Source organism: Drosophila navojoa, chromosome X (genome assembly GCF_054131105.1).
Source record: "Drosophila navojoa isolate 15081-1374.11 chromosome X, UAZ_NAV_1.0, whole genome shotgun sequence".
In the NCBI taxonomy this organism is placed as follows: Eukaryota; Metazoa; Arthropoda; class Insecta; order Diptera; family Drosophilidae; genus Drosophila; species Drosophila navojoa.
The window spans coordinates 18,738,412-18,975,683 of NC_142895.1; the positions used below are offsets into that span (position 1 = coordinate 18,738,412).

Sequence of the window (237,272 nt, forward strand, 5' to 3'; positions counted from 1 at the left end):
TAAATATGCTAAGTATAGCTATAGGTATAAGTCAGTCAGTATAAGTCAGCTAAGCATATGAATGTTTATGTGAGTGTATGTTAAATATACATAAGTATAAGTGTATCATATGTTAAATATAAATATGTTAAATACAGGGACGTTTGTATAAGTATGTTACGTATGTTCACTTAACATTACCTCACTTTTAATTAACAGTAGCACTAGATTACTTTTACTTAACAGTAAGGAAGTTAGTATGTGTATGTGAGTGTTTGGCTTAAGTATGTTCGCTTAACATTACCTCATTTTTAATTAACAGTAGTAGCTAGCATTAGTTTACTTTTACTTAACAGTAAGGAAGTTAGTATGTGTATGTGTGTGCTTGGCTTAAGTATGTTCACTTAACATTGCCTTACTTTTACTTAACATTAGCATTAGTTTACTTTTACAGAGCAGTAAGATAATGCAGACTTTTACATAACAGTAAGCTAATAAAGGGTCATGTTAACTATGACTTTAAGTTGAGTTTCTTTAAGTATACATACATATGTATGCATGCATGCTATTCTAAAGTATGTTAAGTACAGATAATCCAAGTAATGTTAACTGAAAATATAACTTATTGAAGCATGTTAGCTTTGTTTTGATATTTATAGGCAATATGTGCACAAATTGAATCAAATCAAATTTTCCAATGCCCGCCAAAGCTGGTTAAGAGTTAATTGTAAGCTTTCTATTATTCAGCAGAGATGAGTTATTTCCATACAAATTAAGCAGAGGGTAATTCGAATGGGGCTTGTCTGTAGCAGCAGGCATCAGGCAGCAGGCAGCTGTTAGCTGTTAGCTGGCAGTTGGCTACACGCATAACCGATTGCCCGCCATCAATTTGATTGTAAATAGTCGTTCATGGAGTGCTATTGGCCACAATTGCATGCCAAATGCCATGGAGTGCACAAATCGCCAGCAAAGCGGCAGCAAAACCGATTTGCGAATTGCGATCTGGCTAAATGCATACGAATGCCACAAAGTGACCACAAAATGCCAAATGCATTCACTTCACGAGAGACAGATTCACAAATACCCCGAAAATACAGCCCACATAGCCACGGCCATGCCCATTCCATGTTTATATTGGCCAATACCTATTTATGGCACAGCCAGCAAAAGCCATTAGAGGCATCAATTATTTTCAAATGCTGAATAAGCCATTGCCATCCGGATGTGTGATAATTATTGAAACCAGCAGCAACAGCCATACATACATATATGTGCCATGCGGAGCACTCAGCTTGACGGATTGTTGCTGAACAGCTTTAAAAAATTCATAAAGCCTTACCGGCTAGCACCGTCTCATCGCATATGCGCCTCGAGGTAAGTCTTGGTAGTGCTGCTAATGAAATTGACTTGACTTAAGAGTCATCGAGGGTTGTTAAGAGGTCTTATGTTAGCACATCGTATCTGGATCAAGTGATATATCATAGTGGTAGCTGTAACTTATCGATAAGTCAATTAACTTTCATTTAATTAGATGGTAATGTTAGCATAATACTGTCGTGTCTCAATAATTTGTACCTCGCTACATCGAAATCCCGATTAAACGATTAAACTTTCGATAATTATCGATAAATTGAAATTCTGTGTAAGCTGATCCCAGCCATTTAAAGCTAACGCGACTCGACTGTATTAATATCACTTATACGTCCTTATGAACACATCAATCTCGAAACCCACAAGAGCTAACCACTTGCAAATTTCAAGTTTATTTCTTATAATCGATAATTGCAAACCAATGATATAGTGCTCAGATCCACCCACATAAGCTCTAGGTATTCATGGCGCATTTTCAGCTGGGCAACTTAAGTAATTTTCAGGCAGCTCTCATATATTTATCAGCAGCTTAACTCTTAAATTCTTTCAAATTTATGGACATTCAATACACAGAGCTTGTTTGCCGCTTTCTTTCCCCATCTCCATCTCTATCTCTCTCTCTGTCTCTGTGTGTGTTTGTCGCCTTGTCGGGGTGCGTCTGTGTGCCCTCTGCATTGTGTTGAAGACCCCGTGCTGCACAATTGTAATTTTTGCTCACTTACAACAGTAATTCGTGTTAACTTTTCGTGTAATGTGCAAATTTATGGCACAAATTTCACACATTCACTTGCAACGCACACGCGTCTGTGTGTCTGTGTGTGTGTGAGGGTGTGTGTGAGCGTGAGTGAGGGCGTGCTCGACGGTGGGATGTGTGAGTGCCAGGAGCAGATATTGCTAGGGGCGTCAGGTCTGGCTGAGTACAGTGGGCGTGCTCTGCAGTTGGGTTTATCGATCATTTGATTGATAATCGATACATTTCTGTGCGTTAATATGAATGCACTCTTAGAGTCACTGCTAGAAATATGCTTTTTGACTTGGACTTCAATGTTAAATGCTTATCGATTTAGTTTGAGAGATTTGAAAGTTTATCGATAATCTATCGATTTTTAACTATATTTTGGGTAGTATAGGTAGAGTTATGACTCAGTAAAGCACTGAACTGCGACCGTCCATCAACGGAATTCTGCATTGAGGGAACTACAAGTATCTTCTGTCAACAATTTAACTGCATGTTAAATATCTTACTGTCAAAATCGAATAGTATTATTTAATATTATGTTAGACCAAAGGACAATGAATTCAATTGATGAATATGAAAAAATTGTGAGTTGTCAATTAATAGATCTATTCACATTATACAGGCTCTTGTCAACAATTTAACTGCTTGTTAAATACTTTAGCCAAATATACAATAATCGTATATAGTCACTATATAATAATATCCAAATAAGATTGATAGTCCGAGAGCTGTATGCGTTTCGATAGCTCTACGCACACCTATCGATCCACTGTTATCCGATTGAATGCCTTTTTATATGCGATAAGGGCAGCTTGCCATCGCTAAGCAATCCATTTGGCCAGGGATTCGAATCGGAATCCAAAGTTCAAATTCGTTGCAGCAAAATGCGCAGATGGCAAATATCTTAAAGCCACAAGTGATTGTCCCCCAATGGCTGGCCAAAAATGTCGCTCGCCTGGCAACCTGGCACAGCTCCTCCTCCTGCTCCTCCTCCTCCTGCTCCATCCATATACTGAAAAAAGTCAAAGTCATCGTCGCAGTCGTTGTCGCTGGCGACTGTGGCCATAATTTACAAGTGGCTGGCGCGTACCAATTGGCTGCAGTGCAGCTACCTCAGCTCCTCCAGCTCCAGTGGCTCCTCCGGCCACTCCTGCCGCCTCTCTCAGCGCGCACTCATATGTGCTGTGCGGCAAATGTGCTTTGTCTTTGCAATGCGGGACAATTTATGGGGCTCTGGCAATGCAGACAGCGTAAGAGGTTAATAAAGTTTAATAATTTTGTCAAGTGTTAACTGTGGATGACTTTAATCTCGGGGAGCGCCTAAGCGTATGCAACGCTCGCCGCGATTGCCAGCTGGTGGCCGTAAAGCTGTACACCTTTCGGCGGGCTCCCGAAAACGAAAATATATATCGTAAATAAGCTCACTCCAAACTTTCCCAACTCGGAGGGGATGCCAAGGCAATGGCAACGGCAAAGGCACCTGGCTCACCTGGCGCACCGTGTCGTAAAATGGAGAAAACGTACCAGCTGGCCGAGCGCAAACGCATCTATCAAAAATTTATTTTTACTACACACAAAAATTAAATTATATAGTCAGTCGCTCAACTTGATGAATAAGTAGTCGTAAAAAAGTGAAGTCCGTCGGGGCAGCGAGGACAGAGAACGGCGGATGGAAGACGGAGGACGATGGACGAGAGCAAGCCACGTATAGCCTCACAGTTGAAGCTGGCAATAGCCGGACGTTAGCATAAAAATCAATCTAATTTCATTAAAGTCACTCAACGTAAAGGAACAACAGCAACAGGAAAAACAGTAGCCATAACTTGGCCAAGACAATGGCCAACATCCACTGAAAATTTCATCTTTTGAATACGTTCAAAATAACGAAAAATGAAAATGTCTTGATTTTGTTTTTGATGTGAGCTGCTTATTAAAAAGCGTAAATGCTCTAACGGTACAGCGCAAGCGAAGGGGCATAAAAATGGGCAACAGAGAGTGAGAGAGAGAGAGATAGAGAGTGAGAGAGCGAGAGACGGAAAGACAGTTGCTATAAAGCGGAAGCTGTCAGATTTTATCGTCTGTTTCACGTCTTAATTGTGAGTTACGCAAATGCCTTTTGAGCTTAACAGAACGAAAATATTTTTAATTGAATTATAAATTAAGCTAAATTAGCTTAAATATATAATTGAGTTTTAATTTAGGTAAGTAAACACAGGGACAAGTTACAACAACAAGTTACAGCTGTATTACTACTTAAAATTACGTATTTTTCAACATAATGAAATAATTTAACAGAGGTGTTAATTGAGCTATCAGCAATGCTTGATGAGCCTAACTCGGAAACTGTGAAAGAATTTGTTCGCCACGCTAACATTGGTCACACATATAACAGCTACAGATATGTATGTGTGAATACGTACATATATGATTTTATGTCACTCACATGCCTATAACAGTCGACCTTTTGATTATATACGTTCTGTTCGCGAAATCAACAGAAAGTAAAATCACTCATTTGATCCCAGTCTTCGGCTCTGTTAATTTGCATTTTCTGTTAAGCGCCTTGAGTTGATGCATTCGTATAAAGAGAGAGATGCGAGAGACGCAGCAAATGAGCAACTAACAGAAATGCTCAATCCAAACGGTGTTGACATTCGCACACACACGCACACAATCGAATTAAAGCAAACACTGCGCTCTCATATTTACCAACACATACACAAATGACTGTTTGCTTATTTAACTCAACCAAACTGTCGGCAACAAACAAGAGCAAAGCAAAACAACTACAAATACAGATGCTAGCCGATCGCGAAGGAGCTTGTTAAAGAAACGAAGCAATCGGTTGCTCTCTGAGTTTTTTTGCCGAGTGAGAGCAAAATGCACTCATTTGCAGGCATACTCAAATGGTGAAGGGAGTTATTCATACATACATACATATTCATACATACATTATTGGTGCACTGTATTTCCATATACACTTATGCATGTGTGTGTTTCAATACTCAAATTTCAATTAATTCAAATGAAGATTAACATCTTAAATAGAGAAATAATAATTGTTTTCGTTCTCTTAACTGTTTTGTTCAGATTTTACAATTTTCATTTGGAACAACTTGAAAATGAAGTAAATGTCATTTATAACGCAAGCCTAACAGTATTTCGTTGTAAAATCTCTTTTCATATGCGTCAACGACATGCTGCAGAGCTTAATTTGAGCAGGAGATGAAGGATGCACAAGAGTGGTAGGGGGAAAGGAGACTGGGCCTGGGCATGGGTTGACTGAAGGGATTGTTGCTAATTTCTCAAGCCAGACGTACGCCGTAATGTAAATCCCGTGTTGAAGCGCACGCATAACTCACGGCTGAACAAAAAGAAAACACACGCAATAAAACATTTTACGTCGCTGCTTAATAGCAGCTCGCTAATGACACGCCCACGCGTCACACACCTATTTATACGCACATATGTACGCTCTCTCTCTCTCTCTCTCACACACACCCACACACACTCTCTCAGGCATACGCTCTGTTTGTCAGGGGGTATCGGGGCAGCCATAAATTCAATTCAATTCGACCAGCAGCTGCCGGAGTGGAGTTTCGAGTGATTTTCTTAATGTAGTTCTATAAAGCCAAGCGAATGCGAATTGGAAAGGGTTTCCCTTAGCTTTACTTTTCTCTTTTCTTTTCTTCGCTTCCCTTTCCGCCTTCAATTTTCTTGCATTTTCTCTCCACATGCTTCACATTTCTTAAGTGCTTCGGAGTTGGGGGAGGGGTTGGAGTAATGCAGCGGCTGCCCCCCTCTAATGCCTGGTCTAATAAATTTTCACAATGCGAACGCTTTCCCGGCTTCAAGACGGGGGCGTAACTGATTTTTGAATAATATTTTACTTGCAGGTGAAATGTATCATGTGTGTGTGTGAGCGAGTGTGTAGGTGTGTGTGTGTGCAGGGGGTGATACATATACTAGGCGCAGCCTCCCTGTCTACCTGCCCGGTGTAATTGCCTGAAAAATTACCGTGTCTACATGACACGCACACACGCACGCTTTGGCATTAAATCAAATTTTCAGTCCGTGTAATTGGATGGCACTGCGAGACAGACAGACAGAGAGAGAGAGACAGAGAGAGAGAGAGAGAGAGAGAGTCGCTCAAAGGTCGAGCAGTCTGAAGACTGGAAAAAGATCAGCCTGGACTAGATTTAAGGATCAGCCATACAGACATTCTAAGCTCGCATCAAGCATAAAGGTAAGCTGAGTTTCATTCTATACAATTTAAATCATGTTCTGGCTGACACTGTTTCACTTGCCACTGTTTCATATGATTTCTGTGCTATGGTTGGTGGCAATTTTTACTGCAAATGCTTCCATTGCCTGCGTTCGATTGGCTCATTTGCTATAATTTGCCTGTTTCATATGCCAATGTTCCATTGCCACTGTTCCATATGATGCTATGTGATGTTAGCTCCGTTCATTTGCGGCTATTTTCTATTGGCTCTGTATCTATTCCATTAATCCATTTGAAGAAGACTGCTTGTTTCACATTCCATTGTTCCGCTTAGTTATATAAGCCACTGTTCCATATGCTGTTGTGCTCTTGACAGACACTTAACTACTTTCACTGCTTCATATGCCACAGTTTCAATTGCCTCTGAGCATATTCGTTTGTTCGTTCATTGTTCGTTTCATATGTCACTGTTCCATATGATGCTGCCATATAGCTGTAAGTCACTGCTATTCCACTTCCTATTCCTTAGCCCAGTTGTTCTAGCTTGTGTGCCGCTCATGTCACTGTCTCACTACTGTTCCATATATCACTGTTCCGATTGCTCTTGTTGCGCATTCTACTAGTTAATTTATCACTGTTTATTTATGACTGTACCATCTGAAAGGCATTCCCACTTGATTTAACTAAGCTGATGTTTCAAGTGTCACTGTTCTCTATCTCCTTCTTTCCTGTTTCACAGCCCATTGTTCCTCTTGGTGTTATTTCACCTCTCACTCCGGCTAGTGACTTTTCACACAATACCATAGCATAGTTTTCAGCGCAGTTGCCTATAGCAGTGTTTCATTTGCCAATATTCGGTGCATTTCAAATGCCACCGTTCCATTTGATACTGCTCTGATTTCATAAAGCACAGTTGGGCGGCGACTGCAACTGATATGAAATACAATAAATTGATATTGATGCAATGGATAAAGGCTGTCGGGCTTTGTCTGCCACCCAGAGTGTTCCAGTTCCGGCAGCGTTCCGCATGCATGTACCGACACCCCATATGACAGCTGTCAACCGTTTGTCATGTGGCACTTAACACATTTTTGTTGCCGTGCCCAAAGCACTGGCCTGTCGTATCAAATCTCAGCGTTTATTTTATGTTTGATTGAAACTCTGATTAATTTTGGCAGGGCCCGGCTGCTGGCAGAGTCCGTACGGGTTCCGCTTACCCTGTCTGTTATCTCACGTTCCATTGCCCAATTCGCGCTGTTGTTTATGTGCGGAGCCAAGCACAGTGGAACCAAGCGAACAATTGAACTCGTTTAAGTCACAATTTATTTAATATTTATAGGATTTATTTTAAACAATCTATAAAAAATCTTTAGTATTTTATAGCAATTTTCGAACAGCTTGACCTGTTCTTTTGACTTCTTTTCTAGTTCATTGCCCCACTGTGCGTTGCCTGACTGCAAAAGTTACTCTAATGGCCCAACAATACATCGTTTGCCAGTTCCATCTTGAATGCCTGATGTTCTACTTGTAGCAGTTGTTGCTATTGTTGTTGCTGTTGTTGCTGTTGCTGTTGCTGTCAGTGCCTTGGCACAGGTGTTTCATTCGCCTGGTTTTCATTTGTAATGAGTAGCGGGGCAGTACGTAGTTATAGTACACGTAGCGCGCATTGCGAACACGAGTGTATGTGGACAACATTCGCACCCAAGTCCCGCACACGCACAGACACGGCTCAAAGGACATGAAGGATATAGCGGACGGAGAAGAGGGAAGAGGGAAGGCGGAAGGGCGAGAGAAAACAGGAAACGGGACACCGTTGCCACGTCCTACATATGCTAGAAATAATCTGTCATACGCTCGCTACATGCGCTGCGAGCATTTCGACAGTGTACATGAGTTGTTCCATGGCATGTGAACCGTTGGACGCGCGGAACTAGTTCTTTTCTTTGTGTGTGCTTTGTGACGTTATAGACTAAAGGGCATTTGCTTTTTCTTGTCTTGTATAAGCATATGCGTATGTGTATGTGTATGTGTATGTGTGGAACTAGTTTATCAAAATGAACTAGTTCATTGATATAGAATAGTATTAGTCATAAATCATTTATCACACTATATACATAGTTATATATGTATGTGTGTATATGTTAGGAACTAGACAGCCAAAATGAACTAGTTCATGGAAGTAGAAAATAACTAGTAATTAAATTTTACTCTTGATTCATGAACCATTATTTATCGTCATCAACATTAATTAGCATTTAAGTAACTCGTTTTTGGTTCATGATGAACTAGTTCGTTTATATAAAACAAGAAATCAAGTTGCGTTGGGGTATTTTTCTTTTTGGAAATCTCTTCAGACATAGAAAAATGCTAAAACTGTCGGTAGCGCAGTTCAAGCCAGTCGAATCCTTGACATTACTTCATTATATTTGATAGTTCGCGATGAACTAGTTCCAATATATGAAAGTTTGGTCATGACTTTCCTAACTTAATCTGTCCATCAACAAAAAAGGGCTTCTGAAATTAAGTCGAACAATTTCTGTTCGCTCGCATTGAACTAGTTCATTTTAAATGCCATTAGACCAGTTCAAGTTATTGTCATACAATTCACACCAGGTTTTAATTGCCTTCTGTGCCACACTTCATCCATTTATAAGTTCATTCGGAACTAGTTCATCTAGCTCATCGCCATTTAGCAGCGCTACCAATTGTTTTAGTTGGCCGAATCTTTTGCCTATTTCATGTTTATCACTTCGCACGTCTTTTTCTTATGGTTTATAGTTCAGTTGCGCCATTGCGGCAATGGGTACTTCGCTGTGCCACGCCCACTTGAACTGTACGCCCATCTAAATGACGCATTTTGCCATTTGTTGTTGCTGTTGTTGCTGTTGTCTTTATAACTTCCACGCGGCTGTCGTTGTTTATGCGCACTGCGTGATCACATTTGGTATCAAGGTGCTGCTTGCCATTGCCTCCTGTTGTCCTGCCCGTGCTGGCAATGTTTGAAGGTTAAGCCACCTCAATCATCTGGGGCTAAGGCATTTGATTGTTTTTAGCGCAGCAGAGTAGTGCGGTCGAAAATTTAAAGAAATTTTTTCTATCTTTTCTGGGAATTTTTTTTGCTGGACAAACTTTGTTTGATATTAGATTTTTTATATTTTCTTGAGAATATTTGTGCTGGTAATTCACTTTGAATTAGTCAAGAGAAGCTCTAGTTAATTGTAGCTAAGGAACTAATTTAAGTTCTTGTTAAAGAAATTTTTATATTCTGAGTTTTTTGCAGTTTTAATGGAAATTACTTAAAACAAATTAAGTTAATCTTAGTTAAAGAATTCATTTCAGTTGCTGTTAGTGGAATTTTGATATTTTAGGTATATATTTATAAAAATTTCTTGTGGAAATTAGTGCAGGCAAATTTTAGCTAAGGAAATGATTTAAGCTGTTGTAAGAGAATTTTTTAAAGACTGCTTTTTAAATATGTTGAAAATTCGAATAGGAACTAGTTAATATAAAAAAGTTCAATTTAGGTAAAGAACTGATTTAAGTTCTTGTTAAAGAAGTCTATATATTAAAAAAAATATATATATCTGTTAAAAATTAAAGAAAAAACATATCTAAAGAGAACTTTAGTTTATTTTAATTAACGAACTGATTTAAATATGACTCAATAAAAAAAAAATAAAAAATAAAAAAATATTAATAAATAAATAGAAATAAAAAATAAATTTAAAAAACAAAAAAAAACAATTGAAAATAATTAAAACTAATTCTTAAGTTTCTCTCTTGTTAGAGGCCCTTTAGTTTATTTTAACTAACGAACTGATTTAGATATGACTCCAAAAAAAAAAAAAAAAAATAAAATAATAATAATAATAAATAAATAAATAAAAATAAAAAAATAAATTAAAGAAACAAAATAAAAACTATTGAAAATAATTAAAGCTAATTCTAGAGGCCCTTTAACTATGATAATGAAGCTCTTCTTCTAATGCTGTCTACTTAGTATTTGTAATTTAACTTGCTGTCAAATTTAACAAAAGCTTTAAAAACGAATCGTGTTTGGCAACTACAATTGAATTCGACATGGCGAATAGAGATGCCATCAAGCGTTGCCTTTCGAGTGAATTCCAAGCAAACACACACACACATAGACTCACTGATTCACAAACACACACACACACACAGACAACAGGCATACTTGACTATGAAGCACCTGCATATCTGTCGCTCGCATAGCTTTCATGATTTAACACTGAAGCACTTGATGCATCAGCATCCATCAGAGCGCACACGGATCATCAACAAGGACACTTCAGCAGCAGCAACAACAACAACTACGTTAAAATCAAGCGCAGTGTATTGCAATTACAATAATGCATGAAGCCCAACAGAGTCATCCAAGTTGAAGTGGCCAAGTGTCGGTGACACGGCCAGACGGCAGCTCAGCAGGACAGCCGGACAGCCGGGCAGCTGGACAGCCGTAGAGGAGGGCAGCTGAAGCGAGTGTCCTGCTGTTCGCTGACCAGCCAGCGGCAGGAGGCCATCGGCAGTCAGGTGAGGCTGAACGTCACTGATTACATGTGCCCATAAACAACAGCATAAATGCCAGCCAAGTTGTAAGTGCCAGCAGCACAGCTAAGCTACATGCAACAGCAGCAGCAGGAGTAGCAGCAGCAGGAGTAGCAACAAAGCTGATGCTCATCATGCGGCTGGGCCTGAAGATTTATGTGGCCGGATTTTAGTTTTAATTTAGCAAGATGCCAAATTATTAAGACAGGCTCGTAAGCAGCTGCCTGCCACAAGCAGGAAACGCACACAGAGTGAGCGAGAGAGAGAGAGAGAGAGAGAGAGGGAGAGAGGGGGAGGCGAGCTGTGTTGCAGCGACAACGCGTAGGACATCCAAGGACGTTGAGCACGACAAAGTCAATAAATTTTGTGGCACTGGATTGGCCAACGAGCTGAACTGAACTGAACTGAGCTGCACTTATTTAGCCGGGGCTATCCACTCTCTGGAGCCACTCGACAGACGCTGGCTTGCAGCTGCAGCCGTTCGCCTGCCCTCACACAGCCACCCAACCACCCAGCCACCCAGCCACCCACTCCGCTGGTTCCGCTCGTTTTCCCAGGTGTCCCAGGTGTCTATTTTAGTTGCTTTTAACTTTGTTATGGCCACAGCGTCTTACAAGCTTTTAAGGATAATGTGCCTTGTGCTGCCAAGGATAGTTGCTCAAGTTGTGGTCAGTCGGCCAGACGTTGCTCCGTAGCTGCTGAGATTTCTTCAACAGACTCGGGCTAGCAAAAACACGCGAATATTTTAAATTGAGCATGGCAATTTGGTAGAGATAGAGAGGGGGAGAGAGAAAGAGAGAGAGAGAGGGGGAGATATAAAGCAGAAGATAGAGACAATAGACGATAGAGGCATGTGGAGAAGAAACAGAAGCAGACGGGAAGAGAAATACAGAAAGAGACAGAAAGATAGAGCCATAAAAACTTGAAGAAAAGGAGGACGAGTAAAAGAGAGAGCAAGAGGGAGAGAGAAGAAGAAGAAGAAGAAGAGGAAGAAAGAAAAGAGAGATAAAACAAGAGAAAAAGACATATGAGAGAGACATACTGAAAAAAACATGGATGCTGAGAGAAAGAGAGAGAGAAACAGCGAAAAAGAAAGAAAGTTAAAGAGAGAGAGATAGAGAGAGAAAGAGAGAGAAAGAGAGAGAAAGAGAGAGAAAGAGAGAGAGAGGGACAGAGAGATAGAAAGAGACAAAGACAATCAGACGATTGGAGAAAGTAAGAGAGAAACAGAGAGAGGGAATGAAAGAGGCAGATGCCTCTCATGAGAAACAAAATAGAAACAGAAGAAGAGTGAAAGAAAGAATCCATCCGATCTACACTTAAGGCATAAGCAACTGGATTGATAGTGATTGAAAGGTTATTCAATATTTGGTTATTTGCACTAGGATTTCTGATATGCCTCATCAATAGATTACTGCATATGGTACATAAATCTAATATTACTAGAAGCTCTAAGCAGGACACCCTAATAATTTAAGCCTATTTCCATACTAACTGTAAATATCACATCAATATTTGAGATATGTGAAGCCAGGTCTGCTTGAAGTTCTAAACTTCCAACTAATTCGGCCTATGCACTCTGGGGCTTGACCGGAGTGTGTATGTGTGTGTGTGTGTGTGTTAAGTTGAAGATTTGAAAACGTATTTGACAATGCTTACAGCAATTTATTACGGCACATATGAAGCAATTAAGCTGATTGCAAAGGACCAAAGGATATTTAATTGATGTAATCAAAAACTTGAAAGCTTGACAAGGCTCCATTGCAACTCCAGAGAGGATGGCAGCCTAACCCTAGCTTCGAGACCGGTCGAGCAGACGGCTATTTGGATGGTACACACACACACACATACACGCACACACACACACGTACAGGCACACCTGCCCAGACGGAAGCAAGGCTGGGCGGGGCCTTGTAGGCGCTTGACAAAAGGACACACGAGTATACGTATCTAGTACATGTGCATGGGCGCATTCCTGTGAATTTTTGTGAATTGAAATTTTTGAAATTTCCCGTCAGTCTGCTAGCGGCCAGACACATTGGAATGCCGTTAATTGTTGTCAGGCAGACGACATGGCCAGGACACAGCGTTGAGACTGTGCAGTTCTTCAAGGCAAAAGGGCCAAGGGGCGCCACCCAGAGCTGACCATTTCATTTGACTTTCCTATCACTTCACTCTCTCTCTCTCTCTGTAGTGGAAGAGTTTTACATATGAGTCTTTAAGCTGAACAAATTAAATCTCGTTTTTCTTTACATAATTCTTGATTTGGTCTTGCAATATGCAAATATTCTTTTCTATCCCTCTCTCACTCTCTCTCCCTCTCAGCAGCCATATGCTGCTAGGATTAGCCGTTTATCTTTAGGATTTAGCCCACGGCTCGACTCTGTCTCTCTCTTTCTTTCCCACCTTCTCTTTATCTATCTTATGCAACATAGAAATATTGAATTTCGTGTGTGGCCTCTATTTACATACATATTTGTTTCTCAATTTTTTTTTATCACTACCAATCGTTCTTATCTCTATCTCTATCGTTATTTTCTCACTTACTCACTTACTTCTGCCCCTAATTAAATCAAATAATTATGTTTTTATTTAATTTGATTTTTCTTTTATAATTTTTTTAATCAAATAAATAATCCTTAGTACATAATAATTGTCTAAATCGTTGGCTTAATAATTCATTCCAAATAAATTGCACTCAATAACATTAAAACGTTTAACAGTTTGCATCAATTTGTCTGCACGTTATTCTAGTGGCCTCCCCAGGCAGAGCTCTCTGTTGCTTAACAGCGCACTGTTAGTACAAACAACTGTTGAGCGGGCTTGAGAGCGACGGCGCTCTCTTGCTCTCGCACGCACGCAAAGAAGTAAAAAAGGAGAAAAAATATAACGACAACAAAAGCATAGAACGCAACTAACAACAACAACAACAGGGAGCAGCGCGCGTGACAGCTGCGACGTCGGCGTTGCTGCCGCTGCTGACTCGACGTGTTGTACTCTCTTTCTTATTGGGAAAGAGCAGTTTTTCACCAGCCGTCAAGTTGGGTCCGTGTCGCGGTCGCGTCGTTCAACGTTTGTTGTTGTCGTCGTCGTTTTGACTAGTTGTTAAATTATTGTTAATATTATAAATACCATATGTAACGGTATATTTTGTGAAACACGTTTAGTGCGTGTCTGTGTGGTTTTGTTTTTGTTCTTGTGATGCCTGGTGAAATTAAACACACGAAACTAACAGCGCGCATCTTCAGCAGCACCGCCAACAACAAGTGCAGTGCAGCTGCTGCAGCAGCAACAACAACAACAACAACATGAAGCACCAGCTGTTTGCCAGTTGACAAGTGTCGCAAATTGGCAAATCTTAAACAAACTGAAAACAAGTTAACACCGATTTTCAATAAAACGCTTATTGATCAACGAGAGAAAAAGAAACAAAAATAGAATTAGCAACAAAACTAACGCAAAACAAAAATGTACCGTTTGGTTTTTTGCACAGCGACGAGGGAGAGACTACCGCAATAATAACAACAACAACAGCAAAAGCAACAATAACAGCAGCAGCAGCAAGCAAGCAAAAAGTGTTTTTTTTTTCGTGTTTTTTTTGCTATTTTTTTTTTTTTTTTTGCATGCGCAGTTTGGCGCTCTCACGTGTTTGCGCCGACTGCGACGCCGACCGCGGAGCTTCGCATTGCCGTTTGATAAATGCAAAGATATTCCCATGCGGCCGTTTAGTACATTTTCTACTGCTTATTTTGTGTGCCGCCGCCCACTACTGTTACATTTCCTACAGCTACTCTGCTGTTGCTGCTGCTATTTATTACTCCTGCTAGTGCATAAGCGGAGGCCATGTAGCCGTTACAGTGGGCCAAACATTTATTTGGGCTCTGCCGCTGCCGTCGTCGACATCTCCATTGTGGCGTCGTTTGCTGTGATAAGCTCAGCTGCAGACTTCGGACGCTGCCATCATCTTACACAGAGAACGAGAGAGAGAGAGAGAGAGAAATAGAGTGTGAGAGGTGAGTAAATTTTGTCGTTCGGCTTTCATGCTGTAACAACGGTTCCTGATCGCTATGAAAGAGAAGATTTGCAAATATACCTTGGTATGTGTGTAGGTTGTGTGTGTGAATATTTACGTTATTTTGTTTTGTTTTTCGTTTTACATATTGCGCCTTTAATTAATTACCGTTAATCGTTTAATAAGCCCAATTAGTAAAATGCGTCATTGCGGCTAGGATTTATTTATTTTAATGAGACAAATGAAATTCAATGAAAGCAAACAAAAAATGCAATTTTCAAAAGAGAAAAATTATTTGTATTGACATTATTTTAATTAGACAAAATTTAGTTTTAGATATGTACGTATATTGCAAAAGAAAAACAGAAAAAAAAATGCAATAAATAGACTAAAAAATGCTTGCAATACTTTAGTTAAATTGAATTTGCGGTTCGACCAAGAATTGCTGCAGCTTTAAGTCGAGGCGCGGTTCGGGAGCATTTGGTATTGGGAATTTGTTGCATTTGATGGTCACATCGTATTATTTACAGTGCCTGCAGTTGAACAGCTGCCATTTGTCCTCGTTGCATTTTTGCAATATCCTCTCATCGCTCCCAGCGCTGTTGATGCCGCGCCACACCCCCGCCTGGCACACGCCCACGTGGTGTGGTGGCTGTGGTGCATGCACAGTGCTATCAATAAGTATGTCAACCGAGTCAACAGCATTAGCAGAGCGCAGATGGTCGCGGCGGGGGCGGGGCGTGGGGCGGGAGTCACGTTTACGGGGGCTGGGGAGCAACTGCGGACTTGGAGCATTTGTCGCCGATGTCGTCGCTCATTTGGCAAAAAAAAAAAGAAGTGATAAAAAAGGAAAATGAGCAAAGCAAAAGGAAAACAAAAACGAAAGCAAGTGCCAAAAGGAGCTACAAAAATATCCACTAAAGCGAAAAGACAAATCAAGAGAAAAGGCATTCTGGCAGACACCGCCCACACACACACACACACAGGCACACGTACAGTTAGTCACCCTCCCATCCATTTCCTGCTAGCCCAAACAATATACCAAACAATTCCATTGATTTTTCTTGTGGGAATAGCAAAAATATAAGTACGACTAGTTGCGACCAACGGCGGCGCGACACACGGCCAAAAGGCGCAGGCCATAGACATAGACACGGACATGGACATAGACTTGGACGTGGACGTGGACATGGATATAGACACAGTGCCAAGTGCCACCAGCCCAAGCCCCAACCCTAACTCCTTTCGCAGCGCCTGCCAAAGAGTGCCTACTGCTTGGTCCTTGGTGCCTGGCGCAGAGCTCTGCGGCTCCTTGCGCGCACCCTTTACGGCGACGGCGACGGCGACGGCGACGGCAGCGGCTGCTTCTTCGTTCGCGTCGTTGAACTGTTTGCAACATGCTTCTTGCTGTAATACCCTGGCTAGCCTGCAAGTGGGTATATCAAAATTCTAGCGCACAAATATAACTCTAATTGAAAAGAGGAATTTATGATTAAATATATATAATATCAAAATAGTATTTGCAATATATCTAGATTGGAACGAAGTGGAATTTATGATTCAAAATATACTATAAAAGTATTTCTATATATCTAAGAGTCGAGTGACTACAAAGTTTTGCATTACTTTGACAAGTTTTCTGAGAAATATATAAAATAATTGTCGAGTCTTATTTACTACTCAATCTGTCCACTAGAGGGTAGCGTCTAGTCGACCAACTCTACTCAACTCTGCTTCACTTTGTTTACTGTAGTTTTTTTTTTCTCTCTTGTTTTTCTTCTTACCTTTAACTTGCTTTGCGCCTTAGCTACGTACACCTCCCTCCGCTTGATCCTGGCTTGGAAAACGGAATTTATGTTAATTTGGTGCTACATTCCAGGAACCGTGTCCTTTGTCTTATTTGCTTAGCTATAACTTTGTTTTGGTATTTGGTTTTGCCTCTCGGTCTGGCTACGTCTGGTTTCCATTGGAGTTTTTCCTGCTTCTTATTTGGGGTAGGTTCTGTTCAACGATTAACCCGTACGCATTGCACCGACCCGCCGAACCGTCAGCCGGTTTCGTTTGTGTTTTTTGTTTTGATTGTTTCAAGTTTTTACCATTGAGATATTTACGTTACGAAATTCCTTGCATAACTTGATAAATTCGAAGGAATTTCATTGAGGCGACTTGGAAATATTTCTATGCAGTATCAGATGGAAATTGTTTAGAGATCATCATGCCACGGCGACTCATTTGGCTGGGCGCACCCACCCAGACGAGCTCCGTTTCTCCACTTTCCGTTTCGTTTGCCTTTCCTCTGTATATTCCATATGAGCTAGCTAAATCGATTTCTTTGCTAATTGGCCAATTAGCAGCGGTCCGAGCTCAGCTCAGGTGCATTGATTTCCAGTTGCACAATTTATGTAGATATATAACAAATGCTTCATTTAATTTTATTCGACTTTTATGTTGGTTATGTTATGCTTATGTTATGCTTATGCTGTGTTTATATTACGGTTCTGTTATGCTTATGCTGTCATTATGCTATGATTATGTTATATTTATGTTATGTTTATATTATGTTTATGTTATGTTTATGTTATGTTTATGTTATGTTTATGTTATATTTATGTTATGTTTATGTTATGTTTATGTTATGAATTTGTTATGTTTATGTTATGTTTATGTTATGATTGTGTTATGTTTATGTTATGTTTATATTATGTTTATGTTATATTTATGTTATGTTTATGTTATGTTTATGCTGTGCTTATGTTATGCTTATGCCCTTGCTTTATTGTCTTTATTAATACGACAAATTGTCAGACATCAGGAATCAGGCTTTATATGAATTGCCATATAGAGTATTATCCAGTCAAGCTAACATTTACTGTTATTTGCTCTTACTTCACCTGCTCTAGCCCAACTATAACTTAGTGAACTCTTGACAGTTTTATCCATTTCATGGAAACATTTGCTAACACTCTTTTTTTTTTTTTTTTAGTTTTCTATAAATGTTTTCGATGCTTTTCTCTTGTTAGCCATTTCCACATTTCTCAGCGCTTTTGCCATGGGAAATTTGTGTTGTTTAATTGATTTTCACTTGTCCGCTAGCTCTTTCATTAGTTTTCCCTTTGCCATTTGCCCAGTTTGATGTGGGTCAAGTAAAGTTCACTTAGCTTGTCCGCAACAAAAGTTGTCTCTGCTTTGTGCTATTTATAAGTGTCAACTGTACGGCTGCATTTAGCTGAACTTGAACTTCAATTGAGCGCAACGACGTAATTATGTTAGATTAATAAGCTTTTTGAAGGCGCTATTAGCTCATTTCGAGATTGGATAGAGCAGGTACAAGGGGAACAATTAGCAAGTAAGGGAAACTTGACTGACAAATACAGTTACCTGATGCTTAATAGATAAAAATATTAACAAGTATTATTAAAATTATCTGAATAAACAGAAGGAAGATAGACTTGTAGGTCTTCCCTTGAACTTTTTTATATCAGACTTATTATCGGAATTGTATTGTCAAGACATTACTATTTCGTGGTTTTAATTTTTGATAAACAAAAAATATATATATTATTTAGATTCCCCAATTGTAGATTGGGCTGCTTTAAAAAGTTTAACTCATTCGAATTCGAAGCAAATACGCTATGAGCTACAAGCTTAGCTGAATGCTTGGCATTTTCAAAATTATAAATAATTCCATCTCTTTAATCGGACAACTGAGCTGGAGTGCAGATTGGATCAGTTAGTTAGTTTGGTCTGCTGCAGCTTGTTTTTGCGGCATCAGCTGGCGTTGCAAAATGCAAGCCTCAAATGGCAATTCCATGAACTGTGCACGCACACAACATAAACATAACTTGGCCACCAAATACCTTCTACATTGCTACACACACAGACACACTCACACAGATACATACACACACACACACACACAGCGAGACAATTTTATTTTCGTTTCTGGTGCATTTTTGGCTCAAACAGTCGACATATGGCCAAACAAGGCGGCCAAGAAAAACAGCAGGCAATGAGAGCATTTGACTGGATGATACCCTGTAAATTGGTGTATGGGGAGCGTGCCTATGCTGACTTGTTCAGTGAATATCGACATTTAAACTGAGCAGATTTAGCTATACATTTTAAAAGATATATATGTATATATATATATATATAGATATATGTATATATAAATTTAGCTATAAATAGTAGTAGTCGCTAGAGATAAAGGCTAGTTATAGCTATATTTCCTTATTTGTTTGTATTAACTTATTTATTATTATTTAGTTTATATGTATTTTATTTATTTAATAATATTTATTATTATTATTATTTTATTTATTTATTGTTGTTATGTTATTTATTTTTTAATTTTTTATTTTTATTTTATTTGTATTTTATTTATTTATTGTTGTTATGTTATTCATATGTATTTTATTTATTTTTTAACATTTATTATTATAATTTTTTATTTTTATTTTATTTGTATTTTATTTAATTTTTAATATTTATTATTATTGTTTTTATTTTTATTTTATTTGTAACTTATTTATTTACTAATATCTATTAATATTTGTATATTATATATATTTATTGTTATTATTTTTTTTATTTGTATTTTATTTATTTTTATTTTTATTTTATTTGTAATTTATTTATTTACTAATATTTATTAATATTTTTATTATTTGTATTTATTGTTATTTATTGTTACTATTTTATTTATTTGTACTTTATTTAGTTTTTAATATTTATTATTAATTTTTTTTATTTTAATTTTATTTGTAATTCATTTGTATATTAATATTTATTATTTCCTATTTTTTTTTTTATTTTAATTTTATTGCTTACAATTTTACTTGACATAAATATAGAGTCACACGAATATACCCCATAGTTTTATTCTGCATAATAATTTTATGTGTACAGGGCATTAAAAATGAGGAGGAAACTTTAATAAAAACATGTCAAGAGCACTTTTCGTTGAAGTAACTGCAGCAGAGGAAAAACTGGAGACGCCCACGCAGCAGCCAGGTTGCCGTTGCCGTCGCCCCCTCGTTCCTCCATTTGGTTTGGGCTGTGGCAGCAGCAGCAGCAGCAGCAAACGGCATCCGCCCGCCGTGTTGTTGTTTTGGACTTGACCAAGTTTATTGCCTGCCATATGCAATTGCCATAGATTATTTTTGGCTTGGCGACGCTTTGACATGGCAAAGGCGTCAACGCAGCCCCTTGTCCCCAGTCCCCTGCCCCCGGTCCCCCGTCCTCACCCTGGTCCCAGGCAGAAATGAATCTTTTGCACAGATTTGACACCCACAGCAACGAGCTAGAAAATGCCAAGCAAATGACTCCGGCCAGCCCACAGCATCCACAGCATCCACAGCTCCAATTGGGCCGCTGGCTCTCTATGGCTACGTGCCGTTGTCCAACTTGCCCAATTTTGGGCACGAGGCAGCGCTTTAAGAGCGCCACTTGAAGACTTTGGGCGCTTCATGCAGTTGCGTTGCAAGTGCTTCTTGGCAAGTGGGGCAAGTGGAGCAAGTGGTTGCCACGCACACTCGCACACACACACGCACACTATGGAATGGCCCATGTATGCAAATCGTAGTTGCGTTTTAGTGTCAAGAGCGGCACTAGTCAAAGCCAGCCGGGCTGAAGGTAATGGGGGGAAGGTAATGGGGCTAACTAAATGCAAAACGGTTTTCATTTCGAGCACTCTAAACTTGTCTCTTTACTAAAAAACAACAACAACAACAACAAACAAACAAAAAAGCACGCACAAAAACAAAGTAAATCTGTTTTGGGAACTAGTTCATGTGCGGAACCTCTTAGAAATGTGTAATATTTTTTTTATGATATTAAATGGTTCGAAATTGTTTTTATCCATAATACGATTTAACTTATTCGATGGAAATAAAAGTTCGCGGAACTAGTTCACATGCAATTGGCTGACAAGATTGAAATGACTGCTAAAAGAGATAGTACAATTAATTCGTGAACTAGTTCAGATGATGAAACACTATTTTTAGGTAGTTACCGTATGATTTATCTGTAACTTCACAAAGTATATATAGTAGTTCGCGGAACAAGTTCCATTTTTATGCAACGATGATGACTACATAGGAAACTATGTAGATAGGAGAGCTGAAAATAGTTCCGTTTTGAGCTGGTTAGCCGGCATAATTAAAAAAATAGTTCATTAGTGAACTGTGACTAGGTACAATATAATGTAGTCTAGCTGAATGTAAACCGAGCCCTGAATTTGTGATTTTATATCAAATTTCTTGGACTGCCTATGAGAACTTTTACATATGTGAATTATTATGAACTAGTTCATAAATAAACTAATATTTGACTAGGCATTTAATCATGATTGGCGTTTGCATAACATGTTTAACAGATCAACTCTAATGCAACCACAAATAATATTCAATTTAAAGGAATCCAAGTTCTCGGTTCAATACTGGTTCACCGCTGGTTCATTGCTGCCTCCCCATAGGTAAAGTCAACTGTGTTCCTTCTCTGCTTGTTCTTTGGCAAATCAATTTTGCATTTTATTTGCCACATGCGGCACCTACGATTCAGTGTGCGATTGAGTGAATGAATGAGTGTGATTCGATATTCACAGCCATTCAAATTCATTCTGGCATTTAGGCATTCATGCAGCGCCATTCAGCTAAACGAAGTGCTTTCCTAACTGCCCAATGAGCTGCCGAGAGCGTGTAACTCCGATTGCCAAGTCCAAGTCCAGGTCCAAGTCCAAGTCCAACTTTTGCCAGCCCCTTCAGCCGCACCTTGGCTGCCGTTGGTTGGCTGGGGGTGTGGGGGCCAAAACTGTTGTACATTCAATTAATTATTTATACACGGTATAAGGTAAACGTGCCGTCATCCTATGCCCCGAAAAAGCACGCAAGAAGCCAACGGTTAGACCGAGTGGGGCGAGTGGTGGGCTGGGATTTTTGGGGTTTTCTGCTGAAGGAAATATCCGGCAACTACTATTGCCGTGTAGTGCGCCGTGTAGCCGTGGCAAACATTTTACGGTTACGTCCTTAAATCGTCGTCGTCGTCGTCGTTTTTTGCATAATTGATTAAATGACTGGCCATATAACGAGCAAACAGCGTTCAAATTGTTTGCCTTTGCACACATGCCACGCCCCACGCTCGCCCACAGCAGCCTATATACATATGTATATGAAAAGGGAAACAAGCAAAAAAAAAAAAAAAAATCAACGTGAATTTACGACATGAAGAAATTGTGGCTGCCACTCGCCGAAATATGGCTGGAACGGAGTTAGTTGGCAGCTCAATTGTTTCTACCTTTATCCGGTTGTGTGTGTATGTGTGTGTGTGTGTCATGTTAGTTATGGCATGGGTTAAATGTTGTGATTATGAACCAAATCTCAAATGCAAAATGCCATAAAAGAGAGATTTTCTTTTTATAGTTTGCCAAATCTTTGCAAATAGAACTAGTTTATGGTTCTTGTGAACTATAAAATATACATATGTATGTGTAAATAGAACTAGTTTATTGTTCTTCTTGTGAAATGTAAGATATATACGCTCGATCCGCTCTATTAACAGAGTTTAAATTTTGATGAGCTGAGAAGATGAAGATGAATATATATAATATTAGATTATATTGTATATAAGATTATCATATATAATATATAATTACTTTATTATATATGTGCAATATAATTATAATCTATTTTACAAATACATATATCATTATTATAATAATAATAACAGCAGGCCTTTCCCCCTATTGTGGCACGTCGAGAATCTATAGCCAACAAAGCTGGCTGTATAAATTATTTGGAGCTGACAGCGTTCAGGCATTGAATTCAGTTATACACGAGACCTCTCCATGAAATCAGTTAGTTCACTTTCAAGTTAATAAAATTGTGAAAAATACACAAAACAAAAGAGAACAAAAGTTTTCCATAGATACTATTTAATTTATTCATAGGGGTGAGTATATAAGAGGAACTTATGTATATCACGAATATCTATATGTACATATGGGTATATATTACCCTTATATGTATGTATTATATGTTTACTCAGCTTGTATATGTATATTAATTAGATACGTGCATATAGTATATTTACGTGTGTTATACATTCGCTTTACGTAATTGCTAGTAGTCTATTGAATAATTCGAGTAAAATCGCTTTTTTTTTGCTTTGTATAATAAAAGAAAACTAAGGTATTATATAGAAATTCCCTCTCAGTGCACTTGTGCCTGCGTTTGTAACATCGTAATTGCTTAAGAAATAGTTCACTATTATATATTAACCGCAAATAGTTTATATTCTGTCGGTCAGTCACTCAATCAGTTAATGAAAACAGTTCGTAAATCATTTATAATATTTAAATATTTTCCCAGAATATTCAAACCATTTAAATTTATTCATTTATTCATTTATTTACTTAATTATTTTTTTTTATTTATTTATTTATTTATTTTTTGTAGTAGTTCAAAATATTTTTATTTTTATGATTTTTATTTTGTATTATATTTTTTAGGAACATTTTTTTTTATTTTTGCAATATTTTAAAATATTTTTCCTCTATTTTCTGTTTGTTTGTTTGTTTTTTCCCCAACTTGTTTGTGTGTGTGTGAGCTGGCCTTGTTTGTTGTTTGAACTTTGAACTTTTTGCCATGCATTGGGCCAAGTCGCTGTGGCTCCACTTTGCCTATGCGGCCATCAGCCTCTCCCTCCCCCAATCCACACTCCACACTCCACGCTTCAAACGCGAATACCTATTCACACATTCACCCTATTTGTGTTTGTTTTTGTTGTTGCAGGGCAAAAGCCAAGCACTCGGAGGGTATACACACACACTCACACGCATGTCATATGCTAATGTGTGGTATCTATGTATGTGCGTGTGTGTGTGTGTCAAGTGTATATCCTTTTGGCGAAACGAGTGCATTTTCTTGTCAACGCTGACATTTCCTGCACTTCGGCCTTGTTTTTTCCTTTAATGCTTCTTCTTCTTCTTCTCTTGTCTTGCCTTGCCTTGTCTTGTCTTTTGCTTTTCTGCTTTGTCTCCTTGTCATTTTGCCCGTTTAATGAGCATATCCCTTTTCGCTCCCTGTGCTCTTTGATAAAAGCCAGGAATTATGATTGTGTTACATTTTACGTTAGCCGCGCTGAATAACGGAGTTTTAAGAGCATCTTGGAGTAAACGACTTTTGCTGATATTTTGGAATAATCTTAAAGAATCGGATGCATATGTAGGAATCATTGTTGAATTGAAGAACTTTGGGTATTGCTGATAGAAGAATTAGAGTAGAAATAGAAGAATTCGATTGTCAATCGGTAATTGACTTGATCAAGGATTGCTAGACAGCTTAAGCTATTTAATGATAGATTAAGAAACTGTTTGATGAATCTACTTAAAGAGTGATTGTGATTATAGTGGTGACTGATTGCCCAATTTCATTATTACGTTTGATTGATTGATTGACTAAAGGATTGACTATAGTATTTACAGACTAATTGACAGAATCAGACACTCAAGGATGTACACTGATTGACTGATGGAGTTTAGGTATTACTGATAGACTTATAATCAGGAGATGGACTAAATGACTGGCTGACTGATTGACTGATGGACTGTAAAATTCTGTTACAGTTCAGTTTATAGAACGACTAAATAATTTAATTAATGATTGATTGACCTTAACATACTTACATATGTATTGATTGATGATAGTCATTAGTCTGTGGTCATTTGACAAGCAAACTATTTAGTAGCTGATTGACTCTATTGAATCTATTGATTGAATGACTGATTGACCTCCTCAGTCGCTGACTGTCTAGCTAGTCCTCAGAAAATTCTATGACTGCTGATGGCTTGAAGGACTGATTTCACTCGTTAAATGAACAATTGACAGAGTTGAGTTGAAAGATTAATATCTCTTTTATTTCATCTCAAAATGATTGATTGACACATACTTAAAACTTGTATATGATAGCTGCAAGAGTCTATCAGTCAACTGCTTACATTTATTGCACAAGTTTATTCATATACATATTTGGTACATGTATTAACTTGATATATTGCTTATATTCGAAGAACCTTTCGATTTAGCAAAATGAATTTGCCACGCGCTTGGCTCGGCTGTCCATATCAGGGTCAGGGTCATCCTCGTCGTCATCTCTATGTTTGTTTGTTTATAAGCATATGGCTGCGGCTCCCCTTTTGGCGCCTGAACTTTTTTTTGGCTGGCAATTAAGAGTTCGTTCTAAAAGAATTTTTTTTGGTGGCGCCATCGCAAAGTGTTTCCCCATTTTTGTTTAATCGATGGCGTCAATTGCACTCCACTTGGGGCTTAAGGTTTTTTCTGTTCTCATTTCTTTTGGAATGTGCTATGACGTATTCCCTTAGACGATGTATCTGTTTATGCTCTTGTCTTAAATGTTTGTTGAATGGATATTTTTGAATACGAAACTGGCATAGATAGTTAGCTATAAATATATTTATTCCGAAGCGTAAGAGAAGAATGTTAAAGATGGAAAAATGTATTAAGGATGAATTGATAGTGTTGTAACAATATCTAGAGAGAGACACAGAGTGATAGATACAGAGAAACTGAGAGAGAGAGCGAGAGATTAACTTGTTGCCTGAGAATCCCATAGAGAATCCTATATGAATTTTCAGTAAACTGCATTATTGCTGCACCCAAACATTAAGAGACCTACATATACACTCTTCTTCTTCGTCTTCGTCTTCTTCGACGTTTATAATAGTAATGTGAAGAAATAACAGCGCATTCCACTTAATGTAAACAAAACAAACCTGGCCTTTTACTCTGTAGTGCAGCTACTAAAAGAACAGCCTTCTGTTTCTGCTAAGGGAGCGTGCGCCTTTTGCTGCCGCTGCCCTCACTCACTGCTAGCACACGCCCATGCCGTTTGCATCATGTAAAAATACGTAAGCAACAACAGCAACAAGAAAGACAATAACAAGCAGCAGAAGAAACAACAATAGTTCGCAATGCCGCGCTTGCATTGTTTGCTGTAAGACAACAGCAGGCTGTTAAGTGCTAACAGCGGCGCAACAGCTCGTTTCAATGTGACTAGACTACTCTGTGTACGTGCTTGTAACACAACAGCAGCAGAAGCACCAGCAGCAGCAGCGCCAGCGCCAGCAACATCAGTAGCAGTAGCAGCGCAGAGAGCAGCTTTGGGAGAGACCGAGAGAGTGAGAGAGCGCCTATTGAGCAAGTTGGGGGCGCAGCGCAGTCGTCGCTTGTAACATGCGGCTGTTGTTATTGTTGCTTTTGTTTTCTTTTGTGCCTTTTTGTAAATGAGCATTTGACGTTGACGTTGACGTTTTGACTGCTGCTGCTGCTGCTGCTGCTGCCGCTGCCGCTGCGGCTGCGACTGCAACTGCAGCCAGTTGGTATGATTGCTGTTATTGTTGTTGTTATTGCAGTCCATTGACTTTTTCAGTTTGCTCAGTTACTGTTGTTGGCGCTATGCGCAGTTGTCACAGTTGTTGACGCTGTTGTCTCTGCTGACGCCGCTGCTGCTGTTGCTGTTGCCGTCGCTGTTGCCGCCGCAGCTGCTGTTGCTGCTGTGTTTTTTTTTGTTGTTACTATTGTTATTGCTATTATTGTATAGATTTTTTCTCACTTTTTGCATGCATGTTTGCATGTAGTTTATTCATACGCATGCATAAGCCCGTTTTGTTTATTAACGATAAAACTGCAATCTGTGAGCTGAGCAAGGCTCAGACACACGCACATACACATACACATATATATATGTATATATTTATAGCTATGTAGAGCCTGTGTGTCTGCTGTGGGAGTTTTATTTGAATACCCTTTGTTATAAATGAAATAAGAGTATCTTCTTTTCTATAGACAGCTAAAATTTGATTTTTCCTACTACAGGGTATTTCAAAGTCAATGCCAATCGAAGCTTACAATATGAAGTATACGTTTATAATAGTTACAGTTATATGTACCATCCATAAGACTTAATACCTTTACAGGGTATTTGTTGGCACATATCTGCTGCATAGACAACTTCACATATTTATATTGTTGTTGCATTTTAATTAAGATAACTTCAGTTTATGACAGCATACACACACACACACACACACACACACACAGAGAGATATGTTTATGTATATGTAGATGGATATGCATATTTATGTATGCATATCAGTCGTTGTCCAAAGTTCGTTGCGGGCTGTTTATAAATAAATTGAAGTTAAGCAATGGGCGTGAATCGTGTGCAAAGTCAGTGATCAGCTAATGGGCGATTACTTTAAAGCTATTACATCCATTAGACTCAAATATTATTATGCAAGTGGGAATTGTTGCAAAAATAGTTGAGCCGAAAAATGTGAACGGAAACTGCTGTTGCATTTTTGAAATGTATGTAGAAACAGTCATGGTCATATGAATGTAGCCAAGCAATGCAATAAGAATTATTCTTAATTTTTATTACTAATAATAAATGAATCAAAATTTAAATTGAAAATAAATTTTTTAAAATATTTATATATTAATACAAATATTCAGAAATATGAAAATGAAATATATTTAAAATATAATTATAACTTTAATTTAGTTAAATACTTTTAGAGTTGGACTGCGGTCGATAAATGGAATATTTAATTCATAGATCTAAGTCTAAAGAAGCGCTTTGAAGTTGATTCCCGATTTTTCACGCCTAAAGTCTCTTTATTACATTTCTGCTGAACAAATATACTCTCTTATTTTTGTAGAAAGAGTATCAAAATTCTTGAATATTGAATCATGCTGAAGCACCAAACTATTAGAGGGAGAGCTGTAACAACTTGGCTTTGGGGCTTGCAAAAACTGCATTGCCTAATCATGCAAAGCGGGCCTTGAAGCCAAATGCCTCTCTCTATCTCTAACTATATCTCTTACTCCCTCTCTCTCTCCCTCTCTCTCTCTCTCTCTCTCTCTCTCTCTCTCTCTCTGTGTGCTCTGTCTTTGTCTTGTTACAACTTTAATTGACTTTAATTAAATGCAAGTCGTAAAGTCAAATGTGTGGCACGGCCGCACAGTCGCATACTTGGAGAGCGTGCAAGTGAGACAGAGATAGACAGCTAGAGAGTGAAAGAGAGAGAGAGAGAGGGAGCGCGGGAGCTGGCTTAACAATTTAATTAAAGCGAATGCGAATCATAAATATTATAATACCCGAGCGCAGTTAACTCTTGGATGCAATTGTCAACTAACGGGAACGACTAACGCTGACTTCATAGACCGTATCACGGTAATAGCCAGCAGAAAGTGGGCCAACTAGGACATCGGTTGCAGCTCAGCTACATACAGATTCTATATACATAGAAATATATTTTTCATAGAACTAAAAGTAGTCTTGGCTAAATTCCAAATGCATTTTGCTCAATTTAAAAGTCTTTTATTGCTTATCAAAATATCATTCCTATTCATAGTTAATTTTAGGGTATTTAATGCTCGGCCTTTTTGCTTTTATAATTCTCTATTTTGAAGTTTTGCCAACTTGTCTCGACTTTAAGCCGCAAAACTGTAAACTGGTCCGCAGCGAAGGTCGTCGCTGGGTTTGTTTGGGTTGGGTTGGGTTTGCTTTTGCCTTCTTTTTTTTTGGACAGAGAGACATGCTTAATTAGCTGCTTATATTACGGACATTAACTCATTGCTGTTGTGTTGCTGTTGCTGTTGTTTTTGTTGTCTCATTAGAGGCGACGTTTTCGTTGTTTTTGAGCGGGTGGCCAAAGTTTTGCCCATAGCAAAAGCAACAACAACAGCAACAACAACAACTAACTGGTTTTTGTTTAAAGCGATATTTAGATACCTATGAGCACAGTCGAGCTTTGCCTGAGTTTTGATTCTTAAGGGTTTTTTTTTTTGAATTGCACTTTTAAGCTGAATTTTATGGGAAGAGAAATTTGATTTGAATATCAGAAATATCGTTTCTATCTTTGACAGAAGCTCAAGCCGAGATTTTTTACTTGCACTTGCAAATAAGCTATATGAATGATTTCATAGTCTAAATTTTATGTGCTATTCATATCATATTCCTTAGATATATGCATATATGTTTCATTATCAATAAGTAGGTCCTTAGCTCTAAGGCTCTATAGCTTCATAGCTCTATAGCTGTGGACCTAGTTCTGTAACTCTATCAAAGATTTTATATGTCTCATTACCATTCAGTAGGCTTATAGCTCTAAGGCTCTATAGCTTCACAGTTCTATATATAACGATGGACCTAGCTCTATAACTCTATAATAGATTGTATTGTATTCTAAAGTTTTGAGCGTATTCCTTAGCTCTTTTAAGCTATGCTATTTTGGGACTATATGAAAGCCAAGCAATATCTGCATTACATATAATTGAATAAGGGGTCTAAGCTGTGCTCACGTATGCTGACTACCACATTAATCTATGTCTATCTATACCTATCAGTTAATCTCTTTATATAATCTTTAACACGGCCAATTAGCATATATTTCCTCAATATAGATTTATCTAGATGTATATCTACATATATTTACCTGCATCCATCCATTCCATATTCCATATTCCATATTCACAAATATACCATCTCATATCTTTCAATATCTTTGTATACATACGCATATGTATGTATATATACTCACATGTTTACTTCGAACTATAGTTCATATTCATAGATGTATATAATTTCTATATATTTCTGTAATTTATATCCAAAAAACTACCGTCTTCATATATGACATATTTACATCTATCTCTAATTCATTACCACAAACATTGTATTTACATCTTCTTCATATATCTGTCGACATCTATCTGCAGTAGTCCATGTCCACAAATCCCATATAGCTACATTCATTTTGTATTCCATATACTTGCTGAGCAAAGTTTCAATATCTCCATTTACATCTTGGCTAGCCGATGTTTACATATTTGCTTCGCCAGTCCATTTGCCAGTCCATTGCGATTCGCTTTGATCTTCGATTGCGGCTTTTACAACACTGGCTATGTGGTTGGCTTGCATTTTGGATGAGCTCAACCATTACGATTTGCCATGCATTATGCATTAAGCACCCACAATGCAGATATATACAGATATATGTATATATATTTGACTTGATCTAGCGACCAAGTTGCAGTCTTTCGAGTTGGCAACTTCGCTTTGGCTTGTCACGTAGGTCATAGAGCCGCAATTTCCCCCAGTGCTTGGTCTTCTGGCCCGCAAGTGCTTACCAACTAGCATAAAAAACAATAACAACAACAACAACAACAATGACAATAATTTTTACAGCTAAACCGCAGCGCATACAATAAGTTGCCCCCGACGCTTGCCCCTTGCCCGCCCTCACCTCGCCTCGCCTCTCCTGCCCCCATTGCTTGTTCTCTGTTGCGTGCGTCGCTTTGTGGGGGGCGAGGGGGGGACGGGGCGGTTGGAGCTATACCAATTAAAATGCGCGCCATCACATGTGCAGCAGCATTTATTATAAATTTTTCGTTGGAAGCGACTGAAAAATAGTTGGTAAAGAAAAAGAAGAAAAAAAAAAACAAAACAAATTTAACAAAAATGTAGAAAAATAAAAGCGCATATAGAATATATATACATATGTATATGTATATATATGTATATAGCTGAATGCGTGACTAAAACGGGAAAACGGGGGAGTGCGTACTGCACTGAGGTCTTAACTGGCTGGTACAGTTGCCAACGTTGTCTGCATGCGAGCGGGCGGCCACGCCTCTTGCTCCACGCTGCTCTCGCCATGCATCTCGCTCGACTTTTTGTGTGTGTGTGTTTTTTTTTGCTGTGCATGTTACAATGTTGTTAATATGACGCTTAGTAGTTGTCACACACACACACACAGAGAGACACACTCATGCACACACACACACACACACACACACACATGTCAACCAAATATGCATTGACAATGTTTTTCAAATTGACGACAAGACTGAAAGAGTGAAGCCGACAGCGGCAGAGGGAGAGAGAGAGAGAGAGAGAGAGAGAGAGAGAATTAGTGAATGAGTGTGTGAGTGAGAGAGGTAGTGTGATTCCGACAGGGCTTAGCTGTGGGTGGGGGCGGCTCGGTGCGGCTCGGTGCGGCTCGGTGGGTAAGTTGGCAGCGTGTCGTTGTAAAATTATTGGCATGCGAACGATGCTGCAACGTTTATTAAATTTTTGAAGTGCCGCAAAGAGGGTGAGCCATTGTCAAAGGGAAACGGGCTGCGACAATATACGTGTCGTATGTGTGTGCATGCCTGTGCATGTGTGTGTGTGTGCATGGGTGTGCCATTTTATGTTGTATTAATTTTACAACTTGCATTTTGTAACTTGCAGCATGAGCATCATATATCATTATTTGCACCCAAATACGCTTCACTTAAAGTGTTTTTCCAGTGCGTGGGTGTGTGTGAGAGAGAGAGAGAGAGAAAGAATGTGGAAAAGTGAGAGTGAGAGGGAGAAAAGTGGGTTTTAAGTGTGGGAGTGAATGGGAGTGTATGAATTAGTATGAGTATGGGTGTATGAGAAAGAGAGAGAGAGAGAGAGAGAGAGAGAGAGAGAGAGAGAGAGAAAGAGAGGGAGAGAGAGAGAGAGAGGGAGAGAGAGGGAGACATGTGTGTGTAGATGTGAGAAAAATGAGAGTGTGTAGGAGTGAAATGGTATATGAGTGTGTGTGTGAATATATGAGTGTGTAGGTGTGGAAGGAAGATAGCGAAAGAGAGAGACAGAGAAAGAGATAGAGAGAGAAGAAGAGACAGATAGTAGGTGTGTGTTGGTGTGAGAGAAAGACTGAGTATGTAGAACTGTATGGGTATACGAGTGTGTAGGTGTGGAAGGAAGGTAGAGCGAGAGGGAGAGAGAAAGGCGAGAAATCCATTCGATTAGGTGTATGTGTTAGCACAAGTATGAATATGCATGCATGTATAAGGGCGTATGCGTGTAAGAGAGAGGGAAAGAGAGGTGTGGATATATGCATGTGTGTGTGTGCCACTGTGTGCGTGTCTCTGAGTGCATCACGTTACATGTGTCCACTGCTTTATGGCTGCCGCTGCCGCTGTGTTAATTTGCCATCAACTTGATTTTATTTTGCGTAATTAAACGAGACGATAGTTAAATTATCGTTTCATTAAATATGTATATGCATACTTGTATAGTTTTATTAATTTGTATTTATTGCATTCATTTAAAGTTAATCAGCCAATTGGCATTTAAATGAGTTTGCTCAACTTAATCGACAGCGATTTAACCCAACGATAAATAAGTTAACATGCACTTTGACCACCCCCTCAATTAGTCATCGAAGCTGCATTAATTTATTAGTTAAACAACAAGCATATGAAAAGCAAAACCAAAGTGGTTTAGATTTAACTTTTATTTGCAAATTATGCACCTCAAATGCGCATTGAATATTTATTTAATTAATTATTTAAAGTCAGCTAAAATGAACTCTGATTCATATGTTATTCATAGAGTGAAAATTCTTTAAATATTTATGCAGCTTGCATTTTGTATATACTACATTTTTTATATAATTTTTTAAATATAATTTATTAAAAAGATTTAGTGGAAAAGTGTTAGAGCCCCGTCTCCTGCTGCTGCTGCTCTGATATATTAATCGAAAAGTTTACAAATCGTTGCTTTTAACACAATCCTCAGGGTCTCGACATGAACTACTTTATGTATGTATGTGTGCGTGTGTGCGTGTGTGTGTGTAGCTAGCAAGTAGTAAGAGCTCAGACACACACACACACACACACTCATTCACTCACTCCTCACATGTATTTGATAATACATAAATACATTGTCTAATATTTGTGGATGCTTAGGGCAGAGCTCCGGAACAGCTTAACTGTCGTCTGGGGGCGGCGATGGGTAGGCGTCCGGGTGTTTCTCGAAATTTGCTTTCTGTTGCCAGCTGCACTTGCAACATGCCGCACTTCATTGCAACTAAACAAGTTTGCTAACTATTTGAGTGAGTTTTCATGCGTCGTTGCTGTTGCCGCTTCTATTCTTATACTTATTTGGTCTGCTGTCTATGAACATGTATTTGTGTGTATGTGTGTGTGTGTGTGTGTGTGTGTGCATTAGCGAATTGTTGCCAAGACGTAAGGCTAAGCAAAGCAAAGAGTAAACACAAGACAATGAAGTCTGAAATAGGAACTGCACATATCCATTGGCATGCATCTGTATGTGTATGCGTGTGTGTGTCTGTGTGTGTTGCTCCACATTAAGCCGAGTCACAAACATAGATAGTTACGGCAAAATACTGAGTATCTTTATCTGTGGCTGTAACTTACATACATACATATCGCTAAGAGGCTTATGATTTGAAAGCTTCAAAGTGCCGTGCAGCCGAGGCTAATGAGTTCCTTCAACTTGTTAAGGAATTATAAACAAGCATCCATTTACCATAAGCAACAATACATGCTAAGTGCGCGCTGTTGTCGAATTTGCATTCTTGAATTTATTTATATGTATCAAAAATTCGGATAACTTATTCTGGAATATTATTGATCTTATATTATTTGATCTTATTAAGTATTATTATTATATTTCGCAAATATATTGTATTTTTGGCATATATTTAATAGTACCGTTGCTAGATATCATTCTAGGCTTTGCTAAAGTGCACTACGACTTCATTTCTGAACTCCATATACAGTCCACTCTCGATAATTGGTGGCCCGATAAATCGCAAAGTGCTATAAAGCGAAAAACTTTGATTCCCTTGAAATAAATCGTTATCGATAATTTTCGATAACTTGAAATTCTGTGTGCATCGAAGAAAAAACTGATCCCCTTGCCATTTCGAACTATAGGGGCTCGACTGTATTCATATATGAGCACATATTGCTAAAGCTTTGATAGCTCACTGAAATGCGCTGTTGCTGTTTTTCAGTTTGGTGTTTTTCTCAGCATTTCAGTGAAAATTTCAATGTGGTTTTACTAAAGAGATTTAACAACAAATTTTTACAAATCTCCCCAGCTGTTGTTCATTTGGTATTCTTTGCGTTGTTTTAAGTTCTTTCAGATCAATGCAAAATTGTATAGAGCACGTCTTAAGCTTGCGCTGTTGCCACACTTCAAAGCCATCTCTAATCCAGCCTTGTCCTCGACTATTTTGTGTGTGATTCTCAACTGGCACTTTTATAAAAATTCCTTGCTTGAGGCAAAAACATTGTTAAACATGCACTCGAAGCATATTGTGTTAGCGCAAGCATTTTGTTTATGATTTCTGAACACTTTGGCTGCACACTTCATTGGCTTTCTGAGCTTTTGGGTGTGTTTGCCGAAAGTTTAAATTGAAAAGCAGTGTTGGAAAAGGCCCTAATGAAATACGCTATTGGAGCACCTAAGTGCCTGGTTGTCGCATTTCAATTGCAATTTTACACTGTTGCCGCATTGCACTGATTGTAGGAGCTGCTGTTGCTGTTGTTGTTGCGGCTCCTGTAGCTACTGTTGTTATTGCTGCTGGCTCGCCAGTTAACCGTGTCCGGCCCACCTAATTGCTGACCAGATGCAGCACTCAAAGTGCCATTTGCGACGTTGCCGAACTTCAATTAGCAACAATTTGGCTGTAAAGTGCAGTTGGCCGTGGCAAAAGTGAAAGGCAGGACTAAGCAGAACTACGCCGGACTACGCAGGACTATGCCGGACTGTGCCCTCAAGTGCACATTTTGTCAAATCAAAAACGGAATTTGAATTTCAATCAACTTAAATTAAATCAAAATTTGTAAAATGAAGTGCACACACACACACTCACACAAACACACACACATACATACGTACACGCATAACCATTTGCGAGTCACTTGAATGACTTGAACTGCAAACTCTCAACTTCAATTCCAATTTCATGGGCAACAGCCAGTTGTTGTCCTTGTCCTCATCGTTGTCCTCGTCGTTTTCGTAATCAGTACAAAATTTGAATATAATTCTCATGAATGCCCGGAGAGTTAGTTGTGTGCTCTGGTCTCTGGTCTTGGGTCTGCTCTGGTCTGACTTGGCTTGGTTTGGTCTTGGGCACCAAGGGTCTTGGCCTTGGTGCACCCATCGACCGCAGCAAGCAAATGTTGAACATTTTAAGAGCTGCCGGCTGCGGGACGCTTTTTAGCCACAAAAATTCACAGTAAAGAAAAGTCGACAAATGCACTCGATGCTGCTTTTTAGACCTGCATGTGCTTCAAAAGCCATCAGCCAATGGCCAAGCCAGGCAGACTTGCCTCTCTCTCTCTCTCACTCCCTTTCCCTCTCTCTCTCTATTTCTCTGTCTGTGCCTTTGGTTACGGGTTTTTGGTTTTTTGGCTCAGACAATTTTTGGCCTTTTCGATTCGGGCCGAAACCGCACTAAAGATGAAAGGCAAAACTCTTACACTTTGATGATTGTCATGATGTTTCCCATGTCAAGCAGTGAAACTCCATATTTAGTGCTCTGCTTCTGCAATTCTCTCTCTTCCTCTCTCTGTCTCTCTATATACCTCTTCTGTTTTTCCGCTTGGCTTTGGGCCCGAGCTTGATTAGGCATTGCACACACGTAATCGCAATTGACGCCCCAGATTCGCGCACCTGTTGTTGCCTGTAATACGCTACGGCCCCACCTCAGCAAAGAGTTGGCTTAGCTCAACTGACAGCTAGTTGTAGCTATTCAGTTCTCCCGTCGCCCATTGTCCATTGCCCATTCGCCAGTTCTCGTTACCCCGAATTCTCATTCAGAATTCTCTGCTGTCCAAGTGGTTCGCTTTGATTTCTTTTGCTCTTTTGGCCCCTTGCAGCACGTTTCCATTTGATGGCCATAAATTCGCTTTGGGCTTGAATACTATTTAGCCATGTGTATAGTGTATCAAAAACATGAATATGCAAATTGATTTTGAATTTTGGTCATTTACAGTGCCCCACAAAACTATATACCTCATTCAAGAGTTGTTGGCTTTTTTTTAATGCTAAATAAAAACTAAATTTACTACACTTCTTCCTCTCATAGTTCCTCTCAAGTTTTATGCATATTACAGGGTATTTGTAGTTGTTATGTTATAAAGTTTAAATCTTCTGCCTTTCTCTTGCAGCTGCAGTAACTCGCCTCAATGTCTGACGAAGTGCCTTTGGGACGTTTATCGCAAATTTTCGATACTCTAACCAACTTACAACAACAACAACAGCAGCAGCAGCAGCAACAACAACAACAGCAGCAACATCAGCTGCAGCAGCAGCAGCAGCAGACAGTGGCAGCGGAGCAGCTGCGTCGACGTTCTGCCTCCTCGTCGCCCTCACCGTCGGCCAGTGCCTCGGCGTCCTCGTCGGGCCGTGCCACGCCCGCCGCCGCGCTGGGCGTGGCCGCAACCCAGACACTCTACTACACGCACACGCACAACTACTTTCTGCGGCCGCAAGATGGCGCCAGCTACCTGCACACATTCCCCGCCACCGCCGCAGCGCAGCATTCCTCGCACTTCTATCAGCAGCATCAGCAGATGCAGCATCAACAGCAGCTGCAGCTGCAGCATCAGTTGCAGCAGCCGCCCTCGCTGCCCGGCCGGCTGTCGGGCTCTGGCTCCGGTTCGGCATCCGGCTCCGGGTCTGGCTCCGGCACGCAGTCGCTGCACGCCTCGCCGCTGTTGGCCAAGCGCGCCACCTCGTTTAGCGGGCAGATGCCGCTGACGCGTGCCGCCCAGTTGCATGAGGCACGCCTGGCGGCTGCCTCGACGCCCAACAGTCCGCGGCTGATGCCGCGGCGCGCGCCACGCCCGCCGCCCATACCGGCCAAGCCGGCCAAGGAGCTGAGCGCTGCGAGTGGCGCTACGAATGCGCCGGCACATTCGCTGAATCCCGTGCTCGCCGCCCTGGACGCTCCCGATGCGCCCTGGCCGCACTTCTCGTCCCTCACCGAGCACCTGGACGTGCATCAGCTGAACAACTATGGACAGGCGTTGCCCGAGGTGGGTTGCTCTTTTCCCTGGGCTTTAAGGTGTCCGCTCTACAGCTCTCCTTCTTCTTTGGCTCTTGCAGGTCAACTGGCAGGAGCGCTGCTTGGAGCTGCAACTGGAGCTGCATCGATCCAAGAATCAGGCGGGCCGCATTCGGGACATGCTGCGAGAGAAGGTAAGTCACAAAAGCTTAGCATTAAGTTTATGAACTGGTACTTTTAGTAAATTGGAACTAGTTCTGGTTCCGGTTCAGAATTCCTCAACTTCAAATTTGTTATTATTTTTGAGCTATGGTAATGTTAGGCAACGTGTAAATTGGAACTGGTTCCGGTTCCGGTTCATCGATTCCCAATTGTTATTATGAGACATGCTTCATAAATATATTGCGAAACTCGAACTGACTGGTACTTTTAATGAATTAGAACTAGTTCCGGTTCCGGTTCCGATTCAGAGTTTCTAACATCGATTCCCAATTATTGTTATAATGAATATATTGCAAAACTCGAACCGATCTGGTACTTCTATAAAGGTGGAACTAGTTCTAGTTCCGTTTTAAACTTCAAATATTTCGTTTTATTATGTGTCATCCAGCTAACTGGGCTCTCATTCCTTGTATAAAATTGATCTTTGATATGATAATTGTCAAATCTCGAAATTTTTACATATTACAATGAACTCTTCAAGTGATTCCAAACTAGTTCACTTAGCAGCTAGCATGATAAGCTCGTGCAAGTATGGGTTGTTGGAGATGTGCTTTGGGGACTGGTTGATTAGTGCAAATGAGTTATTAAGTGAGAAACAAGACGAAGAAGGGAAAAAAATAGAGAGCAAAGTGACGCACAGACACATTAATTACGCACACACACACACGACACGCACACGACACACACACACATAGTCAGACAGTGTCTAATGTATATCTTGTGCTTAATGATGATTTATGGGGCCCATGGTTAAAACATTTTTATGACGGCCCCTTACAATTATCAGGCCAAAAAGTAATCTACTTGCCAGGAATAATACCGCGCCCTCCCGCCCACCTCAACCCTCAAGCTAGGCTAGCCCCACTTTACCTCACTTTGTCTCTGTGCCGGCTGTGCCCTTGGCTAATTTGTGGCGGAAATAGTGCAGCTGTGTGTTGACAGTGTCTCTTCTCGCATGTGTGTGTGTGTGTGCGAGTCCTTTTATGATTAGCCTAATTAAGTCATTAGGCATTTGGCCAAAATAACAGCAGCCGCAGCCGCAGCCGCAGCGCCAGTTCTCTGCGGCCCTCGCAGCGATATGCCACGGCATTGTCATTAGGTTTATTGGCAGCGCCATCTAGCGGCGCATTAATGCAAAAACTATATGAATTATTAAAATGTAACACTAAAGTGAGTGCCTGCTGCTGCTGCCGATGGGTGAATGTGTGTGTGTGTGTGAGTGGGTATTACTTTCATCTCGTCACACATGGCGCTTGCTATGTATATACACGATATATGGTCATGAGTCATGACATAAATTAATTACACTTCAATGATTTTTGCTGCATGAATAATGCATGAGGCGAGCGGCAGTCAGCTCTCGCATACCCATTCCCATTCCCATTCCCATGCCCGGGCCCATAGACGTTCTATAGCGATCTTCGTAACGGAGTTAATCACACAGATATAAGAGCAATATGTATGTATGTATATAAATATATAATTTGTTTTCTGTTAAATGTCTGCCGTGCAGTGAATGTATGCGAATATATGAATAAATATAGTCAAAAAAAAATCTGTTTTTTTTTTTTTTTGGATATTTATTAATTTTATGCTGCTGCATCTTATGTCTGTAAACATATGTATGTGTATATGTATTTATATATATGTATCTGTGTACACATAATGAGAGCTTGTTTGATGTATCCTTGGATGCGATTTGTGACCAGCTAAAAATTTAATGTTTTTTTTTAATTTATTTTTTTTACTTTTCACATATTTTTGGATGCATTTCGTTTATTATTAATTTTGTATTTTTATTCAATTTTGTTTTTTTTTCTATGCTTTGGAATGTAATGTTTTATTTTTTATTTTTTAGTTTTTGATATACTCTTTAATAAATTTTATTATTATTTTTTTTTTAATTATTTTTATTTGATCTCATACTTTCAGCTTAATTTTTTTGTACTCTTTGGAATTATATATATGTATATACATTTTTTATGCAGTATATTTATTTTTATTAATTTTTGGAATCTTATTTTTTTTTAATTTTTTGTTTATTTTTGTTTATTTTTATTGGTTTGGAATTATATATATATAAATTTTTTATGCAGTATATTTGTTATTATTAATTTTTGGAATCTTATTTTTTTTTTTGTTTTATTTATTTTCATTGGTTTATTTGAGCTTTCAGCTTAATTATTCTGCTACGTTTTGGAATTGTATGTTTTTTTTTTTTTTAATATTAAAATTTTGTTTGATGCAGTATGTTTATTATTAATTTTTAGAATGTTAAGTTAATTTTGTTTGATACAGTATGTTTATTATTGATTTTTCAAATTTTGAGCTAACTTTTTTGTGGATTCAGTATGTTTCTTATTAATTTATTATTCATTTACATTGTTTTTATTTGATCTCACACTTTTACTGCTACGCTTTGTGCCTTGATTTCCTGCACAACGCGAAATCGGGCTTCAGGTTTTATTTGGTCAGTTGTACCTGAAGTTATGAGCTGTCTCGCAGTTCCAGCGCGTGTTAGGCAGATTGTTGTTGGGTTGTACATTATCAATGCTTAGTCAGGCTCTTGAATATCTTGCTTTGTGGCCCTGGCTCTATTATTCCAAGATGTTTCTCGGTTAAAGAGAATGCATAAATTCGCTGCGCCTTTAAATGCACTATAAGAAAAGCTAAGTAAGCTCTTGACACATTTGCTGCCTACTGGCTTCAGCTTTGCTAGCAGTTCCTCCTGCTGCTCCTTTGCAGTACAGGACACTGTGCTACTCCTGCTTGAGAAGTTAACGAATAACCCGAAATGACCCGACTCCAAAGTTGCTCACTTGCTGCAGCATTGTTGTTTTTCATTATGTTAGGCGTTGCTTTGGCAGGTGTGTGCATATGTGTGCAGGTGTGTGTGTGTGTGTGTGTGTGTGTGTGGCGCCTATTACTATGCAATGCAAAGTTTGCCAGCCATTGTTGATTTTCGAAAAGGCAGCGCGGGTGGCACTGACTCTGACGTGAAGCGAGTATGGCGAATGCATTCGTTTGCTTTGTGCAATGCTGCATGTCGCTTTTAATGAAAGAAGAGCAAAAACAAAGCAATGGGGGAAAAAAATAGCAACACTGTGGGCTATCCACGGCTGCAACATGCTCGTTCGCATATAAGTTCCAATTATGAGCTAAACCAAACCAATATACTCCTCTTCGTATTCGCATAACGAATTGAATGCGAATGCTTGAGTGGGAATGGAATCTCGTTTGGGGCCAGAAAGCAAAGCAAAGAGCACCTTGAGAGCTGTTGCCACTGACCAGAGCATCTGAAATGCTGTTGCAACACTTTTCAATATTTAATTGGCAGTGAAAAAAAAAAAAAAAAAAAAAATTGCAAAGAAAAAAAATAGAATATAAAAAAGGGAAAAAAGTATATCAAACCATATCAAAGCTGAGTTGGCTAGCGCAGCACAAACAACTTCAACGATGCTCGAATTGGAGTAGCCTAAAGAGCAGCTGCCCTGTGTCAATGGAGTTTTGAGAGTCATCAAATGGGCAGACATCTAAGCCATAAAGATTGCATGTCTCATTTTACTTATAATTATCTAATTTATGGGCTTACGAGAATATGCTAATATATATTTAAAAATTAAAAAAAATATATATATAATAATCTTAGTTATGAAGATTAAAAATATCATTTTGCTTATAATTATCTAAGTTCGTGGGCTTACAGAAGTATTAAAAAAAACATTGATCGAAGCTATGAAGATCATAAGATCATAAGTCATTGTGGGTATACAAATACATACAATATAATAATGTAAAGTTAAAAAATAAAATAAATAAACATAATAAAATGTATATATTTTAAACTATAAAAATAAAGAAAAATAACAATAATAATAATAAAATAAAATAAAAAATAACAATAAAACCAAAAAATTCTAGTTTTACCTCATAAATAAAAAGAAAAATATAAAAAAAAATAAAATATAAATAAAATAAGAAATAAATAAGTTAAAAAATATATACATATAATAGAAAATGAATACAATAATAAATAATAAATAAAATGAATAATAATAAAATAAAATAATAATAATAAATAAAATAAGAAATAAATAAGTTAAAAAATATATACATATGATAGAAAATAAATAGAATAAAAAATAATAAAATAAAAAATAAATGAAACAAAAAAATATCACAAAATAATTTATTTATTTATTTTTTATTTAGAGTATATTTCTAGAAAGTTTATAAATAATAACATATACACTTTCTTAATCAAATATGCATAGACTAATCAAATATGCATAACACAAACTTTTAGAGACTGTGAGAGATAAACAGAATACAGTTTATGGTGAGTTCAGTTAGATATTTGACAGCTTGGAAGTTCAGATCCGATAGCCAATAGCTCATGGGGGTGATGACGCCTAAGTCTTCTCTCAGCTCAAGTGTGGAAGCTAATAGAATTTAGTCAAGTTCCCCAATCCGATTTTTTAGAGCTGCATTGCCCAATGAGTTTAGCCAGCCGGATCTGATTGGATTGTGTTTTCTGTCTATGCCAATTGGAATGTGGAAATGTGCTCGTTCAGTTCAGCATATGCCGTGCGGTAGTTTCTTTACAGGATATCATCAGAAATATGAAAAGTGAGCCAAATTGGAAAATATAACAACTCGAACGACTAAAAGTATGCAATGAATATTTTATTTGTGTTTTATGCATTTGCCATTTGCCGTTTGCGTTTGCCGTTTGCTGTTTGCTGTTTGCAGCTCGCCTTTTGCCTTTTGTCGCCCATTTTTATGAGCTTCTCAATTTTTGTTGGCTGCTGCTGCTGCTGCTGCTGCCTCACTACAACTTGCAACTTTTTGCCGCAGCTGCAGCTGCAGCAAGCGCTCAAGTGCAGCAAATTTTTGTCATCATAAATTTTAAATTAGTTGCAGCAAAAGTTGCAGTTGCCCCTTGCAAACATTATTATGATATTTATTTATAATTTATTTTATTTATTTATTTATTTCCTTCTCAAGCTTTTATTTCATTTTAGTTTCTGCTTTTGATATATTTTATTTGTACTTTGCTTTTTATGATTTTTGCAAAATCCCATTTAAATATTAAGAAATTCTAGAGAGAAACAGAGGGGTCGAGAGAATGTTTTTATTTGAGTGCTCGCAAATATGCAAATTGGGCTGTCGCTCACTTTTGCTAATGTCAAAGTCAAGAGCGAGTGGGAGAGAGAGAGAGTGGGAGTGAAGCTATTGGGTCTGTTGGCCAGTTGAAGGATAGGAGCACATCGAAAGAGCAATCAAAAGAGGCGTTAAGCCAACAACCACAACATCGACTGGGCAACTACCAAATGTTCTTGGCAACAATGTGCATGCCGTGAAATTATGGCCAAGCATATTGCAACATTCTTGTACGACAATAAAATTCAAGTTTATTGCCCAAGCCCAAACGCAAACGCAAACACAAACCCATACCCAAACTCAAACTCGAACCCAAACTCCAAGTGGAAGTCGAAGTTCACAGACCCAGCCAAACAACTGGCCAACCAGGCAAAGAAATTTGCCCAAAAAGAATACCGAATGAATAAAGTTTTACGGAGCTGGCCACACAATATCGTATTTACAGCGCGGCGACGTTGCCAAATTTCACTCTTTTTAACACTGGACGAACGAACGGTGAAAAGCTTACTTTTTATGTCGGTTCTTTATAGCGGAATTCTAAAACTAAACAGTTTTGTATTCTTTATAGGAATTAAAAAGTAGAATATTTCTTGCATTACTTACTTTACAGGGCAAATAAACCATTTCCAATTCCATTTGTACTGCTATATATATTTTCTATATATTTTATTGATCTCTAAGCCCTTAGCTGAGAATCTAGAATTTTCAGTGGCTGCTCTGTTGCCCCACTTCACAGCGCATACAATATTGAGAAGCTCGCCATTAGCGAAGCTCTCAGTCAAGGAATTCGTTCAGTATTTTCACTTCGGTAGCTTTAATATTACGAAACTTGATTTAAGTACATTAGGTCTTAGTCAAGGGAAGTGAAGTTGTCTTATTGTTGCAGAAAGTTGAGGAGAATTCTTCAGTCAGGTCACTTGATATACCCTGTATGCATTGAAACTATTTTAGATGAGGTATAAGGGGGAGGTATGAGGCTTGGGCATACCATAAGAGCTAGAGACTTTAAATTTTACACGTAAGCTCAGCTGTAGCATATACAAATCAGGCTTGTTTTGAATTAACAATAAATCTGACATTTCCATCGATCAATTTATCGAATATTTTCATTGCTTGATCAGATCTAAGTTCTGTTCCTTCATTCATAGAAATTCATTGTGTTGAATATTATGAACTAAATGATGAATGATATTTTGACAAATTAATTCGATAAGTATCGATATCGATAGTTCTAATTGTATCATTATGCTGAGTTTTTGGGAACAATCTTTTAATTGAATATATTTCTACAAGCGCATCCTCTAGTCGTGCACGACTCGTTCAAGCTATTCATATTAGAATTCCAGTTGAAGTGTACTTGGCGGCTTTCTAGTGTTAAGGCGAGCTTTTAAGACATTGCTGGCATGGCCACAGCGCCATCTTGGCTCTGCCACTCGAGTGGCATGGGTCGTCCTTCAAGTGGAGTGAAGTCCGCGCACATTGTTATGAAATTTTGTTTGACAATTGCCAATGGCTTGCTATACCTAATATCTCTATTTCGCTCGTCTCTCTCTCTCTCTCTCTCTCTCTCTCTCTCTCTCTCTCTCTCTCTCTCTCTCACTCTTTTGTTCTCGGCTTGTTTTTTATGTGACCGTCATGGCCGTAAATGGGGCTCAATAAATCTGCAATGCCAGCGGCCCAGTGGCGAGTGCCTGCACATCGGACACACTCGCACGGACAGACAGACAGCGGCAAACGGGCTGGCGCGAAAAGTGGCTACATTAGTGCCATAAGCCATAAGCAATAAGCCATGCCATATGTGCGTGTGTGATTGTGCGTGCGTGTTAACGCGTGGAAAGCCGCGCTTAGAGGCATCGCCCGCCATTTCAATTTCCACGCTGGACCGCAAAGGCCCAAATACGAATGAAACGGTGCCAAAAGTTTGTGTCCTGACGTCGATTAAAACCGGATGCAGCGGAATATCCATGCCATAAACAAGACAAGAGCGAACGATGATAGGCTGGAAGATACCCTATAAGGAGAACAGAACAGAATATGGTTTGGCAGGAATTGTGATAAGCAGGGGGAAAACGTAAAAGAGAGAAGAAATGAAAGATTCAAATAATGGCAAAAGAAAATATTTTGTAAGAGATAAGCAAAGAAATAGGCACAGAGAAAGAGAGATATAAGAGATAAGAGTGGAAGAGATAGAAAAGTGGAGAAGTGGAAAGAGAAAAAGAAGCGGAAAGAGATGAGAAGGGAAAGGAAGAGGGGAAAAAGAAAGATAAACGGAAAGAGTAAGGGAAAGAGGAACGGAAAGAGAAAGAGAAACGCAAAGAGAAATAGAAACGGGAACAGAATGAGAAACGGGAAGAGAAACGCAAAGAGAAATAGAAACGGAAACAGAATGAGAAACGGGAAGAGAAAGGGAAACGCAAAGAGAAATAGAAACGGAAAGAAAAACGGAAAGAGAAAGGGAAAGGGGAAAAGAAAGGCAGAGGAAAATATTAGTAAAATATAAAGAAAGGCAGCCGGATAGAAAAGGGACAGAAATAATTAGCTGAAAAAATTATAAATAAAAGCTAGAGACTAAATCAGCCAGAATGGTAAACGAATGAGCTAACTAAGGGATCTTCGAAAGAAAGAGAAAGGCAACATAAGATGAAAGGGATTTCAGTGGCGATATGCCAAGAGTCTGTGAATAAATCTCTGAAAACTCTGCTAAAACTAATAGAGGATTCATCCATATTAACTGCAGTGAAAAATAGATTTGCAATTCTCAAACACAATCAAAAGCTTGCCAACTGTCAATGAGCTCTCAACAGCCGACGAAAGCAAAGTTCGTTAACTCGTTCGTCTGTTTGGTTGTCTGGCATTCAACTGCTCAACTCCTTTGACTTTGCTTTGTAATTTTCCAGGGTATGCGTGCTATCATGGCTGCGAACAACAATGGGCACACGTAGCCCGGTGCAACAGTCGCATCTGTCAGGACTGTCATTTGGTTGCGTTTTGGTCGTTGACTGTGCTGCTCTGGGCCACGCCTTTTTGCAACAATGCAGCATCCGACAGCAGCCAGATAGGCGCCTATAAGCATGCAATGCGCTGATTTCACACACGCACACAGACACTTGCACACGCACACAGACACTTGCACACTCCGTTTGCATAGCAGCAGGAGGCGTTGCCTTTGTTTATGCGCATTATACAGTGGGGAAATTGAAAATGTTGCGAAGGAAGGATGTCTCATGTGGCATGTCCTGTTGCGCGAGTTGTTGGACTTGGCTCAAATTGCCTTTTTACATGTTTATCGTTAAGTAAATACGAATATATCGATACCAGGCAGGGCTGGGAAAGGGGTTTGATATTACATTAGATGCCTTACTTTATCCAATTGTCATTCGCATCATATTCAGGAAGTGTAACTTGATCGCTCGATTCCTGCTTGGCTTTGCATTTTACGTATACCTATTAGACTCTTCATATTCCACACTTTTCACAGAGTAAATAAATATTCTTGGAATTTAACAAAGTGTTGCGGTGCTTAATAACCTTTTATTGACTCTGTGCACAGCGGCTAAGCCCTTGAAAAGGTTTTAGATATCAAGTGAAATAGGGGTTGTCCGGGGGACACTTGTCGGGGCGGCATATTTAATTAAAAATTTTCGACAGCTGCGTGTCTGGGCATAAATTGCGCATCGAGCCTGTCAAATCTACGTAAATTTGCTCAACTATTTGAGCAATTAGATCTAGCTAGCGGGGGGGAGGCGGTTGTGTGGAGGGGCCGGTGGGGCGGGGCAGCTGCGTATGGCATTTTGTGTGTAATTAATTGGTAGCCGAAATGCATTGCATACTTTAGTGCGTCAATGGGTTAAGCCAAACCGTGTCCGCCTCTGTCTTCCGCCTCCCGCCTCCCGCCTCCTGCCCGGCTTGGCATATTCTCATGCGCAGCTTTCGTTGTTGGCCATGGTTGTAGATTCTTCAGCTTGGTTTCTGTTTATGACAACTTTCAAATATGCCTACACACACACATACATGTGTGTGCGTGTGTGTGTGTGTGCGTGTGTGTGTGGAGCAACATGTGCTGCCTACTTTTCGACGTCGACGTCGACTACTGTCTGGCGACAACATTCGACGGCAACTAACTGCCAGGCGAGTGCGGCCTGCAAAATTAATGGCCATCAGTCGCATAATAAATGAAGCAATGTCTTTTTTCGTGCCACGCCCACGCCCACGCCCACACGACAAAAGACAAAAAGTTGTAAAGTTTTGTGTCTAAGGCCCGCATGCTTTGGACAGCAGCGGCAGCCAAACGGATTCAAGGCGGCCAAAGAGCTGGCAAGGGGCCGTGTTGGGAGAGGGGGGGGGGGGGGGGGGGGCGTGTTGCGTGGCAATGGCTGTCTGGCAGCTGAGCAAGGACAACTCATTTTGTGTATGCAGCGCACACATGTTGGCCACGCTCGTTTATTCATTTGAATTATTCCCAAAAGCGCATTTAATTTTAATTATGCGTGACAATGCCTCATACAGAATGCCGCCAAGCGAGTGCCATCCCAACTACCGTGATGCGAACTCCCCCCATCCCCCCCCCCTGCATGGCCATGCCCCCAGTTCGCTGTCGTCGCATAATGCGCGCGCCCATCGCTCCTGCTCGAGTACTTTGGTTGGGCTCAAGCAGCACTCACAACTAACTCCGAGCAGCTCCTTTGTTTCAACTATAATCCTTGCCACAAAATAAAACAAACAAAAAATCTACACACACACACACGCACACATTTAAATAGCACAACTCGAAATGCTGTGAATTATTGCAAGTTTTACTTTTATTTTTTTTATTCCTTTTTTTGTTTTTAATTTTATAAATGAATTGAAATCCCGCTGAAGCGGTCAAAATTTAGCACACAGCAAACAATAAGAAACAAGCAGAACAGCAAAAATGTCATAACAATAAGAACAAAAGAAAAGTAGAGAAATCTACAATGAACGACTCGCATATACCCTGTAAAATGTGGTGCTCTTGATGTGGAAAGGAAACATAGCTTTCCAAAAATATTGAGCAAACAAGTTCTAAAATTCTATTGTATTTGCTGACTTTGAATGTTTAATGCATATAGGATAGATTGTTAGATTAAACAATTGAGTCCATCTTCTCTGACTTTGGATCAGTAAACCATTGAAAATCTCATGCTGATGCTCATTCTCTTTCACACTAAGCTGAAGACTTTTCTTCCTTTCGCTTCTGTTTTCTGTTAAGCGCCCTGAGTTGATCTATTCGTGTCACGCTCCTTTCACGAACATCGTTTAGGCATTGATACGGTTGACTTTCGCATAATGAGACTGAGTAAATGAGCAAATCACTGCAAACGGTCTTTACATTCAAGCGAACCCAACACTCGCTTATATACCAATACAGGGCTGTACATATTCGACGAACCTCATCTGGTAACCCCACAAGGTTGCCAATATTCAATGGACTCGTGTTTTTATTTTATTTTTTTTCAATCAATGACAAACACAACATAGATTCCTAAGTTTTATTGTTTTTTAAATAAATTTAGCTAAACCAAAATTGATTAAAAATATTTATTAAGGTTATCGAATATCATGAATAGGGATTATTGATATTAGGTAAAAAAAGAGCTATAGAGTTATAGGAGTAAAGCTTCTCATACCACTTTTTGGCTCCCTCCTGGATTGTGCACATACATTTTGAGGAGAAAATGTAGAAGAAATGAGCCAGATGAGCTCTACACAAATATTTTCTCATGATGATAATTTCATATTCATCTCAATCAGCACAAATTCGTAGAATTATCATGCTCCACATTTGCCAGTTACAGGGTATTAGATTCAAATAAATATTTCAAGGCAAAAATATATATTTCTTTGTGCAACGTTTTGTCGTTGTTGTTGTCATTGTTGTTGTTGTTGTTGTTGCTTTTGTCCTTTTTATCTGCCGTTATTTTATATTTCTGTTTTGGTCGAGCTTTTTCTTTTGAGCTGAACTGAAAGTGAGTTGATTTGGGGCCGAGATGGCCCCATGGCAGGGGGCGTGCTGGCCATGCTTGACTTATGCGCTTGCCTCGCTGCTGGCGACAGCATTTGAATGTGGGGCAGCAGCAGCAGCTGAAACGATTGGCCAACAGGGCCAGCGGGACGTGCAGTGGACGGGAGGCGGAAGGAAACGCTGGCGGAAAATTACTGGAAAAAAATAAAACAACAATGGTAATAGAAATGTTTAAGAATGTGCAAAGAATTCGACTTTAAAGAATTTTAGATATTCAAATTTGAATCCTATTGGAACTATATTAGAGCTCTGTATTAGTGAGACATTTGAATAGATTGTGTCAAATAGCTGAAGATGGAGAGAATATATGCTAGCGTTATGTGAAGATGATTCTTGAATAGAAATATGCATATTCTTGTTAGATATATGATTAGTCCAGATCTAGGATCTAGGATTATGTAAAAATATGGCTTATTCAATAAATATATAAATATATATTCAATAAATATATATATATATAAATATTGACTATTTTTAATAGATGGTTCAGATCATGCTTAGCACATGCTCAGTCAGTATTTCTTTTCATTTTCTATATATATGTATAGACCTCATATCACATCATTATATAGACCCACTATATTTTTCCCCCCCATTCTCCAGTTGTTGCCCACTGTGCTCTGTTAATTCGTTTCCCTGTAAGCTTTTAGGCGCATGCCTTTAAATATGTTGCATGTATGCTTTCCACTTTGCATGGGCGGGGAGGGGCGGAGGGGGCCATACTTCAAATGCCTAAAAACAAAATAGAAAAATGAAAAGCTAATAAATATATAAATATATATGTGTGTAGAGAGAGAGAGAGAAGGGAGAGAGACGGCGCAAAGCGGCAAAGTGGTCGCTAGGAAATGTCCCTGTTCTTGTTCCTCTTCTTCTTCTTCTTGTTTTTGGTTGCCTACATTTTGGCTGCGGTCGAAGCATAAAACATGATTATGAACGACTCTGGCAGGATGCGAACTAAACCTAAGTGTGCCCCGAGCCTCAACGTGTGCCAGCAATTAAAGCGACCTACGCCTTTAGTCACTCTCCCAGCACCCCACCCAAAACTATTCAGTTCATTCAGCTGGGCTGCTCCAGCTCCGCCGCTCGACACAAACCGCACTAAAGTTGTGTGTTAAGCGGCTTTTGGCTGCGTATTTAAGCCGTTTATGTTGTTACGTGTTACAGCGAAATATACACGACTTACACACACACACACACGCACACACACACACACAGTAACACACCCTTGGCCGTGGGCCGTATGTCAGCTGCAATTTGCCAGGATCGGCTGGCTGGCGGTCTGACTAAAGCAGCCGAGCAGCGAATGCAACACTCAAAGTAATGCCGAAAAATGATATTAAGCGGATTGCCCGACGACAATGTGAAACACTGCGCCATTGCCGCCATAGCGCAGTTCGTTTCAGCTCCCAGAGTCGTCTCAAATTTATGAAAAACTATGCGAAAGGGCAAAAGGAACAACAGCAACAACAGCAGCAGCAGCAACAACAACAACAACATCATCAAAAAGCAAACAGCAAACACCAATAATACTTATGACCACACACACACACACACACACACACACACACACATTAGCTGAAGGTACAGCTCTGGCCTGGGCATAGGCATGAGGCATGTGGCACGTGGCATGAGGCATGTGGCACTTGTGTAGGTAGTTTCAACGCTAGGCACTGCCATATATATTTATGGGCACGGGATTAAAAAGGATATTAGCCAGTTGTCGCCAGTGCTCCAGTTAAACAAGTGCTAACAATGGCCATAACAGATGCTCGCTCATAGCCAAACAGGCGACAAAAGCTGCATGAAACGATGAAAAGTAAATTCAACTATATAACTCTATAGATGTGCAGACGGAAACGGATAAATAAAATATCGTTTGTGTACGTACTATAAAATACACATATACAGTCGAGTTTCGATAGTTGGGGCACAAATTATCGAGATCTAATCCAAATTCGCGATAAGTCGAGAAGAAAAATTTATCTCCTAGAAAAATTCGTTTTCGATAATTCTCAATAATATGAGTTTCTGTGTAAATCGAAAAAAATAGCTGAGCTCCTCTCCATGTCGACTGTATATGTATATATTCATAGAGATCGAGAGAGGGAGAGATGGGTAGAACTAAAATCAAATATATAATTATATATAAACAAACTTTTACAAATTTCAATTTAGTTATGTAAATATAAAAACTTTGTTCGACAGATGTTGGGTAAAACAGATCAATTTCATTGATATCAGCAGACGTTTTTGATACTCATTCGCGAAAGTGAATGGAGTATATTGATATGATTGTGAACCATTACGAAGCTATTGAAGCTAGAGACTTGATATATGTAAGCCATACTTGTCTATGTCCTTCAACTGTGAAATGTTACGGGATTTTCTCTAGCAGCCCACTAAAGGCGTGGCAAATCCGAAAATGCAGAAGTCATGAGAGTGGAATTGCTAGAAACTATAAATTTGGGATACTACTCGAGTTAACAGCCCAAACTCAATGAGATAAAGTTGCGCCCCTTGGAGGCGTGGCCAATTGAGTAAAACTGTATTGCTTACAGCTCAACATTTCACGAGTGACTCACTGTTGAAAATCCTCTATAATTTATCTAAAAATAATTTCTGTTCACCCATTGAGGGCGTGGTAAATAGGAAGTTCCGTGAATGGGTATTCTGTACTCAGTAATGCTCGACTGCAAGGTTTTTGCTTGACTATTGTAATCATTCGTTTTTATTTTATATATATATTATATTATTAATATATATACATATATATATATATACATATATTACATATTTATATATAAATTATTTTTTAATTATTCTCACTCCAGAGGGCGCTTTATTATTGCAGTCTTGGTGCTCATTTGTATGCAAATGCAATATTATATATTTTTACAATATATTATATATTAAGCACATTTTGACATTTGTCAGTGCAAAAATATCTCAATAATTTGCATACAAATTAAATACAAATATTTTCATACATCATATAACTGCTCGTTTTTTGTTTTCAATTGGATGATATGCCATTGCCTGAATATGAAAAGCCAAACTTTCTGGTTAAATTTTCAGATTTTCTTCGGCTTAATCATTTTCGTCAGCAATTTATGTATTTATTTATGAGTTTACGGCCAGAATGTCAAGCAATTTTCTTCTTCTTAGACAAATTTAATTCAATTTAAACCGTAAAAATGAATTTCAATCAATTTAGATTTTTCTACTCAGATTTTGGCATTTTTACACAATTTCTTTTGTTGCATTTGTAAAGCGCTTCAACTGGAATAACTTTGAATTTTATATATTTTATTTTTATTTTTTTTTTTTTTTTTTATTAGTTTTTACACAAAATTTGCTCTTTAATTATTCATATGCGATATTATTTGGGTACTTCTCTATGGCTTGCTTCAAATTTAACGCCTCTTTTGTGTCCCACTGGGTGCACGGCTCACTCACACACACACTGACACATGTGTGTGTGTGTTTGCTGGCTTATATGTATTTCTATTCATTTGGAGCTTACATAAATTCATAGAGTTGGCAGTTGGGGGCTTTTTGGCTCTGTGGCTCTTTGGCTCTTTGGCTCTTTGGCCGCTTTTGGCTTAATTGCTCAACAAGTTGGCGTCGTGCGGCGCTGCTGGCATAAAAGGGAAAACCTGCATGCGAATACAATTTAGCATTCAATTTTGAGCAAAGGCCACCTGCCAGGCGCTGCTGCTGTGACATGCAAACACATGGACAGCATCTAATGCCAGTCTGTTGACAGCTGCTGTGCCCGTCACTGTGTGTGTGTGTGCGCGTGTGTGTGTGTGGCAGCAGCAGCAGCAGGTGCAGATTTGGGGCATGGCAATCTGTGGAATTCACAATTAAATTGGTCGCCGCATGCTGATGCATTGCTGTCAGGCCTTAAGTCCACCATTTGCACATCGCACGCTAATTGACTGCGGCTGTTCCCGCAAAAACATCAAAATTGTGCTCCAAAAGGTCGAGGCCAAAAATCAATAGGGTTTTTAGTCGCTCAGCTGCGTTGCCTATACGTTGTCATGCCATTTGCCACTAGCCTTTCAGCCCATACCCCCCCCACACCCTTCCATACGGTCGCCCAACATTGTCATCATTTAAAATTCAAATGCAAACTGGCTTTGCCACAGGTCGCAACTAGCAGTCGAAGTCATTAAAATTCGCAGGCGGCCAAACAAAATGCGGCCGTTGCGTTGCGTTGCGTCGTGTTGCGTCTTTAAGGCTAACTAACTTCGGCTTTAATACGCACACAATCTCCGCACGAAAGTATGCTACACACACACACACACGCACACACACACGCACACGCACGCACACTTACATCTCACATCAGCTCGCAGAAACTAAACACGCAGCCGACGCTGCTCAGCTCACCATAGCGAAAGGCAACACAAAAATATCCTTGCCTGCTCGCCCATAAATCCCCCTATAGAAAAGCGGGAAATCGCAGCGCTTTCGCTGACTTTCTCGACCACAAAATCGCCTGGAATTCGCTATTGGTTTGCAGTAGTTGATGAAAAAAAACAAAAAAAAATCTGGGGATTGTAGAATGTTAAAAAACCAAAAGCAGAAAGCTTTAAGTTCATTTTATATTCATTGAAATGCATTAATAAGTGAAATTAAATCAGATTTATTACTAAAGTTACTCTGAAAGTTTTTAAAACATTTTAGCTAAAGTTTTCATGTTTATGCTCTTCACGAGATTTAAGCTTTGTCAATTTTTAAGCTTTAGCAAGATTCGTATTTTATTTTGATAAGCCCAAACTTTATTTAATACATATTTTTTTAAAGAATCTTTATATAAAAATATATATATTTTTTCAAGAATTTGTGTTTTAAAAAAAAATCTAGATTTTGCATCTCACAAAAATAAAATAAGATTAAATGAGTATAGAAAAAATATAAAAAGTCAGCCCAGGCTGACTTAAGGCGTCCACCCTAGGCTCGCCTTAAGAATTTGTTTTGTTGTAAAAAAAATCCAATGATATTTGAATAGTAAATTTTAAAAACATTAAGGAAATAAAATAAATAAAAACAAAATAAATAAAAACAAGTAAGAAAGCTCTAGTCGAGACAGCTCGACTACGAGATCCCCTGAACCCTACAAGCAACTGATATTTCAAAAATAATTAGCAAACACACACGCACACACACACACACACGCATACATACAAATACACGCACACACACACGCATACAAACAAATACACGCACACACACACACTCACATATACAGGCGATTGCGCTTGGGTTGCGCTGCAGTGTTGGCAATATAATGAAAACTTATTTGTTGAATAATTTAATTTCTAGACGTACGATCGTAATGAAACTTTCAGAACGTAATCATAATGTTAAAATGTATGTGTATACCGAAGCTCAAGTCTCTAGTATTTGATATACGACTTTTACAAAGATGAGGGTGAGGGGATGGATTTAGGTGTGGGGGGTAAATTTTAACAAAAACCGAAATTGTATAAAATTCATCTTAATATACATTTTAAATTTGGAGACTCTAGCTTGAAAGATGTAGGAGATATAATTATTTAAGTGATCTTCGATAAGGGTTTTTATCGATAAAAAAGTATCGGAATGAGTTATCGTTTTTTAGTGATAAACTCGATCTGCGCGTGATATATACGGACATTTTAAAAAAAAGTTGAAGTCTCTAGCTCTTATATCTTCTGAAATCGACGCGTTCATACATACGGACGGACGGACGGACGGACGGACGGACGGACGGACGGACGGACGGACGGACGGACAGACAGACGGACAGGGCCAAATAGACTCAGCTTGTCGTCCTGATCAAGAATATATATACTTTGTGGGGTCTGCCACGCCTCCTTCTGCCTGTTACATACTTTTAACAAAACCATTATACCCTGATTTCCCATTTTCAATGGGTTCAGGGTATAAAAATAAAAAATAAAATAAAAAATTAATAATAAATAATATAATATAATAATATAATATAATAATATAATATAATATAATATAATATAAATAATATAATATAATAATATAAATAATATAATATAATATAATATAAAAAAATTATATAATTTATTTAAGAATATTGAAGAATACATTAGTGAAAACAGAGAAGCTTTGCTAGAGTTTTTAATGAGTTTAAGATTTGTGATTTTTTTTAGTTTTTTAAATTTTCAAGATATTTAATTTTTTGTTTTATAATTTTGCAACCCTCATCAAATCGAAAAAAAAAAGTAATAGAAACAATTCGCCGTCAGCCAAAGTTCGCTTTAATAACTTTTTTCACTGTCAATTATTGTTGCTCATCATTATTTATTTAGCCTTAGGCAAATCAGATGAATAATACAATATGCCATATCGATTTTAAACTTCAAAGGTGTCGAAGCAGCTGTTTCTATGGCGGGCGTGCTCAATTCCCGAAAACCTTTTCGTATTGAGGCTGAAAGCCCATATATATATATTTTTTTTTTTGCTTATCCCAGACAAAAATGGGAAATTTTGCTCTTTCCAACACAGCACACACAGACACACACACACATACATACAGACATAGACACCCAGGCAAGACAGCTGTGCTGTATGCGCATGTGTGTGTGTGTTTATGTCTCTCTCTGTGTATGTGTGTGTGTGTGTGTCGCTTAGCCGTCGTGCAGTCGTTTCCTTGTTGTGCTACTGACTCCGACACTGACTGGGACGCTTGTCGGTTGTGTTGGTTGTCGGTTGTGTCGGTTGTCGGCTGTCGGTTGTCGGTAAATCACAACCATGGCACGGCAAACGGCAATCAGTTTGTGTTTGGCTGTGTAGCGCGTAACGCGTGTGCTTCTCACACGGCCTCGCTCGCCAATTCGTGCTGCGGCGCTCGACGAACTTTTGTCGCAACTTGTCGAAACTCGAGCAGAAGAACCAAAATTAATAAATAATTTAATGAAACAAAAATGGCAAAAAAAATAAATTAAACAAAAAAAAAAAAAAACCACAAACCTTTTTCGCGTAAAAATAAAAAGAAAAGCGACAAAATATTGCCAAACCATAAATATTTTTTTTTTCAAGTGCTTGTGCGTGTGTGTATCTTGGTAAAAAGCTGAACGAACAAAAATTAAATATAAATACATGAATATACCTACATATTATTTGAATAATTCAGTTATTTGTGCTGTGCGTGTGCTTAAGCAATTGTTGCATACACTCAGAGTTCAGAGTTCGGACTCATAATGTCCTGTGACGAGCCAAGTCCGTGCTGTTGCCAAGGCCAACACAATGGCAGACGCTCTGGCGCCATTTTTATAGCGGCTTGTGCTAGATAATATATAATAATAATGATATATATATAAATGTGTGTTTGTGTGTGTGTGGGAAATTGTATATGAAAGTATTGCCAGCCAGCAGCAGGTTAAATGTTTTTTTTTTTTTGGAGCGATTTTTGTTTATTTTTCATTTCTTATTTATTTTCTCTTTTGTTTTTGTTGTGTGAGCGTTTGCCAATTTTTATGCAGCCATGTGGCGGGCATTTTTATTCTGTTGTGATAACAATTTGTTATTTTTTTTTAATATAAATATAATGTAAAATCAAGATATACTATATGAAGAAGAATATGAACATCACATGATTCAGTTTGTTTTCTCCTAGAACTATATAATTTAAACTAGATATTTAACACAATATTGAATCTGTTTAGGAATGTTTTCTTTTGAAAGACAGCCTGAGATTCGGTTTTAAGCTTTGTAAGTTGATATTCAACTGAACTGGAAGTCACTTTCAAAGTCTTTTTCTCAAGAATTTTTTATCTAGTAATATGAGTTTTGTATAAAACAATGAAACAACAATTGTACATGAAGTTAATGAGTTTCCTTCTCATTTTAATATTTCTTCTTATAATATATAGAGCTTATATATATTTACAGTTTTATAAACTCAAGAATTTTTATCTTTCACCAATCTAATCTAATCAGATATAAATTAAATGGAATTTTAGAAGTTAACAAACAAAAAATTCATAGTTTAGGGGCAACAACAAATCAGAGTTATAGTTCAAATTTATAGTTTACTATAACAGTCATAGTTCAAGGGTATATTTAATAGGCTTTAAGTCAGGATCCGGCCAAGTATGACTTGACGTCTGAGCCTTTTCTATTAACAGATCTTTGAGCTGTAATACCTCGATTAATTCTCAGGTTGTTTAGCTGATAATCCATACTCACATGGGAGTTTTTGGATTCCATATTCATCTTGCTCGATTTCTGTGACTCTCTCTTTTCAATTTAATTTCCAATTCCATCCATTGAGTAGCCCTGTAAACAAGTTAAATCTCTTATCAAATCTATTTTAGTAACGGTTAGTATCCAAAATTCATATAAATTTCTTCAATGCTAGGGTATTTAGCTGGCAGCTACGCAATGTCAAGTTATTTAACATTTTTGCTTCTTCTTCTTCTTCTTCTTCTCTATTTGTTTGTTTATTTTTTGTAGCATAATTTCTGGCGCAGACAAGCAAATACACGAGCATATTTGATGAATTTTGCTGTCAAAAGAAATTGTGCGTGTGTGTGTGCCTGTGCATGAGTTTGAGTGCGTGTGTGTGTGTGCACGTGCGTGTGTGGTGGCCATAAATATTTGATGAGCATTTCAAATGCAAAAATAGCACAACACAAAAAATTAGCTTAAACAGGTTTTTTCGGCTATGGATTTGTTGTTGTTGTTGTTGTTTTTTCTTTATAAATAGAGAAAAAAATTGTTGCTGTGTGAGCGGCTGCAGCTTTAGGTATGCGCCTTTAAGTTGCAAGTCAGCCAACGTGTCAAATGCATGTGTTGTTGTTGCTGCTGCTGTTGTTGTTGCTGTTGTGCGTATGCATGCAAGGCAATTGCATGACACTGCCCTCTGCTTGGCCTGTGCATGCGGGTTGGAAGGCGCCTGCCGCCAGCTTTGCCAGCTTTGCCAGCCAGCTAGCCAGCCAAGCCGGACCAACGGGCCAACGGGCAGACATATGTATATTATCTCTAGTGAATTATGGCCTGGCCATATAGATTCCAAAACGGCTTGTCCTTACAAGAACAGCAAACGGCCAATGTCTGCCACACACACACACACACGCATGCATATATGCACACACTCGCATGCTAAACATATACCTTTTTCTATGTGCCACCCACTCGCAGCACGCCTCGTTTCCGTCTGTGTATCATCATCGTGCATTGTGGCACACATTGTTAAATGAACGATACAAAACTTCAACTCTCTCTCACACACTCACACACACAAAAACACACACACATACGTACACACACACACATATATTTGCAATGGAGCGACATGTCCTGCCGCCTGCCAAACATGTCGCCTGGCACTTTGGTGTCCTACACTGTCTGCTGCTGCTCCTCTTGCAGCTGCCGCTGCCCGTGTCTCGAATTACCCGACTCCTGCTCTGCTGCAACTTGAAATTAGATCTTGATATACTAGCTGCTGCTGGCATTCCATCTCGCTCGCTCTCTCACTCACTCTCTGTCGCTTGCTTTACAGCATTTTGGTTTTTGCTTCTATTTTACTTTTTCCTGTTTAAATCAGAGCAATACATAAACGCTCTGCGAATATTCATGCCACTAATTGGCTTCTGGCGCCGCAGCGACTTAACTCTTCAGCTGTCACTTTGCCTGTTTTTGGCTAAAGTCAGATACCAGCGTCAAACCTTGGTTAATTTATTGTTGCCTGGCATCAATAGAAGCAGGAGCAGTGATAGCAGCAGCAGCAGCAGCAGGAGTAGCAACTACAGCAGCAGCAGCAGGAGTAGCAGCAGCAGGAGTAGCAGCAGCAGCAGCAGCGGTAGCAACAGCAGCAGCGGTAGCAACAGCAGCAGCAGCAGCAACAGCAGCAGCAGCAACAGCAGCAGCAGGAGAAGCAGCAGCAGCAGCAGCAACAGCAGCAGCAACAGCAGCAGCAACAGCAGCAGCAGCAGCAACAGCAGCAGCAACAGCAGCAGCAACAGCAGCAGCAGCAGCAGCAGGAGAAGCAGCAGCTAATGCTGGAAATTGAGTTATTTATGCTTCGGAATTGATTGCTGTTTGTTGTAAAATGGCAAACGCGTCGCCCAACTGCAGCCGGCCCTCAAGTTGGGTCAAGCAAGTCAGGCAGCAGCAGCAGCAACAACAGCAGCAGGAGCAGCAGCAACAATGGGAATAATTTGCACACATGTCTCATGATGCCAAGAATTTACTAATTTGTTTTTGATTTAATCAAATATGTATAGATCAGCATGCTGTTGCCTTAGTCAAACAGAAAATTCTTCTATGATAGAGCATTACGCAGTCGCCTGCAGCACAATTTATTTATTTATTTATTTTATATTCTTTTTGTTGCTTTTTAGCCGCAGTTAATTTTTGTGGTTAATTTGAAATTTTCTGTCTCAATATGAATAAATGATTTTAATATATTTTCTCTCTTTCTCTCACTCTTTTTTTTCGCTCATATTTGCTTTGTTGCGCATTGTAATTAGATCAAAGTTAATTATAGTGAATCACACGCGCTGGCCATTTGACAGCATATTTAATTCTCGAACGAGCACGTAAACTGACAGTTGAAATATGCAAATTGAAAAGTGTGAATTCATTTTGCACCTGCCACACGTTGCACCTATTGATGTTGCATCCAATTTGATTCGCACATATTATAGTAGATCAATTTGTATATTGATTGTATGTGTGTCATGAATATAGCTGCGATTCATATGAAAATAAATACAAATATTTGTGAAATGCAGCTGAAGAGGAGGCATAAATTTTGGCTTTTTCAATAAGTTTTAATATGTGAGAGTTTGAGAAAATATTTAGAAATTATTTGAATAAATAGTTTTAGTATAACTATAAGTATTTGTGAAATGCAGCTTAAGAGTGGGCTATATTTAGTCAATTTTAATATATAGAAATTATCCGAATAAATAGTTTCTTAGGTATTTCACACTACAAGCGTGAAATTGAATTCCAAAAGTAAATATATAGAAATTCTTTTGGAGGAAACTCTTTTGTAGCTTTTCACTTGCGAATGTAGAAGTACGTTTTAATATAGAAAAAAATAAAAAATATTTAATTTTTCAAATATAAAATAATATTAAACAATCCTGCACAGCATTTCTACTTGAAAGCGTGATATTTAATTCCTCATATGAATCTACAAAAGTTAGATATATGCATTTCTTTCTTTTTTTTTATAGGGTATCTCATGCCAATACTCGCTTAATTGTTAATTGTTGTTGTTGCCAGTTTTGAATATTTTTCATTAATTTGTGCGCATATTTGATTGGATTTCTTTTTGAATTTGCATCACGCTGTGCGCTGTGAGCTTATTTATTTATTATGCACTCAGCTCGAAATATTGGCTGGCAATTTCAATTGCGAGCGCCGCGCATTTATTTATATTTAACATATTTATTATATTTGTTGTCTACTTTATGGGGCCTGTCGCCTCGATTTGCGCCCATCAAATGGCAAATGACAACAATCGGTTTTCAGTTTCAGTTACTGCAGCGCATTTGTGGTTAACAGCAGACCAGCGCGCTGCTCCTGGCGATGCCAGGGCCGAGTCGAACTCTCTGGGTAATCATTAATCATGTGGGCGACGCCTAAAAGTGCATGCAGCATGCGGCATGCAATTAAAAAGCAAACAAAACGCAGCGCCGACATAAATTTGCAGCGCCAGACAGGCGTTTGTTTTGTGTGGACAGAGGGGGAGGGAAAGGGTGTGTATGTGTGAGTGAAATGAGAGCCTTTAGCGGCATTGAGGTATGCAACAAATGCCTTGCCACGCGCAAATGCCAACACTCTGCCTACACATATATAGAATCAACATATTTTATAGGCAACTAAAAGAAAAAATAATAATTAAAAAAAAAAAACCTCAAATAAATACAATAAAATGAAATAAAAATGCAGCCCTAAGCACGCTCTAATCAGGATAAGAAAGAGCGAGACAGATAGGGAGAGAGTGAGAGAGATAGAGCGAGAGGCACGCACATATCCGCCATTCAACCCACAGAGACAACTTGCTCAAACGTGGAGCCACACATGGATGCTGCCGGCACGACGCTGATGCTGGTGGATGCGTCGGCCGCTGAGAAGCACCACCAGCAGCACCAGCACCAGCAACAGCAACAGCAGCAGCAGCACCATCACGGCCATACGCGACACATGCACCACCAGAACGGCGAACTGGCGGCGTCCAGCGATGCAACAAGCGGCACACAGCAGCTGCACACGGAGCTGGCTGCATCGGCTGTTGCCGCTGGCCCGACGACTGGCAGCATTTCGAGTGCGAATACAATTCTAACGGAAACGACTACGGCCGGCACCTCGAACAGCTCCTCGGGCAATAGCTCGCCAGCCAAGGCGTATCTGCATCATCATCTGCATCACGGCACGCACTCGCATGCGCATCATCATCATCATCATTCGCTGCAGCTGCACCATACGGCGCCGCCCTCACCACTTGCTACGGTGCGACATCAGCAGCAACAGCAGCAGCAACAACAGCAACAACAACAGCTGTCGGGTGCTTCACCCCCACCGGGCGGCTGTCTGGCCGTCTGCTGCTCAACGGCTGGCGGCTCGACGCATCATCACATGACCGTCGGCCATGTGCCACATCTGCCGCCCCATCATTCGCTCTATCCGCTAATGGCCGCCGCCCAGCTGGGCTATGTGGGCTCCAGTGGGCCCAGTTCGCTGGTCAATTCGCCCGCGCTGGGTCGACGCAAGCGCTACACCAGCACCTCCTCGAACTGCTCCAGCCAGTTCAACAACAACTACGCCGGACTCGATGTCGACTCTCTGGACGACATGCTGCGCAAGGTAAGAGGCGTTCCAGGCAACTTTAATCATAATTCAAGTCACTTGATTCGCGTTCAAAACAGATCAAATGTAATTGAACTTCAGCTTGCATTTATACAATATGCAGAAAATATATTTGTAATATACAAAAATTAAAATTATCGCAGAGTTCGATAACCGGTAGACGATGTAACCTTATAAGTTGGCTCATTTGGGTTTATCTGGGAAGCAGAATTTTCGTCGTAATGACCGTACGGATGCTATAAGCAGAGTCGTTATAACAGGATTCTACTGTATATATACATACTGTATATGTTGTATATGTATATGTGCATACTATATATATACATATATTCTTAAATAAGATTTCTGCAATCTTTGATATTATTATATAATTATAACGAAAGATAACTGACAATTGAATAACAGCTAAGTTCACTTTAAGCCAAAGCAAAATTTAAAACTAGGAATTATATCAATTTCGATTATATTGTAGAACACTTTTGCGTTGCTTAAATAGAGCTGATAATAGATATATCTATAACTTTTTAGACTTATTTCTCTTCTGTTTCTTCAATAATAATCGAACTTCATTTTGCACTTGTCAAAGTGATGAATATTGTAATTAGCTTTACTCTCCAGTAACTTTCAGTTAACTGGCAGCTAACTCTAACGGTGATTTGACAATAGAAATGTTATCGACTTGCTTAGATTCGATTCGATTATTATCACAGCTTTGCTTTGCCTTTACCTGTTGTAAATGGTGTAAATGGGGCTGACTTTTTAAACTTGATTTTTCTTCTTCTTCCATTGTAGTTAAACTTCATTTCGCATTATTGACGATAACTGTCAGTTAACTGCCAGCTAACTTGAGCTGAACTTTAACTATAAGCGTATTATCGACCTGCTGAGATTCGATTATTATCAAACAGTTATTATAAACATTTTTATTAGCATTACTCGTCAGTAACTGCCAGTTAGCTTGACCTGAACTTGAGCAAAGATTTGACAATGGGAATGCTATCGACACGACTCGAGATTCAAACAATTTTGCTTTGCTCTTACCTTCTGCTGTAAATGGAGCTGAAACCTTATTTTTCTATGACTTTGTAAACTTCTCTGCTCCTCGCCTTCCTCTGGCTCTTCTTCTCTTTATGCTTATAATACTCGAACTAATAATACCTTTGCCGCATTTGAGGGCAATGCCATAACAACTAAGCAGCGTGTTGCAATGGCAACATCTATGACTGCTCTTGAAGTGTGCTCCTTGCTCAGTGTCGCCATTGCACAGTGGTTGCGCTTGTATGGGGAGAGCGGCCAAAAGTACTTCTAGTGGAGATAAAATGATGAAATTTTTTCCAAAATTCTATAAAAATATAATAAGTAATATAGCATGCCTAAATAAGTCGTATAGCCCACCAACACCCTACACCAATACGTAACCTCAACAAAAATTTTTTTTCTAATATAACATTAGAACAAAACAGATGATTTATTAAAAATAAATGAAGCAAATAGTAAGAAAAACTAAAATTATCAAGTTCTATGATTATATTTACATATATTTACTCTTCTAATAATAATTTGAATGTACTGTTCAATAATTTGGTTTTTTTTTTTTTTTTTTTGTGCAAGGTAACTTTCTTTGACTCGATGAACAGTTGCTTTGGGTATACACAGCGCAATGTAATTGTTTCCTTTTCTTTAAGCCAAATATTTTGATATTGCATTACAGAGAATTTTGTACGATTGTGTTTTTGCCAAAGAGTTGCGAATCTTTTACAAATGAACGAAATACGCTTTGGCAAATCATCCAGGTCGGCTCTTTTTAATTTCAATGTGTACAAATTCTATCAGTGTCTTTAGTTTTTCTGCATTGGTTCCATTTGTTGTGCACCAAAAATCAAAAATATATAGGCGCGTAAAAACACACCTATAAAAATTGTCTACGAAATTCAATCAACCAAATCAAATAAAAACGATTAATTAATAAAAGAATAATCAATTTTCAAATCATATATAACCACAAACGACGAAAAGAGAGACAAAAACAACAAAACATTACGCCAATCAGACGTTTCGCAGGGCACAGCTGACCTTTTATAATGGGAGACGCCGTCGCTTTATTTACGTTTATAAATGCATGGGCAAATTTTGGCACCTAAACTAAACACATTTATTACCTTCAAAGTCAGACAAATACGGGGATATAAAATATTTCTGTGGAATTTTGTGGGATCATAACTAAAAGTCCACCTAAACATAAAAAAGGCGCTTAAAAACATACATAAAAAGATTAAATCAAACAAATTAATTTAACAATAACAATTTGATTAGTTGACTAGCAATTTTGATTGGAAATTAGAGTAAACACCTTGTACTTCAACATCCATACTAAAAAAATTAATCTGGACCACTTAAGATAACGTATGACCACTTTGAAATGCAACGCTAAAGTGAAAAAAAGCTTACTGAGCGCATCAGCTGTGCGAAAATGAGCACGTTTTCGGCATTTCAATGCTATTTTTAAAAAGTACCAGTGAAAATCTAGGAAAACCCGGTTTGCCATTAAGAAGTTTGCACATTTAAGAGTCAATTTGTGTGGGTTTTGTCAAAATTGGTTGCGATGGATTTTTTGACTTTTGGCCTATGGGCGCAACCACTGTGCATTGCCTTCAGCTTCTTCTTCTTCTTCTTCTTCTTCTGCGTCTGGCTCGGCTTCTCTCTGTCGCCCATTCTCCCGTTTAGTTTCTCGCATTTCACTCACTGCTGCATTTAGTTGCTTTCGCTTCGCTGCCATGACCTGTCTGGCTGGCTGTCTGTCTGCAGTCATAAATTTTGAGCCTAGTCCGGCAGAGTAAAAAATTTGCAACGCTTTTTACGTGTTGAACATTTTTAAGCGCACAGCCGACCCATAAATAATATGCGACAAGATTTACCCAGCGCCCGTTTCATTTTCTAGCGTTGCCTTTTTTTTTTTTTTGTTTAAATATATATATATATATATATGTGTATATATAAGTGCAGATTTTTTTCTGTGGTATGCAAACAATTTAAATTTGTTATGCGCTCTGAAAGAATGCCTAATGCATAAATGGTCGGCTGCAACAGTGCTGCCAGCTCGGGGCGGTCGTCCGGGACGTAACGGTTTGCATTTATGTGCGTGCATATTTGCATTACGTATACGTATATGCCTCACTGCCTCCCTCTCTCTCTCTCTCTCTCTCTCTTTCTCTGGCTGTTACGGCATTTTGGCCGCTTGCATTTTATTAGCGATAATGAACTCCACGTGCGGCAGCGCGAAACGATGCGAAACTAAACGAAACCGTTGCATACTTTGTGGCATGTGAGCCCAACTATGCCCAGTGCGAATACGCCGAAAGCGGGTATGATGGAGCTGCTATCAGAGTATTTACGGCGGCCTCAAGTCGTAAGAAGTTAGATAAGAGACTAAGGGGATAAGGTTAAACGAGTTGAAGAAGAAGCAGACTGAATTCATCAAGTTACGAAATTAAGTATATAGACGTAAACAAATATATAAATAATATTGATATAATGTATTGTGATATGTGCATGTATATAGGTCTATTTCTCAGTTTCATATGCAAACTCGACCTATTCAAAATCGGTATCTCACTCTCTCTCTCTGTTAATCATTTTTGACTCATATGAATATTTGAATTGATTTCAAAGAAATTTATAAATTTCTTAGCTCGATTCTAGAAAGAAATGCAGCAACGTGCTCAATGTACTATCCCTAGTCGACGGATTCATCTGGCAACCCTGCAAGGTTGCCCATATTCGATGGACTCAACCCTTTTTTTAATCAGAGCAAATCCCTTTTGTTGATGCTGACAATTATAATTTTTTTTGGTTAAAGTAAATTTATTGACATCAGTTATTGAATATGATATCTCTAAAATGGCCGCCTTGTACGGCATTCTGTTGCTCAACTTTGTTAAAAGATATAGGGTTCCCAAATGGGTCCGTCAAATTGTAATAAAACTGTAGAGACATAAATTGACAAAACAAACTGAATCTGTCTTAATCTAATATTGGCTTTTTTTTAATAAAGATTTATATATACTTATATGTATGTCAGTATCTAATTCTTACCCATACTTTCCCTTAACACCCATGAATAATATTTATATATCAATATCAATTTATTCGTTAGTTCTTTTAAGAAACATTGAACTCGCTACAATCCTTTGCCTAATCATTTCCCACTTCCATTTACGCTCAAAATGCATTCCCAGGATATTCCCCAGTTGAGCTCACCTTTGTTATTAGTTATTGTTGTAGTTATTCTTGTTGTTGTTGCCATGTGTTTCTATTGTGCAGTGTCGCATTGCCACAGGTTAGCATTGTGTGCCCGCGACCCTTAATGGGTCGATGGCTGATGTAGGTATTGGTAGCAATTTCTAGCTTCTTCTGCATTGCATTTGCGGTGCCCCATAATAGGGGCCCAGGCTGCCCCGGTCGCGGGTCGAGGAGCGACACTATGCGGACCTGCGGTGCGGCTGTTGCTATTACCATTTGCCATTCGCCATTCACCGTTCACCGTTCGCTTTTGCAATTGCAATTTTGTTGTGGCATACTTTCTGGCCAGGCGCGTGCATAATAGCAATTTGAATAATGTGCCAAAATATGCAGACATTTCATTGTTTGGCCCTACCCTACAGCGCCCCTAGCAAGCGCAGAGCCTGTCCATAAACTGGGCCACTCGCTGACAATCAAAGTTTGCCTCGATTCACTTTGACGTTTGTCATAAACACAGCCTGGAAATTAGATAGACTTGGGCGCGAAAACTTTGCGCCCATAAACGAATGACGGGGTCAAAGGCAAAACGGCAATAGATTCGACTAAGAGTATGAGGGGAGGGAGGGCGAGTAATAGAGAGAGACAGAGAGAAACTTAAATCGAATTGGGGCTGGAAAACAACAACAGCTAGCCGAAAGTTGTTATCAAGTTGCGGCGCAAGTTTGAAGCATTTTCGGCATCATCAACAAACTTTGTGGCTGCGTTTCTCTCAAGTGCTGCCCGCAACGTAAAGAAACCGATCCAACTGGCCCCAGCCGGCACACAGACACACCCATAGGTCTCCCATCGAGAGGTGCTTAGCATGCGCCCTGTGCGCTCGGCTTTCATTGAACTCGACGTCAACTTTCCATTGAAATCAACTGACCAGGAGCCGAGCTGCTTCGACTTTGACTGTGAATTGTCTGAGGAGCAGCGCTTGTTGAAGTAAGTGCAAGAAATCGAACTTTCTAGATCTATGAAGGGAATAAATGAGTTTATATATGAGGGGGCGTGAGAGAGAGAGAGAGAGAGAGAGAGAGAGAGAAAGAGAGAGAGAGAGAGCGAAGGAGAGAGAGAGAGAAAGAGAGAGAGAGAAAAAGAGAGAGAGAGAGGAATTACAAGAATAGAATAATGATCGTATATAATATAAAACTTAAATTCATGAAAATTTCTACGAAATTAAATGAAAGAAAAGAATTTTGGGTAAATCAAATTTTTTAGGATATTATATATTATATTATATTATATATTATATTATATTATATATTATATTATATTATATTATATTATATTATATTATATTATATATTATATTATATTATATATCATATCATATTATATTATATATTACTATATATATACTATCAAATGATAATATTGAGAGTGAGCAAAATATTCATCGCTAAATCTAAGACTTGTTAATTCATTATTGGGCAAAGATTTTAATCGAGCCTAATTCAATTATTCACAGGCTGTGAGGATGGAATGGAGAATGCGATGAAGTGGATAGTCGAATGGGCTATTCATGTTATTTTTATGGTCTTTAAGATTACTGGGAAGTACATTAAGCTGAAAGAACAGTTAACTGTTTGTAATAATTGATGCTGATTCTTTGTTTATTATGTTTCCTACCAAGAGATTCAGATTAAGAATTGACATTATTTTTTTTGAGGAAGTAATTTGTGTAATACGTATTTTGTTTAGAAGACATTTTGATGTGAGAATTAAGATACGAATATCCGCAAATGGCGACTTTTCGTTTATTTTTGAAATTTCATATGTGTGCCAAAGCATTTTCTTCGCCCTACTCTTAATTGTATTTGTGAGCTGCCCCAAGTCTTTTCAGAAGGTCAGCAGTCGGTCGAATGGGGCAACAGCTTGAGCCTAAATTGATCACAATTAGATTATGCCGAACTATCAAATATTCAGCTGCAACTATAGCAGACTTCGCATCTCTTATCTCTAATATCAGCTCAGCTCAATCCATCTGCAGGCGAAAGTGTCGCCATTTCGCATGACTTTACTGGCCGTATCAATGAGGTTTCCTTTTATGGCCAGCCAGAAGACCAGCAGCAGCAGCGGCTCACAATTATTTCATATATATGAGCCTGGGCAGGGCGGGAAGTTGTAAAAATTATGCACACCTTAACATAATTACGTGTGGGTCCAACGGCAGCGGGCAAAACAAGGGGGCCTGAGCTCTGCCAGACGCTGGTGGGCGTGGGTGGTGTATTGTGTGTGGTGTGGGCGGTGGATTCGGGTTAGCTATGCCCTGGTCGCTCGTTAGTCGCCATGAAATGCCTTCGTTCTGGGAGCTGTGCCACACAACAAATGAGCAGCAGGGCCCGCATGGCCCCGAAAAAAAAAAAAACCGGCTACACAATACGCATCTTAAGCAAACAAATACACAAGCAGAATCATACACACACACACACACACATCACCTGCATTGTGAAATAATGTTTTTATAAGCCACCTTTATGTAATGACAATGGGGAATCATTAAATGTCTATTTGCGCTTCTTTCCAGATACCCTGGCAACATGAGACTTTGTGCGAATTGGGGTGTGAGAGACTGGGGGCTTGTATGTGTGATATGTGGAAAGAGATATAGAGAAATGTAGGCATGCATATAGTCGGGTCTCGATAGAAAATCGCGATAATTCGATAAATCTCAATAATTTTTGATAAATTGAAAAAAATCGAAACTGATACCCTCATCGAGACACTATTCTATACTCTATATGGATTACACATACTTTGATAATGCAGGGTATTTGCCAAGTCAAGCAAGCCCTTATTCATGTTGCTTTATGCTGGTGCTTAGTTCAGCTTTTATTTTTGCTTCTACTTGGCCGCACTTTTAGAGTGCGTATAGCAATGAGCTATTGTCAGCCAAAGGAAACGCCTTGTAATTATTGGCTTTGTGTAGCCGCTCCCTATCGTGCTCTATCTCTCTTGCACTCCCCGTCACCCTCTCCCTATCCCTCTCTCTATTCAGCTTGTTCTCTGTTTGCTTTGGGTAAGCTTTAAAGTCAGATAAGAATTGGGAATCAAGCTCATTTCGCATATCGTGCAAATCTATGAGCAAAGCCATAAGCTAAACCAGAGAATGAGACTGCATGTGTGCGTGCGTGTGTGTGTGTGTGTGTGTGTGTGTGTGTGTGCAAGGAATGGCACTGATAGACGCAGCTAATTTTGAGACGTCACGCATTTATCTTGCGCCACATGTTGGCAATCCCGGCTGCCTCACATGTGGGCAACCCTTCAGAGCAGATTTCCTTAAGCGCTGCTTTACTGAAAACAAAAAATAAGAGCAGAAACAAAAAAATACAAAAGAAATGAGAGCAAAACAGTAAAAATAGAAGAAAACCAACCAAAACACACACACACACACGCACAGACAGCCTCATAAAATGGCAAAACTAACGAACTCGGCCAGCAGAGCTGTCCCAGAGTAGGACAACAACAGCAACAACAACAACAACAACGAGAAGAATAGAATAGAAAAGGGTTACCGCTTAACCGGCTCGCATCGCACCGCCCCGCACCGGCCCCTCTCTCTTACTCTGGGCAGCGCCTTTAGCCATGTGCGTGTCCATCAAGGGATTTCCCTTCAATTAGGATTAATACTCCAGATACCAAAAACAACAAGCATCAAAATAGAAAAGAACCCAACAAAAAAACGAAACGAAACGAAAAAATTCTGCAACGAGTGTTGCGTACGCTTAACTAGGGTAATGCCCCATACACATGTGTACCACACACACACACACACACACACACACAGGCACACGGGCACACACATCAGTCTGCAGTCTGGTTCGTAGACCCGAAATCAGCCGCCTACTGACAAGCGTATCCGCTGCCATAAAGCTGGAGACGAGCTGAGGCCTCAAAATGGCGCACAATTGAGGCATTATTAGTAAAGTATTTTTACATACTTAAAACTCAAGTGAGGCAAGCGCGACTCAAAAATGCCCTGCAGGAGATGAGGAGGGCTGCATAAGGTAATATTCAATTATAGGGTATACAAGAGCAAACGTTAAACAGAGCTTAACTAAGGATCAAGCGAATCTGCAAGCACTACAGGTTATAAGGTATAGATGCCTAGGCAATGAGCTACAGGGTATTACAAAAGCTAACACTACGCTTAGCCTAACTAATGATCGAACTGCTTGGCTGCTCGCCTTTCAGTGCTGGGTATGCGGTATACAATATCTTAAGTCCAGCCAGAGAGTCAACCTTTTTTTTTTTGCTTGTTTTCTTATTTTGACGAGGACTTTGATGAGGGGCTGTTTCGTATCGGTTTGCTTTGCCTCAACTTTTTTGTTTTGGGTTTAAATTGCTTAAAAGTACAATTTATCACAATTGGCAATTGGATGCCATTGTGTGTGTGTGTGTGTGTGTTTGAGTGTGCGGCCTGGCAACAACTTGACCAAGTTTCTTCAACTAGCTCAGCGGCTCGATAAGGTCACGAAAATGTGCCAACGGCTCGCTCGCTTCCTGCTGCTCGCCCTGGCGAAATGAGTTTTCTCCTATGGCACATATCCTTACCTTTTTATGTACAATTGCTCTGTTCCCATCGTTCCTCATGCTGCGTCTTATCTCCTTTTTCGTCTGCTTTCTCTGTCGTCTCGCCTCCGTCAATTCCCATCGCTGGCGCACTTAGTGTGTAGTTTTCGAGCTTCGCTCATTTAAACTTTGCTGCAAAGTTTTGCTGTTTCAATTTGACGACAGTTCTCCATTTTACACCAAAGAATTTATCGATAATTGGGCTCAAACTGATTGCTGTGATTACGTTATTGTCTATCGTAGTTAATGAATTTAATAGCCAATAACCAAATTAGCAGTTTATTTATTGATAAGTGTATCGATGTTTGTGCTTAACGTTTATTGATAATTCAAAAGTAAATCTTCAGAACAAGTTATTAATATGAGTGTCTGCTTATGATATGCGCCTATCGATAACTCAGAAGGATATCTGGTCATCAATTTTTTTTATCGATACTGGTTGTTGCTTGCGCTGTACGCCTATCGATAACTCTGAAGTAAACTTTTGAGTCACGTGGCCGCTTGTTCTGTGCGTCTTTCACAAAACTAAATCTTAACATGTTATTTATCGATAAACGAGGCTGTTTGAGCTTTGCGCTTTTCGATTACTCAGCAGAAAATCTTCTTAATAAGTTATCGATACGCGTGGTTGCTTTTGCTATGCCTTTGTCAATAATTCTGAAGTAGATCTTCTTAACAAGTTATTGATACACGTGGCTGCATGTGATGTGATGTATATCGATAAATGCAATTTTAATTTTTATCGAGTTATCGATACACGTCGTTGCTTATCGATAACAGGGAAGTAAATCTTCTCAGCAAGTTATTTATCGATACACGTGGCTGCTTGTGCTGTGTGCTTATCGATAACTCGGAAGTAAATCTTCGCGCAGCAAGTATGCAAATTTTATATGATTTTAATTTGAGACTACAACACACACACACATCATAAAAGGCACTTTGTGTGTGTGTGTGTGTGTGTAGCTGCACTCATCATCATCGTCTTTGTCATCAGGCAAACTATTGAAATGCTGAGAGACTACGCAAAAAGAAAAGCTGAAAAAAATAAGTGAAGGCAGAAACAACAAGCTGCCATCAGCACAGACCCTCACGCTCTTAGCATACCCCTCACTCACTCCCCCCCCCCCCCCCCCCCTCTCTCTCTCTCTCGCTCTTTTGTACGCCCCCTCTCTTTCGCTCCCTCTGCCACGCTTAGCACTTGCTTTTTGGTTGGCTTTCTTTTGCATACTTTTGTGCGCGGCTGCATTCAGTTTCTGTTTGCGCTTCAGATTCGCAGATTTACAGAATCCAGATACCAGTTGCCAGTTGCCAGTTGCCATATACCACCGTACATATTCAGGTTGCCCTTTTGTCAGTGTGTGTGTGTGTGCGTGTGTGTGCTCGTTCGCGTGTGTTCGTGCTCGTGCTCACGTGTAGATTTTATTAAACATATGAATTCATTATGTAAATGCGGCGACGTCAACGACAACAACGAGAACGAAAATTGTATGAAAATCGCCTTTTGTTGCCTGCTCCATTTCCATTTCCATATCTGCCCCGCCCCACTTGCCGTTGGCCCCTTGCATTCGTGTGTAGCTGGGCAACGTGGGGGTTAATGGGTTATGTGCCGTGATTTTCGAGAAGAGTGTGCCACGCCCCTCGCCTGCCCACCTGCCCACCTGCCTGCCTGGCTGTCTGCCTGCCTTTATCAACTTAGTCTTTTGTTGATTTTTATGTAAAGCGCAAATTGATTTGGCATTGGGAGCAGCTGCGCGAGCAGCGGCCACAGCCGCAAGAAATTATGAAAATTTCCATGCAACAATCAGCTGCCACAACTTCTTGAACCCTTTGTTGCATAATTGAATTCCGATTGTGAACGTGTGCGGCGCTCTCTTTGACTGCACTCGAGCCACAATTAACGTGTGGATCCAATGGACAACTCTGGGTGGCAGTGGGTGGGGCCATCTTCTTGAGCAGCACAAATCACAACTGCGCTCGGCTCAGCTGGGTGGCTGTTAAATTGCCCGCCCAACTGTCTGTTCGTCTGTCTTGTCTGTCAGCTGTTGTTATTGTTGTTCACACACAATTAACACTCGAACAGGCCTTAACACTGGGGCTTAACTTGATGTGATGTGTGTGTGTGTGTGTGTAGGGGTTGGGGGAAAGCTGGTGAGGCATGTATGCCACATTTCGGCCACCTACACACACACACACACACACACACACACGCACTTGCAGAGAGTAACATGCCACTTAATTTCATTTCTTTTCATTTCGGCAACAGTGGATCGCACAGTGGTCGAAACTATTGATATACAAATGATTTTTTTTCAAGTCAAAAAGATCTTTAAGTGTAGAAGTTTTATATATTTTTTGCATATATATGTATGTACATATAAAAATGTAAACATTAGGTAATTGATGCCCAGAATATTTAATCAAAAGTGAAATGAAATAAAAGTTTGGTATTCGATATGTATTATGTGCGTATGTTTATACATAGGGCGTCTTCGGGAATATTACTAATTTTATTAATATATCATTCGAGCTAAAGTCTTAAAATAAATATTGTATATTATTTAGTATATAAATTGGAGTAACAGTCCTACAATTTTGTTCTGTTCAGCGTTGCTTAAAGTACAAAAAATATTAAATCTAATTAAACTTATAAAAAAAAACCAATTATAATACTCGTTCAGTCGAACAGATTGTGCTTCACATATATGCTCAATTTTAGTTTTTCCATTTCGATAAGATTTCTTGTCCTCTTGTTGTTTTATTTTATTTTATTTTAATTTTGTTGTTGAATAATAGTAAATTTAATTCTCTGCAAAAAATAACAAATATTCGAATAAAATACGATTACTTAGAAGTATTAAAAATTTCTGGTCCCCATAAAACCTCTGTCTAATATGAATGAATCAAATTTCTGATTTTTCTTTCCCATAAAAAAATTCATTTATACTTTGCAAGCATTTATTTGTTCGCATTTAAGTTCATTATTGGTATTTTTAAGTATAGCATATCATATTCTATATAAAATACATATATAGAATTTGTTAAATATTGTAGTAAAAAAGCGTAGAGAATTTATTATAAAGTGTTGCCTCAACTTTTCTTAAAGATCTCAGCTCATTTGCCAAAGCTTTTCTATGTTAACACTCTCAACATCTGATTTTCTTATTTTGGCTTTTGCTTTGGTCAATTGGCCCACTGTGCCGTCTCTCAGTGTTGCCAATGTGATTTTCATTGTTGCTGCTGTTGTTGTTGTTGTTGTACTTGTTGTTTTCGTTTGTCATAAAGCGGCGTGAATGTAATCAAGGCAGCTATTATTCTTAGATTTGAAGCGCAAATGAAAACGCCGGGCAGCCAAGACAACGGGCAGACTCTCGCAGGCTCCGCGCCAGAGTTTGGGGTTCGATACGAAACAATGGCCATATGTGAGTGCGTGTGTGTCTGTGTGTGTGTGTGTGTGTGTGTGTGTGCCACAGACAGCAGCAACAAAAAGGCCAACGCGCTGTCGCATACAAAACCCTCATTGTTTGAGGCCGCGACCGAGACGGCATCCAAATGATGATGGGGTGGCTGTTAGGTACTGGCAGAGGGGTGGGGGGGTGGTGCGTCAGTGCGAATATGTGTAAGTGCTGTGGCTCAGGTGCTTAAATATGTACATGGGTGCGTGAATGTTTGTTTTTTCTCACTCTCTCTCTCTCTCTCTCTCTCTCTCTCGTTTTTGTGGTATTTGTTTTTGCTTTTTGCATATATGTATTTTTAAGTAACTTCGCATATAGTCGAGCAGGTTGAAGTTTCGTGAGGCACGACACACGAGCCACGAAGTGCTATTATAGTGCAAATATATTGTACTTAAACTATGACTAGTATAAGGTAGTATATGCCATAGCAGCTGCTGTAAGTTAAGGTTTTTGCTGTCTTCTCCCGCCTTCTGCTGTCTCTCTCTCTCTCTCTCTCTCTCTCTATCTCTTCTGACAACTGACTTGAGCACACGCAAATCACATTATAAAATTTCAGTTTTTGCTACCATCCCCTCCCCCTTGAATATGGAAATCACTTAATGTATTTCCAAATTTCGTTCCATCTGGATTCTCTTTGTGCGAACTCTCGCGTCCGTTGCTCTGGCCATTTGTTATGCTCTTTGAGCCAGCATTACACAATGCACTCGCATATGCACAATGCAATGGCAATTCATTTGGGCGCCTTTGTCTGAGATTCCGTTTCAATTAGTTGGCAATGAAAGTGCATTGCTTTAAATCGATAATGACCGCGAAATGTCGGCATAAGCTGCGGCCCGTTGGCCAAGCTCTCTGTGTCAAGTGCCAAACAGGGCTGGGCTTTGTGCTTGTAAGTGTGTGTGTGTGTGTGTTTGTGTGTGATGTGGTTCCAGTTCCGGTTCCGGCACTGGTCGACTTTTGGTCAATGTCTGCAGTCGCCTAGCGCCAATGGCAAACAATTGCATTGTAATTTTTCAGGCAGAACACACACATACAAACAACATTGTTGTTGTTGCTGTTGTTGTTGTTGTTGTTGTTGTTGCTGCTGTCGACTTGTGCTGCAGTTTTGGCTGGCATTTTTGTCTTTGGCGCACAGTCGATGTCAATGCCACAAAAGCCACTCGAAATATGCTTGCCACACAGACACCTATATATATGTATATACACATGTGTTTGTGTATGTGTGTGTGTGTGGGTGTTTGTGTACGAGCAAACAGAATTATTGAAGCGCGCCGTCCGAAAAAAATTGCAGCCATATGAACGAACAGCATCCGTCCTTTGCTCCAGCCAGCTCAGCCCAGCCTCGCCCACTCCCCCCACTGCATCGGCTCTTTGGCTGACCATCCGCTTCACTTAGCTGGACGCTCTCGTCATTTTCAATATTGTTGCAGCTGCAGTTGCTGCCGCTGCTGTAGTTGCGGCTGCGGCTTTTGGGTCACTGCAAGAGAATTAAATTACAGGAGCGTCTGGCAAAGGACCTGCCCGACCCTGGCCCTGGCTCTGGCCCAGGCCGATGTGCGTCAGTTCGATAAATGAAATATTGAACCGGTTAAAAGTGAGAGAAATTCCACAAAATAACCAACAAAAACCTCAAATTCCTCCCACCCAAAAAAAAAAAAAAAAGTGTTAACGAAATTTTTCCATTTTGTAATCAGGCTGCACAGCTGTTGCCTAAATCGTTCAACTGTTCAAAGTTATTTAAGTTTTACAGTTGCGTTGTTCATTTAAAAGCGTAAGTTAAGTGAACAAAAAATTTATATATGATTCTGTTTGATATATCAAAAGGTTCAGATAGATTTGAAGAGCTATATGGAATATATAAAAGATACATTGGAAATTTCTGTAGCTGTACTAAAAACACGTCTTAGCTTGGATTTGTATTCTAAGCTTTATCTATTCTTGGTTAATCTGTCTTAGTACAGTCTTTGTTTTAGGCACTTGATAGACTTGAAGATGGTATATTTGTTTTGGGCAATGCCATTTCGTATGCTCGTCTACCGGCTTGAAGCTTGAAATCGGCATAATGGAATATTTGTTATCAGTAGTAGAGGCATTAAAAAGTAGCTGTAGTACGAGATTGCATTAGATAGTAGTACTAATAGTAGCAGATAAAAGTTGTTGATAGGAGTAGATGCAGTTAATTATAGTAAATAGTAGTAACAGTTAGTAGTAAAAGTATTAGATGGTATTTGTTGGAAAGGTAAAAGATAGTCGTAAAAAGTAGTAGTAGATAGCAGTAGAAGTAGTTGTTGGTAGTAAATAGTAGTAGTAGATGGCAGTAGAAGTAGTAGATGGTAATAAAAAGTAGTAGTAGATAGCAGTAGAAATAGTAGATAGCAGGAAAGGTAGTAGATGATAGTAAAAGGTAGTATTAGATAGCAGTAGACGTAGTAAATAGAAGTATAAGTAGTAGATAGCAATAAATAGTAGTAGTAGATAGCAGGAATGGTAGTAAATGGTTGTAAATAGTTGTAGCAGATTGCAGTAAAAGTAGTAGATGGTAGTAAATAGTAGGAGATAGTAGTAGACAGTACTAATAACTTGATAAATAAAAGTAATTGAAATATCTACATTTATGAAGGCCATGGCAGTTCGTAATAAACTGCATCATCCGAAATTGTAGGGCTTCAGCTCTCCTCTCTCCTCTTTCCTGCCTCCTCCCACCACTTTTGACCATTACCAAAAACGACTCACTCAATCGGCTTTTGGGTCTGAGCGAGTATTATGCAGTGTATGACGCCCGACTTTAGCATTCTCGCATATGTATTTCTCCAGCCAAAAACTAGTTGAGAATAGTTTGAATAGTTGTTCAATAGAATGCAGCAAACTGTTGTAAACAATAACTGATATTAAAGTGGCTTAGAAAACAGTTTGAAAACAATTTGCCGAAATGAAGTTTCAAGGATTATGAATCACTATTTCCGGCCAAATGCAAATCAAGAGTTTAGCAGCAACCTTTAGTAACTGTGTAAAGGAGTTTAGTTAAATTATAGATATACGCTCGAAGCATGCGGCATATATAGTATATAGCATATGTATGTATGTAAGCAGCTAACTAAGCTAACAGAATGCCATCAAGTGGGCGCCAGCAGCTGGGCTATGGCCACATCCGCTGTATTCTCACGTTGCTGTGAAGCCCTCTGGCTTTTTGCAGTGTCAACAGCCGCAGATTTGGCACTGGCTCTGAACCAATTTTTGTGTGCCTCAACTTTTGACTGCTCAGGCAGCAAATCATATTGCTATATAAAGAGCGCGTTCACTCTCTCTCACTCTCTCTCTGTCTCTTTCGCTCAGTCAGTTGGTGTCTCTGTCTAGCTGGCTCAGTCACAGCTGAAACTTTGTCAACAATGTTGAATAATTAAAATGCTCCCTCGACAACAAGTCTGTGCAAAGACTAGAGCGACATGGGCCCAGCCTCAGTCAGCTGCCAGCTGCCAGCGGGAAGCCGTACGCTCTGCCCGGCGATTGTTGTTGTGCCAGCGACTTGGCAATTTATAGAGGCTTAGGGGGGGGAGGCCGCAGAGCAACGGACGTTGTCTTGGCGCGGGCCTGCTTGTCAGCGTCGTTGGCAGCCAAGCAGCCAGGCAGTCAGGCAGCTAGGCAGGCAGCAAAGCTCATCAGCAATTCTCAATTGCTATTATAATATTTTTTTGCTTTCGGTTGTGCTCGTCGGTTTGGTAAACACCTGATACAATGGCAGCTGAGGGGGCATGCCACTTGGCTTTTGTCTCCACTCTCTCTCTCGCCCTTTCTCCCTCTCTCTCGGTCTCGGTGTGCGAGGCAAGTTTTGCTTAATGCGCAGTCCCCATGCAGCGCCAAAGTTTGTCAGGCTAAAAATTCATCAACTTTGTTGCATAATATTTCAATAAAGCCCCTCCCCACACACACACACACACACACACAGAAAGAGAACTGTAGCAGGGCAATTGCCTGTCTACGTCAAATTAAAGTATGCCAGAGCCCATGCCACGCCTTCGACTCTGCTACAATAGTGCACTGGGGAGTGTTTTGGCTTTTGTGCGGCCTGTAAAACCTATTGCAGCGACACGCTGACTGGGCGCTCTGGCAAGGGCAAAAGGGCAATTCAAGCGAGGTTGGGAGGGAGGGTGCGGTGGGCGAGAATGGAGGCATCGCAGCTCCCTAAGCGACATTTTCTAAAATGCAAGACGCCAGCCAAATTAGTTGGCTGCTTAATGAAAACTTGGCTTACACCATTGGCCTAATGGAATTTTCCATTAGGCTGCAGCCAAGGAGCAGAGAGCTGCCCCGGGCCATGCCATGCCGAAATCACAATGCAAAAGAATTTCCTGCAGTGCGACCAAAAGAATGCGCCAACTTTCAGGTGCGAGTATATCAAAATGTGTGCCCGCTCTCGAGCGTCGACTAGCCCAATGCGCTGCGTATGAATTATGATAATTACTGTTGATATTATATTTACTATGATTGTTAATGAGAATGTTCTGGGTCTAAACTCTTTAAGGATTGTAAGATACAATTCACACTAAATAGCAAAGAGTGCCATGCTTCCAAAGGGAATTATTAATTACTATGCTTGTATTTCAAGCGCGATAAACTCCTGCTCAGTTTGTAGTAACATATGCTGATACCTCTGCCCCTCTCTTTCTTTTACTCATGCTATTCTTCCTTGTCCGACTCTTTCCCTATATTCTTTGCTGAGCCTCTCGTGCTTGTTGTAGCTGTTCTCTCTCTCCGTCTCCTGTATTTGTAGTACTTTCTCTCTCTTTCTCGCTCTCTATTTTATTTGTATTCTTTTCGCTCGTTTTCTCTCTGATTACTCGACCGATCTCCGAATCATTTCTTTTATACGTCATCTCTCTCCCTCACTCTCTCTCACTCTCTCACTATCTCTCTTTCTCTCTCTCTCTCTCTCTCTCTCTCTCTCTCTCTCTCTCTCTCTCTCTCTCTGTATGTTTGGCAGAGTCTACCCGTCCCTCATGCTCTACCCTCTCTATCGATCTATCGCAGTTACGCGAGAGACCTCTCTCTCTCTCTATTTCTCTCGTTTGTCTTCTCTGATTCATTCTCTTTCTGATTTATTCTCTATTTCTATACTACCCTAGATAATTTTTTAATCTCTCTCTCTCTCTTTTTCTCTTACCTAGTCTATCTCTCATTCCAAATTCTCGCATACTCAACTTTTTCTACCTTATCTTCTCTATCTCTCTCTCTCTCTCTCTCTCTAGCTATATTCTTTCTATATAACTCTTTTTCTCCTTCTATATATCTTCCGTTACCCTTCAGCTACTTTTTCTTTTCATGTTTTCCTTTACTCTTGTTTTCTGTTATCCTCTCTTATCCTATGCTTCCACTCTGCATATACAACTCCTCTTGTTCCTCCTGTTCTCTTCTGCATAATAACACTTCCTCGGTTGCTTATCCTGTTCAATGTATCCGCTGTTCGCATATAGCATTTGCATAATTTCACATAATTTTTAACCAATTAAACTTAATTAACTTGCGTGTACCTGAGTGGCGGCTGTGGTGTGTGTTTATATATATGTCTCTCTCTCTGTCTTTCTCGCTTTTTCATTCTGTGTGTGTATGGTTTCGTACTGAAAAATAACTGTTAGCAAGTTGCCTCAGCGAGTAGTTGGTGAATGCAGTCAGATTCGTAATTATTACCACTTATGGCTAAATACAGAAGTTTCAAGCCAACACAAAAACAACTGCGCACATGTGGGCTGTCTGTATATGACTGTGGGTGTGTGTGTCTTTCTCTCTCTCTCTCTCTCTCTCTCTCTCTGTCTCTGTATGTCTGTTTGCTGCCCGCAAAAAGTTGTGCGAGCCGCAAAAATTTCCGTATCATGCAGCCGCAACAACAACAACAACAACTGCAACAACATTAAAAAGTTTTGGCTAAAAAAAGAGTGCTTTGTCGTTGTTGTTGTAGGGTTATACTTTTTGCTTAAATACTTTCGCTGTGGCCTAAGCGACGCTCTTGTTGCCATGGCGCCTCATCTCATTTGTTTTCTGTTTTTTAAATTTACGTTGCCTACTTTTTGGGGCGCATTAAATTTCTGCTTCCACCTACTCGGACAAGGCATAAATCTTTGTTATGCCTTTCGGTTTGATATTGTTTTTTTTTTTTATTATTATTATTATTATTTTTTTTTTTTTGCTTTGCTCTTGCTGCAGCAGCTAGAGAATCACGGCAACAGACTTTTAGCCAGCCTTGCTAATTATTTTGAGCATTTCAGTTGATGTTGTTTGTTAGCTTCCCTTGCCTGCGCCTCCTTTTCTTTTTTTTTGGAAAACTTTGGCCAGCCGTTGGCTTAAAAAAGTTGTGCATATTATTTTTCAGTTTTTAATTACTGCGAGCCAACTTACCTTTGGCTATTCCACAGAAAGCCCAGCTTAGACATGGCTTTAAAAAGGGGCTAATTAATAAATTAACACTGCAAATGCTTGGCCGACGTCTTGGGCAGGAGCACATTGTAATATTTGCATTATTCTTTATGCAGACATTAATTAGCAATTCATTTTTTATTGAACAGAGGCAGGCGCTGCTTCTATCTGATTTCATTTTAATGTTGAACCTAAGTAAATTCTAATATAAAATTTGGGAGAAACTGTTTTCAGAGAAAAAAAAAAAAAATATATAACCAAAAAAATGAATAACCAAAGAAATTTATTTAAAAAAAAATTAAATTTTTTATATGTTTAAAGTTTACGTAATCCTTTAGCCTTTAGGACGTTTAGGGAAGTACAGATTAATTTGTACATTTATTTATTTATTTATTTATTTATTCATTTATTTATTTATTAATTTAATTATTTATTTATTTATTTATTTATTTATTTATTTATTTATTTATTTATTTATTTATTTATTTATTTATTTATTTATTTATTCATTTATTTATTTATTTGTTTTTTTATTTATTTATTTATTTATTTATTTATTTATTTATTTATTTAAACTTCAAAAATTTTACTTTTATAAAGTATAGATATACTCGCCTATATATATCCACAATAAAGCCTATGTTATATCATATTCAGTATATTTATCGATTAATGGAAATCCCTTACCCATATCAATATCAATATCAAGAAGTCGACACAATCTCACTTAGCATTTGGCAGAATAAGAGTTTACCCCTTCAATAATTTCACAAAAATTAACAAAATTTAATGCCTCATTAAATATTGTACATTAGCAGCAATAGAATTCGCGGAAATTTTCGTCGTTCGATAAGACAAATTTGAATAATTGACATCATTGAGCTGCCTTACCCGCATCAAGCTGTTAATCAATCGATCAACCTGTCAGCTGTTAGAAGTGGTCTAAAAGCCGTGTCTCGAGTGCTTCCAGGAATTGAAGAGCCATTTGGCCTGCCACGCCCACCTTTTCGCCAGCAAGTGTTCATTGAACTGCAGCTGCTAAAGAAAAATCAAAACAAAACAGTGAAATAACTAATATCGGTTAAGTGTTTCAATTTCCGTTTCCGTTTCCGTTTCCGTTTGAGCGCTTAGCGTTGCATGTGACCCTTATTAAGCCACTGATTGCCTTTATAGATTTCCATTTACACGCAAACATACAATAGTTTTGCGTAGCGGCAGGAAGGTCCCGTTATTAATGCCTGTCACTTGACATTCCGTTAACGCTTTATGCTGATAAATCGTATGCGTAATAGAAGCACAAACAACAACTGGTGTGCGGGGAGAGGGATGGGGAGGCATTATAATAAGCAAGTCGCCAGCACACACATATATATATTTATATATTTATATGTATACAGCACACACACACAGACACACACACACATTTTTGCCGCCTGACATTGCATTATTTATCGATAACAATTAGCAGTGATGCATGAAATGCGATAACATTAATTAGCCCCGGCTCGGACGCTCAACAATAGACCGCCTCCTACCTCCCAGTGGCCAGGCAAATGGCGCCTGGTGCTTTCTCGGCTATGCATATAAAGCATGTGCCAACGTCCTCCCTTCCACCCCGGCCATCGACCAGCTAGCCACGTTTCGGGTTGCTCTACTATGCCCAGAAACTTTATTAGCATGACTTTGGTAATAAAATGGTTCACATTGGCAGTGCAATGCGGCTAGTAGGTGTATGTGTGTGTGTGTGTGTTGATTGTGGGCCAGGGCATTTATTTAGCTCATAATTCATGTCTGATATGAGCATAATTTATGTATAACCAAGGTATCGATAAATATCGATGCTTTGCTTACGTTACGAAATGAAGCGAAATGGTATTTAGTCTAACGGAATATGTAATTTGTATATGATCAGAATTTGGATTTTGAAATCGATAAATATCGATACTAGCATTTTTATATATTGATATATGGCATAAAGTTCTTTTGGCCAAAAAATTTGTTGCCAAAAAGTTTTAAAGACTTTGCTTAATTTTCAACCAATTTCCATGCTCAAATAACTGTTTCTCGCTCGCTGTAAGAGACATTGAAGAATATACAGAAGACCCACACACACTCACACACACACGCGCATTGGCGCAGAGAGCGTGGAGTGACACAAATACGAGACGACAGATGCCACTTATAGGAGCGGGGCGCGAGGCACTGAGTGAGTGAGTGAGTGGGTGAATGGGTGGCTGGGTGGTTGAGTTGTTTGGGTTGGCTGATGGCAGGCCACGGGTCGGTGTTGCACAGTGCCTACCCAAGTTGGCAGCCATGTCAACACTTATCTTTATGAGTTTCCGCTTTCTGTAAAGTCATTGACATGTATTCCTCCTGCCGACTGCTGCATACTTACAGTCGCGCCGCGATGCCAAAAATAAACGCACAGCTGCCGCACGAGGTGATGTTAGCAGGAGCGATAGAAAGTCAGATAAGGAGAAAGCTAGAGAGAGAGAGAGGGAGAGTGGAAGTCAGAGAGAGAGAGAGAGAGAGAGGCAGATGTATAAGGAGAGTAGCGAACAAAGTGGGGGCCAGAGACATCAACAGTCAAGCAGCTCGTAATATTTGCGCGTGTTTATTTGATGCTTGCATACGTATGTGTGTGCGTGTGTGTTTGAGTGTGTGTGTGTGTGTAAGTTGCCTACTTTTCGGCATCATTTGAAAATCTCATAGTCCTGATTCGCTATATGCTGCTTGAGAGCCCATTGCAAGCGATTGCGTGTCATGCAGCCCTGCCAGATGGAGCCCCCAACTACACTGGGCGGGTGTTGGGGCTAGCTGGGGGAAGGCGCGCTTTCCAATCCTCCGCGATATCGAACCAAATTGCTGAAATCACTGATGCGCCATTGGGCGTTAAATGTCATAAATTACATTTCGTATAGCGAAAAAATAAGCTAAAAGTCATGAGCAGAGAGCGGGGGGCAAAGCAGCGCAAAAGGGGACAGTCACTGCCGTTGAGATAAAAAAAATTATAATAATAATAAATAAATAAATAAAAAAAATAAAATAAAAATATATATAAATATACATACATATATAAAACAAACTCAAACAAAATTAATAAATAAATAAAAAATAAAGATAAATAAAAACAACAAAATAATATAGCTTAAACTTAGTCTGTATATATTAATAAGAGATGGATAGAAGACAGTTTATAGCAATGCGACCAATTTTTTAAAATATTGTGATGAATTTTTTTACTTTAGTTATTTAAAAAAAAAAATAAAAATAAATAAAATAAAAGCATTACTAGCTTTAAGAAATAGTAATAAGAAATGTTTATTAAAGGTTTTCAATACTTATATATGTATTATTATATAGCGATTACTCTCTAACTATCTTTCATTCAACTTCATCTGGATAGAAATTACTTAAATATATTTTGACCCCAGTGCACATGGCTTGGGGGAAGTAAGAGAGTTTCAGAGCTAAAGCTGAAGGGGATATTTTATGGAGTGCAAGTCAGGTCCAGTAGGATGTAGGGGTATGAGAATAGTTCTAGGGCGAGCTGCAGAGCTAGATGACTAGTTAAACTACTCTAATCTCTCGAGGCATAGCTAATATCACCTCGCCTGATATCACTGGCTCCTACATTCCGCAGTGACTTGCCTCAGTAGCAAAAGAAAACATTTAAATATTAGCGCTCCGTAATCTATATATCCATAAGATGAAATTTCGGTAAATTTTCAAATTTCATCCTCAAGCCAAGCCGAACATCAATGAACAATGGAGACCCCTTGAATAGTCATTGCAGTCTGCAGTTGACAATAGCAGACTTGAGTGCCACACACACACGCACACGCATTATAATATGCCATTTGAGGCGGGGACAGCGATGTCCGTAGCAGAGCCGTAATTGCTGCCACAAAAATAATGCGTACGGTAAAGTTTTTTTGGCAGCTGCTTTAAGGGCAACAGCTTGAACGGGCGTCTCATGCTTTTCACTTTTATTATCCTTTATGTGCGATTTCACACCTTCAATTGCACACACACACACGCACACACATAACCAGAGCGGAAGCGAGATAGCGAGTGTGAGAGTGGGGGGGGGCAAAGGGAGAGAGTGTGCGGAATAAGATGCCACACGTAGCAGCAAATCAAAATCTTGAATTTATTCCACATACGAAGCGCATGAATTTCAAATTACTGTGGGAACAGCGCACAAAACAGAACCCAGTGCCAGTCCCTGTCTATGTATGTATGTGTGTGTGTGTGTGTGTGTGTGGGTGTATGAGTATATGTGTCTGCTTGAATAGGAGGGTGTGTTACGTAGGAGTCGACACGATTGTCCAAAGCCTGCCCAAAGACGTGTGAACACTGACACGGCATACACACACACACACACACACACACACACAGACATAAACACTGACTGACTGACTGTTCCCACTATACCCGTCTCTCTCTCTCTCTCTTACTCGCACTTTCTCTGTCTGCTTCTTATTGCTAGCGCCATTCTCTTGTTTATTTCCATTTCCATTGCCATTCACACTGCTGCTTGACTGGCAGGCGAAACGTGTGCAACACGTTACGTGTGGCAGATGGAGAGAAAGAGACAGGCAGACAGAGAGAGAGAGGGAGTGAATGAGCTAGAGCGTGTGTAAAAGAAAGCGGACATAGCTCTAATGACTGCGCTGTGGCTGTATCTTAACATTTTTAAACCTTTTTCCTTCATATGCCTTTTGGTATTATTTGGCACTTTTTTTTGCTGAGGAGAGCGAGGCTAGCTGAGGCTGTGTGGCATGTGGCATGTGGCACGGCAAAGCGGCTCATTTGAAATTCATGCGGCCACTCACTGGGTGCATAAAGCAATCAAATCAACCACAAACACACACGAGTTGCTGTTGCCATTGCTGTTGTTGCTGCTGCTGCTGGCAGAGTCGCAGTTTCAGGTTTTTAGCAGCTCTTTTGGTTTCATACACGTTTCACTCGTGTAAATAATAAATAAGCTTAGCATACTTTGCGCCGCACGCCGAGCGTGCTAAGGCCGACATTGGCGGCATAAAAACGCCGACTATCGATTGCAACAACAACAACAGCAGCAGCAACAATGGAGGAGCACCAGCAGCAGCAGCAGCAGTTGTGGTCGCTGTCAGGCAGCAATCGCTACCGAAATCCCATCAAACCGAAAGCGAAAGCGAATGCTGCCACTTGTGTGCTGCAACCCTTTTATTATTATTTTTGGTTGCTTTGTTTTTTATTTTGCTCTCCTTTATTTGCTTTCTTTTTTGTTGTATTTGATGCCTTAGCAGGCCAGCCATGATTTATGCATTGAGCCCCGGCCAGGAGGCGGCAAGGTGGCAAGACTCTGCCACATTTGCATGTTAAATCAGCGTGGAGACTGAAACGGAGTCCGTCCCTGTCCAACAGCAGCAGCGTCGCATCGCTCCGAGCACGCGTAGGTGCGAGCATTCACTCAGATTTGTATTTAAGATTGCCCTAATGCGGCGAATCGATCTGCTCGGGATCAGTCAAAGGCATATTTGCATGAGCGAGTCCGAACTCAATAATCTCTTAGAGACTTAACATAGTTTGTTACTGAAATATGATATTTTGTTTGTATATTTATACCCAAACTATGAGCTACGAAAAATCTACATAAGAAATAGAAACCGCTATGTAGATCGATATTAATATGAAAGATCTAGATACGAGTCGATGGTAATGTAAGGAGATTGATCGACCTGGACATTAGGACATTGATCAATATTTATATCGATAGCCAACTAGTAGATATGCGCTAGGAAACTTAAGTTACCTATCGATATATATTTAAGCAATGAGATATTATTTATTGTAGCGTTCTCTGTGTATAGCGACATAAAATCGGCGGTTCCTTGAGCTTCGTTAGACCCGGACTCTACTGTATATACAGCTATTTGACTTTATAAGCTATTCAAACAAATCAAAATAAGAAATTTTTACTTATATATGTACATATAATAACTAAATCGAGATCAGCTATCGATAGCTGTCAATAGTGTTTCTTCTAGGCAGCCCAAAGTGATATTACTAATGATAGTCACGCTGTCTATCAGCTCAACAATATCTAAGCAAAACTTTGACCACTGCAATGCACCTCTCTCTCTCTCTCTCTCTCTCTCTCTCTCTCTCTCTCTGTTTCCGCCTCTTTCTATATATTTCCCTTCGTCACACAGCTAAACCAATTAGTCGTGCAATTAATGAAGTGCAATCTATAAAAAAAAATAAAGAGAGAGAGAGAGGGAGAAGGAGCAGGAGAAGGAAATAGCATAATGCGAAATCCTGGAGAGAAAAATCAAAGCAGCGCATAAAAGTATGCAATGGAAAATAGAATTGTGAATGATGCGGGGTGCAGGGCGCGGGGCTGGGACAGCAGATTGAGCTGCAATTGAACGGCGTCTGGCGCAGAGGTGGGGCCACGGCTGCTGTGCCAACAGCAATTTGTCTTTTCATTAATTATTTAGCTAGCAAAGCAAAGCAATGCGAAGCGAAGCGAAGCGCCACAGCCGCAAATGTAGGCGAAAAATGCCAAAGAGCTGGCGCTGGATTGAGGTGGGGACGGGGGAGGGAGGGGGAGGGACTGGCGTGACTAGAGACTGGGGACTGGGGACTGGGAACTGGCGTTCGTGCTTGCTAGAATATTGACAGTTAATTAATTGAATCTGTTCAACGTGTTGCAGCAACACAGGCAGCAATGGGCGTGGCATGAGCCAAAGTTTAAAGTACAATTGTGCAAAAAGTTGTGCACTTAATTGTCTGGGCCAACGGAAATGCTGGCAACTAGCTACAAACTTTGGTCAAGTTGCTCGCCGTTCGCCATTCGCCGTTCGCCGTACGCTTCAAGTGGCAAGCTGCGAGTTGCAAGTTGCAAGTTGCAAGTTGTGAGTTGCAACTAGCGCATAAAGTCATTAAAGTTTCAATTCGATTTGTGCTTCCCACTCACGCCCCATTTTAATGCCAACAAATTAATATGGCTGATGCTACAAAAAGTTGCAAGAAAAAATAAATAAAAAATAAATAAAAAAAATATATATGCCGTTCGTTGTGCTCCACTTATATATGGAGCATTTATGCCGCCGCTGATTAGTGGCAAACGCTGCGCTCAGCAAAAATAATAATACAAAAAAATAAAAATAAAAAGCAGAAATCAATGCGGGCTTGCCACACCGAGCTGCCACACTGTCAGTGCCACTTGTTATCAGTCAGCAGCACGCGCAGCTGACGTTTTATGTCCTTCGACTGCTGCCCCTGCAGCCGTTTAGATACAGCGCAAATGTATGTATTTATGTGTGTGTGTGTGTGTGTGTGTGTGTGTGTGTGTGTAAGTACTTGTGTATTGTAGCCTACTTTTTGGCATTTGAATACGCATTTTATGGGGCCATTCAAACGGTTTGTCACATTGACAGCAGCAGCAGGAGCAGCAGCAGGAGCAGCAGCAGGAGCAGCAGCTACCAAACAGCTTTAACGTTTTTCTATTTAGGTTTTTTTTTCTTCACTTTTTATTCAGCACAATTTGCTGCAGTTTATTGTCATCGACTCTAGAGTGATTTCAGCAAAAGTTAGACTTTGAGCCAGCAAATACAATAAATCTATACTTAGCAATCGCCTGTGATATTGAGCTCGATTTGAATTTGCTTGAAACAGATTCCTATAGGATTCAAAGTCGTCTATTAATTTTACCAAATTAAAATTAAAATTAAAAAAAAAAAATATAGTAGAATAAAACAAAAAAAAAAAAAAAAATATATAAAAAATAAATAAAAATAAATATATATATATATATATATATATATAACTTTACTTTATTTAAACTACAACGAGTCTCTATATATATTGAAACTATATCTATATTGAAACTATATCTCTATATATTGAAACACTATCTAACATATATCTTTCCAATTTGGAACTTTTTTAAGCCCCGTTAAATGAAAATCTTGACAAATCTCAGAACCATATAATGGATACACAGTATCAATTCATAACATGGCTGTAATATGAATAACTTATATATATTTTCCCTAAAAATAAAAACACTTTCGTGGAATTGAACTTGAATTTATGATAGAGTATTTATATCAAGAATTGATTTATAGATATTCTAATATCTATTATATAGATTTGCATATATTTCATCTATAAATTCCTAGACATTCTAATAGATATTCAATAAATTGTATTGAGCAAGAAACAGGAAAACATCTTCAAAACGTTCTTTAATATATGAATATCAATTATATAAATTTGCATATATTCTATCCCCAAATATTATCACCAATAAATTGCTAGATTTTCTTGTATATGTATATTTGAATATAGTTAATACATAAATGCATAGGTTTCTCAATCGATTTTTATCCGTATATCCGTTCAATCCGTTTAATATTGAATATATTCAATCTCTAACATTATCATCCATCCATACCTAGACTTGCTTATAAATTCTTTCGATCAAGCAACAGGAAGAGGTATAGATTTATGGACATCTTAAAAACTACCTTGAATATGAATATGAATATCTATTATTAATATCCGTATGTCTTTTATATTTGCATATATTCTATAGCTGTAATAATGTTTACCATTAAACGGCTAGATTTTCTGGCGTCTTTTCTCCCATTCGAGCCACTCACGGTTTAGCTCAGCTCATGCTTCTACACTTGCTCTTTTTGGCTGGCAAATCCAAATTAACTTTGAATTATTTTGTGATTGCATTTATGCGTCGGTCAAAGTTCGCGCTTTGCTGTTGCTGTTGCTGGTGTTGTTGTTGTTGTTGTTGTTGCGGTTGCCGTTGCTGTTGTTGGCTGTTGTGGGCTCTGCGGTACGTGGCTGGCACACTTTGCGCTGGCTGCTGCTGCTTGGCTCCATTAATTGAAGCAGGAAGGGGGGGAGTGAACCCGCATACAACAAACATATTGAGCAAACTGCGAGGCGTGGCTGTCGTACACTTACGACATATCCGCCCGCGGAGGGCGGTGGAGGGCCTGCGCCCGGGGCTGATTGGTCACGTGCCTGGCGCACGGGGCTGGGCTTCAATTCGTTGTGATTGCTTTGTATCGATTACAAAATGCATTACAACATTGCCACATGATAAATAACATCGAATGGGCGGCTCAAAGTGGGCGGGCCAGGAGCCGGGGCAGGCGTGTGGCCCTGTGCTTCAAATTAATGGAAACAATGAGCATCGCCTCGCATTAGCTATACAAACTTCAACTGCGTGCTCAACATATTTAAATTCGACTCGATGCTATGGCAAGAGCCCATATAAAATTGATTAAAATGGTTGCAATCGAAAAAGAAGAGAAAAAGAAGAAGAAAACCATCCATCACAACTTTCAAATTTGCAGATGAGGACAAGTGCCAACCCCAAGGAAATTGTTTTTTTTTTGTCCCTGTCCCTTGTCAAACGCTTAAGACGTAATGCTTCCAATCGATAATCAATAGTTGTTAGCACAACTCTATTAAAAAATGGGCCTCTCCTTCTCTCACTCTCTATATTGCGGAAGACTTTTATTGTATGGTGAGTGCGACCAGTGTGACCGTATGCCATCAAAAGTTTCCTTCTTATATTTGATCAATCATTTCTTCCTCTCTCATGTTTTTGATTTCTGTGTTTTTGTTGCGGATCGGGCACATAAAATGTTTTATTGCATGTTAAAACCCATATTTGTCACTCAGCTTCCCTCTCTCTCTTTATTTCTCAGCCTATTATATGATTCGATAACTTTCTCACTCTCTCAAGTTTCTTCTCTCGTGTTAAATAATTCTTTAACTCTCTTGCACTTTCTCTTTCTCGATTACTCTCCTTATCTCTTTATCGCTATCTCTTTATCTCTTTATCGCTATCTCTCTCTCTCTCTCTCTCTCTCTCTCTCTCTCTCTCTCTCTCTCTCTCTCTCTCTCTCTCTCTCTCTCTCTCTCTCTCTCGGTAAATCTAACTCTCGTCTTATTTGGTTGTCTCCTCTTTTTCTGACTCTCTTTCTCTCTCACTCTTTCAGTCCCTCTTTCTTTGCCACCCTTTCTGCCGCTCTCTCTCTCTTTACAGATCCATAATTTTCTTGATTTCTCTTTCGCTCTCTCTATATTCTTTCTGTTTCTTCTTTCTTTCTCTGCCTCTATTTGTCCTTCTTATCACTTTTGCTCTGTCTTCCTCTCTAGCTCTCGATAAAGTTGCGAATTGATTTAATTTGCCATTTATATTTAATTTGATTTTCCATTCTATTTAACCCAGAATTTCACTATTCCTTTTTGTATATATATTCTTTTCGTTATATCTCACTCTCTCTCTCCCTCTCTCTCTCTCTCTCTCTCTCTCTCTCTCTCTCTCTCTCTCTCTCTCTCTCTGTGCTGCTCTGTGGCTTTTTCTTTTATTGCTGGCTGCCATCTCAAGTTGTTATTCTTCGCGCACAGTGTGACCGTCTGCTATTACTGTCTATTTGACTTTTTAAAAGTTTTCCCACTTTTGTCTTAAAACATTTCGCATCGTCTTTGCCTCTTACTGTGTCCCCAACCCACTCACTCACTCGCTCGCTCGCTCTCTCTTGTCTTTCTCTCTCTCTCTCTCTCTCTGGGCTGGCTGAATGTCATTTAAGTTTGCCATTTGCTCAGTGTGACCATGTGCTATTAATAACAAATGAAATTGCCGCCAGGCTAATGCACAGCACTTTGCTAACTTGTCCACAGCGCGCAATGCTTTTTGCTCTTGTTGTTGCAGCTGCTATTGTTGTTGTTGTTGCTGCTCTCGTTGTTGCCATTAAGCCACACGTGCCATTGTTTTTTTTTTGCCATTATTGCCGCTGCCGTTGCCATGGCGCAAAATAAAATGCAATGACGTGATTATTATACAATTTGTATCAATTTACTTTTGATATGGCGAGCACAGTTACAATAGCAACGCGCCATCGTTGCTGATATAACATTACTGCCATACACACACACACAGACACACACACACATGGTCACTTTTCATTCGGATTGTTGTTTATTTATGCATATCACTTAATGCATGCAACTCTTGCCCCATGGGCTAATCCGCAATGCCTCAAAATGCCGCCCTTAAGTTGGCTTTATTACAAATGGGAATTATTATTGATATAAGTGCTTCGAGTATGTGTGTGTGTGCGTGTGTGTGTGTGTGTGTGTGTTTGCTTTGCGAGCAGCTGAAACAACATGAAACAAGTTGTACAAACTCCTGGGAGACGCTTCGATGAGCGAGTGCGAGACGCTGGCGGGTGAGAAAACTCGCTTAAGACATTGCCGCAACGTGCCGAAAGTTTTGTGATGCTTGGACAAGCGCCTGTCACACGCACACACACACACACACACGCACAGTGAGCACCCCAGTGACAGTGGCAGTGTCACTTGTGTTTCTTAAGTTTATTAAAGAGGCATAAAAGTGTCATTGGCGGTTAATGGTAGGCGATTAGTTGCATTAAGTTGACCAGCAAACAGCCACAGCCACAGCCACAGCCCCAGCAACAGCCCCAGCAACAACCACCACAGCACCACACTTCCACTTCTCTGCACCCCCCTCTCTCACTCACTCACCCTAACATGCACGCTTGAAGTGAGTGCGTAATTGAATAGCAAACGCAGCCACACAACAACTATCTCATATCAATTTAGTGCCCAGGGATATATTGCCCGTGCTTATGGCCGGCAATCAATCAGTTAATGGAAGGTCAAAGCAATCGATGGCCAACTGCAAATTAAGTTAGTACCTGATATACAGCTGATATAACAGTGCAGTTAGCTCAAAGGCAAACTCTGAAAAATCTTTAGCAATGCGAGAGCCAGCTCTTATATGCCATATGTGTATACATATATATTTCTAGCTGGAAACTTAAGCAAACTCTGAACAATAAACAGCTCAATAAGCAAATAAATAAACTGGAATTCAAATTTCTCAATAATCGTACAACATTTAATACCTAGAGCACAATCTAAGCAAACTGTTTGGCGTATCGCGCAAGTGCACTGCATATAGCGTCACACCACCACTAGATAGCCATATCCGATTGCAGGCTTTTGGCCATAAGTATAAATTTTTGGTATTGCCCTGGCAAGACTCGGAGCTGAAAGCGCCAGCGCTCGACTTGAGGGCGACGTGGAAAAACTTATTGAAAAGTCATAAGAGCCATAAAATACGAAAATGTCTTTGGCAGACGCACAGCAGAAGAGCACTGCCTGTGCGTGGGGCAGGGGTAGGCGTGGCAAAAGCTTTAACTTGTCGCAAAAGCCGCATAAAATAAATACGGCGAACGGCGAAAGGGTAGGCAGGGAGAAGGAGGGGCGCAGGTCTAGCAAATGGGATAACCTGAAACACATTATGCCAATGCGATAAACCCGCAAGCAACGAAATTGTTTTTGGCTTCATCTTGGCCTGGTCGGGCTCTGGCTTCAGCTACAGTCTTCAGCTTCAGCTTCAGCGTTCAGCTTTTGCTTTTGTAAATCATTTAACACGCTCTCGATTTTTATTTTAATGGCATTGCCGGAAAGTTTTTAATGGCTAACGCAGCAGCAACAACTACAACAGCAACAATAACATCAGCAACAACAACAGCCTCTGGTTTCGGGCCCTCGTATTATGGCCATCGATAATATGCGCAGCGTTTGGCTAAGTGGCAGGCATCGCGGCATCAAAGTCCTTTTATGGCATGCCACAGCACACTCAAGATGTTGCCAGCTCCCATGGCGAGCAATATATGTAGAAGTGGGTGCTCGTGCCATGCTCTCTCCCTCTCTCTCTCTCTCACACACACACACTCTGTCTCTCTCTCTGCGTGTATTGAATTATTTTCTCGCTGCGTTGGCAAATGTTTATTGCTCAGCATATTTCGGTAATTTTTGATGCATGCGAATTTGATATAACTTCTTAAGCACAAGCCGATTGTTTGTATAAGGAAAAATATTATTATATATACATACATACATACAAATATCTATTTATATTTACATACATATATATTGGTATACAAATAAAAATTGGGATCTGATATTCGCATCATTAAGCATTTAAAATTTCAAGTCCTGACTTGAACGAGCAAACGTACAGAGGGATAGACGGACGGATGGGCAGACAGACGGATGGACAGACGGACGGACGGACAGGCAGACAGACAGACGGACGAACAGACAGACGGACGGACAGACAAACAGACAGACAGATAGACAGACAGAGAGAGGGAAAGATAGACGGACGGACGGACAGGCAGACAGACGGACGGATAGACAAACAGACAGACAGATAGACAGACAGAGAGAGGGAAAGATAGACGGACGGACGGACAGGCAGACAGACGGACGGATAGACAAACAGACAGACAGATAGACAGACAGAGAGAGGGAAAGATAGACGGACGGACGAACGGACGGACGGACAGACGAACAGGCAGAGGGAAAGACAGATAGATGAACGGATAGCCGGACAGCCAGAATGAATAACGGAACGTCCGATTGACTTAGCTCGTCATTCTCAGCAATAATATAATATTTTATACATTATAAGGAATATATTATATTCCTTAAAAGGTTTGCCACGCCTTCTTCTGCAAGTTGTATACAGTTTTACAAATCCACCCAACGATATAAGAAGTAGAGTACATTCTACATTCTCTACATGTTCCGTACTCCACAGTTCGTTCCGTTTCGCCTTCCCTGCGTAGGGCGATACTCAGAGCGCTTTGAAGTGTGAGTGAGTGAGCTGGAGCGAGGCACGCTGTACTCACCCGAGTGAGCCACAGCGATCAAAGCTCAAGTGATCGACGCGTCGATCAACGTCGCGACGCTACGAAAAGCTACGCCTTTTCCATAAAATGAGTATGTATAGAAGGCTCTTCTTACAAACAAATATGGCATTTGCTATAAATAAAGGTGTGTAAATGGAGAACAAGTGCTGCTCGATTGTCGTGAATTCCTAGACTATTCCGTATAAGAAAGCGGAACTGAAACGCAAATGAAAGAGAAGAAGTGATCATAATGCATATGCACTATATGAGTAGTATATACAGAAAAATATATACATACATACATATCTATGCCCATAAATATATAAAAGTCGTTTGATATTTTAGACACTTTTGGCTAAAGGCTATAAAATAGAATTTTAGCTAAGAAGTTGAATGAATTTTAGCTAATTTTGTAAGCTGCTCTCTCTGTCTTCCCATATCTCTCGCCCTCTCTCTTTCTCTCCGTTCTCCGCTATTTCTACTACCTATGCATTCTGCTGTTGCTGCTCCTGTTGCTCTGCCTCTGCCAGCCCTTTCTCTGTCTCTCTCTCTGCCCGGCTAATGCCTTTCAGCTTGCATATGTGATATGCACAGGCGTCAAATGTTAGCGGCAATGTCAGCAGCAAGCGTCCTGCAGGATATGCTTGCCTTGCCTTGCCGCCCCATGCAAAGCTCATCAAATCACAATGCAACACACACTTTGTACATTATGTGTACAAGTGTGTGTGTGTGTGTGTGTGTTAATGATAATCATGAATATTATGCTGCTTGTTTGGTGTGTATTTTGGGCCCCGGGCAAACAGTTTGCCTGTTGTTTGCCCAACAAAATGTTAATATGCTGAGCCAGCGTCCCGAAAGCCAAACCAAACCAAACCAAACCAAGCCAAGCCAAAGCAAAGCAAAGCAAAGCAGCAGGCGCATTGTTTAAATATTTGATTAGCTTTAGTTTTGGCTTCAGCTTCAGCTTCTGCTTCAGCTCCAGATTTGGCTTTAGCCTTAGCCAGGCATCGGCCTTAATATCATCCACTTTCATTTCAGCGTTTTTTGCACCGCATTCTGTTCAAGTCTTTTGTGCGCAATAAAATCAACTTAATTAAAGTTAAACAAGCAGCTAATCAAATTTTTATTATATACTCTTGGCCAACACCCTTCAGCGCCAGACAGTTAACTAAACGTGGCGTAATTTCATTTTAAAAATGCATGCTCATGTCTCTGTCTGTGTGTGTGTGTGTGTGTGTGTGTGTGTTTGTGTTGTTGTGGCTTACATGAGACTCTCCTCATTGAGGCACTGCCAAAGCCTGGCAAAGCTAGCGAAATTTTTGTTTGTTGTGGCTTCTATTTTTTTTTCCATTTGAGCGCATATATATATGGATGTATGTATAGTCTGATACCCTGTATATATGTATGTATACATATTCGTATATTTAACAGTGATTGAAGTCTGAACTAAGTGCAGTTCAAAATAAATCTCTAACTCTAAAAAAAATACATTTAAATGCACTAAAATCCACATATATTAAATTATATTAATTTATTCATATATGTATATCTATCACATACATATATTTGTCTTAGAGTACTGTCTAATGTGTCTAATAGTGCGGCCGCAGCTGGAGTGTCTGGGGGCTCAAGTAGCCTTCATCACACATACACACCGACGCTCACACACAGAGACACGCGCTCAGATCGAAACTGCTGGGCGACAGTGAGCTCAAGTGTGTATAGCAGTGGGCAATGGCTCGTTGGCGCCTTGGAGCCACCAGGCACGCCACATGGTCGGCGTGCGATTTTCACAATCATCCACATTGTAGTGCTCGAACTCCTCGTCACAGCTCCAGCTGCCGATAATGTTGGGCCGCTCGACCAGACGCAAATTGGAGCTTAGATTGTTGGAGCTGCTGTTGTGTGGCTGGACGGTGATGATGGTGAGCTCCTTCAGCGGCAGCTCCTGGCACTGATGGCGACTGCTCTTTGCCAAAGAGCTGGCCGAGCAGCAGCAATAGCAGCAGCAGCTAGACATCTGAAGGGATGGGGGTCGAGGAAGAGAGTGAGAGAGAGAGAGTGAGTGAGTGAGCGATATAACTCTTATGAATGCAAGGCATTGAGATGAAGTAACACGAAAGATAATATAGTGAGAGAGAGGGAGGGTTAAGGAGAGGTAAGGAGAGAAGAGAGACACGGAGAGAGTGACAGAAAGAGAGAATGAGAGAAAAAAACTTTTATGAATGTATAGCATTGAGATGTAGTAATACGAAAAATAAAAGGAACAGAGAGAGAGAGAGAGAGAGAGAGAGAGAGGGAGAGAGAGAAAGAAAGAGATAATAATACCATGAATGAGCTGTAGTAGAACGAAAAATAATGGAGAGAGATAAAACCCATATGACAGGAATAATAAATAAAATAAAATATATTAAAAACAAGAAATGGGGAGAGAGAGAGCAAGAATCAATAAATTGAAGATAATTTTGAAGAATGAAGGCAGGCGAAGTTTAAAGAAATTCTGACTTAGAAACGTTCTGAAAATCTGAGTTTGTCTGAACTTATGAAGAATAAAATTGAAGAATTTGTGACTTACATAAACAACAAATCGCCTAGAGCTGCAATCAGGCCATTAATGAATGGAGTCACAGATCAGTCCAGAATTACTATAATCTCTATGCAGATGCGCAATAATAGATTCAGATCGATGTGGTTTCCCAATAGGTAGGCTCTGCTCAGTAGTACCCTCTCCTCAATAGCAGCTTCTTCTTCTCAGTTGTAGATCGTTGTAGCTCCCCAATAGGAGGTAGCCTCCCTTTGTGTGGATGGTTGCAATGGCTTTGAGCTGCGCCAGTTGCAATGTCAACGCTTTATATAGAGAGACGAGGCGAGTGCGAGTGCGAGTGCGAGTGAGCTCGATTTACTCTCGTCCAGAGTCCGAAAGTAAAAGTTTACAATGGTATTTGTTTTTATTCTATTTGTTTCTGTTTTTGTTGCTCTTTAGCTGGAAACACGCACTCGGCAACTGTTTGGCTGGACAGAGCTCTGGGAGAATGGAAAATTGTAACTAAATACTTGCTGTTTCGGTTATTCGTAATCATAATCAGCAGCTGCGACAAATTCATTTATGCAAATGCGAAATAATTTATGAAATAATTGAGTGGATTATTACAAAAATCACCAGAAATTTGTATATGCATATAGATATATATAAATATGTGTATGTGTGTGCATGTGTGTGTGTGTGTTGACATACAAGTATAAATTTTAATAAGTATAATTATGCTTAATACTGCGGCCATTCAATCAGTGGCAACGGCTGCTGCTGCGGCTGCGGCTGCGGCTGATTATCATTCATCATGATGTATAAATAATGCGGCACTGTGGAGTTGGGGGAATCGACATATTGTATTACCAATTTGCGAATGCAAATGCGCCGACAGCCGGCTGATGTCTAAAATTTCACGCACAAACTGCTGCTAAATGGCCAAAAGGTTGCCAAGGCAATGGGGGGAATAGGGATTGGGAATGGTGGAAATGTTGGAAATGCTGGAAATGGGAACGGAATATTTGTAGCTTTGTGTTACTCAAGTTTAGTTCAAAGTGAACTCTGAACCAGGCATATTGATTTACTGGTTCCCCTGGCTCTTGATTGATATGGCCAAACACCTGACCAGAGTCAGCTTTCAGCTTGCAGCCGGCTAAAAGGCAAAATAATGTGCGCCATTGCCCAGATCTACATCGGTGAAGATTTCAATTTCATCCTTGATGGCCACGCCCGAGCAGCGCTCCACGCCGGCTGCGTTGCCCTTCTGGGCGGACTGTGGCGCCGCCAGCTCTGTTAGCAGGCGACTGGGATGCACATCCGCACAGATGTTAATCTCCTCGAGGCGAGCTGGGGAATGGGAGCCGCGCATGACAACCGCCGATGGCGTCGCTAGCTGCTGCTGCTGCTGCTGCTGCTGCTGCTGTTCCGGCTCCAGCTCCAGCTCCCGCTGCAGCTCCAGCTGCAGCTGCCGTGGCTTTAGCAGTGCCTCCGGCGTTGACGACAGCGTCCGCTCCAGCTGCAGTTGCAGCTCCGGCTCCGTGGGCGTCACCAGCTGTGGCTGCGGCTGCGGCTGCGGCTGCTCCACCTTGCTGTGGCTCGGCGATTGCTGCTCCAGCTGATCGGCAAAGATCTGCTCATCGTCGTCCTGATGCTGCTTGTAGCAGTTGCCCAACGTGAAGCAGTCGGCGAAGAAGCGCATTGCTCGGCTGCCCGCCCACAACTGGCCAGTGGTCGGGGCCCGGCGGCCAAGTGCCGCCGTTATATAGAGCGCTGCGTGCTGGGTGCCCTGGCAGTTGCTTAATTGAAATGCAAATTGATTTTTCAGCTTCAGTTTCGGCACAGGTCTGTCAGCTGTTTGCTTATCGATTGATGATAGGTCGCAGCAGCTGCTTTTGTTTGCTGTTTCATTTTGCTTTTCTATAAATACATTTTCCTTTTTCTTAACACAGTTTCTTGCTTTAATTTTGTTTTTGCTGTTTGCTTTTTTATTTACTTTTTTTTATTTTTATTTTTGTTCAGTTTCAATTTCAATTAGCTGGAAAGCGGACGCAGTCAAACACAATTTACACTTTTCGTTGTCTACTTTTGTGCGCCACGCCCAAGCCCGTGCGCCCCCAGCCCCCATGGTAACTTGGCGGAGCCTAATGAGTTTTGTAATTATGCAAAGTTGAACATAATTAGAACAGCAGCTCAAATACAAAATTACTCGAGATGAAATTCAAAACGAAATGAATGAATAGAAGCATTCACAATTGCAAGGGCGGGCGGGCCGGCCAAATATCCCCCAGCTATATATGTGTGGCAGGAGGCCGCCCTGCCATCCCCATCCGGCCAGCTGCTCATAAACAATACGTTGATAAACGTTGCCAACAACCGTTAGCTGCTCTACCCAGACTACGGTTGATGCATTCTGTGAAGCTGTTTGTGACATAGAGTAGTACGTAGTACGTAGTAGCAAGTACGTAATACGCAATGTAGATCATAAATTGTAGGGGAAATGCATCAATTTAGATATGAGTGAGGTTTCAGAACAAATTTCTTTACATATGATATGAGCATAATTATATTGATAGATATATACATATGTATATATAGTCGAGTCTCGATACTTCGTATCCCGCTATATCGAAAAGCGCGATAAATCGAAAAAGATTTAATACTTTAAAGAAAATTCGTTTTCAATATTTCCCTATAATTTGAATTTCTATGTAAATCTAAAAAAAAGTGGATCTCCTTGTCATTTCGAGTTATAGGGAACCCACTGTACATATTTTCACTGCTCAGCTTATGGTTTTAGTTTATTTCTAAATGTGGATTCGTTTCAGCATTTTAAACAATATTTTAGCTTGTTTGCAAGTACAGTAAACATTGGCTTATGTAGAATTTCTGTTAATAATAAATTATTTCGATTGTTAAGTTTCGATTTGAGCTCAAGGCATATCAAATGATATATAACATGACTGCTGTTTACTGCAAAGAACTTTTAGCAATCTGTAAATACAGTAGTCACTGACTAATGTATACAGAAATGAAGAGATATTTGAATTGTGCTGCTTCATCTCGACTTGAATCGAGGCTAATGGCATTCCATAATATATTCAATATATTCCATCTCTGCTTCAACTTGGCTGCAAATACAGTAGTCATTGTCAAATAAATAACCTACCATATATTGTAAAAGAGCATGTGTTTGAATTCAAATAGACATGCATTACAAGAAAACACTCCTAAGACTCCTACGCCTAAACCATTTTCCTCCTATCTATACGAAAATACTTTCTTGCTATTCCAACAAATAATTTATATCAAATAATAATCTATTTACCTCTTAGACTCCCTGATTGGTTTAAAGTTTCATTGCAAAATAAATTTCATAGATTATTTCATTGCCATAGTTTGTTATTTCATTCAATCTCCACAAAATCCATAAAACTTCACAAATTTGCAAAAGCAAATTTGTGCAAATTGCACAATAATTACTTTTGTGAGACGAATGCAATATTTATTTCATTTGCAACTCAATTAAAATCAAAGCAATATATTTCGCTGGAAATGCAAAAAGCTGTGAATAAAAATGAAAATGAACATGAAAATACAAAAATAAAATAAAATAAACAAATAGAAAATAGGAAATTTGCTTTTCGTTTGCTCTGTTCGCTATTCCAGTTAAAGCATAGAGAATTGTGGTTTGTGCCTGTGTGTGCGTGAGAGTGTATATGTGTGTGTGTGTGAGTATTTTTGCTAAATTTAAGCTTTCATATGGTGAGTTTAAATACACTGTAAAAGAGTAATGTGAGCATATTAGTTAATTTGAGCTGAGTGTGAAGCTTTGAAGTTTTATAAAATATAATTAAACTATATAGGTATTTTTTTTAACCTCTTTGGAATGCAGTTCCTGAAGAGGCTTAAGCAATTTAGCAAACTTGAGATGATATCAAAGCAATTCATAGTCGCTCTGCCATTTTGGGCGGGTATTACGCAGTCATCTATAGTTGTTTCTCTCTCAGAATGGCTGTTAAACGCTTTGGAGTTTGTTGCAGCGCAATCTTAAAGCACTCAGGGCTACGCTCAAGAGGAGGCGTGGTCAGTAAGCCTCACATATATTAGGTTTTTCTTAGTTCTCTTCATGGAGTAGTTCAACTTCTTTGGCAGGTAATAGCTAATAGCTTTAAAGCTAAACTTCTTGTGGAGGTAAGAGCCAACAGCTTTGAAGCAAAACTTTCTTAGCGGGTAATAGCTAACAACTAGCTAATAGCTAGCAAGCTAATGAGCCAAGCTAGCTGCTTTAAAGCCGAAGAAGCTAATTGCTTCAAAGCTGAACTAAAGCAGCTAAAAGCTAACAGGCCGAGACAAGCTAAAGGCTGAACCTCTTCAGCGAATATTAGCTAACAGCTAATAGCTTTCAAGCTGAATTTCTTCCGCGGGTAATAGCTTTAAAGCTAAACTTTGCCAGCAAGCAAATAACTAGCAGCTTTAAAGCTGAACTTCTGCAACCATTAATAGCCAATAGCTTCATAGCTGAGCTTCTTCAGCGGGAAACAGCTTTAAAGCTAAGCTTTGCCAGCAAGCCAATAACTAGCTACTTTGAAGCCGTGAAGTTCCTCAGAAGCCCATTGCTTCTTAGCTTAGCCTTTCTTTAGCCGAATTTCTTTAGCGGATAATAGCATTAAAGTGGAACTTCTTCAGCGAATAATAGCTGACATCTTTAAAGCTGACTTTCTTTAGCGAGTAATAGCTTTAAAGCCAAACTTCGTCAGCAAGCTAATAACTAGCAGCTTCAAAGCTGAGCTTTAGCAGGTAATAGCCAACAGCTTGAAAGCTGTTTTAGCACTGCGAGCGAGCATTAGGCCGTCGTCTATAGCCGTCTCAAGTTTTTATTTGTTCTGCTTCTTCATTTTTTCATTTTTTTTTCTTTTTTTTTGGGTTGTGGCCAGGCAAACTAGAAAAATATCAATGTCATTTACAGGCCTTGGGCTAAATTGGGGGTTGCTGCTGTCAGTGGTGCGTGTGGTGTTGTTCAGTGTTGTTGTTGCCGTTATGTAATGTTAGATGTCTGTTTGGTGTATTTTGTGCGTATGCTTCTATTCTATTGTTGTTGTTGTTGTTGGTGCTGCTGGGGCACATCATTGCGGTTCTACTCGGGTTGCCTGGCGATTTGCCACTGTGCAGTCTATGCTGAGGATTCGCTTGTTGTTGTCCAATTTGTTGTTGTTGTTGCTTGTTTATTTGGCTTTGGTCTCGTGGCTGTCAAACCAAGCGCATAACCGCAGAGCGACGCACAGCAACGGCAACGGCAGCGTCAGCGTCAGCGTCAACAGCAGCGTTAGCCACCTCGCCCCCCGCCTCAATCCGCCCACTGTTGCACGTTTGGCGGTTGCCACGCAGCTATTTTCAATTTGTGTTGCATAAGTTCGAGCAGCGCGCCCAACTAAAATGGAAGCTGCTGCAAATCTCATTTACTCACTTCTATTTTCATTCTCTCAGTTTTTGTTGTTGTGCGGCTTCTTCTACGGGCAGAGCAAATCCGTTTGGCAATCCGGAACGAGCTTCAACCCCGAATTGAGAAACCATCCGCTTTCATTCCCATTTTTTTGTTTTTTTTTTTCCTTCGTGTCCTTTTTTTCTGGGTTTCTGTGGCTGCTTTGCCTGCGCGTCTGCTGCTGCTGCTGCTGCTGCTGCCGCTGCTGCTGCCGCTGCTGCTGCCGCTGCTGCTGCTGCTGCTGTGGTCATGCCCACTTGATGCGTATTTAATTAACGTTAATTGAAATTGATTTATGTATGCAGCGTGCGTACGCTGGCCCCTTCACCTTCCCCCCGCGGGCTCGCTCTCCCCTTGGCTTTGCCCTGCTTTGTTGGCCAATCGAAAAATATGCCGCGTGAAATTTGCGGCAAGTTGTTGGATGTCAACAGAAAACAATTTTGATATACATACATACATACATATATATATATATATATGTATATTTGCTGCATACTGAAGCATGAAAAATTGGTGGCTTCATTAAATTAATTAGGCAAATAGAAAATTTGACGAGTTTCAAATTCGTTTTGTTGTGGCTGCTTGGGTAAAAGGTGAACGAATTGTTTGCCATTGAGGCTGTAGTTCAGTTATTGACTTTAAGTGCTCAAGAATGTGGGCGGGGCTGGGGTTGGGCGCACCTAAACTGGGCAGAAATTGTAAAGGAATTGAGCAGTATTTAAGAAGAGGTAATAAATTTTGGGGAGGTAATCCTAAATATATATATATTGAATATATATATATATAAAATATATTTCAATTACATGCAGAGTAGCTGCAGCAGAAGTTAAGGTAGGCATCATAATGTGGTTTGCTGGAATAGATATCGGAATAATGCGCTAAGGAAATATTTCCGGGTCACTTAACCTCTGTGGCTAGCCGCCCAGATCATCCGATTCAAGCGTTATAAACTTCCTTTTGCACGAGTTTTGAAGATGCGAGACTTACGGAAAGTCAGTTCTGTCAAGAGTAATGGAAATCCTCCTGTCAATAAGTAGAATGCCATTAGTAAAATAATTATATAATACACATATAAGATTTAATATTTTTAGTTTACTTACAAGCTTCTCTATCTTCAATATACAGAAATAGATTTATCCTCGTTTGATTGGCAGATTCTCTGTAGGTTCTTGCTCACATGAATTAACATTTATAAATATAAAAGCGAATGCTGGGTACTCTGCAAGCTTTTGATCACACGAATTAACAATTTTGGGTATAAAAAGCAAATGCTTGGCTTGAGCTGCACAAATTAATCAGTGAACAGACTTAAAGATCAAGACTGAAATTTGCAGCCTGAATTAAGCACAAGTCATGTGCTCATCAAAAGAAAACTCGGGCGGAGGCTATCAGATTTTTGATGTAAAAACTAATCAAATCAACGCGCGGCGGCTGCTACTGCTGCTGCTTGAACCGGGCTTACGGGGCGCCATAAAATTAACGAGCGGCGCCAGGAAATGTGCAATGCGTTTGCGCAATTTCCACATCATTAATTTTTTTTTTTTCGTGTTTTACCATTTCGGCACAAGAAGCGCAGCAATTGCAGAAACAAAAGCAGAAGCAGAGGCAGAGGCAGCGGAGGGAGGGGAAAGAAAGTTAAGAAAACACGAATTCGTGTGGCGAACATTAAAAGAGCTCTGCGAAGTACACATGTGAGAGCAGCAGCTGCTGTTGCTGTGGTTGCTGCTCCTGCTCCTGCTCCTGCTGTATTGTTATTGTTGTTTTTAGCTTTTATGTTGATTTAATTAGAAAACGCAGCAGGCGCAACTTTTCTTGGAATCTCTTTTATGGCATAATTTTAGGCGCAACCAAATCGAAGCAGTCCCTAACTGTGCGCCGGCTGCCATCGAAAAAGACAATAAAAAGCGGCCCAGAAATTAACGAGCGGCACCTGCACCACCCACAGCTGAACTCTCGTAAATTGCGAGTTCGTATTTTATGCGTGCCCAAATAAATGTGAGATGATGCGGCAGCAGCAAATGTTTGCCCAGCTACTTTTTCCAATAAAAATCACTCATACGACCTGTTAACCGGATATCACACATACGCATGCATATATAACATCAATATCTGTGTGTGTGTATTTACTGCTTTTACTTATGCTTCGCTTTCTCTTTCTCTTTACAGGTGAGTTCTTGATTTCTGTTTGGCAAATTGCAAATGCGACTGTACTGAAGCTGAAATGGGAAAAAATCGTGAGTAGCCAAAAAGATCTGCAGCTGAATGGTATATATGTATATATCATACTAAGGCAAAAATGTGTCGGAAATTCGCTTTGATTTTGCTTTAACTTTGGCTTAACAAGTTTGTCTTGAAAGCTGAAATCGTAATATACTAGAGAACTTTGAGTCCACATGAAGACCTTGGGCTATAATAACTAAAACCAAATTACAATCAAAGCAATTAATTATGATGTTAATTAGCTAGAAGAGCAAACAAAAACTTTTCGTGCTGCCTTAATATTTGTATGAATTCTAATAGATTCAAAGCAATTAGATATTCATGGAAGGGTCTGAATTTAAAGTCCAGCAAAAGTTGGCTAAGTTAAGCTAGAGTGGAAGCTATCTAGATTCCGCTAAAGTTAAGAAAGCCAAAAGAAATATTTTAATGAATAAAAAAGATAAACATAAAAACAAATTCATGTAAGACAATCACAAGTAGCAGTGTTTATTAAGCTAATAATTTCATAAAATTAATTTAAATTATGATCATTTGTATTCCATAAATATAAAGGCAGTTTATGATATTTTATTGAATAGTAAAGCTTATTTTAAAAACTAACGCAGTTAAGACAATCACAAGTTGCATTGTTTTTTAAGCTAAGAATTTTATAAAATTAATTTAATTTATCTTAATAAGTCTTCCCTTTATATCAAGGCAGTTTTTGAAATTTGAACTCTATACAAATACAACATGAATCTAGGCTGTACCAACTTTATAAAATCAATAAAATTTCAATTGAAGCTCAGCTCTATGCTGAGATTGTAAAGCGCTAGAGAATTCGTTGTGCAAAGAAGCATTTCAATCATTAGCCAAGTTAAGGGAAATAGAAAAACCAACAGTAAAATTATTTCCTGTTCGTTGATCTTTGGTCGTCGTCGTCGTCGTGTTTGTTGTTGTTGTTGTTGTTGCTTCTGTTGTTTGTTTGTTTTCTAATTCCGGCAACAATGAAACGCTGTCTAGAAATTTTCCTAATTATGCGTTACCTGCACGTACCACGAGCGGGCAGGGGAGGCAACAGATTTTGCAAATGTTTAGCGCCGCCCACCCGCCAGCACACTCATCCATACACACACCTACAGCTACACCCACTCACTCACCCGCCCACTCACCTTAGTCAATGGGCCACAAAAACGACGAAACAATATCGCAAAAATGTCGAGCGATGCCAGCGAAAAAGCGAATGCGCTATGTAAATTTTGTGTGCTGACAACAAAACCCCAAAAAGCTTAGCTTCACCCTCCCACACACACACCAACACACACATACACTTAACGTTTCTGTGATTAACAATTACAAAACAGCAGCGGCAAAAACAGAAACAGAAACCTCAGAAGCGTTTGCCGTATCCAAAAAACCAGCCAAACAATACGCAGGCGACTGCCATTGTGCAGTTAGAGGGGAGGGAGCGGGAAAGAGCGTGGAGACAGAGGGCGTTGGATGGGGCGAGGCTTGGGGCTGGTCGTGGCATTTGCCGGCGTCCGCTACGTGCGTTGCCATAAGCAATTTAGCTAATTTTCTACAACGACTAACGCAAAATAATCGAAGCGTAAGATAACAAAAACAGTTGAGAGCGTTGTTGTTGCTGTTGTTGTTGTGGCTGGTGATGCTGCTGCTACCAGGCCCTGCGTCCCTTGGTTCTGCATAAGTAGAGAACAGAGCAGAAAAAAAAAAAACAACACAACATGAAATAAAACAAAACAATGGCAGCAGCCAAATCATTGGTCATGCCTCGGACTGAAAGTTTTAGCCAGAGTTGCCAACCTCCTGGCCAGATTTTTGTATTTGTTACGTGGGATTTGTTATGCGCTTGTTATTTGTGCCACACCCCCTTGTGCCGGCAGCAGCGTGGCAATTGTGCCATTTGCATTGTCGAATCACAGTTATATACATATATATATATATATATATATATATATATTCATATATATATATGTATATAAGCGCTTGTATTACTTTTCAATGACTGCTCAAAAATCAATGCACTGCGAGAAATGAAATGTTCAAACTGTAATTTGCACTGCATAAGTGTGTGTATCTTATATAGGGAATGCATGTGAGATAAATATAGTTCCCCTATCATCTCAGTGCCTAGCCCTGGCAAAACTTTCTAAATTCCGATTTGTGCTCGCAATTGTTGCTTCATTTTTGTTGTTTTCTGCTCCTGTTGGCTAACAGTGCATAAACATAACAGTAAATGTAATGTTTTGTAGTCTAGTGTGAGCGTAGTTTGTAATAATCATCAGCATAATCATCAGAAGGCGGTCATAACATGGGATTTACACGCAGCAGGTTTGGCAGCGCCTTCCAGCAGCTCTCGCCACCCTCCATCCACAGGCCCTGCCCAGGTCTTGTTTAATAATCGTAGCTTTTTATGCCCTTGGTCATGGCTGTCCGTTTGCTTTAGGTGGCTGTGGCTCTGGCTGTGGCTGCCGCTGTGGCTCTGGCTGTGGCTGCGGCTGTGGCTCTGGCTGTGGCTGCAACGCGTCTCTGTCGACCAGAGCAGCTAAAAATCAAATTTGCCTTGGCTACATTTATTCCAGCGCCAGAGCATTCCGGCCAAACCCTCAGCAAATGCCATTTGATTGAATTTTAAATATTGCCCCAAGACGTTTGCCAGCTGGAACGAGTTGAGCTGGACGCTCTGGCATCACATCACTGCCCCTCTCTCTCCCTCCCACTTTTTCCTTGTATTGGAAATGGAAATTAAAAGATATATAGAATGCCGAGAAATAAGAAAACAATGCGATATGAGAATGCTCTCAGCTGATTTTTCGTCTAAGTCAAGTATACACAAATATTTATGAGATTTATTATCATAACTAAATCTAAGGGACTATGACTTCAAAAGTGCATTCAGTATGGAAATAAGGAAATAAGAATTTAAACACTATTTGAATCAGTTCTACTAAAACTAACAAAAGTCTCGTCAGGACTTTTTCTAAAAATGAATCAAAATATTAAATTTGCTTTGACCATTCGGCTTCATATTTATACCCTGATTTTTCTTTGCAATATTCACTTACTTTACTACCTGCCAACAGACTCAACAGTTCAACAAATAGATTACTCCTTTCATAGCACATTATCCGCATACTATACCATATGATTATTCCCATACATATATCTCCATATACGATAGTCGAGGACTTTTTTCATCGTCACCTTTTCTTATACACGAGCGCTGCCCCTGTCCAGTCAGACATTAAACAGCAGTCCTTGCCTAGTCCTGCACTGTGGACGTGTGTGTGTAAGTGAATTAAATAAATTTTCGTAGCGAATTCCGTTGGCAAGACAAATGCGCTTATTGACTTGAAACGGCCGCGCATAAATTTTCCAGCTGCTACTTTGCCGTTGGCTTCGGCCCCAGCCAACATGTCCGACAGACAGACTTTTCACAAAGCTCGAGTCCACCTGTCTGTGTATAAATTAACTGCAACTTTAACTGTCTCGTGCGGCCTTCTCTTTCTCTCTCCCTCTCTCTCTGTTTCGCGCTGCCCCTTGATGCCGGGCAAGGTGTGACAAATGTTCAGGTCCAAAGATTTGCAGCTCCGAGTCCCTGACAGTTGTCTGGCTCTGACTTGAGCCAAGAGCTGAGCCAGGGACATGTTGCCCGGGCACTTAAATTGATTGCAGTGCATTAGCCTCATGCAGCTGAGGAGAGTAAACGAGAGTAAGCATGGCATACGTATTATCCAATGATTAGCTCTTCAAATATCACCATACACAAAAACTACCCGAAAACTTCTATGATTTTTAGCTAGCCAGCCAGTTGAGCTACTTGATAGGTTTTACGTTCTATTTCCTTAAGGATTTGTGAATGCTTTTATATAGACGGAAGCCTTGCAAATAGTCTGTATGGACTATAGTTATGATAAGATAATCCCTGAATTTTCTCTCTTTAATAATTTCATTCCTCCGATTGCTGAGCCTCAGCATCCCATTTATTTTATAAACGAAATGCAAAATCGCAATTGCTCTCTCTCTCTCTCTCTCTGTCTCCCTCTCTGTTTCTCCTTATCTTTCTTCGTCCACGTATAGCTTTGATGGCATTTAATTTCCCAGTCCACTTTGGGAATCACGCAGCCAACTCCATCACGTTCCTAAACTTATCCTTCTGCACGCGCCGCCTTAGCTGCCAGCTGACTTTCCCTCTCTCACTCTCGCTACCAGTGCCGCTCAAACTCCCTCTCGCTCGCTGTCTCCCTCTCTTTCTCTCTGTCTGATATCTCATAATTGCATAGGCGAGTTAGTACTCATTAAAAGCGTTAATCGCTGCGCTGCTCTGTCGTTTCGATTACGCTTTTATGTGTTTGCATTTGGAGGACTTTACTTTTAATTCGGTGCCAAAGCGCTCAGGCACCGACGCGATTCGGGACACAAACCGATTTGCATAAATTTACGCGCAATGATAGCCCCGCTTGCTCGCTCTCTCCACCCCCAATCGACGTACTAGACCCATTCGCTCCGTCACTCTCGGCGTGATGAAACGCTGTCGTCACCGGTCTGCTAAAGCCACGGGCGCTTGTCCAAGGCGTCGACATCGCTGGCGATGACACTGAGTCGCGGCATGACAATGGGCTGGGCCAGACTAGAGAATACCCTCTAGGGAAATGAAAGTAAATGTTTGCGCTTGTTGACCATAGAATCCCATATAGATTGTTTCGAAGTTATTTGAAATGAAATGAAATAACGTTTTATACTTTCATTGCCATTGCTCTGCTTCTGCTTAAGCTAAAGCGAAAATCTAAGAGGCACTTATTATTATTTAGGATCTGCAATCTCTTGCAAGACTTTCCAACTTGTCGGGAGATTGAGCTAGGGTATTGCAAGGACACTTAATTAAAAATTTTATTACGCAAATTTTGCCTTTTGTGTCGATAATTTTATGCTTATCATCGGCGCCGAGCTGCTGGCGGCTTCTAATTTGCAACATCAGCTCTGGGCTGAGACTGGAGCTGGGTCTGGGGCTGTGGCAAAAGGTGTTGCAAATACGCACAGTGAATACAAAGGCAAGAACGCTGCAAACAGCCAGCGGACTCAGACTTCCACCCACGCCCATGCCCATGCCCACACCCACGCCCCCACTCAGCAGCCAGCGGGCAAATACATAAAAACGGAAATTAAAAAGGAAGCCAACGCAGCAAACTCACGACACGGCCAGCGATTGCTGCTGCTTCTGCCAGTTGGCGACTTGCGCTCGGACCTGGTCTGCGATATCGTCTTGGACGATTTTACTTTGCTTTCTGTGCGTGCGTGTGTGTGTGTGTGTGTGAGTGTGTATAGCCACCACTAGGACCATTGCTGCTGCCTCAGCCCTCCTTGCCCCTCCTATTCCCTAGCGCCTGAGTCGAACGGAAGTTTTCGCTTAATATGCAGGAAATTTCATTAAAGTTGCTACAACTTGGTTGGCGCTAGGGTTAGAGCAGCCAGAGGTGGCTCACGTTGAAGCTTTGTCACTTGATCGCTATTATTTTGATGCTCATCAATTCGGATGTCTTTCTGACAGCTGGCGTAACCAATTAGCTGTTAAAAACCCTCTTTATACTAAAGCTTTTTTACGTTACCTAAAGGCTTACGTAGACCAGGCAAACTCATGTCAAAGTAATAAAGTTAAATTTGGAATCACTTAATCAGAAGACTGACATATTAATGCATTGTAAGGCATGCCGTGGTTGGTTATTAATGGAAATTGAATTGTTTACTTACTTTATTTGGTTTGTCTGCTCTCTAAAATTTTGTATATTAACGTTTGTTTACCTTACGTAATTGCTAACACTACGAATTTGCTTATGAAACGTCATAGCTGACCTAACGATACTGCTTCGTCACGTTTACGTTACGTAATTGCTTGTCTTACGTAGTAACGTTACGTAATTGCCTATGTTACGCAGTAATTTATTGTTTGTTGTAGTAACGTTGCGTTGTTGTGTGCCTTACATGTACATATGTATGTATACTTTTCTTACTTGATTCGATCTGCAATCCCATATAGTACGTAATTTTGTTACGTAACTCCACATCTTACGTAATAGTTCCATAATTACGTAACTCTGTTACGTAATTCCATAATTACGTAACTCTGTTACGTAATTCCATAATTACGTAGCTCTGTTACGTAATTCCATAATTACGTAGCTCTGTTACGTAATTCCATAATTACGTAGCTCTGTTACGTAATTCCATAATTACGTAACTCTGTTACGTAATTCCATAATTACGTAACTCTGTTACGTAATTCTATAATTACGTAACTCTGTTACGTTATTCGATAATAACGTAACTCTGTTACGTTATTCGATAATAACGTAACTCTGTTACGTAATTCCATATCTTACGTAATTTCATTACGTCCTTACGTATTTTACGTAAATGATTCTCTTACATTATTGCTTTACGTAAGTAAAGCTCCGCCTTATGAAATGAATGAGGCTTTTTACGATATGTAAATTAGTTGCTTACGTTATTGCTTCGCCTATGTAATTGTTTTCTGCATATGTTACGTCATAATTATTTACTTTTAATAACTGCTTTTGAATCTACTTCGAATAAGGACTATTTCATATGCAAGGGAATTTAATTAATATATTGTGTTTTAATATGCTGCTGGTCATCATAATACAAAACGTTATGTATAAAGTTACGTATGCTTTTGACGTTAGCTTTGTCAACTGAAGTAAATGCTGGCATATTGCAACACTCAACGTTGTTTGCCTTCGCCTTACAACATAAGACAACATGCCATGGAGAAAAACAAACGAACACGTCTTGCACGTAACACGTAACGTAACGTGACAGCTTATGACAAATCCAACAAGCACACAGACAGACAGAAAGACAGACACACACATCGTTTATGCCATAATTGATATGCTGACTGGACGAGAGTGGACGGAATGGACGGAATGGAGCTAGCAAGAAGTGCTGCCCACTTGCGAGACGCTGCTAACTAATAGGCCTATCACAAGCAAAGCTGTCTGGATGTCTGGCTGGCCGTCTGTCTGGCAGCAACAATTGCCTCCATGAGTCGCTGCCACAATCAATTGGACAGCTGGGCAGCCGTGTGGCTGGGCAACTGGCAGCTGGCAGCTGGCATCTGGCCAAAAATGAGTTTCAATCATGAGAACGACACAATAACCGGCAAGCAGTATAGGCCACACGTCAACGCTTACGCCCGCCGATGCCAGCTGAAGACATAAAAAATTTAAGCAATGCGGCATTTTACACCTTTTGGCCAAGGACAGCAACACCTCAGCCGTAGAGCTGGAAACTTCACATTGAGGCAGTTTGAGGCAGTTCGCAGTTGCCAACTCTGGCCATCAGTGTGGCAATCAAAAGCAATGATTGTTGCACATAAAACGAAACGGTTATGTTTATCTGGCTTGCGCCCAAAGGCCGCTTACAGAGCCACCTCAGCACCGCCGCCCCGTCCCCTTTAACCCCGAATTTTCAGGGCAGTCTAAGTAAAAGAAATGGGAGCGCGAAGTAAATATTTAATGGCAATATAGCTTTCACTCCCCTCCACCCCACCCCTGGCCGGCTTCGGGCTCGGTGCGTAGCTAATGGACTCCAGCGCTGTAAACAGTTACTGTTCTTTTTATTTCGCTTCTTGAACTGTTTCTTCTTTGGTTGTTGTTCTTGTTGTGCTTACATTTTGAACAAGTTCAAATGTTTTCCTTTTTCGCTTTTGCACTCTTCTTCTTTCTCTTCTTTTTTTTGCCATTTTCATGGCATTTCATTTTATTTAATTTCAGCTTTATTATGATTATATTTTCTTAGCTGAATAGCTTAATATAATGGCGGGCCGGTCGCAAGCTGTGCGCCTGAGCCGCTCCTGGCTCTAGTTAGAATTGCGGCATCAGTCGCGCAAAGCGCAGCAAACAAAAGCCAAAGCAAATGGCATGAAAATTGAAAATGAAACGTAACACGCCGCAATTCCGGAAACAAATGGATGCCAATGCCGAAGATGGGCAACTGAAGCATCGAGCGCCACTCCCCCGCCCCTCGGGCTGTGTAAATTTTCGCTAGCTGCATCAGAGGCAGCAGCTAAAAAAAAGCGCAGAAAACGAAGAAGCAGAAGATGAGGAAGACAACGTGCAGACATGTGCTGTGGCAGTAAACGATAGTTCTTTGGAGCAGGGCGAGAGCGTGCGCACCGAGATGGGGCTCAATTGAGCATTGGCAAACGCTTACGCAACGTTTTGTTTGAGCAGCAGCAGCACTGCGCGCGGGTGGCACGAGACAAATGGCTGCACTCGGGCGGCAGCTGCCTGACAGGTGCACCAGCCATTCGGCCCAGCCACTCGTGACTGCAAGTCACTGTAACCGCACTCAGATAGTCCAGCCAGCATCGAGTTGAACTATTCTAGCCGCCATCGCTCTCCCTGCCACCTCCCCACTCGAATTTACATGCAGCAAATGAACCTGAAATGCAAGATGGACTGAAAAAATAAAAGCTGAAATGAAAGCAGCGCTGTGGCAGAATGCAACAAAAAAATGCAGGCAGTTATCGTGAAATACCCTTTGCTCGAATGAGCGAGCTCTAAGGCGGCTGGTATAGGTGCATAGATTGCTATCACTACTATTCGAAGGAATGTTGGCTATAAAAGTATAAAAGTGAATTTGATAACTAATGAATTCATTTTTTCATTTAATATCATGAAATCCTGAGATTTACAAGAACTTACTTACACTTATTGTTGATTTGAATTTCTATAAATCATGTATTTAGCATCCTATATACTGTCGCTGTTCTAATAAAAGTTTAAAAAATATATAATGATAATAGTACAAAAATCTAAAATACTATTTTAAGTGTCTTATTTATATATAAAATTATAATAAAAATCATACGAATAATAATAATAATAATAATAGATTACAAAAAAAAAAAAAAAATAAAATAAAATAAAATAAATAAATAAATAAAAAAAAAATTAAAATTAAAATAAATTTTGATGTGTGTAGCATAATATATTAATATTATAAAAATTATATAAATAATAATAACATAAAAATAAAAAATAATATATAATATATACTATATAATATATATATATATATATATATATATATATATATATATATATATATATAGTATCTATATATCTATATCTATTATACTATCTATATCTATATATATATATTATCTATATCTAAAATTTTAATAATAAATAATAAAATAATTATTTTTTATATAAATAAATGTATGAATAAACTATTAACTAAGGCTATACTAGTAAACTTATATATTTTTATTTTTTAATTTATATTCGATAAGAGCTGAAGCTAAATAGCTGTCTCTTTCTCACTTGGCTGCAGCATTAAAACTTATATATGTATTTGTCGTATATGCAAGTTCCTTTTTGTGATGTGTGATATTTTATATGTGTGATGTTTGTTTGATATGCGGGATATGTATATAATATTGTATACATACATACATACATATATTAAAAAATCACTGCCATTTTAATAAACAGCAGTTTAACAGTTGCTTTTATTATTTTCATGAACCGAAATCAGTCTGAAATTTCTAAATAATTTTTCCTAGAACTATTTGCTGCATTTGGTAATATAAATTAATTTATTTAACCGTATTTAATGCCCTTTAATCACCCCAATGAAAGAAGTTAGCTAATGAATTATATGTACTCTGCTGGGCAATACTTGAATCAGCTTAAAATGCAATATAACGATCCTATGTAAGTACGTATCGTATATACACGCGCCAGGCACGCACGGTAGCTGAACCCAAAACGTAAATACTTCAATTTGCGCAAAATGTTGTCAGGCTGGAGCTGTAGGTGAAGCTGCTGTTGCTGTTGCTGTTGCAACTAGCAGATGAATGGGGCAGGAGCGTAAGCGGAACAAAATCCGCTGTGTGGGTCAGTTGAAAAATGTAAGATAAATAAACTGCATTCGTGTATTTGCCACACAGACATAGCCATAGAAGAGAGAGGAGCAGCAGCAGTAGCAGCAGCAGCAGGAGCAGCAGCAGCAGTCCAGGCACTACAGCAATACAAAGTGAAATGGAAAATTGCAAAAGAAATTGAAAAGCTTATCCATACAGACACACGCCCATACATTCACACACACACACGTACACACACCAACACACACCTACACACACTCACATGCATTAATGAAGCTGTCTGTTTGCGGCTGTTGTTGCTTTTTACGGCTGCTGGGTTTCGGTTCATTTCTGGGCTTTAAGCTGTGGGCCCAGCTCTCGTGTTTGCTTAGTGCAATGCTTGGTGCTCTCACAAAAAAATCAACGCACACACACACACATACACACACATCTGCATTCGCTGCTCACATTTTTAGCTTACGCAACTAAAGGGTGGAGCCAAACGTCAAAGAGCCATATAAACATGGAAAGCCAAAGAATGCAGATGCGTGTGTATGTATGTGTGTGTGTGTGTTTGTATAAGTGTGGGTTGAACTATGTGAAATCTTTATTGAAGCCATTCAAGTCAAACGTTATGTGAAATGTAACTTTAAACAACATTTAGATTAGTTTTGCTTAAAAAATTAAACGGAAAAATATTTAAATATAAATTCCGTTTTTTAAAAGGAAAAATTCAAGTAATTTTCCTAAATAATTATAAGATTTAGAAATTTTCCTTAAATGTTGTTAGGTTCCGCAGTAAATGCTATCTGCCCCAACCTAAAGCGCTTAGCTGAGCGCCTTTAGGCCAAGTTAATGTTGTTAGCAACTTGAGAGCTGGCAAGCCGTAGCCAGCTGACGGCTTTTGCTCTCGACTTGATCCCAGCGCCACGCAATGAAAATTTTCTTTGACATCTCTCAGTCAATTACCAAAAAGGAAGGCAAAATAAAAAGACAAAAAAATAAAAGACAAATTCTAAGCGAGCTCTGAGCATCAAAGACAATTCGAAATGTGAAAATCCAAATTCAAATTCAAATTGAAGCTAACTCGCGCCAAGGGACACTTGAGTGTTTGCCAGGATGTGGCAAGTGCTGCACGTCCTCATTGCCCGCTCCCGTCCCCATCACCATCCCCATCCTCATCCGCGTCCTTTTCCTCCTGCAGGTGCGCCATTTAAGTGTTTAAACAAAGGAATCCTTTCAACCTGTATTGACAGCTGTTGTCGTCGGCCTCATTTCCATTACTTATACGCCCCGTGAGCATGCCAAATGCTAATGCCAATAAAAAAAAGAAGTAGAAGCAGGAGAAGAAGAAGCAGCAGCAGCAAGGCGACAAATAAAAAACATTTCTATGTATTATTTTGCAGCGTGTTTTCCTTTTAATTCTTGTTGTTTCCATTTTTTATTTCATTTTGCTTTTGTTCCCTTTTAATTAAAAGAAATTAAAATGTAAATTTTCGCTCAACAATTTTTCTGTTTTTGTTTTTGCTTTTACCCCCACTCCCGTGAGGGTGTATGTGTGTGGGTGTATGTGTGTGTGTGGGTGTATGTGTGTGTGTTATTTGTGTTGTTTATGGGCTGGCGTCTTATTAAAAAGAGGACGAGCTCCATCTACATTAGGAGCAGCAGCAGGTGGCTGGGGGCAGTGTCGTGCGGCACACACAGCAAAGGCAACAAAGTGTTGCAAAATAAACCAAAGCACAAATGTAAACAACAATTAAATGTTCACTAAGCAAACTCGGCGTCACCTCATATACGTATATACATATACATATACATATACATACATATATTTTCCTCATGGCATTGGGGCATCTGTGGCATCGTATCTGTGGCAGCCGTATGCAACAGCTGTTGTCTGTTGCGAGCTCCATGAATTAAATGATTAAAATTAAAAAGAAATGTTAAATAAACGAACCATTCACATGGCTGCAATAGAAGTTGAACAGAAAATTCACAAGTTTATTTGGAATTTGCCTTTTCAGGAGTTCGAACTTCTTTCCATACAAAATGCAGTCGAGTCTCGATTATTTGTACCCCGCTAACACGAAAATTGCGATAAATTGGAAAAAAATGCTATTCCCTTGAAAGAAATGCGTTTTCAATAATTCTCAATAATTTGAATTTCTGTAAAATCGAAAAAAGTGAATCCCCTGCAACAGATGGGCGGACGGACTTGGCTAAATTGAGTCAGCTACTCGTCGTTATGATAAAAAAAAATATATTTTATGTGGTCTGCTAGGCATCCTGTTGACTGTTACATACATTTTCATAGTATTATAGCCTGATCAATGCGCAAATAAATAATGTATACCCTATAAAAATAGGCGCTCTGAATTATGAAATTGCAAATGGGTTAAGAGTTGGCCTCATTGTAGAGTGAGGCAGGGAATAAGTGAGAATGAAAGCGAAAGTGAGATATGATGAGTCTGTTTCTGAAAACACATTTAAAGTGGAACAGAAAACATTTAGTACAAACTTGACTAATCATAGTTTTTACTTAGATCGAATCAATTCTATGTTCCTTTGTCTTGAGGACAACCTATGCGGAATCATTCGCTGATTCTCTGACTCATTTGTGACCATCATAGCCAACTCTAATAGTGATTCATGGCAGATGGCATTAATATATCGATAAAGCTATCAGTGTGTGCAAGCGCATCGCTGCTCTGAGCAGCAGCTGCTGGCCGCAGTCGGCGCCGTTGGGCCAGCCATCAGTCGGTTGGTTGCCGTCGCTCACAGAAGGCGGGCCGCTGCAACAATGCTGGCAGCTCTGCAGTATTGCTGCATATGGAACGGCGCCTGCATGTCCTACAGACCGCGTCGCATCAAGCAGCTGGAGCTGGAGCTGGAGCCAGCGAGGCCGGCCGTCGTTACGGCTGCAGCTACAGCTGCAGTGACGGCCGTTGGCCTGCTGCACCTGGGGCCAGCATGGAGCGTTGCCCCCATGCCGCACACCAGGCAGCCCACGCCCATGCACTTGGAGTGCAGCAGTGAGTCCATGGATGAGAGGAGATTTGTCTCCGAAATGAATTTGGATTTTAATCCGTATGATTCATGCTTCCGCATTCAATATGCATCTGACAAAGCACAACCAACTTAACTTCAGTGTTGTGAAATGTCAAAAAAGAAAACTAAGCTAATATTTCTTGAGTTCAGTATAAAATTCCAACCAGGGAGGAACTTAAGAAACTTTTTACGCTTACTTTAAGTATATCATTTCTTGTTTTAAGTATTTCGTTACTTTATACTTTTGAAAACAAAGAAAAATCAAGTTTTAAGACAAGATTTAATATCAAATATATACAAATAATAGAAAAGTTTATCTAAATAATATAAATAAATATAAACTGTTCAATACCGAATATATTCCTGTCATATATGGCAACAAAAGTCTTTCATAGCATTTCATATTTAAGACACAGCGAATCTTTACACTTACCAGTGTTGCATAATCTTCAAACTACAGTTTCAAGTCCAAGTGCTTCAGCCTTGGCTCAAGTGTTGCTGCTACAGTGCCTCGCATGCTGTGTGTGTACACGCGCAATACATTTCGCATTCGCATGTTTCGATTTCAATTGTTCCATCGTCTGGTCACACTGGTCACACGCCTCATATGTAGAAAAGTTTCAGCGCCGCACGTAGCAAATCCAATCAGAAGCGTTTTTCCTTCTCCTTTCTTAGCCAGTTGCGCTGCTCCTTAACTTATTTGGTGTTACTTTGCGGTATCATTAACCTTTAAACTTGAGAGGCAGCGGGTCGAGCGGGCGGGCGGGCGGGTGGTCCGAACCGGCGTATAGCAAAGAAAACAAGCTATAGAGAGTCTGTGAAGAGGGAGGGCGAGCGGTCGGGGGTTTGGGAAAATGGTAAACTTTTGCACTCGGCAAAGTTTGTTGGGGCGCAAACTTTTTGCAGTCAGTGTCGCAGTCACCATATACACGCGCGCTTGGCAAAACGTACAATTTTTAACTTTATTTTCGATTTTCGTTTGCCGCAAAAATTGTATTTGTTGCGGCGATGAATGGCAGTATAGGGCACAGACGGACAGCCGGTGCGGGAGGCGGAAGGGGGGCGGGCGTGGTCGCAGGCAGAGGCGGTAGCTGTGAAGAGGTGTAGCAAGCAAAACTTAATTTGCGCCAAAAACTTTTGCCGCGCTCTCTGCTTTTACCTCCAGCTCTGCACTTATTTCTTCGTCCTTTTAAATGCAATCAAGCGGAAATTGATACGTCACCGTATAGGCGGCAAAGGGGGCGAGGCCGGTGTGGGGGCGGGCTCTGGTTACCGCACACAAAAGTGTTGCCAAATTGTTGCAAATAAAATTGCTGATATGGAAATTTTATGCGCAAGTTTTTCACGCCACACACACACAAAGATAGAGACAGAGAGAGAGGAGAGAGAAAGAGAGTGGGAGAGAGACAGAGAGAGAGAGAGAGTAAGCGAGCTGGCTCCTTTGCTGCGCTGAGGTGAGGCGCCTGTGGAACATTTTGCGGCAACAATGTCCTTGGTATTTAACACGGCCAGCCAAGTGGCAACTGCGTGGCATTTAAGTGTTAGTTGGATAGCCCGAGTTGTCCAAGACAACACAAGCGAAGCATAAATTGCCTCCTCCTCCACCTGCTCCGCCGGCAGCCAAGATGCCGGAAATGCTTGCCGGAAGCCGCTGCCAAAAGCGCCGACAACAGCAGCTGCAGTGCGCGCAGCCCCGCCCACAACTATCTAGAACTACATTGCCACACACACACACACACACACACACACACACACACACACACGCACACCGGGCGTGGCATTGCAATGCCATCAACTGCAAATTTTCGTGTCATTCTCTTTGTTTCCGCGACACTTAATGGCAAATTGTGTCCTGTTTCATTATGGCGAGGATTCCCAAGGATTCGCCAAGATTCTAGCTGAACGGCAACAGAAATGAATAGACTCGCAGTTGTAAATGTTGCAGAAACCTATTTACATTGCGTTTACTGTTGCCAGGGTAAAGCACTAAGCGCATCAGCTTTAATGATCGTTATTTAAAGAGAAAGACTGAGAGAAAGAGAAAGAGATAGACACACAAATTAGTGACCAGTAAAACGATAGAGATAGACTTAGTGATAAAACGAGTGGATGAGTTGGAAGCTAGCTAGAAGGTGCGAAAGAGAGAGATAAAAAGTTGGTGCTACAGAGCTTGATAGGTAGAGCTACAGTTAGAGGCATAAAAATGGTGGGCTAGAGCTAAATTTTGGCTAGAGCTGCTGCTAGAGACAGAGCTAGACAGGTTCAGTTATAGTGTTAAAGCTAGAAACTAGAGAGATGGACTATGAGTTAGAGCTAGAATTAGAGCTAGAACTCGAGCGTTATGGCTAGTGTGATAGATATATAGCTACAGAACGAAGAGATAGCGCTAGATACATATAGTCAATCCGTGAGCTAGAGTTGGAGTTCGTGTTAGAGTTGCAGTTAGAGCTAGTTTTAGTTAAGGCTACAGCTAGAGCTAGAAAGCTTTAGCTAGACAGCTATAGCTGAATAAATAGAGATTGAGCTAAAGGAAAATAGATGGCGCTAGAAAGCTAGAGTGAATGCTTAAGCTATAGCTGGAGTTTGAGTTGGAGTTGAAGTTACAACAAGAGACAGGCTAGAGGGTCTGAGTTAAACAACAGAGCTCTCCTGACCCAGCTCAAGCTAGAACTAGAAATTTAGACTTTAGAGTTAGAGCAACAGCTAGAGCTAGAACTATTATAGCCAAAGAAAGAGAGAGAGAGATAAAGAAGGAGAGAGAGAGAGAGAGAGAGAGAAAGAAAGACAGACAGATAGAACTAGAGCTCAAGCTGGAGTTAGAGTTAGAGCTACAGCTAGACCCAGTGAAATAGATCTGAATTTAGAGAGATGGGGCCAGAGCTAAGGCAGGGGACTATAAATAAGACACAGATTAGAAGCAAAAGAACTACGTTCAAATGAAAATTGATCTGAGTGCATTGAGTGCAAGTGAGCCGAATAAGTGAGCGCAAATAAGACTCGCTCTGCGAGAACAAGAAGAATTTCAAAAGTGGGTATACGTGTGCTGGAGAGGTATGAATTGTTCATATATTTGCTGTTGATTTATCATGCATAAGACACAGAAAATAGCCAGACTGCTGCGGACTTACGGCCTTGGCTTTCCTTCTTAGTGTATTTATGAATTTAGTTGGGTTTCTTCGGCTTTGCCAAATGTTCATTCCATTAAATATTTTTGAGTGCTCATGCATTTTACTGAAACAAAAGATGTGCTCATCCACTCACGTTGAAGTTGTGACGCAATTTCAACTTGTTTTCTTCTCAAAGTCAAGATCTTTTTCCGAAATACCTACAGCAATAGTTGAAATGAAATTGGCACGATGACAATGCCAACGATACTTAAGCTCTGAAAGTGGAATTGAAAGAGAAACTCTCAACTTTTCGCACATCTAATTACCTGACTTCTGCTGACTCTTGACACTCTAATGAAATTTGGAGAAACTTTGTTTAATTTAGTTTATATTAGAAAGACGAATTACTCTGAATATTTGAATACAACTGAGAGCTGAGATTCGCTGTCAATTGAAACTGAAGCTGTGGGCCAAGGAAGATCAAATTTAAGTTTGGCCATCAATTGAAGCTTACAGCAATGAGACCGAAACTATGAAATGCCTCGCCCCTTCAGGTTCTCTTTCACTGCTCCTCTCTTGAGCTGCTTTCCGGGGATTTTAGAATGCCCATCAATTTGAAACTTAATCTAGCCGCACAAATAAGCCGCGCCAAAAGTTAAGACCCGGCCCAGGCCAACAAATGGCCAAAACATGAGGCGGGAGGCGGGGCAGTTGGCAACTAGAACTGGGAACTGGGAACTGGGCAATGGGCAATGGGCGCTGCTCTATTGTATGCAAACAATTTACAGCACAAATGGACGACGAAAGTAAAAAGCGAATGAGAAAAAAAAAAAAAAACACTGTCGACAATGCGAAGGAGGAAAAAAAATGAGATTGCGTTTTGCGGAATGAGGCGGAAAAACTAGGCGTCGTCGTCTCATGCATAAACCTGAAAATGAAATACAAGGCGCAGGCTTAAAAGCCAAAAGGAAAACTGGCAACAAAATGAAAACGAAAATGAAAATGAAAATGTGCAGAGCTGCGCTCCATGCCGGGATATGCCAGTCGACTGCGAAGCATCTGGGATAATTGAAATTTACCGCAAGCTGCAAACGCGACTGAGCGGGGCTAGACGGGGCGGCCATAACAAAAGATCGAGTGGCCATTCGTTGCGGCAGCGTTGCCAGACAGCCCAAAAAAAAAAACGAAAAGGCAAATGAAAAGCAAAAGAAAATCTAAACTAAACTCTACCAGGCCGAGTTTGTTTTTGGTTATTAAAAGCTTTGGCTGGCTGCTCATTAAAGCCTGCTCTAATTCTCGAATTGCCAAGAGAAGAGGCACACAGAGGCACAGCCACAAGTCTCCACAAGAGAAGTTCAACTGCCACTTGCAGCGAAAATATTATTGCATACTTAAGGGCGCAGCGCCCCAGGTCGCACGTTGCATTGAACTTTGAGTGGCCATTAGGAGTGGCAGCCACTTGCAGATGCAAAGAAGGGCAAAAAATAAAATAAATTCAAATAAAGGGGTGCGGCCCACACACAGCCAAAGGCATGCTAAATGCCCACAATTAAGATAATTAGCTTAAAGCGAGTGGAATGAATGGGCTTTTGCAGCCGAGGCGTTGAATGCTCCTCAATGTATTCAAAATGGTGCTTCAACTCCTTGAGCCCTTGCGTAGCTCTGAAAGGATGTTGCATTACCTAAACTGCCCTTGTAACTGAATCTGCTCTTAGTTAGTTATCAATTAGTTGCTGGGATGCCAGACTTAAATAATTAACTTTTTGATATGATTTAAGAGTTGATAGAAGAGTCTCATTGATTCCTGATTTAATAATCCTATATACATATATCTATGCAAATAATTATTTTTAGTATTGTTTAACAGTTCTAGGTGCACATTTATCGCAAACGAGCTGGGCTTTTGGCGTTGCCACCTAGACAAAGAAACTCTACAATTTGTCACAAATACGAATGACAGCTTCAGCCCCTCCCTTCTCGTTTGTGTCCGTTTTCGTTTTGTATTTTCGACATTTCAGAGCTACTGGAACACATTAATAGACTGAGAGCCAGTCGTGCCGACTGTCACCGCTACCAGGCCCACCTGTCCTGCCCAGCTGCCACTCATGTCGCAGTCCATTAATAGTCGCTGTCTTGCTTTTGTTTTAGCATTCTACGGCCACTATCTTTCGCCCTCGCTCTCGCCCTCGCCCTCGCCCTCGCCCTCTCTCGCTCACTCACTGCGTTGTTGTGCCTGTTATCTGCGTCTATTTGTGTTTCTCCTTCGTCTTTTTTTTCGCTCTGCTTTCTTTTTGTTGGTGTTCTGTGCGCAATTAACTTGATTGCGCCTATAAATATGCAGCACTTGGCAGTGATTATTGCACGCGCGTCTTTTCATTTGCCTTTTGTGCTGTCTACCATCACTCGCTCGCTCACTCTCTCTCTCTCTCTCTTTTGCTTTGGTGCCTTTTCATGCTTTCTAAGCCTAAAAGTATGCACTAATTGCTATTCTTGCCATCTGATTGCGCGCGCCTGTAAATTGTTTGTCTTTATTTTATATTTTTTTCTCTCTGCTTTTTTTTGTTTGCTTTCGTGTTGCTTTTCTACCCTTGGAGCCTTTATCTTTAACACTCTTGGCCACAAGTACTTGGGCATACCGCTATCAACTGCTAATAGACTGCCGCATTCTCTGCTCTACTTCTTGCTGCTTCAGTCCCCTTCACTCATTCACTTATTCATTCACTCATCTTTATGCATTGCCTTAGCTCTTAGTTCCGTTCTTAAGTGCTTCTTTCCAGCTTACATCGCTTTTGTATTTCATTTCTCATTTGCATAGAATTTCAGATGATTTTGCATTTGCTGCTCTGAGATATAAATCTATATATATATATTGTATATACTATCTTGTATTGTTGTATTGCATATGAGAACAACAATTTCTTAACTCTGCCATAATTATTACCAAATATATTTAATTTATTTCTTGTGGGCTTGAAAGGTAGCAGGATAAATATATGTGAACATAAAAGTTATTCTAAGAAAAAAAAAAAATAATAATTAAAACTAAATAAATACTAATTAATCATAAAAAAATAATAAATGCAGTAAAAAATCAAAAAATTAAATTTGAATTAATTATTAGAAAAAAAAGAACATGTTAAACCATATTTCATCATCTATAAAAATGATCTATAAGGAAATTAAAACCAATGATAATATACACACAGATATATTTACACATATGTATTATTTGTATATGTTTTCATTAAAGTTTCAATAGCTCTTCGCTCGTATTTCTCATGTGTGCTGTAAAAACTGATATTAATTGTCTTTGCCAAAGGTAAACAAAAAAGCGTTAATAATTTACAGTTTACACTAAAATATCAAATTGCAAACTGTCTACATGTTTTTGTATATATAAGTAAATATCTAAAAGTACTCTAAGCTGTCTCTATCTCTTTCTCTATCTCTCTGTTTCTCTCTTCACTGAGCTGTCTCGCATGCAGTCTATAATTTTGTCTATAGTATATCTGAGCTTCATTTACACAATCAGAGTTCTTTAAGTATTTGTAGATACTTACTTAAATATATGGAAAAAACATATATATATGGATTTTTATAATTTGTTAATTTATTTATACTTTCAAAGAACATTTAAATGTTCAGCTGCATGAATAATCTGTGTGTAATTGTACATATGAATAAGAAGTCTAAACATCACTCTCTATCCAGCATCGGGTTTCGCTTTAATTAATTGCTTGAGGCAAGCGCTGCTCAGACTTGGTTTTATTTATTTATTTTTTTTTTATTCGCATTTCGCATTTGCTGCAGCGCTGCTGCTTTAGTTGTCAATCGGCTTAGCTTTTGTTATGCCACAGAGCAAACTAATGGTGGGCGTGACGCCAGCTGGCTGACTAACTAGACGAAGTCCTCGTAGTCCTTGCTGTCTGCTATTTGCTATCTGCTGCTGCTATCTGCTGCTGCTGTCCGTTGTCTGCGCTGTCTGTTGTTAATCTTTAACCTGAGTCCTAATCCGTGCGTCATGATTGAAAGGAGCTGCACAAGGCTGCGTGTCCCGCCTCCAATTGGAGTGCAGACGGCAGCTCGCAGCCGTCTCCTCAGCTAGCTGATAGTCTGTACGATGACGGAGACAACGTCGCACATGATGAGCACATTGACGAGACGCTTGCTCTTCCTCTTCTTGCCGGCGCTGCTGCTGCTGTCACAGCTGCTGTCTCTGATGTTGCTGATAATCTGATTGCCATGATGTACTTGCCCCCTGCCAATTTGTGTCAATTTGGCGTAGTTTTTTCGCTGCGCTGAGCTGCTTAACAAGTCGCACGGCCACGCCCATGACCACGCCCACAACTAAAGTGTACCTTAAAGGCCAGCCAGCCAGCTGAGCCAACTTGAGCAGCATTTCGTGCAGCTCAATCTCAGCCACACAGCCGCGACTCAATTAGCTCTGCTGGCCAAGACGAGCTGCACTTGCGCCTCTTTAAAGCTGTTTTTTTTTTCTCTCTTCAGTTTTTGCATTTTCGGTTAATGAGGCACGCAGCTTAACCCCAGTTAGCCCACTTTTGTTTTGGCAGTCGCTGCCGTGCTGTTACGTACTTGACCTAAAGTCAACAAGCTGCGGCTTTGTTAAGGGCTACGCAGCTAAATATACATATATATGTACATATATGTATATACAAATAAAACATGCGGGCTGTGGCTAGGGATGTGTGCGTGCATGTGTGTGTGTGTGTGTAGAGTACCTGCGTGTTGGCCTTGATGCAATTGACACCAATTGCCGTTGGCCTGCTTCATACTGCGCCACAAAATGAGAAATAATAACGTAGCTAATGCTACACCTGAATGTAGCCGACTAGGAGATACCCAGCATAGCAGTTGCTTCCTACCTACAGACGACTAGCAGATACACAGAATTGGATTTGTTGTCAACTAGAAGATACCCAGTACTCCTATTGTGGCTTACCTATAGCCGACTGGCAGATACCCATTACTGTAGTTGTTGCTTATCTATAGCCGACTAGCAGATACCCAGTACTCCTGTTATGGCTTACCTATAGCCGACTAGTAGTTACCTAGTACTGCAGTTGTTGCTTATCTATGGTCGACTATTAGATACCCAGTACAGCAGTTCTTGCCTATCTATAGCCGACTAGTAGATACCCAGTACTCATATTGTTGCTTACCTATAGCCGACTAGCAGATACCCAGTGCAGCGGCTGTGGCTTACCTATATCCGACTAGTAGATACCCAGTACTCCTGCTGTGACTTACCCATAGCCGACTAGCAGATACCCAGTACTCATATTGTACCCAGTACAGCAGTTGTTGCTTTCCTATAACCGACTAGTAGATACCCAGTACTCCTGTTGTTGCTTACCTATAGCCGACTACCAGATACCCAGTACAGCAGTTTTTTCTTATCTATATCCGATTACTAGATACCCAGTACTCCTGCTGTGACTTACCTATAGCCGACTAGCAGATACCCAGTACTCATATTGTACCCAGTACTCCAGTTGTTGCTTTCCTATAGCCGACGAGTAGATACCCAGTACAGCAGTTCTTGCTTATCTATAGCCGACTAGTAGATACCCATTACAGCAGCTGTGTCTTACCTATAGCCGATTCGAAGGTACCCAGCACAGCTGTTGCTGACTAAGTAGGAAGTCTAAAAGCCTATAAAGCAAGCAAACGTTTCAAAACACTTAACATATACATAAATATATATATATATGTACATACATTTGTATATACTCTGTCTAGATGACTATAGCTTTAATGATTTTAAACGGTTGTGCCTCATAATGTCTTTACGATGCATTTGGCTTTCACCTAACCAATAATAAATAAATGCCTGCATCTGCTCTCTGTCAGCTTAATCAGCCAACAGCTGATGCAACCCTGTTTAATCATTCTCAAAAGAATCGCTTATAGAACATTCACTTTTGTTTGGCTTTTGTCAGAGCTGTGCAAACATTGCGCGAACAGAGTTGAATGAAACCATTCGAGTCTATGAAAATCTCCTCAGTTTTAAAGGCATTGCCTTCACCTGTTGAGCTGAATCGAAATCAGTTTCCATTTGAGCTGCTCAGATCGCCGCTTGAATGGATTGCTGGCGCTATGAGCTAAAGGCCAAGGCAACTCACGCTTAGCCCAGCTTGGGCAGCGGGATTGAGTCTGCTGCGCTGGCAATTTCACTTGTCAGAAGTTTTTGCAGTTAAGCGAGATTGATTGTTGTGGCGTGGCGTAGAGCTTTCTGGAGCTAAGTAATTTATTTCGCTCATAATTGAAATTAAGCAATTTTTATTTTTAATTTATGCTGCAGCTGGCTGGCAGCGCGCGTGGCCAGCAGCTGGCGTTGGCTAAGTGGACGCGACTGCAGCGCCGCCACCTCGTCCCCTCCCGCCTCCCATTTGGCTCCTCCAGTGTGCCAACCCTTAATTAAAATAGCCGTCAACGAGACGAACAGCAGCAGGGCGCGGGGGAAGGGGGTGAGAGCGGGAAGACGTTAGTAGAAGGGAAGAAAATGAAAATGAAAATGAAAATGCAAATAAAAATAGAAACAAACGAACGAAAACAATGAGCGTGTGCTACGCGCCATTTGCAGTTGCATTTTCTCACTTATCCCAAGCAGGAAGGTAGCCCACCCCCACCCTCCCCCTCCCCCTTTACTTTGCCAAGAACCCCTCATGAGCAGCTGCTGTGCATTAAGGAGGGATTTGGAGGCGGGGCAAGGCGAGTGCATTATGCAAATGTTTTTTAGCCATTCGATTTGATGGGCGCGCACACAAATGTAATTATGTAATGCATGTCCTTTAACCGTGTCCATGTGTGTGTGTGCGACATTAAATATATTGAATAAATGCACAAGGATCCACATTAATATTAATGCCCTAGTTTATTATTCATAACGGCAAAGCGAGTGACTCGTGCGATTTTAATTAATTTTTCCATTTGCTTAACTCATTGTTACAAACACTCCTACACTAGTCTCTGCCCCAGCCACCGCACACCTTAGCCAACTGGCGCCATCTGTGGGCCGCTGCTTGCAAATGTAGCGGCGCAATTCTCTTTGATGACACTTGCAGTGCATTAGCAAATGACACTAGCTGAAAGCAGAGAAGTTATGTGCAAGCTTAACATATTCTTAATCCGATAAGCCGAAGGCCCATGCAGCCAGCGCTTTACAAAATTAAGTTAGTTTTAATTTTAATTAACTCTAACTCTAAGATAAATAAAAAAATAAAAATAAATGTGCAAGCTGAGCTATACTAATTTCAATCAACTTAGATTTGGCGTAAAGTGCGACGTTTTTACATTAATTTTTAAGTGAAAATATGTTTTGTCCAATATTATTTTCTTTCAATTTTATGTGTGCTGCATTAGTCAAATTAGCCCATGAAAATGTATATAGAACATGCCAATTTTTAATAGTATTAAAAGGCTTTGAAGTGATGTGACTATCCACCCGACTCACAGCTTTCTCTATGAATATTATAAACCAGAAGTTGTCTACTTAATTAATGCATTTATCTAAAAATAAAGTTAGGCTTTCATGTACTTTCAAATTAAAGTTGAAATTGAGCTTTTAATAAAAAAGGTCAGAGGTGCTTTGTCAAGCAGCTTTTTTTTGGGAATTTTTCTAGTAATGTTATGCTAAAGTACAGCTATTGTGAGCTATTTGAGTCCACTTTGACATTACAGCTCCCATCGGCTTTATTAAGCACATTTATCTAGCGTAATTTAATCTAAACATAAAGCCAAACTTCCAATACAGCAATGAGCACAATTGATATACATGATATAAATGTATATGATATACATGTATATGATATATTCCACAAATAAGCATTACCATGGAGCCATTATTCAAGCCTCAATCACAGCAACTGAAGCTCAGTGTCATTGGAGCGCCTGTTCCGTGGCTTGGAAACAAGCGACGTGAAAAGCAGCTGGCCATACAGTTGGAAATCGATCGATACACAGCTACAACAAGAAGAAGAACAACAACAACAACAGCAACCAAAGATATGGATATCGTTTGGGGGGCTGGACGCCTCCAGCTCACATAAAAACACAGCGAAGCTTCGATTCGATTTCTCAGTGCGTCTCGATCGACAATGGCGGGCAGAATGTTTCTGTCGCTGCTGTTGGATTTCTTCAAGTGCCGCAAAACGATATTCTCCCAGCCGCCGCTCAACGTGCCAAGTCTGGTGATTACGGTGCAGCCGCAGGCAGAGCCGAGGCCGGAGCCACAGCCAGAGCCATCCCTTGATGATGTGAGCAAGTGCCAGGTGCCGGGCGCAGCGGTTGGAGAGATGGGCAGAGCCACGGAGGCGCAAGTTAACGCTAGTGAAGACAACCAGTCGGTGCTCCAGCTGGAGTTGGAGTTGGAGCTAGAGTTGGACGTGGAGCAGGAGCAGGAACCAGAGCCGGAGGCAGACGCAGAGGCGGACGATGATGGACTGGGCTATGATGATCCCCGACTGCCGGAGCTGATTATTTGATTATTTAGTTGACCGTAGAGCTTAGACAATTAATTATTAGCACGCATATTTATTTATGAATCTCGTTTCACTATTTGTTAACCAATTTGGCAATGACTTCAATTACAGCGCTCAATTATCCAATTGCGTTTTATTGACAATGGGCAAATGGTCAAATATTAATCAGAGACCAAATCGCATTATGGCCAGACAACAACAACAACAGCAACAACAAATCGGACATCAAATGCAATTACAACAATTTGAAATTAACATTTTGCAATTAAAGCAAACACAATGGGGCAAGAGCAGGCGACAGCTGATAAAATACAACGCACTCAAAGTAAACATGTGTAAATAAATAAAAACAAGTGATAAATAAACACAAATGAAATGGATAGAAATTGAATAGCACGACAAATTAATCCGCCTGTCCGTCTGTCCGCATGTCCAACAAAGACAGCTTGCCGCATATTCGATTGCCGATTGCACTAATTGTTTTATTAATGCGGTATTCACATATATAGAGAGAGTGAGAGTGGGAAAGAGAGAGAGAGAGAGAGGGCAAGTTATATAATACATGTGTGTTCATGTCCAGTTCATAAAAGATTAAAAGCTCTATTTAATAACCAACTAACCAGAATGAACTGTAACCGAAGAGACAAAAAGCTTTCAGCTTTTAATGTGAATACACCTATCCATAATGTGTGTGTGTGTGTGTGTGCGTGCTATATTTATTCATTTGAGCAAATAATCAAGTCTCTAAATGTTGTTTATGCTATCAAAATAATTGGCATGGCGATTTCATTTAAATTATTTTAATTAAAACTTAGTGAATCGAGCTAAGTCTAGCCGTGCAACAGAATGTGGCAGCTGTTGCGCGACTAATCATGGCTAATGATAATAATAATGCTAATGATAATGAAATTGATAATTAATGACAATGATGATAATGATAATGATAATAAAAAATAGACGATGACAATGAAAATAACAATGATAATGACAATAAAAATGATAATGACAATAACAATGAGAATGATAAAGCAGAATTGATAAAGCAGTGGAGGATTATAGCAATAATGAATATGACATTCGTAATAAAAATGAAACTGACAATGATAATGAAAATAAAAATAATAATGACACTAATGATGACAATGATAATGAGAGGCATACTGACAATCAACTTTATGATGAATGTGAGAATCATGATGAGAATGATAATGATAATGATCATGATAATGATAATGACAATGACAATGACAATGACAATGACAATGACAATGACAATGACAATGACAATGACAATGACAATGACAATGACAATGACAATGACAATGACAATGACAATGACAATGACAATGACAATGATAATGCATACATGATCATGGGAAACAAATTGATAATGACTGATACTGATTTGGTTGCCTCTGTTTTTGTGTGACAAAGATGATAATACTAATAATTATAATGACAATGATAATAATTATGATAATGAAAAGAAAAACTCTGCAATCTGAATATTCTCTTTGGCGAAGATTGTTCTTAAGCAGTCTGATTCTGCAGGAATACACTCCTCCATTTCATGCCTAAATATAGCGTCTGCCCTATATATATAATTAGTCGTACCTCCTTCCATTCCTAGCTTTACTGCTGCCTCATAGCTCAACAGTTTCTTCATTGTTCTTCTGCTCTGCTCTGATGTTTGTGTAAAGCTCCATTTTTAACAACAACAGTTATAATAATGATGTTGATAATACCTATGTATGTATAGTCGCGCAGCTTCAAGTGCCTGAACTCATTTAGCAACACTGTAATTATGTATTTCGACACCAATCAGGGGCAACAGTCTAAGCGAAAATTATAGCCATCCGGTTTTTGACCGCCTAACGGCTAAAATAAATGTGCAGTCGCCTACGTGCCGAGCTCTGCCCCCTGGGTGAGCAGTATCCTGACATGGGTCAAATGTGTGGACAATGTCTCTCACTCCCACTCTCTCTCTCTCTCTTACTCGTTCTCTCTCGCTCTCGCCTTTGGCTGGTTTCTGTGCTTGCGGTCATTTGTTTGTCTCGAATTGCATTCGTGGCGGGCAAATGAGATTTGTGATTGCCATTCGGCTGTTAACTGCCCCGGCTAAAAGTTGACAGGCAAATGGCATGTCTTTCGGCTGCAGCAACAGCAACAACCACAGATTGTGGAACGCCCATGCAATTAAGTGAAAACGTAACTGCTTAAAGCCCAAATCATTCGCCATGTTTTTGTTGGCACAGCCAAAGGGTCTAATTAACTTGCCAATTGGCAGCAGCAGCAGCAGCAGTAGGAGAAGGAGCAGCAGGAGCAGGAGCTGGAACAGCAGCAGCAGTAGGAGAAGGAGCAGCAGGAGCAGGAGCAGCGCCTATAATTAAACAGCCAAAGGCACACAAATATATATATATATGTATATGTATATGTGTGTGTTTATGTTTGTGTGTGTGCCTCGACACACCTATTCAAAGACTTTCCCAATTCCCCCCTCTCTCTATCTCTCTCTCTTTGCTGTTGGCCACACGCACGCGAGCCACGCATAACTTTTGACCAACTCGCACTTTGGCCCTAATCCATTAGCTTTTTGGCTGCCACAAGTTTTGGCCCCACCCACCTACCTACCGCCCCCAATTCCAATTCCGATTCCGATTTTGCTGTGCCTATTATTGATAAGGCGGCATTTGTTTATTTGGCTCATATCATGTTATTCCTTAATTGCTTGCTCCATAGAAATTTCCCACGATTCCAGATGGTTGGTTGACATACCCACTGCTTCGACTGTGGCTCTTTAAAGTATTCATATGCTTTTTGGGCCATTAACTCTTTTAATCGAAAGATATTGAAGCACATGAAGTGCTTGAAAATCCGTTCTTCAAGCTGCTTTAGTAGCGCTGCTATAACTTTAGCAAACTGCTACTGAAACAGTTCATTTTCATGAATACTCTTAGCTCTACTCTCTATTTGCTTAAAATGCATTCATGTGCTTGAAAAGCAGTTTCTTAAGTTGATGTCCAACAGTTGTTTTCACATCATTGATAAATTGGATTTTAATGAATGCTGAATGCTCTAATAAAACTGCCCAATGCATGGCAATGTCTATGAGCTTTAATGTGCTTGGAAAGCTGCTTTCAAGCTGCTTTAGAACAGTTTTATAACAGCTTCAGCATTGCAACTGAAACAGTTTATTTGGATGAATGTTTTTCAAAAACATGTTTAATGTATTTGCTTGAAATGAGTTTATAAATATTGAAGCTAACTAAAGTTTCTTAAACCTGGATTTCTCTCTCTCGCTCTCACTCTCTCTCTCTCTCTCTCTCTCTCTCTCTCGCTCTCTCTCTCTCTCTCAATATATGCTCATATATCCCATACATATATCCTCTGTCGTACCTTTGGCTCGAGCTAAACGTCTACAACTGCTCGGCAATCTCTTCCAGGATCTGATCGTGCCGCTCCATGGCCGTGTACGAATTGCACCTCTCGCGCTGCAGCTCGCGCTGCCTCCGGCTGTTCAGCGACGCAGCTGTGGCAGCTGGCAGCTGCGTTGGCCTCTGCACGGGCCATGGGGTGCGGCGACGTGGGGCCATGCTCTCGGTGGCGCTCAGCTGGCTGAGAGCCGTCAGCTGGTGCCTGTGATGCCTGTTTAGGCTGCAGTCCTTCTGGGCTGGGCAGCGATCGCGCTCGTCGCGCTCCTCGCGCTCCTTGGCCGCTTGAATGCAGCTGAAGTACTTGGTCAGGCCGGTGCACATCTTGTTCGAGCTCTGCTGCAACTGTGCGTCGCATGCAGGCTGCGCGGGTGATTTATAGCTGAGCAATCGATTCGGCGACGTCTGCTGGCGACGGAGAGAGACTGGCACGAGCTGGCTAAGTGGCAGCTGTTCTTCGGCGATCTGCCGTTGGGCAGCGGCCGAGTCGACTTGGTGGCCCAGCGCTGGCCCATCTGTCCAGTCGCACACGAGCTGTCGAAGACGCAATGTGGCGTAGCATCTTGAGTCGCATTTTCCCTTGCTGGAACTGGCAGAAGCCCGAGCCGCTGGTTAGGGCCCAAAGCGTGGCCGCTACGCTCACCGTGGAGATCATGATTGAGGCAGCTCCCGAGGAGCAGCTGCAGTCGATTGCGGTGCCTCTCGATGCGTTGCCCAGCATTGACTCTGAGCCGAGCCGCCAGGCCATTTGGCGCAAGCTTATGGTACTCTAAACTGACGTTTGACGTTCTACTATGTTCTACTATACTCTACTCCTTAGCCGAACACACAGGGCGCCTACTTAATCAACTAACTCACTGGGGAAGGATGTCGCCGAACAGCCGCAGCAGAGCTCTGAGCGCTGGCTACCGTGGAGTCCTCGCCACATCACAACATCCATAATGCACATATAAGCTTACTAAAGTTGTCTGAGTTATCATCTATATAAATAACAATATATACATATGTATATCAATCATATATTTCTACATATAAAGCGATTAAAGTTATCTGAATTATTGTCAATATCTAAACAAACTAAATAAAGTTATATCAATTATTAGCGATCAACTGAAAACTGTTTCTCGTAACTTTTCATTTCTTTAATGATGACTCATTGCTGAAATGAAAATGATAATATTTATTGAGATTAATATAAACTTAAGGCAGACCTCCTCAGCCGCATGTTTGTAAAAGTCGTATTTCAAATACTAAAGACTAGAGCTTCGGTATACACATACATTCAAACAATATGTTAGAGCGTTAAATGAAACAACTCCACATTTGCCGAATTCAAGATTGAAACTGAACTGTTGTTGAAACTGAACTGTTAAAATCCTAATTCCTATATACCTAACAGAGACTCTTAAAACTACTTCCAGTCACTGGAAGGGTTTCATTTTCTTATACAATCAAGTGCACAGATGTTTACTCAAGTGTCCCTTTTTTAGATCGCTGGGCCCAGGTTCACGTTACGTTTAAATATTGGTCGCTGCAACTAAAGGGGTGACATATTTATTACTTTGTGTCGGATAACAGGTTATCGAGTCTCTATTTTTATTATGTATGCTCATGTTTGAACACAATATGATTACGTTCTGAAAGTTTCATTAAGATCGTGAGTCTAGAATTTGAATTATTCAACAAATAAATTCTCATATTATTGTCAACACTGCAGCGTAACCCAAGCGTGTGTGTGTGCGTGTGTGTGTGTGTGTGCGTGTGTATATGCGACTTATTATTGACATATCAGTTGCTCGAAGGGTGCAGAGAATCTCGTAGTCGAACAGTCTCGACTAGAGCTTTCTTACTTGTTTTATTTATTTTTTTTTTTTTTTTCATTTTTGCAAAATCCACTTTGGCTTATTATCGAATTTCAAGGGAAGATCCATTGAAAATCTCTGCGATTGCTGTGCCCTGTTTAGCACGTTAATCTATGCCATTTGGCGTTATCAAGTTATGGCCATTAGGTGGCTTAATCAGCTATTAAATTGCGTTAAGGACCCTCGCCTGAGACGTAAACCTTGCCAAAAGTCAAACTCAAACTCGCTGACGACTTCCGCTGCGTGCCACGCCTACTACTGTGCTCTATTCATCGGGAGATGCTTCATATTTTTGTGTGCGGATCCATCAATCAATGGCGGCCTCAGCTCAATGGCCACTTAAATGCCATAAAAAGCGGAAATTAATGCACTCAAAGTATTCAAATATGACAGAGGGAGAGGGAAGGGAGTGTGGGGGAGGGGGTAGCAAGCTCAAAGCTAAGCTCTGCTCTCTATATGACGGAATCAAGTCTTTAACGCTGATGGCGCTCGCGGGCCACTCGGGTGATTAATTGATGGAATTCCACGAGTGCCACGCCACCAGAAACACACGCACAAGGGGCTGGAGTTGGAGTTGGGGCTGTGGGGTTGTTTGTTAAAGCTGGTGCTTGAGGGCCTGCTTGCTGGCGTATATCCGTTATGGCCCCGTTAATGGCAAACCATTGAGCAGTTAAAAGTGCGAGATTAGCATTTCCGCCTAGTCGAAGCAGAGCCCGAAGCAGCGCGCGGCCGCCTTTGACAAGTGTTTGCCAGCCCTCGACCGAAGCGTCGCGTCGCCTCCGCCCTCACCCTACCACCCGTCCTGCTCAAGTGGCCTTTGGGCGGCCAAGGTAAGGTGTGGCACACGCCAACGACAGACCCGCCCCGCCCAGACGTGTACATATATAATATTGGCAGACATTTGGGCGCCATCAACTCAATATGGGGCACGACCAACTCCGGTGTGCCACCCCTCTTAGCCCTCCGCGCCCTATTTTGCAGTCCTTCATAAGTATTCGCCATGAATTGTATTAGCTAACGCATTATCCTTACTAACCGCAAATCGTCTGTCATTTGCTATGATTGATTGATTGCTTGATTGATTGATCGATGTAAATGCAGCAGGGCAGCCGGGCAGCCGAGAAGGAGCATGGACAGCATGTCTGGCGCCATCTGTCGAGTGTTGAGAGCAGCCCAACACAGTTGACTCTACAAATTCAACACACTAAATAGTGGGAAATTCGTTGCTGGTTTGTGTCTGTGCTGCAGCTGGTCGTTGTCCATGCTAAGCTTAGCTTAGCTTTGTATAGCTTTAACCAAAGCTTTTGCCAAAGGATTGTGCATGAAATAATAAGCTATGCGGTAATATATTTAGATAAAATTTATATGTATACATTAATAATATGAAATATTAAAACATGATTCTGTGTATTTCCCTTAACTGAGTAACTGCAGTTTTTTTTTTATAAGTTTTATGTATATTATTTTCTGTTAGCTTTTACAAGTTTCCTTGAAGAAGCTTTTGCCAGTTCAACTTTTTACCGTTCTCAATAGTTGTATATTTCAATAACGTTAAATTTGTAGTTAGACAAGGTTAAGATAGGCTAAATTAAAAGGTTTCGAAATAAGGAGTAGCTTTATTTTAAATTTATTTTTATTTCGAAACAAAAGTTGTAATTTAATTATTAAATATTTATGTATTTAATATTTTATTATTATCATTTCATTTTTAAACTTTTTTCGTATGACTTCAGTAAGTCTTAGCTAAAATTAAAATGGCTCAACATTTTTGAACTAGAATATTTTTGCATTCTCAATAGAATGTACTCCGTAGCTCTGTTTTTATACCCTGAACCCATTGAAAATGGGAAATCAGGGTATAATGGTTTTGTTAAAAGTATGTAACAGGCAGAAGGAGGCGTGGCAGACCCCACAAAGTATATATATTCTTGATCAGGGCGTCGAGCTGAGTTGATTTAGCCCTGTCCGTCTGTCTGTCCGTCCGTCCGTCCGTCCGTCCGTCCGTCCGTCCGTCCGTCCGTATGTATGAACGCGTCGATTTCAGAAGATATAAGAGCTAGAGACTTCAACTTTTTTTTAAAATGTCCGTATATATCACGCGCAGATCGAGTTTATCACTAAAAAACGATAACTCATTCCGATACTTTTTTATCGATAAAAAACCTTATCGAAGATCAGTTAAAAAATTATATCTCCTACATCTTTCAAGCTAGAGTCTCCAAATTTAAAACGTATATTAAGATACATTTTAGACAATTTCGGTTTTTGTTAAAATTTACCCCCACCCCTAAATCCATCCCCTCACCCTCATCTTTGTAAAAGTCGTATATCAAATACTAGAGACTTGTCCTTCAGTATACACATACATTTAAACATTATGATTACATTCTAAAAGTTTCATTACGATCGTACGTCTAGAAATTAAATTATTCAACAAATTAGTTATCATAATATTGCCACCACTGCAGCGCAACTCAAGCGCAATCGCCTGTATATGTGAGTGTGTGTGTATGCGTGTGTTTGTTTGTATGCGTGTGTGTGCGTGTGTTTGTTTGTATGTGTGTGTGTGTGTGTGTGTGTGTTTGCTAATTATTATTGGAATATCAGTTGCTTGTAGGGTTCAGGGGATCTCGTAGTCGAGCAGTCTCGACTAGAGCTTTCTTTCTTGTTATTTATTTATTTTTTGTTAGCTAACAGAGGATTATTTAAACCGAACCAGATATTGGCTAAAGTTTATAATAATTCGAAAATTGTATGTCAAATTTTTTGTTGGACGTTATGCGAAACATTGTTCATTAAGCGAAACTTATCCAAGGCATTTGTTAACCGAGGGTCCACTGTATATGGCTTCCACGAGAATACATGATTTCAACGCCGTTTAGGGTATAGATATATCAGTATAAATATATCAATGGTTTACACATGATTTGCGCCCTTTAAATGATTAAGAGATTTAAATGATTTACGCTATCTTCCTCACTCTCTCAGTATTCCTCTCTCTCTCTCTCTAAGTATATTTTCCCATCTCACTCATCTAATTTTCACTTTCTTTTGCAGTTAACGGAGCTGGAACAACGCGTCATCGAAGCGGAAGAGCGCGCCGAGGAAGCTGAAGATAAGGTAAGTCATTAAATGACTGACAGTTAGCAAAGCGCCCACACCCAGTCGTCTATACAAAAGGGAATGCGAGGGGAGTAGATGGGTATTAAAACAAGGGTAGCATCCTAGACTAGACAACATCCAGGCAACAGACAGCAGCATCAGCAGCCGTGCCTCATTAGAGGCCAGTTTAAAGCATTTACATGACAATGCGACCATCCTAGCCGAGGGTCACAGCTGCTGTAATACCCTGTGCTGTGCTGCTGGCCATTGGGGGGGTATATTGGCTGCCTCTATTCATGATGATTTTCTATGGATACTCAGATGTGCATCTCTATATGAGCATGTCTTAAAGGCTGTTCCTGTAGCTTATTTTCTTAGTGTTTTACAGTTTTAGAGTTACAGTTTTAGTTTAATAATTTTGGTTTCGTAGCATTCAAATTAGTTACAGATGATCAGCTGCAGAAAAGGAATGTCTGCCCCTAAACATGTTTTCTCTATTGCAAACAGTTTGAAGTGTACAGTTTTAGAGTCACTCCATTTTTGGTTCGAACTGCTCAAGAGCTATGAAAGTGCAACTGAATTATGCATTTGCTACTCACTCACTTCTTACTCACTCCTATACAGTTTGAAAGTCACTGTGCAGTAACAGTTTGAAGGTCACAGTGTTGTAAAATGACAGCTTTGCTTCATAATTTCGCACACATTTCGAGGGGCTGCTTGGCAAACACAGTTTGAGAGTCACAGCTGGCGACTTCTTTGAGAGATGTCACCATGCAGACTCAAATATCATTATAAGCTCCGTAACAGGGTATCTCAGAGTCGAGCTGCACCCGTTTTATTCGGGTTTGCGTGTTTTAGCTGGTTGCAGCTTGTTTTCGTCGTGAAGAGCGGGCCAGAGGGAGGGCGTGGCCCGCGGGCAGACAACGCCACAAACTTTTGTCACATGCGGCCAAACAAGGAACCAACTAAACCCAAGCGAACCCACCAAACACAATGCCGGACAACAAGCCAAGCAGCAAAACGTTGGCGCCAACTGTCCCCCAGACGCGGCTCGGACAATACATAAATCGACTTCCGCTCCGGAAACCGGAAATTCACATTAATGCAGCGCTGCGTGCGCTGTCCCCTAGCCCAGCCCCTCTTTGGCTTTGGCATTTCATTGAAGTTCGTGTTGTTGCATGTGTTGCTGAGCTTTGGCAAGCATCTCCCCTTGGCACACACACGCACCCACAGCCCCTACCCCCTCGTCGAGCTCTCAGTCTCAGAAAACTACCCCAAATGAATGCGAGTGCGAGCTCAGCTCGACGCGTTTTCAATATCAAATGCTCATTGTTTGCACTAACAAGTCTCGAGGGGTTTTTGGCTTTACCTACGCAATGTCCCCAGCCCCCGTCCCGTTCCGTCTCGCCCCGCCCACGCCCACGCCCTGAAACACTCGTCAAAGAGCAGGCGAAATGCAAATATTTTCCAAGTTCCAGGGCAGGTTTATCTGTCGTTTACGGCTGGCTCAACCTGGCCAAAGCAAACCCTGTCGGAAGACCAAACACACACCGCCCCCCGCCCCCATCCCCAGCCCCGTCGTCAGGCCCGGCTTTGGCTATAGCCTCACCGTTATCGTTTGCCAACCACTGTGACAAATTGAATTCTTGTTACTTTGTTTGCGCCGAGATTAAATTCATGAGCAAACACGTGGATGTTAACTAGCACCGGCTGCCTGTGGCTGCTGCTGATGGTAGGGGCACAGCCGCATAGCCCTGATTCCGGCTGCTGTTGAAACTTAAAAGGGGTTGCAACCCTTCGCTGCGACAGGCTTTAACAGGCTGTCAGAACCGTTTAAGCTGCGGCCCGAACAACGCGCTAACAGCCTGCTTACTTATGCTTCAATTAGCCATGGCTCACACTCATTACCAACTATTAGCCATGACTCGCGGCTAACGAGCTTCTTATGCTCGCTCGCTGAGTGGAATGGGAGTATATTGGCTGCCTCAAGTGCTCGCCTAGGCATGCAACATTCTGCTGAAGTCGGAGGAATATAGATACTTATATATGTGGCCCCCAAAGAGCGCAGCGATCATCAAGTCTTCCACTTAATTGAATATTCTCTTCCATAAATGTATTCTTATAGTAGTATTAGGAAGTCGACAGTATTAAGGAAGGGGCTCTTTAATTTAATTCAATTTACTATAATACTCAACCTATTCGAGGTCTTTTATTTTAAGAGTCTAACAATATTTGACTTTAAATAATCCAAAGTGATTCTAAGCTCTTAATCCATGTCAACATCATGTTCCAATTTCAAATTCCTAAGTCAACATCTCTTCTCTTTACCTTCATTCGACTGCATTCGGAATTCCGATTCCGAGTGCAACTTGTTATAAAGGGAAGCGCACTCAAGTTTACTTACATTTAATATAATACTTCAACCATTTACGGACTTTTTTTGCAAGAGCCTTGTTCTGAAACTCATCTAAGTTGATTTTATTTAAAGTAATCCAAACTGATTCTAAACTAAGAGTTTACATTACTCTTAGCTCTATCTAAATAAAATTTACATGTTATTACATTTTCAATTCAATTCAATTACTCCATTGGGAACCATTGGGTAAGGTTCTTAAATTTAATTAAATTTAGTATAATACTCAACCAATTTCACGACTTGTGTATTAAGACTCTTGTTCTATCAGTTAACCAAGATAATTATACTTACTTAATCCAAACTTTAAGCTTTTTACCATACCATTCTCTTAGTCCTATCAAAATAAATGCAACATGTTTCACTTAACAAAACCTCAACTCAAATCTTTCCCCTTTACCCACCATTCTCGTTCATTTCCGCCTACTTCTCGCACCTTTGGTCGTATGCATCGAAATAAATTATGCATTGCCAAGCGAGCGTATTAGCATAACACATGCTGGAACATGCCCCAACGCGGGGCAATTAGACACTTGCCCTTGAGTGGGTGTGCGGCCGGCAGCAGGTAGGTCGGGGTGTGCAGGTGTTGGGGGCGTGGGTGGTGTCAGTCTTTAAAATGCATTTAAAGTTGCTTCAATTTGCGCTGCATACGCGTAGGCGCACATGGCACACATTGGCCAGTGTTGAATAACGCGCGCGTTGCGACCAAAACACAATGAATGGCGCGCGCGTGCGTGCGTATGGCAAACAAAACAAAAACGCAAATTGCATGTCAAACAGTGCAGCCGCACAGTGCCGCTCAAACTGTAAGCGCAATTTCGGTGGTGGCTTCGCCTCAAGCTTGACAGCAGCTGCTACAAAATAAGAGAGAGAGAGAGAGAGCGCGCGCTAGTGAGAGCAACTGGCAGAGAAGAGAGCGCACTGCGAGCGAGAGTGGTATTTGTGTGTGTGTGTGTGTAATTGTTTTTTATGACTGCAATCAAGCAACATTTTGTCGAGCGACTGCAGCGAGAGTTTTATCCTTTAGGCAGCGACTTTGTAGTTGCCAGCTGCATGCAGAGGGCAGCGCAGTGCAGCCCATCGAGCGTGGAGAGCAGGAGCGAAGGAGCGAAGGAGCGAAGGAGAGCAGTGAGGCGGCGAGCGGGCATTAACGGAGGCGTCGCGTCGTCAGGAATCAAAAGAAAGCCAAAAGTGAAACAACCACCGAAAAAAAAGCTGACTGACTGACTGACTGAGAGAACGTGAACGTAAACGTGAGCACGAACGAGAAGGAGAACGAGAACGAGAACGAGACCGAGCATGAGAATGAGAACGAATGCAGGAAAGCAAGCGGCCCACTAAAGCAGCGTAACAAAGAGCACAGCGCAAAAGTTGTGCAAAAGAAGACTTGTAGCTGCTCCGACGCTGCTGCACAGGCTGTGTTTTATTATTTTCCGTTCCATTTGTTTAAACAATTTTACCCAAGCGGCTGCAACAAGGCGCATTAACTAGCAGTGCCAACGGCAACAACAATATCAACTACAACAACAACAATATCAACCGAAACGACGGCTGTATAACAAACAAAAAAAAAAAAAAAAAGAAGAAAGGAAGTGAGAAATATTTGGTGCATAGCAAAAGGCGCGCGGGGTGGCAACAAACGGCCCAAATACATAACTGTTCATAACTGAGTGGCAACTTCAAGGCAAAAACAAAAAAAAAGAATTAACAAAAACCAAAAGGCAAAAATTAATATCTATAACATTTGGCTGAAGTGAGTGAAAAGTGTTAAATAAAATCGAAGCGACAATTTGGCATTGATAAATGCATATATGCATGTGTGTGTATATATGTGAGTGCATGTGTGTGTGTGCGATGACAGGCAAATGTGCTAAATGTTGTAAATTATAGGCCAAATTTTGCATTGCGCAAAAATATACACAAACTGACAAACGCACACACACACAGACGCACACACACAAAACGGCCATTCACATCTACAACGTGCATGTGCGTGCGTGTGTGTGCTGGTGTGTGCGTGCGAGCGAGTGAGTGCCACCCTACGCTGTGTATTGGCGCGCGAGGCAAAGAGAGAGAGAGAGGCAGCCAGAGAGCGGGGCAGAGCAGCCAGAGCGCGAATGCAGGAAGAGAGCGCGCCTGCTGGACGTCGTGAGAGCGCGCGCACATGTCAATGACAGACAGCTGACTGGCGAAGCTACAAAGCGAAAATGAAAATAATCATAAAGGCGAAAAACGAAGCAAATAGGAAGAGCAGCACATAGCAAAGGAGACAACAATAAAAGAAAAGCGTAAATGTAAATTGTGCATAAACTATAAAAAAGAAGATAAACACAGGGAAAATAATTGGGGCACAGGAGAGCAGCGAGCACCAGAGCTGGGATAACGGACAGCAACAACAACAACAGCAACAGCAACAACGAACGAACGCATCTAAAACACACGCAAACATATCAAAATAGACACACATACGCAGGAAACGTCCATTTACAACAACACAAACATGCATAGGCTGATAATAGAGAACTAATTACAATAAGATACAAACAACGAAAAAGCAACAACAACAACAACAACAACAAAGACAAAGACTAAAGCAAAAGCAAAGCGGAACTGTCTGCCTCTGTCTGCCGCTTGCACGCTGGCTGCTGCCGCTGCTGCTGCTGCGCCTGCTGTTGCTCTCAGCGTTGCCAGCAGCAGGGCTCATCGCTTTCGGGCATTGCCAGACTCGAATGCCGCTACAGCTGCAACAAGCGCACCAAAAACAACAGCAACAGCCACTGCAATCGCAACTACTATAGCCACAACTACAATTGGAATCACAGTTACAACTACGGCGAATTCGCTATTAACCCATAGGCTGAGCAGTGTCATAAAATGTTGCTCTGCCGCCGCGTGGCTGCAAAGCGTCGCCGGTGTTGCGTTTGCTGCCGCCACAAACAAAGAAAATGTGTCCAGCGGCAGCTCCACTAGCTGCAGCATCCAGTTAGCCAAGCCCCCAACCTTCCGCCCACCCGCTTTGGCAGCCAACGAATAACATAATAAAAACAATAACAGCAACAACAACAGCAACAACGATTAAAAGACTTCAAAACGTGCAACGAACCAGTTTTATGAATGGATAACTATCGAAAGAAGGTAAGCGACCCGATTTACAGGCTTCTCTATATAACTGGAGCTGTGCTTGAAGCTGTCAACTTCAAATCTCTAAATATGTATTAACAAAGAGATATTGAAAATCGTATTATGTGCTTCTATTATATAGTTTATCTTATATTAAATTTTAACACATCTAGATCAACTTTCATTGAATATTACGCTACAAGAGAGTATTACATTAAAGGCTACAAAAGAAAAGTCTAATCCAGTTGGATGTGCTCATATTAGTGGGTGTATAATATTGTAAAATATTGTGCTCAAAGTCCTAAATCCATATATCAACATATCTACTTCCCTAAGCTTTAATTGAATATTATTCAGCCAACAGTTAGAGGGAGGTAATACTGTAGTCATAAGAAACACAAATTTTGAATGCCAATAATATATAATTCTAAATTCAATTTTAATTGAATATTATTCCGTTATTCGGGCTGTATGTGCTCATATTAGCCAGGTATTACTGCAGTTCTTTAGTCTTCATCTAGACCTATTTTCCCCCGATCAACTTAAATCGGCTATGCAGATTGTCACAGTTCATCAGCTATCGCTCATATACATATATCCATCTACACTCAAATTATGGCAATAATTTAGCTATATTACTACATAGAAGAAGAAGAGCATGTCTCTTCGGATCAGCTATAATTAGCGTAGATCCTAAAACCAAATGACTTTCAAAACATATTCAAAATTCTCGATGCTCTGCTTTGAGCATGTCTAGAACTCGATTGGGCAACATCCAATTGGAACGCCGCCCACCTGACTGCGACTACCTATGCGTTGCATAAACTGACATGCAGCACCGCTGCTCGCCTCCTCCTGCTCTCTCTCTCTCTCTCTTTTTCTGTGAAGAAAACCGCATAACAAATTTATATTAATTTTATGAATCTTACATATGAGTTGCCTAAAATTAGAGCTGCCTGCCATATATCTCTTCAAAATGTATATATCCCTCTCTCCCTTTCTCCCTCTCTCTCTCTCCCTGCCTATCTATCTCTATATATATCGAAATTTATGTCGCATTTCAAAATCGCTCAGCCGTGAGGCGCATAATTTATGACTTGCCTCCTATCGTCTGCCCCTTTCACCCCTTCCAACCCCTTCAGCCCCACTCAACTCCAACTACTTGCCTGCATATGGAATTCAATTAAAAATTTCGCATTTCGTGTTTGAACTTTTAACCTTTTCGCTGGGCAAGGGGAGAGGGAATTGGGTCAATCTGTTGATGGGATTTTTCAATTATTTAGCCACTTATCTGTGCGTCGTCATCTCCTGCTTTGTTATTGCAGCACCGCCTGCCCCGCCCCCGCCCTCGCTGCCGTTCTCCCTGCTTGTGTGTGGCACAAACACTGCAAAATCAATTAGCGCTCAACGTGGGCGCCACAACAGCAACAACCAACGGCAACAGCAACAGCAACAGCAACAGCCAACGGCAGCCAGTTGCAGCGCGTTGATTGATTGCCTCTGCCTGACGATTGAATGCAGCCGCTTTCCAGTTGCATTCGCTGCTTGGACACGTGCCAATCTCTAGAGATGCCTCCAAGTGCAGCTCTCGCCGCATCTCTCCACCGCTCTCCCCCGTAGCAACAAATCTCTTCGTCCCTCCATCTCCCCCCATCGTCCCATCTCTCCACACAATTGGCCTCACTTCAAAACAGTGGCCATTTATCTCTTAGTAAACAAAGCGCACAGATGATTAGACGGAGACTGAGACACAGGCAGAGCCAGAGCCAGAGCCAGAGACCGGGACAGACGGACAGCTACATGCAGTTACAGTTATGCGAGTGCGAGTTATGCTTGGCACCGTCTCTTACTGAGCTGCTGACTCTTCCTGCTATGTGGGCCAATCGCTGATTGCATTTGCCGTTCGACTCGAATCGACTTGAGTCGACTCACTAATGCAGTCGAACTTGGCTTTCAGTTGCCCTTCCCTTGTCTGGGGAGGTTTGGCAAACGCAGGCAATGTGACGCGAGCAGGAAATGAATAATATATGAAATAAAAAAATAATAATAAACAAACGACTGAAATATGCATTAAACAAATAAAAAAAATAACAAATTTAATAATAATAATAATGATAATTTAATTACTTCTGAATACATGTATAAAATATATTGAAAAAAAAAAAATAATAATAATAAAAAAAATATATATATATATATATGTATATATAATATAAATAAAAATGATTTAGCAAAGACATATATAATATTTAAAATTTTTCAAATATTATATGAATAATATGTTCATCACAGTGCATTTGCAGATACTTTTTTAAAAAGAAATCCCTTTGTGCTAAAATATATTAATATATATTATTAATAATATAATAAATATAAAAGTAATGAATGTATAAATATATATTTATATATATATGATTTCATATATTAATATATATATATTTTATATATTAATATATGATATATTAATTGTTAAATATGTGGATTATGAGAATTGTATATAAATATGTGTATAAATAATTTTAATGAAATATACTCTTGGCAATTCGCACTTAAAGCTAATTTGTATGAAATGAATAACAATGAAATAGAATATATTAATATATACATAAATAATTTATTAATATATACACATGTCTGTATGTATATAAAGTTCAATTAATTGAAGTTCTATCAATATGCTTATCGCATTGAATTTCCATTAATATAATATAATATATATATAATAAAATAAGATAAACACATCTAGGGTATTCATAGACTACGTTGATCCATTCAATTTCCAATACTCGTTCTGTTTTTTTTTTTTTTTTTCACAATGATTATGCACAAAAGTTCATAGAATAAAGAGAAAAGCCAAGCGCGTTGGTGTTTGCCTCTTTTTGCTGTTGCTTGTTGTTGTTGTTTATTGTTGCTTCAGTTGAATTAATGATGCATGCATCCGTCATCAGAGTGCAGTGCAGACGATGACGTTGACGTTGACGTGGACGTTGATGTTGACGTTAGCGCTGGTGCTGGCACTGGCGCTGACGTCGACAGAGACGTCGGCAATGCTGGCGGCGCCACTTTCGCTTGAAGCCGCCTCCGCAGCGGCCGCCCACTCGCAGTCGTCGACTGCGCTGCCGCGGCTGTTGCACATTTGAAAAATGTAATGCGTTTTATGCGTTGCATTTTGTCCATCTCTCTCTCTCTCTCTCACACACACACACACTCTCGCTCTGTCTCTGTTTTACTTAGGCTGGCTCTGTCTCTCTCGATTTAAGTGGACTTTTTGTTGTTGGCGTTTTCTTTATTTAAAAGTCATCAGCGAGTCGACGACGACATCATTTGGCGCGCCGCAGTGCGCTTTGTTGGCTCCGCTCGGCATTAATATGCATTTAAAAATAGCGCCCCATAGCGCTCCATGCAACAGTTGCCGCATGTGAATGATGTGCCGCGGCGCTCTGGCAGATACTTGGATGCAGCCCGCTTCTGAGTTATGGCCAAGATGCGTTATTCCATAGCCAAATATGAATTTAAGCAGTTAGTTATTGGAAAGCAACTGCACGTCAGCAGCAGGAGCAGCGATAGAGGCCGGCAATGGAGGCAACGCAGGCAACAGCAGGAGTGGCAGCAGCGCGACGCAAGTGGCTCTTGTGGCAGCTTTAACGCTAGGGGTAGTCTGTAATCTTGGCTGCCAGCCAGTCTAGTCGGGGCGTATCACACTTAGACGCCCGTGCAGAGGATGTGCTTTGACTTCACTCGATACTCTTTTTTTAAATGCCATTTTCATTGGCTTTTCCATTTGAGTGGAAAACTTGTGAGCTGGCGAATCAAAAGATAAATGACCCGCACCTCAAATATATATCAATTGGAATTTATTATATGCATTGAGTGCTTGAATTTCTTTCAGGTCTTATATTAAAAATTCAAGAACCTATTGACCTCTTATACAACTCTGGATATTGATTTGTTTGAAGCCTAAAAGTTATTCCATTGCTTCAGTATATTAAAAAAAAAAAAAAAGGAAATTCATATATGAATTTTGCTATATTAATATGCTTTATTTTCAGCATTACATGCATGCAGTAAATTAATATGAAATATTAGTGTATTGCCATTTCGACTGCTTAAACACACATTGACTTTGTTTTTATGGTTTCTGTTGTTGTTCTGCTGCTGCTGCTTGTTGTTTGTTGTTTGTTGTTGGACGCGTCTAGCCAATAATCTTCATGCTGGCTGGCGCTCTGATGGATGTCGAGGACGACAATGAAACTGAGTCATCTCGCATCTCATATGGCGCCCAGCAGCATCAGCAGCAACAGCAGCAACTGCCAGCCAGCCGGCTACTGTTTTGTTGTTTTTTAATCAGGCAAATTGTTGACACCAACCGCAAACAATCAGCTAAAGAGCTTCCAGTGGCACATGCTACATGGAGATGGACATGCATATATTTTATGCTTGGAGCCAGCTTGAAGGGAGCCAAAATATTTGGCTAACGGCAAACTTCTCTAGTGAAGTGGTTGAGAGAGGGTGAGGTAGAGGTAGTGGTGGAGGGGGAGGTGGAGGGGGAGAGAGTGAGATAAATTGTGCGGTGGAGCTGCTGTTCTCAATGTTGTTCCGACACATAATCTGACAACTGACATGCATCTAAGCCAGCACACGCCCGCACCACCCGCACCACCCGCACCACCCGCACCACCCGTACCAACCGTGACTCCACATTTTGCTCCTGCTGCCACGCATCACTCTATTTGATGCTGTTTCTCACATGACACGCACTTTTGGCCGGAAGGATGGCAGAGTGACTGATGTTGGGTCTGCTCTCGTGCTCAGCCGCTCAAGGAGCATCGCTCCAAAACTTGGCGAAGGTCATTGACACCAGTCGGCAGCAAAGGAAGCCACAAAGTGCTCAATGCTCGGCCACCTCGTGTAGCATAGGGATTCGCTCGATCGATTGAGTCTATTTGAGAGAATTGTCTATAAATATTATCTATTATATTATGAATATTACAATATATAGGGCTGTCCTTTAAATGCTTTAAGAGCTAGCGTTAGCTATGTCATTTCTGCGTGAGTCATTTGGCATGAAACCAGCCCTGGGGAGGAGGCGGGCCGGTGAGGGCTCGGAATTACGCATTCCTTGGCCATAAATTCCATTTGAGCTATGTGCCGCACAGACCATTAAAATCGGGAAGCAGGGCCAGCAAACCAGACGCATTGAGAGCCAGGCCGATAACTGATAACCCATTGATTTATAAATTTCCCTTATTTTATATTGATGTTTCAGTTGGTCTATAGGATAGTATGTGCTTATTATTTATTTATTTATTTATTTATGCGCTACTTGGCATATATTTATGTGTGTGTATGTGTGTGTGTGTATGTGTGTGATATATGACATATATTGCAAGATGAATTACCTCCCCAAAAATAAAGCACACACACACACGCACACATACGCACTTGGTAAATGGTTCGTTTCGCTAAAACTTCCCTCGCTCAGCTGTCTCTCGACTCACACACGATTTATAAAAACACATACACACATATATGTATGTGTATATGTATACACCCAAGCATAGCAAACGAATTTCCCACCTCCACACGCGAAAATTTCCCTCGCACTCGCTCTGGGTACTTGCCGCCTGCTGCTGGCTTGCTTGGTGGCTGCTCTTGGCCTGGCAGCCGGTTGGTTCAGTGCTTCACAGTTGCTCGACTCGTGCGGGTCGCTGGACGGCGTTTGCAGCACATCTAACGGTACTCATTGTTGAACAGTCCGAATCGCGGCATTGATGGTTGTTGCATCGCGAGTGTTGTGCTTCAGTGTTTGTTAATTGTTGAATTTAAATATAGTTTAAGTTCGATTTATTTATATTTTTTTTTTAATATTTCTTGCAAATAAGAAACAGTTTTGCAGTTCTTTTGTGAAACCCTGGCAAAAAGGGTAGCCTATGATAAACAACCCTCAACAGTTGCAGCGGCAGCAGCAGCAGCAACAGAACTCGCGATCGGCGACCGCCTACCCTTCTCTCCGCCCACCACCAAACCGGTTTACTCACCAAATAGTTTGGCCACGCGAATTATTATTATCGTGCGACGTAACGCCAGCTGGATAAAACAACCCCCAACCCTTATGGCACATTAAGCCAATGAACCTCTGATCTAATAAGATTCGTCATTCGCGTGTGCGTTTTGTTTTTTTGTTGTTCTTGTTGTTTTTGTTTGTGTTTGTGTTCTACGAGCACTAAGCACCAACACTACTCGAATCGTGTGAAAAGTGTATGAGAAAATCATAGAAAATGGCAACTGTTTTCCTGCAACCGGGCAAACGCACAAAATGCCCGAAATGTACGTAAGATTTAGTCGAAACTCTCTAACGATTTAATAATAAATATAAAATGATGTTTAGATAAGTCCAAATTGAATCCTGTATACTTGGGGATTTTATACTCTTAATGGGAAAATAGGGGACTTATAGCGGACTTCTCTAAATATATTCGCTGTTTATACTAATATGATATATGTATGTAAATATAGTTAATCTGTATGAATCTGCTTAGTTTATATATAGGCAAGTCTGTCTGTGCATTGGTCTGTTTAGAGACATCTCTTAAGGCTAGCTTAGACTTTTTTGACAATTTTCGTCAAAAATGTTCCTTAAGATCAGCTCACAAATGAAGTGAGCCCAATTTGCAACAGTTTATCAGAAAAGCTGTGGATAGACTCAGCTTTTGCGACCTGCTTGAGCTTACGAAGCGCCTCTTAAACATCGCGATCTCTTGGTCTGAAGTCGCGTTTGGTGCTATACCATAAAAATCTAATATTTATGAGCAGTAGAGACAAAGAAGTTGGAATCAAGAAACTTGCCAAGTACAAGTAAGAAAAAAAAGAAAGGAAAAATAAAAAAAAAAAAAGAACAAGAGCAAATGAAAAGGGAAAAATGCTTTTAATTGCTTACAACTTTTCGTCTGTCTGTCTTGAATGTTGTGTGTGTGTGTGCGTGCTTGCCTGTCTATGTGTCTTGTTTGTTGCACAAGTTTTTACACAACGTCGAACGCATCGCTGAGCTTCTCCAAGGCGACTTTGAATGAAGTTGTCTTTGCTGTTATTGTCATATTTGGGCGAGGGAAGGAATGGGGCTTGTCGCTTCACGCTTAATTGGTTAGCGACATCGAAAAGGTCACGTTTATGAGCTCTGATCAAAAACTTGCCCTTTACAATTGAAAGTTGTGTTCAAAGCTGAAGTGAAGCTGTATACAGCTCATAGTTATAATTAGAGACAAATGGGAGTTGTCGAGGAAGCACTTTAGGAAAATATAAATAGTTGAAATGAAAATTGTTGTGCATATAGCAAAAGAATTCGGAATTCGTTTCCTGCATTTTCTTTAGCTAGCTTCAGAAGATATTAGATTTAATTTGATATGAATCAATAAAAATTCTCAAATATTTGCTCGACTTTAGTTTAAAGCCGATTCCCATTGACAGATGGCGCCACTTAAAGCTGTTTAATGTTTCAAGAATTCTCTCTGTATTGCAAGACGGAGCTACCTCACTAGCTAACCGTTCCACTCGCTCGCCCGGTCGCCTCCTGCTCTCAGATTTACACTTGAATGCACTTTTGTCATTTGCCCAGGCAACATTTGCACAAAAGCCCTTTTTTTGTAAGTTAAAAAACAAAAACAGAAGCAACAAAAAATATTGAAGTTGAGTAAAAGCGAAAACAAAGTGCACTTTGAAGCGGAGCTGGCGTTCGGCCAGACGCTGTGCTTTGTGCAGCTTGTGGGGTTTCTCCGCCTAATTAAAAGTGGGCGGGGCCGAGCGCAGTTCCCCATCCAAGGCGGGCAGGGGCAGCCCATTGTATTGGCTGCTCCTGCTCGATCAGTGGAAGTGGCTGCAGCGCGTCTTCAGATGTAATTTCAGTGAACAGTGCGACAACTGCTGCACCACTCGAGCGTAAAAACAGCGCGCTCGCACCACCACCGCCAGGAAAGGGGCTGTCAATCGAGGCGTGGCGCATGCCACCCACTGTCAGAAGCAGTTGGCGCAGCTGCCACAGACTTTGGGGCGCCAAGCGACAGAGAGGGCGCGTCCGTTCGAAAGAGAAAAATTATTGAAAAGCATTTTTCCCGTCATTTTCCCGTTACTTGTCCACTTTTCATGGGTTCCATGTACATATATATATATTTTTATATTTTTTTTGTCGCGCATTTGTCGGCATTTCTGTGTTTGGTCGACCTCCCCGCCAGACACAATGCCCCTTCCCCGGGCGCTGCCCTCAGCCGGGCACATTGTTTGCCTTTTGACGCTCAACAATGTGCCCGAAGATACTTGAGCTGAGTGTACTTTATACATCGCCTTCTTAAGATACTATCGAGTTGGCAAATCTCAAATGCAAAGCGTATTCCCAGCCGATGTCTGCCTGCCAAGTTCCGCGCATTAGCCAACACACTTTAAAGCCAACTTGCCAGCTTCATGCAGTCCTGAAATGAATATGCGGCTAGCAGGGCCGCCCAGTGGAATGGGGAGTGTTCAAAACTTTTATCAACAGCGAAACTTTTGTTTTAGTTTATTGTCTGGCAAAAGGCGCAGCAAAGTTTTTCTCCTGCTCGGTCTCGGTTCCTTCTTTTAACTCGCTGAAAACTGATTAAGTTAAGCTGATTATAAATGGGCGTCTGAATGGGCGTGCCAGCCGTCGAGTCGGCTGCTGCCAAATCACTTGAGATGCATTGAACAATCTACGTTCGTAGGCTAATCGATTGTGTGTATGGAAAGTATAAGTAGGCAATCGACTCGATCCAATCTGTAGTTAAATTTGGCTCTAATATTACTATAATGGCAATGACAATGACAATGACAATGACAATGACAATGACAATGACAATGACAATGACAATGACAATGACAATGACAATGACAATGACAATGACAATGACAATGACAATGACAATGACAATGACAATGACAATGACAATGACAATGACAATGACAATGACAATGACAATGACAATGACAATGACAATGACAATGACAATGACAATGACAATGACAATGACAATGACAATGACAATGACAATGACAATGACAATGACAATGACAATGACAATGACAATGACAATGACAATGACAATGACAATGACAATGACAATGACAATGACAATGACAATGACAATGACAATGACAATCATACTGTTAGTCTACTCTAAATCACAATTCACTCTAATTATCATAATAATGACTGTAGCATTAGCAATGATAATGATGGTTGAATGCACGAAAATAATGGAGACAAATTTAAAAAAATTGTTAAATGAAATTTAAATACGATTTAAGATGGTATTTAATTTTAAATGCGCCCCAAAGTATGCAGCACTCTGCTCAAAATGACACACGTCAAGAGTGGCGACGCGGCAGGCGCAACACTCGACTGACGAGTGCCACTTGTGATGGAAGCAAGCAGCAGCAGAAGAGAATGTGGCAGGCAGCCGTCAGGAGCAGCAGCTACCACAATTACAGACGGCGACCGTGGCAACGTCCGCGAGATTTTTAATTGTTGCAAGCAGGAGACGCGTCGACGACGCTACGCGACGACAGAGAGAGAGAGAGAGAGAGAGAGAGAGAAAGGTGCCAAGGCGTGTGGGGGCGTGGCTGGTTGAAAATAGAGTTGCGTGGCAGCCACAGCCGCAGCCACGTCGCAAATAATTTGCAACAAGCACATTTTCAATTTCAAAGCTGCCAAAACATGCAGCAAATATTGACATTGACTGTAATGGAAAAATCATCCGGCAGACAACGGCGACGACACTGCCACAAGGAGCTGCAACACCAGCAGCAGCAGCAGCAGCAGGAGCAGCAAAACAAATGAATAGATGCGACGCTGCTGCTCAGATGTGCTCTAAACTTGTATTAAATTAAAATTTCTACGAATCAACGGCAACGTTTAAAGGCGCAACGGAAGCTGCTGCCGGCAGCCTGCAGCAGCTAAGTGGCAGCAACAGCGGCTGTTGTGGCAGCAACTACCCCAGACTAAGCGACGATGCGTCGCGTGCCAACGCTGCTTTGGGGGGGCGAAAGAGATGCCCCAGCTGAACGCAGTGTGGGACTGGGAAAAATGGGAGTCAACAATATTTTATGGAGTGTTGTCTAGAGTGGCTCCCGCTCCCGTTGCTCCCGTTGCTGCTGCTGCTGCTGCTGCTGCCACTTTGTTGACTATAAATAACAATGGAATCATGACTCGAAATTAAACGTCGAAAATGTGGCATGACAAGCAGTGAGGGGAGTGCCCAGAGTGGAGCGTGGAGCGTGGAGCGTGGAGCGTGCAGCGTGCAGCATGCTGCTATTTGCTGTCGGCTGTGCGGGGGTTGTCGGCGGCTGTTTGCTCAAGAAGTCAAAGCGACACAAGAAACGCAAATAAAAGCGGGGCACATAGACATGCATATGTGAGATGCCCAAAGATGATGTGCAGCGAGAGCAAAGTGGATTGCCCAGCCCCCCAGAGGGAGAGAGCTCTTAACAGAACTCGACATGTTGCGGCACATTTGTGTGAGATGTATTCACAAATTGCCAAACGGCGCCATCAATTTGTACACACAATAAAATGACACAATTCTAACGAAAAAACCGAAGGAGAGGGAGACGCAGAGCCAGAGAGAGAAAGAGCGAGAGAGAGAGAGAGAGAGAGTAATAGAGATAGCGAACGCCTAATGCAGCTCATCTCAAGTAATGTCTAAACAGCTGCCTAGATAAACAAATAAGCTAGGATTTGCTGTCATGCAGAGTCAATTAATCGACAGAGAAAAAAAAACCACACGAGAGAGGGAAGGAAAATGAAGGAACAAGAGGGAAAAGAAGGAAAAACAGGGTAATGGAGGGAACAAAAAGGAAAAAAGAGAGACTGAAGAAAGAAATAAGTAGATATACAAGTAAAGAGGGTGTTGTAATCTAATGCCCATGTATTCCCACTTATTCATCTAATATCCAATAGAGAATAGTAGAGAATAGTAGTAGGGAGAGACAAATCGGAGCAACTGTTATATGATATATGGCATCTATACGAGTATGCTTATTACTAACAATAAGTGAAGTATTAATCACATGTGTAGCTGGATAATTTGCCAAGGACAAGAATTTGTGACGAATTAACTTGAAGTAAAAAGCGAACTAGATTTCAGATCGGATATCATTTATCCAGTATATTTTATACGTATAACACAATACTTTCATTCAATAAAAAAATTCCCTTGAACAACATGAAGCTTGCATTATTCCATCCAAGGTGAATCGATTCGCTTTGCAGTCGTAGCTTCTACTCCAGTTTCATGCTACATTTCAGACTCTCTCAAATGTGTGTAAATAAATTTCAACTAGAGCTGTCTACGTACCACTTCAATCCCGCGTGTAGCTGAGCCCGAGTGTGGCGCCATCTAGCGTCCATATTAGCGCTCATTACAAATTAATTAATCATGTGCTATGACAGCAATTTAAATGTGAATAGAGTCGCCGTGCCCGCACATAATTCGCATACCCCGCAACTGAGTCACCGCAGAGGGACGCACTATGCCAGCTCGTGCTCTATCAAAGCACCCCCAGCCCCGTCTGACGCACCCCTGGTTACCCAGTATGATGCCCAAGCTCCCTCTGGCCTTCCGCTTACACACATTTTCCATAAAAAGTCACTTGCTGGGCGCCCAGTGGAGCGACCGAGCATTATGGCCCGTTGTCGTTAGTCATCTGCCGCTAGTAACACCATGGCCCTGCCTCCCCCGCCATCGGCTGGCAGTCAACCCTTCGGGCGGACACAACCTACGCCACTTAATTGCGTCTGCTCATTTAGTAATAAAAGCAGGATTCATGCTTGGCAACCGAATGGGAGCTGCCACAAAAATTGGAATGCCGTGCCGACTGCCTAGAGAGTGCGGGCGGAAGTGGGGGCCAGAGGGATGCTCGCGAGTAGACAGGCTCTTTAACAGCTCACTCACCCAACCAGCCCACCACCCCACCACCCCACCACTCACCCACTCAGTGAGTCGGTCCCAGTCCAACTGTGGATAACAGAGTGAACGAGTGCATTGAATAGTTTTTCCTCACAATTTTCCCATTTTTCATTTGCGTTTCCGACTATTTGATGTCTTTGAATGGGCATGATTATTTCCATCCTTGGCATTGCCGAACGTGTCCCCCGACAAAAACGCATTAAAAATTCAAATCTAAATTTGTATTCAAATGCTTGGGGGATCCGGGCAAGTGCATCCAAGCATAACCGAAGATAAGTATATATAATATATTCATTTCTCAACTCATTCATCTTTAATGTGTTTTTCTCTGTTCTCTCTTTTTTTTTTTTGGAAATTGTCTATTTTATATTTTGGTTTTTAGCTACCCTGTAAAATGAAGAAATCTGAGCATACACTACTTGAACCCAGCGAGGGTTTGATTACGGGTTTGGTTCTAAAACAATGATATATCATAAATAATGCAAGTTTACTTTTTAGATGTATATATAAGATGGGTCTGTCTATATGTTATATATGTATACATAAAGTCGGTATACTAAACTGAAATATTATACTCAACTTTAGTTGGCCCAACCAGTTCTTACGCTCCTACAGGGTATTCGTTCTCTGCTCGCATTCTCGTCTTCTTAGTTCCCATAATCCGATTGTGCGTTCAGGCAAATTATTGTCTAGGATTTTGGGTTTTGCAGTTAATGCAAGCGGCAGGCGACTCTGGCAGACGAGATTTATGTTAAGTGGGCAGACGACGACTCGTCGTTGGCAGCTAGTCGGGCATCTGGCAGCACTTAGTAGTCGCCGTAGCATAGCCATGCGCCCAGCCTGCCACACCCACTCCCATTTCTATCGTGGATTTTGGCTAGTAGTGAGCAATAAAAATGTCGTAGCGCAATAAAAATCGAATTGTTTCCAATTTTTCCAATATTTTATATATTTTTGCTGCGCCTGACAGTTGCAGCTGCGCTCAGCCGTAAAGCGTGTAAAACCCCCTTCATTCTCAGTCCATTCTCAGTCTCCTCATCCGGCGCAGACCTAGGGCAAGTTGTGGGGCCAAAGTCTGAGTGTGTAGTTAACTTTATGAGACTCAACAGCTGCACAGGACTTTAGAGTCCTTTATATGCACACACACACACGCATGCATACTTACACATGCACATTCAAGAAAATCTAATCAAATGGCGCAAATTGCCGGATTTGCTTGAACTGACAGAGCGCAGATTTATTTTCATATCTAACATTCGCTTGCCACAAGCGACGCGACAGCTCCTGCTGCTAACTGAGATAAAGTCAACAAAGCTCGGCTCCCCCGTTTGCCCCTCCTGCTTTCCAAGTTTCTATTGCTATTTGTTCTTTTGGCAGGGCTTCAGAAGTTTTTCGCACGCCTAAATGCATCCAATGCCAACAGCAAATGCAAAACTTCTCCAACTTTAGTTCCGCATATGGTTATCACTCGAGCTCGAGTTGCTCGGGCAGTGGCTGGCATCCATGGTTAAGCCGAAAGAAAAACAAGAAATTAAGCGCCGCACTAGTCTGTTTCCATTTGTTTTTTTCTTTCCTACTTTCAATCGCCATCAAATTTTATGGCACAAGTTTTTGGCCAGAAACTGTAAACCGAAACTATTTGGTATTTGGGCTCAGTTAATGCCACGATTCGCGGCGCTCAGTGCTACCCCTCCCCTCCGCCCTCCTGTGTTCAGCAAAAGTTGCCGACTTTGGCAAAGTGTTGCCATAAATACTTTAACTTTTGCCTCGCAAATAGTTTGCCCAGTTAGTTAGTTTGCATGCGAGAGCAGCCAAGGCTTTTAGCCTCGAGCAGAAGCCATTAAGCTGTTTGAAAAGAAATTTTCAATTGTTTTTATACAGATTTTCATATGAAATGGAAGTTTGCTGCTCAACTTTTATATTAAAGTATAAACGTGGCTAAAAGTCTCTAATGCTGTAAATAGTACTATAAAATATTTATAGGAGAATATGATGCCAAATTTAGCTGAATTATTTATATAGAGATGTTTACATTTATTGAAGAGTGTATGTGTGGTTATGAAGCTCTAAAAAATACTATAAAATATATATAGATAGTTGAATATAATGCCTTAATATTTATATTAAATGGAAGTTTGCTAGGTCACATTTATTAAAACGTATATATATATATGTGGCTATAAATCTTTAATAATGCTATAAAATATGTGTATTAGGGGTTTTTTTTTACATATGTATTTGTATATAGAAATTTTATTTTATTTTATTATATATTTTTTATTTTATTATATATTTTATTATATATATATTTATATATTCGAATATATTGCGATTTTATTATTATTCTTGATTTATTATTTTTTTTTATATATTTATTAATTGATAAAAAAATTTTTTTTTGTAATAAATAAATGCTGACTCAAATTTATTCAAAATAAATAATTTAGATACAACTGTAAAATATATACATATATAGAATGAACTGCAAGCCTTACTATGCGATTTTCACAATTAAGACTTCAGGCTGCTGATGAAAAGTTTTTTGTTGGCATGCCAGAGGTAAATTTTGGTATTTTTTCGTATTTAATGAGCTTACAGTAATATTTCTTGACACCAGTTGCAGAGCTTACGTCTTTTATAGGGTATGTTTATGGTCTCTCATATGTTTCGTTGCTTTTTTCTCAAAATATATGTTTAGCGTGACCATAATTTTGTTTATTCCCGTAACTGCCAACATGTGTGTGTGTGTGTGTGTGTGTGTGTGTGTATTGAAGGAGTCCTGCTCCTGTCAGGCATAAACTTTGGCATTTCATATGCGTGGCGTCCAATAACCTGAACTTCCGCTTGTTATTTTCGGTAGTCCATTTATTTTTAACATGTAGCAGCTGAGCTTAGTCTGCATTAGACAGTTGCAAGTGGAGCTGGGCTGACGTGGCCATTAGAGGAGATTGCGCTTGCAGGGAGTTCCACGACATCTCGAGCATTGAACATTGGGCAATTGACCCATTTGTGTGTGGCGCCACCAGCCGAAGTGCCAACTAATAATGCAATAGGTGAAGCGAGGCAGTTGCCACTTGCCACACGGCCATGAGTGGCAGTCGGCATGCTTCCGGGTTTGCCTTTGTTGTCAGTTCGGTTCGTTTGGTGACCAGCCCCGGAGGCAGCTGCTCAGCTTGGCGTGCGAATTGAAGTTGTAAGCCACATGTCCTGTTTTTCCATTGTCTCAGATGCCTCCCCTCCCTCTCTCTCTCTCTTTCACTCTCTTTCTCTCTCTCTCTCTCACTCTCTCTCTCTGTCGCTGGGCCTTTTTTTTCTTGACTGTCAGTCGCATTGCTGCCTGCTTGAGCCATCCCAGCCCAGTCCGAGTCCAACTCAACTCAAGCATTGCTCTCACGCCTGGCTCAACTGCAGCACAGCCCAAGTGCTAAGTCTGCCCCAAAGGTCTGCGTTTAATTACACAAGTTTTTGCGCCACTGCGCCTCATAATTTAGCAATGCGCTCGACAGTTCCTTGGCCCGGGGACTCCGGACTATGAGCAGCGGCCAGCCGCTAGAGCAACTCCTTAAGCACATGAGCTTATGCGCTATAACTAGTTGCACGTCCTTACGCGTCGGTCTGGCAAGGACTGTGCAAAGGCTGGCTCTAATTGAACTTAATGTGGCTTTAACATGAGAATAATCCAACGTAATTTGCGATGCGACTGCCTTAACCTTTCTCTATTTAAACATTCTAGAGTTATTTTAGTCACCTATAGAGAGCTCAGCTGAGTTCAGATCAATATTCCTAGGCACTTAAGCGCTTTGCTCGCACTCTTTCTCTTCCACAGCCGATTCCTTAGATTTAAGTCGTCTCCTTATCCTCTGAACATACGAATCTCACGCAAAAACCAATCCCCAGCTGAATAGAACTTTTTCCATTTGCCATTAACTTGAGCCAACTGCTGCCAACTACTTAGCCAAGTTTCTGCTTTGGGAGCAGGTCATACGTAAGCATTAGTCCTGGCTAGAGGACGTTTCGTTTTACAGCCGCAGCTTAGTGCAAATTTAATTGAATTTTCTAAAGACATACGAGAGCTGTCTGCCAAGTTTTTCCCCTTTTTAAGAGGGTGGAGTGGGCTGTGGGTTACATCAAAGTCAAGCCATTGCTAACCATGTCCTTTCTCACTCTTGATTACTTGCAGGTGCGTGCTATGGAGCAGCGGCTCAGTGAATGGCCAAAGCCCCAAGCACAACAGCAACAACAACAACAACAACAACAACAGCAGCAGCAACAGTCGCAGCAGGGCACTGCCACCAGCTCGCCCATACATCAACAGCAGCAACAGCAGCAGCAACAGGCGATTGCCGCTGCAGCCTTGGCCGCTGCCTGCCAACAGAGCGTCACAGGCACAACAGGCGTGGCCGTAGGCGTGGGCGTGGGTGTGTGCCTGCCCAGCAACGAGGCGGAGAAGACAATTAACTCACTGGAGATACAGGTGGAGGAGCAACGACAGCTGCGCCTGCACGACGCACGCCAGATCGAGGCCAAGGCCGCCAAGATCAAGGAGTGGGTGAACAACAAGCTGCGCGATCTCGAGGAGCAAAATCAACTGTTGCGCGAACAGAACATCAAGTGCAACCAGCAGCTGGAGCTGCTCAAGAATCACATAGCCAATCAGTCGCAGCGCCACAGCATTGTCGGGCCGGTGAGGAATAGCCTGAGCCTGGACGTGCAGGACTTTGCGAGCACGCCGGAAACGCGACGACGCAGCGAGAGCCTCGACCCGCAGGAGATCATCAGCCGGCCATTGACCAGCTCCTATCCACATCATCAGCATCGACGCAATCTCTCCATGGAGCCGCAGGAGCTGGAACGCAACCTGGTCGCGGCCGTTGATGGGCTCACCCTGGCGCCGCTGTCGAGCATCTCCAGCAAGGCGGCGCAGACGGCCACGGCCAGCACACGGCCGGACAGCTCCGACACGGACACGGCGCACGACTATGCCGAGATCTATACGCCCTCGTGCGAGAAGCTGCCCGCCTGGATGAAGAACAATCCGGCGCTGATGGCCAGTGGGGGCAACTCGAGCACCACAACGACCACCACCAGCGAACTGGGCGTGCCCAGGCCGCCGACGCCGCCGCTGCATCGCTTCCCCAGCTGGGAGGCGAAGATCTATCAGGTGGCCAACGACGGACTCGCTGGCACCAGCACCGCCGAGAGCAATGCCAGCAATGAGCCGACGCCGGATGTGCAGGAGCACAGTTTGACCCTATCGAATGGGCGTGGCACCGCCCCAAGGCACGGCCATGGCCCTGGCCACGATGCGAACGGTACGCTGGGCAGCAGCGGCACGCCGGGCACGCCCCAGCCACCGACGCGACAGCAACAAACCGCCAGCGGCGGCTTCTGTGATATATCCGTGCCCGTCTATGCCACGGTGAAGGGGCGTGCCTCACAAATACGCTCGATGCCCTTCACGGGCGACTCGAGCGACGACTCCAGCGATGGCGAGGATCATGCCGTCATGCTGACACACAACTCGCACAACTCGTCCAGCACAGATAATACGGAGACCTCCACGTCTGGCAGCGCGTCGAGTCCATCGAAGAGTCTGAAGACCTCATCGAGCCTGAGTCCAGCCAAGCGCAGCGGCTCCGAGAGCCCCAAGAATGTCAAGGCGCGTGGTATGTACCGATCAAGACCCACCCCTAGAGACATATTCTTCTTCTTCTCTCCTCGCACGCGCCCAGTAAAACCAGTAAAGCGTAAAGGTAGCGGTAGCGGTATCTGAGCATTGAACCACTGCAACACCAACAGCAACAGCACTAACCCAACAACCACACTGAAACTCCAACTCCAAACACTAACACACACAAGCTAAAGAAACAATAATTTTAATTATAAAAAAAAAGTATGATTTTTTTTATTAACTTGCATTTGCTTACATGTATTGAATTTATTTATTTTTTTATCAACACTTCAAATATATTTACATATATATTTATATTTCCATAATTTCCTTTATTTGTATGTTAAGTTACTTTATTTTTTTTTTTTTTGTTCCCTTAAATGTAAGTTAAGTTTTTTTTTTCATATTATTTATGTATTTACTATTTTAATGAATTTATATCAGGCAATTGGATGTTTTTCTTTGATTTAATATTTAATTATTTTTATTCTTTTTTTTATATATTAATTCCGTTGAATATATGTGAAGTTATTTATATATTTTATTTTTTTTTTAAATTTTTTTTAAAATTTTTTTTTATTTATTCATTTTATTTTTATTTTATTTATTTAATTATTATTTTTTTTTTAATATGTGCTCTATTCATATTATAATTATTGATAATTGCCTTTGATTTTATGTTTGTTTTATTATATTATTTTATATTTTCTTGAATTTTATAGATATATTTATATTTTAGTTATTTTATTTTATTTGTTTTTTAATAAGCGTTGATTTGATATCATGCAATTGCGGCATCTATATTATTTATTATGTAATTTGAAGATACTTAACATTTTTCTATAGAATCCTGCTCCTGTTGTGCTGCTCGGCCTATTCCTGTATTCCTAAATCCTGTAGCATGAGTACTTGCTTTGCTATTAGCTCTGCTCCAGGCCCATACTTTGGGTCTTTCCATAATCTACTTTGATGACTAATTTTCAATGGGTATTCTAACAAACTTTGAACTGGTTGCATCTCCCTCCTTGCGCCTCTCCCCTCACCTCATTGTGTGGTGCTTCCTTATGTTATCATCAATGACCACTCTATTAACCACCATCATTTGCCATTCACCCGCCATTAACTACACACTCGCACACGCACACACACACACACACACACCACAGTCCACACACGCTTAACCACACCACACCAGTCACAGCAACACCAACAACAACAAAAACAACAGCAACAACAACAGCAACAGCAACAACACCATTATCAGCATCATCACACGCTGCCGCACCCGCAGGCGCCGGCACTGGCGCCCGTGCACAATGTACAGAGCACGCTGCCACGCCTACATACGCCCACAACTGGCGCGCAGCTGACGCAACTGCGCGTGAGCCCTCACATGCGTGGCACAGTAATTTCAGATCTTTCCTTTGAATCAGGCCTCTCCGACGACTACGCCCTGCCCCCCGATGCTGTCTCCGAATCGACCTGCATGGACGCCTCGATGCCGTCGCTCTTGATGCGTCAATCGTACGTGGACTCGCCGAGCAAGAAGCTCGAATCGCTAGAGAAGGTGAGCACTGCATGCTTTCCTCCAATATCGGCGAACATACTAAACATCTCTCTCCCTCAGATGGGTCACCTGGCCAAGCTGGGTGGCAAACTGAAGACCTGGCGCAAGCGTTGGTTCGTCCTGAAGAACGGCACGCTCAACTACTGGAAGAGCCAGCACGATGTGCAGCGCAAGCCACAGGGCCAGATCCTGCTGGACGAGGCCTGCCGCATCAGCCGGGCCGAGGGTGCCTCCACCTTCGAGATAGACACGGGCAAGAAGGTCTACTACCTGACCGCCGACTCGCACGCCACCATGGACGACTGGATACGCGTGCTGCAGAACGTGCAGCGGCGCAATGCCACCAAATTGCTGCTCAGCCGGGACGACCAGAAGCCCACGGTGCAGGGCTGGGTGACCAAGGTGAAGAACGGCCATGCCAAGAAGTGCTGGTGCGTGCTCCTGGGCAAGATGTTCCTCTACTTCAAGGCGCCCGCTGAGACGGTGAGTGCGGAAGCAGCAAGTGTGAGTTCCCATCTAATCAGGCTCATTCCCTGCAGAATCCCCTGGGTCAAATCAACATGCGTGATGCACGCGTGGAGGAGGTCGAGCACGTGTCCGACTCTGACTCGGAGGAGCGCGAGGATGCCGCACAGGATCAGGCGCGCCTCACCGTGGCCATCTACCCGGCCCACCAGGGCCCCACGTATCTGATTCTGTCCGGTAAGCCGGAGCGCGACAACTGGCTATATCATCTGACCGTCGTCTCGGGCGGCGGGCCCAGTGCGGGCACACAGTACGAGCAGCTGGTGCAGAAGCTCATGGAAACGGACGGTGATCCAAGTGAGTAATACCTACAGCTCCATCTGAGATCGAGTGTTTCACAAAGCCATCCATTTGCCACACCTTAGACTGCGTGCTCTGGCGTCATCCCATATTGCTGCACACCAAAGATACGATCACAGCTCCCCTATCCTCCATGCACACGGAGACCATGCAGCCGGAGGCTATAAAGCTATTCAAGGTAAGCTCAGCTGCCGATTCCCCCGATTCGCTGGCACTTGAAAGTAATAAATCCCATTCCTCACAGAGCATCCAGCTGTTTATGTCCGTGGCCGTCAATCAGCCGGGCATCGATTACCATGTGGTGCTCGCCCAAAATGCGCTGCAGCATTGCCTGGACATGCCGGAGCTGCAGACCGAAATGATCTGTATTCTGATAAAGCAAACCTCCCGACATATGGGCCAGAAACTAAGTGTCGGTGTCCAGGTAAACAAGAAACTGGGCAAGCAAACGCGCGTAAGTTTTTCAGTTGCAAAGCTTCTTATCATTCAAAAAGCTCTTTTAGTTGTACTCCCCACTCTCCCCCCCAATTAGATGTTAACTTTCTAGTTTTCTTATTGTTTCCGTAACATTCCCCCAACTAATCCCGTTACTAACTTGTTGTGTACATGACTCGCACGTGGCTCCATCATTCCTATTCCGCATCGGAATAAAAGCTCTACGCTCTCGATTCGTTATGTTTCCCAAATTCTGAACTGTCGCCACAGAAGAATCAAGCTCATGTATATCCCCCATCATGTTATATAACTTCATTCTAATTAAGAAAAGACTTCGAAAAGCTTCTCTCTTTAAAGCGTTACCTAGCCAAAAGAAAAAGTCTAACCAACTAGGTATCGTATGTGAAGTACTACCCAAGTTTTGTATTCTACTGCTTTGTTTTTAATTGCTTATCAAAAATTCATCGCTTTGGTACAACCATCGGCAACATTTGGCCAGCTACAAAAGGCTTTGCTTACATTTAAAAGCTTACGATCGAAATAATGAATAATCAATACGTTTAACCTACATACATACATACCTATAAGATATGCCTATTAACATTAACATTAACATAACATGTACCTTAACATTCATATTAACTTTAACATACTCATTGACACATTTTAGCATTATTTTTTCTATATACATACATATGTATCTCGTTTTCTGCACGTTTCTGATTGATATTTATCGATCCCAATTGTTGTTCGATTATTCTTGTCATTTCCCCTCTTTGTGCATTGTTTTCGTTTGTATTTCAAGTAGTTGAACAGACAATAAATTTCCCCCATAACTGTCATACTATATCTATACTCAACTATATGTATGTGTACACATAACCACATACATGCTCAAGTACTTATACATATTTAGCTTTCAAGACAAAACCAACACTATGAAAATTGTTTCCATGTGTTTAGTTTGATCTAATTACTGTTGATTCGTTATCACTGTATAAAGTATTTGCTGTAAATTTCTAACATACTCTACAAACACACTTCACTTGAAAACCAACATACATACAAACATACATACATACATACATACAAATACATGAATACGTACTCTTTTCCAGAAAACCAGTTAGAAAACTGCATCTTCGGCTGGCCGAAGCATTCAGTTCCTTATTGAATGTTGTCTGATCTTTAAACACTATATAAATTAAAGACAATTGCTTTAAGCTTTATGTAAGAAAAATCTCTATGAGATGGATGATTTCTTTAAGATCTTTAAGAAATTCAATTTTAAAAACTTTTAAACTGGTTTGTCTCAACTGACAGAATACTTCGATAGTTATTTGGAATTATGATAAGCGTTTGAAGTCAAGACTAAATGAACATGCTGAGTCCTTCACATATTTAAGCTACAAAAACCATTCAAGGAACACTCTAATACCCTCTCCTAGGTTTTGATTGGTAATCCGTAATCATTCAATACAGACAAAATTAATGAAAGTTCAAACTCTTACACGCAGTATAGTTATAGGCTACTGCCTGTAGACTGCCTGTCTGTCTTCCCCCCTATATCTATCTCTCTCTCTCTCTTTGTCTGTCTGTCTCTCTCTCTCTCTCTCTTTGTCTCTCTCTCTCTTTCCTACACAGACTCATTCCATCTCTCTGTATCTAATTCAGCTCGCTCATACGTGCTAACAACTTTGCCGATCGTGTGCTATCGATTCTTATCGAATCACGCTTAAGTTGGCCACGCATAAGCGCGCTTTACACTTGTAACTGCCTTCTATTTCCCTGATCTAAAGCGTTTTCTAACTCGTTTATGTTTCGCCCCTTTGTTCAATTTGTTCAGTTTACTGCTTTGATTATATTTTTTCAATGGCTTTGAATGTTTCGCATAGAGTTTATACATTTCTGTTGCCCGTTACGCTTTTTACAAAAAACAAGAAAACAACAACAACAACAAAGAGAACGATTTTTGTATAGCGTGTCATACATATACATTAAGGATACTCTGCAAAAAAAAAAAAAAAGAAAAAAAAAATACACGACAAAAGAAACATGAACCTCGTTTAATGGCAAAAAAAATTGATCAGCAAATGTTTTTTGGCTTCTCTTCTATTCTTCTATTATGTTTGGTTTGTTTTTGGTTGTGAAACGATTTTCGTTTCGTTTGTATGTGTGTCGAACCAATGAATCCATTACCGTTAACCGATAACCGCAAATACCGAAAAATACCAACCGTTTTCCAACACTGTACGTAACCAATTATTGACGACAACGACGACGAAATTTACAGCAACTACTATTGTGCGCCACCCAAAGCCTGTTCACCTGTGATACCCAACAGGCTGGCCAGGCTCAGGCCAACGGCAGTTCGCCCACATCGATACAGGTATGAGGGGAAATTTGTCTTGTCACTCAATAATCGATATACGATAAATATGCGATAAACGATTTGTTAAACGATTGCTTTCAGTTACTGTAGTCAAGTGTAGAGTTGCCTAACCCAGACTTCTGCCTCATTTATGCCCATCTCATTCAACTGATTCTCCATCTGTTCCCTCTCTCTTTATCTCTCTGCTTTCGCGCTTTTACACTGGAGCAGGCGCCCGTCTCGACGCCCATCATCGACTGCAAGTCAAATCCGCCCGCCTACAGCTTTGTTCAGGGCTGGCAGCTGCTCGCACTGGCCGTCTCCCTGTTTGTGCCCAAGTCCAGTCGCCTGCTGTGGTATCTCAAGCTGCACTTGTCCCGCAACGCGGACACCAAAACGGAAACGGGCAAATATGCCGCCTACTGTGAGCGCGCCCTGGAGCGCACCCTGAAGAATGGGGGGCGCGAAACGAAGCCATCGCGCATGGAGGTGCTATCCATATTGCTGAAGAATCCATATCATCACTCCCTGCCGCACGCCATACCCGTTCACATGATGAACGCCACGTATCAGGTAAGCCAGCATAATGAACTAGTTCGCCAATTGGGTGAGCAGCTCTTTGGAATAAGCATAGGCAGTTTGTTTTAACCTCATCCATGTGAGGTTGACGAACCTGGAATAGCTCATCGTAGATCATTTTTGAATGGGAAACTATTTGTGTGAACCAGTTCACTAGTTCATAAAATCTTGTTGCAGCCAGTTCCCACAGCAGTTTATAGATACAATAAGTCTTTATAGTTAAGGACCTCCTTGTGAACTTGTTCATAAGAACACTCGTTCAGCTCGTAAGAATTCCTTAGATTGAGTTGAGGGTTTTATGTAGACTATAGATACATAATGGATATATTGAAATGGTATAGAGGAACTAGATCTTAACGAAATGCTGAACATTTGTCATCTTAAATTTTGCAGGTGGTTTCCTTTGACGGCTCTACCACCATCGAGGAATTCCAAACAACATTGGCCCAGGAGCTGGGCACTCGCGATGCCAACAACGGCTTCTGTCTGTTCAGCGATGATCCGATCGAAAAGGATTTGGAGCACTATCTGGAGCCGCTGGCCAAGCTGTGCGATGTGATCAGCAAGTGGGAGACGGCGCTGCGTGAGAAGGGCTCCGGCAAGTTCGAGAACTCGCGCGTCATCCAGCTGAGCTACAAGAACCGGCTCTACTGGAAGCACACCATCAAGTGCGAGACGGACAAGGAGCGGCTGCTGCTCTGCTACCAGACCAATGCGCAGATCGTGCAGGGACGGTTCCCGCTCTCGCGAGAGCTGGCCCTGGAGCTGGCCTCGCTGATGTCGCAGATCGACATGGGCGACTACTCGCACGAGAAGTCGCGCGACGTGGGCCTCAAGGCGCTGGACAAGTTCTATCCCTATCGCTATCGGGACGCACTCGGCGCCGACCAGCTGAAGGATGTGCAGGAGCTGCTCATATCCAAGTGGACGCTGCTCAAGGGCCGCTCGACGCTGGACTGCGTGCGCATCTATTTGACCTGCTGCCGCAAGTGGCCCTACTTCGGCGCCTGCCTGTTCCAGGCGAAGCCGCGCCAGTGCGAGCCGCACACCACTGCCGGCACGCCCGTCGCCTGGCTGGCCGTCGCCGAGGATGCGCTCAACGTGCTCGAGCTGTCGACGATGGCGCCCGTGGCGCGCTATCCGTACAGCACGGTGATGACATTCGGTGGCTGCCAGGACGACTTCATGCTGGTCGTCTCGCACGACGACGGCACCCTGGCCGGCGGCTGCGAGCAGAAGCTGCTCTTCGCCATGAGCAAGCCGAAGATCTTGGAGATAACGCTGCTCATTGCGGACTACATGAATGCGCTGGGCCACACCGTGCCGGGCACACCGCAAATGAATTCGCTCACGCGCAACGGCTCGCATCGCTCGCTGCGCACCTCGCAGCGGCCGGGCGTCGGTGTTGGCGGCGTCGGTGGCGTCCCGGGCCTCACTGCCGTCGGCGCAGCTGGCAGCATCACTGGCTTCTCCACAAATGCCACCACCACGGCCCACAACACGCTCAACTCGCACGCCACCCACACGCTTAACTCGACGCACTCGCACACGCTCAGCAGCTCGCACCATGCGGGCGGTGCTGGCGGTGCCGCCACTGGTGGTGGCAGCCACCAGGGCACGCTCAACTCGCAGTCGGGCGGCAGCCATCATCAGCATCACCATCATCATCCGCATCAGCCGGATATACTGAAGAGCACGCCGGATCATCAGCGCATCAAGTGAGCTGCGCCCAGGGGCGGGGCGTGTACAGAAGTGCATAAATAAGGCAGACAGAGGAGATGCATCTATAAGTAGATATATGCAGCATATAGTATATACACACACGTATATCTAGGCAACGCCGTGCAGTCCGTGCCACCAACTGTACTTTGCGCGCTTCTCAACACTAAACAAGAACGTTCTTTCCTAAGCTAAGCTAATAACGGTACTCGTACTCTAAAGCCCATACAAGCGTATATTGTAAACAGAACTTTTTTTTTTGAATAGTCTTAAGTCGTACCCCACGCCAGGTACAAACATATACTATACATGCATATACATACATATGTATATGCATACACATATATATATATACGTATATATATATTCATTCTGTATGTCTCTTCAACGAATTTTCTTTTGTGATTTTCTTTTGTACAGCAGTTTGTGCAAATCGCGTTTCAGCACCGTCTTCTTGTTCTATTCGTTTTCACTACTTTACTCTCTCACCTATGTATACTCGTATTGTACATATAGTACACACCTTTATATATGTACACTCATATATACATATATATATAGATATATCCGATATTCTTGCTAATTAATGCTTCGTCATGAATCTCACTTTGTCCCTCCATGCTCAAAAACTGCCTTTTGAATGTAGATGATGAAGAAGAAGATGTAGAGAACAAAACCAAGATAATGAAACAAGCCAAAAACAACAACAACAACAAAATTATGCTGAAATCGCAATAATTTGCATTAGGGTTTACCCTAGAGCAACAGTGTGGAAGAATTAACAATTGTATAACCATATTTTGTATAGTGTTTTTCATGTCCAGACATAGGATACAATTTTTTTTATTAAAATATGTTTTTTTTTTCACAATTTTTTTTTTTTTTAATGATAAACGAAAGTAATTGAGGAATTAGATAACGTAGAGCATAGGCATAGATGGCATAGAGACTAGACATTATCATTATGGCTTCTAGAGAGAGCACTTGATATATTAATGTTGTCTGCATAGTTACGATGCGAAGGGAAGTGTTTGTATTGAATATTTATATGTACATGTATATCATATCCATGTTTTATGTTTGAAATATCATCATTTTACGATTCCTGATTTGCATAAAGTATTTTTGAAATCAGCTCATTTCACAGCAAAGTAGGTTTTTTATTCAAATGTTAACAAATCAAAAGAAATGAAATTAAATACAAATATTTATATAAGTAAAAGAGTAAAAAACCAAACAACAAGAATAGCCAACCGAACACAGCCAGAGCTTCTAGTGAGAAAAAACCTATGAAACTTAAGCGAAAATAGAAATTCCAATTGATATACAACATAGAAACGTTCCTTAGTAATTTATACAAAGGAAACGTCTAAAGAAACAAGACACAAATTCGAATGAAAACAACAACAAACATTTATTGTATACAAAATATTGAGATTTATATATTGTAGTAGTAAAAACCAATTTTCCTAGTAAGCTATACACTAACGAAAACAATGAAAATACACACAAGAAAATCGCTGTAAAACAATAAATTAACACCAAATAGCACTCCAACAGCTGCTCCCTGTCGATTGGCCGTTTTTACTAAGTATTTGTCAAAGCACTTTCGAATATCGTTTCATGTTTTCCTTTTTTTCTCTGTTCTCTTTTGTTTCGAAACAACTTATAATATATCATATATACTATATACACGTATACACACACACACACAAACACATATATACATATATTTAACGAATGAAAATTATACAAGCATTATATAACTGTGTAAATGGCAACAGCGCATTTTTTTCCTAATTGTAAAAATTTGATATTAAAAATTTATATGCAAAATCGCAAAAATAAAAAAGAACAAAAAGCAACAACAAACAAGAGGCGACATTCAACTAGTATATATAAATATACATGCATAAACATTTGTCAGCGCAGATATGGCAAGGAATAGGCGAATATATCAACACTCCAAATGAAAGGAAATAAATATATATCTATATATATATAAAGGAAAAATTAATCATTTAAATCTAACTTGAAGTTTTAATCTCGGGAATGGAACTCGGTATGGGTAATACGAACGAGTATATGCTTAAAGAATAACTTCGCGTTTGGTTTATGAACTCGGATTGATTTAATTGTTCAATAATTTATTTGAAATTGCCTAATTTTGTATTTTATTGATATCCATCATTAGTCATAGTGATGATTAGCATCATATACAAGCTATTTATACACACATTTGTTTGGGCTTACGATAATTTACAAAAGTTTTCTTGGCCTGTGGGCCGGCTCCATAAACAGATAAATACAGTCTATATAACTAATTTTGTCCATTACTCTCACTCCCTCTCTCTCTCCCTTTCTCTTTCTCGCTACTGCATGCCAGATAATGATGTTAAGCAAGCCAATTAAATATATGAACATGTGTCATAATCAGTAGTCAGTATATTATCGCCGTTTTATGGAGCTGTTGCTCGCCTCTCTTTGGGTGTGTATGTGTGTGTGTGTGTGTGTGTCTCAGTATTCGCATGTGTATGTTTTGGAAATAAAAGGTAGTTTAAACCCACAACGCAAGGTATAAATTGAAGCAAGCAGCGGGTCAGCGTGTCAAAATGATGTGCCCCCAATTCAGTGGTTATTATTATCTAGGTTGTTGTTGCTGTTGCTGCTGCAGCTGCTGCTCTTGTTGTTGTTATACAAGTACTATATTAAATATTGAAATGTCTTTTGGCCTTTGAAATAAGCAGCACACAGTTGGCGCCACGGCTGCTCCGCTGCTCGTCGTCTATGACGTGTTGAAAGCAACGATGCCAGCGGCACACAACAAAGATGAAAGCGTGCCGCCCGAACGACCCATACATACATTATATCATATTGACAACTAACATCTAGTGCGACTAACGTACGTACATATATTACAAAACCCAAAAGTAAAGTATGAACACTAGAAATAGAGTGCCCACGGCGGCCGCCTGGACGTACATTGATTTGCGATTTAGTAATTTGGCATCCTTCTTATACTTCTGCGACATCATTGATAAGTTTTGTGTTTTAGTGTCCAGCTCTGCAAGAGATAAGCGTGAGGTATTAGATTTATTCAAACGACTGATCGCATCATTCTCTATACGCACCCGCCAAAACAGTGCCACGTTGCAGTACATCGTCAATGTTCTGGACCATTATGCGCTGCACATCCTGCAGCTGAGTGTTGATGTTGCTTATGTTGCGTCTGCGATCTGTCAGTTGCTTTTTCGCCTTCTGTATGTACACGTCGAACTCGATGAAGGCGTAGGGGCGTGTCACCGAATTGACACGCCGCCCGTAGTTTGTATGAAACTCCTGTGCCAGATCCTCCAGATAGTTGAATGCCAAGCGCTTCGAATACATTTTATCAACCATCACCAAGTAGCAAACATCGTTCTCGATAAGATAGCTGTGCGGGTGCGAAGTCAAGTCAAGTCAAGGCGATTAAATCAAACGATGATTCAATGTGGGCACATATTTCAACATTCTCAACTTACTGAAATAAATATGGTCCTGTTTCGATGCTGCTGCGCGCTGGCGAATGTGTGCCCAACTTGCGAAAAAGCATTTTCGCTTGATTTTGATAATCCAAGATACTGCGACCGCTCTAATGCACAAAAAGTGAAAGTGTTATGGTTTTATAAAAATGTATATGTGTATATACGTGTGTGTGTGTGAGTAACGTACCTGCTCGTCGTCCTGCATGGTGCCCACCAATGGCAGACCATCAATGACCCGGGCAATCATCGTCAGCAGCGCCATCGCTTAGCCTATGTCCTTTGCTCTCTGGGACTGGGACAATATCAATTGGATCAATTGGAAATGTTTGTGTGTGTGTGTGTGTCTGTGTGTAGGTTAATGCGCGACTGTGGCCACGGCTACAGTTTAGTGCGGCTGGCTTTCCACTTCGTTTGGTGTTGCCGCGGCCGCTACTCCCCACTTTTGGCCGCTGTGTCCGTTGGAATCAGTTGTTGTTTTTGGTTGTTGCTTTGAAATTGGCAACTTTCATTTGGACTCTGAAATACTGATAACTGTGTGATTGTTGAAATAGGTAGCCCTGCACACTGTGTCCAAATTTTGTATCCTTACCCAAATGACTGTGATGTTATTTAGTTGGCGAAATCGTAATTTTGTACATCGCCCGATAAATTTACGGAGCTATGTTGTGTGAGGGTAAATGGATTCGTGTTTTTGTATTGCTTGAAACACGTCAGCGGCTAGCGCTGGACCTGTCAAAGCACGATGTATCAACAACAATTGCTAAAGCATGTATCGATGTGTGCGATAGTATCGATAGTTGGCCAGGCGCGGTTTAGGTATGGCAATCGAAATTTCAAATTTAACTGCAGTAAATAAATACACATTATTCTATTTAGATAAATTAATAAAATAGCATGAATTTACACTCAATTTAGTGGACGAAGCTTCGTGGCTAGTATTATATTATAATTTGTTGCAGTTCAGTTAAGCTGTTTTAATTAGCTGACGTGACACATGTGAAAAATGTTGAAATGGAAATTGCCCACAGCATTTTATCTATAAATTATTGAATAGCACGTCAATAATTACAATTTAGCAATGATAAAATCCAAAATCAGCCAAATCATATACATACATAGATACTCTGTGTATAGATAGCTGTGTATGAAAGCATTTCGTCATTTGCTGTCTCGCTCTAATTTCACAATGAATTGCGTTTTCATGTATCTCCTGTCTCTGTCGCACAATGCAAGTCGAATGAAAAGTCGGAGTTCAATTTGGGGCGATTAACTTTATTAAATAAGTATATAATGCATGCATAATCATAATATGTATGTAATAGGCTGTTGTGGTCTGCTTTTATTCAAAATCAGGCGGAATGCAGGCCGCGGCTCGGCCACCTCTTAAATAAGCTTGAATTTCTTGTGCTGGCTCCTGCTGTTGCTTATATTGCTGCTGATTAACTAGGCGGCCTGCACCGATTGCTTCTGTGAGGAGCTAATCTTATCGCCCAAGCTAAGTGCCATGCCCTGAAAGAAAAAAGAAACATAAAAATGTGAGAAATATGCTGGAGGCTCTACACTTACCTGGCTCTTGGCGCGAATACGTATGTGGCCAGTAACTTTCGAGTCGGGATCATCGACAGGCTTCTCAATGCTCAGATTAGCAAGAGCGTTCTCCCCAAAGATGGACCTGTTAGAATGCGAATCGTTAGACTGGACAGGAATAGAGTGAGAAGCAATGCGATTCGTACTTGGCATACATATTGGCGGCCATGAAGCCACATTGGCCGGAGAGCGCCTTCTCGGGCGTCAGGCACTTCATGTTGGTGCTCTTCAACAGGTGCTTGAGGTACTCGTGCAGATCGGTGAAGCTGGTGTTGACGGTTACCTTGTTCTCCCACTCAAAGTCCTGCCACATCTGACGGAACTCGGTGTCCGTGCAGCTGGCCGGAATGATATAATCCATGATGTCAATGTGTATGGTATTGAGTACCACGACGTTGGTGTTCAGCGCCGTGTCGTATACTGCTCGATGTGGAATCAGTAATCAGTAAAGGACGTAAACGAATCATTCCTACGTTACTTACCTATGTTGCCAAAGATGATACCATTCTCTGTGGAGGAGACCTTCACGTTGGCCTTGATGTTGCAGAAATCGTGAGGCGCCAGCACCACCGGATGCGGACGCTCCACTAACTTCAGATCACCCAATGTCGCCAACTCCAATGTGCAGTTCTGCAGCGTATCATCTGGAATATAGCCAGATTATTGAAGCCTGTCTTTTAAAAAGGTTTCAGTTAGGAGATCGTCTTACTTGTTTGGTTCACAATCAAGACGTCCAAGACGATGTCGTACTGGTTGACATTGACGTAGGCCTCGGCATAGACCGGATCGGAGAAGCCAGTTAGCTGAGTGACCTTGTTAAGCTTATTGTTAGGCGAGGACATGTCGCTGATTTGGGCTGTCTTGGTGCCGGCCAATGCCTGATTCAGGCTGGACTCGAATACGTTCTCGCCCAACTGATTGTCGCGTCCATTGGAGAGCTGGGCAAACAGCACCGGCGAATCAGGCTGAACCTTGGCCGTGGCGCGCTGCTTCTCCTTCAGCATTCGCTGATCCTCCTCCGTTTGGGCATCCAGCATCTTGCTGAGTGCGTCCCGGCAGTCGTGCAAAAAGACGCCAACAGCCTCCGGCGTGCGCTCGCTAAGCGTGCGCAGGCAGAGCATGATGCGATCCGAATCATCGTATGTAATCGGCTTGGTGGGGAAGCCAGACTTGCCCAGATGCAAGATGGAGCTCATAATGAGCATGACCTGTGTGGTGAGACGGTTCACTGTGCGCGCATCCGTCACCAGCTCCACGTAGCGCAACGCCAGTTTGGTCAACGTGGCGGATAGGGCGGCGCCAAAGAAGAAATCCCCATCCATCAAATATTGACGCAGTGGTGGTCGCTTCTCCTTCTTGGTTACGCTGCAGGAAAAGAGGCAAACGATAAGGATGGCTGATATAAATCTGAATTGATTCGGTTACTTACGGTGCCAGGCTGTAGGCGCTCTGTGTGGCATAGGTGCCATCGGATGTGACCTTATTAGTGCTGTTTGTTGTCTGTTCACCACCGCCGGCTGTGCCTTGTTGTTGCTGCTGCTGCAGCTGCTCCTCGGTCTGGTCGCCGGCGAGGCGACGCTGCTCGGCATCGACCATGGGTATTTCGCCGAGAGTCTGCTGTATGGCCGCAATAACCTCGGGAATCTGTTCACCTTCCACATACTCGCCCAGAATCCAGACGGCGGCACGGTGGATCTTCGCCGATTTGATTTGTGGGAAGGCCTCGATCAGATGCTTGATAATAAGACCGCGCAGAGCCGGGAACTTTTGTATGGCTTCGCGTATAAAGATCAGCACATCGACGGCGGCCAGTTCGTTGGTGTCGGAGAGGAATTCCACCAGCACGGGGATCACACTGCTGGCCACATCCGGGAACTTGATGGAGCAGGTGTGCAGGGTGCGCACCAACAGCTGGCGATATTTGCCCGTGTCCTCGTGCTCCACGTTGTGCGTCTTGGCCACCTCCTTCTGCAGCACTTGGATCATTTCGTTGATGTTACGCGAGTAGACCAAGTCCATGGCCAGAGCCAGGGTCTTGCGGCGCACCTCGATGTCCGGGGCGGCCAGAACGCGCAGCACGTCCATCACCAGGTCCTGCATGACCTTCTCCATGTTCTCGTTCTCCTTCATGGCAATCAGACGGTCCAGCACAATGAGCTTCACATTGTTGTCGCTCTCCTTGACGATCAGCTCGATGTAGCAGCCGGCGGCAGCCTTGATGGCGGTGGGTGCCAGCGAGAGTGTGATCAGTGTGCCAGCTGCTTCGTAGCGCACTGCATTCGAGGATGAGTTGAGCAGATTGTAGATGCAACGAATAAAGCGCGAGCGTTCGGCGGGATTGGCGTGGCACACCTTGTAAATGAGCTCCACAATGACCAGTTGGAGGATGTCGCCGAAGCTCTGCACCTGATCAATGCACGACGCCAGAAAGTTGAGGGCACGCTCTTGGTCAGCATGCAGCAGCATGAGGAAGGCGTTGCGCTTGCACGACATGTCCTGCTGTGTATCAAGGAAGTTGGCAATCAGCTCCGGGCCATCGGGCACCAGCCAGTCGAAATTCTTGTATATGGTGAAAATGGCCAGTACGGCGTTGCGGCGCACGTACGAGTGCCGATGATCCAGGCAGGCGCGTATGGCCGGCATCAGAGGCTCCAGCAACTCCGGCTCCTTCAGCTTGCACAGAAAACGCAACGTGGAGCCACGCAAGAACTCATTCGGATGTTGCAAGTCCTAGAGGAGAAACGGTAAGTAAACAGTTCTGGCAAAGGTAATGCTGAGCTTACCTTGCGATAGGCATCGCACACGAGTATCATCTCCTGGAGCAGCTTGCCATCGGCGGAGGTCTTGGGCACGATTTCCCAGAAAATGAGCAACAGCTTTTTGATCATGTGATTTTGCACGGGCAGCACGAAACGTATGATGGTCATGATGAGGCCGGGATAGCGTTCGCCATTTAGCATTAGCTTGATCACCTTCTTCAGCGTCTCAATTTTCACATTCGTGTCGCCTTTTTCGAGGTCTTGCTTCAGCTGCATCTCGTTCGGCACCTCGAGGTCCGGCGAGTTGATGATCGTGTAACACGGCACTTGGGTCATCTTTGCACCAAACTAAGCGGCAACGCTGTCCACGATTTCTATACGGAATTTGTTATTGAATTGTGTAATTTATTGCCGATTTATTTCACTGTTTGTCTCCCAATAACCAATTCACTTGACGTGTCATTTGTTTCGAGGCAAAAGTTCAGTGTGACCAGCTACATCAGTTTTGACAATTGACATGTGTGACCGGATTACAGTTGCGTATGCCACTCGAGTCGTGCACAGTACCGCCAGGTGGCGCTATCATATTTGGTGCTGCTAGCGCACTCAGTGCTGCCATTGCGCGGGCAATTCAAATTTGGCAATGTACTGTTTATTTGATCAGCTCAGCTGCATAAAGAAGGAAATTTCTAGAGCAAATCTGATTAGCAAGTTCATTGTGCATACTTTCTTTCTTTTGATTACATTATGCATAACAACAGCAATAAACGGCAATAATTGGATGCGCTGTCCACCTGCCCCCCAAATGATCAGCTCTGATTAAATTTAAATTGAAAAATTCCCGGTACGTCATTTGGAAAGTCCCGTCGATGCGTTGTGTTGTGTTTTTCAATTGACCTTTCAGCACAACGTCTACGATGATATGTATACAAATCAGCATATGCCAATATATGTATGGCATTAGTTATCTAATCTGCTAAAGTGCGCCCAGATCCACACACAATCATACATATGCACATACATATATGCAAAGCTGGAGGACTATTATGGATAATTGAAGCCGAGCGCATTTAGTTATACATAGCGTCAGCATTTAATTGGTTTAGCTCGGTGCCCCGTCCAGCAAGTGCACCATTAGTAGGCAGTAATAACAATAAATGAAATACATAATTAAATTCTCCCGTTGCGATATATTTCAGAATTACTTTTGTGATCTTGTTTACCCAGACTTTTCCAGCGAATTCTATCAAGCTTCATTTAGAAGTCTACTACCGCCCACCACAGAGCTCAGGCAATTTGTTCAGCTACTATGTGTATACTACCGCGCCCCTCCCACGCACCTCCCATGGCCCCGCAGCACGCCACGCCCCTGCATTTTAAGTGAATCGCAAAAATTTATATTCGGAAAGGGGCTGCGCTGGGATCGTCGGCTGTGAGCTCTACAGAACAGGTTCTACTGACATGCAAATAAATCAATTGTTTGCCTAAGAAAATCACAAAAAAAAACACACACATTTAAAAAATAATAAAAAAGAACCTCGCATATAATTACACTGGGTATATGTATATGTATGTACATGTGTGTGTATATGTGCCTGTTTATACTGCAGGTCGGCTCGTCAATTATTACTCGACTAGGGGGCGGTAGGCGCTACGCGCAGAAAGGGGGCCGGTCGGTTTGGCGAGGGGGTGGGGGAGGGGGGTGGTTGTACCCTGTTGCTGAGTGGGACCTTAAGTGACATCGTTGCATTAATCCAATAAATACTCAGAAATTATTATACTGTAAGTGCCTTGTGGTCTATGCCGATGCTGTTCCACGGCGATAACCTGTTTAAAATAAAAAAACTACATTATATACATACATATATAGAAGCTATTTATGTATGTGTGTTGATGCACTTGCAGAAAAACATAGTGCAAATAGTATGCAAAAGAGCAAGAGCAATGTAATTTTCATAATGGGACTTTGGTTTATTATATATGGTATATGATATTATTAAATTTCTAGGTATAAAAATAAATTAAAAATAAATCAAAATATTAATTGTATATAAAATTTATAATTCTTATAACTGATTTAATTATACCCTGAACCCATTGAAAATGGGAAATCAGGGTATAATGGTTTTGTTAAAAGTATGTAACAGGCAGAAGGAGGCGTGGCAGACCCCACAAAGTATATATATTCTTGATCAGGACGACGAGCTGAGTTGATTTAGCCCTGTCCGTCTGTCTGTCCGTCCGTCCGTCCGTCCGTCCGTCCGTCCGTCCGTATGTATGAACGCGTCGATTTCAGAAGATATAAGAGCTAGAGACTTAAACTTTTTTTTAAAATGTCCGTATATATCACGCGCATATCGAGTTTATCACTAAAAAACGATAACTCATTCCGATACTTTTTTATCGATAAAAAACCTTATCGAAGATCAGTTTAAAAATTATATCTCCTGCATCTTTCAAGCTAGAGTCTCCAAATTTAATATGTATATTAAGATCATCTTTGTAAAAGTCGTATATCAAATACTAGAGACTTGTCCTTCGGTATACACATACATTTAAACATTATAATTATGTTCTGAACGTTTCATTACGATCGTACGTCTAGAAATTAAATTATTCATCAAATAAGTTATCATTATATTGCCACACTGCAGCGCAACCCAAGCGCAATCGCCTATATATGTGTGTGTGTGTGCGTGTGTTTGTTTGTATGTGTATGTGTGTGTGTGTGTGCGTGTGTGTGTGCTAATTATTATTGAAATATCAGTTCCTTGTAGGGTTCAGGGGATCTCGTAGTCGAGCAGTCTCGACTAGAGCTTTCTTACTTGTTTTTATATTCCTATTTATTTTTATTATTTGCCAACTATACTAAAAATTCTTGTAGTGTACCTAGGCATATAAAGATATGAACGTGCTCAGCCTTAAACAGTTTGCTGATTCAGCCAATTGGTAGAGGCGAACGGCAAATCAGCCGACTTACATTATGCCAAATAGAATTTAAATTGAACTACTTGATTAGTTAAGCAGTTGAATAAATATGCATGTGTATATATACACAAAATATACTCGAAATGTTTGTTAAATATGAATTATTAATTGGATTTTGTACATCTTTATTTATCACTAATTGTGGCATAGAGCTGGCTATTAAGACCTGCATAGAGCCAACTGGCTGGGCAAGTTTTCTGTGGCTCTGGCTCGAGATGAATCTCGTAGCTCAGCTCGATCGTGTACCCAATCATCCGTTTCAGCTGGGATTAGGCATGAAGATGCACTAATTAGAAGAGCTAGCGCGATAATTATCAATTGATCTATAAATTAATTCGGCATCCAGCCCATGCGCGTGGGCCGATCGACACGCCCTGTCGCTATTTCGTAGCGCAGACCTGAGCTCAGCCGGGAAGCACCCGCGATCGGGCAACGAGTGCCTGAGACGTTGCCATATACATACGTATCGTTTAATGTTTTTTTTTTTTCCTCTCTTTTTTTTGCAGTTGTCGTTTAATGGAAAGATCACCGGCAATCAAAACATTGGCGGGCATTGCAGTGGAGGCAAAAAAGGAAAAAGCAAAAAGCAAAATAAACCACACAGAACAAAACAAAACAAAATAAAAGACAACAGAGCAAACAAACGCGAAAATAATAGCAAATAGAGCAAAAAGCGAGACGAGCTCATCGCAACAGCAGCGACGACCCCTTGTCAGCGGCTAGCCTATAAAAAGCGCCGGCCGGCAAGCCGAGCTCCACAGTTGATCCAAGGCGACTACGATGGCATCAGCGACGATCACACGGATTCTGCCAGCAGTGACGCTGCTGGCGCTGCTGCTCCATGGCAGCTATGCTGCCGCCGAGGAGCCAATCTGTAAGCAAGCTCCCTGAGCATGCATATACATGTGTGCATGTGTGCATGCATATGTTGGACAGATCGTGACTAATCTACACACCTATGCATATACATCGTATATGCACATCTCTTGCAGATCGCTTGTGCGTGCCCCAAATCTACTACAGTGATTGCCAGAAGCTGCTCGCCGATCCCTCGGAGGCGGGCATTCGCATGGAGTGCGTAGCTGGACGGGATCGTGTCGAGTGCCTCGAGCTGATCGAGCAGCGCAAGGCCGATGTGCTGGCCAGCGAGCCAGAGGACATGTACATGGCCTATCATCGCAAGAACGAGGACTATCGCGTCATCTCCGAGATACGCACCCAGGATGACAAGGACGGTGAGTACGATCAATAGGATAAGAAGTGCGAGTGAGATGATTAGAGTAACAGAAAATCTGGAGAAATTGAGCAAAACAAAAATGTCTTTGAAATCTTGGCACTTGCGCGTAGAAAATCATCGAAATCGGTACCAAAAATAATAATAACAGAAAAATATTTATATAGAGAGGAAAAAAAAGAAATTTTAAGAAAAGTGATATTCAGTTTGAGTTACCAAAATTTACATATAAACAGAATTTTTTACTAGATCTGTGTAATAGTTTTTGAAACTATTGATGTTTAAATTTAAAAAATGATTATAAAATTTCACTCAATTATAAATTTACCTTATTTGAAAGCGAATTTATAAAAAAAAAGTGACTTTCAGTTTGAGTTCTTTAAGCTTCCATGTAAAAGAATCTCTTGTATGAAACCTTTTAGCTAGAGTTATTGTTGCATATTTTGATTTGATATCAGAAGAACATCATAGTGCATTGAGCTAAAGAAATAGATAAAATAAAAGTTATAAGAAGCGACTTTCAGTTTGAGTTCCCGAAATTTCCATATAAAAGTTTTTATTTAGATCTGTTTGAATCTGAATCTGAATCTATTGATTTTCAAATTTCAAAAAAATGATTATAAAACTAAACAGAATCATAAATTTATTATATTTGAAAGTAAATTAGTAAAACAAGCTTAAAAATGAGTTTGATATGCAACGAAAATTGCGAATTTGTAGTTCAAAACTATGCGTAATTAAATAATTATAATAACAAATTACACACATCTATTTGCACATTGTATGAATTACATACAAACAGACTATAAAAGGAATAGAGTGGACCTCAAAGCTAGTTCTACGACTGCCATAGAGGTCTTATGCTCATAAATATTTCTCTACTCGGAAACATAGACTTGTTACTGAATTTATTACATTAAAGTAAAGTAATTATTAATTTTATTAGTATATTCATTATATTCATTTCATATAAAATTAGTCAAGGCAAAGTAAAAAGTAGCTGATCTGCCTCAACAGATTTCTGATTAAGCAAACTCATTTATGATTGGACTCAGTTCAAGTCTTTGCTAGGCTTAAGATTTCCTAATTTCGACTTTGTTTTCTTACGCACATAATCACATTTGATCCTGCAGCTGACTTCCGCTATGAGGGCATTATCCTGGTGAAGAAATCGTCGGCGATCCACTCGCTGAAGGAGCTGCGTGGCGCCAAGTCCTGCCACACCGGCTTCGGTCGCAACGTGGGCTACAGGATTCCGATTACCAAGCTGAAGAATACGAATGTGCTGAAGGTCTCCGCCGATCCGCAGATCTCGGCCACGGAGCGTGAGCTGAAGTCCCTGTCGGAGTTCTTTTCGCAGTCGTGCCTGGTGGGCAACTACTCGGCGCATCCGGACACGGACCGCCTGCTGAAGAAGAAGTACGCCAACCTGTGCGCCCTGTGTGAGAAGCCAGCTCAGTGCAACTATCCGGACAAGTACAGTGGCTACGATGGCGCCATCCGCTGCCTGGACAAGGGCCAGGGCGAGGTCGCCTTCACCAAGGTGCAGTACATCAAGAAATACTTTGGCCTGACCGGCAACCCGACGGCGCCGGCAGCCGAGGGCAAGCCCGAGGACTTTGAGTATCTGTGCGAGGACGGCACACGTCGCCCCGTCACCGGACCGGCCTGCTCCTGGGCGCAGCGCCCCTGGAGCGGCTACATATCGAACGAGCAGGCCGTCCACGGCACCGAGAAGCTCCATCAGCTGCAGTCGCGCCTCGAGCGCTTCTTTAACAATGGCCTGCACGCCGACAATCAGGCGGCGGCCGCCCACCTGCTCATCCAGCCGAACGCCGTCTACCACAGCAAGCAGGAGGCCATCGATCCGAAGGTCTATCTGGAGCGTGCCGGCTACAAGGATGTGATCGAGCGCGATGGCAGCGCCATTCGCAAGCTGCGGCTCTGCGCCCAGCGCGACGCCGAGTTCTCCAAGTGCCAGGCGCTGCACCGTGCCGCCTACGCCCGTGATGCTCGCCCGGAGCTGGAGTGCGTCCAGGCCACCGACTGCATCGAGGCGCTGGCCAGCAACAAGGCCGACATGCTGGTGGCCACCGCTGCCAGCTATGCCGATGCACGGGAGCACAAGCTGTTGCCGCTGGTCTTCGAGAAGCTCCGGCCCGAGGAGCTGCTCGTGGCCGTTGCCCCGCCCACTCTCAGCCGCGACGACTTGCAGAAGGCGCCCATGTAAGACAGACAGATTGAGTGAGCGCAAGTGAGAGCAAGGCCTGAATTTTCCCCTCTTTTCCCTCTCTTTCCCCTCCCCAGTCACTTTGATGCCAGCAGCGAGCGCGCTCGCCTGAGCGCCGCCTTGTTGAACAAGCGCCGCAGCCTGGATTGGTGCAAGGTCGAGCCGAGCACGGAGCAGCAGCTGCTGATCGTGCCCGCCAAGCAGCTGGAGCAGCACAAGGACTGGCAGCTAGTCTGCCCCACCCTGGAGCGTCGACCCGTCACCGACTTCACCAGCTGCAACGTGGAGGTGCAGCTGCCGCGCGCGATCTTCGCCCGCGCCGACACCACGCCCGTCGAGCAGGAGACCATCAAGCATCTGTTCGCCCTCATCTCGGACCGCTTCGGCGCCCACGGCAAGTTCGTCGACGTCTTCGCCCTCTTCGGCGAGTACCAGAAGGGCGAGCAGAATGTGCTCTTCGACGTAAGTGTTCCCACCCCTGCCTGCCCTTGCCCTAACGCAATCCATTCACCAATCCATCAATCTCTCCCCCCCCACAGGACAATGCTGGCGAGCTGGTCACGAAGCTGGAGAGCGACTACCAGACCGAGGCCATCTACAATGACCTACGCTGCGATGCCAACAAGATTGCCAAGCAGTAACTCAAGCGGCCGTGGCATCTGCATATGCAGCCCATTATCAACTATAGCACTATAATGCATCCGTTTTTTTTTTTTCCTAAATATATACGATTATGATGATAGCCTAAAAGGACTTTCAATTGAGCTCAGGGGCTGCAGGCAGACGCTAGAAGGGGCAAGAGTCTTCAAGTAGTTGAAGATCTTTAATGCAAAAATTGGCAGATTCTTCGACATACTCTGGAGAAGCTTAATGAATATGTAGAGATCGGAATCTTCAGTTAATCCTAACTGATTTATTTTGTTATGTAACAGAATTTACTTGATTCAAATCAAAACATAGTTTTTCTTGAAGAGCGGTTCTGAGTAAGTTGATCCTACTCTTTGAAAACAAAGGGTTATTTCTGTATATTGTCTTATACGGCAACGAGTTATTTCTGATCAAGACAAAAGCGCTCTATTGATAGTGGAATACCGTCCTGATTTCTTTACCTATCGGAAACGTCCCTCAGTTGATATTCACTCAGTAACATTCTTCAAGATCATGAAAACCTTCAACTGCTATTAAACAGTCATGAGTCTTTCATTTTTTTTCTCAGATTCCCACAGCTTAAACTAACCGAATCGCTTTAGGAATTAAGGAAACATGATTTGATTTTCTCTCTTTTTTTTTGTTACAAAATACATTTTCTATATATTTTTTGGGCAAATGGAACCAACCAGCTAGTGTATATATATTATATATATTATATAGACTTTATAATTGTATATGTAAAATCGAAAAAAAAAAATCGCTTGTTTCTCACTAGTTGCAATGGGGGGTAGAAGGAGACTGCAACCTTCGCTTAGGTATACGGAGTAGATCTGCCAAATTGACCACAGAAATAGGATTTGCAAATTCGATGATCTCCGCACAGGGGGGAGTGAGCGACAGATTGGTAATTCATTTAGTCGGAGGCCTCGCGCTTCTGCTGCTCCGCCGATGACTCTGCCCCGCTGGCCGACTCCTCCTCCTCCGAGTAGTCCTCGTCGTGTGTGTGAGTCACCACAGTGGGCGTCGATGGGCGCGTGTGCACAATGGAGCTCTGCGAAATGGAGAAGATGATTAGCCAAGGGGTCACCCACTCGATTCTCAAGAGCTTACCGCGCGATGCAAGTCCTTGCCGCTGTTGCCCTCCTTCGCCGGCGCATTGCTGCCAGCGATGACTTCGTCATTGCGCAGCGCTGAGTTGAGCTTGGATGCGACGGCGCTGCTGCTGGCACCGTCCAGGGCGGCCACCGAGGAGGCGGTCGCCAGCGGCGGTGGCGGCTGGTGGGCCTGATCGTGGGCCACCGTCGACTCGTGGGGCAGCAGCATGGCCGGGGCGCGGAACATGTAGGAGAATGGGTAATAGATGAGATTGAGCAGCGTTGCGGCATAGACGTCGGCGTATCGGACCACCTGGCTGGAGAAGAAGGTCTGGCGCGAGCCAGAGCGGAATAGCGAGCCCATCATGCCGTAGGCCATGTCCATTTTGTGTGTGACATCCCGGATGCAGGTGCGCAGCTGCGATATGTCCGGCTTCACCTTGGCACTCGAGTCCAGGTCGCGATACAGATCGCCCAGCTTGATGTCCAGATTCTGTAGCTCCGCAAACAGTTGGCACTCCTCCGTCCACACGTTCAGCTCCCGCACCAGCTCCGGCACAATGAGGAACGTGCGCCAGCCGCGTATCTTCTTCGACTTGAGTATGTCGCCGAAGATGTGATCGCCCACGTACAGCACGTCCTTGCCCTTGGCATTGATGAACTTGGTGAAGAGCTCGCACGAGCCGCCCGAATACACCTGCCCCGGCTGCAGCGGCCCAATGTGCGTGCCAATCTTCAGGTCACCCGTCTCCGTATCCACCTGCCGCAGCACCGTGCCCTCGTCGAAGAACAACGGCTTGCGCGCATCCACCACAATCACATCGAAATAGCTCTTCCAGTCCCGATGCGGCTCATCGGCATTGGCGCCATGCGGAAAGTCGAACAGATAGGTCATGATCTCATTGGTGTACGTGTAGTCGCTGTTGGTCAGCATGAACAGCTTCGCGCCCGACTCCCGAATGCGGCACAGAACCGTCGGCAGACGTTTGTCCTTCTTCACGTAGTAGGCCATGTTCTGTGGAGACGCGAAAGGTGAAAATCAGTTGGCAAATAGCGGAGGGATACAGCTTGAAGGTATACAGCTAGACGACTGAATCAATGTAGAGAAACATTCATTGGATCGAAGTGCATAAACAGGAGGAGGAGTAGAGGTTAGGAAATTCTTCTACAGAGAGAACGGTCCAGAATAATTCTATAAACACATTGAATTTCTGCTAAGGATCAACATAGAGTATCTCCAATTGTTATTATCAATGAAAAACCCTACGATCTCATTTCAGTTTGAGTACGAACATCAACTAAGGGTACTAGAGTACGTAGATCTTCGTGTCTGACAAGGGTAAATTTTAGTAAAGCTGATTAATGAATGCTGGGACTCACCTGTGTGGTACGACGCTTCAGATCGCCATCGGAATGCACCCAGTCGACGGCGCGTCGCACGTCCTGGAAAATCGACTTATACGTAAATAGAAAATCACCAGCTTTGATTCCGCGTTCAACGCTGTTGGGTATACGAATAGACATAGAGAGAGAGAGTGAGCGAGTAAGACAGTGACAGACAAAGAGAGAGAGAGAGAGAGAGAGCGCGAGAGAGAGGGAGCGAGACAGTGTGTGTGTGTGTGTGGGAGGGATAAAGGAGCATCCAGAGTTGGACACAGGCGACATACAGATAGACAGAGCGCAGCAGCTGGGAAGCGTGCGTCGAACACAACATTTAGCCTCAACTCACCGAACAAAATCCTTGCTGTTGGTAAAGAAATCGACCAGACAGGCCAGCAAATAGGTTTCGGGCAAATTGAATAGAGTGTTCAACACGTAGACCCTAGACTCGTCCAGCTTGAGGAACTTGTTGGGATACAGCTCGTACACCTGATGGCTGTCAAAGGGGGAATACATTATTAGTTTAACGTACTACAGCTCTTACTCTAGCACAGTGAAACCTACTGCTTGATGAACTCAAAGCCATGCACACAGACCAGAATATTGCCATAGGCATCCACCTTCAGCAGATTGCCGTAGAGCGTATCGAACCACAGGCCACGCACTGGAAATGTCGGATCGTACTCGAACTGCAATATCTCCTTCGGATAGCCCATCGAGACGAGTCGCTCCTTGACCAAATTGAAGCCCAGCTGCTCATATTGCGGCGATTTGTACTCTAAATGTAGAGGGTTTATAGAAATATTTAAAAATAATCTCATCTATTTCTACCAGACTCGGTGTACTCACCTGCCAAGGTGTAATCCATGTCGAAGCCATAGTACTTAATGTTCTCCAAATGCAGCGATCGGTTCACAAAGACTCTGAAAGAGTGAATATTTCGAAAGATTTTAATATTGATCGTCAACAACTTGATATATACTAAATATATTGTATATTAAATATGTATTACATATTTATTCCCAACAACAAATTAGATAATTATAAAAATAACTAAAGTAACTAAAATTGTGCTTTGATATTCCACTTTTGATTTTATGCGTAGCAAAATAAATATTGCCTAACTTCAGGCGCCAAGCATAAAATTAGAGCTGGAAGGAAAATTGGTAGCTGATAAGCTGACAAAGTGATTTTTTTTTTTTTTAACGGTGCTATCATTAGTTCACCTTTAAACTATTATTCTAATTTTAATTAATAATAAATAATTAAATAATAACAATTCATTGATTAAGTTATCAGAACAGTATAAAATATATAAATTCCTATAAATTATTAATTGAAGTTTGATTTTAATTTGATTTTTAGTAATCTTAGCTTCTTTTTAGAGTTAACTAGTAGTACTAGAAGAAGAAGATATGTAATATATATGATGTTAGACTAATGCACGAAGTAAAAGTTCTTCGGCAGTAAGAACAATCCGTTGATATACATTGGAGATGTATAAGATGTAGATACGTAAGCCCTATATCTTGCAATATTCTAGAACTGTTGCCGTTGGGATCGTGCATGAGTATTCTTCAGTCTTACTTTTCTTCCTCTTACTTATCTTCATGAGCAACAAAATTGTATTGATATTTCGTTCTCAAAATAATAATCAATAAAAATAAAGTTAATTTAAATATATGAATTTACTTTATATACTATATATACTTAAAAGTTTACCGACCAACATTTGATAGAATCGTATAATGGAGGAAACTTTGCAATATTATTTCTGCTTTAGCTCAATCAGTTAATTGTCTTGCTCGCAAATATTTGTGATCGCCGCTGACGTCACAGATGGTCTGATGCAAGTTGGCTTATCGCTGACTTTGCAATTGCATCGACGCGGCTCCCCCCTTTTGGCTAACCCCAAACCGAACTGTTCGCCGGGGTTATCAAGCAGCTTCACGGCCATAGCATTGCACTGCGCAAAAGGCAAACGGAAAAGTGAAAAATGCGAAATACGAAATGCGAAATGCGAAATGCAATTGAGCAATTGTGAATTCAGGCAAATTCAATACAATATATAAGGACCACACATTTGGCTTAAGCGCCATTCAAAGAAAAACAACGTCCAAATGCAATTGTTCTTAACAACGGAACTTGGATGTGGTTCACGTTGGCCGCAGGCCGCTCTGCGGCCAGCAATTAGTGTAAAAAACTTGTTGTGGGCGTTGACACGCCCCTTCTCTCTCTCCCTCTCTGTGTGTGTCCTTCTATCCCTCGCTCTCTCCCTCTCTCTCTCTCTCTCTCTCGCACTCTGCCTGTCTGGCTGTGTGTTTTGCTGTGATAGCCACGCCCATTAGCGTTACGCCCCCAATTGCGGCAAAACTCATTAGCAACAGCAGCATTGGTAGCGCTTCGCTTGCCATCCAATTTTTTTGTTGTTTTTTTGGAAAGGGCAAGCGAAAGCGTCGATTTTTTAGGCAACTAGCGAAAGCTTTTAAATTGCCAACAACAAATTTGATTAAAGCACCAAAAGTGTGTCTGGGTGCCGTAATTTTCCTTTATATCCTCTACTAAATCTTGAACATGAATAGAAAATGGGATTATAGCATTCATAAAGTTGGTTAGAAAGTATAGAATAGCATGATATTAGAGAGAGACGGATAGCTCATACTGAGGATGTATTGTAATCAGAGAGAGGGAGAGAGGGAGGGAGAGAGAGAGAGAGAGAGAGAGAGAGCGAAATCAGGGCATTATATTAGAGAGAGACGGATAACTCATACTGAGCATATATTTTAATCAGAGAGAGAGAGAGAGAGAAAGCAGGGCATGATATTAGAGAGAGACGGATAGCTCATACTAAGAATGTAGTGTAGTCAGAGATGCTGAGTGAGACTGAGAGGGCTACATATGTATTCGGCATGGGTTCGCTCTGATTTCGATAAACGAGAAGAATAAGAGAATAAGAGTCTCTGACATTGTAAGAGATATGGGAGAGACGAAGCGACATCGGAAGCATATGGAAACAGAGCACAGCTATTAGAGTTGGAGAGATGGCAACTCAAACAATGTATATGAATAATATGGCATAAAATCCCCAAGTGCTTTCAACTGAGTCAAATTATATTAGCTAGCTTTAATATGGGCTCAACAGCATATTGAGACTTTTGCTTAGTCAAGAACAATTTGTCACAGATTTTTCGATTTTTCTTGTTCTTGTTTGTCAGATATATTGTAAGCAATGTATATGTGTGTGTATGTGTGTGTGTGTGTTTGTGTGTGTGTGCGTTTATTTATTTTGTTGTCGCTTTTGCAATTTGCTTCACTTGAAAATTTGCCAAATAAGCGAAAAGTTGCATCCTTTCCGCAGAATCCAGCTGCTCGTTGTTGTTGGTGTTGTTGCTGCTTGTTGTTTAACCCAAATTCGAACAAAGTGCATAAATCTGACACAGAGCCAGAGAAAGCACAGAGAGAGGGAGACAGACAGACAGTGTGATTACAGAGAGAGGGAGAGAGAGAGAGAGGGACAGAGTCAACGAATACCAGAGATGGAAAGCATCTTAAACTCTGGCCAAAAAACTGTAATTATTGCAAACAGTTTGTAAACGTTGCCAACTCGGGTAAGGGGGAAACAAGTTGGGCGTTCGTCTAAAAATCAATTAGGTGTTAGCCCGGCAAAGCAATTATTATCGATGTCATCGATTCAGATGGCAAATGCAATCTGCAGTCCGTCTCCTGCTGCCGTCTCCTGCTGTCTGCAGCCTCTCTATAAATAGCCTAATCAAATAAGAAATCGCAAATAATTTCACACTAATCTGACGAGTTCATTTTGCGGCTGTTGCTTATTTATTTGTTATTTGTTTGTGTCGTTCTTCTTGAGCGGCACTTAATAAAAACAACAACAACACGAGCGGAAAAACAAAATTTAATGCTAAAAATAATCACAAAATGCAATGCCAGCAGTCGAGGCGCCTAATTTAGCTGCGCTGCGCACTTTGACGATAATCAAAGCGAATTAAATATGAAAAATTCAATTAATGGAAGCAGAAACTAAACTTCACAAAAGTTTAGTATCAAGAAAATCCTAATTGATTTAAAATTCATTTTTGAAGCTGACAAAACAATTTCTGAGTACATAAATGAGAATTTTTAATTATAGCCATCTCGTTTGATATTTTTACCAAAAACTCTCTCGATAATTTCCATGAAAATACTAGCGTATATATAGTTTCGCATAATATCAATAAAAATACTAGAACATAGCGCGGGGTATACTTAGATATAAACAAATATGTTTGTGTGCACTTTGTTTCTCTGAATAAATGAAATGTAAATTAAAAAACGAATTGCCTATTAAGCTCATTAAGTTTGTTTACGATTATCATTAGCACAAGAATAATTATCTACATTGTTTCTGTCTTACAGCCGAATTTCAAATAATTTCCACTCTCTCATATAGTTTCGATCCCACGCTTCGCTCTTTGTGTTAAAATTGAGCTCTCTCTCTTGGATAGTTAGATCTTTAATGAATAAATATTGATAATTGAATAACTGTTACTAGATAGGAAAAACTTTTCGAATTTGCTGCTCTCTCAACACTATCAGTAACATTCTCTCTGGTTACATCTTTATTGATAATTATATAACTGTTACAAGATAAGAAAAACTTATCTCATTTGCTTCTTTCTTTCAGTTGACTTTCAACAGAGCTTACACTTTCCAATCTTCAACAAATATATTGATAATTAGATAACTGTTACAAGATAAGAATACTTATTGCATTTGCTTCTCTCTTTCGGGGGCAATAGTTTAGCAATTTACTGCATCAATTGCATTTAGATCTTCTTGAATGTTATACAAATTTTATATATGCATAAAAGAGATAAAAATAAAATAAATTACAAATTAAAATAAAAATGAAAATAAAAATAAAATAAATAAATCTTTTGCTTCTCTCTTCAAATTAAAATTGTGACTCTAAAACAATCGAATCTTTTATTATGAATGTATTTTCATGTTTAGAAAACCTTCACAATTATGAGAGTTACGTTTATGAGATCTTCAGCATTAGATGCAAGCGAGTCTCATCGATCAGCATAGCCATTGTTGCTTTGCATTTTGAAATGAAAAGTAAAGCAACAACAATGATCAAAGCATAGACAACAATGATGATGGCAACACGCTGGCACGACACGAAAGTGCGCAATCGATTGCAAGTCATATATACTATATATATATATGTACTAGATATATTGTAGTATGCACACCGTCGATCGCTGATAGTGCTAATCGCACTCACAAATCAACAAAAGCGTGCGGAACTGAGTGAGCGCCAAAAAGATTACAAATAACTCAACACTGGCAAAGGTCTGGCTGGGTATCTCGCCATCGCTGGGGTCTATGTTTGCTCTTTAAACCAAAAGATTTGCCATTGTTGTTGTTGTTGTTGTTGCAGATTGGCATTTTAATTGGGCTGTTGACATTTGCATGCAGCATGCGCCATTGCCATTGCCATTGCTATGGCTATTGCCATTGTCAATGCCATTGGCATTGCCATTGCCATTGCCATCTTTATTGTCGTCGCCTTCGATTGATCAACAAAACAAAAGGAAAATTCTGCTCGAAAATTGTCTCAAGAGCGAAAGCAACTGTTGGAAATGATTTGCATGTGTATGTGCGTAAATGGAAGAGAGAAAGACAGAGTGAGAGAGAGAGTGTGAGAGAGAAAGAGAGAGAGAGAGGCTGTCTAGCAATGTTATTGCAACTCTCATTATTTCAAATTCCTTCAGTTTGCTGCACAAAATTGTAAAAGTTTCGTGTTGATTCTCTGCTTCTTCTTCTTCTTCTTGTTCGTTTCGCTTTTGTTTCGCGCTTTAGACTTACGAATTTAGTGGAAGGTGCAAGGCTGTTGTTGTTCTTGGCTGCTGATTGTTGTTGCTGGCGTTGCTGTTGCTGGCGTTGTTGTTGCTGTTAATATTTGGCAGTTGCAGCAACAACAAGGTGTCGGCATGCAAATCTGTTTGCGGCACAGCTGCAACAGCTGCCACTGCATGTGGCTGCTGCTGTGCGGCAATTGTTGCTGCTGTTGTTGCTGCAACTCCTTGGCAATTGGCATTACAAGAGTTTAGACTTGAGCTCTGCTTGTCGTTGCCGTTGCCGTTGTTGCTGTTGTTGTTGTTGTGTTGCATAGTTGGGTTTGTATTGCGCTTTAAATATATATATATATATATATACCCATATACAGCTGTGGTCACAAAAATAATCGCATGACTGAGGGAAATGTTGGAGTAGAATAAAGAAGAATAAAAATAATTTTCTAGAACCCATTTCAGCCAAACTTTGAGCTTAACATATTCGGTTATTAATTTAGATGTTCCTTTGGTACAAATTTGAGAGAATTTCTCCATATATACTTCAAATAGTATAGTAATACTATTTAGCATTATTCTAGCTACATAAATTAGGTTTATGTCAGTTGTTTAGCAAACTGCTGCTATTTTTATGACCACAGCTGTATATTATTATTTATATATATATATACATATATTTGGTATATATTCCTCTTTTGTCTTGCATTTCAACTGAATCGAAAGGCGCTTAAAAGTTGAAGCTTTCATAAAACTATTTAGTTCAAGTCTGAAGCCCTAAGCTCTGCTTCAATCGAGACATTGAATCACGGACAGACGGCAGCAATGCTTGCGGCTAGACAACATGCTAAACGGTATTCACAGGGCAAGCGAGAGAGAGAGAGAGAGAGTGAGAGGGTGACAGCTGTGCGAGGGATGTGAACTGATTGTTATGGCCATTGTCCGTGCGAACGAACTGCAAACGCACTGGCGACAATAATTTTATTACGCCACATCCGCCTCCTGCTGCTGCTGCTGTCGCTGCTGGCGTTGCAGCTGATTCAGTTCCGGATCAAGCACGATAATGACAATCGATGCCACAGTTGCCAATTACATGCGCCATGTACGGACACTGGGCTGGCTAACGGTTTATGATGCATAACAGGCGACGGCTCTTCAATTTGCCAATTGCGTAATTTGTCGGACACATTTGATAAAGTGTTGGCGAGTGCCAGAGGGGTAGAGAGAGAGACAGAGAGAGAGGGAGAGGGTGTCTGTATGTGTGATTGACAAACTAACAACCTGCCAGCAAAAATTGATCAGCTCTACATTGAAAGACGGCAACGACTTTAACTCCGCTTAAAGCTTCTCAATCAAAGCCCTTGACTAAGCTTAACTTAATCTCAGCTCCCAAGTAAAGCAAATGAAAGCAGAGCATATGAGCTTTGCTGGTTCTGTTGAGTTTTCTGCTCAAAGTCGTTACGTAAAGGGCCAGAGTCAGCGCGGCGTGTGCCTCATAGAGGGCCCTTTGCTGCTCACCATTGAATCATATTACAGAATTACATTCGTTTGTTTCGCCATCATCAAGTGCAGCTGACAATTCGGCTGGCCAGAGCTGAGCCAGCAGTTGTCGCTGTTGTTGCTCCTGTTACGGCCATCGGGCTGCCATTGTCTGGCGGGCAAGTGCGCCTGTCACCTGCACATGCAGGGCCCAGGCCGCCACAAGCTGCCAGGCTGGGCAAGGGCTGGGAAAAGCGCAGAGCAACGCCAGCTGACCATTCCAATGGGAGGCAGCCAATTGAGTTCAAACACTTTAACTAGCTGTTAGCTAACAATGCAGCAGATCTTCGAGGCACATAGCACATACTCGTGCCGCATTAATTAGCTGTCTGCTGCAGCAATGCTGCGAATGGGTTTCCCAACATTGTGTCCATGCCAGTGCTTAATCTAGTTGCCATTGAATCGCTCTGCATACTCCTGTTGTGTGGGTGCGTTCAAGGTGAACCAGTTCCGCACTCAGTTGGCCGCAAGAATCTGGCTGGAACGAAGCGAAATGGCATTGAGAGCCCCAGGCTGGGATAAATTGAATTCTTTGCCAAGGTCAAACTAGATATGCCGCATGGGAGCCGACAGTTGTGATGCTCGGGTCTTCCTGCTCAATGTGCGTCCAATTAAAATCCAAATTACAAACAAACACCAACATTTCGAATAACTAGCATGGCAGCACGAGGCAAAGCCCAGTGCGCAAATAGCAGCAGCAGCAGCAGCAGGAGCAGGAGCAGGAGCAGGAGTGGTAGCAGGAGTAGCAGAGACCTTGAGCTTGGGACCTCTTGCTGGCCACAACATGCGCAGCCGATCTGGCACAATTGGGCGATAATTGACTTAATAAGCATAACCACAAAACCGAATAGCCTAACAAACATCACACAGACGCACACATATGTACATAAGCAGTAGCTCACACACACGCACGCACGCACGTATACACACTCAGCCACACGTGTAGCCAAGTGACAATAAATGTGGCAGGAAGAGCATTTACACTAGTCAACAGAATTGAGCAACAACTGAATGTTTGTGTGAAGCATTGGACAAGTGGAATGAAGCTGAGAAAAGTGCGTGAGAGAGATGGGGAAGAGAGGGGGAGAGAGAGAGAGGAAGAGAGAGCGAGAGATAAATCTATAGATTGCTAGATAGATACATAGTAAAAGAGAGAGGAACAGACAAAGAGAGAAATGGAGCCCATATGGCTATAGTTAAGGTTTGAATACTTCACAGACTGAGAAGGAATATATCGAAAAGAGAGCAAAAATCTCTCCCCCGAAGAGAGTGAAAGAGAAGGAGAAAGTGAGAGAGAGGAAGAGAAGGAGAGAGAGACAGACAGATAGTGAGAGATAGACATCAATAGCTACCTATTAGCTATCTACTAAGGCTACAATGAAATTCTCATTAGTAAATATTATTATGAGAGGAGATATACATATATCATTACATGTATATATATGTAACATCATATAAATACATATGTATATTAGATAAATATGTATTCACAATTAGAGATAGGGAAATAGTGAGGGAGTGAGATAGACTGAAATGTATGTAGATATAATGAAAGGCAAAGAGAGGCAGGAATATATCAATAGCACTGAAATTAGTGAAGAGTAGAGACTAATGCAGCTGACAGATTGAGGCAAAATAGCTAAAGGTGCCAATAGCCAATCGAACGGCTACAATTACATGTAAGAAAGAAACAGCTAGAGAGAACAGAGATGAAGGAGTAAGCAGATATAAGAAAGTGAACAGTAGACGATCGACTCTCAATATATGGTACATTGAACAGACCAAGAAACGGAGAAATATAGCTCAGATCAGAACAACAACTCTGACTATAACTCAGCAATGCATATAAAGGAAAGATCCTCAGATATTTTAACTATAACTGCAACTATTTTTGCACATTGTGCTACGGACAGACCCCCCGCAGTTGCTCCCATGTGTCGTGATCAGAGTTAAGGGAGCAACGGACGAAATTGCTGCACGGATTCAATTATTTGTGTCCACAGCGTCCATTCAAGTTTCGAGCGCTACCTAGCTGAGGTAGATTTTTGGCCTGTCGAGGAATTAAAAGCGCAATACACTGCACGCAACAGCACACTATGGAATTAGGCACACACACGCGAACAAGGATACAAAGGTGGCTGAGTCCTTTTGTATGAAACACAATTCGCGTTCGGCTCGCGTTGTCCAAGCTGCACTTCGAGCGAAATCAAACTGAGGCCATTAGGGAAAAAAGAATGAAACGACCTGTTCTATGGTCTATCTAGAACTTGTTTCGCCTACCGCCCGCCTCACACCTCACACCTCGCGCTGCGGCCTCACTGCCCCTGCCCAGAGATCATAATAGTTAGTCTAGCTGCGTGGGTCGTCCCAGCGTTTGGTGGTGCGTGTGTCCACTAAACTTGATGAATGCAAACAAACATGGGCAAAAAAAAAACCCACACACACACACACATACACACACACAACTACAACAAAGAGAGTCTAAGCGCGACTAAGAGATACTCTGGACTTGGAATATTTTCCACTGGCAGTAAGCTCTTGCAACATTTGCCTATACTTTTACAAACCGTAGAAACTTTGGATATATTCCTGTCTTTTCACTAGTCGCATATACCCCAGCTGAAGCGCTCTTGGAGTTCGCACTTTCAATTTTCAAGCAGCGGCACATTGCGTGCGGCCTTGGGCCAGAGCACGGCATCGGGGGCGGGTCGTTCAGCGGGTCAATCGGGCTGCGAGGGGCCTGCACGTTGTTTGACCGGCTCAGTTTGGGGGGGCTGGGGCCACATCTGCGCACTATATGCCGCCTGTAGTCCAGGCCTTTTTTCCGTTCAATTGATTGAAGGCGGCTTAGCATGTGAATGGCGGGGTTAATTAGACAGCAAGGGCCACTGGGCACCCCTCAGCAGTGCGGCAGAGCAACCCCTGCTGTGCTCTGCTCTCCAAGGGCAGCCCAATGCTCTGGCTATGCCCAATACTGAGGCTGATGCTGATGCTGCGGACCCGCCAGCCAGACTGGGACAAATGCCAACAAGTGAGCGGCATAATTGTCATTGATCAAATAAAAAATAAATAAATAAAGGTAAATTAAATTGTTTGCCATTGTTGTCGTTTTCTGTTCTCCATCTTTTTTTCGCACGGCTTCCATCTAACTCAATCAAAAGGCGGCGGCGTGAGAAATAGTCTCAAGTGGAGCAGCCAAGTCTCGCCCAAGAAGCGCACTGCGGAAGTGCTCAATTGATAAAGAAATCAAATTCCTGGAAACTAAATAAATTAAGCGCAACAGATTGATGATCTAATTACTCGATCAATGTACAATCAAAGCGTAAGTTAGGCAAGATTGTGTATTCATTAGGAAATACAAAATATAGAGAACTTTATTGGTAAATAACAACAATTGTAACCCATAAGATCCTAACGACTCCAGAGATCAGAGATTTTTAGTTGAAATATACATAAGAGAAACTTATTGTAGCATTTACTAAATATTCATCAAATTATGAAAAAAACCTAGATAATTTTCATGGTTAGATAGTAAATATTACTGCAAATTAATAGATATATTAGGTAGAATAGAAAAGCTACTAGGACTCTTTTTATCATATATAGGCAAAGTCATTAGTGCATTGAAAGATTAGGAAGACCATAAAGACTAGACTTGACTAGATTATTATTTGTATTATTTAGTTAGTGTTCCTTTAAAGAATTGAAGGAAACATCTTCAACTATAAAAAATGTAACAGAAAACTTTAGTTAAAGAAAAGAAAGAGAGAGCTTATCTGTCCGCATTTACAACTTCCAGGTGTGAAACTTGTGAGAGTTTTCACATTAGTACGACATTGAGTGAGAGGTTTATGTTTATATTGAGAACACTTTTAGCTATACCTATAAAGAGAATGAGAGATTTGTTTGTGAGAGGTCAGTCAGTCTTGATACTTCCAGGCGTGGCAAACAATCAATCTCCATAACATAACTTCACTCGACAGGCTTTCACAGCAAGTCCTTAGCCTAATAGGACTTTTCTAAGAATACTTTAATATAATATGCAAAGAATGAAAGGTCCGTCCGCCCTAAATACAAATGCAGGCGTGGAACCACTGAAACTTTTATCTTTAGCTAGAAAGTGAGTGAAGGGCCTCTCTGTCCATAATATATGAATCCCTAAATAGATTTAAATTCTTCAATTTGCTGGCCCCGATAAAATTGACAAGAAATTCAACGGAAGGCAGTCTTTGGTCCAAGGGATTTCCTAAATTCATTGTATAAAGAAAGTGAAAAGACCGAGCTGAGGAGAGAGAGAGAGAGAGAGAGAGAGAGAGAGATAAAGGAATGTGAGTCCGTCTGCCTATCCATAGTACATCCTTAGATTTACGTTCTCTAACCCGCCGAAGAGCGAGTGAGCAGGAGCTCAGTTTGCAGACAATCCTTGAAATATTTAATTAATGTCACGGTCTCGGAGGGCAGGCAACACGTACTCTCGTATATATGCATTCAGCACTTAGTTCTGGCAATCCGGACGCATTCGAATGCAGCGAGCATTTCATAGCTGGCACGTAAACGCGTTGACGATTTCTAATGCCCGCTCGAGAGCCAAGTGTGACAGAGCTGTCAATCTCTCCGGCAATTTGTCATTTCCTGCGCGCTTCACGTTCATTTTTTTGCTTCGTTTTCCTTTTGATGATGGGTCAACATGACAAAGTGTCCGGCGGTAGCTAAGCTGCGGCTACGGAGGATTTGTTACCTCTTTCAGATCGACTAAATGATGATTGTTAATTTCTAGGTAAATGTATCGAATGGAAATCTATTTTTCTTTTACTCATGCAAGAATTATGGAAATATTGTAGTTTTTTTTTTCAAATGCTCGACCTTTAATTCCAAGATTAACGATATATAATGAGAGAAAGAGTGCTAGGAGCTGAAATAATCTAACCTTGAAGCTAAACTTAAACAAAACTCGATAATTGAGTTACTGGATGTTGAAGTCTTAATTCCAAAAAAGTTCCTTCTAAGGATGAGCCAAAAACTGTATGTCCACGCCTACTGGGTGCGCTGTAAGCCGTAATAGACTATTTATTCCATTTAATTTCAAACTCTTAACATGGAAAAATGCAGTTGCTGCAGGGTCCATACTAAATCATAGTGAAATACCAACAAAATCAATTGTTTTTGAACCGTGACTGTGGCATTACTAGTTATAAGTACATCTATATCGAAATTTAGCTCTCGAATTTCGCTAATGTCAACCACAATCTCTTCTCGTTATTGAATAAAACCTATTAAATTTATTGTCATATAGGGTTTATAGAGATTCCCAATAAGCCGTAGATCCTGTCGCTGGCCTTGACCCGAGTCATGGAAAAAATTGCATAAATTAAATTTCGTACGCGCAGCGGTAATAATAATTACTGTATACAGAGAGCCAAACTATGCCAATTACAATGTTAAAGCCATTAATTTGCTGGATGCAAAAGCAAAAAATATATTATTTTTAATAAATATAATAAAAGCGAGACCAATGAAAAGAAACGAAAAAAACACAAACACACATTTTGCAGTCGAATATCAATGAAATGCAAATTACATTAAACTTTTGCTGCTGCTGCTGCTGCGGGAGCTGCTGTTGTTGGCGCTGCTGTGGCGCGATTCTTCCGTTTCCGGCAGCGCAAAAAGTTGCCAACGTGCAACTACGTGAGCCCGAAGCAGGCATCGAATTTGTGGCTGCGGCTAAGACTGGCTAAGGGGATTGAGAGGAGCTGCGGACTACCGCCTGGAAGGGAGGGGCGGTAGGTGGCCGGGGGCGTGTCCTGCATAAAGCCTTTTGATTTAAGACAATTCAGGCGAGCCATTGTTTGCAATTGAGCTGCATGCAAAACAGGTGCACGGTCACGTCTGGCAGCTCAGCTTGACGATAAAATGGCGCCTCAGCCGGGATGCACGTGCAAGCCAGAAGGTGGGGGAGGGATAGGAGGTACAACAGTACCAGAGAGAGAGAGAGGGAGGACGAGTATTTCGACAAAGTTATTCGCTAGAGTATGAAATGCAAATCGACAGGCAAAACATAAACGAAAATTACATAAATGTCAATTTAGTTGATTTACGACGCAAGGGTTAACAGGCTGTGTGTGTGTGAGAGAGAGCGGAAGGGGCGTGGCCCCCAGCCTAATCAGCATTGATTAGCAGCAGCACAGATTATTGTGACCACATGTGCGCAGAAATTAATATTAATTGGCAAAAATACAGAGCTTGCAAAATAAGCTAGAAAATTATCGAAATTGCGCATACGCCCTGTGCTGCCGGCAGAGCCAAAGCGACGACATCAATTAGGCACGCTGCCAGCTAATAATTAACAGAGAGAGAGAGAGAGAGAGAGAGAGGGAGAGTAAGAGCGAGAGAGAGAGAGAGTGGCAGACACACGCATGGCCAAGGGCACGTCAACAACTCAACCCCCTTCCACTCAGGCACAGAAAGCGAGCCCCAGCCCCAGCCCCACTCGCAGTTGATAAATTGTGGCGCACATCATTCGCCCCTAAGATATGCAACAACTTTGCACCTGTGCGGGTGGGGGAAAGTGAGAGTGGAAATGCAAATTACAGCTGCGAATGCGGAACTTGGGAAATCTGCAACTTCAAGAGATCCTGAAGCGAAACGAAATTAGTTTATGTTTGCGAATATTTCGGTAGTTGCCATTGATGGCATGATTTATTGACAGATTGATTAGATAAGGCAATCCGTTGTTAATCGTGCTGAGTTTGACATGAAGCGGCTTGATAACCAGCGTTAAGATAAGCGCATATGTCATATTTTGTAAATTAAGTGAGCTGCACGAATCACGAAACTTAATTAGAGCTAAACCAAAGCGTGAAGCGTTGACCAACACTGGCATGGGACAAGACTGAGACAGTGCATGAAATCATCTCATTAAGGGGAATTTCGTTATACGTTTAATAGCACTGATCAACTAATCCTATGTCAACTTGGCAATTACCTCATATATACCTATAGGTATTACCTAAAATTTAACAGCCACTGGTCCCAAGTACGGAGAGCTAAGAGAGTTGCTAATTTTGCAGCTCATAAAAACAAGATTTATGCAAATTTTATCAGCTAAAACGTAAATAAGCCCACTGCCCATAAATCATTTTGTGCTTAGTCTAAGCCAAACATGGCAACTGCTTTTTGTTTTTTCTTCTTCTTTATAAATGTATTTTCGTCCATAGTTATTTTTCGGCATAAGATTTAACAACTAAGTGTAGATCAGAAATAAATTTGCCTGGCTGTCAAAGTCGAAATCGAACAAAAATATGTTCAACATAATTTTCATATATTCAAAACAGTCGCAGACATCGCCAAAGACCTAAGGGGGGCTATATGAGTATATATAGCTTTTATTTATATCCTAAAAAGTTCTCGGTAAGATCAACAAATCAATTATAAATGATGAATAAACCGTGAACAGGAAGCACAATTGCATATGCTCAACAAGCCCATTAAGGCAGATATAGCTCTATACCTAGGTGCATAGAGTGATAAATGCCGAGCAATTTGTAGATGTCAGTGCAGCTGCTGCTATCTCTGTCGCACACATAATCAGCAAGAAAGATGTGCCGATTATTATTAAGATAAAGGCAAAAAGCATTTTGCATATTGCAAAGTGGATGCTATCTTGATGAAATTCGACGAAACTTGACGAAACTGAACGATGATTGTTGACTCAGGTGTTGACTCATATTGCAGTTGCTTGAACTGTTCTTTTTTTGCTGTGTCGTTGGTTGTCGCTGTTGCTCTTGCCACTGTTGCTGTGGTTGTTGTTGTTGTTGTTGTTGCTCTCACCTGTGTCCTTGCTCACGCTTATGGCCATGATAATAGCTGTCCGCGTTCAAGTGCAGGCCATTCAGCACCGATTGATCCATGTCCGTTTCACCAATCGTTTGTGTTCGTTCGCGTGATTCGGAATTCTTGTTGTTGTTGTTGCTATTGGAATGTGATTGTTGCATTTGCAGCTGTGTTTGTTGTTGTTGTTTTTGTTGTTGTTGTGATTGATGTTTTAGCGGCATTTTCGTAAAATTTCTACTGCGCTGGCTGTTGCTACTGTGACTGGTTAGCCAAAGGTGCCAAAGAGCAATGCCAGTATAACTGCGACGACGCGTCGCTGCCGATAAGCGATGTGACGATTGCAGAGCACTCAAATAGCACAGCGCGCCGAAACACTTCTCCAATGAGAGCGCGCGAGCGAGAGCGAGAGAACGGCTGAGCGAAAGAGGTCGTACGAGAGAGCGACAAGGAGGCTGAAGAATGACAGAGTGAGAGAAACAGGGCGAGTGAGAGAGCGATGGAGAGAGTGCGTGCGAAATATGAAATATGTAGCGCCTTATCAGATGGCTGGTGGAAACGTCACGAAACTATGCGCAGACGGCGCAGCAGCAGCGCCAGCAGCAGCAGCAACAACAACGGCGCGTGTAAGTGGAATGATATTGTACGTGAGCTGTGCTTATTATTATTATTGTTGTTATTGCTTCGCGTTCCGCTTTTGTTTTGTTTCTGTTTTGTTTTGTTTTTCCTTATAATTTTCGGTATTTTTTGTTTTGTATTAATGTTAACATTTAATGCTTATCACATAAAGAACTGGATAACACACAGTGCCGCACACGAAAAAAAAAGAAATTAAAAAACAAATGCATAAAAAAAATTGGGTTCGTTTGAATATTTGTTTTGCCTTTTGCGATGAAAAGTTTATGACGAGAGCAACAATTTCGGTCAACGTTCGAATTTCAACTGACAGCGGCGTCGACGGCGACGCTGAGCGAATGCAATGTAGTAGAAATGGGAAGGAAGCAGCACTAGTAGCTGTAGTAGTAGCAGCAGCGCCAGCACTAACAACAACTAGAAGAAGCAGAAGAAGAAGAAGACGGCAACTAAGCAAAAGAGAACGAAGGCAGCTGAGCGACGCGCGCATGCTCTCTCTCACAACGGCGTCGAAAGCTCTCCACACATTTGCGTGTCAAAGAGTAAGCGCACATAGCACAGCTGTGTACTTGTATTCGCTGCTGTCGCTCTTGCTGTTGTTGTCGTTCCTCGCTTTGTTGTTATTGTTCCTCTCAACGATTTGAAGCGTTGTTGTTTTCATGCCTTTTATGCAATAAACACAAAGTTTTTTGTCTTTTATTTCGAGTGGCGCGCTTCTTGCCGTCGGCATTTCAGCTACATCATCGCTCAGCGTCATGGTTGCGAATAGATATACATAGATAATCGTGTATTAAGAAATGCTCTCTCATATCTTTTGCCTTAAATAACATTTGTATTAATGAATAATTATTAATTACTAGAACTTGTGCTTGTGAATATGCTTGCCTATGCATTTCATCAAGCAGAGTATTAAAACTTCTCTGTATGTGAGTGCGTTAATTTGTTGTGTTTTGTTGCTTTCAATTGATTTTTATCTTCACGCCATGAAGCAAATAGACAGACGAGTACGCTTGAAAATAGCTGGGACCCAGGGAAATTTTAAAGTGCCTGTCGGAAGACTCATTTGAAAGCAAATGAGAAATTATAAATAGCGCGCACAATAGACAACGTACACGCACACGCACACGCACACATAGACACACACACACACACACACACACGGACATTAACACAAGCTTGGTTTGAATGTTTGGGCGTGGAGATTAGTGCGTGGGTTTGTGACTTGGCTAAACGGGCTATGGAATTTTTTTGTTTTTTCTCATTTTCCAAAGTGAAACGTGTATATGCATACAATGTGTGTATGTATGTCATTACTTACATACATATATATTTATATTTGTTATCTACGGAACGGAGCGGACAAACTATGAATTCGTTTGTTAATATTACAACAAATGTGTGTTTACATATTAGTCAGGTTGCTGGATATGCAAATACATATGTATGTATATTATTTGATTTGCTTTGACACCATTGGCTGACAAATTGGCTTTGATATGCTGTATTGGGGCCATATATTCAGATGACTGGCCAAAAGTAAATGGACAGCAAATACGCATTCAATTTATACAAAATACGAGTACAGTGGAAATTCCCATTAGCAAATACCTCACAAAATTCTTGGATTTCCCTGACACAAATGGGCCATTGTCTAACAAAAACCATTCTGAGTTTCACAACAAAGAGAAGGAAATGTTAATCAAATCTTTTAAATTCGATTTTTTTGAGAAATTAACAATCAAAACATTATTCACAGCTATCGAGCGGGCACTGTACTAGGCTAATGTGCCTACATATGTAAAGCACATCAAAAATGCCCAACAATCGCCGTGAGTGCGAAAACTGTTGCCACGCACTGTCCAATTATAGTAATGATTTGCTGAGCGTGTTTTTTGCTGTGTTGGATTCATAAATATTTCATATGTCCACATAGTTTGTCAGGCCACGCACTTACACACACACACACCTACTCAGAGACAGGTATTTGTATTTAAGCTTAATATGAATATCAATATTTAAATACTTTACTATTTATGAGGCACGCGCTTTGCATCTCGATTGGTTTTATTAACAATTTACACACATTTTATGAACAAGATATCTCAATGGAATATATCTATATATATGTACATAAATATGCAGGCATATATATATTTTTTATAGTATTTACGATTGCCATAAAATTTGACACAGAAATTTTTTAGTCTATATGTATCTATTATCATATTTGAATATAATTCGTATACCCTGTATACTTTGAAAGCGAATATTTAGGGGGTTTCGCCAAGTGTTTGTAAGTTGTACCTATCTTATTATATGTAAGTCTTTCAATCTGAATTAGATTTGATATATGTATGTACATAGATGAAATAATCGATTTCTGGTACTACAAATAGACATCAATATAGACTATACACTGAATCATACCTAGACATATTCGTATATATTTAAATGTGGTCTGTAGGCTCTCAAATACAGATCAGCTTACAGATAAAGTTTGATCCAAGAAATAATTTCTATATAAATAGAGAGAGTACCCACACGAGTTATCTACAGGGTATCTCTTAGTTGACTTATGTACCTTAAGACTCTATTTTGATATATTTTAAATCTTCTAAGCTTACTCGAATACAATGAACTAAGTAAAGCTACTTATCTATTCGCCTGTCCCTCTCTATCTCTCTCGCTCACTCTGCTCCCCTGAGCAAGAACTGGCCTGATAAACCTGGCCAAATTTAGACTCTATTGTTAATTATTTTGGTCGCCTTCAGTCCGATTTTGGTGTTTATATTTGAATTTCATAAGTGGACGAATATATCAAGTAGATCCAAATGATTTGCTCAACTCAGGCGCATAACTGTTTATTTATACTTGGTTAAGATTGCTTTTCAATTTTCAAGATTGGGTCGATTAGGAAAATGAGAAAAAACAAACATCAACAGTAACAGCAGCAGCAACCCACAAGAATCCAAATCGAAATTCAAATCCATTGAACGAAAACAAAAATAGGCAAATATTGGCACAGCAACTGCAAATATGTGTCGAGTACACACACACACACACACGCACCAGCGCACATACGCCTCGAAGCATCGGAATTGTGCCTGTGGCATGGAAGAGGCCAAAAGTAGGGTATTCCAATTGGGTAATACGACAGAGCAGACTAAAACAGTTTGCTCTGTGTCAATGTCAGCTGCATTACGCAGATGTTGACTCAAGCATATATATTTCTATATGAATATATATAGGCAGATAGATAGATATATGTATATACTTATAGATATAGATGTGTGTGTGTCTTGGAAGCCTGACGCTCTAATTGGAAAATGCAGTTGACACTCACTTCGGAATGCCCACTTAAAAGTCTATGAAAAAAAAAAAACATCCACAGAACTGGTTGTCAAACATGAGAAGCAATCAAATCGTGGCGAATATATGAAGACTCTATTATATATACCCCAAAATATGTATGTCTATAGAGATATGACTTCCTATCTCACTTGATTATCTATAAAGATAATATAGAGTTGCATAATTTCTATATTATATGCGGAACTGTGAATAGCAAAAGTAAATGCCTATACTCTCAACCTATTCCACATACCCTACAGAACTCCCTATAGAGCATATATGTATGTATGTATTCTTCGATTAATTGTTTGTGATTGAACATTTCAATATATGTATTTATTTTCTTCAGGTACTACTACACAGAAATATCCATACAGTCGATAGGGAAGTGTATGAAAAAGTCTACATGCACGTCATGCTCATTGATGTTGTTGTATCTTCTTCTTCTTCTCTGCTGTTTGCTGTCAGTTGTAGTTGCTGCGCCTCTCAGATAAGGCGATAAGGTGCATTCGACATGGGCCCTAAGCAGAATCGTAGAAGAGCAACGTATGTGGGCAGCGATTACTGAGCGAAAAAGTGCCTGAATGCACTGAGAGAAATTGCAAAGCAAAATGGGAGCTAAATCTGAACAATATATTAAATTAATAAATAATCGGACTTGCCCATTATAAAAGTTTTTGAACACTAATTCAAAGATAATCAAACTAATCATGAATATATAGAAATATGTCTTTATATATAATATAATAGATGCATTACGTCACACCATAAAAGTAACTCACTATATTATCTATCTCACAGGTTGAATCTACTTGCCGCACCTCGATAGATACTAGAATAAAATTAATTGGAATATTTAATGAACATCGAATAGATTCAATTTCCACGTCTTTTGACCTTGTCCATTGAAAGGCCCGAAAGCGGCTCAAATGTGCGCAGTCTATGACCTATGTCACCTGCTCTGTGACAGGGTTGAGTAAAAACAAAAACAAAAACAAAAACAAAACAAAATCAACAGAGAACAATCGACAAGCGACAATCGACAGTAACAACAAGTGACGCTGATGATAAGAATTTGGGGCAGCTACTCGTGTCACTCTAATGAGCCAAGGAGGTGGCGCTCCCAATGTCGGGCGCAACATTGAGTTTGTTTACCCCCACAATCGTTGGATCTCCGACCCCAAGCGGCAAGTGCGTGACGTCACCTGACATTAAATGGAAGGTAACGGGCTCACACTCTAGGTTGTAAAGTGAATAAAATAAAAATAATTATATATTTCTAGAAATATTTCTTAGTTGTACAGCTTATAGTGCAAGCCCGTAACCTCAAGTATATACATATAATATATTCGTAATAAATTAATCTCAGATCCTAAATATCACAACTGCTACATTTGTAGGTCATATGGAAGTCGGTGCAACTCTTAGTGTGTTTAGGTGGATTACGTTTCACACTTACCTATGAGCCGCTTGGCGGTAATACTTTTTGGGGGCCGAGCCGGGGCCGGGCGTATTGGGCGCTGAGTCGCTCATATCGCTCTGCAAAAGATACAAAAACATAGACATAGGAGAGGGGGGAGCAAAAGTGTTTAGTCGGGGCCGCAAGGCTCTCACACACACACACACGCACAGAGAGACAGATAGACAGACAAGCATCTTAAGTTAGTTGCATGTGACAAGAGATTGAAAAGGAGGTGGAAGAAGATGGGGAAGAGAATGCGATGCAGCAAAAGCAATTAGGTGCACAAAAGGACATCAGTGCAGGGCAAATCATATGAGTGTGGGTGTATTTATATATATGTATGTGTGTGTGTATGTGTGCGTGTCTGACTGACACAATTGGTACAGCAAGCTAATGAGCTTTGCTGCAGCTGATTGATGTGCATGTGTCTGCATAAAGCGTGTACCGTTTCTTACGCTCACTTGTGTATGTGTGTGTGTGATGTCACAGTCTCTGGCACTCTCTCGCTCTCGCTCTCACTCACTCACGCTGCTGTACTTACTTGATAGGGCATGTCGTAGTACTCTCTCACGCACTGAGCGTGTGTCTGAGCCTCCGCCTGGGCTAGAACCACGCTGGCATCGGCCTCTTGTGACGACATTGTTGTCATTTTTCTTAAGCGTGCATAGGGGCTGACGCTTTTATTATTTATGCTTGCCGTCCTGCTCCTGCTGTTGCTCTTGCTGTTGCTCTTTCTGTTGTTGTTGCTGTTGCTCTTGCTCAGCCGTTGAGTTTTAGAGCCACTCCAGATCTCGCTCAGTTTATACAGCAGGCTATCGAAGTAGCTAATTTGGGCTCTAACTGTTTTTGTGTTTGCTTTGTCTGTTTGAGCTGTTATTGGTTTTGATGTTATGGTTATTGTTGTTGCTGTTGCTGTTGCTGTTACTGTTGTAGTTGTTGGTTTTATTGTGGTTGCCTGAATTAACTGCCAATTGCATAAGTTCTTCAAAATGTGCGGCGAGTTCACGCGAGCCATTGAGCAAGGTCGCAAGTAAAAAATAAACAAACAAACGAATACAGTACTCGAACGGTGCAAATACGTGTGTGCGTGTGTGTGTGTGTGCGTGTGTGTGGGTGTGTGTGTGTGTGCGTGTGTGCGTGTGTGTCTGTGGATTGTGTTAACGTTAAAATTTTGTAAAAGAAAAAGCTTTCCAAACAGTCAAATCAACATCAAAATCAAAGTCAAACTCGAATTGGCTAAACCCTCTGCAACTTGCAACATTTGGCGGCAAACAAGTTCACCAGCTGGAGGCCCGACAGCTTATTGCATACTTTATGGCACGATGCCAATCATGTGGCAGGTGTAATTTAGTGTGTAGTGTTTTTTTTTTTTAATAATTGAAAAAAGCTAACTAGATAAATCAACTATTTTCATTATGAAAGGAAAACACAAACAAAAGACTTAAATTTCTACACTTAGCTGTTAAGTTCGACACTCTCTGTTATTTTCAGCAAACACACTGTGTAAACATCGCTCATAATTAGGCGTGCAAAGAGGGCATTCAAATAGAAACGAACAAAAACAAAGCGCAGGAACGAACAGAAAAAAAACCAACGGAATTTGAAGTAAAGCCAAAAGCATAGAGGGAAAGCAAAAACAATTCAGTTGAGCTGCCTAAAAGTATAATACGAAAATTCGACTGCAGTTGCGAGCTTAATGAACAGTTACATACAAACATACGCACATACATACATACAGATGAAGTGCGCATACATGTACATACATATGTACTAGCTGTTACGTATGTATGCATATTTGTTTGTGCCGCTGTTGTTGATGCTGCTGCGGTGGCTGCTGCTGCTGCGCTTTTTTAGCTTTCGCGCTTGGTCCAATTAATTGCAAAGCAAAATATTCTTTATCTTATGTGTACATATATATGTACTTATGCATGTGTATGTATGCATGTACATATATAGATATCTATGTGTATGTATGTACATATTTGTCGAGTGTATCGATCTATCACGGCTGTGCGAGTGGGGACCACAGTAATATACGTTTTAGTCGGGGATCTAAAAATAAGACTCCATAGGCCATGGGCCACTTGCGTGTGCGGCAACAGCTATAACAAACAGCAACAGCAACAACAACAGCAACAGCAACAACAAACAGCGCACACATGAGTCACCATTTACAGTTAGCAGCGATTTTTCACACTATTTAATTAGGCCAAATAGAATTAGAATAAACGAATTTTGTTTAATTTGACAGCTTGCATTCTAGAAGACTCTTTTATCAGTCACTCACTCACACACTCACACAAACAATATACCTGATACAATTAGCTGTAGAGTTTTAGCAACTTATGAGCGCACACGAAATTAACTTTATTTGCTTTTCTCTTAGATTTTTGCACACGCGTTTCGCAAGGTTACTCCAGCACGTTGTGTCTTCAGAAAAAAAAGAGATATAAATATATGCATAAATTTGATGAAATACTAAATTTGTACATATACAGTTAGCGCGACGCGACGAATATGCGAATTGGAAATTTTTCTGTGACGTCTGGCGAAAAATTGAATTTGACTCTAATTTATCATGCGGTCGCGTTAGCTGCCTACTTGTTTCTTTTCGCTCTGCTTTGGCTTCTATTATATTTAAGTTTTGTTTTCTCTCATTTTTCTTCACTTAATTGTTGTTTTTCCGCTCGCTTTTCACAATTTTTCCTTCGTTTACATTTTATATTGCAATTTTGACGTTTGCAGCGCACGCGCTCTCTCAACGTAGCCGCAAAGCAAATACCGCAAGCGACAGAGCGAAAGCCATTGCGTGAGAGCGAAAAGAGAGGGGACAGAGAGAGAGCGAAAAGAGAGAGAGCACGTGACAGCATGAGCGTATGTTGTGGCAGCCAATACAATGCCGGCGAAAGCTTTTGCGTTGTTTGTAAACAAAGCTAAAGCTTTGATGAACTTCATTAGCAGCTGGCAGCGCTGTCGCCGTCGCCGTCGCCGTCGCGACTGCATAAGCGTTTTGGCGGCAACCGTTTGAACGGCACGCCGAGAAGCTTCCACCCAGAGCCGACGCCAGCTAAACAGTGGGCGTGTCACATTAACTATGCACTCAAGGGCAGAGCGCAAAGATAGGCGATAAATGACGCACTAGCATATAGAAAGTCATTTGTTTTAATGTTAAATAAATGTATGTATATGCGCATATATGAATGTATGTATGTATGTGGCTAATTAACTACTTACATATTTAATTCGATATGAATTTCAGCATGCGGACTACATTAATAATTTTTATTATCACTATTACTATTGTTATTGCCATTATTATGATTATTGCTTTTAAAATTGAGAATGATTTAGTTTTTAAAGGCTCTTTGCGGCAGGTGTAATACATTCATTCGGTGGCCGTTAAATTTCCGCTTCATCTAACGAGCCACTTCGCTGCACTTGCGGCCATTTCCTTCTGGCTGCGTCCATAAAAGGAGCGCTGCTGCCTCTGCAGCCACTAGTTGAGGCTGGCAAATGGCTAACAAACAGCAAGTGCAAGTGCCTCGGCCAACAGCCATTTGGCCATTTGGTCATTTGGCGGGCATCGCCTTACGCAACGTTACGTCTCAGCCTTATCAGTTGGTTGCTTGGCTGCTGTTCGACTGCGTATTGGCGTGTCTTTCCTTTTCTCTTTCTCTCTTGCTTTTCTTTCTTTTTTTTTCAATCAGCTACCGCTTGCCATAAAAAACAAGAGCATTTCAGTGCCGTTGTTTTCGCACTTTACCGCCTAGACGAGCTGTAAATAAAGTGAAGTGGCCTGCAAGCGATCCGGCTCGAGCAACAACAACAAAAGCAATACCAGCAGCAATGGTTACAACAACAACAACAACCACATTAACAATGGCAGCGTTGCCGTTGACCAAACCACTTACCACTTGCCACTAGCCACTAGCCAGTTGCCACCTGCCACCTGCCACCTGCCACCTAGCCTTTGCGGTTGTCGGCTTAGTTAGTCCACCTTTTTTTGGTTGCAGGCGCAAATATTTAAGCCTGGCTATAACAGTCTAAGCCAACATGTTGTATACACTATATCTGTATCTATATCTATATCTATATCTATATCTATATCTATATCTATATCTATATCTATATCTATATCTATATCTATATCTATATCTATATCTATATCTATATCTATATCTATATCTATATCTATATCTATATCTATATCTATATCTATATCTATATCTATATCTTATACTATATCTATATCTATATCTATCTATATCTATATCTATATCTATATCTATATCTATATCTATATCTATATCTATATCTATATCTATATCTAATATCTATATCTATATTATTCTATATCTATATCTATATCTATATCTATCTATATCTATATCTATATCTATTCTATATCTATATCTATATCGATATCTATATCTATATCTATATCTATATCTATATCTATATCTATATCTATATCTATATCTATATCTATATCTATATCTATATCTATATCTATATCTATATCTATATCTATATCTATATCTTCTATATCTAATCTATATCTATAATCTATATCTATATCTATATCTATATCTATATCTATATCTATATCTATTCTATATCTATATCTATATCTATTCTATATCTATATCTATATCTATAGCTATATCTCATATCTATATCTATATCTATATCTATATCTATATCATATCTATATCTAATATCTATATCTATATCTATTCTATATCTAATCGATATCTATATCTATATCTATATCTATATCTATATCTATATCTATATCTATATCTATCTATATCTATATCTATATCATATCTATATCATATCTATATCTATATCTAGTAATCGATATCTATATCTATATCTATATCTATATCTATATCTATAGCTATATCTATATCTATATCTATATCTATATCTATAGCTATATCTATATCTATATCTATATCTATCTATATCTATATCTATATCTATATCGATATCTATATCGATATCTAGATCGATATCTATATCTATATCTATATCTATATCTATATCTATATCTATATCTAGATCTAGATCTATATCTATATCTATAGCTATAGCTATATCTCGATATCGATCTATAGCGATCTAGAGCGATCTATATCTATATCTATATCTATATCGATAGATATCGAGATCTATATCTATATCTATATCTATATCTATATCTATATCTATATCTATATCTATAGCGATATCTATATCGATATCTAGATCGAGATCTATATCTATATCTATATCTATATCTATAGATATCTAGATCTAGATCTATATCTATATCGAGATCGAGATCTATATCTATATCTATATCGATATCGAGAGCGATATCGATAGCGATATCGAGAGCGAGATCTATATCGATATCTATAGCGAGAGCTAGAGCGATATCGATATCGATAGCGAGATCTAGAGCGAGATCGAGATCGAGATCGATAGCGAGATCGATAGCTATATCTATATCGATATCTATATCTATATCGAGATATCTAGAGCGAGAGCTATATCTATATCGAGAGCGAGATATCGATAGCTATAGCGATATCGAGAGCGAGATAGAGCGAGAGCGATAGCGATGAGCGAGAGCGAGAGCGAGAGCGAGAGCGAGAGCGAGAGCGAGATGCGAGATCGAGATGCGAGAGCGATCTATAGCGAGAGCGAGAGCGAGAGCGAGAGCGAGAGCGAGATGCGAGAGCGAGAGCGAGAGCGAGAGCGAGAGCGATAGCGAGAGCGAGAGCGAGAGCGAGAGCTAGAGCGAGAGCGAGAGCGAGAGCGAGAGCGAGAGCGAGAGCTATAGCGAGAGCGAGAGCGATATCGAGCGAGAGCGAGAGCGAGAGCGAGAGCGAGAGCGAAGCGAGGCGACGAGCGAGAGCGAGAGCGAGAGCGAGAGCGAAGCGAGAGCGAGAGCGAGAGCGAGAGCGAGAGCGAGAGCGAGAGCGAGAGCGAGAGCGAGAGCGAGAGCGAGAGCGAGAGCGAGAGCGAGAGCGAGAGCGAGGCGAGAGCGAGAGCGAAGCGAGAGCGAGAGCGAGAGCGAGAGCGAGAGCAGAGCGAGATGGCGAGAGCGAGAAGCGAGAGGAGATAGCGAGAGCGAGAGCGAGAGCGAGAGCGAGAGCGAGAGCGAGAGCGAGAGCGAGAGCGAGAGCGAGAGCGAGACGCGGAGAGCGAGAGCGAGAGCGAGAGCGAGAGCGAGAGCGAGAGCGAGAGCGAGAGCGAGAGCGAGAGCGAGAGCGAGAGCGAGAGCGAGAGCGAGAGCGAGATGCGAGAGCGAGAGCGAGAGGCGAGAGCGAGAGCGAGAGCGGAGAGCGAGAGCGAGAGCGAGAGCGAGAGCGAGAGCGAGAGCGAGAGCGAGAGCGATAGCGAGAGCGAGAGCGAGCAGCGAGAGCGAGAGCGAGAGGCGAGAGGCGAGGGAGAGCGAGAGGAGCGCGAGAGCGAGAAGCGAGAGAGCGCTCGCGAAGCGAGAGCGAGAGCGAGAGCGAGAGCGAGAGCGAGAGGCAGAGCGGAGCGCGAGCGAGAGCGAGAGCGAGAGCAGATATCGAGAGCTATCGATAGCGAGAGCTAGATCTATCGATCTAGCGAGAGCGATAGCGATCTATATCTATATCGATATCGATATCTATATCTATATCTATATCTATATCTATAGCGAGATATCGATATCTATATCTATATCTATATCTATATCTATATCTATATCTATATCTAGCTAGATATCTATATCTATATCTATATCTAGATCTAGCTATATCTATATCTATATCTATATCTATATCTAGCGATATCTATATCGATATCTATATCTATATCTATATCTATATCTATATCTATATCTATATCTATATCTATCGATATCTATATCTATATCTATATCTATATCTATATCTAGAGCTATATCTATATCTATATCTATATAGCTATATCTATATCTATATCTATATCGATATCTATATCTATACTATCAATCTATATCTATAATCTATATCTATACTATATCTAAAATCTATATCTATATCTATATCTATATCTATAATCTATTCTATATCTAATCTATATCTAATCGATCTATATCATACTATAATATCATATCTATATCATACAACTCTAATCTATATCTATAAGATATCTATACTATATCTATATCTATATCTATCTATATATCTAATCATATCTATATCTATATCTATACTATACATATCTATATCTATATCTTATCTCTATATCATATCTATAAATCATATAATCATATCTATATCTATACTATACATACTATATCTAATCTACATTAGATCTATATCTTATCTATACTTATCATATCTATAGCTATATCTATATCTATATCTATATCATATCTATATCTATATATCGATATCTATATCTATATCTATATCTATATCTATATCTATATCTATATCTATATCTATATCTATATCTATATCTATATGCCTCCCTCGGATAGAGTATAAGGCAATTGCTCGTGGTCAGCCAGCCAGCAGGCAATTGTTGCCTTTGGTTGCTGCAGTTGTTGCTGCAGTTGTTGCTGTTGCTGTTGTTGTTGTTGTTGCAGCATTTGTTGTGGCCTCGGAAATTTAGCTAAAAGTGTTACGGATCGTACCTTAATTGCATTTGGTGTGCTCGTGTCTGGGCTGGGCCTTTTTAAATCACGATTGCAGTTGTTCTCTTACTTTTTGGTTGGCTTTAATGAGACGCGTGAACGGCTTTAATGGCTGCGTACGCGGCGTATGCGTAATTAACGCCACAATCACAGTTAGCCGGCTTTAGTTGGAGCCGCGCCAACAACAACAACAACAATCGCCGACGCGAGCTGACCACAAGCGGAGCAATGGCTGAAGGGAACGGCGCACGCATATCGATGAGCAGCAGGAGTAGCAGCAGGAGCAGCAGGAGCCGCATGAGCAGGGGGCGGGACAGCCATGGGGGGTAGACAAGCGAAATACGTCTATCGTACAACCTCTGACGATAGACGAAGACATTCGAGTGTTTAGGTAAGCTCGTTGAATACATAACAAGGTTATCATTCGCGAAGGCTCGTTCCACGCTCGCTGACGCTGACGCTGACGCTCACGTCGATGCCTTTGACTTCGCCTTTGACGTCGACGTCGTCGTCGTCGTCGTTGTCATTGTCCTTATCGTAGCTGTTGCTCCTAGGGCTTCCTCAACGAAATCGATTCATAAATTATACAATGTAAGCCCCACTACACGCAGGATAGCCCATCGACAGATACCTTTTGGCTCCACCGGCTCCCCCGGCTCCACCGTTCGCCCGTCGGCTAGCCGAGTCGCATCGTCTGCCCTGCCCCAGTACACACGCATCGTACATATGTTAGCTGATTATGTATATTTCTGGGCGTGGCACGTGAGCGGCTCCTGCAACTAGGGCGTACCGGTAAATATCTTGAAGCCCTTTCATTGGCTAAAATATGATAAATTATTAGCTAAGAAGCTAAGAACCAAATCACAAATAAACAAGGAAAACATCATGTTAATGTTATGTTACGGATATGTTATAGATAGAGATGTGGGGAATGTGAATGTATTGATAGAACAGATGGCTGGCGATATGATTGAATGATGATGACTGAATTGTATGTCAAGATATAATGGATCTTCGTGTGCTTTATCTGGATATGTTATTCATTGGATATTTATATTTTAGGTATATTTAAGTATAGGTTCCGAATTTATATTCCATAAAAAATGTTCTATTCTTCATGATTATCTATTCTGTTTCCGTCAAAGTAGTGCTCATCAGAGTGTGCTAATTCTGGCATGTACCTTAGTACTTTTGGAGCTCTCCTCGTATATACAGATATTCATACATATAAACTGGGATACCTAGACTCAGGAAAATGTAACTAATTGATAAATATAATTGAATTATAATTATTTATATAGATGATTGAACTATGTGAAGATATAGATAATATAGATTGCATGGCGTAATACAATTTAGGCAATTATTTTACTTCTGTCTATTACTGTCACTCAATTAGGCAGTTGGACTGCTTTACTAGATGAGATTCGCTGCCAAAGTGGATTTTACCCACACGATCTAACAGTCAGCACGAAGACTTTACAGAGCCAAACCAGAGATACTTTAACAACATAATTAACATCGATATATCCTCAACAGAAAAGGCTTAAAATATGAGGAATATCGGGCTGACAGATACTCTATAGAGATGCATAAATATCCAGTATCCATAAATGCCCATGAATTTAAAGATATATGGAGACCTTAATAGATATTCTACATATATAGTATAGTATATATACTTGTATAGTATAGTATAGTATTACCTAATACTAAACATGTATCTATTAGGCTGATAGATACGCCATAAGCTAAGTATCTATAGCAACAGGCTATCAACTTTATAAGCCAAGATAAGCTTTGCCTAATCCCCGGGCACTTCAGAGGTCACCCGTCCAGGAGTGATGCTGTGTCTCTGTCTCTCTCGCTCTGTTTCTCTCTGTCTAGGCGATTCAGACTCACCTCCAAATTGCCATTCTCGAATATGTATTCGAATGGCCAAGACGAGGAGCGACGCATATTGCGAGCACATGCCAGCGGGCTTCTCGGCCAACTGCCTTTTTGGCCAACAAAAACTAATAAAGCAACTCAATTAAGCAGCTGCCGGCCAAAAATATTCCCAATCAGAAATGTTTTTACGGGTTTTTTCCTATATTTTTGCACTCTTCTTCTTCATCATCTGCGTCTTATTGTTGTTGTTGTTGTTGTTTTGGGTTCGTGCTTTGTATGGCTGCTCAGAGGCTGTGCAGTGCGGCTCTCCAAATTATTGTGGCTATAAATGCAAATATATATATACATATACATATACATATATATATAAAACGAAACTAATTTAATTAAAAGGCAGTCGATCGACAACAACAACAGCAACAACAACATCAGTACGTCATAGAGATTGGTTTTTGACATCAACGCATAACGCCTAAGGCCCCCAACACAGCTTAAACGAGCCCCTCCCAGCCCGCTCAGAAATCAGGTCGCTGCCGCCAAACTGTTGCAACTCACACAAGCCGCAAAGCTGCAAAGTCTTTCAACACATTGTTTTGCTGAATACTCTTTGATTGCAACGAATGAAGTAATATGTGTATGTATGCTTCTTAACGGCTTTAATTGGCCTAGAGCTATGGTAATATCTGCTAGTAGCCTTTGCAAATTGCATTAAGAAAACAATTAAATATATGCTTATTCATAAGGGTACACATAGCTACATATATGCATACATATGTTTGCATTGTAATTAAGTTAACATGAGGATGCTCGTAAACAGCGAGTTAGCAGAGCTTTCTGATTTCCATATCAGTCGAGAGAGGGAACGTTAACAGCATAGCACACTGTTAAAAGGGACACTATTCCTCAACTAAACAGAGTCGTTGCAGAGCAGCGCCTGAATAGAGCAGCGCCCAATCAGAGCAGCGCCTTAACAGAGCAGCGACAGAAATAAGCAGCGCCTTAGCAGAGCAGCACCTTAATAGAGCAGCGCCTCAGCAGAGCAGCGCCTTAACAGAGTAGTGCGTTGGCAGAGCAGCGGTGTAGTAATATAGCTAGCAGAGCAGATCATTAACAGAAGGCTTGCATCACGAATGCGTAGAGTAATTGAGTGTCTGTTAACAGTGGCTGAGCATCATTCAATCGTTGCTGTGCCTTACTAAAATGCAACAGTGCACATTGCAGCCAATAGAGCGCGTCTTAACAGCACAGCCCTTTTCATTGGTGGGCTACACCAATAGCAGAGCATACGCTTTACTGATGGTCCAACTCTGTTAACAGCAAGCAGAGCAGATCGTTAACAGTGCCAAAGCATTGGCAGAGGGAAATTCTTATTGGATGTCAGCATTAACAGGCGGCTGTAAGCTTAGCTGCGTGTTGATAAAAATTTATCAAGTAAGTGTATAAAAAATGCGTCGGTTGGTCCCACTCGCTCGTCATGCAACATGGTGCATGGTGGCCGGGTGGCCGGGTGGCTCGGCCTGCACAATTATTTATGCGTTGTGTGATTTGTCGCTTAATCGCATCGCGTTTTACATAAGCCGTCAGCAATTGAGCCGCAATTCACAATTCGGGCAAACTGAGCAGACTTAATTCCAGCTTGACTCTGTCTGTGGGCCCGATAAGTTCGGCTGATAAGCTTTGACATTTCCTGGGCGACTAGCAATCGCTAACTGGCCATTGGCAATTGGCAATTGGTAACTGGCAGCGGTCGCCTTTTGGCCACGTTGCGTATACGCAGTCTAGCCCAAGCCAAGAAAATTTATGAAATTTTCAACAGCTGCGATTTTGGAGTGCTGCAACTAATTGCTGCATTTAAGCGCAATTTTGTGCGCATATTCAATTAGCCCCGAACAACTTTTTAGTTAGCAAACTATTTTAATATGTTGAGTTTTAACTTAATTAGTGTGTCATTTACAGGGAGTGGTTGGTAAGGCTTTGAAGTTCTTGTAGCCTTGGCGTATCAAGATAGAGTTTACTTTCATAAATGCAATGAATGAAAAAGCTTCATTAAGAAACAGATATTGAATTGAAATTTTTACAAGTCAGCTATAACTCAAGTTAGCCAAGTTGATACAATTCAGGCAGAAGAGTTTGCTTAAATTGTTAATAGCTGAGCATAATAAACTATTCGCTTTTCTACGTCCACTCGGCATCAAAACGACCCTGTTCTATTGGCCAGCCAGCTCTCACTCAAGCACAGCTCGAGCTATGTTCAGCAAGACTGTTAAAAGACACTCAACAGCTTTCTTTCTCGCTCTCTCACACACACAGACACCCTCACAGATGATACTCATCAGGCGTGCACTCGAATATGACTCCAATAACAGCTCTGTACAAGCTCTCAGTCTAGCTCTAACATTGCTGTTAGAGTAGGCTGTTAACTTTACAGTAGCACTTCCAATTATGTTAACGATACGATAATGCAGCATTGCGCTCAAGTAAGAGTTGCCAGCTATGTTGAATATACAACAATTCGAGTTGGTTCTGTTGCTTAGATATAACTAAAGAGCTTGATTTCTTAATATGTGAATAATAAATTCATATATTATATAAACAACTTTGTCAGCCAGTTCTTGGTTTTCTCATTTCGCTTAAAGTGCACACAATATTCAAATTGATGGGCAAATGTTAATAATTTGAGCAGTCATTGTTCTTATGTGTCACTCACAGACAGATGAGTTTTCTTTGTGTGTGCCAAAAGTGTCTGTAAATGGCATCAGAAGTCGACTTAACGCTGAATGGAAAACTGTTTACGAAGATAAATGTTCAAGTTGAGGCAACGCATGTGGCCTGAACTGACTGCCAAATACTCTGCAATACTGGGCAGAAAGTGGACGTTAGAGTTGTTGCTGCGACGACTCGATCGATGGAGATGATGATGTTAGCAGATCATTATGATGATAAGGCATATGTATGCCTTGCCTTGCCTTTGTCTTTCTTTCTCTCACTCTTTCATTCACAATCTCTCTCTCTCTCTCTCTCTCTCTCTCTCTCACTATTTTCTGACTCTATCTTTCTTGATTTGATTCTCTCTATCTCTCTTTCACTTCATAGTTACCTCCTTTTCTTTCTTCCTCTTTTTTTCTCCCTTTTTCTCTCTCTTTCTCCATAAATTTGATATTTTTTACTTAATTTAAATTAATGTAAAAAAAAAATACATTTTATATTACATATAATATTATAAAATAATTATCAAATAAAATCTATTAAATATATACAAATGCATTTAAAACATTTCTTTTTTTTTTAAGAAAATAAGAAATTTAACAATAAGAGATTCCGTTTTTTCTTACAGCTTTTCAAGAAGTGATTATAAAACGTAATTTCGCATTAAAAAAGAAGAAGAAGCATAAGTAGAAGAAAAAAAGTACAAAAAACCTTCATATTCCTAATCTTGTTAGCTATAAAAGCATTCACCCAGACCCAGAGCCTAGAGCACTCACCTCAAGGCAAAATAGAAAAAAAGTCTATATGAATACCTACATGCATGTACACGTATGTGTGTGTGTGTATGTGTGTGTGTGTGTGTGTGTGTGTGTGTGTAATACAATACAAAAAACCCACAATAAATAAATGCACAATATTTCACAACAAATTAATACCTACACACACACACACACACACACACATTCAGATACCCACACACACACACACACAGGGTCGCGTAGTGGGCAACATTTGTGGGCGTGTCTGACGGCCCAAAAGATTCTATCCAGCAGCCTGCGACAGCGACGCAAAGAGCAATTGTACTTATGGAATAATACAGAGTATGACCAAAAAAAAAATTAGGGGAGGCATAGAACTGTGGGCATGAGCGACGTGCAGATACCCTCACATTTGACAGAAACTTGAAATGTTGAATAAAATATTGCCTTTGATAAGATGTGGGATATAGATTGACTTGAGTATAATAATTGCAAAGGGCAGAGAAAGAGAAAGAACGTGGGAGAAAGAGAGAGACAGAGCGAAAAGAAGCCATCCACAATGTTTATGCTAGATTATTAGTTTATTCATAATGAGAATTAATTATAGTAAGATAGATAAATATATGGTATATATAGCCATATGTTTACTATATAACAGGTAAAACTGTACTCCTATAAAGGTCTGGCCATAAAAGGTTGCCCATATTCAAGTTTTTACACAATTTTTGGATATGATATCTCCCAAATGGCCGCTTACACGCTATACCGCGCCCGTCTCTGTCAAAATATATAGGCTTGCCAGCTGGCTTTAACTCTAGGACTCTCAATAAATACGTTCTCATTTCGTATTATCTCCAACCTCTAAATAAATAAACATAATAAAATCTCAATCTTTGAGCAAAGCTTGTTCTAAGACAGATGGGAGGCATAAACCAGTTGGCATATATGTAGATTGATAAGGTTTGTTAGATATACATATATTACATTTTAAAGAATATTTGGTATGGAAAATATCAGGCAAACAAATTTGGGAAACCTTCAATTCAAATCATTTGGAATGAATGAAAACAGAATTCAAAATTGTAAGCTAAATATACAAAGTTTATTTTATTAGATATTGATTTAAAGGTTTATCATATATTATCTGATTATAATTATATGATTATATATATATATATATATGTTTATAATTTTCTGATAAGATATAGTCCCGCTTATCCGCTTCGATATGAAATCGAAATGCACTCCCGGCTAAGTTCTTAACAAAATGTCAAAAAATCTGCGCCGAAATCTTTGCATCGGGGGGCGTGAGCTGATGTTGTTGTTTTTCGTTGTTGTTTTTCGTTGTTGTTTGTTGTTGTTATGGGTAGGTGTGGCACTTTTGCTTATTGATTCCGAAATTGAAGGCTGAATTTTAATGTGCTTGGCGCTATATCTATAGAAGCACTTATCTCTAGATGTACAGCCACAGATACATATATATATAAATATGCCTACATACATATTCATACATACATATATATGTATATATGTATATGTATGTATATGCATATTGACTATGCTGGACGCCTTGCTAATGGAGCGTTACGGCACGCACAGCAACAACGGCAATGGACCGTGCCACGCCCATTATAAAGTGGGCGCTTCAAGTGCTTTTCGAGCACAAATTCAATTGCTCAGCCTGTAATTAAGCTGTTGGGCGCCACCTGGCGGTCAAGCGACAAATTGCGAGAGAGCATCAAGTGGATTTATGTTTTTTTTTTTTTGTTTTTTTGTAAAAGCGAAAATGAGCAAAATGAAGTTAGAGAAAAGCGACTTGGTAATTGAAGCAAATAGGAGCAGCTATTAATTGCAGTGGAAATACAGTTTATTAAAGTTATTATAATATCATATGGTGTTTATTTACAAATGTGTGAATTATAACTAAATGTAGAAAAAGTAAGTAAATTAGTCTCAGCTATATGAGTGCTGACAAATGTGTTTGGTGCTTGGTATCAACAGGCCAACGATCCGCCTGCTGCTGGATGATCATCAGTCAGCATGCGGTCGGGGCCGGATGTTGTCCGCAGGCACCATAGATATGCGCGTAATTGAGGCGCAGTTGAGGTTTCGTCATACGGTACCTCCCAGGAGAAGGAGACCTTCATATGACGAACTGTGTTGCGAGCTGAGCTCGGTGGGTACTTGGAAAATCGTATTGGGTAGGACGATAATTATGATGATTATAATGATGATGGCGATGGTGATGATGACGATTGTGACGATGATGAACCGATTGATAATATTGGGATAGTTTGACTCCTTCGTGGGCTTCCCCTCTGCTTTGGGAGCGTTACAGAAAATATGATTTGATTATATGATGACTTCGTGTGCTACGAGATGCGAGAGCAATCGCAAATGGGCAAAAGACTCGTTGACTTAGCTGGAGCGAGCACAGCTCGGTGGTGACAATGTCCGGAGAAATGTTGCGACTGAAGCTGCTCAGCTGCGGCACCGGAACAAGGTGAAAGAGGTGTCCTCCAGGTACAGGGCTTAGATTTTGTTGAGGAAGGTTGAGGTGATTCAGGGTGACTCAGGCACGTGAAGGAAATAGCTTTCCATTGTTGCTCATATGGATCAGGCGCACAACAATCGATGAGAGCTTGAATGCCGATGACATTGACGTTGAGTGTGGGCAGTGTGTGAAAGCGATCGGACGGCTCTCCACCTGCTGCAGATCCAACGCCACCGTATTGAGCTGATGCAGCTACGTTGAGCCACATCCGAAATGAGCATTACGAGCGCCGGCACGTTAGCCTGAGCTGCATCAATGGCGAGATTAGCACCACCAGGGCAACTCGAAGCTAATCCATAACTGAAGTTTCTGATCCGTCTCAGACGAATCAATAAATCACCTCCTTCCTGTCAACCATAAATTGATGTCCTTCGGCATAGTTAGAAGGCTTATTTTGATCAAGGATTTGAGCACCCTGCGAATCACTCCTCCAGATCGTTCGGTATGCGTCGTGCTGAGTCTTCGCTACAAAGATTTAAGTTACGGATCAGCTATCATTATCTATATCATTATCCGACTCATACGTACCTTGCGCATACAGCTTGATGATGATGATGTTATATTTGTATTCAGTTGAACTTGGAATCTGTTTTAGAGGTCCATTCCGTATACAAAAAAAGTGTAATAGTATAATTGTTGCTCTCGAGTCTTGATACAGCATCTGTGGAGCCTTTTCAGTTGTATGCTGTATCGAAAATGAAAGGGACTTACATCCCTGTTGAATCAAAGTGTCTATTTCCTGGAATGGAAGATAATTAAATTCCTGCAGAATTAGAATGCCTGTTGAATACAGATGAAAATGTGTCGCTATCTATAACAATCAGTTTGTTTTCTCTTCATTTCTTTTCTCGGCTGTCGTTGCCGACGTTTTGTTGCTCTGGGGCTATTATAATAGGCATTAACGCATTACGACTGATCTAAATTAACGATGTTTGACATGGGCGGATCAAGTATGTGGAGTGTACCGATTAATAGCAGGTCACAAGTGTCTGAAATCGTAAACGTATTATAATTCAGGCATATCATACGGCTTCACGGTTTCTATTGGATCTATGGACGATAGAGGATCTTCTTCAGCTGTAGGCATATCATTCGGTTTCTCGGTTTCCATTGGATTTATGGGCGATAGAGGATCTTCTCCAGCTGTAGGCATATCATACGGCTTTACGGTTTTCATTGGATTTATGGACGATAGAGGATCTTCTCCAGCTGTAGGTATATCATACGGCTTCACGGTTTTCATTGGATTTATGGACGATAGAGGATCTTCTCCAGCTGTAGGCATATCATACGGCTTCACGGTTTTCATTGGAGCTATGGGCGATAGAGGATCTTCTTCAGCTTTAGGCATGGGCTGTGAAAGGGACTGAAGAATTTTAAGAAATTATGTCAAATTATGTGATTAGGCTGTGAATGAACTAGGTATTTACCTCTTGGGGCACGGGCAGTTCATTTTCGGCAACGGATTTATTGACTATGGGCACACCACTTGGCTGGTCTTTCTTCAGCGAAACCTATTTAAATACACATATGTACATATATATGGGTGTCTCATAGATCTGTTGACATTCTTACCTCTGTTAGGGGTTGGCTCGGTTGAATGCGATCTGGCGGCTTTGGCGATTTGAGGGGCATGCGCCAAGCTTTCGGGTTGAGCGAGAGCTTACTGATCTTTGGGGCGAGCTAATCAAATCAAATTAGAATCTGGCACAATCGCAAAAGTATAGTTATACTACCTCACACGGTTCTGGTTTAGGTTGATTGACTGAACTGCACTTCCCGTCGTTGCTAGCATTCGCAAACAACTTCGATTGCTCCTTTGGTTGCTCGGTTGCCGATTCATTGCTGGCAGGCTTCACATCTGGCCGATCGTTGCCAGAATTCAAACGTGACCTAAGTAGATCAAAGGGGCTTTCCTGCCCAGCAAAATCCGTTGTCTTACTGTCCATGCTTTGCTGATAACCCGCAAGCCCATCTCTCGCTGTTTGTCGCTCGATGTTGACGTCGAGAAAAGAGAGTGCGGCAAAAAATTGCTGAATCTGATTCATAGTGGCCCTTATCATTGTCCTTCTCACATACTTATAGTTGCTGGCTGGCTTGCAGCCTGCGTCCATGAATCGATGAAATGCCTCAATTGCCTTGTCATCCCATTTGTAAACCGTTTTAATCTTAGGGACCTCCATGTCGCAGTTAGTTTCCAAATAGGGCCAAAACTTCTCGAACGGGTTTTCATCCGGATCTGACGTGTCCACCTTACATTTACCCTCCAGTAATGCCCAAAATTTATCTAAGGGCGATATCGGATCAGCGCCCGCCTCGTTGCTCGAATTGTCCTTGAATGAATCATGACTATCAGCCGTAGTTAGCACCATGTCCGGGTTTTCATGCCACATCAGTTTCGCATTTTTATTGTATCGAATTTCGATATGCCCAGATTCCGTCATAGTTATTAAATATTTTGGAACCCTATGAGGGGGGCACGTCTCGACTGCGACATTTTCCTCGCTATGCTCTTCGACGGAATTCATATTTAGGATTGCCTCCCATTCCATTCGCTCAACAGGAAACGAGTCTATAAATGGTTCAGACTCTTGAATTTCCTTCATTAGATTTGCATATATAACATCTTCAGCGGGCACAACTATTTCACCAAATTCCCTATTGTCACTGTCATTGACATTGCATTCCGGGCCAATTTGATTCTGAGTAATACTTTCTCCCTCTATCTGCGATCGATTGGTTTTAGCCGAGGGCCCAACATTTGCTTGCTGTTCTATTTCTTTCTCATTTGGAGCCAACATTTGTTTCTTGTTCGGTGAACACTCAAAAGCCTCGCTCGTCTGTATCTCTGGAGCTCCAGCAGTAATTTTCCGTTTCATGGCTTCTTCAACCTTACCTCTCGTTGTATTTTGCGAGTGCTTTTCTGACTCGCGCTGTCCCATTTCTTCGCAAGGCGATATGTTATTCATTGTAGCTTGATTGCGATTTTCCGGTTGTGTAGTTTCCTGTTTTAGAGTTTTTAGGGAGCGCAGAGTCAAATTTTCAGTCTGAATATTATTATTTTGTTTCGAATTGACAGTTCCGATTAATATGAATTTCCGATAACTCGATTTATGCTCTGACAGCTCCTTGACTTTTTGTTCTCAGCTGAGCTGTTCGGAACGGTTTTTGAGAAACTTTTTGCTACTTGCTTAACTGCCGTGTTTTCACGCTCTAAGTTTATGCCATCAACGGGCGTTAGCTGCTCTGCTATCTGCATGGGAAGAGTCTTGGAAGCATCTCTTTGCTTTTCAGATATTTTCTTTTCCCTCTTATTATACCCTTAACCCATTGAAAATGGGAAATCAGGGTATAATGGTTTTGTGTAAAAGTATGTAACAGGCAGAAGGAATCATCGCAGACCCCATAAAGTATATATATTCTTGATCAGCATGACGAGCTGAGTCGATATAGCCCTGCCCGTCTGTCCGTACGTCCGTATGAGCGCCGAGATCTCAGAAAATATAAGAGCTAGAGAGCTGAAATTGTGTGCATACTAGTGTATACCATACGCAGTACGAGTTTGCTTATTTTTTCGATAACTCATCCGATAACTTTTTTATCGAGAATAATCGAAAAATTGATTTGGTTTTTTAAGCCTCATCAGAGTACTATTAGACGTAGAGACTTCAGAGTTACTGTGTATATACATATGATGAATACAAACATTTTGTAATCGACAGATTTTGGATACCACGCCCCCTTCGCCACCAATTTGTAAAAAACGTATTTCAAGTACTAGAGACTTGTGCTTTAGAATGTACACACATTTTGACCATATAACTACGCCCTGAAAATTTCATTAAGATCGTGTGTTTACAAAAGAAATTATTCACCAAGTAAATTCTCATACTATTGCCCACACTGCAGCGCAGCCCAAGCGCAGTCGCTGCTTACTGCGCAGTTAGCAGAGCGCGGGCGCGTGAGGGTGGATGCATATACATATATGTACGTGCGTGCATAAAAAAAGTGCAGAATGATAAGAATATCAGCTTGGAGGGTTCAGGGTATCTCCTAGTCGAGCAGTCTCGACTAGAGTCTTCTTACTTGTTTTTATTTTGGGTCTCGTAGCTGTTGTCTACTTTACTTTCAGGCTGTTTAGGCATCGGATGTGCTATGATGTGCGATTCCTGCACAATTGATTGCACTTTATCAGATGTATTTGGAAGTGGGTTACCCCCAACGGCAGTTTTCGGTAAACATGATCTCTTGAACGATCTTTCCACATCGCCAGCCATTGGCAGCCTAGGTTCATGCCTTTCCGTTTTGTAGGACCTTTCCATATTTCCATCTTGATAATTCGGGGCGCGAACTGATGGCCGCCTGCGATCAAAGCGTTCCGTCTTGAATGATCTTTCCACAGCTAGATCTCTCTGTTCGGTAGCTAAGGGTTGCCTCAGATCACGTTCCCTCGTCCGGTACGATCTGTCCGTATAGTCGTGATGTTGGTGAGCAGCAACTGATGGCTCCCAACCCCTATACCCTATATTGTATTGTGGTTCACAGCAATACTGCTGCGCACCACAGCAATACTGCTGCTGTGGTGCATACGAATGTGGTTCATATGAGAGTTGTGTATATTGATGGGCATCCTGTGGATGCCGGACATAATGCTGCGGTATATCGCGCGGTGTGTATTGATGATGATGTGGACTGTATTTACCCGGCACATATTGATGTGGTGCATCTCTTGGAGCGTACGCATGCGTACGGCGCCTCCTCTCGTGTACTTGGGAAAATCTTCGGTTTGGCTGGCTTCCTGTAACATCTCCATCATTTTTGATCTCACGTTTCAAAAGGTCCGTCATTTCCATTGCTGGGCTAAAGTTAGGGCTGCGATCATTATTTTCGTGCTCCGCCTGAGTGCTGTTCTCAGCTTTGCGTTTTTTTGGGATTCTCCAAACTGTTTTATCAGGAGTTTTCTTAACATCAGCATTATTAGGCGCAAGATTTCCGTCCGCTTGAAGTCGCTGATCTTCAATCTTAGTTTTTTTCGCGTCTGCAGTTTTAGACTGAAAGAAAGCATGGCTTAAGTTAAGATAAATAACTAAATTCACTCTATTTCTGATTTACCTTTACAGTGATCGAACTATTTTTCTTAGTTTCATCTGGAGAAGCTTCATCCTTGCCCACACCCTGCTGATGTACAGCTGATTCAACCTCTTTGGACCTATTATCAATAAAATCATTTAGATAGGTTGGCTGCTGAAATCATATTGAATCATCATACTGTTTAATCTGAGACTTGGACTTCGGCATATTTTTGCTCTTTGTTGGACAGGAAGATGTCTCTAGTTTCGCCACTTTCTTTGCCTGAAATTGTTTTTTCTCAGCATTGAGTGGCGGCTTTCCCATTAGTTTTTTAGATTGAACGTGGCTCTGAGTGGTATTATTAAATTTACATATATAGATAGATGTAAGAATATTTAGTTCAAATTACCAATGTTTGCATCTTTGGTTTTATATCGACATTATTATCAGCAACATTATCATCAGAATCATCAGAACTATCAGAAACATCAGAAGGAGCAGAAACTTCAATAAAATCATCATCATCATCGCTGTCATCATCGTTGCCGTTGTCATCGTTGCCATTGTCATCGTTGCCATTGTCATCATCCCCATAGTCATCATCTTCCATATCGTCATCATGGTGCTCATCATCATTATTGGTGTCTGCGTCCGAGAGATGCTATAAAAGTGAATAAAAGTTGTTTACATCAATTCCTATTTCATAAAACATTCTTATAAAGTCATCGACTATAAAATTTGTATGTCTGTTTTTGTGCACCATTTTGATAAGGGTGTGATTGGGGGATCGTATGTTTTTACGTTCAGTTTTCAGTTTTATTTTTAGCTCTTCACACACTTGCTCTCTGTCTTTTCTTCTTTCTTTTGAGATGTGTCTTTTATGAAAGTATAGTCTAATTCTGATTTGAATTGGCTAAACTCTTTTATTGGTTCTGTTATCTAAAACAAGTACGAGTAGAAACAATGTAAATTTAAAACGAATTTACATTTACCTCATTTATTTTGACTTGCTCACGATTCAATGCCATACTTGTACTCTGATGCTCTTCGTCGCTCTTACCTTCTTTGGGATCAGCGTATACCCAATTCAATTCGTTCCCATCAGTGGATTCTGGTCGGCTAGAGGTCCGATTCATTAGATCACTTCCTAGTGCTCCCCTAGGATTTTGCTATATTTGAAAAGAGATACAAAAGTATTTTATTGGAGATGGAAGTACAGGAATCACGTATGATACTCAAAATTACATTTATTACTGTTTCTGCATTTATATTTTCTTTGGATGAATGAGCTCCCATATTGTGATGTCTGGAGACCTAAAAAAAAAAAAAAAAAAAAAAAAAAAAAAAAAAACAGGATCTGTTTTTACATTCTCTGTCTTGATATTCAAATTCTTGAGTTTTATTCACCCTCGCATGCCACTTTAAGATATCCTACAATGAGTAATAACGATATATATATATGTATTCAGCTGCTTAAAATACATTTTATGTTGTACCATCATATAATAGTCTCTTATGCCCTTATTCCCAGTTGGTCGAACAAATAGCTTGAGGCTCTTCAATTTTTGAATATTTCTAAGACGGGTTCGCTAATGGATACCATTGAAAGACCGAGGATATACAAATTAAGGCTAGATAGCTAAGGAATCGAATCGTATGCAGTTGTTACCTTAGCAATCTCATGTCGAGCTATTTGGGATTCTTTGGTACGATCTCTTTGTTCGAATCCCATTTCAAAGTTATTACTGCTCTGAGCTCCGGTCAAGCTTGATTCCACTGAAGTTAGACCTTGCGTAGCGACTGATGCATATGCACGTGCTTGAGGAGCTTCTATTATTTCAAATGTATTTCCGCGATCGCCCGATGGACGGGCTGCTTCATTTTGATATGAGCTTACACCTATATTGCTCAATTGCTTTTGTGAGTCAGTTTCTAGAAGCCTTACCCCTGCACCCAAAAGCTCATTGCCTTGTGATTGCGACTCGCACTGACCATCAGGGCATGCTCTGACACTTTGATTTGACGGCATTGATGCGCAAGCTACGTTCTGTGAGACACCAAAACAGTTCGTGATTAGAATATACATATGTATGGCATGTACTATTATGCCGAAAGGTGTCCTTACCTCTTCAAAAATCATCTCCAAAAGTTGTTGTAGCCTACATTTATAGGCTTGCAACGTTCCTACATCCATTTTGACTAAATTTTCTTCATCGAGTGGAATAAACGGGTTAGGCATATTCGCCACACCACCTTCTATATTCCATTCATTTTCAAGTAAGGTTTTTGATTTATTTTGACTGAGCTGTGATACCGAAAATTGATTCGATTTTTTCAAGATTATATAGAAATATTTTTGATTAGCTACCCCACCAAAGCCTATATATGCTTACCCTTTGCAACTTCTTGGCTTTCTTCTTGATCTTTCGCATTATTTTCTTCTTATCTCTATCGTTACGCTGACTTACAGCATTTTCATTTATCATATCATCCTTCGGAACTGTCATCAACTGAGGTCTTGCTAAACCGTCCCCCGATTCGGCTCTCTCACTTTCATGTCTACCCTCAGCAACATTTATGTAGGATGTATTTCCAATTGGTTGTGAGACTTCCTCCATCGGTGGTTCAGCCATTTGTGTTTGTTCAGACATACTTGATGTTGGCTGTCAAATATACCAAATGATTACATGTATTAGTGTTTTTCTAACGTACTCTGATTTCAAATGGTTAAAAAAAAAATTTGTTTTTGTTTGACGTACTTTGATTCATCTGTCAAAAATTCGAAGTAATTAAATTAATAGGCAATAAATATGAATACCTCTTGGGATGCTTGAAGAGCTGGCCTTTGTGCGCCTGCACAGTAAACTTCCGGCCGATTAGAGCGAATATCACCAGCTCCCGCCTCAGCTCCTTGCATTTGCATCCTCTGCATGTTATCGTTGGCTAAATTTACCTGCTCGGATGCCTCACTCTCCTCAATGGGGTCAAAAATAGAGAAGAATTTTGCTCTTTTCGGCAAATTTTCTGCAGCTGGTTCACACGGCTTCTGCTGTAAGAAATGTTTAGGATAATCGGACTGAAACGAAAATTTCAACAAGATATAAAAATAATTGACTGGGATTGTATTGCGGACTAGCTCGACTGTTATTATGCGGCAATTGTTCTTCACTTACCGATTCGCCGTTCTCCAGTATTATTTGCTTTTTATTGAAATTTATCTCTTTCACGGTGTATATTGGACGCGTAAGACCTTTTTGATTGTCGAGCTGCTTTTCATCAGTAAATAAATTCCGATTGTGAGACACTGGCAGTAGAGTAAATGTAGTGGTCGGCAATTTCTCGGTGCCTACTTTGAGTTTGTTTCCTGTTTCCCACTTTTCATGTTGCACAGCAGTGTTGTGAAGCGAGAAACTGTGTTTGCTAGATCTATGAGGTTGTTTGCCTGTGTTGTCAACCGATGTGCAATATTTATTGAATATTTCTGGCTGACTCTCAGCTGTCAGAGCAGGAGCTCTGTACTGTTGTTGTGGATGAACTGGCATGATTCTTGCATTATCTTTAAAGTAGCTGATTTTTGATTCCATGTGCGTCAATTCATTATTTGGTAGCTTAAAGTTTAGATAAACAAATTTGTACTCTTTAAGATTTTCAGCATTCTCTTGGTTGGTTGACATCTGAAATTGAAAATATTAGAGGAAGGGGAACATGTGGGTTCTATAAGCGGACGGTTAAGCTTACCTCCTGAGGATCAACAAGGGCTTCGGGAGCTGACTTTGAATTCTTTTTTGATATTTTCTTATCCTTTATCTTTTTATTTTGCTTGTCTTTCTGCTTATGCTCGAACTCCATATGAACTGAGCGTTCGTTTGAAGAATTCACAGATATCACGATATTCTTGATTTTGTTACAATCATTACTTTCGACAGTTATAGGTTGTGTAAAGATTTCTGGAGTTTGTTCTATTTCTGTAGATGTCTTTGCATTATCTCGCTTTTCGTTTTCTTTTCTTTGAGTCGATACTTCCTGAAAGATCAATGCATGTTTTTGTTTTTCTGCATTGGAAGGTCTGTTGTTCATGTTATTTTGTTTGTTCCTTCTCTTTTGAATTCTGTAAAGTGCTGGATGCACTCTCGGCTGAAAACTATGAGATCTATCTGATTTATCCTTATGTTTCTTAGTATTTGGTATATCTCTGGTATTTAATAGAACAAATTGCTTTTCGGACTCTGACGATTTTTTAGGCATGCTTAAACCTAACGGTTTCTCAGCACTTTGCTTTTCCAAAGATATTAATTTATTATCGGCTGCTTCTCGCACATTTTTATGCTGAGAGACTTCATTGTAATCTCTGATTTTCTGCCGCTTGGGATTCTGGTCAAATTTTGAAGGGGCGTTCCTGGACCACTTTTCCTGTGAATTGTAGGGCTATAAACCAGGACTAACTTCTGCATAAACTCTTACCTTTCGTTCCTTCCCATAATTAGAGATCGACATTTCATTATTATCGTTTGTTTTTTGACGATTTACATCGTCATCCATCCACTGAGCTGCACTGTTACTTATGTTGGCCGTTGAACGTAATGGCTCTATCCATGCCGGGGTTTGCTTAGCCACTTCAATTCTGTTCTGCTTATTGATATGTGGTATCACGTCTTTCTCCCGCTCTCGTTCACGCCCTTGGCCTTTAGTTACGTTCATGCTATCTCGCTTCTTTGTGCCAGCTTGATCTACTTCCTTTGCCATCTGCTCGATTCTCTGTGTGCTTTTAGACTCTTTATTGGTCAATAATTTCTTCTGGAATAGATGCAAAGATTACCATTTAGCATTTTAGGATATATATATATTCAAATATACATATACATATATACAGACAGACAGACAGACATATATGACCTAGGAAAAAGATTTTTCAGCCTCTAGCTCTTATATAGGATGGACAGACAGACGAACAGAGCTAAATCAACTCAGCTCGCCGCCCTGATAAACAATATATGTATGTATACCCATGATGAGAATAATAGGTACACCCCTTAAAGTTTTTTGAGCTTAGTTTAGCAAAACATTTGTTCGACTGCCCTAATTTTTAAATATTCATATTTAGGGCACGTTTCTGTATGAGGTATATATTAATGAAAATAAGTAAATTTAAAAAAGCTCAAATTTAATTTTTCCAAAGTTACAAACAAAAAATCGAGAATGCAGCGTTTTGTGCTTGACTAAAATAATGGGTACACTCTACTTTGGTAAGCTGTATTTCAAATCATTCAAATTATTTTGCTATTCTATTTTTTTATCAATATTCTATATATCCCCCTTAATTTTTAATAACTTTTTCTATCCGGTTGCGCATACTCCTTATTAAAGCTTTGCAGGTCTCAATTGGAATGTCAGAGATTCATGTAATTAACATGAGAATTTAACATAACAGGAGCATGTTATGATAACATGAAAGTGAAATGTTGATGACGTGGCAATGTATTGGTGCGCTGCCGCGTCAATCAGTCTGCCACAATGTTGCGATGCTTCTTTGCGGTGCTGTAAAACTTCATAGTGGCGAGACTCTGTCTACCATATACATACATATGTGTGTATGTATGAACATACAATGCAAGAAACAAAGTAAACGACTAAAGAGGAATAACGGTTAGCGGTAAATTCCATGCCGAGCACGAGGCTCGAGAGCGAGAGAGCTGCTTCAGCCGAGTGTGGCGCGATTGTTGTTGTTATGTGAACAAGAGAATAGAGGCACGAGCGTTGAGGCTGCGGACAAGAAGAGAGAAACAACGAGACAATTGCGACTCGTTGCGCTCAAAGCAAAAGAAGAAATATCGCTTGCTGAAATACGTATGAATGTATGTATGCACATGTATGTATGTATGTATGTATGTATGTATGTATGCATATGTATGAATATCATGTAGAAAAATAATTTAGAGCCATCTCCGATATGTACATATGTATGTATGTACACACATATGTACATATGTATGTATGTATGTATATATTTTTTGTGAAGTCTGTCGTTCCGCCTGTTACATACATATACATATTGATCAATATAATATGTATGTACATACATATGTATGTATGTACGTCTAATAAAACCATTATACCCTAATTTTTCATTTTCAGTGGGCTCAGGGCAGAAAAATATACATACATACATACATACATATGCCATGCATTTCATGGCCGACATGGTAAACTTAGCCTTTAGTTTTCTGTTGGAAAAGTTTAATGACATTTAAATTCGTTTGTTAAAATTTATTTTTGCATATGTACATACATACATATACATACATACATACATATGTACATATTTGTTGAAAAATAAAACTTTTAATAGTTTTGCAATATTTTCGGAAATTTTCACCAAATTTTTAATTATGTATTATCTAGCAACGCTTGCCTAGAACATTCTGTCAGCACTGAACATGAATGAGCTTGTTAATTGTAAGCTGCTGGTCATCTAGCACAGCGGCATGACTCTGCACTAGTGCTCCGTGCTCAAGCTACACACACACACACACATGCAAAACCTTGCAATGGACACATTTCATATCCATTGCATGGTAAAAAAGAATTATAATTAAATAGAAATTGAAAATTACAGCGTTTAGCCATCAGCGTGGTAACTTGGGTTAATTTGCAGAGGGAAATAATTGAATAGACACGGCATGGCTGGCCAAATTTATATTGCAAATCGTGAGGCTTACCTTTATTTTCGAAGAACGTTCATTTCCATTGCTGCTTGAGCGATGGGGCGTCATTCTGACAAAATGATCAGCGGTTTCTGCCACGTTTGCACGATTATGCGTAAATTTACGGATTTATTTTTCGCACTGTTTCAAATTCAACTGGAGCTGTCGACTGCAAAACGGAAGTTGTCATCAATCAGTGTTCCGCGATTCGATAACGATTGGGGGCGATGCACACCACAGCGCAGTCAGCTCTTAACAACGCTGCCTTTCCGCGGTAACCAACACTGCAATGGGCAAGCAACCAATTGATCACAAGGTTACTAGGCTTATTGAGCGATAAATGCTGATATTTAGATATCCTCTCTGCCAACTATATAAAATCTTTGGCATACATGCATAAATGTATTTCTCTTTATCTTTAGCTCCTAAATGCTTCACTTAAGTCCATGCAGCACCACAGCAATTTAAGCACGCAAATGTAAATTCTCTGCGAGGCATACCTATCATATGATATGTAGCTGAGGGCGGCCCAATGTCCGACCAAATACAAATTGCCAAACGCTGCTCATTAATCTTGAATGCCCTGCAAAATATCATGCAAAATCGCCAGGAAAAAAAAAATAGATAAATAAAAACCTTTACACATTGCTGTGCCACGCAGTGGTGCCAGATTTTGAACGACAAAATACGCAAAATTTCTCAAAAATATAAGCTGGAATAGGCTCTAAATTCTAGATACCAGTCTTTAAATAAAACCCAAAAGCTAAACAAGACATAAAGATGAAAAATCTAATTGTGCACTTATTTGATCTGATTGACAGTCTGAAGAAGTTGCCTATTTATCGCTGCAACTTGTAAGATTAATAGATTTTTCTGGCAGATCGTAATTATGGCAACATATCCATATCTGTACAGATGTAAGTAACATTGTTTATACATATGTATGTATATGTATGTACAGAATGTCCATTAATTGTTTGCAAAACAAAAAAAGTCGTACAAATTCAACTTTAACATCATACATATTTTATTAGGAAATGCACTTTTTCTCAGAATTATTTTTTACATTACTTTTGTTTCATATACTCTTAAAGAAAATGAGATGAATAGCAACAAAAATGTACAAAATATATACATAAATCAAGCAATTCAATATTTCTTAAGCAAACAATGATTTAATTGTCATGTTTCTAAGTTTTATTGTAGCACTTGACCATGATAACATTTCTGTTGCAAAAAATGAAATTTCATGATACAAGTTGTTTTTGCTAGTATCCTGCTATGCCAATACTTCCTACGAAAATTTAACAGTATCATCTGTATTTTAGTATTAATATATGATATTTACCATGGTATATAATGGTAAATCTCATGTTCAATCTAAAGGCCTACAAAAAAGTTTAGTTTTGTTCCATTAGCTTCCATAGATAGCCAAATAATATAATATATATAATATATTATTTGCATTTCAACAAGTTTCCAGGCTAATACATTTCCAAATAGGCTAGATCTAGCCATAAATAGGCTGAAATGGCAGCACTGATGGTCGGTCGTATGTTAATGGCTGGCAGCGAGGAGTATTTAGGCAAATGTGGTTCCAGCTGACAAGAATCAACGACAGCAACAGCAGAGGCTACGACAACAGATAGGGCCCAACAACAATGGCTCGACATAACAATAACAACAACAACAACAGCAACAGCAACAAACACTACGACAACAATGACATCAATAGGCGCAATTGAAACAAGTGTTGTCACGCCGCTGTCCTGGCCAAACGCTTGACAGGCCACACGTCCAGCCCAGGCCCAGTGTCCATTTGGTATACCCTAACCAACTAGTGGGATTAATCCAGTTGAAAAAGCACATGGATCTAATGGCCAAAAGCTTGCAAAGTAGTTTAGAGCTCAAAGGCTGCATTCATCAGACAACTCTCTAGTGGAACATATATACATATATACTATATACATATATGTATATATGTATGCCTGGGGACTCTCATTAAACGCAACCAACGACAATTTGTATGGATTTTAGCGTACGCCCGTGCCTATTTCAGAGTATCCCGACTTTGTTTTGCTTGGCGCTTTTTGTTTACCGTATTTGACCTATATAGAGACGCGTCTAGTTGCGCCTCACTTGGCACAATCGACAAGGGGGGGCGGGGCGCCATGGCGCTAAGGACTATACAAAGTGACATGCTTGGCTGAACATTCAATTGCTGCCGTGTTCTTGTCGCTGCAATTATACAAATTAATTTCCAGACAAAGGCGTACAGATTGTTTTGCACAGTGGCGCTGCGCGAGTGGGCGTGGCATTGGGAGCTGGAAACATCAGACAGTCGACTAGATAAACAACGAAAAAAGCGAACAATGAGCCAAAAACAATGGCAAACATTATCGCATGGCCATCGATGGTCTATCAATAGAGGCGCGCATCTTCTCAGGCAAGTGAGCACATCAAATGCAAGCGTCTAGTGCTGCTGCAGCTGAGAAATTGCCATTCCCCAATGCCCCAATGCCCCAATGGCCCAATGGCCCAATACACATTTCCCCATCATCCGGCGCCCGACTAAAACAGCGCCACGGGTGTCCACGCGATATGCGGCGTTGTTCTTAGCGGGGTTTCTCATAGCTAACATCATTGGCATCCCAAGCATAGTTTCATAGTCCACGTTGTCTGAGTGCTTAAGGGGGGTCAGCACATTCGTTTCGCTGAAAGCATTTGCCATGTTATTCTTTTGTTTTATTTCCTCTCGAACCGCACTCTCTCTCTCTCTCTCTCTCTCTCTCTCACCCTCGCTCAATCCGTTTATTTTTCTTTTTTGCGAATGCAATCATGCTGAATTAACCTTCACCTCGTCATCGTCCATGCAATCCATTTAAGCTGCGCGCTTTCGGAAATATATATCTTTAAGAGCGACACGTTTCAGCTGCAGTGCCAAGCTTTACAGTCGCCCATTAACAGCTTCTGTTAAGATTGTTCAAATTTAATATCGATAAATAATAGAAGAAATACGATGACATGATATATGTATGTACATAAATATAAGCGCAAGCTAATATTATCACTAGCCGGAGAACTCATAGACTAGACATGTATTACAATTTTTTTTCGAGGACGAAAAAATGCTCCGAGGAGACCACACAGTTTCATTTCAAAATATGCCTAGACTAAGTCCTATATCTGGTCAGTGTCTATACAAATCGAAGCTACCTCAACAGCTGTTTGGAAGCTGCAATTGGAGCGAACAGATGTTGACTTTTATGGCGCCTGTTCAGTGCTTGGCTGTTAACTAATAGCTGTCTCAATGGTCCCCCGTTGGATATATTTAATCCACTTATAACTGCCTCGCACAAAAAGTACTTGGGCACTCGAATCGTTCTATCAAGTGCTTTATTAATGGGTTCCAGTGTTTGGCTCGCATTTTCTGCAAACGTTGCAGCTAAACTTTTGGCCTGGTTCAAAATGTTGTTTTTCGCCAGTTTTTTTCAGTTGTCGTATTTCTTTTTTTTTTGGGGTTCTCACGCAGCAGTCGCCGCCAACCAGGCGCGGAAATCGGGCAGCCAGCCAGAGCCAGCCAACGAACGTATCCATGCGTTGCATCGAGACACGGGGCCTGGCTGGCTTTTCGCTTTCAAATGCCTATGCAACAATGGTGCTTTGGGGCAGCTGGAGGGGGGCGTGTGGCGAAGGGAGTGGCCTTTTTTTATGCAAGTGGTTTGATTTTTGATTTTGGCATTCTTGTGCTTGTCGCTAGCTGCTTAAATCTGAGCTGGCTTTCGATTTTGTGGGTCGCACAATTTATGCGCACTTTATGCGTTTGCCCAAGTCGTGACTTGGACCCAACAGATTACAGCGCGAGGCATGGAGCCGATGTTATGTAATGTGCGTGTGCGTTTGCGTATGTGTGTGGGGGGCTGCGTTGCGCTATTAAGTGAGAGTTGCACCCAGTTGTTGCACCAGATCCAAGCGGCAGCTGCAACTTGTTCGCTGCCTGCAAGGCAGAACAATTAACAACGTCGACGGTTGCGCACAAATGCATTTTAATAACAGCCAATTACAACATTCAATACAAATTGTGTACGCATATTTGTGGCTAAGATTCTGGGCTCTAGCGAGCAGAGTATAACCAGTTCTGAGTTCTGGCCATTGCAATGGGTCAAGAGCTTTTGACTCAAGTGAAGAAAGCTGAGCGAGTAGTACAAATAGTATATCTGATAGAGAATAGAGCTGACGAGTGGCAAGTAGCGAGTAGCGAGTAGCGAGTAGCGAGTAGCGAGTAGCGAGTAGCGAGTAGCGAGTAGCGAGAGAGGAGAAATGCAAGCAACGGGGATTAAGTGACGATAGTAAATCGAACGAGTACAAAGTGAGCAGTAGAGAGTAGCGAGTGAAGAGTAGCGAGTGAAGAGTAAAGAGTAGCGAGTAGCGGGCAGCGAATTGAGCGCGAATCGCGCATAATGAGGAGAAGAGCAATTAACTAATTGTGTAG

At 40.9% G+C, this 237,272-nt stretch overlaps 8 protein-coding genes and 1 long non-coding RNA gene across 28 annotated transcripts; 3 read left to right on the top strand and 6 right to left on the bottom strand.

Moving 5' to 3' along the window:
* The first annotated feature begins 35,933 nt into the window (after positions 1-35,933).
* On the top strand, positions 35,934-169,344 carry LOC108657281 (uncharacterized protein CG43867). 12 transcript variants are annotated; one of them, XM_089264854.1, is made up of 12 exons: positions 35,934-36,803; positions 36,874-36,966; positions 136,629-136,691; positions 158,356-159,841; positions 161,013-161,413; positions 161,474-161,896; positions 161,953-162,235; positions 162,304-162,416; positions 162,483-162,692; positions 164,967-165,062; positions 165,276-165,617; positions 166,017-169,344. In XM_089264854.1, the coding sequence occupies exons 1-12, from the start codon at positions 35,952-35,954 to the stop codon at positions 167,343-167,345; spliced, it is 5,691 nt and encodes a 1,896-aa protein (XP_089120980.1). In that variant the 5' UTR covers positions 35,934-35,951; the 3' UTR covers positions 167,346-169,344. The 12 variants fall into 12 exon arrangements, with proteins under 12 accessions (XP_089120980.1, XP_089120981.1, XP_089120986.1 ...); XM_089264855.1 differs by having other exon boundaries at positions 162,483-162,662; XM_089264860.1 differs by having other exon boundaries at positions 161,280-161,413; positions 166,017-169,178.
* LOC108658548 (uncharacterized) lies at positions 94,908-96,394 on the bottom strand. Its single transcript, XM_018111210.3, has 2 exons — positions 96,080-96,394; positions 94,908-95,524 (listed from the first exon to the last, which is right to left on the bottom strand). The coding sequence occupies exon 2, from the start codon at positions 95,522-95,524 to the stop codon at positions 95,216-95,218; it is 309 nt and encodes a 102-aa protein (XP_017966699.1). The 5' UTR covers positions 96,080-96,394; the 3' UTR covers positions 94,908-95,215.
* Positions 96,719-97,806, bottom strand: LOC149090685 (uncharacterized). The gene has a single exon (XM_089264869.1). It carries the CDS (start codon positions 97,728-97,730, stop codon positions 97,185-97,187), a length of 546 nt encoding a protein of 181 aa, XP_089120995.1. The 5' UTR covers positions 97,731-97,806; the 3' UTR covers positions 96,719-97,184.
* LOC149090686 (uncharacterized) lies at positions 132,208-132,700 on the top strand. The gene is made up of 2 exons (XR_016197435.1): positions 132,208-132,473; positions 132,530-132,700. It is a non-coding gene; the product is annotated as an uncharacterized LOC149090686 (long non-coding RNA).
* An 887-nt stretch (positions 169,345-170,231) lies between the features above and the next one.
* Sec22 (vesicle-trafficking protein SEC22) lies at positions 170,232-171,611 on the bottom strand. Of its 3 annotated transcripts, none has more exons than XM_089264868.1 (5): positions 171,456-171,611; positions 171,054-171,390; positions 170,864-170,973; positions 170,474-170,775; positions 170,232-170,406 (listed from the first exon to the last, which is right to left on the bottom strand). In XM_089264868.1, the coding sequence occupies exons 2-5, from the start codon at positions 171,126-171,128 to the stop codon at positions 170,258-170,260; spliced, it is 636 nt and encodes a 211-aa protein (XP_089120994.1). In that variant the 5' UTR covers positions 171,129-171,390; positions 171,456-171,611; the 3' UTR covers positions 170,232-170,257. The 3 variants fall into 3 exon arrangements, with proteins under 3 accessions (XP_089120994.1, XP_089120993.1, XP_017965327.1); XM_089264867.1 differs by having other exon boundaries at positions 171,054-171,397; XM_018109838.3 differs by having other exon boundaries at positions 171,054-171,382; positions 171,456-171,606.
* A 511-nt stretch (positions 171,612-172,122) lies between these two features.
* Positions 172,123-175,727, bottom strand: betaCOP (coatomer subunit beta). Its single transcript, XM_018109836.3, has 7 exons — positions 175,237-175,727; positions 173,883-175,183; positions 173,163-173,818; positions 172,936-173,097; positions 172,600-172,873; positions 172,433-172,538; positions 172,123-172,375 (listed from the first exon to the last, which is right to left on the bottom strand). Exons 1-7 carry the CDS (start codon positions 175,546-175,548, stop codon positions 172,310-172,312), a joined length of 2,877 nt encoding a protein of 958 aa, XP_017965325.1. The 5' UTR covers positions 175,549-175,727; the 3' UTR covers positions 172,123-172,309.
* Positions 175,728-178,884: 3,157 nt separating this feature from the next.
* Positions 178,885-182,406, top strand: Tsf1 (Transferrin 1). Its single transcript, XM_030388997.2, has 5 exons — positions 178,885-179,074; positions 179,193-179,435; positions 180,568-181,660; positions 181,742-182,126; positions 182,204-182,406. The coding sequence occupies exons 1-5, from the start codon at positions 178,981-178,983 to the stop codon at positions 182,303-182,305; spliced, it is 1,917 nt and encodes a 638-aa protein (XP_030244857.1). The 5' UTR covers positions 178,885-178,980; the 3' UTR covers positions 182,306-182,406.
* A 530-nt stretch (positions 182,407-182,936) lies between these two features.
* Nt5b (5' nucleotidase B) lies at positions 182,937-208,146 on the bottom strand. 7 transcript variants are annotated; one of them, XM_089265052.1, is made up of 10 exons: positions 207,953-208,146; positions 207,769-207,886; positions 205,998-206,326; positions 205,454-205,533; positions 185,639-185,712; positions 185,354-185,567; positions 185,139-185,285; positions 184,790-184,910; positions 183,426-184,424; positions 182,937-183,366 (listed from the first exon to the last, which is right to left on the bottom strand). In XM_089265052.1, exons 3-10 carry the CDS (start codon positions 206,103-206,105, stop codon positions 183,229-183,231), a joined length of 1,881 nt encoding a protein of 626 aa, XP_089121178.1. In that variant the 5' UTR covers positions 206,106-206,326; positions 207,769-207,886; positions 207,953-208,146; the 3' UTR covers positions 182,937-183,228. The 7 variants fall into 7 exon arrangements, with proteins under 7 accessions (XP_089121178.1, XP_030244855.1, XP_089121179.1 ...); XM_030388995.2 differs by having other exon boundaries at positions 205,998-206,438; XM_089265053.1 differs by having other exon boundaries at positions 207,947-208,108.
* A 13,397-nt stretch (positions 208,147-221,543) lies between these two features.
* On the bottom strand, positions 221,544-225,825 carry LOC149090687 (uncharacterized). Its single transcript, XM_089263568.1, has 5 exons — positions 225,712-225,825; positions 222,746-224,056; positions 222,585-222,692; positions 222,440-222,523; positions 221,544-222,375 (listed from the first exon to the last, which is right to left on the bottom strand). The coding sequence occupies exons 1-5, from the start codon at positions 225,823-225,825 to the stop codon at positions 222,016-222,018; spliced, it is 1,977 nt and encodes a 658-aa protein (XP_089119694.1). The 3' UTR covers positions 221,544-222,015.
* Positions 225,826-237,272: the final 11,447 nt, after the last annotated feature.

Excerpts from the sequence above, each read along its gene's own strand:
- LOC108657281 (XM_089264854.1), top strand. The coding sequence starts at position 35,952 with ATGTCTGACGAAGTGCCTTTGGGACGTTTATCGCAAATTTTCGATACT. Across the intron at positions 162,236-162,303 it reads GGAAACGGACGGTGATCCAA|ACTGCGTGCTCTGGCGTCAT; the intron begins GTGAGTAATACC and ends GCCACACCTTAG. Across the intron at positions 165,618-166,016 it reads TGATGAACGCCACGTATCAG|GTGGTTTCCTTTGACGGCTC; the intron begins GTAAGCCAGCAT and ends TAAATTTTGCAG.
- LOC108658548 (XM_018111210.3), bottom strand. The coding sequence starts at position 95,524 with ATGTCTAGCTGCTGCTGCTATTGCTGCTGCTCGGCCAGCTCTTTGGCA.
- LOC149090685 (XM_089264869.1), bottom strand. The coding sequence starts at position 97,730 with ATGCGCTTCTTCGCCGACTGCTTCACGTTGGGCAACTGCTACAAGCAG.
- Sec22 (XM_089264868.1), bottom strand. The coding sequence starts at position 171,128 with ATGGCGCTGCTGACGATGATTGCCCGGGTCATTGATGGTCTGCCATTG. Across the intron at positions 170,974-171,053 it reads CCATGCAGGACGACGAGCAG|AGCGGTCGCAGTATCTTGGA; the intron begins GTACGTTACTCA and ends TTTGTGCATTAG. Across the intron at positions 170,776-170,863 it reads ACAGGACCATATTTATTTCA|CTATCTTATCGAGAACGATG; the intron begins GTAAGTTGAGAA and ends GCACCCGCACAG.
- betaCOP (XM_018109836.3), bottom strand. The coding sequence starts at position 175,548 with ATGACCCAAGTGCCGTGTTACACGATCATCAACTCGCCGGACCTCGAG. Across the intron at positions 175,184-175,236 it reads TGTGCGATGCCTATCGCAAG|GACTTGCAACATCCGAATGA; the intron begins GTAAGCTCAGCA and ends TTTCTCCTCTAG. Across the intron at positions 172,539-172,599 it reads GCCGCCAATATGTATGCCAA|GTCCATCTTTGGGGAGAACG; the intron begins GTACGAATCGCA and ends GCATTCTAACAG.
- Tsf1 (XM_030388997.2), top strand. The coding sequence starts at position 178,981 with ATGGCATCAGCGACGATCACACGGATTCTGCCAGCAGTGACGCTGCTG. Across the intron at positions 181,661-181,741 it reads GACTTGCAGAAGGCGCCCAT|TCACTTTGATGCCAGCAGCG; the intron begins GTAAGACAGACA and ends TCCCCTCCCCAG. Across the intron at positions 182,127-182,203 it reads AGCAGAATGTGCTCTTCGAC|GACAATGCTGGCGAGCTGGT; the intron begins GTAAGTGTTCCC and ends CCCCCCCCACAG.
- Nt5b (XM_030388993.2), bottom strand. The coding sequence starts at position 206,471 with ATGGCTCGCGTGAACTCGCCGCACATTTTGAAGAACTTATGCAATTGG. Across the intron at positions 205,534-205,997 it reads ACTACGACATGCCCTATCAA|AGCGATATGAGCGACTCAGC; the intron begins GTAAGTACAGCA and ends TATCTTTTGCAG. Across the intron at positions 184,911-185,138 it reads AACAGCAAGGATTTTGTTCG|CGTTGAACGCGGAATCAAAG; the intron begins GTGAGTTGAGGC and ends TATACCCAACAG.
- LOC149090687 (XM_089263568.1), bottom strand. The coding sequence starts at position 225,825 with ATGATGGAGATGTTACAGGAAGCCAGCCAAACCGAAGATTTTCCCAAG. Across the intron at positions 224,057-225,711 it reads ACCACATCAATATGTGCCGG|ACTGAAAATTTGACTCTGCG; the intron begins GTAAATACAGTC and ends AATAATATTCAG. Across the intron at positions 222,524-222,584 it reads CGAGCCAACCCCTAACAGAG|GTTTCGCTGAAGAAAGACCA; the intron begins GTAAGAATGTCA and ends GTATTTAAATAG.